At 39.5% G+C, this 218,138-nt stretch overlaps 10 protein-coding genes, 1 long non-coding RNA gene and 3 other non-coding genes across 25 annotated transcripts; 1 reads left to right on the top strand and 13 right to left on the bottom strand.

Moving 5' to 3' along the window:
• Window positions 1-26,510: 26,510 nt before the first annotated feature.
• Window positions 26,511-31,156, bottom strand: rabggtb (Rab geranylgeranyltransferase subunit beta). 2 transcript variants are annotated; one of them, XM_004555220.2, is made up of 9 exons: window positions 31,055-31,156; window positions 30,613-30,720; window positions 30,108-30,305; window positions 29,698-29,803; window positions 29,537-29,589; window positions 29,128-29,238; window positions 28,571-28,696; window positions 27,908-28,057; window positions 26,511-27,716 (listed from the first exon to the last, which is right to left on the bottom strand). In XM_004555220.2, exons 1-9 carry the CDS (start codon window positions 31,055-31,057, stop codon window positions 27,576-27,578), a joined length of 996 nt encoding a protein of 331 aa, XP_004555277.1. In that variant the 5' UTR covers window positions 31,058-31,156; the 3' UTR covers window positions 26,511-27,575. The 2 variants fall into 2 exon arrangements, with proteins under 2 accessions (XP_004555277.1, XP_014268668.1); XM_014413182.2 differs by having other exon boundaries at window positions 30,987-31,064.
• Window positions 31,157-31,957: 801 nt separating this feature from the next.
• Window positions 31,958-42,606, bottom strand: acadm (acyl-CoA dehydrogenase medium chain). The gene is made up of 12 exons (XM_004555219.2): window positions 42,480-42,606; window positions 41,668-41,779; window positions 41,406-41,503; window positions 40,657-40,726; window positions 40,279-40,379; window positions 37,207-37,287; window positions 34,870-35,000; window positions 34,605-34,713; window positions 34,221-34,361; window positions 33,325-33,420; window positions 32,961-33,209; window positions 31,958-32,879 (listed from the first exon to the last, which is right to left on the bottom strand). Exons 1-12 carry the CDS (start codon window positions 42,492-42,494, stop codon window positions 32,808-32,810), a joined length of 1,275 nt encoding a protein of 424 aa, XP_004555276.1. The 5' UTR covers window positions 42,495-42,606; the 3' UTR covers window positions 31,958-32,807.
• A 7,516-nt stretch (window positions 42,607-50,122) lies between these two features.
• rps8a (ribosomal protein S8a) lies at window positions 50,123-53,645 on the bottom strand. The gene is made up of 6 exons (XM_023155267.3): window positions 53,567-53,645; window positions 52,011-52,117; window positions 51,647-51,746; window positions 51,264-51,439; window positions 50,684-50,813; window positions 50,123-50,277 (listed from the first exon to the last, which is right to left on the bottom strand). The coding sequence occupies exons 1-6, from the start codon at window positions 53,568-53,570 to the stop codon at window positions 50,168-50,170; spliced, it is 627 nt and encodes a 208-aa protein (XP_023011035.1). The 5' UTR covers window positions 53,571-53,645; the 3' UTR covers window positions 50,123-50,167.
• On the bottom strand, window positions 50,922-50,989 carry LOC111501589 (small nucleolar RNA SNORD38). Its single transcript, XR_002721570.1, has one exon. It is a non-coding gene; the product is annotated as a small nucleolar RNA SNORD38 (small nucleolar RNA).
• LOC111501587 (small nucleolar RNA SNORD38) lies at window positions 51,537-51,606 on the bottom strand. Its single transcript, XR_002721569.1, has one exon. It is a non-coding gene; the product is annotated as a small nucleolar RNA SNORD38 (small nucleolar RNA).
• LOC111501590 (small nucleolar RNA SNORD46) lies at window positions 51,848-51,957 on the bottom strand. The gene has a single exon (XR_002721571.2). It is a non-coding gene; the product is annotated as a small nucleolar RNA SNORD46 (small nucleolar RNA).
• Window positions 53,646-56,161: 2,516 nt separating the features above from the next.
• hectd3 (HECT domain containing 3) lies at window positions 56,162-63,936 on the bottom strand. The gene is made up of 20 exons (XM_004555218.2): window positions 63,839-63,936; window positions 63,029-63,474; window positions 61,661-61,914; window positions 61,428-61,563; window positions 60,856-60,977; window positions 60,347-60,460; window positions 60,138-60,220; window positions 59,858-60,023; window positions 59,596-59,677; window positions 59,310-59,492; window positions 59,176-59,228; window positions 58,911-59,079; window positions 58,718-58,831; window positions 58,453-58,542; window positions 57,959-58,165; window positions 57,722-57,851; window positions 57,170-57,244; window positions 56,708-56,789; window positions 56,542-56,613; window positions 56,162-56,382 (listed from the first exon to the last, which is right to left on the bottom strand). Exons 2-20 carry the CDS (start codon window positions 63,377-63,379, stop codon window positions 56,298-56,300), a joined length of 2,568 nt encoding a protein of 855 aa, XP_004555275.1. The 5' UTR covers window positions 63,380-63,474; window positions 63,839-63,936; the 3' UTR covers window positions 56,162-56,297.
• Window positions 63,937-64,671: 735 nt separating this feature from the next.
• Window positions 64,672-68,979, bottom strand: best4 (bestrophin 4). The gene is made up of 9 exons (XM_004555370.2): window positions 68,828-68,979; window positions 68,643-68,743; window positions 68,325-68,558; window positions 67,468-67,622; window positions 67,276-67,353; window positions 66,678-66,830; window positions 66,058-66,138; window positions 65,821-65,975; window positions 64,672-65,260 (listed from the first exon to the last, which is right to left on the bottom strand). Exons 1-9 carry the CDS (start codon window positions 68,977-68,979, stop codon window positions 64,993-64,995), a joined length of 1,377 nt encoding a protein of 458 aa, XP_004555427.1. The 3' UTR covers window positions 64,672-64,992.
• A 2,659-nt stretch (window positions 68,980-71,638) lies between these two features.
• On the bottom strand, window positions 71,639-85,544 carry si:ch211-106k21.5 (uncharacterized). Its single transcript, XM_004555217.3, has 3 exons — window positions 85,260-85,544; window positions 79,009-79,157; window positions 71,639-78,922 (listed from the first exon to the last, which is right to left on the bottom strand). The coding sequence occupies exon 3, from the start codon at window positions 78,918-78,920 to the stop codon at window positions 77,679-77,681; it is 1,242 nt and encodes a 413-aa protein (XP_004555274.2). The 5' UTR covers window positions 78,921-78,922; window positions 79,009-79,157; window positions 85,260-85,544; the 3' UTR covers window positions 71,639-77,678.
• Window positions 85,545-86,324: 780 nt separating this feature from the next.
• Window positions 86,325-89,457, bottom strand: LOC143413690 (uncharacterized). Its single transcript, XR_013094294.1, has 3 exons — window positions 88,787-89,457; window positions 87,908-88,004; window positions 86,325-87,653 (listed from the first exon to the last, which is right to left on the bottom strand). It is a non-coding gene; the product is annotated as an uncharacterized LOC143413690 (long non-coding RNA).
• Window positions 89,458-90,331: 874 nt separating this feature from the next.
• On the bottom strand, window positions 90,332-156,828 carry glis1a (GLIS family zinc finger 1a). 4 transcript variants are annotated; one of them, XM_004555216.4, is made up of 10 exons: window positions 156,599-156,828; window positions 127,449-127,513; window positions 126,392-127,320; window positions 116,450-116,611; window positions 107,520-107,633; window positions 104,380-104,506; window positions 101,007-101,160; window positions 94,882-95,015; window positions 94,655-94,753; window positions 90,332-94,130 (listed from the first exon to the last, which is right to left on the bottom strand). In XM_004555216.4, exons 3-10 carry the CDS (start codon window positions 127,283-127,285, stop codon window positions 93,988-93,990), a joined length of 1,827 nt encoding a protein of 608 aa, XP_004555273.2. In that variant the 5' UTR covers window positions 127,286-127,320; window positions 127,449-127,513; window positions 156,599-156,828; the 3' UTR covers window positions 90,332-93,987. The 4 variants fall into 4 exon arrangements, with proteins under 4 accessions (XP_004555273.2, XP_076732927.1, XP_004555271.2 ...); XM_076876812.1 differs by lacking the exon at window positions 156,599-156,828 and adding an exon at window positions 139,433-139,672; XM_004555214.4 differs by having other exon boundaries at window positions 126,392-127,513.
• A 5,130-nt stretch (window positions 156,829-161,958) lies between these two features.
• Window positions 161,959-172,442, top strand: LOC101471686 (heterogeneous nuclear ribonucleoprotein C). 8 transcript variants are annotated; one of them, XM_076876456.1, is made up of 10 exons: window positions 161,959-161,977; window positions 165,015-165,123; window positions 166,642-166,910; window positions 168,239-168,311; window positions 168,505-168,561; window positions 168,651-168,683; window positions 168,811-168,980; window positions 169,471-169,584; window positions 169,877-170,043; window positions 171,816-172,442. In XM_076876456.1, exons 2-10 carry the CDS (start codon window positions 165,119-165,121, stop codon window positions 171,918-171,920), a joined length of 993 nt encoding a protein of 330 aa, XP_076732571.1. In that variant the 5' UTR covers window positions 161,959-161,977; window positions 165,015-165,118; the 3' UTR covers window positions 171,921-172,442. The 8 variants fall into 8 exon arrangements, with proteins under 8 accessions (XP_076732571.1, XP_076732573.1, XP_076732574.1 ...); XM_076876458.1 differs by lacking the exon at window positions 161,959-161,977 and adding an exon at window positions 162,026-162,248 and having other exon boundaries at window positions 169,880-170,043; XM_076876457.1 differs by lacking the exon at window positions 161,959-161,977 and adding an exon at window positions 162,028-162,248 and having other exon boundaries at window positions 168,654-168,683.
• A 1,368-nt stretch (window positions 172,443-173,810) lies between these two features.
• Window positions 173,811-178,300, bottom strand: LOC101471391 (putative ferric-chelate reductase 1). Its single transcript, XM_004555212.3, has 7 exons — window positions 178,234-178,300; window positions 177,548-177,647; window positions 176,294-176,500; window positions 175,480-175,590; window positions 175,111-175,252; window positions 174,780-174,962; window positions 173,811-174,256 (listed from the first exon to the last, which is right to left on the bottom strand). The coding sequence occupies exons 2-7, from the start codon at window positions 177,644-177,646 to the stop codon at window positions 174,204-174,206; spliced, it is 795 nt and encodes a 264-aa protein (XP_004555269.3). The 5' UTR covers window position 177,647; window positions 178,234-178,300; the 3' UTR covers window positions 173,811-174,203.
• Window positions 178,301-186,459: 8,159 nt separating this feature from the next.
• Window positions 186,460-217,937, bottom strand: LOC101464714 (uncharacterized). The gene is made up of 33 exons (XM_004555369.4): window positions 217,863-217,937; window positions 211,027-211,079; window positions 210,485-210,511; window positions 210,331-210,399; window positions 209,321-209,374; window positions 209,097-209,177; window positions 208,872-208,934; window positions 208,725-208,790; window positions 207,470-207,538; window positions 207,340-207,390; window positions 205,593-205,697; window positions 205,396-205,461; window positions 201,887-201,946; window positions 201,660-201,731; window positions 201,446-201,511; window positions 201,167-201,235; window positions 200,946-201,005; window positions 200,620-200,685; window positions 196,554-196,619; window positions 196,037-196,090; window positions 195,870-195,941; window positions 195,704-195,775; window positions 195,254-195,310; window positions 194,864-194,935; window positions 194,714-194,782; window positions 194,511-194,582; window positions 194,249-194,311; window positions 194,001-194,063; window positions 193,227-193,301; window positions 193,104-193,143; window positions 192,243-192,294; window positions 191,609-192,023; window positions 186,460-190,712 (listed from the first exon to the last, which is right to left on the bottom strand). Exons 2-33 carry the CDS (start codon window positions 211,072-211,074, stop codon window positions 189,084-189,086), a joined length of 3,963 nt encoding a protein of 1,320 aa, XP_004555426.4. The 5' UTR covers window positions 211,075-211,079; window positions 217,863-217,937; the 3' UTR covers window positions 186,460-189,083.
• Window positions 217,938-218,138: the final 201 nt, after the last annotated feature.

Here is a 218,138-nt window from a genome sequence, read left to right as displayed (position 1 = left end):
GGTAAAGACCTGACACAGGACCAGAGAAATGTATCTGGCCCTCCTGTTGACATATAGTGTCCATTGAAGCCTCATCAGAAATGGTCTCAGTGGGAGAGTGGCAGTGGCATCGGGTCTCATGGAGTTTTTAGTTCACATTATTGTTAAAGTATACAGAGGATGTCAGGAGGTTCATCAGTGTATACAGCCATTTGTAAAACAAAGGGAAGGCTCTGTCATGGGTGTGGCTGCGTTTCAGCCAATAGTTTTGGAGATCTTGTCAAAATTGATGGAATTCTGAAAGTAGAAGAGCATCGTTAGATTTTCATCCAATCTGAAAGTCTTCTGATTGACAATGTTTTGGTTTTTCAACATGACAATGAAACACCGAGACACACTGCCAATAAAAGTAAAGCTGGATAGAAAAACACTAAATGAAACTTCATTAGTCATGGATTGGCTTCCCAGGAGCCCAGATCTCAAAATTGTTGAAGCAGTGTGAGATCATTTTGATGGAGAACATAACAGAAAGTAGCCAGCATCCAAAGAAGAGCTTTGAATGTCCTTCAAGAAGCCTGGAAAACTCAAGACTTTTAAACAGTGCTGTGTTTAAACAATGTTACTGCCATAGGTAAAGTGTGAATCTAACTATATGTCACTTACTGTTGCCTGAAATTTGTTCAAATAAGTGTACTGGATGGCGTACACTGTTTGAGTTAAGACATGAGTGCTTTTCCAACCAGAGAAGAGTTGTTTTTGTTTTTATTTAATATCCCTTTCTTGCAACATCTCATTTAACTGTTTGAAACATAATGCAGTGAGGCTCCCAGGTAGTCTGGCATTATTATTATGATTATTATTATCATATTAGAGTCAAATGGTAAATGGCCTTTATTTGTATAGCGCTTTACTCGTCCCTAAGGACCCCAAAGCGCTTTACACAACCAGTCATCCACCCATTCACACACTGGTGATGGCAAACTACATTGTAGTCACAGCCACCCTGGGGCACACTGACAGAGGCCAGACACTGGCGCCACCTCTGACCACCACCACCAGGTGAAGTGTCTTGCCCAAGGACACAACGACCGAGACTGTCCAAGCCGGGGCTCAAACCGGCAACCTTCCGATTACAAGGCGAACTCCCAACTCTTGAGCCACGATCGCCCTCAAGACAAATAAAGGCATTTTTTAGTCTTCTTTTGAAGACTGAGAGCCAAACGTAACAGCTTAAAATGTCTGGCTAATATCAAGCTTAACCTGATATAACTATGCAGTCAATGAAAAATCCATTTATTTAAATTTACTGCTGGACTTAATAGATCAGATATTTTTCAGCAAGATTTCTGCTCATGTTCAGAACTGTCTGCACAATTACACTTTCACACATGTTTGATCTGTGTTTTGGGATGCTTTTTACCTCAGCTACATCACTGAAGCTAACCAAAATGAGAAGGAAAGGGAACATTATGCAAAGCGTTTATAAGTAACTTTTCTATGAAATATTTATACTTTCATGAACTTGGTGGTATGATGTTGTCCTGAATTATATCTAATCTACAGAAAAAAGTGCTGTCAGTCATATTCACTGATTTTTCATTTTTCTCATCTCTTTCTCTGGTTTCCTCTTCTGAATTCATACAAGTCAAAGTATAGGTGTAGGAACCAAGAGAACAAGTAATCATTACTGTACAAAATCAGAGTAAAATACATATAGACAACTATTTATATTCTGTGTGTTATTAACAGAATGCCAATCTTCATCTTTGTTTTTTAACAAAAGAGTTATCTGATACCAATACTGTGTGTTGTTTACCTTTGAGGCACACTGATCTGATCAGACACTATACTCCAGTAGTCCTTGAAATTCAAAAAGTTCTAAACTGGTAAATTGTAAAAATCAACATGTGATTTCACCAGTGCCGAGACGAACAAAGTTAAAATTGAATCATAAGTCAGGCAGAAAGAGGCAGAATGATAACACAGTGCACCGCTGAGAGAATATGGAACTGGAAAAATCTAATCTGGGATTTTAATGTGAGGATTTATCTTCCTTTTTTTATTTAGCTTGCTCTGTGAACCCAAAGCACAGCTGTTACCTTTGAACTGGCAATACAGGTCAAATGTGCTCGTGGGCCTACAGCTGGACTGCAGCTGATGGGCCCTGGAGCTGAGGGTGGCCCAGTTTAAACTAAAATAATGACAAAGTCAATGTTAATTCAATTCCATTCATATCATTTTGGTTCAGTTTTACTAATATAAATTCACAGTCACAGCCACCTAAAGATACTTTATATTGTAAAGACCCTACAGTATTAGAAAGATGTTTAAAGTCCATTTGTTTCATTAACGGTGGATCTTAGAAGGTTAACCAAAGCGATGGGTAACTGGGCATGCTTTCAATAATTTAAGGATCTCATATGTGTTAATTCACTTGTGGTTTGTTTTCCATATCACAATGGTCTAAGAAGTGTGTGGATGTCAGTGCACAGTGAGGTACATTTTTCTTCTGCCACTCTTTTGTTACCTTGGTTTTGGGTCATTCTTATGCTTGAAGACCCATCTGTGAGTCATCTTCAGTGTTCTGGCTGAGAGAAGGAGGCTCTTGTTCAGGATTTTGAACCCTTAATAGAAAAACAGCTGCAAAGCATGTTTCCTCCTCCGTGCTTAAGTGTGGGGGTGGTGTGATTTTGGTTTCATCTGACCACAGCAGTCTCTGGCAAATTTAAGATCATCCTGTACATGTTCCTTCTTGAGCAGAGGGACCTTGTGGACCCTGCATTGTGTGTTACCTCCCAGTTTGGGGCTGATCCGCCACCTTTCTCATGATCATTCTAACCCCATGAGGCAAGAACTTGCATGGAGCTCCAGACTGAGGGCAATTGGTGGTCATTTTTATTTGTTTCATTTCCAAATAATCACACCAATATTTGTCATTTTCTCACCAAGCTTCTTGCTGGTGGTCTTGTAGTCCATTCCACCCTTGTGCAGGTCAACGGTCTGCTTCTTGATGTCCTTTGACAGCTCTTTGGTCTTTCCCATGATGGTGGAGGGGGAAAAATCATTGTGAGGACGTGTGCTTTATACACAAAATAAGCTGCAATCAGTAAGAGTATCTGTAATTGACTAATTGTATGACACACAGCCAATCTGGGAATTCCGGTTGAGTTATTTCACTCAATGACATGCAAAGCGACTTATATCTTTTATGTAATGTATTTTTTTGTGGATTTTTGGTTAATATTCTTTCTCTCTCTCTGCTATAATGAAACTATTATAACAATTAGAGACTGTTCAATACAAATTCAACAGGGGATTCCCCCACTGTCCACACAGAGTCCTCGCTCTTTACATTCAAATAATTATTTCCCTCACTGTACGTACAACTGCTTAAAAATTGAGACAGACCCCATACACTCCCATTTAAAAAAAAAAAAAAAAAAAGCTTTACCACCCCACCACCACCCCTTTCAACACAGCAGCACAGTGTTTATCTTTTTTCTACTTTTAAACCCATTTAGGAGTCACCACAGCAGATTATCTCCTTCCTTCCCTATCCCTAGCATCTTCTGTCACACAAATCCTCTGCATCCATAAACTTTCTCTGGGTCTTCCTCTTCCCCTCCTGTCTGGCAGCTCCAACTTCATTACACCCGCCATCCTTCCTCTGCACATGTCCAAAACATCTCCGCCTTTCCTCTCTAACTTCTCCAAACGCTCAGTCTGAGCTGTCCCCCTCATGTACTCATTTCCACTCCTATCCATCCTGTAAACTTTCTTTTATAGTTAATAAATTACACATTTAAATTGCATTAGAGGTTCATTCATGAGCACAATTACTCAGTGAGAGGGTTTGTACCGTTTGATCTTATTTAGTGTTCAGTTGTACCGAGACACACAGGTGCACCTTGCTAACCAAGCCAGCTAGCCAGTGCTGATACTTTCCTGGGTCTGCCTTGTCATCCAAATAAAGTCACATAAATTTTTAAAGCAAAGAAAAATGGCAAAAGTCATGCTGGCAATAAGTTTTCAAGCAGCAGAATACAAGCCGACGACACAGCAGCATAAAAATAGATATACTTCTGGGGTGTTCATGTGTGCCCACATGCACATTCATACTGCTCGAGTATAATCCTAACTTTTCCATATTAAGCCAATCAGTGACAAACTATATAAAAAAAAAACTAACATTTTAACCCCTAATGAACTTGTTGACAGATGGCATTTATCAACAGATATTTTATATTGGTGGTTTTTCTTCTACTAATACATAATCAGATGTACTTAAATGTAGTAGAATTTTTTTGCATTTGTATATTTTCAGTACAAATTCCTGATTATACTTGTGTGCCTTTACTCAAATAACATTAAAACACAGTAAAAGTACTGCCACCATAGAGTTAAGGGTTCAATTTACATAGAGGGCAGGTTGGTAACAGTTGGGAAGGTAAAAAGTTAAGGCTATATTTATTTCTTTCACGACATGACATTTATAGATGCAATTTGTGTTGAAATATCCATCAGCCCTACTGTTATATTTTTGGGAGCTTATAATTTTTAAATTAACTGTGGGAAGAAGCTGAAACAAGGGCAATAAACTAGAAAATCTTTTTACGTTTGTTTGCAACATCAAAATACTTCAGAGGAAGCACACTATGGGGAGATGCATGAAAAAAAAAAAGTTTCTCTGACTCAAATCAACAAGCTCTTTTCTGGAAGCAGGATACTGAGTCGTACAAAGAGAGTATCAAGTGCAGTATAATGTGGAGAAGAAGTCATGTTGGGAGAAAATCAGTGTGAAAATCAGTGATCTTGTCAGATCAAAATTAACCTCTGAGAACATGTTATCTTGTAAGAACAACATCCATATGTTGTTCTTACAGCAAGTCCTGCTGGAACACGATCGCCGTTCCAAAGATAGCACATTTTAATCTTGTGAGGATAAGATATTTTTGTAGGAATGCGATCAGGTTGTTGTGAAGTTATTGCAGTGTGAGAAAACAAGAACAGAAGTTGCAGGAGCAGGTCGTTACATTACGGAAACAAGATCGATTTGTGGAAAGAATTATTGAAATGAAAATCATGCAAGTCTAGATAATCTTGCTGTGCTGTTGTGACAGCTCCTTCCATTTGCCACAGATTTGACATTTTCCAGTGTAGTCGTTCTCCCAGTGGGCTCTTTGGGTCAGCGCCGCCTTTTGTAAGGAGTGTCAGGAAAATGTAGAATAATTTAATTTTTCAAGTGTGTCCTCTGACTGTAATAAGTCTTTGGGGATGCAGCCACACTGCTGCCAAGTTTCATTTCACCTCGCTGCATGATGCAGATGTTATTTAGCTCTTTTTTGCTTTGAGAACAGACTAGAGCCAGAGTCAAGGATTGACTCATAAAATCAAATTCACAGCAACGATAAAAATGTAGCAAATAGTTAAAAACTTAAATCACCATTGTGGTTGTTTTCTCTCCCAGTATTTTTACTGGGTGTTGTTTATTAGGCAGTTTCTTGGAGTGGACTTAATTATGTAAGACAGACACACACTTATTGTACGGCTATATCAGTAATGCTGAGAGAAAATAGTTTGTTTTTAAGCTCGCAGCTCTGTTTGATTTGTTTTTCTTTTATAATTACAAAAACTTATGTGAGAACATTTTTGTTGTTTTTTCTGGTGGTATAGATAAAGTCAAACTTGCACTTTTTTTTTTTCAAGTGCTGATTTCACATGAATGCAAAACTGTGGCATTGAAGAAAATTGATCAATTACCTCCAAGAGCAGTAATCAGTGCTGAAGTTGTGAAAGTTTCTAAATTAAATCCTGAAATATTGAGAAGTGAGCCAAATTAGATTTTTGTCATTTTTCCATTTGTATCTTAGCTTTTTGTTGTTGTCGTGAAATTCCAGCAAACAGATGCCGTTTGAGGTAACACAAGGACTCAAGGCTACCTCAGGATACCTTAAGAGTCTGTTACACAGCAGGAAAATTACAGGTCCGCTGCTGTCAGCGAGAACATGCAAATACCACACAGCATGCACACAGGTGACTGATGAGCTCGAACGAGGTCATGAAGGGATGAGGATAACCACTGAGCCAGTGGACTATCACTGTGTGAGGTCATTAGTGTGTTTGATTACCTTATTTTTAATCATCAATATTCCCATAATATTCATAAAGTCTTACTGTTTTATTAAGCCTTCTTTTTTCTGAGTGTGTGAATGGGTGGATGACTGGATATGTAAAGCGCTTTGGGGTCCTTAGGGACTAGTAAAGCGCTATATAAATACAGGCCATTTACCATTTACCATTCTCTATTAGCCTTTTTACTGTAGTTCTGTGTTATTAGAATTTATTACAGGGCTGCACAAGTTACTCTTTATTTAAACAGTCTAGAGAAAGAAACAACAGAATCATATTATTACCAGTAAAACAGATAGCCAAAACAGAAAACACAATCAAAAACAACCTGTGGCTTTTCTAGGCAGAGTTTCCATGTTCTAGCTCGTCCGTGTGTTTGTTATGGATACCCTGGCTTCCCCCGACAGCCCAGAGGCATGCGCTTCAGGTTAACTGGTGATTTTAAATTGGCCGTATAGGTGTGAGTGCGGCCATCTGTCTCTCTGTATTAGCCCAGTAATATATTGGCAGCCTGTCCAGGGCGTAACCCACCTCTCACCCAATGACAGCTGGGATAGGGTGCAGCCTAACTGTGACCCTGTACAGGATTGTGAAAGAGGATGGACGGATGGAATCAGAAAATAAAAAAATAAAAGGTTTTCAAGCTAACCATCAGTTACCAAAACTTTTCTCATTTAGAGTCAACAGCTGTATGTACTGTTGATCCCATTACAGTTTGTGCTTCTTATGGAACAGTTTTTGCTCCAACACAGGGAATTTAATAAAAGTGATTGTGGAGCACCAGTGTGCTACTCACCACTTTTGGATGAATGCAACTTTGTGTGCTTATCCAATTTGAAATGCAAGTTAAAGGGTGGCTCCTTTGACAGTGATATTGCTAACGTGCACCAGCAAGTGATCAGAATGGCACTTCCAGGGAGTCGTGCAAATGTGGCGAGAGCAGTGTATGGCTGCTGAAAGGGAGGACTTCAAAGAAAAAGGCTGAATTTAAATGAGGTTTTTGCTCTTTATAGGTGCAGTGGTGGAAATTTTTGATGGCACCTCATAAATTTATCATGTAACTCCAAAATAGTGGTATTCATGAACATCAATGGATGAAGAGCTTGCCATTTTTACATTTTCTTTCATTATTACACATTGCCAAGAGATCGGTGAATAAGGAATATTTTTGGAATAAGGTTGCTTCTTTTTTGCATTTGATTCATACAAAATCACAGAGATGGACGTGGCTGAAGAGTTTAGGTATTTGAAATGCTTTGCTACAGGGAAGAAAGTCACTAAACAGAAATAGCTGCAGCCAAACCCTCTAACAGCGGACCAATCGATGGCAGCTGTCAGCAAAATAAAGTATGGAGAATCTGACCTTTCTCTTTAAGACTGCAATATGATAAATAAATAAAAAAAATTTAAATGCTAAAAAAAAAAAAAAAAGCTATATAGAGCAAACATTTGTGGATTTTTTCTCTAGTCACCTGAACTTAAACCTACTTAAGTCTATGAAAGCTAAGCATTGCTGACATCCATAAACTGTATATTAAAGATGGACATTGTGACATCACACACTGGTTAGTGAAGTCCTGTTGTGCAAGCAGATGGTAGGTGTTAAAGGTTAAGATTAGTCTGTGAGTGTGTGTGAATGATAGATAAAATCACTTGTACAAAAAATGTTTGTGTGAATGTGATCATTGATGGGTGAGGAATGCTGTATAAAGTGCTCAAGTAGAGTAGAAAATGTAATTATTTAAGAATCAGTCCGTTTATCCTCTACCATGATTTTCCCACAGACTTCTAATCATCAGATTTTTGCAGCCAAAGAAGTCGCCCCCTGCTGGCCTTTGGGGGCAATACAGGTTTAAGGCAATTCTGCACTGGCTTCTTTCAGAATCTGGAGCTATGTTAATCTTTTTATATACAGACAACTCAAAAAGATCTTCTTTGATGCATTTTAACACCATTCAAAGACATTGTTAACTACCTTCAGAAAATACCGATGTAAATAAAGTTGTCTCCTTTCAAAGAGTTTGCTTAAAGGCGATCTCAAACTGTTACTTGAATGAAATCCTGTCTTGCCAAGGTGTCACATTCCTTTATGAGAGAAGGATTAAATATATTGTAGAAATCTCATTTTAAAAAGCCAAGGACACACAAACACAAGTTGTGGCCACACAACCATCAAATTTCAATTTAACCTTCTTTGACAGCACATATTTGGAGAGCTGATTTGGTTTGAGACATTGATTTTATGTTCTTTCACAGAAACTCTTGGAAATATCAGAGAAAGTGATAGAAACTTGGCAAACATCCTGTCTGTCTTTCCCATCACGCTATTCTGATGCTGCCTTTGTGTTCCTCCTGCCTGTATGGAAGGCTGTAATTGAGTTCAGCTGCAGCCTGCCTCCCTGCCAGATGACATGACACCTTGAGTAAACAGAAATTTTCCAAGATGTCAGTCTTGTTTGCAAATGAAAGAAACCAATCTCAGGTTCTCTTTTTTTTTAACAAAAAATATTTGATATACACCAGCTGCAATTACTGAAGCACAAACAAGCATGGATTCACGAGGTACAGACACTTGCTGCTGGAAAAGAAGCACATACCCACACCTATAAAACGCTCTGAGTGGGTAACCACAGCCTGCTGGTACACCTCACTTCTTTTGATTAGGTTCTACAGCATTGATTAAACTTCTCAGTTATTTTCGGCAGGTGTGAAGCAGGTCCTCTCAACAAATCAATAGCTCTATCGGGGATATCACCAAATCTCCTTCTTTCTCGCCGTCTCCATATCTTCTCTTTTAAAGCTTTTCAAACAGAGCATGAAAAAAGTAACCCTCAAACGCTGGAAGTGCAACATCACGGATTAAAATTCTCAGAGTAGCGTGTGCGTGCCACTGAAAGAGAAAGTCAAGGTCATCTGCATCTGAAATTACCTCTGGATGATTAACGGACTACGGATCATACTCTGTCACCTTCATGATGTGATAAGCACCTATCAGTCTCAAGGAAGCAGAGGAAGGTAGCGCTACACCTTCAAGTTAGAAACTGTCTCAGATGGGTGTCTCTGCTTTGTACAGTGGATCAAATGACCGACAGCTTCACCTTCAACTAGCAGCAAGTGAACTTCCAGTTGACTTTCCAATATAGAAACAAAGTGTTTTGTCCCACTTCCACAGGCCTGATGTGTACAAACCAAATGCATGCATGTACATATTTACTTAGTATACTGTGCCATGGCCAAAAGAAAATCCTCATCCTCATCAATCATATTTAAATATCCACCCACAGCAGCAATAAAACTCTAGGGTTTCTCGCTTGTGTACTGATGGGACGGTGTGTTATGTTGGTAGTGTTCCAGCGTGGGCACACAACATGTTAAAATCCTACATGGATTTAAACTGTGGTATGGATTTAGGACACAGCTTAAAGTCTTCCCCCTTGCTAGCAGCTCTAGAAAGCTATAACATGATGCTGACATTAACACTAACAAGTTAGTAAAACCAAAATATTCATCTCCTTAGCATGCCTGCATGTCAACATTTGCTGTTCAAAGATTTTTGCTTTACAGGTACTTGGTTACAGATGTGAACTGCTCCATTGCATTTTTGCCTGATGTAGAAGAAAGCTTTGTGATGACAGAGTTATTGCTCTAAACAGGAATATGTGCAAGTTAAACTATCAAACAGCTGTAGAGATTTTCCACTCTGAATGTTTTGGGAAACAAAAATCAGGAGGATTCTTCCTCTGAGGACCATGCATATCAGTACAAAGGTTTGTTCCAGTAAATCTGTTATTTATATTTCTAAAACTCAAGAAAATTCAACCATCCAGATTGTATTTTTTCACTGAAGGCATTACAACAAGAAAACACTAAACATTACTTTTGTTTCAACAGCATGGCATTGTGATAAAAGTCCAGAAGTTGGCCTCCCTGCAGATAAGGGCCACCCTATTAAAAATGTTTGAACCACTGTGAAACAAATAATATGACAAAGGAGATCAACTGAAATCCTATCTCAAGCAAGAATATAGGGGGGAACAGCCAAACTGCATCAATAGATATCAGCTCCCAAACGCTCACAGAGTGCTGTTCAAAGAAGAAACCATGCAGCACAAGCCGCTTGTCTGACATTAGTTATCACTGCGTCCAAATGCTCTTTCAGTTTCCAAAAGCAAACAGCCACCGAGGCATGGTGTTAAAAATGGTTCAAATTTTTTACAACTCTAATAAAATATAAGTGAATTTAGGAGCTTAATGTTGTTAGATTATTAATATTAAGTTAGCTAAATAAATGCCACTACATACCATGTTTTCTCTGAAGACAGAGCAAATGCACAAGCACATGGAAGATGAAGGTTAAAGGTTAAATTGTTCTAAATAAAAGTGCATGTTGAGACTGCCTGATTAGCAGAGACAAATACAACCATATGGTAGGAAGAAGACCAGCCAACACGCTGTCAGTGACTGATATGTTGAAAAAGTTGTGATCCCAGGTTTCAGTTCACACTGGAATAAATCAGAGTCTGAAGTGTTATAATATTTTTCGTCCTAAACACCATAATACACCTGAATATGAATATTCAAAAAAATAAGGAACACAGCACTGGAATAAAATAGAATAGCCCTTTATTTTCATTGTACATGTACAACAAAAAGGGAACGAACCTCATCTAGTGCAGCAGACTCTTGGGCTCAGAAATGGGGTTAAGTCAACCTTTAACAAGCTGACAGTAAACACTCTCCTTTCCTAACTAGGGGGACCAGGTGGGACTGCACAGCACATTTATCCCTTGTCCTCCTGCCCCAAATATTGAAACAATGTCCTACATTTTGATTTGTTCCAGTTTTTGAAAGTCAACACTGAGAAACTTTTATTGAGTGGCTGTGGAAAAAAAACAGCCACTCAAAAGAATTTAATCACGGGTCTTCTGCAGATTAACACTTCACTGTCTTTTGCTCCCTATGCCACCGCTAAAGTGGAAAATTGCAGATTTTTCATAGAAAATAGAAAAACACAAATGAATGGGAATCATACCATAGCAAAGACTGAGAATTACTTCCCACTGGTTTCACCCAACTATTAGAAATGTCATAGAGTTTGTTATGCTTCTATCAGTTATGTGTGAGCTCAAAACAAGATGTACCAGTTGATGGATGAATCCCACTTTAACCCAAATGATTACTAAGCAACTGAAGCAACAGGTAACAACAGTGTGATGGCATTAGCCATGCATCGGTAAAATCAGTCCATACATTCACCTCAGTTTGTTTCGCAGTTAAGTCAAGCAATATAATCAATTAATGTCTTTGCTTAAACCTAACAGTGATATTTTGAAGTGCAGCTATAATAGCATTTAGTGGTTTTACCAAAAGAAAAGTTTTCTGTTACTAATTATGTTTCTCTTTCTTTGAGTTACCTGATTTGGGAAGGTGGCTGTTTCCTGTCTGGGCAAAAGGCGTGGCCAAGAGCTGAGGAGTTGGATGGTCGTGCTTGGCAGGACCAACCAAGTGCTTCTCAGAAACGGGGATGTTTTAGGTTTACTTATGTAGTTTCGTGCTTAGTTAGTATTGGCGTTTGTTTTTGTTTCCCCTATCGTGTGTAAATGGTTTGGCCAAACCACTGTAAAGGTTACCCTCTTGTGTCTTTGTGTTCAGGTCAGTTTGTGAGTTAAGTTGTGTCCACGTTGTTTGGTTAATTTTCTGGAAGTTACAGTTTGAGTAGAGTTATATTTAGTTGACCTCTTTCATGGGCCTGCCAATTATATTTTGAATTTTGTCTGTTTGAACTTTTTGGGGTTGGTTAAAATTAAAAAAGGCCATTTTGAAGACATTTTTCCTGTGTCCTCTATGCCAGGGGTCTCGAACTCCAGGCCTCGAGGGCCACTGTCCTGCAAGTTTTAGATGTGTCCTTGATCCAACACAGCAGATTTAAATGGCTAAGTTACCTCCTCAACATGTCTTGAAGTTCTCCAGAGGCCTGGTAATGAACTAATCATTTGATTCAGGTGTGTTGACCCAGGGTGAGATCTAAAACCTGCAGGACACCGGCCCTCGAGGCCTGGAGTTCGAGACCCCTGCTCTGACAGTTTTAAACATTACTGTTAGAAACATAATGAGGAGAAGCTTCTTCCCCCCAGGCTATTCGGGCCCTGAATCAGGTGTAGGACTGGACTCTCACACACATCACATCACCGCACGCACTCTGTTTATTTGCACACTAATTATAATTTATTATCTCTTTTTTTCTTTCAAAATTTCTTTCATAAATCGTTATTTGCACATTCTTACTACTGTAAATTTCTGAATTAAAATCTGTAAATTTTGTAGTAATCTGTGAATCTTGCTGTCATTCTTACTGTCATTTAATGGGCGGGCATTGCACAGCAATAAGCATTTCACCACATGTCGTTCTGTGTATGGTTGTGTGTGTGTGTGACAAATAAAATTCGAATTTTAACTAATTTTTTTCCGCTTGTTCCACTTGGGCCTATTCCTGCTGCCGTAGGCTAAGTGACAGGGTGCACCCTGGACAAGTCACCAAGCGTTCAAACCTGTGGGCTATTTGGAATCAACAGTTAATGACCAGTTAGTTAACCCTAACCTAAACAATATCTTTGGACCGTGGGAGAGAAACCCTAATTCCCAATAAAATGCTATAAGAACTTGGACTATATCCACTATTCATCACTAATCTATTCAGTAATCTATTCAGTATTTCACTCAATCAATTAAAAAACAAAAAACAAAAAGTGATCCCCGTAAGTAAAGTCTGTAGTATTCATCCTCGATATGTCATGACAATTCATCTAAAAGCTTTTCACCAATGAGAAATTGTGTGCCTTCAGCACACAGTGAAAACAACCACCTTTTTTAAAAGTGAGAATGTGAGAAAAAATATTTTGAATTTTTTTAATGCTTCAGATTAATGTTTGCTCACATTTCAATAGAATGAGTTGAGACTTGCCATTTTAGACGAGCTTCTCTTGCGTCTGATAACAAAAACTGCCTGCAGAGAGAGAGAAAAGACATTGTGTCTGAAGTGCTCCCACAGAAGCTTGTGATGAAAAGGTGTGGGGAAAAAAGTACCCGAGGACAAAAAGTTAAAATCGTATAAATGTGTAAAAATAGAGGGTAACACAGAGAAAGGCGGACAGCCTAATAGTCATAACAGATTTAGACTGCTTGAAGGAAGCATTGCCCTGAGGTTCATTTAAGTACTTTTCTCTCATCAGCGAGGAAAAGATCTAAAACTGTGAAAAGAAAAGAGAAGCCAGTGCAGTTTTTTCTCCCAGAGCTATTGTCTAAAAATACTGGACACCATGCTGCGAAGTATGGCTCTGATTTCAGTTTCACAGAACCTGCATCCATTTGCTTGATGGGAACAGTTGGCGTTGGTCTGATTCCCAGGCTTCAGTTCAGTGCAGTGAACCCAGTAAGAAGATGCCTGAGTGATGATGCCCTCTCTGCCCCCTGAAACCCTCCTCCTGTGCTGACAGACACAGACACAAAGACTCTGATAGAGGCTCTCAGCTGATGGAGACAAGCCTGTAAGTACTATTGTAGCAATAATAATTGCAGATATAAGTGATGTCAAAGCATACCTCAGCATGTACAGTGGGGGATTCAATTTCTAATAAGGAGGAATTCCTCTGTTTTATATTACATACATACACATAGTCAAGCTGCATGTTCTCCACATTTGTTCAAACCTGAAAATCCATTTTATCCCAGCAGGATCTTGAAATGTTCTGAAAAAACCCCAGAGACGTAATTTCTCTTTCACAGTCTTCCCATGGCTCCAAAATTTTTCAACAGGTTTGTGGTCAGTTACAGGAAAATCTTTGGTCTTAAAGGCTTAAAATAAGTATATAAGAAATTAACATATAGAGAAACCTCAACCTTGCATTCTTTTTAATGGCCAGCGGGGGAAGGGGGGGGGGGGGGGAATGTCCCGTGGTTGCAAAAAGAAGTCCGGCTGCATAGAAGTCTGTAACAAAATGACTCCACTTCTCACTTGTTTCAACACCTCAGGAGACATTTTTGCAAAAAGAGTATGATTTCAATCTCCTTTTTACAATCTTTTTTCATATGACATTAGCTCTGGTAAGTGGCTATCATGTAAGCAACCAATGTCCTTGGTTTATCCACCAGTGGGATGTGTCACAGTGACTACATCCATGTTTTATAGTCCATATAGCCTTCAAAGCTGTGTTTGAACTCACTTTTCTGCTGCAGTATGAATCATTCTTCACAAAGATGCAAACCAGAGAGTCGAAGATGCCTCTGAAGAGTAGACTGCTACTCTTTCTTGGTCTAGGAGGAGTGGATTCAAAGCTCAGAGCAGTGACTTCAGACTTCACTATGGGTTCACCCTATTGCCATTCACCTTTGTCTTGGATTCAGCAGTAAACAGGAGTTTTTCCCTCTTTCTCCATGAAATGCTGGCATGTCTTAGCCCAACACGGATGTTTTTTAAGACATCACTTGAGACACTACTTGTAGACAACAGATTTTTTTAACAAGGCTTTTGGTGAAAAGTCTTAGCAAATTCTGTCTGTGATGAAGCTGTTTTTCTGTCTCCCAGTGAATGCAACCTACAAATCTAATTTCAGAGTGGAAAATAATAAACTTACACCAGGGTTCTTTATGTAAGGTTTATAGCATGAAGCCAGAGATCTGAGAGTACACCACAAGTCAAAACAGCCTTGCAATACTAATTGAAAACAACCTGTTAGACAGATGAATTAGTTTAATACAGTGGACACAGATATATTGTTAAAAATGATTCACTGATCATGAAATATTGAATAGCTAGCGTTGGGAAATGGATTTCTCCAGAAAAGCTACCTACTGTGGCTCTGTTCTGGCCATTACTTTGTCTTAAGTCTGGGCTTCTTATAAGAGTGTGGTGAGTTCTGTAGCTCAGCTGCAGGGGAAGGGTTGGCCAACTTGGCTGGTAACGATCGTCTAATCATGCCTCCTCTATTTCAGTAGCACATTGGGACCTGGAAGAGGAAGAGAGCTGAGTTGGAGCAGCAGTGCGAGGAAACTGGGCAAACAAGAGAGAAAGGGACAGCGGCTGCTGCAGCTTGGAAACAGCTCTGTAAATAAAAGTCACAAATATTATAACCACTGTGTGTGTCATGCTTTCTAAAACCCATTTATGCTGAAAGTCTCTTTGAGGAGTATGGGAAAAATGGCATCGGTGTTCAGTGGGTTTCAAATTAACAATATTAGTTAAGTGTGGATGTGAGGTTGGCTCAAACTGATCGAACACCATAAAGAATCAAATAGTTTTAAAAAAGATATGACGTATGGTTGATCTGAGTACAGGAACAGTACAGTACAGTACAGTCTCATTAAGCCATGACTGGGATTTTACTTTGGAGTGGTGTGACCTTAATGAGCCAACAATGTTCAGGATAGTGAAGCAAGTGTTGTTAAAATAATTTAAGATATGCTATGCACAGAGATGAACTGGGAGAGAGTAATGGATCATAAAATGATTAAAACAAATTGGTCGGTGGTAACAGATGTAATATAACATGAGCATCAAATAGAAGCACATCTTTGGACCATTATTTCTGGAAGGCTGACTTTCCTGATGGGGAAAGAAACTGCAATTTCAATTTCACTGGTATGCCCTGATAATCCAAAACATAAAAATAAATCAAACAGATAAAACTACATTGCTCAAATTATATTTATCATATTAGAAATTGTGCAGAATTTTTTTTAAATGGGCTTATTTCTTTTTCTAATATTGACCTCAGCTTCTGTTCACTGCACTTGCCTTGAGCACACAAATCCCACTCGCCAGCTTTTCAAATCATTTTGTTTATGAACAGCATCCAACCAGAAGAAAGCTGGCTTAAAGGTAGAGTAGTATCAAGACCTACTGTAAGATAAATACGTTTTTTTAAAACAGTGGATCATTCAAAGCCATTGTAGCAGAACCAAATAAAAACAAGGACCCTGAAAATGATTGTAATCAGTTGGACCATAAAATGTAAAGGTGATTAGGAGATCCTGACAAAATGATAACACTATCAGCAAAATTTAACAGCTGCTGTGGAATCTCACTGTGCTTCAGCAGGTGGACTTTTCCAGGTCGTCACATTTGAAATCTTCATATTTATCTTTTTCTTGGCTGCTTTCTGAGCTCCTTTTATCTAAATCTAATCAGCTGTATTACAAATTTGGTCACACATTACCACACAAGAAATCTCTGTTAGTTTTTTTTTCTCTATTATTGAATACACTGACAACTTTTTATAATTCAAAATGGGCTGAATTATAATTTTGGTGAAATATAATGGAAATTTTAGCTTTAATTCAACATTTAATTCAACATATTTTCACAAAGATTATTTAGAGTATTTTCTCTGGATTGATCTCAAACAACAAACCCTTCTTCAGAAAACTCTTAATTTTCACAGTTGTCTTATGATGAACATTTTAATATTTCATAGTGATCTGGTAGTTGTGGCTTTCCAGAACAGACCTGTGTAAACCACAATTTTCACACATCTGTTTCAGAGGCTATACTCACACTTCGTATCGCCTGCAGCCACAGAAACAGCGGATAATCCGCTGTCCTGTGTTCCTCCGCTTTCAAGACAGCTCACAAGAATGAATCATTTTGACTCACTATGACAAATTTCTCTCAAGCATAAATTGAAATGTAATTACCACAAGTTCTTTTGGACACTGTGTCATTTTGTTAATGTATGAATGATTCATCTCAGAACACAAGGTTCATTTGTATTAATAAATGAATTGCAGACTAGGAGTCCGTGCCCAAGTAAAAATTTAGTTTCCATTTTCATTTTCCCTTCAGCAGCTTTAAGGACATTTTTATTCTTTCTGAACTCTGATCCATGTCATCATCACAGTCCAAAATTTGTGCTTTACTGCCTCCTAGTGAATACAACAGTAGGTGATAATGGGTTAGAAAGATTTGTCAGATTACCAGTTATCACTGTAGGGCAATAAATATGACATCTGCTGCTTTTCACACACATCATACCAAAGACAAATCTAGCACCCGGTGGTCCATTTACCAGCTGTTATGGAGCTTTTCATCATCTCATTTTTTCTTGTTATTGTGGAAATGTAGCTGCAACCTGTCATTTCAAAAGTTATGGAAGAAGCTGTTCAGGGAAAGATGAACGAGAGGTGTGAAGATCTGCATCATAAAAGCAGATGTCAAAAAGTGCATAACTCATTTAGGTTTTTATTCCAGATTTATTGTAAATTAAAAATAGGGAAGATTTGGATTATAATTTATAAGAAATATTTAATGCTCTGTTCTGGCTATTACTTGATTTCATCAGGCTTAACACTATGACCACCTGCCTAAGATTGCATTTGTCCCCCTTTTGCTGCAAAAAGAACACTGACCTGTCGAAGCATGGATTTCATGGACCCCTGAGGACGTGCAACCAAGATGTTAGCAACAGATCCTCAGCCACATCCATCAGGGAATATCATTTCAATGTAAGCATGTACATGGTCTGTAACAATGCTTAGGAAGGTGCTACAAAGTAACATTCACATGGATGGCAGGACCCAAAGTTTCAAAGCAGAAAATTGCCCAAAGCATCACACTGCCACCACTGACATCCCCAGGTAAGGTACGCATAAGCATCCGACCATCCACATGATGTAAAACAAGGGTAGGCAAGTCCAGGCCTCGAGTGCTGGTGTCCTGCAGGTTTTAGATGTTTCCTTGATCCAACACAGCTGATTTGATGGCTAAATGACCTCCTCAACATGTCCTGAAGTTCTCCTGCTAATGAATTAATCATCTAATTCAGATGTGTTGACCCAGGGTGATATCTAAAACCTGCAGGACACTGGCACTCGAGGCCTGGAGTTGCCTGGGGAACTCGACACTACCCCTGATGTAAAATAAAACATGATTCATCAGACCAGACCGACTTCTTCCAGGGCTTCATGCTCACATGTCCATTATTCGTCCTTTCGGCAGTGGACATTGGTCAGCATCCACACTCTGACTGGTCTGCAAAGCCACATTAGCTCATCTGTCAGACCAGACCACACAACTTTTCCTCACCACATGCATCACTGAGCCTTAGCCATTGATGTTTTGGAGATGCTCTGACCCAGTCATCTAGCCATCAGAACTGGAACCTTATCAAATTTCCTCAAATCATCACCCTTCCCCAGTTCCTGCTCCCAACATAAACTTTGAAGATAAAATGATGAAGAGATAATGAGTGTTATTCACTTCACCCCTCAGTGGTCATAATGTTATGCCTGATTAGTGCATACCTCAAAGGTATGTTTTATAAGTTCTTCCTTTTAAAGAGCAGGGTAGTGCTAAATATACTGATAACAAGTGAATTACAATTAAAAATCAGATGTATCTCACAAGTTCTGAATTCCTAACAAAGAAGACTATTAGGTTCTTGCAACCTATGGTTAAGTAGCTTGTAGAACCACCTTTAGCAGCAAGTAATCCTATTCTGTGTGACTTTATCAGTCTCTCAGTGGGAATTTTGGCCCATTCTTATTTACAGCGTTGCTTCAGTTTATCAAGAGGCAGGCATTAATTTTTGCACAGCTCTCTTAGGTTTCTGCCACAGCATTTTAATCTGGTTGAGGTCTGGGCTTTGACTGGACTGTTGCAGCACAATGATTCTTTACATTTTCAGTCATTCTGTTGTAGATTTGCTGCTGTGCTTGGGTTCACTTTCTAATTGCATGACACAATTTCGGTCAAGTTTTGATGACTGAGAATGCATCAAGACATGTAACTCTAGGGTTTTGTGCTTCATCTTGTCTGAGCACACTCTGACTTTGCGGTGAGTTTGCTGGTACAACCACTCCTGGGAAGACTGGCATTGAGCAAGACTTCATATTAACCATCAGCAGTGAGATTTCAAGCATTTCATTAATCATGCCTTCTACACTTCTCTATCTACTGATGTCTCGTTTCACTACTGTGGGGTTTTTCCTTAGTAACTTCAAGTTGTTAGTTGCTTAGAAAATCAATCCTCATGAGACACAATGAAATATTCTCTTGAAAGTTATAAGTTCAGCCCAGCGTACATCTCAGAGGTGCCCTGCTGTCATGAAACTGCAGATGCTCCAGAACAGCTTCCAAACAGACCTTGAGTTCAGATTGTTTTGCCTGCTCCTGTTTCTGAGGTCAGGAGTAAACTTTTGTTCATGTTACTCAATAGCACTACCTGTAGGGATGTTCTGTTTTCTTAAGAGTCTGGCTTAGTTCAAACTCTCTTAAAAATATAATGTTTGATGTATGAATAAAATATAAGAAAAAAAAGAAATCTTATCCAGTCTAAGTGGCTGACAGTTCACCATAGAAGAAAATGAGTCATTAAAAAATCATGAAGGATGGTGTTGATGCCTGATCGGAACTTCAGGTCACAGCAAAAAACAAAAAAAGATAAGGTGGAAAGTAATTAAAATGAGAACGAAGTCATGATTTTCTCTCTTGATATTTTGCAAGTCAGTCTCACAGCAAATGTACACCAGCTACAGCTTTCTACAGTGGGAACGGCTCTAAAATTATGAGATACTTTCACTTATTCCTGTTTCTTTCTACTGACCTGCATACAAGTCATGTGAATGTCATATTTTTTTATTTTTTCCATTCCAGGTGGTGCATGACTCAAACACTGGACTTATCCTAGAGACTGGGGTTTAGATTCTGTGTAGGTTCGTTTTTAATATTTAATTTGTATTTTTTAAAATATATATTTTTTGCTGTTTAGGCATGTTATCTTTATTTTTTTTATTTTTTTTATTTTTTTTTTTCTAAATGACATCAGAAACAGCAGTATGCGACATTACGTGATGGCAGAGCTTCAGTTCATCCTTTGTCATTTTTTTTTTTTTTTTTTTTTTTTTTTTTTTTTTTTTTTTTTTTAATAAATAGGACAGGGGGAATGAATGAGAGAGAGAGGGGGAGAGAAAGAAAGAAAACCAAAGGGGAGAAGAGACGGTGAGAAGGGGGGGGGAAGAGAGAGAAAGAAAAAAAAAAAAAAAAAAAACTCCTGGGTCACCTGTATGGAGAAAAAAAACAAACAAACAAACAAACAAACAAACAAACAAAAACAGAGGAGACAGCAAACAACAAAGAGCAACATAATAATAGAGAAAACAAAGCACCATCACAATAAACTAGCTAGTCATAGATATCAGTATTTACTAAGTAATAAACGATATTGTGCAGCACGCAAGATAGACAGCGCACAGTGTGCTTTGAGGCAGCAGCCAAGAAAGCTTTAGTCCGCGTCTGTGAATACCCATGTGTGCATACCTGTGTGGATCAGCATGCTTGCATTCCAAAGGTTTCTCCATGTAATGATCTGCTAGGGAGTGTGGGGGGGCCACAGCCCCATCCTCCAGGGTGTGAAGCGGGTATGGAGGAGATCAAAACTCCAGACATCCAGAGGCCCCCAGAACACAAGAGACCATGGAAGACCAACAGAGGGGCAGCCGCGCCACTGTCCCAGTAAGAGCTGAGGAGAGTCCCAGATGAGGGCTCGCCCAGCAGCCGCGGAGCAGAAGTCAGGGGGAGTTGCAGTGACGCGCCCGTGAGCTCCGCCGGCCCCCAGCTGCGCCTGAGTGACCGAGCCCTAGGCCGAGAGGCCGGGGGCACCCCACCTCCAAAGGGGCCCGAGCGAGCCCCAGGCCCCGACAAGCGGCCGCCAAGGAGTGAGCCGGTGTGTACCCGGACGCCCACCCCCAGACACAAAGAACCACCAACACACCGGCATGTTATCTTTAGAGTTTGACCCAGGAGACTTGGAGTTTGCGTCCTATGTGGTATCATTAGTTTTTCTGTATTATTTTTTATATTGTTTTTAGTTGTTCTTCTGACAGTGTTTAGTTTTGTTTGGTTTTTGGGTGCAATTATTTTTTCATACTATTTTTAGACATTGTCTTTAGGGCCATCATAGCTGTTACACCTTTTGCTTTGAAACTGTGCAGTTTTTAATCATCTATACATCCACACATTTTCTTAATTGCTTTTCCATTTCAGGGTGATGAGAGAGCTGGAGCCTATTTCACGCTCGTGTTCGTACCAATTTAGAATTGCCAGTTAACTTTAGTGTGGGAGGATTGTAGAGTGCCCAGACAGAACACCCACACAAGCACCAGGAGAGCACAAAAACTCCACACAGAAACGCTCCAGCCAGCCAGCAGATTTGAACCAAGAACCCTCTTGATGTGAGGCAACAGAGCTGACCACTGTACTGCTTTGGTACCCCATGAGGAACTTAATTGTTGAATAAAAACTGGACTTGTCTAAAGAGCAATCCTGACCGCCTACCACCATCCATAAAGCTGAGTATTAGACTTCTTGTTTTCACCAGGAGTCATGGGCCAGTTTTTCTTGGCTGAGCACACAGACTTCTTGACCCTAGTCTTCACTGGATGCCTCAAAATTCACATTGTGAGCAAAAACTTTGTTGAATTTTGGTGTTTGTTAGCGTTGGACCTTTTCCTGCTAAATTATCCATCTCATGGTTTATCATACAGACATGACAGTGGTTTAAAAATTCTTATTAATAAGTAATCCAGGAAAAAGTCAGTTACGTTTGTGAGTTCTTTAGACAGAAGCTTCAAGCAAAATCAGCAAACCTCAGAGATTTTTGAGGCAGTTTTGTTTTTCTTCACCTTCAGACTGAAAATAAGCTCACTGCATAGAGCTGCCTGAGAGATTTTAGACACCTGATATCCTTTCACTTCAGCCAAAGCACTGAAAAACCTATATTTTTGAATGACAACACGGTGAAGCTTTAAGCAAAGCCACAATACCAGCTGCAGCTGCTCTGTCAGTTGATGGGTAACAAACTCACCAGCAACATGAGGTAAATTATAAATTTGTTGGAAACAAACAAGACTGTCCAATTCATGCCAAAGCTGCAAAACCGACCTCTCGCGGAGCTGCTGAGAGGCAATAACAGAAGCAGAATAAAACCAAACTGGGTGAAAAGTTAAAAACAAAACTGCTCCAAACTCATGAGTAATCTCTACACACATAATATTGCTGTGGCTTAATTAAACATTTATTAAGTGATTGTCTGCTGTGCCTGTGGTTTAGCAGCGTTTGGCTGCAGCTGCCTGTCCTGGACTAATCCTCTGTATTTTGTGCTGAGAGATAACGAGAGGGTGACAGGACTGAGAAGAGGAGAGGGAGGAAAAATGGGTTGCGGCTTTCCTTGCAAACAAATACGACAGAGAGGTGAAAGCTGTGATCCATCCATCTGTCTCTCTGCTCCTTTTCTCTCTTTGGTTTCCTCACTCTTCGCCTCTGTCTCTCATTCACACTTTTTTCTTTTTTTTTTTTGCTTCTCTCCCACCTTCTGTCTTCCCTGTCTCTTTCTCACTAATGAGAGCCAGTGGGGTTTCTCAGCAGCCTAACAACCAGCATGTTTGTCTCTGCCCAGACACCAGGGGCCCACAGATTACTGCTCCCCCATGGACTAAATGAATGCACAAATAAATACAAGGCTCCCAGTATATTTTCTGCAGCACCACATTGCACTAAGAATATAACACGATGAAAAATGCATGCGACAGGAATGGTGGCAGAGGTGAAGGCAGGGCCAGGGGCACCTTGGGTCTGATTGGCCCCTGCATACCTCACGCCAGAGTCAGAGAAGGATGGCTTGTTAGTATTATGGATGGAATATTGAACAGGTCAGCTGAAGATGTGGGGGACCTCATGATTCCAGGTTTTATTAAACGAGGTGGCACAAGGGCGGCCAAGGAAACTGCTGGGAGGCCAGGGGCAAAATCATAAAAAAATATTTTAAGATATCATCTACAAAAAGACACAAAACAAACTGATGCAAAATGACCACAGGTATATCCAAGAAGGCCAAAACACACTAGAAAAACCCAAATCAGGCTCAAAAGTTCATAAAAAGATTGAAAAGTATTAAAAAATAGACCCAATAAGACCACAAGCAGATTCACAAGGACCACCGACAGCCAAAAAACAGTGAGAAACGTGTCCCTCTGGACTCACAGAGCTTAAAAATGACCATGCAATCATGTTAAATATCTTAACACCTTCACAATGTTCTAATGGCGCTTCTCAACAGGAATTAACAGCTCTATGAAATAAGGCTTAGACACAGACACAAAATGACCACTGAAAGACACAAAGCAACAACACATGAAAACAAAACTGAAAATAAATGTAAAAGGACTACAAACAGCTGTAAAATAACCCTGTCACTAACAAGAATCAAAACTTTAAACGCGTCTTATCTAAAGTTACTTCCCAGCATGATGAAGTTCATCAGAATATTAATGTAAAATGTGCTTCACCATCTTCACGATCCTGATGCTCTAATTACTGCCGGGAGATAATAACGTTCTCCATAGTTACTGCAATCATTTTATCATTAGACTGACATTTTATTAAAGCCTTTGTTAGAAAATTGTTTCAGTTAAAGTGTCATTTTCTTATCGCCGTTACATTGCAGGGGGAAATCTTATCTTCATTACATGGAGGAAAACAGGTAGGAGAGAATTACAGAGACGGACTGCATCCATCTTTTTACCCCGGTCCATTACTGCAGTCTGCCACCGCTGTGAAACACAATCTCTCACACAGCATCGGCAGAGTCTGTGGGCTGCCAGCTTCATTACTGCAGCATCAATCTTAATGCTGGAAGTAAAAGAGTTTTATCCTAATCAATGCAATTCATGAAAGTCTTTAACTACAATCTGTTTAAATGCTTAACATTAGATATTAAAGCTAAAATATCTCATGACAGACTGTGGATTTAGTTTATGGATTGCAAAAGGAAAGAATAAAACTCCAGTATGACACCGTCTATAACCTGACTTCAAAAACATGTAAATTTCAATAGCATAACCAAAAACTAAATGTAGAGTATACTGCATGTTATGGCTTGTGTACTGAACTGCATTAATTTAATGCCTAATACAATTTCTATCCAGTCTGTTGGTTTTATATAATTATGACGGACTTAAGAGAGACTTAAAGCAACACACATATATATGTATAAAGGTAAGGCTGCCATCTAGTGGCAAAGCTAATTTAGTTCTGCAGAACGAGCTCATACATATGAAAACGACGTCTATACAATATTTAAGATTCTGGTACAAAGTACAAACATGTTAAAAAAATGTTTTCAAATAGTGACTGTTTATGCAGTTCAGAGGCGTTATGACAGGGAATCAACAGACTCTTTATGAATGCTTTCCAGATCAGTTTTAATCCATTAGTAATTAAAACCTCTGGGCTTCCAGACTCTCTAATCAGCCAATCACATGGCAGCAACTCAGTGCATTTGGTCAAGATGACCTGCTGAAGTTCAAGCTGACTATCAAAGTGCAAACGAAAGGTGATTTGAGTGATTTTAAATGTGTCAGAGTTTTTGCCAAACAGGAAGGTCTGAGTGTTTCAGAAACGGTTGGACTATTCTGATTTTCCCACACAATCACCTCACATTCTATCACATGTCAGAGGTCAGACTGCTTTGACTGATAGGAAAGTAACTCAAATAACCACTCGTTACAACCACAGTATGTAGAAGGGAATCTCTGAATACAGCACCGTGAACCTTGAAGCAGCTGAGCCACGGCAGCAGAAGAGTTTTGAAAGGTTTTCCTTTGGTCATGTTGCACTTTTTAGAGTGAAATAACTGCAAAAATGATTCACACAGCTTAAGTTACCGTGCTCACAAGATGAAATGTTTGCATATCACACATGCAAAGATGCTAAAGTAACAGCAGACACAGGTTACAGCTTCAAAAGCAAACCAACAGCAAAAAAAACCCCAATATTTAAAACTAAAATATTAATTGTTGTTTAATTGTCTTTCATTTAAAAATCTCCCACATTTCAGTGCTCCAGCTCACCCAGTGTGAAAAATGCATGTTCCTCTTTTCATTTTTTAAATAGTTTTCCATTTTTAAGTAACATCACAGTGTGAGGGGCTTACTTGGGGTTATGGGTAAACATTAAACCAAAACCTTTAATCAAGAAATCAGCACATTATTCCACAATGAAAAATAATCATCACTCAGTATTACCATAATTAGCCCCATGCGAGCCAAATGAAACAGCCTGTCCATTAGTGATAATCTAGCTGTAATATAGGAGAAAAACAAAGGAGGTATTTTCTCTGCATTATTTACCTCTTTTGATTTTTCTTATATTATATTCATATTTTTACAGCAGTAGGTCTGAATCCTCCTTACTGCTGATCATTACACCTTTTCTTCCACCATGGAGTAATCAGCTTCATCTAAAAACCTGTTAGTATTTTATTGGTAGTCGATTGAAGTTTACCTGAGCATGAGAGGCAGCAGATGGCCTTCCTCTTTTGTTAGCTGAATAAGTAAAATAAACCAAACTGTTACCCTGGTCTGCAAAATGGATTTGTTTACTCTGTGGCTGTTCAAGTTCTGTGTAACTTTTATGTAGTTTGAAGTAAATTGCCACCATGGCACCTTTCTCACTTTGTCTTCTACAGCAGGGTAACAATAGATTCTTCTAAATTGAAGCCCAAATACGTAAATAGACTCGATGTGCATGTTAGAGATGAATTGCTATGGGATTTGAAAATTCAAAGCCCAAGTTTAGTTTAAGTCTTTGTGGGGCATTATTCAAATTTATTCACCAAAACACTATGGAGACTCTAAACTTGTATCACTTACAATTAATGTAAAAGTAGACTTTAACTTACACGTTTACTATTCGGATTTGGGGAAAAGTCTCAATATAGTTGCCTTCTTTTCATTTTCATTAGAGTCAAGTTTCAACTTGTATTTTAAATAAGCTCCAGCTGCTCAGTTAATCACACGGGGTCCAACAGCGACAGAGGCGGCGCCGCGTGTTTGATTTGGCTGATTTTTACATCAGAAGCTCTTCCTGACCCCAAGGGATTTGTGTTTCCTCCTGGAATCAAATTCATATTAATGACACAAAACGTATATTTTAAACAATCAAACAGAAATAAAGCAAAACAACATCATCATCAATCATATGGTCCTTTTAATGCTTGATCTGAAGATGCTTTTATGGGTTTGAGCGGCCTTTTCATCCCGACAATAAAATCTCGTTTTTGACATCATTTTTGTCTGTTGCAAGTTTGAATCATATCCAGAATGTACAATTACGGGAAGATAAAACTCCGATGACTGGCATTATTTATCTGCATTATCTTTGTTTGCTGACGAAGTCAATTTGTTTTTTATTTTAATATGTTTAGTGAGCAGAATCCATTGAAAACTGAACTTTAAAACTTATAATAACACAGGGGTCACTCTATGTGACTATTCATTTTGTATAGCAATAACATTTACTCAGTATTAAAAGCCCTTAAAAGGGGAAAACTAATAAGAACGAATGCTTTACCAACTCACTGATAATGTCTCTCTTTATTGACACTTAACAGTTAACAAAGAACAGATAGAAATTTAATTCTGTAAGACGAGAAGAGTGCACAAAGTGAACTTGAAGCTGTCTGAAAAGCCATTTCATTTGACGGTAAGACTGGAAATATTTCATGTTGCACGCACTGTGGAGGCAAATCTAACACAGCTGCACTGAGCAACATACATTTAAATAAATAGTGTAACTAGGATCCTGGATAAGACATTAAACGTACCAATGATAGTGTTTAAGCTCTGGGTGGTTCCAGTCACAAAGAGAACATTTTCTCTTTCCATAAAGCCCGCCAAAATAAGAGTCTGTGTAGGTTTTATTTTAATGCATGGAGAAAGCTGTCCTATGACGCATCTCCACTTCTAAAGCCTACTGAGCAGTGTTGCTCTTCACATGCTCTTATCAAATACATAATAAGCTAAAGGCAGGAAATTGAAAAAGCTCTAGCTTTATGTGTGACAACATACTAAAACAGCAAATCTAACTTTTACCTTTTCTCCCTCAGCCGAATTCATCTGACTCATCGCTTCCATTCTTCACTCTCAAGTTCAAAGCTGATAAGCTATGAATATTCCCAGTCATTCCAGTAACAAACATGATAATAAAGCACGATAGGACAGAATAGAAGGAACTTCTGGCCAAAGAAACTCATAACACTAATAGCTTCTTGGCTAGAGGACAAGCTGGAAGGTGATAACATCAGGAAGATGAAACATTTTAACTGTGAGCAAACTTTCACATTTTCCCCCACAAACTGACATAGTGAGTAAGTTGAGAAGTTGTTGTTGCATGTTGTTGAATGTTTTTGCATGATTTCCAGCCTTCTGCAAAGATGACACGTCAAAGCATCTTTTTAAGCCCCTCCTTTCGTTGCAGTGACACAAGAACATCGACTCGATGAGTAGCAGGAGGATTAAAACAGAGAGGTTCAGAGGAAGTCATGTCCAAACTGTGAGACTCTGTGCACCCGAAATCCAGCCGTGCCATGAGCTTCTGTTTTGTGCGGGTGGAAAAAGTGTCTGTGTGATGCATCAGAGGGTTAGCTGAGGAGGTCAGGCTGCAGGCCAATACGCTGAAGGACATCCTCGGGCATGCACAGCACCGGATTCACCGGTTTGATCTGTTCGTCTCCAAGCAGGGAGAGACCTGCAACCCCGAACAGGGTGTGGAAAGGATCCACCTGCAAAGGAGGATTAATAGGAATCAATAAGACTGATTATAGAGAAAATACTACAAAAGTGGGCCACAGAAATGGACCAAAACACTTCGCACTCAGTGTCTTTGAAACCACCTGCTTTACCTCACATGCAAAGACTTTTTTTCAGTCCAAAACATAAATATTCAAATTTAGATTCTTAAAATTCTTCTCACCATATCTCCTGGTCTATCGGCAAAACCTCCCGTCTCCTCGTCTTGACAGGCCAAAATAAACTTTCGCAGCTTGTCTTTGTCAATCCAGCGGATCCTGCCGATGATTTTCAACGAGGCCAAAACCCACCACGAGTAGCACACATCTGGAAGCTGAATGATACCGAAAGTAAACCACAGCTGTTGCACGTATTTTCTGCCACATGCCGGTTCAGAATATGGAGGCAGCAGTCTGCAGAGACACTGAGAGCTCCCTCTACCCACTCCACCTCCTTTAGCTCCACTTTTCTTGGTAGGATATGTCTGAAACACCTCAACTAGGAGGCGTCAAGTCAGTCAGCCCAGTCAGTCTTAGTCAGATGCCTGACAACCTCAACTGCCTCCTTTTGATGTGGAGGAGTGGCTCTACTTTGAGGCCCAAAGAGGACAGAGAACCTAGCCACCCTTTGGAGGAAGCTGATCTCCTCCTTTCAGACACATTAATATTTTATTTAATCTTAAAAACTGTATTTATTACCAGGTAATCCAATAAATCATCAGCCTGTTCAATCTGCATTATTGCTTCTACAGCTCAAACTCTTCAACTGCGAAGGAGTCTGAACTTCAAACTATAAAACCAGATACTTTCATTAAGTAACTCAATACTTCACAGTGTTTGGCACAAACCTTCTCAGGTCGACCATTCAGGCCTCCAGACGGCAGCTGTCTCTCACACAGCCACCACCCCAGCAGGTCAGCGTTCAACTGGTGTAACTGGCCAGTGAGCGACAAGAAGCCAGTGCAGCAGTAAATCTGACAGACAGGAAGGAAAACACCGGAAATTGATTTAAATAACAACTGATCCTAAAGTGCCAAATTCACCACCATCCAGGTTGAACACGTCATCCTTACACTGCAACTGTCTTGGCCTCATTTATAAGTCAGCTTCATTCAACAAGACTGGTGTGCAGGAGCAAATCAGGCAGGAAGTGTCAACTTAACATATCATTCCTTTATTTTATTTTAGGTTGAAACTTAAAAGAGTTTTGCTGCTTTTGTTCAAAAAGATTGATTTACTGTCTGACATCAATTCATTAAAAAATGAAATTGTTATGATTATTGAATCTATTGACAAATAATTGCAATTTTGCTCAATTCTATTTTCTATCAAATAGAAACAAAACACTTCTGAGAGTCTCCAAACTTTTCTGTGGGAGTAAATATCAGTATATCAGTGAACTCACCTGACCAGCATGAGACTCAGAACCAGGTCTGCATCCAAAGCCTCCATCAAAGTTCATACATGACAAAACAAACTCTACGGCTTTGTCAACATTGATCGTGTCCATCTTGCCCTGGGAAACAAAAAACATCTTAAAATGAAGTATAATGAGCTTAAATTAACAGTTTATTAAAACATGCTTGTTAAGACTTAAGAATGAAAGAGCTGTTGAGTCAACTGATGAACTTTGTGATATTGTGTAACTTTATTATTTATTTAGCCTCATTTTATCGACACAAAATAAAGTCCGATGCTCCCACATAACACTGCCGAGTAATGGACTTTCTAAAACAGGTTCAACTATAAAAAGTTTTAAGTTAAATAATAAATCATGTAAATAATAATTTACATGGAAAGACTAACATACATACCAGTAATGCGAGTGTAGCAACAGCGCAGAAGGAAAACCGTGTGTCTATTTCTCCTGCAAAGACAAAAAAAAAAAATTAGAAATATCATTCTTAGCTTTATTTATTTCTTCCCTAACTTAGAAGAACGTGTATTGTGGGATGTGAGAGTAAAACTCACTCACCCCACTTGTCCCCCGCAAAAGAGCCATCTTCCTGCTGCAGCCCTTTGACATATTCCACAACTTTGTCCACATCAATCGCATCTACGCTGTCATACAAGCACAAGATCTGAGGAAGAGAGTTCACAAAATACTAATAAACAAGAGAACATAAAATACACCATGTGCAGACCATTCAAGTTCCTTTACAGACCAGACACTATGGGACACAATTTGAGATGTTTATTTGAGCTAAATATAAGCAGCACTATGAAGAAAAATAAATAAACATCTAGAGGAATAAACACTAGAACTGCTAAAAAATTTTGCTAAAGAGGGGCCAATTCAGAAATATTAAAGCACATATAAATATTTAAAAGTTCAGTGTATCATCTAGAATTAAAGCTGTAGAGAATACGAGAGTAATCTGCTACCTGGACGGCACTGAGGGTGTAGAGCAGGTGGGGGTCATGTCCGATGCTGGCGCTGATGCCTCCACACTCGTGCTGACAAGCTTTGATGAAGTCTACGATCTCCTGCTGGTTCATTCTGGGTAGCTCCCCCATCAGGTCCATCACAGTCAGCCCCCAATAGATGCCGCTCATCCTCAAGTACTCAGACAGCGTGTACTCCTGACAAAACACCAAAGGTCAGCAGCGTTAGTTCAAAAACATTGGCTGCTTTTTAGTGATTGCCCCTCTGAACTCCAAAGTCTACCACAGAAGCTCAACTGGATTGTTATCTGGAGGTTTTGAAGACCACCCATTCAGCGACCCCTTAGAATTTGAGTCCCACACTTTCTCATCCCATTCAGTAACTCCTCATCTTCTTTGGGTAGGATCATTGTCGGCGGGATGACAACGACCACCCTTTTCTTGCAAGTGGCCAAGCCCTGAATAGAAACACAGATATCAAGGCTCTGATGAGGCCTGTACTCACATAGTCGTCCTTTTTGGAGCCGTAGGCAGCGATGTAGTCTGCGTGTTTCTCCAGCAGCAGCGTGCTGGGAGCGTCGGGCTTTATGATCACATCTTTCACCTGGGTCCCCTGAAATTCAACACACATCAACAACACGTCAGACAGCCTTAAAACTCAATAACCTGAAAAAAATCAAACTTGGCTTCTTCCTCTTCATAATCTAGCGCTGAGTTAACCCCTGTTTAGCAGATAAATGGCTGACTGTTAACATGATTCACGGCTTGTTGACAGGCTGCTACATGCTAACATCTTAGCCACTCTGCTAGCTGCTTTCACTGATTAGCGCGCTTGTGTGGGACTAAGTTTGGATAGACTAGAGGAAAGAGCACACTTACATAATATTTTATTGTAATGTTATCCTAAACTACACTCGTTATCACACTAGAAACAGGTCGCTAGTTACCATTCTGACATGATCCGGCGTTTTCCTTCTTCCTCTTCTACAACAATTCGGGCTGTTGGTTTGAAGCGCGTTATTGCCACCTATTGGTTTGGAAGGAGAACTGCAGCCTAAATCCTCATATTTGAAGTGATATTTGTTACTCGAATATATTTAAGCACAAATGTTCAGGTATCTTACTCAAGTCATTTATTTTTGCAGTGTTGGGGGAAAATTTCCCACTGCAATTATTTTTCCATAACCATCATGTGCAACTTCGAGCAAGGCACCACTGAAAACACTATGACCAGCTACATCACTGTGTGGTTTGGAAACTCCACCACCTGAATCACATAGTAAATGCAGCAGAAAAGATCACTGGTTGCTTCATTGCCCTCCCTCCTCAACAACTGTAACACCTGCCTAGCAGTCAGTATTGTGGTGACCTCCCCCATCAGACTGATACACAGCTTCAAAATATTGAACTCCTTCCTTCCTCAACTCACTCCCCACTCTGTCCCCCTAGAAGACTGGATTCTAACAAACCCACACATGAGCAATGTGTCTTACACCTAGCCTTTACATAAAGGACATTAGTGCTGCTGTTGTGTCTTGACTATATTGCTGTTATCTACACATATTACTTCAATTACAGAACTGAAAATGAAGTAGACTTTTTAAAGTTAAAGAAGTTGTTTTAAAAGTCCTTAAATATAATGAATATTTGACAGATTCCTAACAAGTGAAGCTTGCAATAAAAAGAAATAAAATAAATAAATAAATAAAAAAACGACATGGTTGTGAATGCTGTCATTAGGTAATGAGCCCTCTCTCAGCACGTGGAGGACTCAGAAGAAATGAAATTTAGAAAAGACTCAAACTGCTTGTTTATTTAGCAAATGGGAGAAAGGAGAAGAAAAATAAATGTTTAGACTGAATGAAATAATTTATTCAGTGACAATTTATGGACACAATTCTCTATGATGTGACAACGGTCTATCGTCAGCTCATCCACACGTGCCTTGTCTGCACAGGTAAGCCGTAAAGCTGACGCTTTACACTGGATATTCATTTGAAATCTAGAAGAGACAGCAGCTAAATGTAAAATCAAACTGTTTTCAGACAGCATGCAATTTTAAACTCATCAGTATGTTTACACATTCTGGCAAGAAATTCATTTCTACATTTAAAACCTTTTGTTTTTAAAAAACAAGCAAAGATCAGTATGAGAGTCAGAACTGAGAGAAAAGGCTTAGAGTAAGGCATGAAGAAATTAATGACCATTTATCAAACTCCTGATGCAAAGAAGAGTGAATGTGATCAAACACCAATCACACTGTTCAAGTACTGCAGCAACAGAGTAAGGCTGAAGGTTAGAAAAAAGGACTAGGCTTGCACTAACTTTAGTCCCAACAGTTCTGGTTCATCAGCAGAAGCTTCACAGCACAACAGGCAATTGGTAGATCACACTATTAATGCTACACAATAGGCCCCCCACCATCATCATTAACAGAAACTGTTCTGTGATCAGGACATAGCTGTGTCATATTCTGCGACTTGATGGATTGGTGTAACTTATGGCATCGTGAATTCTGAGGCAAAAGGAGGCTGATGAGTCTTGTTGATCTGGATCACTCTTGAAAACCGCAGTAGGATGAAGTGACATTAATGCAAAATTCTGATCGTTATCCTGAGTTCAAGTGGCCAAATAGAACAGAAACAAATACATTATGTATACCAAACACGAAAAGTAAGTTTAAATGATGATGAGCAGACTTCATTTCTTGGCTCTTCCCAGGTGTTCTCGGGCAATAATGAGCCTTTGGATCTGAGCTGTGCCCTCGTAGATCTACAAAAGAAATCAGATTAATTAAAGAAGATGAAGCTGAGATGGTGTAGTAGTGCATAGTTGCACATTATTGTCACCCACCTGGTAGATCTTTGCATCCCTCATGAGCTTCTCTACAGGGTACTCGCTATTGAAGCCGTTGCCTCCAAATATCTGAACAGCATCAGAGGCCACCTGATTGGCGATGTCCCCTGCGAAGGCCTTGGCGATGGAAGCGTAGTAGGTGTTTCTGCGGCCCTGGTCCACCTCCCAGGCAGCACGCTGGTACGCCATCCTAGCCAGCTCTACCTTCATCGCCATCTCAGCCAGGAGGAAGGACACAGCTTGGTGCTGCAAATCAAGAAACAGAAGCACGTTGATCTTTTCTTCATCTGAGTTTAAAACAAAAAGCAGTCCAATTAAGGATACCCAGATTTTAAAGGACAAACAAAATGCATGAACACACCTCAGCAATAACTTTGCCGAAGGTCTTCCTCTCCAGAGCGTAACTGGTGGCTTCGTCGAGTGCCCTCTGTGCCAGGCCGGTAGCTCCTGCTGCCACCTGCATTGGAGCAAATACATGAACCATGCTCAGACAAATCTTCAGCTACAAGTTTAAACTTTTGTCCTTAAATCTGGTGATGTTGCATCCACTGTTGTCCTTGTTTAGTTTCCTGCTGATGTTTTACTACATTTCAAAGTTCCTGTTGTAACAGAGGCAGCTCATAAACTGAAACAAAGCCAGGGTTTTCTTTGGCATTTTGCCTATATAGGATAGAGACAGTGGACTGACAGGAAAGCGGGGAGAGAGGGGGGAAAACAGGCCGCAAAGGGCAGGAGGTCAGACTTGAACCTGGACCGCTGCTTTTCTGGCCATGCAATCACATGGTCAACCACTGAGCCAAACTGGCACCCAATTATCGCCATTTAAATCATGGTTCATATTTGTTAGCACACGTTTGAAAATTTAAGAGCCCACACTAGTGCATCTTTGTACTGCTGAGTCACACTCAAACTACAAGCTCAGAGACAACTTTGATCAATATTAGACAGTGAAAATAATAAGATATTCTCCTTAGCTGCAAGTGTTAATTCTCCAGGAGCACAATATATATCCCTTAAACTGTAGCAAGTTAAATTAGATTCAAATGACAGGGGGGGGGGGGGGGGGGGGGGGGGACCCACTGCTTAACACCTTTAAAGACCAATAACTTCAGATTTTTGCACTCCAATTTCTAATCCTTTTATTTGCAGATATAATTTGATGCCAAAAGATGAATCATGTCTTTACTTCTTGTAAAGATGAAGCTATGCACAGTAGTCGTTACAGATGTTAGGTTTTGTCACAGCTGGAAAACTTACTGGTGGCCTGGTCATGTCAAAGGCACCCATGGCAATTTTGAATCCAGATCCCTCTCCAATCAGGACATTCTCCTTCGGTATTCTCACATCCTCAAAGGTAATGCCCCTCGTGTCAGAACACCTCTGGCCCATGTTCATTTCCTACAGGCACAAAAACAAAATAAAATTTAAAATGGGATACATTTACAAACTGAACATTTTTCCCTCCTTTTATTACATATAATTTTTAACAAACAACGCTATCATTTGCACTACTCAGTAAATTATCTGACATTACACGTCTAATGTTTATAGAACAGAGCATCAAACTTCTCCAACATTTAAAATATGATTTACTCACTGAAGAATGTGCTTAATGTTTTAAAAGACTCTTTTTCAGCTCACCTTCCTTCCTATTTGAATTCCCGGAGTGTCTGCATCCACAATGAAGCCAGTAAAAGCCTTGCTGGCTGAACACTTGGGATCTGAGTTAGTGCGAGCAAGCAGGAAGTACCTAAAAGTATTAGAGACTAAATTACCAGACAGAAGTTGCTGTAGTAGTCAGAGAGTAGTGCAAATTTCAGCATTCAGAGTGGCCTTGAGGACAAATGCCCTTTAAAACTGATCACTACAACTTTGCAATACATCAGCAGCAACTGTGAGCACACACCAGTTAGCTTTCCCTCCGTTGGTGATCCACATCTTCTGCCCATTAACAACATACTCATCGCCCATTTTTACGGCTCGTGTTTTGATGCCAGCCACGTCAGATCCTGCCCCGGGCTCAGTGACACAGTACGCCTGCAGAAACCCACACAGGAGTTAAAATGAGAACAGCAGCACCGTCTTTCATTGCATGTTTGCTGCTGTCAGCACACAGTAGTAAGACACAGAGTTTATGGTCCTTTTTACAAGATAAATAAGGCATGACGGTATAACAAGAAGCACTCTGAACTGCCTTGTTGTTCAAAGTCTCCTACACAAACAAACTTTCCTTCATTTGTTACCATTTATTCTGTAAAGGGTATTAACAAACAAACTTGAAAGTTAAATGCTCTGTCATTGTGTTTGTTGTTGTTGGGTTGATTATTGACGTCACCTGCGCCCACCATATGTTAAGGTGGTGCTTTAAAAAGAGTCACAGCCACAGGTCGTAGAAACTGAAGCCACAGGCTGAAGTGTGTTTGTTTCTGCTACCATATATTAAAGACATTTGTGATGCAACTGCCTGCCAGTGTCCTTCAAAGTTTTAGGTGGGTCATAGCGACTTAAAGATTACAAAAGTTCCTATAAAGAAGAACTTTCTGTGATAAAGCTCAAGAAGCGTCTACAGGAGGTGCTGGATTATACGCATGGAACATCAAACTGGCGATCCCAGTGGATGGAAAGGATGCACAGAGAGCACAAAAGGGTAGGCAACCAGTCATCAGACGGGCTCTCCACTGAAGTAGTGATCCACTTTTTAGCATCACCGAGCAGAACGGTTTGCACCAAAAAAAAAAAAAAAAAAAAAGTCATCTACAACAAGGTTCACAGAGTGGCAGGAGGTACAGATGGACACGCAAAGAGGACTTCAGGACATCCAGCATAAATCAACTTATCCAAACAGACAGTTAAGTAATCAGGAATTATCTTCTTTTTAAACCATCTTAAAAAATAAAAAATGTCAATTTACAAGCAACACTTAATTGCAATAACACCAAATTATTTCAATGAATGTAAAGACTCTGGACACCACTCCCTCTGTACAAACCATTTACCAAAATGAGGAGCAAACAATTAGTGGATTACAATTAAGAAATTAAAATCTAGGAAATTCTTTATTTGCACCAGAATCTAATGCCTCTGTATCAACTTTGTTGTTTAGTTGAAGAAGAAGTTAAGTTCTTTTTGTTTTTCCTAGAGCAACAAAATGTTCTTTTTAAAATTCTCGCTGCATGAAAGGCTCTAAAAGATCTCTCAGTTATGATTTGTCATTTGCTAATGTTGATAAAAGGTCATCCAGTAGTGCTGCTAGATAAGCTCGTGAGTCCACTGAATATTACAGATTTCCACTGAGGTCTACGGAAGTCCGTCCACAGAATTCCTCATTAAATTAGCAGAAACAGTTTAGTAAGAACTCTCCCTTACAGAAACAGGAAGTCTCACTGGGTAGCCCTTTCAGTCCCAATTATGGAAATTCATTCATGGAGAAGTTTGAGCCTGATCATCTCCTGCTTATCCAGGGCCAGGTCTCAGAGGCAGCAGCCCAAGCAGAAGAGCCCAGACCTCCCTCTCCCCAGCCACCTCCTCCAGCTCATGGCACACCGAGGTGTGCCCAGGCCAGCCAAAAGACATAATCTCTGCCTCCTCCTGGTAGGACATGCCCAGAACGCCTTACCCAAGAGGCACCAAGAAGGAATCTCAATCAGATCCTCAAACCATATCAGCTTGCTCATTGTGCCATATGGCAACGGCACCTCTGCTCGGACTCCCTCCCAAATGACTGAAATTCTCACCCCATCACCAAGGAAGGGGCCAGCCAGTCCAGAGAAAACCACCACTTGCATCCACATCTTATTTTTTTTGGTCACTACCCAGAGCTCATAGCCATAAGTGAGGTTAGTGATTTAGAGGGATAAATCAACAGCCTCCAGCTGACACTGCAGAGGCTCGCACCCAAGTGTGAAACAGCAAGAATGAGAATTAGCACCTAAAAATATGACGCCATCATTCTCCACAAGAAACACCTGAACTGAATGTTTGTAAGTACTTTAATTCTAGATGACAGTTTGGCACATTGACACTTAACTAAAATCAAGAGTAGTAACCATGACAGTTAAAGATCTAATATTTCCCTATCAAATATTACAGAGGAAAGAAATATTCCTTAAAATATATGAGGGCACTCTTATCTGTATGCATGTTCTGCAGTAGATGATTGAACTACTGCAGAACAAGCAATATCACTAGATGCTGCATTCTTCCAAATATCAAATCATGTCATCGTTTCCAATTAAATACTTACACACATGAGAGGCTCCTCAGTCAGCCGTCCCAGGTATTTCTTCTTCTGTGCATCACTGCCAGCAATAATGACAGGCATTTGCTGTGTGGGGGAAAACAGATACAGTTCATTCTAACACAGCTACTCTTCTCCTCTGTGCTCAATATGCATGAAATAAACTTTGGGAAAACATCATTAGCCTTATTTTCTTAACATGAAATACTTTTGTACGTGTGAATCTAAACAGCTGGCTGATGAACAGTCAAAAGCCGGCTCCAGAGAGCCCGTGATGGCTGATTACATAAACCCCCAAGTTTCCCCCCGGGTTCAAAATAACCTTTTAATCATCCCTGATAGGAGTTCTGTCCTGCTGCCAAACTCTTGTTTATTGGCTTTCGTTTTAAATTGTCTTCTTGGTAAATGGACTGTATTTGTATAGCGCTTTACTTCCGTAAGGACCCCAAAGCGCTTTACACTACATTCAGTCATCCACCCATTCACACACACTGGTGATGGCAAGCTACATTATAGCCACAGCTGCCCTGGGGCGCACTGACAGAGGTACCTGCTCCGATTCCTGTCCATATGTACTGAAAAATTATGCCTCTCTGGCTAAGACTTCTCCTTTTCCCTTACTTTAGGAGACATTTTCTCCTCTGAATGTGGAATGAGAGTCAGATTCTGATAATATATGGCCCCTTGAAGCAAAATTGTATTTGTAATAATTTGCTAAATAAACAATATGCTTGTTTATTTAGGGTGTGCTGGGAACGTCTAGCAGAGGCCCCAGTCCGCGAGATCTTCAACGCACACCTCCGGCAGAGCTTCAACAGCATTCCGAGGGAGACTGGGGACATTGAGTCCGAATGGACCATGTTCAGCGTCTCCATTGCCGAAGCTGCTGCATTGAGCTGCGGCCGCAAGGTGGTTGGTGCCTGCCGTGGTGGTAATCCCCGAACCAAATGGTGGACACCAGAGGTGAAGGGAGCCACCAGGCTGAAGAAGGAGGCCTATCGGGCTTGGTTAGCCTGTGGGACTCCGGAGGCAGCCGACAGGTATCGACAGGCCAAGCGGAATGCGGCTCGGGCAGTGGCTGAAGCAAAAACTCGGGTGTGGGAGGAGTTCGGAGAGGCCATGGAAAAAGACTTTCGGACTGCCTCGAAGAGATTCTGGCAAACCGTCAGGCGTCTCAGGAGGGGAAAGCGGTGCTCTACCTGCACTGTGTATAGTGCTGGCGGAGCGCTGTTGACGTCGACTGAGAAAATTGTCGGGCGGTGGAAGGAATACTTCGAGGACCTCCTTAATCCCACTGACACGTCTTCCGGGGAGGAAGCAGAGTCTGGGGATGAGGGGTGTGACCCACCGATTTCCGGGGGCGAGGTCACTGAGGCAGTTAAACAACTCCTTGGTGGCAGAGCCCCTGGTGTCGATGAGGTCCGCCCCGAGTTCCTGAAGGCTCTGGACGTTGTAGGGCTGTCTTGGTTGACACGTCTCTGCAATGTTGCGTGGAGATCAGGGGCAGTACCTGTGGACTGGCAGACCGGGGTGGTGGTCCCCATCTTCAAGAAGGGGGACCGGAGGGTGTGTTCCAACTACAGGGGGATCACACTCCTCAGCCTCCCCGGGAAAGTCTATGCCAGGGTGCTGGAGAGGAGGGTTCGTCCGCTAGTCGAACCTCGGATACAGGAGGAACAATGCGGTTTTCGTCCTGGTCGCGGAACACTGGACCAGCTCTTTGTCCTCTCGAGGATACTTGAGGGTGCATGGGAGTTTGCCCAACCAGTCTACATGTGTTTTGTGGACCTGGAGAAGGCATTCGACCGTGTCCCTCGGGGCGTCCTGTGGGAGGTGTTGCGCGAGTATGGGGTGTCTGGCCCATTGCTACGGGCCATTCAATCCCTATACAACCGTTGCAAGAGCTTGGTTCGCATTGCCGGCAATAAGTCGGACTCGTTCCCGGTGGGTGATGGGCTCCGCCAAGGCTGCCCTTTGTCTCCGGTTCTGTTCATAATTTTTATGGACAGGATTTCTAGGCGCAGCCAAGTGGCGGAGGGCTTTCGCTTTGGTGGCCTCAGAATCTCATCTCTGATTTTTGCGGATGATGTGGTTCTGTTGGCTTCATCGGGTGAGGGCCTCCAGCTCGCACTGGAGCGGTTCGCAGCCGAGTGTAACGCAGCGGGAATGAGGATCAGCACCTCCAAATCTGAGGCCATGGTTCTCAGCCGGAAAAGGGTGGAGTGCCCACTCCGGGTCGGGGATGAGTTCCTGCCCCAAGTGGAGGAGTTCAAGTATCTCGGGGTCTTGTTCGCGAGTGATGGGAGAAGGGAGCTGGAGATCGACAGACGGATTGGGGCTGCGGCTGCAGTAATGCGGACGCTGCACCGGTCAGTCGTGGTGAAGAGGGAGCTGAGTGTAAAAGCGAAGCTCTCAATTTACCGGTCGATCTACGTCCCTACCCTCACCTATGGCCACGAGCTGTGGGTAGTGACCGAAAGAACGAGATCGCGGATACAAGCGGCGGAAATGAGCTTCCTCCGAAGGGTGGCTGGCCTCTCCCTTAGAGATAGGGTGAGAAGTTCGGCCATCCGGGAGGGGCTTAGAGTAGAGCAGCTGCTGCTCCACATCGAAAGGAGCCAGCTGAGGTGGTTCGGGCATCTGGCAAGGATGCCCCCTGGGCGCCTCCTGGGCGAGGTGTTCCAGGCATGTCCCACCGGGAGGAGGCCCCGGGGCAGACCCAGGACACGCTGGAGAGATTATATCTCTCGGCTGGCCTGGGAACGCCTTGGTATTCCCCCGGACAAGCTGGAGGAGGTGGCTGGGGAGAGGGAGGTCTGGACCTCTTTGCTTAGGCTGCTACCCCCGCGACCCGACCTCGGATAAGCGGATGAAGATGGATGGATGGAACAATATGCTTGGCAGCAGTCCGTTTTTGGTGGATCAGTTGCAACAACAGGTTCTAAAACATATTTAAACAAGTTACAAAGCCAGTTTAAAGGCTCTAAATCTGGTTCTAGGTTTGTGTCTTGGTGGGCCTTAAATAAATAAATAAATAAATAAATAAATAAATAAATAAGCAAGCTGTGAATAACTTACTCCGAGAGAGTTTGCCTCCATGGCAGTTTGCATCCCTGTGCATCCATAAGCCAGTTCCTCTGTGATGAGGCAGCTGTCAAAGCTCGACAAACCCATTCCACCTGAAAACAAAGAGGAACAAATAAGGTTTTCAAATGCAGTGTTCAGTGTGTCGAGTTTCCTGAAATTAACACATGTCCACTGCCATTTTCCCCCAGGAACAGCAAACATGGTCACACTAGGCAACAACATTACAGCTATCTGTATTATCTCTTTATGTAAAGGCAACATGTATGGTATGATGGAGACTGCACTAATATTTTACCTGTGAATGAATCTCATCCATGCAAAGCAAAGTTTAGAATGAGCCACTAAATTTCAAATAAGAATGCAACACACCATATTCCTGTGGAATGTGACCGTTAACCAGACCAAGCTCCCACGCCTTCTTGATGATGGGGAAAGGATACTGTAAAGGGAGACAACATGTCAGTGTTACCACTTTTAATTTCGTTGTACCTGTAACAATGACAAAGACATTATGTTTCTGATTGTGATTCTACTAAGCCTCTAACAATCATGCCAAAGGAAAAAAAATAGAAAGGTTAAAGACAAGTCTGTGTACACAAGCAAATATCCACACACACACACACACACACACACTTTTTGTCCGCTAGAGTGGGATTTTCACGGCATATTCTGCACCAAAATCTGTGCGTTCATCATTTGTTTGAAGCCAGCTCACCTCCTGCAACCACTTTTCTGAGAATATGCGATTCTTTTGTGGTTCGGACTCCTGACATTTCTTTGTAAGTGGAGGAACACCAAAGTAACTGCTTATAGGAGCTTGCTTCTTCGACATCTTTACGACTTCTAAACAAATGTCTGTCCTCCTCCAGAAAATCTTATGTACGCAAACACGCGTTGCAACTTCTTATCTGATGCGCGTCTTTTATTTTGACAGCGAATGCGCACCTGCGGACCACTTATGTGCACCCCTGACTATAGACCTACTAAGTGATAACCGTAATTGAAAATCTCTACAGACATCAACAGTACAAGCACATCTACATATATGAAGTAAAAAAAAAAATTTTTTTTTAAAAATTTGACAATCGCTACAGCAGCCCAATCCTCGCTTTACTCACTTCACCACTCTTGTCATAAGCAGGAGCAACAGGTATGATCTCTTCTCGTGCAAACCTCCTCGCCAACTGCTGGAACTCCTTCTGCTGATCGGTCAACTCTGTGGGCCAAAGAAGCAACAAAGCATTTTAGCTTTATTTTAATAGATCCCTATAAACTACATCACTGGAGCGGTTATTTGCTAAACAAGAATTTCATGCATCAGTTACATGAGACCCTACTTTAAAAACAAAATGATATTACCAAGGCCTACAGCCTATTTACCAAATGAGAAGCCAAGGGGTGGAGCAGGGCTGCTGGAAGATGCTGTGGCACTGGCTGTAGCTGTAGAAGAGCTCTGCAGACGGATCCCACACCGCACACCAGCTCTGAGGACCTGTATGTAAAAAATATAGGTATGCATCAGACAGTTTGTGACACCTCACACCTGTTAAATTAAAAACTTAAGAATCATTAATCACCACCCATGAAAATGACACAAAAAGCCTAATGTGAGGGCACTTTCTTAGCACTGCGAGTTTCCTGTTCGTGAATTCTTTACTCATATTCATAAGCCTGTGAGCCGTGGTAATGTTTGGCTGCAACCCAGGAATAGGAGCATTAATGGTTGAGTTATTTGTCTTTTACTGCCGTGTTTGACAGTTGTGTCTTCATATTCCTGTTTACTTCTGTAACAGTGCTTTTCAATCGCTTGTTTGTTTGCTGAGATGTAACATTGAGATTTATAAAGGGGTAGAGTCTGTCTCTTAAATTTCTTTGAAAACTCCAATGTTGCCTAGTCCAATTTAAAAAGGTAAACCTTTTGGTGTAACTAATGCGTATTTTGACAATATAAAATTACGTGTAGATTTAGGAGAAACCTTTTTACATGTAGACTAAATGAACATTCCTCTGATAACGTCTCATAACGCTACAGCACTGAGCTAGCTAACGCTAGCGTGTGACGTAGTCGCTAAACGTGCAGAAAATCGGATGAAGATCGATAAACTGTCAATCGGGAGGTGCTCACAGAAAATCTTTAAGGAGTTAACCCACAACAGAGACAGGTAGATCATTGTTAAGATAGAGAATTTTACCTTGTTCAGCAGCATTGTTATTGCACCAGAGGACTCTCTACACTAACCGTGTTCTACCTTTGCCCTACTTCTACATAAGCGTCCTCTCACCCAATCAAAGCAGTGACATTAGTCACGTGTCATTGGTTGGCCGTGACTGTGACTTTTACCCCAGTTAGTTACTTAAAAGCTTCACCTTACAGCAGATATCACTTTAAAATGCGTTAAAGCACAGAAAGATTACTTTAGCCAAATAAAACGAAACTAAACCTAGATGTTTTTCCCCCAAAAAATAATCATTAACTAAAATAAAACACGACCAAGATTAGGATTTAGTGCACATTTATGGAGAATTTGTACAGGTGGAAAGTAACGAAGTACAAATACTTAGTTACTGTACTTAAGTAGAATTTTCAGGCATCTGTACCTAACTTGAGTAGTTTTGTTTTCTGACAACTTTTTACATTTACTCCCTACATTTTTAAACAAATATCTGTACTATCTACTCCTTACATTTCAAAACAGACTTTACTTTTGACTTAACGCATTTGAGGGAACTTATTATTATTATTTCAAACATCAAACCAATTTCACCATAAACAGTGACGCATGAAAGGCAATCCTGTTCTCTGTGGTATTTAATAAACTGAAAATTTAAAGCTCACTTGTAAGTCCTGTGTTTTTTAATCAGATGTTAGAATCAGATTTTTTTTCATATTGTGAAACCTGCTGCAAAACAAACCATAGCAGACTAACTGTGTTTTTAAAAGGTTGCATTAAAATCCGCTGCTTTTTAGCACAGGGTAAACAGGTTAGCTGGTTGTACTGTGATGGATTTAAAGTTACGGTGTGTGAATGGTGAACAGTGGTTGTGGTGCTCATGGTCAGAGTCAGGTCACATCAAGTGTAGCTGAGATGAATTTGAATTTAAGCTGATGATGCTTAGATTCATTGACTGAATTCCACCTTCATACAAACTGTACTGTCTAATATAAAGGCAGCATAAACAGTGTGCTGTCAGTGCAGAGGATGGAAATCAGCCAGGCCAACATTAAACATCTGCTGACATCTTGTTGAATTTAGGTGTGCAAGAAAATCTACTCATAAGAAATTACTGCGAGTTGTGATTCTTTTCTCCACACTGAGCCACTACAACTAATTTTAGGTTTCCCCCTCCTGCTGAATCCCACTTTAACCTCGTTCCTACTCGTTTTCCTGTTAAGAGGCAAAGTCAGTGTGATCAACTATATTATTATTGTGTATTATTATTATTGAGACAACACAATCAAAGGTTCTGAATATTTTGAAATGATTTAATAATTTAGGTGAGCTTATTGATCCAAATATCAATAGTATCAGTACCACCACTGCTATTGGTACTGGATCAATACTAGCACAATAGTATCAATACTTCATGCTCATTAAAAAAATGTTCAAAAAGCTCTTCCCAGGAGGGTGACACGGTTGCCCCCCTGGTGGTCTTCCTCGGGTCCTCGTACTCTGGGACCTCTGGATGTCTAGGGCCTGGATCTCCTCCATACCTGCTTCATGCTCTGGGGGACGGGGCTATGGCTCCCCACACTCCGTGCTGATCCACACAGGTGTTCACAAACACAAACTACACCTTTGTTGGCTGCTACCTCAAATCACATTGTGCGCTGTCAATCATGCGTACTGCACAGTAACATGTAATATTTAGTATCTACTGTTAGCTACTGTTAGCTACTTTATTGTGATGGTGTTGTATTTATTATGTTGCTCTTTTTTGTTTGTTTTCTCTTCTGTTTTTTCTTATCTCCATACAGGTGATCCAGGTGTTTTGTTTGTTTTTCAATTCTTTCTTTCCCCTTTCTCACCGTCTCTTCTCCCCTCTATTTTTCTTTCTCTCCCTCTCTTTCTTTCATTCTTTCTCCCTGTCCTATCCCCCAGTCATGTCTACCCCGTCTGTAACAACCGAAAATCAAGTAAAATAAATACTTAATTATAATAAAGGTCAATCAAATATGACAAGGCCATGATGATCCAATTGGTAAAGTAAATCCGCTTGGCATCTTTCTTGGCCTTCAGACAACAATTCTGATGGCTAAAGATCCAAACGGGACAGGCAAAAAAAAAAAAAGAAAGAAGAAGTGGCAGGATGTACTGTGAAGTGTACAGGGCTCTACTCTGCACAGATTCAAAAAAATGCTGCAAAACTGATACTGCAAAAGCAACCTGAGAGTTTCTCAAACTAAAGAAATGAGATATTCTTTAATGGTCAAGTCAACCCAACAGAGCATGCTTTTCAGGCCTGGCAGAGCAGGACAGGACAGGTGATGTCCATGAGTTTTTCAGCTATTGACTACAAAAGGTGTCTATGATACAGTTACTAAATGATTTTGAAGTACTGCATCTGTTTTCTGGACAGGAAACACTCAAACTCTCTATTAAAAGTTGAGTAGTTTTGAATATTTGCAAAACATATTTTAGTCTATCGAACACATTTTAATATTACAGGGAGTGCAGAATTATTAGGCAAGTTGTATTTTTGAGGAATAATTTTATTATTGAACAACAACCATGTTCTCAATGAAACCAAAAAACTCATTAATATCAAAGCTGAATGTTCTTGGAAGTAGTTTTTAGTTTGTTTTTAGTTTTAGCTATTTTAGGGGGATATCTGTGTGTGCAGGTGACTATTACTGTGCATAATTATTAGGCAACTTAACAAAATACAAATATATACCCATTTCAATTATTTATTTTTACCAGTGAAACCAATATAACATCTCCACATTCACAAATATACATTTCTGACATTCAAAAACAAAACAAAAACAAATCAGCGACCAATATAGCCACCTTTCTTTGCAAGGACACTCAAAAGCCTGCCATCCATGGATTCTGTCAGTGTTTTGATCTGTTCACCATCAACATTGCGTGCAGCAGCAACCACAGCCTCCCAGACACTGTTCAGAGAGGTGTACTGTTTTCCCTCCTTGTAAATCTCACATTTGATGATGGACCGCAGGTTCTCAATGGGGTTCAGATCAGGTGAACAAGGAGGCCATGTCATTAGTTTGTCTTCTTTTATACCCTTTCTTGCCAACCACGCTGTGGAGTACTTGGACGCGTGTGATGGAGCATTGTCCTGCATGAAAATCACGCTTTTCTTGAAGCATGCAGACTTCTTCCTGTACCACTGCTTGAAGAAGGTGTCTTCCAGAAACTGGCAGGAGGACTGGGAGTTGAGCTTGACTCCATCCTCAACCCAAAAAGGCCCCACAAGCTCATCTTTGATGATACCAGCCCAAACCAGTACTCCACCTCCACCTTGCTGGCGTCTGAGTCGGACTGGAGCTCTCTGCCCTTTACCAATCCAGCCACGGGCCCATCCATCTGGCCCATCAAGACTCACTCTCATTTCATCAGTCCATCAGTGGTCGTCTTTCAGCCTTTCTTACCTTGGCCATGTCTCTGAGTATTGCACACCTTGTGCTTTTGGGCACTCCAGTGATGTTGCAGCTCTGAAATATGGCCGAACTGGTGGCAAGTGGCATCTTGGCAGCTGCACGCTTGACTTTTCTCAGTTCATGGGCAGTTATTTTGCGCCTTGGTTTTTCCACACGCTTCTTGCGACCCTGTTGACTATTTTGAATGAAACGCTTGATTGTTCGATGATCACGCTTCAGAAGCTTTGCAATTTTGAGACTGCTGCATCCCTCTGCAAGATATCTCACTATTTTTGACTTTTCTGAGCCTGTCAAGTCCTTCTTTTGACCCACCATGCCAAAGGAAAGGACGTTGCCTAATAATTATGCACACCTGATATAGGGTGTTGATGTCATTAGACCACACCCCTTCTCATTACAGAGATGCACATCACCTAATATGCTTAATTGGTAGTAGGCTTTCGAGCCTATACAGCTTGGAGTAAGACAACATGCATGAAGAGGATGATGTGGACAAAATACTCATTTGCCTAATAATTCTGCACTCCCTGTAGACAAGAATAACACAAGTAAATAAAAAAAATTGCAGATTTTAAATGATGATTTCATAACCATGTCTTCTTGGGAAGCTGAGTTAAACTAACTACTGCCAGACTCAAGAAGTTATTTAAATAGAACCTGCCTGACAAAGTGACAGAGACTAAAACAAACACATTGTGTCTCCCATGATCTAAAGAAACAGGTGACAAACAAAGTCATTGACATCTATCAGCCTGGAAAGAGTTACAAAGCAATTTCTCAGGCTTTGGGACTCCAGTGATCCATTGTGAGAGTCATTATCTGCAAATAGAGAAATCCTGGAACAGCAGTGAACCTTCTCAGGAGTCAACGCTTCGACTTCAACTCACCCAAGAGGTCTCAAAAGAACCCAGAAAACCATCTAAAGAACTCAGAGTCTCAGTGAAGGTCGGAGTTCAGTGATAAGAATGAGATTGGGCAAAAATGGCATCCATGGGAGAATTCCAAAGGCTCATCTCACATTTTCTAAAAAAATATCTAATGATCCCCAAGAGAGAAAATGTTCTGTGGACCGAGAAATTCAATTCTCTGGAAGGTTTGATTCCTGTAACCTCTGGCATAAAACTAACACACCATGGAGGGTTACGTGGCCATGTCAAAATCCTGACTTAACCCTGCTTGAAATAATGAAAACCGTCTGCGCTTGCATTAACACAATTTTGCGAAGAAAAGTGGAAAAAAGCTCCTCCACAGTGATACGAAAGACTGACAGTTACTACCAGAGATGGGCAGTAACGCGTTACTGTAATCCAGTTACTTTTTTCAACTAAAGAGTAATGTACGGGATTACTATAGCAAAAAAAGTATTTAGATTACTGATTAGATCAACCATGGATAATAAGGAGTGCAGGAGAGAGTACGAGCATGCAGCATTCAAAGCGTTGACGTACTGACATTACTTTGAGTTTTATTCTGTAAAAAGTGAATGAAACATTAGTGTCCACTGTACACTCTGCGTGGGAATGTGAAATTCACAGAGAAACCCCTGGATCCCCCCACTAACATGACTGCTGTGGCACCAGGCAAACCTCCACCCGCCCCACTCCTGCTAAACAGGTGACAATAGATTTAAGAGCGAAAGGACTTAGTGCCGCTGAATCTTTAATTGTAATTATTTTTTGCCGTGTTTTACTTGCATCTATTTGAAAGAGCGAGTGTAAACACAAAACATTATTTTATTTTATATGTTGAAATATGCAGAAAACAGTTTTTTTTATTTTAATTTAATTTTTTTTTTACATTTAGGAGTCACTGTACAGTATCATGTGCATCAGCTTCAATAATTTGTTACAGATATCCATCTAAATGTCTTCTTCTTTTTTTAACAACGAAAACATCCATGCAAAAGAAGAAAAAAGAAGAAGAAACTAAGAAGAAGAAAAACAAAACAAAATGACAAAAACAATTAGTGAGAGAGATTTAATTACCAGTAATATAAATAATAAATCTAAGGTTAACAAAGTCTAAATCTGGCCTGCGTGTTATTATATAGTCCATCCATTTGTTACAACATGACACACACAGGTCCCTCTTGTAGTTCACATCCGCTCATTTTCTCCATCCTGTAAATGTCCATTATGACGTCCATCCACATGTTCATTGTTGGGCTCTGACATGAAAGTCATTTTTTGTGAGGGCTTTTTTGCCTACCACCAACAAAATATTAAACAAATATTTATCGTTCTCTGTCCATCCTTCTGGCATGAGTCCAAAAAATAAAGATTTACTTTCTAGAGGCAAATAACTTCCAAATATCTCTTGTACTGCTACATGTATTCCCTTCCAATAAGTTTTAATAACACGACAGTCCCAGTAATTATATGATAATGATTTGCATTTGTGTTTCCACAATTCTTCCAGCAAATGGGAGGGTTACTTTGATTTTTGGTGAGATGTAATAAAATATGTTATCAGGCTTTTCCAACCAAATTCCCTCCAGCTCTGTGAGCTGCTACATTTCCATTGGTATGTCCTTATTGTTTTCCACTCCTCCTTCATAATATCTATACCTCCCTCCATTTCCCATTGTTTTAATATGTAGGGTTGAGTGTGATTTCATGTTTATTAACCCTTTATACAAGGCAGCGATAAAGCCTCTATCTTTATTTGAGCTGTATGCCCAGTCTAATAGCTGTTTGCTTAATTCAGCCTTAGATTTGATCTTTTTGCCTCATCTGTAGGTATCTACAAAAATCCTGTGTTTCTAACGAGTATTTTTCTTTAACCTTTTCAAAACTAGTAGTCTACCTTTCTCCATTACCATACATAAAGCTGTTAATCCTTTATTTGTCCAATCTTTGAATCTAGAATCCAATTTACTTGGAACAAAATGTGTATCGTATGCACACCACTTAAGAATTGCTACATCTTCTTTTAGTTTATACTATTTTATTACTATTTCCCAAATTTTAAAAGTCAGCTTGATCCATGGATTTAAAATAGTTTTTATTAAATCTTGCAGGCTACTCGCTAATTGTATTCAAGCAATTGTGTTTTACTCACATTAACTTTGTATCCTGATAACAGAAAATAGGTTTAAATGTTAAACAAGTCTCTTCAAGTCAAAGACAGTTGCATATAACTCAATTTTTGCTTAAAGCAATGTGCATAAAATTGAAAGATTAAAACTAATAAAACAACTTTTAGAAAGAGGCTTTTCATTTGATTCAATTTTATATGATGGATTATGCAGAAAAAACTGAATTGGGCTGAAAGTTCTTTTGCTTTATTCTGTAATCAGGTTGTGCATCATGTTTTCGAAAAGTAACTACTTAATGATAAGTAATCATTAAGTAATGGATTACTTTTTTCGAGAAGTAATTAGTAATTACTTTTTTCAAGTAACTTGACCAACACTGGTTACCACAAATGCTTGATTACAGATTAGTTTTTGCTGCAAAGGGTTTCGTGACTCATTAGGTTTAAGGGGAATTGTTTTTTCACAAAGGTCCAGACTGAGGTTAGGGTGGTGTTTTTACCCTTAATGAATGGAATTTTCTCAGGTTCTCTTTTGGCTGATACTTTTTAACCTAAAACACACCTCATCAAATTGGTTTAAAGACTTAAAACATTTAACCACGTGAGCTTCAGTTAATGCAATCCTTATGTTCTTCTAAGGAACTGATTTTCTCATTTTCTACACACACACACACACACACACACACACACACACACACACACTTTACCTCTCAAATATGTTATCCAATATTTGCAGGCTACATTGGCAGAAATAAAACACCCTCAAGATTTTTTCTGGTTACTTGCATCAAATCCACTGCTAAGTGTTAAAAGTCATACCTCGACTCCAACACAAGCAGTGTTAATGTAACGAACAGACATTAACAAGTATTTGCCTTATATTTACACCAACACCTAAGCAGCAGAGGCCTTTCCTCATTAAAATAGGTGTGGGAATGTCATTCTAAATAGTTGCTTTTACTCAGATCTGAATACTCCTCCAACTCAGCAATTCATCTAATGCACTCTTTAACGCATGCAGACCTGAAGGCAGTCAGAAATCTACATTTTTATATTTGTCACTAATTATAATGTGTGATCAGTTTACCCCCAGTTAGCCTTGGAAAAGAAAATCCAGTTCTGATTGAATGCACAAATAACAGTCACATCCAGTGAAAGAGCAGACACAGTGGACAATTGTGGGACGTTTGGATTTTATTGACGTATCAAACAGCTGTACATCTATTTGCCTTTCTTGGCCTTGATCTTCCTCAGGTAGAACTCCAGCTCCTTGCCCTCCAGGATGTAGCCGTCTGCTCTGCCGCACTGGCCGGGTCTGGAGGCGATGCAAGCTGCATGAAGGAAGATGGAAGCAGAGTCAGTCACATTATCAAGGTCAGTACATCAAGTTTCAGATGTGTGGGTTTGATGTTGCAGAAATATATTTAAGGCAATGAGAGCATGTTAACGTCAGTCTTTGCATTTCTCCTGTCATTTGACCTTTCAATAAAAATACAAATATTTTATTCCTAGCAAATTTTTAAACAGTCGCTCAAAATTATTTATAATTCTTGTGGAAAGTGAAAACCTTTTTGTTAAATACACCAAAAACACTGCCCTGGTATTTGTATTGTAACACATATGCACAAGATAAACTGCCACACATGATTACACTTTCATACTCCAAAATGAAAACTTTCAAACAGCACTCACCACTTATCCAAGTAAAAATAATTCTGCCACAAATGTTGGACTTACCGAGCAGTTTTCCCTGCTGGAACTGCTCTTCCAGGAGTGAGCTGATCTTGGCGTTCTTCTTGCGCTCATCGTACTTCTTCTGGGTCTTCTTTGACCTCTTCCTGTTCAGGATCTCTTCCTCCTCAGGGCTCTGCATCAGGATGGGAAAGCAAAGCTCTTTAGATGTTGCAAAAAAATTACTGCACAAAAACCACATGCTTTGAATGTTCTTTTAATGAGCAACTTCAGTTGACAGGTCTTTCTCAGAGTCTTTACTATCACCACTTCCATTCAGTAGCAGAACTGGACAAGTTATCGTCATGGAAAGACACATATCAAATCTGTTATCTTTGTTAATAAAGATAAAAGGCTTGTACTTTGGTTGTTTATGGACAAATAAAGACGTCTTCCACTGAAGGGAGACGAAAGGCATTAAAAAAAAAAAAAAAACTTAAGAGTCTTTGGTATGACAAAGCTGCTGCATATGAAAGCGATGTGCCTCCATTAGCATTTAAAAAGCGTTCACAGTAACACAAGAGAACGCGAAACCTAGTTATAACATGCTTTAACTACAAGCATCAACACTGAGCTTATGACATACCAGCTTGGCGCCCTTCTTGCGTCCCAGTGGAGTGGCGTAGTGAGCCTCATACCACTGCCTGAAGGGAAGACTGTCAACAAGGACGATGCAGTTCTTCACCAGGGTCTTGGTTCTGACCAGCTCGTTGTTGGAGGCATTGTAGACCACATCAATGATCCTGGTCTTCCGTGTGCAGCCTGAATACACAAAACCCAGGCACGATCATTAAACTTCCCATTGAATCTGACTACATAGTTTCATAAATCATTTAACTATGAATAGAGAGAAGGTGTCTTTCTCAGGAGTCTTTGCTGTCACCACTTGCATTCAGTAGCAGAACTGGACAAAGTTATCATCATGGAAAGGTGTGTGGAATATCAAAAGGTATTCCAGGAGAAACTTACACTCAGAGCCCCATGAGAAGTTTCCATTGTCCAACCTCAGAGCTCGGTACTTCTTGTTCCCACCGCGGACCCTCACCGTGTGGATGCGGCGAGCTCCAATCTTTTAAAAAAAAAAAAACAACAAGAACACATTGTATTATAGTTTATAAAATGATTTGTGTGAAACCTCCTTTCCTGAGCAGCAGCATGCATATGCTTTGAAGCGTGTCAGTGTAACTATGACAAGTCCTAACATTGGTAAGCCCAAAGCTTTGAACCAAAACAGCTCAAAAAAAAGACCCACCTAAGGTCAAGTTTTCATCACCCACGCTACCACATTATTCAGTCTAATCAGGTAAGAGGTGCCCCCCGCAAAAAAAGTCACCTTTGTGTTTGCAGCAGGTCGCCCGAGCTCATACTTCCTCTTCTTGTGGTAGGGTTTGCGTTTACCGCCGGTCTTGCGGCGTTTATGCCAGTTGTCCCTTGAGATACCTGCAAAAGTAAAATACGGAAAACTAGGAGTCAGTTTACTGGGCCAACAACAAGATGCTAGCAAGAAGATTATTTTTTTGTGCTTGAGCAATCAGTTCTCCAAGGTAAGGGTTGTCCGCAATTTGATTTGGATTCCGCATAAAAGAGTTTCATCATGTCGCTCAAGCAATCAAATGGTACTTTAAAATGGCAAGATGTAGTTGCTTTTGCAAAAAGTTAAAAATTAACAAAGCCAACTTGTGTTGCATATTAACACAGATTTAAACTATTTTAACAGTAAACAAAAAAGTGAGATGAGCCAGCTTCCAGACTCAAAACCACGCAGCAATATTTCAGGACTTGCCAATAATAACACAGCTAACAGCATCTTGACAAAGTGACCAACACCAGTTTGGTTACATGCAATACTCAGATACATGCATTCAGAAGCTCTTACAGACCCACTACATCACATTGGTACCTTAAAATCTCAGTCTTCTAGGCTACAAATACACCCTAGACTGTGCTATCATAGCATTCCTAAAGTCAGGACATAAACATATTTCCACAACTATTATATATATTCGTTTGGGTTTTCAGTAGTAATCCAGGGGCCCTACATCACCAACGTGGACCTAAAGCCACCAAAACATGTGGCTAGTGACATCTCCTGTGTTCCACCCTGCATGCAGGCCTGCTAACTGTCCCACTCAATGAGCATTAGTCTTTATTCTCCAAGTGGCTGGTGCTCCACTACTCCATGTTATGGTTTGAATGTGGACCAGATAATTCAGTCCATCTTCCAAAGCACAACAAGGAACATTTAGAGGTGAAGCCCAAGGTGTCCCACTGGAGAACATGAATGCATCATAGAGCATGCAGGAAGGGAGACACGAGACAGGCCGGGTCTACCTGCGACATAGCTTTCAAAATAAGATGCCTCTAAATAGGACAAAATAAAGCTGAATTAAGCTCGACAACAATAACTAGACAAAATACTTCTCTAAAAAAGCATAAGCATTTACATTATTACGTTAAGCGTCTCAGCCAAGCAGCGTGACAAGATCACGATAGGCATGCTAACTAAGCTAACTTCGACCAGCCTAAACAGTTGAATTTGCGAGCAAAGATGTCCAACACTTCTCGCATAAAGCCAAATTAACGCGAAAACACCGCTACTTCACAATAAAACGTCCCAAACCAGCCACAAGAGAAGTCTTTGGGGACGCTTCAGCCTCAACAGCTAACTACATAGCCATTGAGTGCAGCCATCTTGGATACTCGCTTCAGATAACGACTAGAAAATATTTCTTTAAAACAAATTCAACATACTATAGACAGCAAAGAGTCAACTATTTCTATTTAGATGACAACATTTATCGCTATAGCAAACCATTACTGGAATATTCCTTCGTTAAAACATCAGATGGGTAAGGATTCGGTCTCCGGCGCGAGCATGAAAACACGTACCCATTCTCAGGCGCCGGCTAGAAAGAGGAACCGCAAGGGCTCATGGGGAGGTTTGAACACCCTAGGTCTCGCGAGAACTAACTCTTCAGCGAACGAGATTTCCTTTATTGTCTCAGAAAAGTTTCGAGATATCACTACCAGAGACAGAACAACATTACAGAAAGTACAAAATTGCTTTCATATTCTCTAAGGTTTTCATTTTCTTCTTCTTCATCAGACTGTTTCATTTATGTGTGGACACAGCAGATCATCTGCCTCCATCTCATTCCATCCCTTGCATCCTCTTCAGTTACACCAGCTTTCTGCATGCTCTTCTTCTCCTCTGAGGTCTTCCTCCGTCCAGTATATCCAATTCCCTCCTTTGCACATGTCTAAACCATGGTAGCCTTGAAACTCTAACTTTGCCTCCAAATCGCTCAGCCTGACCGTGTCCCTCTGATGTACTCATTTATAATCTTGCCTATTCTGGTCATTCTCAATTAAGGTCTGAGCATCTCCAGTTCTTCAACCTCCAGCTTTCCCTCCTGTCTTCCTGCAGTGCCGCCATCTTCATACACCATAGCAGGCCCTACTTTCCAGATATTTTTTCCAGTTGTGGTCTGAAGTTTACACACTCGTCATGGGCATAAATATCATGGTAATTCTGGGACTTTCATGATTTATTTGCTTATGCAACATACATCTTTCATAACTTTAAAAAAACAAACAAACAAGAATTGGATGTACAAATTTGAACTTTATTTTCCTCTAATCCACACAGGGTCCAAAATATGCATGCACCTCCTCATATATTTGGCTAAAATCTGCTTTAGCAAGATACCAGATACTTGTGGTTCTGCCTTAATTCTGGCAGGATATTTGGCCACTCTTCTTGGCAGAATTGGTAGAATTCATTTAAATTGATTTTCCTGGCATGGACCCACAATCAACACATTTTTAATAAGGTTAAGGCTGAGGCTTCGAAAGCGCCAGTCCACACGCATTATGTTAGCCTGCTTCATCCATTTCAAAACCAGTTCTGTTAGGGTGTTTGGGCTCATTGTCCTCTTGAAACACCCTTCAAGTTTAGTTGTTGATCCAAAGTAAAGTATAAGAATTTGAAGGTACTCCCTCCTCATTATTCTATCCACTTTGTGGAATATACCAGTTCCACTGGCGGCAAAACAGCCCCAGAGCATGATGCAACCACCATCTGGTATAATGTTTTTAGGTCATCTTTACTCCTCCAAACAAACCTCTTGTCACTGCAGCCAAATAACTCAGTTGGTCTTGTCTGACCATAAAACTTTTGTCCAGAATGTATTTAGCTTGTCCATCTGGGCAGCGGCACATTTCAGTCACGCTTGAAAGTATCAACTTTGAAGCAAGGCAGTCTTTCTTGGTCAGCAACCTCTCAGTCCATGGTGATATAAAACTCCCTCCACTGTTCCTGCAGTCTCCAGCTCATGTTAGGCTTAAGTATTTCGCTGTTCCTGAACATCCTAACCAATTTGATCTTATCTAAGAGTGACGGTTGAGTTTTTTAACAGACCTTGCCAAAGGGATGGCAGATCCAAACAAAGTATTATTTTTATTTACTTGTCCTTTTATAAATTCCATCTGTGCCTTGTAGCAACTGTCAGACAAATATAACCACAATAACAGAGTTGTTACCATTGCAGACATTAAAGACACTAACAACAAGAAAGTGGTGTAGGAACACAATCACACATCAAATATAAGTAAGGGACATCCATATCACACCACATCATATAATCACCTATATTTGTTGAACAGAGAAAGGTTGAAAAGACCTCTGGGCTCAAGATCTTTTATAGACTGGGCCATTACTGCCATATGAAGTGGCTGGTGAGTGGATAATGACATGTATTTAATTACTGCTGTGACAAAAGGACTTGATGACTGCAGGGAATGGTGCAAATGTTCTGTTTATGTATTTGCATGCACGCGTCTTTCAGCGTGCCTTTGTCTGCTTCTCACTGTGTATCACCATGTTGTTATTTTTGCCTTTGTACTCCAACTCTCCTCCCCGAGTCCCGTCACGCTGCTTAAATAGAGGAGCCACGATTAAACGATGGCTACCTGCTGTTGACCATCCTTCCCTGGCACTGCCCTCTCCCTCTTCAGTGGCTGAGTCACAAACCACACCCCGCAACAACTTCTATTTTGTTTTACAATTTTTAGAGTTAGTAGTGAAAACAGATGTCATTTCAAAATGTATAATAAAAGAATAGACATAATGTTAAAGAACGTGTAACACAGGTACTTTAAATAGGTTGTTTTCAGATACAAATATAATAAAATAAAGATTAAGAATGAGTAAATACATATAATGCGTAAATCTGATGTAAAATTTTATTAACAGTAATTAATTGGACCGTGTGTTATACAGATGACTTTATCTGTTTGATCATTTTTAACAGTTTGGGTTTAGAAACACTGTTTACTCATTTTTATTACCAGCAACATTTAAACATGACATGTCATGATAACTTCTTCCTGTTTTGTCTGGGTTAAATGAGTCTTGAAGAAAAATTTGATCTTTTACTGAGTTGAACACATAAAAAGTTAATAAAAACCATACTGAGTCACGTCCATGTTTCCATATAGTTATTTATTATATACAGCTATTGGTTATTTGGCAGTTGTGAGGGTATGGTGAAAAGTTGGCAAGATATCTTGATTCGACTGAGTTGTGGCGTGTGCAGCGGTCAGTGAAACAGTAGGGAGATCACTCTTCCCAGGGACTCATGTCGGTATCAATGGCCACACAGTTGTACGCAGCATAGCGCAGCTTCTCCTCACAAACTTTCGCACTGCAGGACAAAACAAGGAATAGAGGAAACACAAGACAATAATGTAACAGTGCTGTCAACTTCAAAAACTGCTTAATAATCTTTAAGAGATTTAACTTCTGTTAAATCATCAATGCATCATTAATAACAGTGCACATAAAGCACATGGGGTTGTTATACCTCGGATAGTTGGGTAGATAAAGGGTACTAGAACATGTGGAGGACTGTGGAAGTGCATCAGTCGTTTCAGAGCTGAATCAAGAAAACAAACAACAAAAAACAAATTACAATCAAATCTAAATCTAATTGTAGTCAAATAATAATAACTACGTACACTTGAACTCACCCTTGTTTGTCAGGAAAGACGTAGATAGGTGCAGGAAGACGACTTCGACCGGTTACAAACCTCAGAAACCTGCTGCGATCCTCTGAAGACAGAAATCAAGAATATCAGTCTGGGTCAAAATCTGCACTTGAATAATGCAGACACAAATACAATTTAGCATCTTTATATAAACCTAGAACCTAGACCATAAATTCACCATGAAAGAGTGAACCAAGCTCATAGACAAAGCACGATAAGGTTTATTTTTCAATCTTATACAACCCGTCTTCTTCTTAACACCAGAGGATCTGCCCCCTGCTGGTCATTACAAAAAATAGCAATTTAAGGGATTTCTCCATTGGCGTCATTTTTCGGACCCAAAAGCTTTATCTGTCTTTTATATTTGGCCATTGGTGCAGAGTTTATGTTGTGAGAGCCATTTACTACTTTTTAAAATGGGGCAAAAATAAACAGTGAACTCACCATTGGTGAAGTTTGTCAGCGCCTCCCATAAGTACTGCACTCTAACATCACTTTGTTCCAGGTCCTCATAACGTGCTGGTGGGGAGAACAAAAGATTACAATGGTTTGGTTACTTGCAGCATTTTGTGACTTAATACAACTTGCATCTTATTACTTCACCTTAACTTGTACCTTAACAGAAACAACATCTCAGACCTCATTTGTGGTCGAGGATTTGAAAGGAACGTGGATAAAACGAAGATGGGAAAAGTCCCACAAGAGGTCAACCTCTTTTGTATTTTTAAAGCTACGCCAAGTCCACTTGTGAAAAAAGGTACCACATGCATACACGGGTGTACTGAAAATGAAATACAATTCATTCGAAAACATAACAGATACCACTGCTAAAATTAGATTTAGTTTAAACTAAGCTAGAATTTTATTTGAATTTATCCACTTCCAGTTGTGTCTTGGATAAATTACTTGCAAATGGTCCCATTTCACTTTCTTAATTACGACAGAAAAATGTCTGCTTATAGTCAAAGTCAGTTTAAATCCAGGCCGGACACTCACTGAGTCGCTTCAGAGCTTCCACAGTGATCTCTGGGTCTCCACATATTTTCTTTTCCACTTCCTGCCAGGTGAGCAGGTCCAGCACTGCCTGAGGAACCACCTTCAGCAGTCCCGTCTGTATGGCAGCAATCTGTAACACACGTGTACAAACCACTAAAACATCACTGGAGTATTTTACAAAGAGTTGGCTTAAAGAGTAAAAGAAATACGGGTAATTCCAATTTATGTGAAGCCCACCTGCTGTTTGCTCTCCTCCATCCGAGCTTTCTGCACCAGGCGGATAAACTCACTGCGGTCCTCATAACGAACTGACACATTACTGCCACCGGGGATCAGTTCCACCATTGAGCCATCCGTCAGCAGAGTGGTGTAGACCAGCTCCTCCCCAAATCGGAACTCAAATGTCTCCTGGTCCATGTTCTCCATGGCCTCCAGAAGGTTTACCTGAACACATGTTCACAGTGAGGCAACCAGGAAAACAACCCATCCAATCTGTTAATTCCTTCTAGATTTTAATTTTAATGCAAAAAGAAAAAAACAAACCCAAAACGCTACATGAAACAAATGTAATCGATCAACAAACTGTAGGAGCAAATTAATAATTATTATAAAATAGTGACAATAAATTCTTGTACTTTTATGAAACACAGTCAGCAGAGACTTTTCTTCTTTCAAAGCTTTGACATTTAAATGACACCACCATGTAAATGTAATGATTTGAATATCCTCACCAGTACAGAGTCTACTGCAGCAAAGTCTTTACTCCAGCTGACAGCTTCCCCAATCAGCTGCTTCCACACAAGCCCCGGAAGAGCCAAAACCTGCAGGAGTGAACACACAGCAAGTCTGAAAAGTCAAATATCTACAACTAATAAATATTTACAATGGTAATTATCTATGTTACAATAATTTAATAAAACCATTACATTTTTGTTAAAACCCAATAAATATTCTTACACTATTTCTAAAATTGCAAACAACCTACAAAAGACTCACCAAGAAATCTTTCCCTCTGAGAGCAGCACCCATCAGCTGACCGATCCACTCGTATTTGTGGAACTCTTTACAGGAAGGGGTGGGAACGTAATAATCTCTAGCCTCAAAGTCACCCTGACAGATGAGCAAAAGACACTTTTAGAACAACAGTGATATCCATTCTGATGATAGGCGGCAATGGGATAGTGACTACCTGATTGGATGTCCGGCTGAAGAACGGGAGAGGCATGGGACACTCGGACGAGCTGGGGCAAAGCTCCTCCGACATGTCTGCGAGGCTATCTCGAAATCCACCTCCTTGGTCGATAATTCCCTCTGCAATGAACTTGCATTCCCACCACTGGTCATAACGAGCGGGCCACCTGAAGGATCAAAAAGGCACACTGGAGATTCAGATTTTAATCCTCGAGTTATAAAAGTCCTAAATATTGGACACAAGAGGCTGATAAAATGCACACCTGTAATCTAAAGTTTTCTCAAACTTGTCTGACGGCTTGAGACCCTCATACACCTGCAAGAGGAAAAATAAAGCATCTGAATTATTGCACATCTTCTCTACACATTGAATTTTAGGCTTCCTTCTGGTCCCTACCTGGTTGAAGACGGCGTTCTTGCAGGTTGGGTCCAGAGATGAGTTGTCCCTGTGCTCCATGGCCAGACGTCGGTTAATGTAGAGTCGAGGCATGAAGTTTGGCTTACTGGTCTCCGAGTCTTTCAGGCACTGAGTGATGAGGGCTGAGCGGCGCTTGGACAGCAGCAAGAACTGCTTTATGCTCTAATGGGCACCAAAAGACACATGTTATAAAGAAACACATAAAAAATGCTTGCTGTTGTGCACAGATCATAAATGACATGTTAAAAGCTTTAGGACGGCTCACTTTGATCTGGTTGAAGGTACCCAGGCTGTAATCCCAGGCTGGCACTAGGTGCGGGAGCGCGCTGTCCAAAAGATTGATAAACCTGCAGACAGAAAGAGACACAAACTGGAAACACCTTCTGTTTACAGATAACATGGACAATCAGAACACTTTATCTTGAGGGTAAAGACCTGAGAAGTTGAAGAAGGATATTTTTTCCAAGCCCGAAGACAAATATTTAGTTCTGTAAAAAGTACATGGGGCACAATGTTCGCTGACCTACCTCTGGATAACTAACGCTCTGCGGTACAGGATATCTGGTGGGGTGCCCTGCAGACGTGGGTAGCGGACGAGGTTAGAGGACTGGAAAACATCAGCGTTCAGACCCAGATCCCTCTCACAGGACGACTTAATCTTCAAGCCTCGGATCCGCACATCTATTCCATCCTCTGTAAAAGCCAAAATGAGGAAAAAAGCGTTGCTTTATGTTCAGTGCAAAAGCTCCTGCAAAAGCATTCAAACAGAAATCAGCTAGTTTGACACAAAAACATAAAAATTCTGACCTCTACATTCCTCGATCCGAATTTCTATAACTGGTAAATGGGAAGTCATATCCTCAAGCACACACACTTCTCCTATCAGATTACTAGAAACATAAAAGTAAAAGTACATAAATGTAGAATATAAACTGTAATCAGTATGCATTCATTTTTGAACTTTTTTTTTTGTTAAATTGCAAACTGTAGCAATAATCTCGTTTGACAAAACTTACTCATCTATGGTGACGTCACTTAGCTTCTTTAGGTTGTCTCCTTCTCCTCCAAACACTGTGACTCTTTTGGGCATGTAGTTATCATCCGTTGAGTCCACAGTCAGTATCAGCTTACTAGTAAACAAAACAGGCAATAAATAAAATATTGAGACCTCAGCAGCTTATCAGTGAAACAAAAAGAGACATAAAGTGCTTCACATTTTTAAATGTCTAATATAGCAACTCTACGTGATGATTACACCATCATAGGGATAGTGCAAAATTTGGGTATAATACCCAGATCAGTTGTTGTCAAACTTCTTACTTTAGAACCCAAAAACATTATATTCATACCATTATATATACTAATATTAATATATACATTACACCACAAGGCAAAAAACTGCATGTGGCACAGTTTACATTACAGTTTATCTTAATGATCTTGTTGTCATAGTCACTGCACTGTCCAAGCCTTTGACTTTATTTTTACTATTCTTTACTATTACTCAATTTTTGTGTTTCCTTACTTGACCACAGTGCCTTTCTTCATGTGCAGGCGGATCCAGTGTTGGCCCTGCATGCCGTCGCTCTCCCAGTAAGTTTCAACATCGCCATCTGTCAGGCAACTCGCCCCCCCGCTGGGATCTTCCTGTAAGCAAATATCAAGGTTTGATGAATGGACTGAATTCATAAACAAACCCATTTTAAATTCATAAATACATACATATTTGTCATACCCACAAATAATTACATGCATGTTATACTAGACTGTCTATCATGATGGTCACTGGGTCAAATTAAAGTCATAAAAACTTCTCAGATCAATCTAGTTTCCTTTCACTGCATTTTTGATGTCATCAGGAAAGAGGTCCAATGTAACTCCACCGAGAACGCCAATCCATGTTTTGCCAACGTTAAAAAGAAAAGAAAACAAACCTTACAGACTAGTTACTAGTATTCTATTTACCTTAACATGACATCACAAACTACAATCCTCATTTTCTTTTTTTTATACTTAGAAAGATTTAGACTGTTTGAAATGAGATTTAAAGTCAGTCGATGCGAGTTTCATTTGTGACGAGGGCTTAATTTTGCTCACCGAGCATGAAGACACATCGATGCTGGTCACACACTGCTTCACACTCCCCAAGTTCTCGTCCTCTTTTCCTATGTGATCGTAGAAGTAATGCACGAGGTCCTCATCACATTCATATGTCCAAGTAGGAGGAACATACCTGAAACAGTTCAACTGAGCATTAATTGCATTCATTTTAAAATCTGCTGCACCAGAAAACTCAACTTTCCATTTTAACTTTGCACAGACGGACTCACCTCAGCTTCTGGATGGCAGCCTCATCACACTCTGCGATTTTGGGTTTCTCGCCAATGTAAAGTGCATTCTCCACATCCACAACTTGTTCCCACCTGTTGCAGGGCTTGTGGTCGTAGCCAAAGAGCTGCTGCTGCCTAGTGACAGTCTCTGGTGACTCCACGGGTACCAGCCTGTCGCCTCCCTCGGTGTGTTTACACACGAGGATCCAGCCTTCCTCCAAATCTTGGCCCGGACGGTGCTCCTCCAGCTGCTCCTGGGGACAGCCACGGATCAACTGGTCAACATTTGCTTTCTTACCAAATTTACAATAATTGAGAACACACAAATCAACCTATAATACCTTTTTCGAGTTCCATATTTTAAATTTTGTGTCACAGCTCATAAAAAATTCTTATTTATCTTGTATACAAAGTTCATCCACTTTCTGAAAAATCCATATTTCACTCCACCCTTGTTACCTTTAAGCCAACTGTTTTCCTGAATGGCTTGCCCTTTTGCAACCAGAGGGTTTAAACAGCAGGTATGAGGAGCTGCATGTCTGAGATGACATTAGGGATATCAGCTTTCTATGACCTCATACAGAGCCAAGAGCTGAAAAACTGTCTGAAATAGTTTTATTTGATGCCAAACACAGGAATATAATTCCTGTGTTTGGCTTACATGAATTATTTGTTTGTAACAAAACCCATTATTTCTAACTTTAACCACAATAGACATGTGCACCATTATTGTGCAATATACACTGCAATAATTATAATCAAGATTAATCTATTTTTGCTGTAATAAAATGTGGCAAAAATATATAAACCTCTCTCTTTCTAACTCAGTTGCTCGAGCTTATATTCATGATTCATCATTTTACAGAGCTCTTATTGATAGTGACAAGATCACCTGTTTTTCTGAGATTACCAGTTAAACCTAATGCATATCTTTGGATGAAAATCACTGCAGACATGAGAAGATCCTAATATGATATCACAAACTGAAATCTTCAGTCTTGCCTTTCATTCAGAAAAAACATTTGATATAAGAACTGGAATCAGTTAATGTGAGTTTCATTTGTAAAGAGGGTCAAATTTCACTACTATGTACCTAATATGTTACTTTGCAGCTCAATACTTTTATTCTTTGACCCTTTTAGAGCTGTGTTATACTGAGCCTTAGCAAAGCCACTCAGTTCATCCACTGTCTGAAACTGTCTGAGTGCTTTTAGGCTCACTGGATTATTGGACCTCATTATTTAATGTGAGCATCCACCACTGTAACAGTATGTAAAGTGTATGTAAACAAAGGGTTATTGTTGTTTCAAGCAGCACAAAGACTTTTACTGATGTCACTGCATCCAAGGGGAAGTAACAGCGTCTTACCTTATTCATTTTGACCCAAAGGCCCTGGCTATTACAGTACTCCTCCCCTGTTGTCCGGATGCATGTCCCTTTCTTTGGTTCAATGTTGTACTTGCATGCTTTCTTACTGTGGGCAGTCTGATGGGGGCTTTCGAAGACAGAGACTATGGTTTTTCCCACGGTGGAGCCTCCCGCAGAGGCACCGGAGGAGGAAGCGGATGAGCTGGAAGATGAATCCTTGCAGATTTTGTAGCACACTTCTTTGGGGACATAACACAGACACTCGGGCACCGGTTCGCTCCTCCTGAAAGTTTCGATGCACCTGTTCAGGAAGCGGATCCTGCCGAGCAGCAGGTGAGGGTTGTCGCCCATCGTGAAGGTGGCAGTCAGTAGCTCAGCAGTAGCAGGAGCTCATCGGCTGACATTACACCGCTTTTGTTTTCCTGCGTGGCTGCGCAGGGATGCTCCTGTCAAACCAAACAAAACCCAACTTTCTTTAGAAACTTTGGCTTCGTTTAAAATATCGATTAATTAAACTGGCTCCTAGCTCTCCTAATAAAATCTGAACACTGTTTGAAATGCTAGGAATTCGCTAATCAGCAGGCAAAGTTCCCTGACACAAATATCACCTCCTCCCATTAGGTAAAAGTGAGAGCGCTAACATTAGCATGCTACCAGGGTGTTCAGTAAACGAGTCCATCCCTCACCGCAGCTGTCATCAACAACCCTGGCGGCCAGCTAGGCTCATATTTAACAAAACTTCACGGGACATGAACATTTCACGGAGTAAGAAGTGTGGTCAATTCTTAAAAACAGTAGATACCAACGTACCTGCTGACAAGTGTCCCGCACCCTGTTACAGATTCTATGGTTTTCTGACAACACGGAAGAGCAAAGACTCTTCTGATCCTTCCGGCCTTCCGTCGCTGTTTCCTTTACAAAATAAAAGCTTCTCAGTCGAGCATTTAATTTTCTTAACTTTTGAAGGCTGAACTCCGAAAATAATTGCCAGAAAGTTCACATTTTTCGAACCCTGACTGTTTATCCAACCTTCCAACACAACTTTAAAAAAAAAAAGAAATTAAAAATAAATCTGCATGGATGAGTTTTAATTGGTATTTGCTACAGCCGGGATTTTTGCGAAATTCATTGATTAATATGTTTTTATAAAAACTCATAAAAACTCGTGTCAGATACGATTAAATACATTAGTGTGATCTAAGTGTAAAGAATAAACTGCAACTTTAATATCATTATTGTTAGTGTTGTTGTTGTTAAGGGAAATCACGTGGATTTATGTAAATACAGTTATAGCAAGGGAGGATTACTTACTGAACAAAGGCTTCAGACCTCCAAGGCTTTCACAATCAAAGGTTTACTATGGATTGAGTTAAATACACCTTTTTAATAGCATTAATCACATCTTACAGAGCCTGTGTGGAAGACAAACCTATTTCAGTATATTCAACAATCATAAACATTCATAATTTTCATTATACCGATAAAGTTTTCATTTATGAAAGACTTACAGTCATCAGGGTTTTACAGTGTTTTCAGTCACAGTGTTTTCTGCTTTGAAACACTTTAGCTCCCTCCAAATAGTTTTTAGCCACTTAAAGTAAATTGCACAATAATGATAATAATAACATATTTTTCATCTGGAATTTTATTTACTCAAGAATATCAGACATTTTTTTCTCATAATACATAGATTTCTGACAGATAGGATAAAATGGGTCTCTGACACAGTACTAAGCAAACAGGAGATCTAATAGTTAATAATTAAATAAATAATTAGTTTTGTGCTTAATTTCCAAAAATGTCTACAAATAAAATCTGAAAAGGATGAAATCTTATTGTAGTTCACAGTTTAAAACAAGCGAGACCTTTCAATGTCACATTTCCACCTCCCCAAAAAATGTTTTCAAACATTTTTTTGTCATGTTTACAATAAACGTTTTCAAAAACATGACAGCAAGTATCAATTAGTTGTGTTCAATTAAAACTTTAATTAGTCCCCTTTCTTGTTCTTTGTGAGTGATCACATCTATTTCCCTTTCATCATCCCCGTCTGCCTCGTTTGGGTTTGACGAGACTTCCTTCAGAGAAGAGAGGCTCCCACTGCGCAGGATGCCTTTACCCCACTGCAGAAGGCTGTTGAGCCCATCACTCACAGAGCCCTGAAGGTGCAAATGCTGTTTGTTCATAGGAGTGCCTCCAGGCTGGTGAATCTCTAGATCTTCAGCACTCATCCTGAAAACATGGAAGATACTTTAAACCCAAAGATGGCAGTGGTTGTGATTTATTTAGGAATGTAAAATCAAGCTATTACAACAAACTGTCCAGAATGGAAGTGTTAAATAAATTTTAAGTATAAAAATATACTTACATTTTCAAAATTGTAACTGAAAATTATGATATATTCCCATTATCATTATGTAATATTATCATTATTATTATATTATATTATCATTATCATATGGATTAAAATTTTTATAAAAAATGAAAAAGATTTTTGACAAGCTACAAAAAAAAAAAGAAAAATCAAGATAATCATAGAAGGATTGATATATAATTCCAGTTCTACTTATAAATAGAGTTCACAAATATTTACATTTTGAATAAAATACACACACACATATATAACATAACATAACAAGATGAAAGAGGTGGCTTGGGTGAGGGAAGTCTGGGCTTCTCTGCTCAGGCCGCTGCCCCCGCTACCCGAACCCCATAAGGTTCGGGTAGGGTGGATGGATGGATGAATGGATGGATATACTCATATATCTTAAATTCCATCCCTCTCACTTTACCTCATGTCATAAGTGGAGCCTTTGAATGCTGGTCTGAGGCTCTCCGCTGCTGTCGACAGAGTGTAAGGGATGGAGAAGTGTCTCTGCATCCAGTGTTTGTCCTTCACCATTGGAGCCAGATTCTGGTACATGTCGTCCACAGCCAGCATTGACACCTGCGGGAGAAAGAAAGAGATTTAACATCTCATTCTAGGTTTCTAGTAGTCATAATTAGGGGGAATGTCTGAAGGGGAAAACCTGAAAGTTTCTGTCAATCAACTGGTTCGTTTCAAAGTCATCATCATCTTCGCCAAATGGATTGATGATCAGCTCTCCCACCTACAAAACAGAAACAGAAACTGGACAAGCAAACAGTGGGAAAAAAAACTGCATGCGTCAGTGCTTCAGCATGCCTTTCTCCATGCAGCTGTGATATTCAGTAAACATCTCAGTCTACTGTTCCCAACTGATGGGTCAGGGGCCTCCAATTGGTCACCAGATAACTTAGAGGCTTTATGAGTTGAACAAAGAAAGTTTGCATACATAAGCTTGGCGTAGTTGTATTAGTTATTCAAGTAAAACCAAAAGACAATCTTGATAGGAAATCTCTTTTTAGAACAGCAGCAACAAAGACCTCAGCATCACATCATTGTTATTTTTTTTACTTTTCAACTGCTGTGAACAACCAATTTATGCTCATAAGGTGTATTTTATGAGCTTATTGGATGTCTTTTTTTTTAAAGTAAAATCATACAAAACCACAATGTTAAAACTGTCACAAAAAATAAAAAGTACATATTTCCCTCTGAAATATGATAAGACTATATTATAGAGCCTGGAATGGAAGTGTGCACTTATACATGATGGTGCTGTGTTACCTTGAGCCAGCCAGTGTAAAAGAAGAACTGCAGCAGGGTAAAAACAGGGACGTACAAGTCCAGTCTGTGGTCCTTGTAACCTTTCTCGGGATTCAGGAATTGTCGGCCAATCACACAGAAGCCAAAAAATGAGTAAACTGCAATAGTTACTACCTACACAGAAAAAAAAAAAAACAATGAGATAGAAAATTAGGGGTTGCTAAGTACAGTTGTGTCTCAGAAGGTAGAATCATCTGGTGATTTATATGAAATTGATGAAATCTGACAAGCACATATGTTGTTGAAAAGAAACAGCAGAAAGGTTTTGTCATGTAAAAAAACACATTTTATGTAATGATCTAGGCAAAAAACCTGAACTGGTCATGAGTTAAAGAAGCATATCCATGTGCACCACTAATATGATTCAGGACAACAGCAACATTACATGCTGATGGTTGGTTTAATCTATAAAAAAATCTAAAAAGAATCCAAGTTTTATTTGATAATTCCTTAATATGTTCTAGATATAAAAATCTTTGAATGTATTTAGTTATGAATCAAGTCTATAGTGATGTACAGCACTTAAATGAATGGCTCATATTTCATTGGCTGATCGTACCTGAGTGTAGACCAGAGGGATGCTTATCCAGTCGTAGTGGAACAGCAGACTGCACTTTGCTCTGTAGTTATTGAGTTCCTGCAGATGTAGTACAGCAGTGGAGTTTACGCACACTTTAGAGCCATAGATTATTTGTAAGTCATAGAAAATGTGTAGGTCTGCTCTTGTTGCATTCTTTAGTAAACTCCTCACATCCATCAGCAGCCTCAGAGCTATGTCGTCCCTCACTCGGCCCTCCTCTCTCGCTCTGGACGCCAGGTTTGAAAACCACGTCAGAGGCATCCAGTACTTGTTGAAGTCAGAGTGCAGTGACTCAAACTTTTTCAGCTCCTCCAAGGTCATAAATCCTGCCCACGTATTAGACACACTTAGTTAACATGATATATGAAACCATTAAATTACTGACAGCAATTAAAGTGACTGCAATAAACTGAACTGCATAACACTGAAATGTTAGTATTAGGATTTTATTCACTTTAAAATACAATGAAGTAAATGTGTTTGAGTTTTGGTCTGTTAGTTAAACTAAACAAGACTGAGAATCATGATGGCTGTTCTTTTTTTTTCCCATTTTTTCCCCCGTTGTAACTGACAAAATACTTGTATCCCAAAAGCCCCACTGCCCAACTCAATCTTAATCACACATTTTTACTAAATGGACAAACTCCTTATCCCTGTGAGGTGTACAGTGGTATATTGTGACCTATAAAAACAATTCTCTTGGCTGAACTCTTCCCTGTTTTAGTGCTAAAAATATATATTTCTGTGTGTTTATAAGTATTTGATGTGTAGAAAAAACTTATTTCAGCATTATTTTGTAACTTATAACTAAGATTTGGTGAAGTAAAAAGATGCCTGTGAGAAGTACAAAAGGAAGAAGTCTTGAGTAATGAGCCCTTTATTTTTTCCTCAGTATTGTCTATATTGGAAGCACTCTGTCTTTCTTACTGGTACATTCAGCAATTATTATATGTCTGAATATGGTGCAAAAGGTACATTTGAGATTTTTAAAATTAACTCGACTTTTGATTAAGAACTGTTGCTCTCACCAGCCTCCACAATGTGGTCCAAAGTTGGGAACCGCTTGTGAACTCTTGTGCTAATGGAGCGGAGAATAAGGACTGAAGATAAATTGGCATATCTCATGAGGGTTCGTCTCAGCAGACGGCCCTTCTCATCAGTCCCGTGGACGTTCCCAGACACCACCATCATCAGGTTGTCAGGCAGTGGGAAGCTGGTGTACTGACCCCACCACCTATTAAAGGCCAAGGTCACATAGAAACCTAGAATAAAACAAAAAAAAGAGAGAAAGTTCATGCATATGATTTTTTTTTTAGTTCTTTAACTGCTGTATGATTCATTCTTACCAAGCACAAACAAAACAGGGATGTAGTTGGTGTTGGTGAACTGATCACAGTAAAGGGCGATACGCTCAAACAGATCCTGCTGCCTCCGTGTGAGGAGAAACCTGTGGAGCAAATTAAAATTGTCACTGCGAGACAAACAAGCAAAGCTAGGTAAGAGTAAGAGCGGTATGAAAATGTGAATTTACCTGTAAAACAAACTGAAAAACAAATAAACACTACAAAACACCAGTAACTCCTTGTAGAGCAGCCTGTAGATGCTTCCCTTCCACCTGAACAGGAGCCTGGAAAAGCCAGCAAACCTGGCATTGGCCACCTCAAGACTGTAGGAAACTGTCATGTTTAAGCACCAAATCCCTGAAAAGCATTAAAAGGCATTTAAATGTATGTTTAATAATTACATATACATAAAAGACTTTTTAAGACCTGTCCTACCTCCACCTGTGCTGAATCCTGTTGTCCTGAGAAAAAAGTTTCTTCCTCTGGGCCTGAATTTAAAGCTCTCTGTGGCGCTGTCATAAATTAACACCTTAGTTTTATTACTTGGGAACCTGCAGCCTAAGTGAAACACACCTACGGTTACAGACTGCATGAAAACATCTCTTTTTAAGCTCACATAACTGGTTTGAGTGATCAGCAATCAAGTTATTATTCAGTAAAACCTTCCAGTAAAAGTTATAATCTATAAGGTTCTCAGTCAACACAAAAGTGTTAATAATTATTGTGTTAATTCCTCCTGTTAGTGCTGAGCTGACTTAAATATTTTTAAAAAGTTAAATTATTCTTACAGCTGTCATTTATTCTAAAAAAAAAAGATAAATAATAATTAATGATACACAAAAGCAAAAAACAAAACAAAAGACAAAAAAAATCTAGTGTTGTATCACATTAAGCAAACAGAAACACTAAATTATTACATGTCAGAGGCAGTTGGGCTTAAAAAATATATTTTATTTATATACAAATTATACATATACCTGTATAGGGCAGCAAGGTGTCATGGTGTTTAGCACTGTTAGCTCACAACAAGAAAGTCTGAATCCAGCATCTGTCCGAGGCCTTTCTATGTGGAGTTTGCAAGTCCAAAAACGTGAAGTTAGTGGGTTAGGTTAACTGGTGACTCTAAATGGCCCATAGGTGTGACTTTGAGTGTGAATGGTTGTCTGTCTCTCTGTGTTAGCCCTGTGACAGACGGATGACCTGTCCAGGGTGTACCCCGCCTCTCACCCCGTGCCAGCTCCAGTCCCCCCCTGACCCTGAAGTGGAGACGTGAAAGAGGATAGATGGATGGATAATCTATATAAATTTAGATTTTTAATGAAACTTGTACGCAAACAATTGGACTGCAGCTTCTTCTAAACTATGTATGATTTATCACACTCAGGAATGCATTTTTTATAAGAGCAGACTTTATAATAATCGTGTATAATGTTACATAATGACGTCATTACAGCTCATATTGGATTGTAATCTCTGCAGGGGAATAGCTCTTTATATGACTTCTAAATATTTAGAATTGAGGATTTATTTTATGATCAAGACTGCCATCTGTTTTATAAATGTATCCATTTTATGTGCGTATTTGAGAGGATTATATCAGCTGTGTCAGTTTTACTGTTTGATGATGTATTTATTACTGTTATTGACTTGCTTCGTCTAGTTATCTGTAAGGCTGAATTACGTTTTAAAAAACTTGCATGTTAAATTTTAACATGCAAAAATTTAACATGCAAATGTTGTTGCACAATTGCACAAATCTGCTGTTGTTTTTTAATCATTTGTTCTCACATAATAAAAAATGTGGCGTTTTAAGCTATATGTAATACTATTCTGACTGCTGTATGTGCCTTTTCTTTTCAAATAAGGTTTACTTACATATGTAAAGTAGAAAGCAATATTTAAGTGAAAATGCACTGCACACTTTTTCTGTCGACATGCCTTTTTCTGATGTAACACAAATAAGTACTTTGGACCTGCTATCTCAGCATCCTGCCACAGAAAATCAAACAGAGCGCACACAGATTGATTGCTCAGCAGAGGCCGCTAGGTGCGTAGACTGTGTTATTTACTGGTGACTGTGATAGCAACAGTCTAAACATCAGAGCTGTCAGAGGTGTCCATCCCTCCAGTCTCCGTCCTTTGTAACTGGTTGCTGTGCTTAGCTCACTTGTTTGTTTTTCACATAGTTACAGCTCCTCACTGTAAATCAGACTCTTCTTTTCCAGCCCTGCTTTGGACACTGGTTCTGTTTGCTCACCTCTGAGTGGACATTTATGAGGCCATGTATCCTCCACTGGAGCCTGGATCAGCAATCACTGTGGACTTCCCCATTCCCAGCCTGAATCCGAGTCTCACAGTGTTTACATTTTTATTTGCACTGATTTTTGTTTTACTAGGAGATTTAAAAAATATATATATATCCACGCTAAAAAAGAACTAATCTCAATTCCTGACACTAGGTGGCATTATTGTAATGTGCAGCATGGCTCTGAGCCTCAGCCCTTAGGCCTGTATTTACTTCATAAACAGAGACACCCAGAGGCTCCTTTATTGACAGAAAACAATCAAAGGAACATCTGACATATTTAACACTTTGTTTGCATTTTATGTCAAAACTCTCTCTTTATTACTGGTTCCAGAAATCTTAAAAGTCTTGCTTTTTACTTTGCTTCCCTCGTGAGTATCAAACTGACACACAATGGTTCGTCTGTGATCTTGATCTATAGATGAAACACACGCCCAGATTAGCATCCATGGATACTCAGACAACTGTTTCAGCCTAGTCATTTCCTGCCTTTGGCTACTGATTGTGGCTAAGATCTCTGAGAATGGCACTTCCATGCCGATCATTTTGGTAACCCAATGCTGTAATTACAACTTCCCACGGTGAGTGAAATTAGAGCTCAAAAGAGGGATTTCAGGTAGCTGGGGTCAGCCTGGGTCATTGCCAGGGCAGAAAGGGGAACAGAAAAAGATTAGGAGTCTGTTTTCAGAGATACTGAACACAAATACTTAAAGACAAGCTTTTATTTCTCTGTCAACAATATTAAAGTGTATACACAATCAACATAGTGCATCTTCCTGTATAAATGTGGTTAAAAAAATCAGTGCTTTTATTACATACAGTATTGCCATTTTACATCTGAATGATTACTAATGATTCAGCGATACTGAAGACGTTACGGAGTGTCAAATATGTAGCTAATGGCACAAAATCTGTCTGCAGCATTTGCAAAGTGTTAACATTACAGAGAATCAGGACACAATTTTGTCTCAGGCAGATATCTGACTCATTGTCAGTTTTACAGCATTTTTACTGAAAAAACAACAACAACGTTACACTTAGCCTGTCACCACAAAAACAAGCCAACGTAGTTTGTTTTTCTTTCCTTTACAACAGTAGCCTTTCTTAATGAAAGTAGACTGACTAATTATAAAAAACAAACAAACAACAAAAAATCCCAAGCCTTGACTTATATTTGACACTTTTAAGACATCTCAGGCTGTTTATCAACTGTTTTATGAATTGATAGTTTATTAGTTTTCTTTTTTCTTTTTTTTTTTAAATCTTTGTTCAAAGACAATAAAACATATACAATGATTTTGCTGGTCCGGACTTAAGATTAAACTAGCCTACATAGCCTATTAACTAAGATGTCTAACAGGCTTTTTAGGCTAACAAACAGTTTGTCAAACAAAGCTTGTTTATGTTAAAATGAAGGAGGGTTATAAAGTTTGATTACTTTTTTAAATATTCGGATTCCATGTATCCTATTATTTAATTTTGGCAATTTTAATTTCCCAGCAGGACTAAATTTAATCAAATTCAAATATATTTAGTCTAAATGTTACGGCCCTAGCAGGGCCTCCTTCTGAAGGTGCCTGTGTGGGCGTGTCCCACCACCTCTTCTGCCTGAGGTGCCACACTTCCCTTTTGTGCAGCTGACTCTCGTCAGTAATCAAGGAGATTTAAGCCCAGGGAAAGGTGATTTCTGGGCCAGAGTGCCATTAGTGTGGTTACAGCTTGTGAGCTGAGTGTTTTTGGTGGTTTTCAGCTAGTGAGCTTCATGTCCGTATTTGCAGTTAGTGAGCTGCTCTTTCTTTTTGGCTTACGTTTTACTTTATTGACAAAAGCCTGAGTTTTGTTTTCTTAAATGGTGATAGCGGCTTGTCCGTCTCTTTTAGTTGAGCTACTTTAATAAAACTCTTTAATTTAACCCTCATGCCTTCTTGTCTCCTTTTTCTGACCCGGACACTTTTTGTTACTTCCCCCTAACCGCCTAGACCCCTCAGGGGAACGTAACACTAAAAAAAAAAAAGTGTGCTTATTGAAATGTATTTGACACTAAGCAATAGCACAACACAAATGTCCAGTAATTTAGAATGTAATTTTAGAAACATGTAAACCTTTGGACTTGTAGGTATTTATACAGTCAAAAGTATAGTTAAGGTAGTGAAGTTGGCGCTTTTTTATGCCTCTTCCAAAATTTCAAAAGTTAGCATGTTTGCTAACTAGCAAGAAAATTAACCAAATATATGATTCATTTACAACTTTAGAATGTGGGTTTACAGGTTACAATAAAAAAAAAAAAAGGTTAATAGTACATTCACCGTAGCTTTCTACTGTTTTTAAATGCTAATCCTGAATGTTATCAGTGTGGTTTAGCTAAAGTTATCTTATATATATCAAGCTTTGGCTAAACTTTAAACAAAACAAAACTGGAGAGACCACATCATAAGAGACTACTTCATTCATTCTAAATTAAAAACACACTGTTTCATATATGAGGTAATACGAGGTAAGGTTTACTTATTGCTAACTTTACATGTAGCCTTAGCCTCACTCTTTTTATGCATTTTTTGTATACACCAAATACATTTTTTTTAACATTAGTCATTTCAATTAATATTGAGAAACCATAGACAATATTTTATTTTTACCAGTTCATGAAGTAAGTTTATTATTAGCTAAAATTCATTTGAATCTCAGTGTTGCTTCAATGTAATTAGCAAAATAGTCAAAACAAATGGTTTTTTTTTTATATATATATACAAGGACACATAAGAACGACAGTAAGTTAAAAAAAAAACTAAAAAAAATGTTTATTAATTGAATCTAAATTATAGAATTTGATTTAAACTTTTAAAATGTGGTGAAATTCAGCAAAACTCTCTGTCACACGGGCTTAGGTGACTTAGGAACTGTACCAAAAACCTCCTTGTGATTGCTTTGGCTACTAGCAGGTTGCTAAAGTTTGCATTGAAGACAGACTTCACTGCAAACCCTTGCTATCCAACTACCAGTTGTTAGTGAAGATTGAAGAAGCGTAATGTAAAATAGGAACTGGAGAATGTTCATCTTCACGGAAAAAGTGTGTCAAACGACTGAAACTAACAGGCTTGAACACACAAAACTTCACTTTGAAAGCAAAATGTCTCAGTTTCCAGTTTGCGTTGCACTCTTCACAGTTCTACAACACTTAGTGAGGAGTTGGCGAATGTTTGCAGACAAGTTAGAATGCTCCATGCAAACTACGGGCAATCACAGCAATCTGTTGGCAATCAAAGTAATCACAGAGGTTTTTGGTGCAGCACTATATACCGCTGTCTGATTAATTTTATCCAACAACACCCAGGAAGCACTTGCCAACTATTCAGGAAGAAAATGTTTTTCCTTAGCAACCTCTTGCTAGGTCCCCAACCAGTCTCCAGGGCTGTGTGACTAGAACTTAGACTCCAGGAAATGTTTTGTCTTTAGTGGTGGGGATAAAGACAAGACATTCATGTAACAGAGTACAACCTGACTCTAACAATATGCTAACTTGTATATAATTTTTGCATGTTTGGCCAGATGAAGGTACCGAAACTACTTGGTTAGTTTTAGGAAAAGACTGTGGAGGAAAAGACTGTGGATTGGGTTAAAATACTACATTTATGACTACCACAGGATAAATGAGGCAAATTGTGTCCATATTTACAAACAAGCAAATCACATTTCATGGCTATTTCACAAATTGTGAAATTAAATTTTGTCAGCAGGTTATTCAGTCAGAAATAAAGTCCAGTACATAACTGCTGCCAATGTAAACCTATGACAAAAATATAAAGCTTGACAGGCACTGAAATAATAACCAGAGAATAACATCTAAAATGCACAGAACTGTACATCAGTGGCATGTAGCTGTATGTCCCTTTTACATTAACATAACAACAAGCTGTTTTGTGAATCAACTGTCTTTGCATTTGTCTTTTGACCGAAGAGCACTTGGCAACCTTACAATGTTGATATATAAAGCTTAAACGTAAAATATGTGAAAACTCATCTGGAAAATACAGATCAGTTTTTTTCAGTTGCAGGAAGTTCCACACCCTTTGCTGCACCCTCAGTATTTCACTGAACAAAAAAACCAATTAGCCTGCGAAACCAGCAAGTGTGAGAGCGAGACATCCGTCTGTTTTCCACATCTTTGATAAGGATCGAGTGTCCTACACTGTCACAATAACCCTGCTGAGCACTGTTTTCTTTCGTGCAGGTCTCAGCTCCACTTTACCGAACAAGCACTGCTTAGATTTGTATCTTAAACCAGCATTTAGGCCCAACCGCCATGGCCTTTTTCAAACTCTCTGCACATTTCAGTGTGTGACGCAAAGCAAGCGTCGTCATCTTGTCTGTCCTTTTATCCTCCCTTAACAATGAAAGACACATAAAATTAGATTTGTCATCTTAGCTTTACATTCTACATTTAGCTCTAAATTAACTACGAACATAGCGGTGGGATTAGTCATTGTTAAGCACCTATATTTCTGGTTGTGCAGCTTAATCAGGAATTCTCTTGTGTTCGGTACAACAAGTCGAACAGGAATGGCCGGAACAACGACAGTTGTGTGAGGTAAAGAAAAAGTAGACACAAAAGGCTGCTGTACTTAGCAGTTAAAAATATATCCTCGTTCCTTGTCTTTAAAATGACATTAAATGCACACTGCACTCGACTCAGTATTAAACAGAATAAATCTATTTCCGCGTTTTTCCATAAGCGAAAAAAAAAAGAAAAAAGGAAAATCAGGCCTCCCTTTTGAGCCGTCACTGCGTTCCTCGGGTCCCACAGGAAAAGCTCCAGATTAAATCACTTCCTCACACATTGTGATACTGTGGAGGCTGGACCACACTGTCCCTGTAACTAGTTAATGCATTGTTTTGATTTGGCTGTTGTTTTTTTACACACTAATAGGAAATTTGGGGAAATACATTTATTTTTTCTACCCAGTTATAGACTGATAAAGCTCCCTGATCTGTGTGTTACGTATGGAGACAGAGGTAAAGGAGCATTGTTCTTCCTAGAACTGAGGGCTTCTGGACTGAGATCTCAGATGTAGTATATCCACCTGATTATCACTAGATATAATTTAACTTAATGTTATTTTTTTATGCTAGAATATAAGAAGTTTTATGAAGGAGCATAAAAGTGATTTACTTGCATTCCTGATCAGAAAATTTAATTTTGCTGTTTGAATGTTATGTTTGATTCATTTCTGGCCTCTCACTGAAGTCCAGTATACTGTCTCAAATTCAAGTATGAAAAATTTAGTTCAGTGAATTCAGTTATTTCAGTTGTAAACAAGTCTTTGAAAGATTTCTGAAATATTTGTGTTTTCTTAGTTTTTTGACAGGTGGTCTAAGAAATTTGTAAGGTACTCTATGTTGGATGCTTGTAGTAAAAGCCAAAGGTCTAAATTGTGTGTATAAAGCCTGCGAGCCAAAAACCCAGGCTTCATTCTGCTTTTAGCATTTGTTTTTCTCTTTTGTTTCTCCTCTAGGTGCTGTATAAATGTCATATAGAGTGGGTAATCGTAATATGGTCTAAGCACACAGCTATAGCTGCGAGCACAAAAGCCTCACTCCTGCTGTTCAAATCTGCTCCTTCTACAGGGCAGCCAATCAGAAGAAACTTGGCTTAAAGGGAGATAAAAAAAAGTCTTGTTTCAGACATAGAAGAGCTGACCAACATAACAGGTCTTCTTTCGATGAAGGGCAAAGAGCTATCTGGCTTTGCCCAGGTTAGACATCAACATACTAGCACCTTAAAAAGGCCCAGTCAAACCAGAATACTGAAAACATTAAATTTGTATACATTTAGTTACCCAAATTTATGCCTCAAAGCAAGCCAACACAGCAGTGCTGGTTTTGAAAGAAACCAAATTAGTGTAAAGTAGATGTTTTTCTGTGGGTTAAGAACAGGCGCATCAGTGTCGGCTGCATTTGACTTACAGGAAGTCCTTCACTGCTAATTTAAACTGCACTGTTATCAATGCTGTGCTTTTCCACCTATGACAAGTCAACATGTCCACTGTAAAAAACAACAACATGTATTTCTGCCTCTGATCACTGACACTAATACATGTATGAATTTATTTCTAAATAAGCTTTGGACTAGCATTAGCATCTTCATGTTAGCGCTTCCCTGTTAGATGTAAAACTGTTATCAAACCTCCAAAACTAATTACAGAAATCTTGGTATTTCCAGGCTTTTAAACTTAAAAACGTAACTTTATTTATTCCAGACACAGAAGCAGAAATAAAAAACTTCTAAAATACCATGGCGTGAGCATGCATCGAAGCCATGACAGATTTGTCATTTATTGAGCTACAGTGTTGTTTCTGCTTAACTTTAGTTTCTGCATTTATCAGATAGGGCAGTACAGACAGAGCAGGCCCTGCTGTATCTTTATGCTATGGGAGGCTAACTTCTAGAAACTTTCTGTGTGTTATGACACAAGTATATGACTATTTTAAGGAAAACTCTTTTCAGATATTTGAGAGAATCAAGTGGATCAGTTGCCAAACCAACTGAGACTAGGTAGTTCTGCTCTGATGAAATAAAAAAGAAGACAGACAAAAACACAAAGAAGGACAGAAACCTGTAGTAACTTTGGCAGGAATATCTTAAGACCTCATCATGCAGGAAGTTGGTTTGAAGGCACCATGTGAATGCCACATATATTCTAATAAAGATTTTTTAAAGTATTTCCTGTAATGCTGATCTATTCTTTGGTGGAAGATGATGTCGCCACATTCTCGTACTCGCCATGGTCCGAGTCCTCCAGTTCGATACCTGGCACCAGGTTGTAGTACTCGGTTGACTGAGTCATGTAAGCTTTCTCCCTGTCAGCTGAGTCTTTCATCACTTCTGTGACACTCACCGTGTCCAGCTCTGTATTATTGGCCCCATCAGGCTCCTGGGAGCCTTGCCTCTCCTCTGTGGAGCTGGAGCGGCACGAGGTGACTCGCGGAAGAGACTCTACTGAGCCCAGCTTGATCTCCACTTCTTCATAGATGTCCCTGGTGCTGCCCAGGAGGGCGGATGCTGGGCGAAGCAGCAGCTGGTTCTTCAGGATCCCCTCTCCAGCTTTACCCTGCTCAGCCGCTGAAGGCTGCTGTTTGCTGCGATGCTTCTGGCCGTTGGAGCTGGAACTGTGAGGCCTCTTTTTTGAGCTGCTGAAAGTAGGCACTTCTTTTTTCTTCCTCGTCCTCCCACAGCACCAGCAGAGCAGCAAGGTGGACAGGACGAGGAGGGGAAGGACAATGAAGAGCGCTGTGAGGCCGGCTGGCCGACACGCATCGGAAACCTTCACCGACAACACAGTCCTGCCGGCCAGGTGCCAGGGAGAGAAGCAGGTCATGTTCCAAAGCAGATCCTGCAGTTTGATGGTGCGATTAGCCTCCCTTCTTGCCTCCAGGCCTTCCACTAACAAGCAAGAGCAGTCCCAGCGGTTCCCATCCAGCTCCAACTTTTGAAGCCTCGGATTGTCCAATATAGAGCTAGGGAGGAAATTTAGCTGGTTTTCTTGTAGAAACAACTTCTGGAGGTTGTTGGAGTCCTTTAGAAAGTCCCCAGGAAGCTCCTGAAGTAAGTTCCCAGCCAGATCCAGCTCCTTCAGACTGGGCTGTCTCCCCAGAAACCCACTTGGTAACATTTTTAGTCTATTATGACTCAAAAAGACCTTCTGCAATGCAGAGGCCCCAGAAGCCTCTTCGCCACTGATATCGAGAGAGCTGATATTACAGTTGGAGAGATCCAGTGTCACTATGTTTGTTTCATTGGTAAACACAGACCAGTCCACACGGGTGAAAGCAGATCCAGAGTAGTTCAGGCAACACACATCAGCAGGAACCTTGGAGGGAAACTGGGACATAATGGTGGCTCCTGGACAAACACATCCAACAGCAAGTCCTGTCTTCACTAGCAATATGAAAATCAGCCGGAGACTCCACTGGAAAACCATCTCTGAAACAGAAAAGACTGTTAAACCCAGCACAGAAAACATGACTTCATCACTACATATTGGTGCTCTGTCTGTTACTCCACCCTACCTGTTTCCTTGTCTCTAGGAAGGGATCCACTTTATGTTGGCTAACAGAGCTGGAATTATAGTTGTAAACCTAGCAGCTCCTCCTCCAGGTTGCTGTGAGGATCGCAGGAGTTGGCATGGTGACACGAATCACTGGGGATCAGTTGCTAGCTGTGAGAGAGGAAACAGATGCTTCTATGACTCTCACATGAAAGTAATCTCTTAACTGGCAGATGGGAGTTACACATGCATGAGTGGAGTGAAAAACCGGACTCTAATCTGAGAAGAAGGTTATCTACACAGACTTAGACCCCCTCAAATCTGGATCTATGTCTCACTTTAATGCCAACATGTCAATAAACTTGCTCTTTGAAACAACCTCCAGCATTTTGGTGTTTATGGTTGAAGTTGATTTAACTGTGTGTTTGTGTAAACCTGCTTGTAAGAATTAACTTTGTAAGGTAAATACAGTAGTACTTAATAGTTCAGTTTAAGCCTGAATTTTTGTTTAAATAATTATAATTAATTATAATGCCAGTCAGAAACACCCAAGCTTACTAGCATGCCTTGTAAAAAGTGATATACAACTAAAGTATAAAACTGTAGTTAGAAAATTGCTTGAAAGAAAGTCTTAAAGACTTCACGTGTGATGCAATTTACCAAATGCACAGTGTACAGGATGTACACGCTTTATACATGGAGATAAAAATGATGCTGAGGTTCATTATGGTCACAAAAATGCAGCAGGGTTTCCCACAGATTCTGAGTCTATTTGTGGAAGTTGGGGCCGAGCATGTGTGTGTGTGCACTCGACGGGGGCACATGCACACTTCTTAAGTAAATAAACTGAAAAGACTACTTGGTGACAAATAAATAACAGATTAATAAAAGCAGCAGTTTGTGAGCATGAACTCTGTGGACATGAGCTGCACTTGCTCAAGGCAGCTTTGATTCACAGTAACTGTACCTGTAACTTGTACCATACAGAGTTTATATAAACCATGCAGATAAATATAAATAGCATCCATAGCAGATTTGAGCTATTCCCAGTTTGTGTTCTTTCTGTTAAATTTGGGGCTTGAAAAGCCCACATATTGTTGCTGTGATGGTTTTTCCAGAATCCTCAGTGACTCTTTGGACCACCGGGATAAAAATATGCCCTCCAATGAAGATAAATGAGATTTAGAACCTGTTTACAACATTTCTTGGAGCGAAAAATCTGTCTGTGCAATCAGCGAGCTGAATATTTTTACTTCCAGATGTAGAAGAGTCTGTGGGGATTCTTCAGAACAACAGTAAGTGCTTTTAAATTACCTTCTGGTGCATTTAAACTTTGCTGGTTAATTTAGTTTTGGAAAAACAAATGGTTACCTCAGTGAATATATGCTCTTAATGTCTGTGTAGGGCACAAACTGCACTTAACTTCAACAGCAAAATACAAATGTGCTATTTTTATCCATAAATATAAACTTTGTTTTGTAGCGTCTGGACAGGTTCATTTTGAAAATGTACGGGAATAAACAATTTCACAGCACGTATAGTAAAAAACGAAGATGACTCAGAGGATGGTACCCAAAATGTCTTATTTCACTGTAATTTCACTCCATCGTAATTACTTTAAACTCAGGTTTCATCCCTGCCGTGTGTCTGGCTGGGAGAACGTGACACGACAATATTTTGGAAAACCTGCACTTGGAGACACAAATAAACTAATTGCTGGTCACTTCCTAAAACTCACATGTGTACTGTGACGCCGCCTGAACATGAAAGCGCATGTGGTCGGCATAAACAAGGCCTTTCTTTTCCAAATGACTTACATGTGAAGCGGGCAGGATGACACCAGCCGGGACGGAGACTGTGTTTGTTTCGCCCGCCAAAAAAAGGAATGCGATAAATTATCAAACAAAAAAGCAAGACCCACCGCGGTCTGCCTGTAGACCTCATGTAACCATGGCAACCAACATTTGAAACCAACTTAAGGTAGGGACGGGCTTATCCCAAATAACCTTCACACAACTAAGTCACATGGTAACAACTGGCAACTAGTTACGGTTTCTTCCTGGGTTCAAACCTGAGCAGGGACCTTCTGGGTAGAGTGTGCATGTTCTCCCCGTGACTTTTATCTTAACTTATTGTTGCTCTTTGCTCACAAGCTCAAAATCTATTAGTTGTTCCTTGTACAAGACCAGGGGGTTAGGGCCTTGCAGTCTGTGACTCCAAGGCTCTGGAACAGATTACGACTCCAACTCTGTTTAGCTGACTGAAACTTTTCTGTTTAATCAGGCTTTTTAATTTGTTTTGTTTTCATTTAACATAGTTCTCATCTTATATTAATTGTGTTTTAATTCTTGTACGTGCTTTGTGACTTTTATGCCTGTGAAATGTGCTACAGATATAAACTTTACTTACTTTGGATCCCTGGTTTCTCCTACCCCGCCTATCTCAGCTCAGGACACTCTCACCAAAGAGATTCCTAATCTCAGCCAAACTCCAGATGCCAGAATTAAACAAGTGATAGAGAATTTATCTGAAACCTTCTAAAACAGGGGTCCCCAATCCCAGTCCACAAGGGCCGGTGTCCCTGCAGGTTTTAGATCTCACCCTGGGTCAACACACCTGAATCACATGATTAGTTCATTACCAGGCCTCTGGAGAACTTCAAGACATGTTGAGAAAGTAATTTATCCATTTAAATCAGCTGTGATGGATCAAGGACACATCTAAAACCTGCAGGGACACCGGCCCGCGTGGACTGGGATTGGGGACCCCTGTTCTAAAAGAAGAACATTTGCTTTTCTTCTAAGCTGTTCTCTGGATTTTGGACCTTTGTTTGGGGAAAACAAGACACAAATCTTCAAGTCTCAGAAAGCTCAATGTATTTTCACTATTTTGATGTCTTATATCAAAACGGGTTATATATTGAACCCACTCTATATAGCGACAGCACTCCCTGATAGCAGTGCGCTCCCAAGCAGCGAAATGCAAATCATTAAAACTGCTCATGAACAGGTTGCTGTGTTTGCCCGTTTGTTCCTCTTTTCATTTTCTCTTTTCAAATATGGATAACCGTGTTCTGACTGGGAATATTCTGTGTGAATGTGTTCTAAATAATTTTGATTGTTTTGTTTACTGGTTCCATTTATCATACTTTTCTAAATGATTAAATACATTCTGGTAGAAATAAAAAGGGGGGCTAAGGCCTTGAACGGGCCTTTGATGTGTCAGTGGGATGTGTCCCAGCTAAAGAGGCTTGCCTTGAATCGTGCAGTCTCAGAGGCTCTACTGCCAACATCCTGGAGTTGGACAACACAATTCCCAGACCAGAACCAACCAGACATGTCTATAATTCCTGGTTTACTCAAGTGTAGCGTTTTTAATAATTTTCTCAGACTCTTCCAGATCGTGAGTGTGCTCCTCTGTAAAACCAAATGTTCTCCTGGACATAAAAGAGGCACAAATGGCTTTTTTTCAACCTTGACTTAAAATATCAGCACAGCAGCGAGGCTCCTGAACAAATGCAGGAAGTGAGCGTCAGTGGAGAGAAATAATCTGCCTTGAGCTGATATCTGCCGCTTGTAGAGATGATCTAACATTTCTAGTATGAGTATGAGGGAGGATGAGATATGGTCGGTATGAAGGAGGCTGTATATGTTAAAGGGAAAGTCTGTATTAAATGGGATCTTATTGCACTTCTGACAGTGAAAACAGCTTCATAGAGAGTATAACAGCTTTAATTGTGTATTTTAATCGTCACTTTAGACTAAAACTAAATTCTTTAATATTAGCATGAAGTGACTTTGAGTAAAACACATCCTTTACAGGGAATAGCTGATTTTTCCCAGCAGAGCCAAGCTGTTAATGTGAACTAGAAGTTTAGAAACGATACAGCACTGCAGGATCTTTTAATGATATCTGCTACATTAAAAAAAAAAGTTTGACCAAGATCCAGACCGAATGACACATTTTACAGTTGAAAAACCGTAAATTAACCTTGTTAATGTTCTCTGTAACAATAAAGTACTATCCCTTAATAAACCTGATCCAGTGTGGCTGCACTGTTATATCTTCTTAATAATTTTCCAACAGATACATCTGCACTCGGCTACTGATATACTGGTCTAGCTTTAGCTGTCATATTGGACGTAATGGCTGGTATGGCAACAGAGCAACAGTCACTGGAGACGAGTTTCTGGACACCTGATAAATGTAAAGTCATTTACATCATTCTTGTTTTGGTTTGGTTTGTGCAAACTCCTGAGACAAATATCTGTCCTCTTTAGCAGCTACGTGCTCCAGTGTGTTCACCAGCTGGTTTCTAACTTTGTGTCTGCAGTTTGGTGCGAAGCCAGCAGTCCACAGACAGTTTACATAGCTTTTTAACACTCAGGAGAACAGTGAGAGTGAACCAACGCTGGCCAGAAAACAAAAGATGAGCTGAAAGACACTAAAAGTGAGGGGTGAAAACAGTTATATCAGTCATTTGCTCCTTCTGCCGCGAGCATTCCTGGGATGACAAACAGGCATGTTTCCACTTCAGAGGAATAAAATCTGAATAAAATATGATCACTTCCATCTCCATATTTTTATTTTCTCATATTTATTCAGGACGAATATGGGAACTTGAAGGTCTCCCTGCTGGAAACTAAACATCTAAATCTGTTGCAGAGTACATGTGACATTCACTTGTGCTGGGATGCTGATTAGTTGATATATGGAGTAAAGCGTCATTAAAGGGGACTTATCATTCTCTATAATTCTTTCTTTTTTTATTATACCGAGGCTCGATACAGCTCCTTGGTTCTGAAACAAATCATTGCCTTTAAGGCAAATTGCTTCTGATTGGCTGCTCTTCACAAACAGAAGGTTTCACAGCAGGCAGTTGGTGCTTCTGACCTCACAGCCAGATCATTGTTTGGGTGGATGACTATATTATTATTATACAGAGCCAAGAGCAGGAAAAACTGTCTTTAAAAACACTGAGCTTTTTGGCTCACGGGCATAATACTTACACTTACTCTGACATCAGTTTTTAACACTCCGCTCATGTTTAATATTAAAATCCAGTCTTCTAATCGTATATGTATGACAGAAACAGACAGAGAGCACGTTAGGTCCAGATTAAAAAGCAGACATTTATTGATAAATCCTCAAAAAATAAGGAAACAAGACAGCAATCACCAATTTAAGATCTACCAGTGGATGTTCATATGTCATCATTTGAACAGAGCCTGTATAGTGCTCTGTTTATTTATAATATGCACCATTTCATTTGCATGTTGCACAGCCCTGTGAGAAATCTTTGTTCTAACTGATGGCTATCAAGACCCAGGAACATCCCTCTGAACACGGAAAAGGAAAATGCGTGAAGGAAATAATTTGCCTGGAGTTGGACACTTTGGTTCAAATGTTCACACCCGAGCAGGAGCCAAGTCTGGACAGCTCTTGTATATGTGCAACTAAGTTCATGCAGTCGCTCGTTAAGATAACTGCATGTCTGAAATGTCAAACTCCCATCTCGCCCTGATAACAGGGGCAGTGAAAAGGTTATAGGGTCCCTGCTGAGCAGCATCTGACTGACATGCCTTGTTTGAGGTGTCAGTCAGTCTATGTCCAGTATTCAGTGCAAACATTAGCTGATGAGCTGATCTTTGGATTCTGACACTACACACAAACATAAGTCACTTGCTGACCTTTGCAGATCTTCTGAGTTACGCCTTTAGGAAGATTTAAATCTGGAGAACAAGGATGATCTCACTGACCAGCAATGTGAGTTGCTACATCCTCTCTGGGAGCAGAGCTTCCTCTGAAATAACGGTCTCCATTCTCCTTCATTTGAGCAGAAAATATCTGAGCTAAATTAGAGCTGCAGCTGACCACACACTGGGGGGGGGGGGGGGGTGATTTGGGGGCTTATTGTGTAAAATTTTAATTCTCCAAACTCAGTACTGTTAAATATTCAAATGTAATTCAATAATTACCAAAATCAAATTAATTAAATATTCTAAACACTTATTTGGTGTATGGTCGACTTTCTGAATGTGATTGGATAGCACTGGGTCACATAGGTCCGTGACCACCTGCAGTGCTTAAATCTGGCCACTGTTCACCATAAAAACACATTAAAAGCATTATTCTACGACTCGGACCAAAACAAAGTGGCTATAATTGAAAAAACAAACAAACAAACAAACACGGGAACACCTCCTAAAAGTTAAGTGAAGGTGCGTTTTGACGCACAAACACGCAGTCCATATTTAAAACACATCACCTTACCTGCGATGTCAGCTACAGGCGTGTTGCGCTGAAACCCTGATGGACGACTCGAACATCACGCACAGCCACGGCAGCAGCTCCTCTCTCCTCTCTGCATCCCATCAAGTGGTCCGTCTGAAGGGCTTCCCCTCTTCCAGCGAATCCGGGGGCGCGTCTTCCTCCGAGAGGAGTGTGGAAACACAGCCTCCTGGTTGTGTGAGGGAGTGTATCTTTGTGTGGGTGTTAATAAAGTTAATCCTTACACAATGTGATCCTTTATTTGGTTGAAGACGACAGATTGAACCCTCGCTGAGCACCGGGCAAAGTTTAACTGAAGCCACTGAAGGTGTGTGATGTAGCAGGGCGCCACCTCTTGGTTGAAGTCGTTTTCAACATTTCACCGACTCAGGATCGGATGAATCCAGTGTTGGCGTATTTTAAATAATAAAAAGCAGATAAATATAAACTTGAATTCTAGCAAAATTTTGTAAAAATTGAGTGCATATGTTGTATTGGTTATTTCATGCACTAAAAACAGCTGAAAGTGGCTGAGAAAAATGTCTGACTCGTATAATCCACAACCCACAGGATGCTGCTGTTCCAACAGTAAATAATCAGAATCAGAACACTTTATTAATCCCAGAGGGAATTACATAAAGAACTATTAATATCAAAAATTAATTAATGGCACAAGTAAACACACTTGTCACTTTAGCAGGGGTACAGATACTTTGGCAAGAGTTGAATCAACGATTCAACTTTATTACTCAAGTAAAAGTGAAGGAGTATTGCCTCTGAAATATAGGCATTTATTAAAGTCAGACTTATATACTGGAAGATTCAAAAATTCATCTTAGAAACTTCCGATTGTTCCAAGTCCCAGTAATTGTGGCAGTTTGAAAAAGATTTAATAAAGGTTTCATAAAATAACAGTCAAATTTCAGATGAGAGAAGAAGAAAAAAACTAAATGAAAGTGGCTTACTGCAGAGTGCAATTACTGCACTTGTGTTCATTATGGACCGATTTCTGACAGAAACGTTACACACTGCAAATTCATTCCCTCACTCACTTTAAAATAAATAAAATACTGATCATCTCGATGCCCCTTGTATTGTGGCTCTCCTGCTTTGAAAGGGAAACTGCAAATACATGATTGCAACTACAAAGATATGCACGGGCCAGCTTCACTGATGCTCTGCTCCACAGAGTTAGTTTTTTTAGGACTTCTGCCTCGGCCTAAACCAACACACTCTCAAAATTTGACCAGCTGTTCCTGAGACGTAAAGTTGAAAACTTTCCAGATTTTGTTTTCTCTATTCTGAATATTGACACATTTAACCTGGTTTCCCTTTTAAGTGAAATTTTATAAGACTTGGTACATAAATATTTCAGGTATTGTCAAAATGTTGTGATCTTTGACCACCGAATAATTAACTTGAACACTCAGTTTCAGGCGATCTTCTATACTTTTGGATCTGTATGATGCCAGTGAGAGTGGATATCCCAAATATGATCATCTCAGCCACAAAGAAGCTCCATCCATCTGCTGTTCAAGCCTTATGCTTGTGATAGGCAACCAATCAGAAGAGGTTACATGGAGGCAGAGGAGACCTAAACTCATATGGAACTGTGAACCAAACAAAGCTCCTTTAATAAAGTGCAAAAAAATATGTTGAATTCCCTCTAAACAAGAAATTATAATATAAAGACCAAAATATAATCAATTCAGTGTGGAATACATATGTGTCAGCAAATTTTCTACTGTGTTTTTCTCCACATACTGTCAATGATCCACTGAACAGCCCCCACTGTTGTTCTGAGGCAGCTCAGTCATCCAAGTCTCACATGAATGCCTTTTGGGAAGTCAAAGAGGCCATAAGCTTTACTAACACCTTTGCTTTTACTATGAGATGCAGCTTTAATGTTTTCTTTGTATGTGCACCAATAAGTTCTTTTTGTAGAGAACGACGGCGCAGCGAGGGCACTTCACTGACTTTAAATACATCACACGTGAAGAGAGCAGCTCTGTGGCTTCAGACTGTGCCGCCTCGGCAGGTGGTTTACAGGCGTCTGGAGGGGGAGCCGAGTTTGGCTGACAGGATGGCGGAGTGTCAACAGGTGACACAAGTGTGCAACAATGGTCTGACATTACAGAGTCCTCTCCAGCTGATGTGGGAAGGTTACCAAAGGAGGCTGCGCTGACCTCTGCTGGGGAGCACAGGGAGTGAAAAAGGATGATGACGATGATGCAGGTGCCCTGATTTCTGCCGAAGGTGGCACTGTATCACATGTGTTTCGACATCCAGTTACGTGTAATGTCATATCCTCTTTGCGCATGATTGTTTTCTCACAGTGTGGGCAGTGGTAATGACCCGTGTCTCGGCAAGGCAGGTTGCATCTGCAAATGTTTGTATCTGCAAGGGACAGCCATACATCACAGTTAGGAATTTAGCTGTCCAGCTGTGATTTTACTCAGTGATGCGATGGCATAAATATTTAAAAATCATGTTTCTTTCAAAGTAACTCTAGCTTTCTTCTAAAGCTGATCTACTGACTCCAAATCAGAGTTGGTAAGAGTAAGTAAAACTGTTGACCTTTAAATGTACGGTAAATGCAACGCTGTTAATCAAAAGAAGCCCACATTTATTTCCTCTTGTCATCAGCTTACCTTGGAAATAAACTGCATTTTTGATGTGGGACTCCAGATGTCTGCACATGGTCCTTGCACGTGTGGTGGTGAATTTGGGACACAGAGGGCAGCCCAGCTGTAAACAATTCCCAGTTTTACTCTTTAACTGGCATCCAGTCTTAATTATGGATGGATGCATCCTTCATCATATTTTTATTTACTTTTTCCTTTATACAAAAATAAAACATATGATGATGATGGATGGATGCATCTGGAAAACAGTTTTTTTATTATCATTATTACTTGTTCTATGTGGTTATTTTATAAATTATGAAAGAATAAACTACACAGCCCACATTAGGAGCCGGTTTCCAGGACAGTGACTAGGTTAAATGCCAACCGTCTCCTTACACGTTGTTAGGCTTGTCAACTGCGAGGGTCACAGTAAGCTCCAAGAGTCACAATCTTAAAAATGAGCTATATGTAAGAATTTATTTTAAAGCTGATTCAAAAAGAAACAATTTTGCTACCAAATGCAGTTTATTATCCAAAATATGTTTTCTGCCTCTCTGACAAATAAAAATCATCATCAGCCACACAACAGACTGAACAATGAACAATAACACACACACACACACACTGAACCTTCAAATTCACACTAATATAACAAAACCCCGTCAAACCAGTAAATATTTAAAGTGTCTATCAATTCAGATAAAGTATTGAAGAACCTTTTTCTACACCAATCAGCTGTGACCAATAAAGGACGTTCTGGTCTGCGCATGCGTGATTATCTCAAGCGCTGACAGCTAAAAACAAACACTCGCTTTGACAGGTTTAACACTTTAAGACTGTCACACACTAGATTCTTCGGTATATTCAAGTTTAATGTAACGTAACTTTAGAAAATATTCTTACCGCTGTGAGAAAACAAAAACAGATGCAGACGGACCTCCGCGACAGTTACCTCCACAGGTTGCAGGAAATTACGTGACAGACTGCTCATGGGCAACTTTACTTCCTCGTCTTTAGGTTTACTGTGGTTAGACTAAAGGTGCAAGTCGCCCCCTACTGTAGTAGACGGTAACATCGTCATTACAGTATATTTTGAATATTAGACCTGGTTTCTATATATTTAATTGAAGCCTTTTGAGCTATCAGCTTCTCTTCCCGGACCTGCCTCACTCTGTTTCCCTGCATTTGTCTTTTTAATATGAACTTCTCGACTTCCTGACCTCTATGTAACATCGTCTTAACTCTGATGAAGAGCAGCTGAATTGATTACATGGCTAGTGCTGCTAAATCCTGCAGGAAGTGTATTAACAGAGGACTACAAAGGGAGAAGTGCTGAGTAATCTGGCCCTGTCATACCTTAAAGGCCTCACAATATCATTTTAGCTAACCTGAGCACTTTGCTCTCAGACTGCAGGCTTGTTGTTGGTTCCTAGAGTTTCTAAAAGTACAATGTTAGAGAAAGGATTCAGGTGTTAGGCCTCTGTCCTATGCAACCAGCTCAGAGACATACACCCTCTCTACTTTTAAGATTAGACTCAAAGCTTTCATTTTTCATGAAGATTCTGGATGATCATTTATGAATCAATCACACTAGAGTAAAAAATGAATGGCTAATTCATTGCAACTAGGAATAATTCGTGGTTGCATTTGGCAACTGATTGCAAATAGTTGCAGCTGGTGGCCCAGAGATTGAATGTGCCACATGCTAAACCACCCTAAACCTTTGGGTGGCCAGTTGTAAAGGTAAGCTGGTGGGAGACAGACAAAGGTTAGCAAATAACTGCTGTCTGACTTATAAATTCAGACCGATTGGTTGCTTTGTTCTAATGTGACTGTGGCATTAGCTGTGCTGCTGTAGGCCCAACCTGCTGGGCGACTTCCCATGATGCACCAATTCTCCTCTTTTCACTCCTAGTGCGTTTATATGGCACTACTGTAACTTTTCTCTGCTCTTGCCTGTAGTTTTGTGTTTTGTCTTATTTGTTGATCCTCCTCCATTCGGTCATGGCATGATTGCCCCTCTTTAAGCTGGTTCAGGGAGTTCTCTTCAATGCACCATCACCAAGTAGTTGGTCATGCAGGAATGCTAATACAATATTAAGCACCTTGAGATGACTGAGATGAACTGGAGGGATGTAGAAATAAATAATTTGATTGAAAATAATCTGAAGTATGTGTACTTGTGTTTTTTGTTCTAAAACCATTTTCTTATAACTATTGCTCTAGGAAATGTAGCTAGTAACCTTTCAAAAGTCTTACAATTTAGAGTGGGAATGAACTTGATCCAGCTGGTCCAGTAGATGGCAGCATTACCCAACCAAGATCGTCCACTTCTAAACATGGAAAACCCAAAATAACAAAATTAAGAATTATAATCATTGTTTGTCACATTTCACACTAAAATGCAGTACTGATTCAGTACTTAAAAACAAAACAAAAACAAGCAAATACAAACAGATTCTTTTTATTTTGGTATAAAAGACAGATGCATTTTTATACAGTTCAGTAAGAAAACTCTACAAAATTACTACAAAATCAGTGTAAACATTTTCTGGTTGGTCATTTTCTCAAAGTCTCTAAGCCGAGACAGAAAAGAGTGCAGAGAAGATACTGTAAACACTGAAAATAACACTGATTGAAACTGTACAATAAACACATAAAAGGCAGCGCGCTGAAGAAACGAGTCACACGATTATACTGCTGTCCTGTTTTTGAGAATAACTTTATTTTAGTGCAGTTTATTGCATAGTTTTGTTTGTTTCATCAACATCAACTCCCCTTTGTGACATTTCTGGAACATTTCTATACAGCAGCCCTCTTTTGGGTATCTGCTGCAGTTTCCCCTCTAGTCACAAGCAGAGTGAGTTTGCTCATTGACACTGCAGATACAAGATAATCTGGTTACTCACAAACACACACTATGACCTTAAAGGAGTAAATTATTATCTTCAGATGATGTCTTTCTTGTTGCGAGCTACATATGATGACTGTTTAGTGTAAGGCTGCAGCTGGGTTAGGTTAGCTTCACACGAGGACTGGAAATAGCTTCATACAGCTTTAAAATGTTTTCCAAGCTTCCTACTTGAGACAGAATATTGTTGTGCACACCATAAAGCATGCTAAAATTCATCCTTTTGACTTCACACACATATGAACGGGATAAAATGAAACAACTTCCACTGCTCTATTAAAAAGCTACTTTCAGCTGCTCTTTTATTCATAAGGAGTCACCACAGCAGGTAGTTTGATTGTCTGAGATATCTTTAAACACTTGATGCCCTTCCTGTTGTGCTTCCCAGTCTCAAACTGGGAGAAGACACTTTCTTTACTTATTAGGAAAATGTGTAAACCACTACACTCCTAGAGGATCTAATTATTGTCAGACCAAATTAACCCTCAGTCATTGCCAAGATACAGAAAAGAATTTACAGTTTTACTGCTGCTCTTTTCCAGTCATTGTGTTTCTGAAAGAAAAAACAAGCTTTTTCACATGATGAATACAGATGTTGTAGTAAAGCAGTTTGGACATTTTGGAAACAGATGTTACGTGTTGTGACACCCCCTTAAGATGTCTGCAGAAAAAGCATTTCTGTTGCACAGTGGCGGTAATGTGCACACTTTAAACACCATCATCAAAAGGTCTGGATTAAATACGTCCATAAAGTAGCTGATTTGAGTCATTTTATGTATGAACACCGATCATTAAAAAGACCATTTTAATGCCCACAGCCTAGAGAAAAGAAAATCTAAAGGTTTACAAATACCTTAATGTCAACATTTTTTTTTTAAGTGTCCAGGATATTTAATACCAACATTTGTTGATAGGCCTCTGTGTAACTGACTGAGGTGCTACCTGTAGCTACAGGCAAGGACATCATAAACTGCAGCTGTACAGGATGTGGGCTATGTTTATAAAACTATAAATGTCAGAGGTTCCATACATGAATTTGCTTTGAATAAGTGAAAACCCTTCACAGCACATCTAAATGTTAAGACTCCAGTTTATAGATTTCTATTCAGACATTCAACTGAGCATTTTTGTGGTTGACTCATTTGTTTTACATACATACAAAAAAAAAAAAAAAAATTAAGACTGGGAGGAGACACAAACCCAGCCTCTAGTGACTCAAGCCAGTGTACTCCCTCAGTCCCAGAACCAAGCCTGGATGAATGTGGGAGGGACACTGCATCAGCAAAGCCGAGTGTATATCCTCCTGAGAACTACAGGAAAAAAGTATCTTTCAGTTTAACTTTATTGTGATTTCCTGTCTCTTTGGATCAGAGGCCACACAAACACATGAGATATCATTGGAAACATAAATGAATAGACTGATTATCAGGAGGAAATGGTTGGAACCATTTGGTACGCCTCCCCTTGGAAAGAAGGGAGCAGCTGAAAGCATCTTCTGTGGATGTTTTTTAGGTCCATTTTATTGCTTTTGTTAGACCCATGCTAGCTGTTTCCAGTCTTTATCCCGCACTCAGCTAACCAGCTGGTAGCTGTAGCTTCATAGTTAATACAACAACAAGAAAGAGATATCGGTCTTCTTATGTAACCCAGATAAACACACAGCAAGAATCTCTCCCAAACGCTGGACTAAGCTTTGAAATGTTTAAACTGCTGAATGTGTTGAATTAAAAAGCTGAATCTGAGCGTTTTATTTACAACTTTATGTCTTTGAGTTATTCTTGAACCTCCACTGTTTTATCTAAATCAATGTGAGGACTGCAAACATTTAAAAAACATATTTACACACAAACAACAAGAAAATATGAAATTAGAACATTTTGTGAATGTGGATGTTTCGTTTTACTGATGTCTTTGTAATCATCTTCTACATTCCACTTTGTGTACCCACACGAGGTTGGGAAGCATTGCATTATGGATTACTTCTTTGATTATCTCCTACAAACCAAGCCACTGCAGAGGCAGAAGTGTCCTCACTAGCTAAGATCAACATTGGAGACAAAGACAAATAAAATGAAGTCTGCAGCTCCTTCTATCCAGAAAACACAAATGTTGTGGTCATTTTTGAATTTAGAAAAAAAAAAAAGTCATTGCTACTTTGCTACTGAGAATACTGTGCAGAAATCTTGACCAACTCCTAATTTCATTATACTTTACTTCCAAGCAGCCAAACACTCTTGTAATCTTTAAAGTGCTCTTGAGCAATAGCCCTCCAGGCTTTCTGAAAGTCTTTCAACATTTTTCTTTGGACACTGGTTAGAGCTTGTACCTGAGCATTTTCACAGGAATGTTTTTGTTTATTAAGCCACTTTACACTGACCTCTGAGCAGCATCTTTAAAGAATTTTAGGGAACTGAACAAGCAAGGGACAAACGAAGAAGTGGCAGGCTTATAACGCTATTCTAGTAATAGTATTATCATCTGACAGACATGCCCTTGGGGATCCTGTCAGATCTGATACTGTCAGATTTCGGTCCACCATTCAGTACCGTCTGATAATCATCTTAGTGGCAACGCTCCCAAACACACTGAAGATGCAGTAAAAGCTTACCTGAATAGAAAAACACACAACGGAACAGTATCGGTCATGAACTGGGCTCCCTGTTTCAACATTACTGAAACAGTATGGGATCATGTAGACAGAGCACAGAGCTCAATGCAGCAAACATCCAAAGAAAAGCTTTAAATGTTCTTCAGGAAGTCTGGAGGACATTTCCTAAAGACTACTTAAAGAAATTAAATGAAAGCATCATACCAGATATTGACTTTCAAGCTTTTTAGAAATCTGCAAACACTGTTTCTGCCTTATATCTTTGAACATTTCAACAAATGGCATTGCCTATTTCCCATTTTGCTAGTGAAATATAAAGAAATGTTGGGTGGGTCAAGACTCTTGCACAGTACTGTCTCTCTGTGATTTTCCCTTTTGGCCATTTGTTTGTTTGTCCACAGATCCACAGCTTAACAAGAGTTTTTCAGCCTCTAGTTATTTTTGTACCATTTAAACTCCCACTGGCTTTTTTCTCTTGCCAAAAAAGGAACAATGCTGATAAAATGCTCCTTAGATATATATATACACAAGTGAGTGATTGTCAGCTGTCGCATTCATGCTGCATAGAATATTTCTGGGTGTCCATCACGAGTCCAGATAGACGGAGTAAATCTGACTGAGGCAGCGGTCGACACCACCTGCCTGGAAGAGGAAGCTGTCGTCTGGGCAGGGAGGCAAGGAGTAACCGCCCCCCGCCTGACCCTGCAGGTCCTGCAGCAAGTCAAACCCTGACAGAAGGAAAAAAAAACAACAACACAGCAAATGAGTTATTTAAATGTGAAAGGTTTTATTATTACATATGGGAAAGAGTTTAGTTGGAGGTTTTAAAAAAAATGCAAACAGATAGTTGCCTTCATAATTGTTTGAGCAACTATAATCAATGTTTTATAATAAATGGCATCAAATAACAGCATGGAAACCATGAGGCAATATTAAAACCTACTACAGCTCACTGTTTATCTGTCTGCTCAGTAAATGTTTAGTCTCAGTTTGCTCCCACTGTTCTTATAGTGTCACTTTCAGTAGCTGCTTTTAGTAAAAAGGCTCTAAAAACCTTTAATTGACCAAATTAACAACAAGCGGATAAAAAGCTATTAGCCTCAGTAAAGTTTTACTCTTTAGTCAGATAATTATCAGCTATATAGATCTTTTTAAAATTGCATTAGAAAGCTTATTTCAGCTCTGAAATAAAACTACAGGTTACCACAGATATAGTTAGCAACAAGCTACATTTGTGTAGTTGACGTCTCACCTGTAGAGTGGGAGGCGGGCTGGTTGGTGAAGTAACTTGCAGGCTCAAAACCTCCATCGCTGGGTGCCTGAGCCATCTTTCCCTCTCCATACAGGCAGCCTAGGAGAATCACAGAGTAGACGAAGATGAAGCATGGCATTGAACACACGCCTCACTCACTCAAGTAATGTGAGTGAGGCATTGAACACACGCCTCACTCACATTACTTGACTTGATGTTGTCTGTACCGTGTTGCTGCGAGAACACTTGCTGTTGGTGGTTGTAGGTTTTCTGGAAGCCCTGCAGCCGGACATCTACTCTGTCTGAGCAGGGACTCGCTGGGATCACGTCAGCGGACACAAACAAGGAAGCTGGTCTGTTCCTGGAAACGCACAACATAAACATTTATCTAGCATCAAATCACAAAAACAGTTGCCTCAAAGCGCTTTATACTGTAAGGTAAAAACTCTACAGTAATGTGGAGAAAACCCCAACAACCAGACAACCAACCACCAGGCCAATTTTGGATTAAGCCCTGCTGCCACAGATGACCACCTTTTCTGCTTGCTCACCTTCCTTATAAATGGCTTCTTCACAGACATCCAACCAGTGAAATCATTCCTGATTATTCTCAAGTAGACAGATAACAGTAGATGGATCAACTGATGGGCCAGATGCCTTTTTCAGGTCGTGCGTCAGGTCTTTGGTAGATTTTTTAAATATTTCTTAAGGACATGACTTTCAGAAACTGCCGTAGATCATTTTTAGGCCCATCACTTTTCCTTTTGTTTTTTAGGCAAAACTGGACCAGTTTGCTTAACCTTCTAGGACCTGGCGTCCACATATGTGGACATCACATTATGGGTTGTCTAGACCACAATACTAAATTTTACTCTGCAAGGGCCTGATATCCACTTACGAGGATATTATACTGCCACCGTTCTACTGAAATTTAAGACGAATGTCCTCATAAGTGGATCTAATTTTTCAAAGAAACAAAAATCAGGTAAAAAAATAAATAAATCTGGTAATTCTTTGTTTTTATATTCATCAGGTTCCAATCAGCCCAAATAGCAAAGAAAATTAAAAAAAAAATGCCATGAAAGAGTTCGGGTCTTAGGAGGTTAAGGACACACTCCACACCACATTGAGATAAGTTTTCAGTTAATAGTTCTTTGAAAATTTTTTTTAAAGACCTCCAGAAACTGCAGAACTGTTGCTCAAGAGCACTTTAAATAATTACAAGAAAGTCCAGCTCCTTGGAAGTAAACCATAAAGAAATAAGAGATGACTTAAGATTTCTAAAGTTAGTAACATCAAACTATTCTCCACAAACACGGTTAACTTTAAACTCCAGTACTGATTACTGCGTGTGTTTCAGTGTTAAAATGAATAAACACTGACCACATTCATCATAGTGATGGAGTGCTACGTGTCAACAGGTCCTACTGAAGCCATTTAAAGACCAAATCTAAGTACAAGTTGAAAGTGACAGGTTTGATGGTTTAACTCAAAAATTATTATTTATTTTTTTTAAAGTGGAAATGAAGTTTCCAGAGAATTGATCCTGTATGTGACTGACTCAGCCCGGCCTGTTTCTACACTAATGCTGTTTTTGGCCTGACCTTCACTTCTGCTGAACTGCTGAAAGTTTCTGTCACACTGAGATGTATATCAGCGTTTGTTAAGCACCATAAAATTCAACACAAGTTTTCCAAGCCAATAAATATTATGGTAAAACGATAATGATGTTGTAACTCTCTGATTGATGGAACTTCAATCTTAGTTGTATTAAACTAAATTGTGAAAATTATTTCATAGGGAAGGTTTCAATCAATGTAAGCAACAACACTGACTCTGATACAATGAACCCAGGGCACGAGGTTTTCAGGTAATTAAATCAGATAAACATCAGCTGACCGCTGTATACATCAGAAACATGTAAACACTTCTCTTCTGCAAACAGTGCAGTTTGTATAAGAAAGCGTTTCCACCTCAGGAGGGTAATGTGCTGCAGAGAGCTGTATCCATCTCTTTGCTGCAAGAATGTGCTGACTGTGCACAAACACTCTGACTCAACATGGAAACGAATGAGTCAGTGGAGCCAAGTCGACGAGAAGAAAGAAAGGCAGCTGAATTTCTCTCTAAGGAGATACGCAGCTGAAAAAAAAAACAAAAAAAAACCCCCGTACGGTATTCAAGTGCCCCCCTTCCACCTTCAAAGAGCCCACTCTCAGCATTTCATGTGGCCTGAAGGCTTTCCTGGATGATGTACTGCAGCATATTGGTCCCCAGAGAGCCAAACAGCACTGGTTTCTGCTGGAAGACTTTTAGTGGGCTTCATAAACAAGCCAGGCCTTGTCAGAGATACCGATGGCTGCTGGTCTGAACATCGTATATTTTCGCATCTGATCAGCTATAAAAAGAGGAAATGTTTGGAGATTTCTTTACATATCTCTCATTTATCATCCCCAAGTCTCTTTATTACCCATTTCCCATGTCAGATGCTATTACATTTAAGTTAACAGTCTCTGCTTTCATTGGAGAAATACAATAAAAGCCAAAATTAATCAGAAGGACTTTTTGAAACCCAAACTGATATAACTTACAGATGGCTGTGGCTTCCCGAGGTAATAAAATCCAGGTTTTGTATAGTATTATGTAAACAACGTGGCCTTTGATATAGCGTGGCTGTTGAAATGAATGTGCTGCAATGACTGCAAGGCAAAAGAATTCAACACATCTTTGAATTTCCCCTCACTGGCCCCTGAACCATCAGCGCTGACCTTAACTATAAACAACGCCGTCTGCGCCACGGCTTACATTCTTGTAATGTTGCAACAACATAGTTGAGATGTCTGAGCTGTGCTGGGTCGATCTGTCACTTTGTGGCCGGTGTGCCCAACTGCTCACATGCACGAGCTTACCGAGGGCCCAGGGCTGAGGACGCGGCTGTCAGTAAACCTCAGGAAACTTTTTGTCTGATCATATTTTACCAACTGACCCTCTGCAGGACTCACGTTTTTCTTACTAACTACAGCTGCCATCCTTACTGCTTATGCAGAATGAAAGGAATCCAGCTTGCAGAATTTAAGATCTTCTGCACATTGTGCTGCATTTAATTGGTGCCAGCTTATGATCACAAACCTGATGTTTCGAATTTGAATTTTGAAAGTATTTCGGTGATATGGATTTAATGGATCACAGGGGATTATGTTAAATCTGTGCAATACAGATGGAGATTTAATGGGATCTAAGTGCTACCACTAAGTGCTTAGGGAAACTACAGCACAAGCATTTCATTTTAGAGCTACAGCAAGTAAAAAAAGTGAAGGATTTCACTTAAAGCGGCTATTTAGGTCCAATGTCACTTGGAGTTTCTGCAAAATAAACTTCATTACATCGCCTTCCTTCAACGTGTATAATAGTGTTTCTGTGTGAGCGCTATCCTGGTTAGTGTGCCTGTATCTGATGGACACGCTGCTGCAAAAAAATGCAAATCCAGCACCACGCTACCTCTCTCTTCCAACCGCACAATATATACAAACACTGTGCATCACAAATACTAAACTGATGGACAAGCCTCACTGCGGGCCTCTGTAAATTATTAAAAGACGTCAAAATGGCTCATTACAGCCAGAGTAAACATTGGCCTCCCTATGAGGTCAGAGCATGATGCTGCCTGCACCATGAAGAAAAGATAATTTACTTTCACGTGTTTAACGTCTCTCGTCTAAGTCATTTTGTGGAAAATCAAGTGCTTGTCTGGTATTAGCTTTGGCAGGTTGTCATATACTGTGGGCACCAGTGGGATTCAATGACATCCTCCGCTGCTATAAAGAGACGTCAATGGACGGATTGTGCATAGCTTCATGGAAGCTCTACTGTAGCTGCACATTTTAGGAAGGCGGAGAGATTCTGAGAGAGGTGAGCAAAGTTCCTAAAAATGCACAAAAGCATCCAAATGTTTGATTTATTAAAATCTGTATTTGTTTTGTAAACTTTAAAGTGGTTTTAGAAGTGAAATATGTGATGAAATCCAGATCAAATAGTACTTACAAATTCTGTGTTTTCTTGTATATATATTGGTTGACCGACACAATACAATCTCCTCAACCCAAGGCCTGTGGCTGGCACACATACATTTATGATGTAGTTTTATCACTACAAATACAATAACTTCTTGAGTAGTTTTCAAAGAGGAACAACTAACCGTAACGTGTAAGAATATCTGAAAAACAGAAGTGGACTTTTTTCATTTGTAATCATAAGAAAAAAAAAATAAAGATCTTGCAATAAAAAAAAAGCTTCTGCGTTGAGACAAATTTCCATTGATACATATTTCTTACATTTTAAAAATCACTAAGCATTTCCATAAACAATCTCAGATATGTGTCTAATCAATACAATGCACTTTGCTTTAGCAGTCAGGGTCAAATCTGAATCCTTTCAAAAAAGATGACATTGACCAAAAAATAAAAAAATAAAAAACCTTCTTCAGCTTCAATTCTAATCAGTGGATTCGCCATCACTTAAACATGCAGACTACTTTTGCAGTTTGCACAATATCACTAAGGGACAGAAGTGAGGTTGGCTTAAATGTCAATATGTATCCCATAAACCAGGGGTGGAGAACTCCAGGCCTCAAGGGCCGGTGTCCTGCAGGTTTTAGATATATTACCCTGGGTCAACAAACCTGAATCAAATGATTAGTTCATTACCAGGCCTCTGGAAAACTTCAAGACACGCTAAGGAGGTAATTTAGCTATTTAAATCAGCTGTATTGTATCACACTCAGGTATTATCAGTGAAGGAGTTCTAGTTAATTACACTTCTAAGTGGTCTAAGTAAAGTAAGACACACGAGGCTGTCGGCATAAATAAAAGAATAAAAGACAAGTGGCACAAAATCATGGAAGGATATGTTTTTGTCTAGTCCACTTTTCTCGCTGATGAATTGGGCAGTATCTCCTCTGCCTGCCTTTCTGGAAAAGTCACAACTATACATAGTAGACCTTTTGCTACTTTCATTTCAACCCTAAGGGTCAATGATGAACCCTAAAGCTTAAACCTGTTGAAATCAGTGCTCAGAGAAAACAACCAATCTTAACATTTAAGCCAAACACCGAAAGGCCACTTGAAAACAACCCTTGGAAATATTGGAAGAATTTCATATGAAACAATGTGCATTATATGGTAATATTTTATATCATTTATTAAACCACAAAAATGTTATTCTGGCCTTTATTGATGCTATTTTATTAGACAGACTGTTTTTGTTTTTACTATAGTGCCAATAAAAGTTACTTTATGGGCAAACCTTCAATGACCAATAATTTTAGGCCCTATTGTCCAGAAACTGCAGCCCTGGAGGCTTTCAGCTGTATCTTTTTAGTCTCACTTCTACTTTTATACTTGCCTAGAGAAAATTTGTCTCAGCTTACAGTGCACATAAGTTCTGTGGTCTCCAACTACCCAATCAGTGCGACCACAAAGCCATAACTCCATCTCTGGTGATAATGTCTCTGGTTTATTCAAGAATGCACAAGCTCGGATCTCTCTGGCTTTTTCTAGAAATCAGAGATGAGGGAAAGCAAAACAAAATGACTGTGAAATCTTTAGTATCACTTTGAAGCTTCAGTGTTTGATATGGAACAGAGCCGGACTGCTCAGAAGTGTTAAGCAGCTTAGAAACACTTTAATACATGCCAGATATGTTTAAACAATACGTTTAGGACATATAAAAGCAGAGGTTTTGGGGGCGAATCCTTGAAAAGGATACAGAAAGGAGCATAAAATTGAGGTCTGTTAGTTTTCACTATTTTTATCTATAGTAGAAAATAACTCTGAATAAAAACTGCCACATGAGATCTTATTCAGCTCCACTGTAGTGAGTTGGCAGCAGAAATCCCAGCAGCAGATAACTGAAAACCTTGCCAGACACCACGAGGGGTAAGTAGGAAAATATGTCTTTTCTTTATTTTTGTGATTTGGATGAACTGACTATTTTACGTTTGCCTCTTGTTTTATTGTTAAATGTCAGTAAAGTAATCTCCTTCCCAAGAAATAAAAGCAGCCCAATGTTGAAATACATGACAGTGTAGAAATTAAAAATGATAGATGTTTCTTTGCTTTTTATTATATGAAAGAAAATATTCACAATGGTGCAACAAGATGCAACCTTGGGGAAGATAAACTTCCATCAGATTTAACTACTGCCCACTGCTGCCCATAAGCAAGTCACTAAACATCTATTACTCTGCTATAAAAACTAAGTGGACTGTTTCCAGTCCAGCTTCGTTGTATGAATAAATAAATAAATGCTCAGGGGATGCACCGCATTTAACTTGAACTTGCTCTGATCTTACACTCACCCCTCTCTCATGCTCCCCGGGCTTGTTAATGAAGATATTGGGCTATTAGCATCAAAGTTTCCCTCCAGGCCTGGATACCTCGAGTCTGCTGATGGGGGCAGAAACTCTGAATTCCCCCGACTGTGGGCGGTGCTGCTGCTGTTTGAGTACACACCTGAAAGAGAGCCACAGATAACCTCAGTAAATCTGCTCCACCAAACATTTTGAGCATCCACCTCCACATCTGGTCCCACATCTAGTCTGAGGTCTCTGCAGCAAAGGTTGGATGATGTATATAACAGTTACAATAGAGTAGGAGTTAACATTAGAATCATTAGAAACTTCAACTGCAACGTATTTCACTTCAACGCCAAATTACATGTAGCCAAGTTTTCCAAACACCAAAAGTTTAGGAAGTGTTGCAATGCTTTTCATTCTCACATCTTTTGCTGTCAGAGATCGACCGCAAGTAGTTGTGGCAACTAACTGGTTGCCCGGAGGCTGAGTGTGCAATCTCCTCATACACTGGGTAAATACTTTCAATTGCACAGCAATTGCACAAACAATCACAGTCAGACAGAACGACTTTGATTAGTTTTAGACAGACTGGTGAATGTTTTAAGATAACTGGCATTTAGAAATGCAGAAAGATTACCAGGGTGTTGCAATAAATCTGTGTCAGCCTGCAACACCTTTCCTGTCAGTCGAGGCTTAACTCAACTAGTTGCTAACTGGCTGTACTCTGGTTATTTTCATATATTTTCATACTCTTGACAGGCACTCGTAAACATGACCATATTTCCCCAGTCTTGGCTTGTTTACACTGGCTTCCAGGACGTTGTAGAATTGATTTTAAAATTTTATTGCTTGTTTTTAAATCTCTAAATGGATTAGCTCTGTCATACCTCTCTGATTTGTTAACTAAAAATACTCCAAATAGAACTCTCAGGTCAGCTGAGAAGCAGGCTGAAAAACTGAGGAGACTGGGCCTTTGCGATAGCTGCGCCCAAACTTTGGAACAGTCTGCCTCTTGAAATTAGGATCTTTCCAACATTTTTAAAACCCATCTGAAAACACATTTTTACTCTCTACCTTTTAATTGTGTTAAAATTGTGTTTTACTTTGTTCTTTGTGTGGGTTTCTTCTACTTTTTTACTTTTTTACTATGTACAGCACTTTGGTCAACCTGTGTTGTTTTTAAATGACCTTATAAATAAATGGATTGATTGATTGATATATAAATAAAAGTTGCTGAGCATCTGTGCCGTTAAATCTTCCTACTACATCACTATCACATCACTACCTGTAATGATGATTTTCACTGGGTTCAAGCTGTATTGAATTGTATTATAACAAACACCAATAAAATATAAAGAAATGAAAGGCTGACTCTACTCAGTGTTGCACTTTATTTTTCAGCACAGCCTTAATTCTCTCAAGCTGTCTTGCAATTTCTTTAAGTAGTCTTCAGAAACGGCTCTCCAGGCTTCTGGAAGGACATTCAAAGATCTTTGGATGTTGGCTGCCTCTTGTTCCTTTCTCTGTCAAGATAATGCAACACTGCTTCAACAATGCTGATGTTTGGGCTCTGAGGAAGTCAGTCCATGACTGATAGTGCTCCACTGTTGGCTCTTCTATCCAGGTATGCTTCTACTGTCCGCAATAATTTTCATGGTGAAAAATTGAACTAATATCAGTCAGATGCTTTGCAGATGGTATAACATGGTGGATTAAAATCTGACTGTACTCTTCTGCAATCATTCAATTTTGACAAGCGCCCCAACACCGCTGGCTGAGAAGCAGCCCCAGACCATGACAGAGCCTCCTCCATGTTTTACAGATGGCTGTAGGGATGTTTGTACCGCTCTACTGACCTCCTCCATAAATACTGAAAGGCCAATAAAACTCTAATTCGTATTCATTTCCCAATAACAGCTGTTGCCAGTGATCTTCAGTCCAGTTACTGAGTAATTTGGCATACCTCAGCCTCTCTTCACATTTCTGATGAGGCTTCAGTGAACAGTAGATGGATCACCTGAGGGGTTAGATTTTCCTCTCAAGTCCTGTGTTAGGTATTTCCTAACATTTGGTGGGTGTGTTTGTTAAGTTTGGGAAGAAATTATGTTTTTGCAACAGATTGTTGGTACCAAGGTGCCTGCAGACATAATTTAAAATGGGTTCTTTGCAAAGTTGTCTGTGTAGACACAACACTGATTCAATTAGGTCCCTTTTACAAGGATTGGACTAAAAATGAGTAACAAAAAAAAGCAGCCAATGTTCAAAGAAAAGCTTTGAAAGACCTTTAGAAAGCCTAGAGAATTATTGCTCAAGACCACTTTAAAAAATGGCAAGAAAGTCTGGCTCCTTGTAGGCAAACAAAACTGTCGAAAATATTAAAATACTCAATTTATAGTTAAATGAAACTCTTCCAAATTATCGTGCAGTAGTGACATTTCCCCCCACTGATGAGCAACTCAATGTGCTATAGAAAAACAATTTCTGGTGTAAATACAAGTATATTACACACAGTGTGCACATATGGACAGATGGGGATTAGACTATGTTGCAAGCAGACTTTGAGGAGTTTCCATGGTCAGCGTAATCCATTTTTCTGTAAACCTTTCAGAGCCACATTTCAAGCCTACAGGGGCTGAATGCTCAATATCAAAAATATAGTTTCATGCTGTTCATTTAAATCTGTAACTTGTACCTGCATGCAATCAGTAAGCTGTCAGCACTAGGTTTTAAGCCAAGCTGACAATGATAGTGTGTGTCACCATAAATCCACCTAGTATACCACAACAGAAAGCAGTTTTCAGGCTATAACATTTGGCCATTTGAGATAAGAAAAAGTCCTCCTGGGATTTTTTCAAAATTAAACACTGACATGCTTGTTTCACCCTGACTAAACATAGCTCATAGCGTGCCGCTTGAGGCTTTTCCCTCAAAGTCTTCTGAGTAAAACGGCGAGTAGTCTGAAGTAATAGACATGGACAGCTTTCCTGGACGCTCTCCACTGTCTTTGGCCAACTGAGCCTCAGTGTACCTGACAGCTTCTTGATTCTGGTTCAGCCATTGAAATGGAAAGAAAAAGAGCTTGGCTGGAAAACCCGTTTGGAGAAGCTGAAGGACAAGTGGGGTGAAGGCCAACTTGCCCACAGTCATGGTGCCCAGTAATTGGACAAGGTAAACACTGGCATGATGAGCTATCATCGAAGGAATGAGAGAGGAGGGAAAGGAAAAGGAGCAAATGAGGCCATGGGAGAAAATGAAAGAGACAGCTTAACAGCCCAGGTGTTTTTGGCAATTACTCTTTTCTTTTGGGTTTTGCTCATTTCCAGAGAGGCGCTGGAGGCTAAGCACAGACTTCTGCTACCGTTTCATCTGCACATACCTGTGAAGTCATCTAAAGCCGGTAAAGGTGAGCTGTTTTTTTGGTGTGACGAGGCAGAGCTGTGGAGATGCTGGCGTGCCAGGCAGTCACTTAAGATGTCAGATTCCAGCATCGTGGGCACCTGAACCTGACAACAACACAAAACGCATTACAGCCATATAGATACATGTCATATAACAGCACTGTGTTATCATGCTGGTGACCAAGTGTGGGTGTTTGCCAGCATGCAGGGATGAGAATAATTACGTTAAAGCTGCAGCTTAGTTGTCTTCCAACTATATGCTGTTGGGCAACGCAGCTCCCATGCAAGTTTAAACTAAATGACTTCTCTTTTGATTTCATTCAGTAAAGCAACTGAAAACACAGTGAGCGAGCTGCAGGAGGTTTTCTACTGTTCATTTATCAAAGAAATGAGTTTGCACCAGATGCCTGGTTCTTGTTTCATCTTGCGATCCAGCTTCTTGAGGTACAAAATCCAGAAATCTTATTAGGCAATCGTATTCCAAAAACGTTCTAGCAAAGTTAAGGCTAAACAATTGGCTTTATTTTCCAGCGCTAAACAGAACATCCCCCCGGAACTTTCCAAAACAATTTATTGACAGCTTCGGGATTCAGAAGAAGCTCGCGGCAGACACCCAGGAACCACAAAAGTGGCGTGAATAATCAGCAAGAAATGCTCACCCAAAGTAGCGTTCACGAAGCCAGAAACTTCAATCGCTGTGACACATCAGCTCGAATAAATGTATGCCCGTGAGGAGCTTAAGAAGCTCATCTTTAATATTTCAAAGTTCCAATTAGCCCCACAGGGTTTACTGCAGCACAGGGCGTGTCGACTGTGTCACAACTTACCAACACACGTGGTTCTGTTTAAACCAAACAAGGCATGCGAATACACACACAAAGCCCCAGTGTCACTCACAGGCCATAGAAAACAAACAAGGCCCAGATAAAGCAGAACAATAGGCTCCCTATTCGGACTTCCAGGGAGTGTGTGTAATACTTTGTTTTGTTGTATTTCATCCTACTGAATCATAAACATACCCACTCTCTCCTGCTGCTGCTGTAGTTCTCCAGAAATAAGACCTGCAACCCCCGAGAAGCCCCCTTTCTCTTTGAAAGTTATATAAAGAAGCAGTTCTCTACTATCTATATTTAAGAAAAAAAATTCTGGAAGAACAACATTGTTTTGAACTTTAAGGTTAAACGGGAACAAACATGCATCTCATTTGCTTTTAAACATGAGGTAACAATCAGGAAATAAAATCAAGATGTAGCACCAGAAAAAACCCTGTTTTACTTTCTCTTCCTGAGCTTGTTCATTTTTAGCTACAGATTTTCTATTCAGGGTCTCATGAATGACGGTGTGTGTCTTTATGGAATTTAAAACATAACCTTTTTTGGGGGGCAATTTTTATGTTTTAATAATTATTGAAAAAAGCTGTCTATTTTTAACTGAAATGCCAGATTTGGGGAATGGCACACTCACTGATATTTTTAGGAAAGCAAAGCTTTTATTTGTGTGTCACTTTTACAGAAAGAAAATCCTTGTTCAGAAATTGCATGCTTTTACGGTCACTCATTTCTTCCAAATTGGATCAATTTTAAATGAATTCAAGGTCATTTAAATGATTTGGCACCTGCAGGCAGGACATCTGCCTCCAGATGTTAGGCTTGACCATAAATGCTTCAGTTTGGCTTTTGATTAATATGTCTTTCATTCTTTATTTTATGTAAATGTGTATGCTTATAATGGTGAGTGTTGTTCCGTAACCACTGCTGATTAAGCAGCTGTCTATGTTGGCCAGGACTCTGTTGCGAAAGACATTTTAAACCTCAAGGGTCTTGTCACCAGGTTAAAATGAGGTTAAATACAAACATGCAGTCATGTGAATAATAAGGTTTCAAAATCTAAGTTCACCCTATGATCTAGCAGCAATAACCTGAAATAATTGTTTTCTGTATGACTTTATTAATATGTGGAGGAAATTTGGCCCACTCGTCTTTTCAACGTTGCTTCAGTCCATTGAGGTTTGCAGGAATTTGTTTATGTACAGCTCTCTTAAGGTCCCACCACAACATTTCAATCAGCCTGAGGTCCATTGCAACACCTTTTTAACCATTCTGTTGTAGAGTTTTTGCTGTTTTTGGACTCATTGTCCTGTTGCATGACCCAGTATAAGCAAGATATAAATGTAGGACCGATGGCCTTATATTGAATCTAAATATCGGTATACAGAGGTGTTCATGTTTGACTCAGTGGCTGCAAGGTACCCGGGTCCTGTGGCTGCGAAAGAAACCCAAATGATCACCGCTTCATCAATGTGGTTGATAGCGGCTATGTTGTGTTTGTACTGATATGCTTGTTTTTTACCAAATGTGGGACAGCTGCCGACATTGTTTTTAGTTTGTAGAGCCTCTTTGTCATTTGTCATAATAACCTTCAAGTTTTGTGCTGAAATAAAATCAAAAACATGCATGGCTGCTCCTAATAACTTCATCAAATAATGAGTGGAGCCTTCATAGCAGTTTGTATTGTTTTCATCATTATGAGAAGAAACACAACTTAACATGTATTCCAAACAAGAGAAGACAAATATCCATCATAAATACAAACTCCAGATGTGCTGTGTATAATTGCAGACAGTCAAGTATAATAAATTGGGAAGGAAAAAAAAATCTATCAAGTAATATAACTTAAAACATTTCATGTTTTATGATGTTAAGCTGTTGAGAAATAATCAATTGATTCCAGTAAATTTCAGCCCTGTGAAGGTGGCTCAGGAATACAAGGCACTGATGTGATCCTGGTTTAAATTATGTACTTTTGATCCCATCCAATAAAAGCTTAAATATGACCCCACTATTGGACAACCTGATAGGTGAGTGGTTAGGGTGCACACTGCATGTTTTACTCCTGGCTAGACGGACCTTTATTGAATGTCTTTTCCACTATCCACCCAAACCATCCATTAAGGGCAAAAAAAATGCAGCTCAAATTTAAAAAAACGTCCCCAGGTTGCTTTTAAAAATGCTTTGGCCATAATTTTTTATTTCTAACCACACTTTCTGAATCCTCCCTTTGCTTCTGAACGACACACAGTCAAGTTTTAAAAACATAGAAAGGTTTTAATGTTCATTACCTTGACCTCCTTTTCCTGAAGGCCTTTGGCTGAATGAGCTTTGACGTGCTTTCGTAATGAGCTGGGGTCAGTGTAGCGCTTGGTGCATCCCGGTATCTGACAGGCGTATGGTTTCTGTGAATGAACCACAAGAAGGAGAGGTGAGAGAAGTTTGACTGAACATTTAGAAGCACCTTGGTTTAACTTTCTGTTATAAAAAGAAAACAGGTGTGCTGCTATTAAAAAGAGCACAAATTATTTTTTGGTGTTTTGGGGAACACTTTCTCCTGCAACTCTTCTTCTAGCGGATTGCAAAAATTTAGCAATGTTGATTTCAGTACTGAGCTAAGGAGAACAAACCTTTTTTTGTACAGAAAACACAACAAAAATAGCACAACACGCCAAATTAAACCCAGAGCTTGAGAGTTATTATTAGATTTACTGTAAGGTGCAGACTACACCATCTCTTATATATCCTACATTATGTATTGAGAAGGTTACGAATTTTCTACACCAGAACTGAATAATATTCACAACACGATGATGATTTTATAGTCTCATCAGATACAACGATGTCAAACATAAAATGTGTGTACAAATAATGGCACAAGTTCAGATGACTCACATCCACACTGAAGGCATAAACATTTAGGATAAAGATCGTAAATGTGGCTACTTCTTGTGACAACTGGACTAACAGAGGAAGAAAGAAGATGTAGTTCTGTCAACATTTTACATAAAGTGCTCCTCAGCTGAAAGGGAGGATATTTACCTTTCATCTGCAGGCTTAAAAGAGGGAAAGAGAGAAGAGAGTTTAGCCATAAATCATTTCATTCATAAAGTAAACTGTATGAGCTACCTGCAGTCTTTGTATTCATATAAAAGTATTTATTTCTGCACATTATTTCCTGAAGGAATAAACATTTCATAGCAGGCTAAAGCAGCTGGAAGACAAAGTATTTTCTGGTGTAATGATATAAAATACTACAGTTAACTGAGTCCTCCTGAAATAAGTAAAATGAGTAACATCGTGGAATGTGTGTTGAAATGTTTTTTACTGTACAAATAGCTCATTTCTTATATGCAGACAGGTTTTCATCATTTTACTTCGAAGTAGAAAGTTGAGTAAGATGACTGTATTTCACAATTTAGTGAATAAATGAGCTCATTGCCATGAATCTCAGATCTCTTTTTTATTCGCTCTTTTTCATTGCCAAGTATTTAACAGGTGGATTCAATTATACATTCATGAAAACACATGTACAGTGTTTATTTGAGCCTTTTGGGTTTATGTGCTGGGATGTGAGCACTACAAGTCAAAAAAATAATGAGCGTCAGGTTTGATGATCGTATTTTTCAGGACATTTTAGCAGAAAATGTGACGAGAGCTGTGATGTAGTTAACACTGCCCAGTTTCTCATCTTTGTACGTGGGATTACGAAAAAAGTTTGAGATTACAGCAGAGATCACAGCTGTGTGCTAGATGAAAGAGACTATGACGAAGAGTGATTTGTTAAATGAAATCAGATAAACTTGCTGCTGTTACATTAGTAGCGAAATCTGACTAAAACTGATCATTTTGTGTTGTATTATAAACCAGGAGGTGTTGCACAAGTCAGAGCTAAAACAACACATTGTTGATGTTGTAAATAAATAGTTAACTTCACCAGGGCAAGGGTTTTAGAGGTGCATGAAGCTGAACATTGTGAGGCTACCACACAGGTCAGCCTGGACTAAAAAGGGTTTAGGACCTGCTGCACATCCATGATGAGAATCTGGCATTCCAACATATCCAAGAAGTTCTCAGTTGGGGGCATTTGAATACAGTGAATCTGTAAAAAGCTCTGATCTGAGCTTTATGAAGAAGCCAACAGAAGATAGGTACACTGTGGTATTAAAGGGATAGACATAGTCAGCAACAATACTCAGGTAGTGTAGTGTGGTGTTTAAACTACACCAAGGGTGCCAAAAAAAGGAAAAAAGATAAAGAAATTGCCAAGAAAATACCCCTGTACCACCACCAGCCTAGACTGTTGACACGTAGCAGGGTGGATCTATGCTTTCGTGTTGTTTTTATGTTTAAATTCTGATCTTAAAAGAACCAGACAAGGCAATATTGTTTCTCCAATCTCCTCTGGAGGAAATGCAGAGTAAAGCTGAGCTTAGTGAGGTAGGAAAAACAAATCACCATGGGCAACAGTGAGGTGTTTTGGGCATGACTTTTTATCTGCTTCTTAGCGTGGAGCATCCCAGACAACATTTGAAAACCCCTGCTTTTCAAAATGACTTCTTTCTCTGTAATTAGTCATTTGCCTGAAGATCTAATATGGAAACACTGCAAAGAAATATCATTTCTTTTTTCTTTCTAATATGGCAGCTTTCAGCATATTTGTCACACTTATCTTTGTAAAATATAAAAATTTAACTCAGCTTTTAAATGATAATTTCATTTATTAAGGGAGAGAACTATCCAAACTTAACTTGCCCTGTGAGAAAAAGTAATTTCCCCCTTAAATTGATGAATTAATTAAAAAAAAATAGGACCCATCTAATAAAGGGAAGTAGGCTAAAAGATCTCAATAACAACAAATAATGCTACAATCTAAAGAAACAGATGAGAAACTCCTCTGTCATTGACATCTGTCTGTCTGGAAATGAAGACAGATGTATGAAGTCATTTCTAAGGCTTTGGGACTCCAGCGAACCGCAGTGAGAGTCATTATATACAAACGGAGAAAACTCGGAACAGTGGTGATCATTCCCAGGAATGACTGACCCACCAAAATTACTGCAAGAGCAAATTGACGACTCATCCAGGAGGTCACAGAAGAACCCAGAACATTCTAAAGAACTTACTTGCCTCAGTTAAGGTCAGTTTTTGTGATTCAACAATTAAAAAAAGAGACAAACGAAGAAACATCTTGATAATCCTCAAGACTTTTGTGTCTCGACACTGTTGGACTAATGAGTGAAAAGTAGATTGTTTGGAATGTCTGACTCCTGTTACATCTCATGTTAAACTAACACTTTTCATATAAAGAACATCATACCAGCAGTGGCAGTAGTGTGATGGTCTGGATCCAGACAACCATAGTTGAGGAAACCATGAATTTTGCTCTTTACCAGAAAATCCTGAAGCTAAATGTTTAGCTATCAATTCAAGCCCTGAAGCTCAGGCTCAGTTTGGTTATGCAGCAGGACAGTGATCCAAAAAACGTCAGCAAGTCCACCTCTGAATGGCTGAAATGCAAAAAAAAAAAAAAAAGAGCCTTTGAAGCTTGGCCTTAGTCAAAGTGTGGATTTAAATGAAATTGAGTTGCTTTGGCATGACCATAAACGGTCTGTCCATGCTTGAAAACCCTCCAATGTGGCTGAATTAAAACAATTCTGCAAAGAAGCCAAAATTCCTCCACAGTGATGTTATTATCACAAAAACTTGAAAATTTGATTGCTGTTTGTGTTGCCAAGGCTGGCACAACTAGTTATTAGGTTTAGGAGTCAGCTGCTTTTTCACAAAGGTTCAGGTAGGATTGGATAAGCTTTTTTCCTTTATCATATAAAAAAGAAAAAACAGCATTTTTGTATTTTACCTGGGTTATCTTTGGCTAATGTTAAAAACTGTTTGATGATCTTGGGTTTGACAGTAATGCAAAAAACAAAGTAGTATTGAAAAATCACTTGTATTTTTTAATGATGCAACAAAACAATGAATGAAGCAAATGAGTAAAAATGCTGTAAAAAGAATTTTTAGTAGAAATATATCAGGACAGGCTTGACTATAATAATGCTTGTGTCAGTGGGATTGTTATTTTTCTAATGTCTGCTCGATTTTTCTTCTCCAGTATTCCCAATTTTTGTGTAATTCTTAAACAAATACATTTCAAATTATAGACATGCAATACCAACGTAGATCTGGCATCAGAGTAAGTGCTGCTCTACAGTGTCTGTAAAAAAAAAGAAAAAAAAAAAGGGGGCAATTTCAAAACTATTTCAGGAAAAATATTCCCTGTGAGACCAGCTCAGTTCTCTCTTAGTCTAAACAGATCAGCACCAAATGAAGTGCTGTCTTTCTAATCTTAGCATAAATTCAGGGTAATGACATGCAAAGTGGTTATGGCAAATGACAGCTCTGAGACAGACTGTAAATTCATAAACTGCATATCAGTTTCCAATTATGTGTGCCAAAAAAATTTTGAAATCTTTTTTTCCTGTTGCCAGGGCTCAACCCAAAAAAACCCAAAACAAAACCCTGGCATTATTCAGCACCACATTTCATATCGGATTTGTCACAGTCCATCACCTTTTTGCACTTCACTGCCATCGTAAAATGAAAGCTCTCAATGCTTTTAATACATTTCCAAATTCTCAAAACAAACCACATTTTTATGTTATGTGAGCGTTAACTTAGAAAGGTAATTCCTGCTTGAGCCTGCACTTACTTTAGGACAAAATTCCCCAAAGTGTCATATTAGTAACACAATACAAGCTGTTTAATCAAACTTGAAAAACATTTCTTGGCCTGCCGTTGCACTACTCAGCAGTTATTTACATTCAGACAGGCTTCCACTGGGCCTCCAGGATGGCGCCAGATGTGTCTGATTGTTAATTTGTGACGCAACTTCGAAGCCCCCATTAGCCAGTGTGAAACCACTAAAGGGAGAAAATAACTTGCTGTAATAACAGTGGAGCGAATCGTGAAGCTCCATCTCATCCGTGTAATAAGAGATCTGATTCGCGGGATTACAGCTAAATTCTCATCACTTGTCAGCAGGAGTAGAAATAACTGTGGTCTGTAGGGTAAATCCACAGCAGGTATGCAGTTTCACAATCCCAAAAATGTCAGACTGTAAAGCAGAGACCACCTCACACCTTATATTACTGAGCAAATATTATTTATCTTAATATTCAGAGCAATTATGTGTAGTCTTGTGTTTTTAAAGTGTATGGTCTCATGCATTGCAGCAATTTTTAAACATAATTTATTGTGTATTTTGTATAAATGTTTCAAGTAAATTCACCCAGACAGACATGAGCAGTGATACTATAGATTCACTCGCCACTTTTTTAGATACACCTGTTTATTTGCTCATTAATGCATTAATCTAATCAGCCAATCACATGGCAGCAACTAGGCTTACTGAGGCATGTAGACATGGCCAAGACAACCTGCTGAAGCTCAAACTGAGCATCAAAATGAGGGAGAAAGGTCATTTAAACATCTTTGAACACGGCATCGTTTTGGTTCCAGACAGGGTGGTCTGAGTTTTTTGGAAACTGCTGATCTACTGGGAATTTTTCCACGCAGTCATCTGTAGGGTTTACAGAGAGACAAAATTAAAAATACCTGCTTGATGTCAGTGGTCAGAGGAGAATAGCCGGATTCTTTAACCTGACAACAACTCAAATAACCTGAATGAATAGCACGTTGAACCTTGAATCAGATGGGATACAGCAGCAGAAAACCACAATGAATGCCACAATAGAACAATAGAAGACTGGATTTCTGCTCTAATGTTTGGATGGTAGGGTCAGAATTTGGTATCAACAACATGAAAGCACGGATCTATCCTCCCTTGTTTCAGCGGTTCAGACTGCTGGTGGTGTAATGGTGTAGGGGATATTTTCCCTTAGTACCAGCTGAAGATCATTTAAACATCACGAGGTACCTGAGCACTGCTGTAGTGTACCCATCTTCTGATGGCTGCTTCCAGCAGATTCGTAAAGCTCAAATGTTCTCCAACTGATTTCCGAACATAAAAATGAGTTTACTATGCTCAAATGACATTTACAGTCATCAGTTTCACTCCCATAGAGCACATTTCGGATGTGGTGGAATGGCAGTTTGGCATCATGGATGTGCAGCCAACAAATGTGCAGCAACTGTGCAGCATAGTGTTGAATCCAAGCAATGAAGAGATAAGTCAGTTCTGAAAACAAAAGTGGATTTAACCTCCTAAGACCCGAACTCTTCCACGGCATGCATTTTTAATTTCTCTTTGATATTTGGGCTGATTGGGGCCCGATGAATGTAAAAACAAAGAATTACTAGATTTTTTTTACCTTCTTTTTGTTTTTAAGAAAAATAAGAGCCACATATGAGGATATTCGTTTAAAATTTTGATAGAACAGTAGCAGCAAAATTGAGTATTTTGGTCTAAATAACCCAAAATGTGATGTCCACATATGTGGACGCCAGGTCCTAAGAGGTTAACCCCATACTACGAAAGTGTATCTAACCCAGAGGCTCAAAAGGAAAAGTCAATTTCACTCAGTTATTTTTAGGTAAATACCATCTGCCAAGAAGGTGATGTAACTGACTGCTTTGTTTTGTTTTGTTATTTGTTACCAGGTTTGCTCAAAAAAGTTATACTGTGCATCAAAGGCTTGGAGGTGGACAGAGATTTCCAAATATTAAATTATTTTGAATAACCTTAGACACTAAAATGTTGTTTAAACATAAAAGTTATGACAGGTTCATCTACAAGATTCATCCAAACTGTAGCAAAGCACTCTTACTTTATATTTAAAGTTATTCTAAAACTTATTTTAAATTTTTTAGAATTCAGTACTTTTTTCTACAATATTTTAAATGAGATTAAAAAAAAATAAAGCGCTTTCTGAAAAGACCTCATCATATTATTAAATCCTATTTATTTAAAAAACAGTTCTTCAACAATCTAATAATACAAGTAAATGTCCTCCAATAACATTTTACCCAAGGGACGGAAGTTTTATCAGAAATATCTTGTGAAAGTCTTGATCCAGCTGATTTTTACATCATTATTATAAAATCACTTCATAACATTTTCCATGTTTTGCCAACAAACACTTTGGTCCAAAAAATGTAACTAATCATTTCAGCCGATAAAAATAAGTGTAATGGTTTAATAACTAATGTTTTTTCCCTAAAATATAGTCAAGCAAAGTTATTATGTAATATTAAAAAATATATATATATTAAAGTAGATAAATACCATACTAATGCAGCATTTAAATACATCCCCTGGGCATGAGAACACCTTCATGGAAAGAGTGACAATGCTGGCACGACACTTGACACCTGGTACACAAGAGTGGATTACGAGAAAAGGCCTGTTTCTGTTCTTTCTCAGGCTCCATCAGCTGTGGATTTCATAACTTATTTTGCAGTTGTAACCTTAATTTATGATCATCAAGAGCACGGGGGACACTCTCTCCCACTAGTTTGAGTCCCCTGATGAATTTAATGTCGTTACTGTAGATGGTGTGTATGAAAATTCCTGGAAATTCACGCTGTCTTCACGGTTGAATGGATTCTATTTTTTCCCTGTTTTGTATAAACTGATCTGAGACAAGCAGACTCTGCACAGCAAGTTAAAATTGGCTCACACGCACTAGCAGTTTATCTTCCCGAGTCATTCCCAGAAGGTCCCATAGAAAGCTGAGGGAGAGGCAGTCTGCTGCACTTTAACCCTCTGAGGTCTCAGCCACTGTTTTCAACTGTCTGCTGCCTCTGTTAACATAGCACTACATCTACAACAAAGCACATATAAAATCCTGAATAAATGCAGTACTGTAAAATAATTAACGCGTTTTAAGCACACCTGTGTTGGTATGAAAGTTTAAAAAGTCAATTTAATGTTTATTCATTTTTCAGCACACGTCTAAAAAAGACCAAATTGTGCTATATAAATAAACTTGCCTTGCCTAAAGTTCTCATGTGGCAAACAGAATTATAATATTGTGGTCGGCGATTAGGTGGAACCTTTTTCTCCTTAACCCTAACCTGTACACCGTACCTTTGTATTTAAAACAACCGCTGAAGTTTGGTGGGGGTACTGTCATCACAAAAGTCACAAAAACACAGTCTGTTTTTCAGGATTACTTTGAAACAAATGTACCTCTAAAGAAAGTTTATGTCACTTATGTTGTCCAGACAAATCAGGTACATGTCGCCGTGCCAACCCAAGTAACAGAGCTCTAACATAAGTGGCAACATTGTAGCCCAAACCATGATTTTGTATTATTTTTTTTTATAAACTTAACCCAGAGGTTTTAAATATCTAAACCCAATCAGGTAATTTATTTTTAACTAACAACATAGTTAAAAATACTAAAAAAGGAAACATGTATGACTCAAACTTGCATCTCCGGCTGTAATGACTACCTCCACTACGACTCACTACAAAATAAAAATCATGTCCAGAAACACAGTGCACTAGATTAGAGCTGATTAGAGCTGAATTCATTTTCCTACGCCACATTAGCAAGAAGCTTGTTTACCTGAATTTCCCCAATGAGGGACAATAAAGGATATTTCTATTGTACTTCTAGAGATTGTGACCATTTCCCAAGCTGTGTTAAACTTATTAAACTGCATTAGTTTAGAAATACTATGTTGACAAAAAAAAAAGTGTAGAAATCTACAGTTTTGCTGTGTGTGCTCTCATTAAAGAGTAATAAAGTTGTTGCTGTGGTATTGGGATCCTACATTGTTTGAATTATCAGCCTTAGTGCATTTACACAATATGCAATTAGGGCAAAGGCAAAATACAGCAACAGAATGGGCATTAATGCCAGTGAGTGTCTTTAATTACAAGAGTTAATATAGCATACAAACATGTCAAGAAAAGCTCGTTTTTTTTGTCTCCATTTTAAAAATGGCGCTATTTCCAACATACAGCAGTTCAACCAGGCTGAAAGAGGTTACATGCATGTATGATGAGTTCACTGTCTCTGACCCAAGCCAGAATAATTCTTCATGTTATCTTCAGATTCTTTCTGTACTTGCATATAGCGTGTTTACATGACCTTGACCTCTTTGTGACCTACTGTTATGGTGACGTTTGCTTGGAGAAGCAAAAAGCAACCAGCTATTGAGTCCACTCTAATACTACAAACTGACAGAAAGCTCAAATTAGGAGAACGTGCACTATAATAGAGCACATCCTAAATGGAAGGAGCCCACTGACCGTGTCCAGATGTGTGCGCTGGTGTTTAGCACGATCACTGGAGTTGCTGAAAGCCTTGAGGCAGCCGGGGTGCTGGCAAATGTAAGGTTTCTCCCCCGTGTGGCTCCTCAGGTGGATCTTCAGGTTCTCCAGACGGGAGAACGCCTTGGAGCAGCCCTCAAACTAACAAATAGAAAAGCAGAAGATTTTATATAGAAAAATTATTTAAGAAAATGTGCCTAGATTATCTTTAAAAATTAGTAAAAGTGGCACTTTGCCCATCAGCGTACACTCAACAATGACAAAATGAAACCATGTGTTTAGACATTTTTGCAAATCCATTGCATTTAATACCATCAGTTAGTGGGGAACCATACACGGTGAATATGTGCCATCCTATGTTTTCCAAATATTAAAAAGAATGTTCGTAACAGGACAACGCATTAACCCATTCCACTCCTGAGGCGCCTGTATTAGAAGGAGACCGTGTGATATTTAAACAGAACCTGTTGCTTTTTATAAAGACTAGTAAGCAAGTCTACATTCACTCAACAAGTTGCTTAGTGAAACCATGACTAAGAAGATCCAGCAGGTAACAGGTAATGGAGTAAAAATATTTAAAATTGGTTCAGCAGTATCAGTGTTTACTAATATATTGTCATTAGTCTGCTTCTTTCATAATTAAAGATTAAAGAGGAGTTAAAGGATTTTTTTTTCCATTTATATATTTTAACTGTACTCAGATGCACTGAAAAAGCAGTAGATGAAATAACTTGATAGTGTTGTGCACACTGCTGATAATAGTTGTGTAACAATCTAAAAAGAGGGCTTGAAATTCAAATCCTAGATACTGTCACCTTAGAGAGTTGAATGTCATATCGCCTAAAAGCTACCGCCACCGCTTTAATCCAGTGACAAGCAGTCCCGACTCACTCCGCTGACCCGATACTCGTTTCTCCTGTTCACGCTGGCCATGAACACGGGTATAATGTGCTTCATATAAAAGTAATGGGTTTCAAAAACCCCGGTGTGACCAACTTTTTTGTGAAAGTGCATGCAGTGAGCCAAAATAAAGCTTCAGCACTTTGAGAACGTAACAGTTTATTTAAAAATTTGGGAAAAAGAATGTTCATAACTGGACGATTTCTGTCACTTTATTTGAAAAGTTTGGGGGCTTTTAAGTGCAGTTTGCCATCAGTTTATTGCATTTACACAAGAAATCAGTGTCTAGTTCTTGAAAGATTTTAAGATCTACCGATTCAAATCTGTGACGGTAGACTAACAACTACATGAGAATTTAAAAAAAAAAAAAAATCATTCTGACATCTCTTTAGGGACTCAAAACAAAATAACAAAACTACAACATAAACTAAGAAATCATTAAATCCCCTTATGTTCCTTTAAAATGCTTAAGTTGTAACTACGTTTGACATAGAACTTAATGTCCTTACAGAAAAAAACTAAACCAGAGGCAATGTACCAGTATTTATATCATAAACTTCAGGTAGTGGCTGTTCTCCACTCAGAGAAAAAAAACGTAGCCAAAACCACACAAACACACACGCACCGACTGCGGTAGGTACTGTTTCAATGAGCCTCAGCATGCTTACATACTGCCCGACATACTGCCTATGGTTTATATCTTTACAGAAATTCCAATTTCTACTGATCAGTGTTTCATATTGTATCTTTATGTCAGAACGCCAAATATATGGAAATATTTAAAAAGGAAGTAAGAGACAGCATAGACCAGGGGTGTCCAAGTCCAGGCCTCAAGGACCGGTGTCCTGCAGGTTTTAGATATCACCCTGGATCAACACACTTGAATCAAATGGTTAGTTCATTACCAGCCCTCTGGAGAACTTCAAGACATGTTGAGGAGGTAATTTAGCCATTTAAATCTGCTGTGTTGGATCAAGGTCACATTTAAAACCTGCAGGACACCAGACCTCGAGGCCTGGAGTTGGACACCGCTGGCATAGACACACGCAGAAGATTTACATATAGACCAGGGGTCCCCAATCCCAGTCCACGAGGGCCGGTGTCCCTGCAGGCTTCAGATGTGTCCTTGATCAATCACAGCTGATTTAAATGGATAGATTACCTTCTTAACATGTCTTGAAGTTTTCCAGAGGCCTGGTAATGAACTAATCATGTGATTCAGGTGTGTTGACCCAGGGTGAGATCTAAAACCTGCAGGGACACCGGCCCTTGTGGACTGGGATTGGGGACCCCTGATTTAGACCATTTTCATTTGTCAGTATTTTTTATATTTAGAAAAAGGTTTTGAATCAAAATAAAATAATTTTTTATTCCCATGACACAATTTACTCTATAGATTTAACTGTTCTCTCTTCAAAATGACAAAGAAAAAAAATCAAGACCGATCATCGTGTGTGTGACACTTAAATTTGCATTTAAAAGAAAATAATCCCCTTATAATCTATAGATATTTTATAGATTCTATACAAATATTATATTTATTTCTTAAAACTTTTGATAAAATCTTCAGAAAATTGGTCTCTAGACTCAGTTCTAGTTTAGCACTGAAGGCTTGAATAAAGTAATTCTTTTACATTTTTTTTTAATATCCAGAATTTATTCCACACATTTATTAGCCATCACTAATGAGTCTATAAATGTCACTCACCTCATTAGGTTTAATAAGCCTGTACATAAAAAACACACTACATCATCTTGATTAATTAATCCAAGCTTTGAAAACACCTCGCCACAAAAATACAGACGGGCAATTGAAGCATTCAAACACTGAGTCACACAAGTACACAGATGAAGCCCTGAGAAAGTGAAGCTGTAACATTTCAACAATGTGCAGCTGTGAAGTCAAACCTCACAACATTAGTCTGAGTTATCTGAGAAAAAAAAGAAGCTTTTTTGTAGTTTAATCCATTGCCACAGGAGGACAATATTTAAGATCTATAGTTTATGTTCTGATATTTAATGCAAATGTAATTTACTCTACATTTTTCAAGACTTAATATCTTTGCCATTATTAATTTTTATTCCCCTTTGAAAAAGCACCTACTTTTTCAAAACAATTTTTCTTCTTATTTTACTAATACACACAACCCTGCCAATGTTCGCACATACAGACACACACACTTATAATTTAAAACTACGTTATCAGGAATAGAGATGGCACGATACCACTTTTTTATGTCCGATACCGATACCATAAATTTGGATATCTGCTGATACCGATATGAATCCGATATAGTGTTTTTTAATCAACAAAACTGTTTTTTTAAATATCTTGCTGCATTTTGTATAAGTTCATACTCAAGTTTAAAACAACAACTACACTAAAGCTATTCTGTTATACCTGTATACAAAAAAAATATTTCATAGTTCAGCAATACTGATCAATCTAATAAACTTAAACCTACACCATCCTCCCTATTCTGGTATTTTAAAGAGTACTTAGCGTAAATATTAAGCAACCTAACTAATAGGGTTCCAACTCCCAGCAACAACAAAAATAAAAAAATAAAAAAATAGGGAACCACCCCTCATGCTCCACCTCATGATGCTTAATCGACGTAATCAACCTTAATTTGATGCAGTGTGAAAAAAAAATGCACAGAAATCAATTATTTTTCAAGAAATATTAAATAGATTCAACATCTTTCTTCAACAAAATTGCAGACTGCACAGATGGTACCTTCCCAAAGGAAAAAGTACTATAGCTTACTAGGGTATATATTTATATTAGACTTAATAGTCACTATATACAGTAATGGACTTCTATTCATTTTACATCAAATTAAAACTTTGGGTGTCAGATAATTATTCATTAAAAGCTTGACATTTTAAATGAGAATAAGAAAGAAAAGTATGTCTTTGTGCCCCCTTTTCCCTGTTCATGCCCTATCGGCCCCCCTGGCTAAACTTTGCTAGATCCGCCCCTGCACAGTTACCAGCCGTCAGCTGCGTACAAAAAGATCCTCGAGTAGAAAGTAATATTAAATAAATTCTAACAACAGCTTATCAAGCTTAAACGTGCTGCTGTTGTTCAGCCGCTGGTTTCCTCTTTCTGGTGCAAAGTGGGCCAAAAGCAAACTAGAGAGACGGACTCGCGACAGAAAAGCCGATCAGCTGATCATTAAGCAGTTTCATGATTGAAGTAGCAGCAAGAAGAGGCAGTCGCCTGTTAAGCTTAACGCAGGAATGCTTTACAAACATTCAGAGATGGACTTACACACTTGCTTTACTTCTCTCGGGGATAACTTTGTCGGAGATGAAATGCCGGGTTGCTAGCGAAGCTCCAAATGCTATCCAGACCACCGACAGGTCCCGCATGCCACAGCCGCTCTATCACGTGATGCATACTGCTCCAACGTGCTAACGTTCTGAGGTGAGTTACGGCGTGTTGCAAGTTTTGTGAGGTGCTTTCGTGATATTTAATGGATCGGATTACTTTTTTTTTTTCTCCGATATCCGATCCAGTAATTTAGGCCAGTATCGGACCGATACCGATACGTAATATCGGATCGGTCCATCTCTAATCAGGAATGAAAAAGACGATCACTCCACACTATATCAGGTACACCTTGTCAGTACTGGGTTGGACCCTCTTTTGCCTTCACAGGCATCTTACTGTAATTCTTGGTGGTGCAGATTAAACTAGGTGCTGTTTACACCAAATCCTAACCCTACAACCCAAATTTAACATCAGAAATCAATACTCGTCACACCAGGTGATGTTTTCTCTGATATTCTACGGTCCAATTTTGCTGAGGCCATGCAACTTGTATATTCAGGTTCCTGTTATTAGGTAACAGGATTGGCAGATGATGTTCTTCTGCTTCACTGATTGTAAAGAGTTGTTATTGAAGTTCCTGCCGTCTTCTATTAGACCAACAAGGCATTTACGCCCAGAGAACTGCTACCGATGGGATTATTTCATTTATAAACCATTCTCTGTAAACCTTACAGGTGGTTGTGCAGGAAAATCAGCGTAAATTAGAAGTATTGGAAATACTCAGACCCGACCATCTGGTACTAACAATCATGCCACCGTTTGATGCCCAGTTTAAACTTCAGCAGGTTGTCTCGAGAATGTCTTCATCCACGTCTTGGGTTGCCATGATTAGCTGATAGATATCTAATACCTAAAAACAAACAAACAAACAAACAAAACTAGCTAATGGGTAAAGTTTCATAAAAGAAAAAAAAAACAAGCCCTGCAGTTTATACTACAGATGTGATATAATGACGAGTAAAAGAACCATTGACTAATACTTATTATTTATAATTACATATTTGGTACTCTCTTGAGTCTTATAATTCCTGCTAAAAATATTTTGATGGGAAGACATTTTATTCTGCCTTTACAGCTGATAATATTAATTTTTCAGACAATGCTCGTCATTTGAGGGTCACTGGTTTTGGTCTTTTCATGGTTATATGACAGACAGATCATAAATGTACATACATGTGTATTTTATTGAAGCATCATAAATTACACATGATGACTCTCACACAGTGGGTTTAGAGGTGCTTTGAGAACTCGTGTTTACAGCCTGAGGAACACCTGTCCAATCTGGGGCTTGACATTACGAGCTGGTAAATAAAGCTGAATTCATTAACAAACACTGACTGCATTCATGTGAGATATATTCATTTTCCACTGCAGCACCGGGAATGACTTAATTCACATCTTCTGGCATAAGAACTTTATGAAAATGAAATGACGTTATTCACGTAGTTCAAGTTTGACTAATGACTAATTTTTTGTGTTTATGTTGATTTAATATTTATTAGTTGGCAGCAGGCTGGATCACTATAATAAACTAATTCACTTATGAAGGAAGCGTATCCCAGAGTGAGAACTTCTGAATGAATTACTAATCCTTAGGCTGATGACCGCAGGGAATAACGGAGAGAGCTGCTCAGGGATGGGGACTTGGCACCAAACAGCAGGTCATAATGGGGCAGATGTATTCAGGTCATGAATTATTGAGCTTCATGAAGTGACTCATGACAGAAGTGATGCAGGATGACGCATCGCTGGGGCTCAAAGGCCACTGTTGTGATGGTAAATGTAGAAAGGACCGTGTTTTCACACCAGCGTGGTTGTAGATCTGTCTTTATCTTAGTGGCCTGGGTTAAATTTATGGCTCAAATATATGAGCCTCTTTTTTTAACCCTTTAAGACCTACCATAGAACCAAGTCCGCCAGAGCTTATATTATATTTTTACATGCTGTGGAGCCATTTTTGGGAGCATTTCAAGTTGCTATACATCAATACAACCATTATAGCCCAGATTTTAATAATATGTATTCATTAAGTGCATAGTAATTACATAAATTGCAAAAAAGTGCAATAAACTACAAAAAAATTGAAAATCGTTTTTGATTTTTCAACATATATTTGTAGTTAGAGAAATTTAAGAGGCTTATCCCTCAAAACTGTAAATACAAAAAAGTTGCACAAAATAGTTTCCCACCACAGGAAATTTATTTTGAGTGTCTTCATAGTTTAATTTTTGAAATACACCAATTTTTTATACACTGCTGGAAAAACGAAAATAAATATTATACTGCAAATTTGCAAAAAAGCAGCATATGCATCAAAATAAACTATTTCCAGCAGTGCAATATGAGTCCTAAGCATCCCAGAAACGACACAGAAAGTCATAAAGTCAAAGATAACTTTTAAAAAGAGCAGTATAGGCCCTGAGGCCCTGATCGCAAAAAAGACTACATTTCCGCGAAAATGACGTCACTTCCGGTTTCGGGCAGGTAATGGCGGAAATGCAAAAGTTCGCGCTGACGTCTATTCCAACGTAGGAAGTGTTTTGAACAGCTGATCGGACCGGCAAAGCGTGTTTCTGGAATATTATGTTTTTGTTCCTGCAAGCGCTTTTTATGCAGTTTTTGCAAAGCTTTATGTGGAAGGAAACCGTGACCTAGGACAAGCTGATGGCACAGTATGTAAGTACAACTCCTCCGGTTTCATATGCAAAAAAAATTTTTGCGCTAGCTTACGTGGTTGCAGTGCTACCGGGATTTAAAAATAGTTACGCATAACAGAGCGTTCCTGCTCCGATCGGCTCTAAAGGGTTAATTATTTATTGACATTTAAAGTTTTATCTGCTGAAACTAGCGAGCTATAGAAGCAAACCCATTGGGTGTTTTTTGTTTGTGCAATGAACAAAACAAAGGAAAGATTCTGCATCCATCCACTTCCTGCTGCTTATCTGGGTCTGGGCTGTGGGGCAAGCAGTCAAGGCAGTCAAGGCAGCCCCCCCCCCCTCCCCCCTCCAGAACCTCCCTGTCTCAAGACCCCCACAGAGGGACACCAAGTCACTTTCCACTGTGAAATAATCAGGTAATCAACCTTTTAATTCTATAAATGAAAAAGGGAAAATCAGATTAAGTTACACATAATGTGACAGGAAAATATATATATATATATATATATATATATATATATAACAATAGATGCATACACATTTTACTGTGGTTTTCTTCTACTCTTGTGCTGCATTTCTGAAACTGCATAGGTAATAATCCTGGGGACTTGTAGTATTCAAAAACTGCACACAATGGCCACAAATATGAAAAACCATCTTTTTGTCTTTAGGAACATACTTTCCATAAGAGACAATCATTTAGCTGCTGATCTAAGGACAATGCATAATGTCTATGCTAGGCAATAAATTAAATGCATCTGTCAGAAAAGGCTCAGGGTGATCAGCGGTTTTCGTATGCTTAGACACATCCTCCATTCATACATTCATTCATTCCTCCTCTGGCATTCATGAGTCAGGGAAACCTGTTGTGACGAGAGGAAAAGGTTTAAATCATTTCCCTGTCTAACAGATGGTTCATCAGTCTGGCAGAAATCAGTAGAAGACTGTGAGCTCATTAATGCCTTTCAAACCCAGTTAAAGCTCCAAGTGGCCCTGGCCCATGCGATGCTGGAAAGGATGAGATACTGTATGTTTTGACTGACTGTTCTAAGATTTGGCATGTGCTGGATAAATCTCTCCAAGTGAAGGGAATAAACAAACAAACAAAAAACGTTCATTCTCACAAAAAAAAACACACACACTGTAGCAGCCAGCTTAACTAGACATTAACCAACAGGGATGCACGTGCAGACTGGATCGGACACAAAACAGCCTTTAACCTCTCGGTTTTCTAGTACTGTATTTTTCGGACCATAAGGCGCACGGTCGATGAACGAGTCTTTTTTCATACATACGGCGCACTGGATTATAAGGCGCATTAAGCAAAAAAAAAAAAAAGTCAGATAAGTCAAACTTTACTCAACTCGTTCCATTGATTCATTAATGTTGAATTCTCTCGCAGCTACTCTATTCCCATGTTGTCACAGTATATTAATGACTAACCTTATATTTTACAGCACCCTGCCATGCGATTGCATTTGTCCCTAACCATCAGGAACCCTCATGTTAACTTTTGAGTGGAAAAAAGTTAGCGTTCATCCTCCAGCTTCACTGTGTTTATGTTATGCTAACACAGCAGTGTCGCTAGCGATCACGTAGCACATCATTATATACCATGCTAGTCCAACTTCAGTAACCCTACAAAAGTCACTGCTGTTTAGTTTTCTTCTTCTTTATTTATGTTAGAAGTGATAGCAGAGCTGTATGTTTTAATTTATTTAGAAATCCCATACAGAACATGGTATATCATCCTTAGCAGGAAGTTAGCTTGCTAGTTTCTACCTAACTTCTAACTCTGTTAAATTTCATAAATTCTGTTTTCATGGATGCCCGGATGTTAAACTTAATTGTTACACCTGGTAAAGCAGCAACACTGATCATTTTATTAAAGATAAAAGAATTTAGACCGTTTCTAACTCTCAGTGATGTCGCAGTGTTTATTGTGTACCACATAAAGTTGGTTCAAGGTCAGTAAGCAAACAGAATTCATACATAAAGTGCATAAGGCTCACTGTCAATTTTTGAGAAAATTAAAGGATTTTAAGTGCGCCTTATAGCCTGAAAAATACGCTGCCTGTACGTCCATTAGTTCTTAGGTGAGAATAAAGCAGCTATCATTTGGGTTTGTTCACAGTTGTGATCCTCTTGTGTCCTGCATCATGTTCCCTTCCTTGATCAACAGGTCCCAACATTCTCGTTATATACCAGGGGAATCAGGAGAAAACAGCCTTCTGGTACGATGGCTGTGCATGCCAGTACTTTATCACAGCCACACATTTAGGGGGACCCATTATGCTTTTCTTCATTTCCTTAGGTAATATATATATGTCTATGTTATAATAGCGGATGCTCATTAAGTTTCACATAATGACATTAGTGTATGTACAATCCTCATTAATTGCAGATGGCTACAAACGCTTGGCTTTAGTTTCCATCTGCACCTGATTCTGTATGAGCTAGAGCAGATATCCCTTATATGGCTGTCTCAGACACACAAGCCCCACCCAATTGCTGTTCAAAATATCTTTTTATTTGGGGCATCAAATCAGAAGAAAGTTAGCTTAAAGGAAGGGAAGGGGAAGAGAACTAAAAGACTTGTTTCAGATAAAGGATGACAAAGAATGGTTATTTTGACCTGGGAATCATGTCAAGTGGGTCTACTAGAAAACATGAAGTTAGAAATAAGTATAACAGGTCCCTTTCAAAGAATTAATGGACACAAAGTGCTGGTTTTATGTTTTGATGCTTAAAACCCCTTCCATTTGACAAGGTACTACTAAGAATATTACTGTTATTGCTAAATTAAATAGTTGCCGCATTGCTCTAATAAACTACTGTTGTATAAATTCCTTAACGGGGAAAACTCTTCCAAGAGATTTCTGTTTTGCAGTTTGAGAAGTAGTTTGTGTCTTCTCTCAGTAACTTCAGATTTATTTATTTATTTATTTATTTATTTTAAACAGTCTGTTCTGACTCGGTTATCCATTTATTCTGTCATTTAACTGTTGACTAAAGCAAACTCACCATGCACTTGTTGGGTTTTTCTCCAGAATGGACCCTCATGTGGATAAGCAGCTTGTAGCGAGCATTGAACGGTTTGTTGCGTCGCACGCAGCCAGTCCAGAAACATGCAAACTCCTCCCCCTTTCTCTGGTCGATGTGCACTTTCTCGATGTGCCTCACTAGCTCCTCCTGGGTGCTATAAGTGGCACTGCAGTCGATCCAATGACACGGTTGCTCCTGCTGGTCAAGCGTGGGGTCCTGTCCCACAGGTACGTTAATCATGGGGGACTGAAGAGAGGACTGTGTGCTGTCCTGATTGCTGTATCCTTGAAAAGCCTGATTTAAATGGTACAGCTCCCCCTGCTGGTTGCTAATTTGAAACTGTTCCCTCTTACATGGCAAGAAATCATCTGCAGGTTCTTGTTTTACGGAGCAATATTCCTCCTGTGGCTTTTGTTGTTGTTGAGACAATTTATTGTTGGCATCAGAAAGAGGCAAGCAAGATGCAAAAAGTAGAGATGAGGAGGCAGAAGACAGTGAGGAAGGTGGCGAGGCGAAAGATGAAGATGTGGCACAGCTGGTGAGCATGTAGGAAATTGGGAAGGAAGGCTGAGGGTAGCAGCTAAACCTCTGAGTGCTGTTTTGGGTGTCTGTGTGAGCTGTGGTTGCAAAGTCCTCCACAGTCTTTTCTACGTGGGATCCGGCTGTCTTACAGTTGAGCAGGGAGGTGAGGTCACGCCCAAGCGAGGAGAGCGACAGTGAGGTCCTGGGAAGACAGCACAGGCCTCCCGATTGGATCGATGGCTGGCAGAAGCCACCAGAAGACAGCGGCGCCTGAAGATCCTCAGCATCCTCAAACACACTCCCAAATCCAGGAAGAGTCACATCTGGAGGCCCGAGATCAGGGGGCCACATGCCAGCCCCCACTCACAGACTCCTACCAAGAGATCCTGTCAGTAAAATCGTTGAAGTCGATTATCTTGGAGCAATTTTAAGACCCCATTGTAGATAAAACCCTCTGCAGCATCTTTTCGCATTCAGAGGTAATCAAATTAGATTCATGTGCAACTTCTGGCACCTTCTGAATGTGTAGACTTCAGTCATTTGTTCCAAAGTGTTGCGTGGTCAGTCATCACTCCAGCACTGTGGGAGACAAAAACCAAACCCAAATGAGTCATCATAAAAAATACATAAATTTAAAAAAGTGCTTGAATCTTTTATGATCGAAAAAACAGTTTAAAACCTGAAGAATTGCATTCAAGTATATGTACCCTAGTTTTCTTGCCTAACTACGACACAAGTCTTGAAAATAAACAAGGTCAGTTAGCTGCAAAAGCTACTGCTGAAGCTAGAGTTAAAGCTGACCTACAGTATGATGCTCTTTGCAGCTCCATAATTTTAATATTGGAATCTAGCAGAACAGCTTTGCATAGGCCACATTTCAATAATAATCCTTATTTATCTTATCCTGGGCCTTGGTGCAGCCCCTTTGTTCATCTAGTGTCTGAAACAAGTTGTTCTAGCCTATCTGCCCTTAACTTTTCTGTCTTCTGACTGGCTGTCTTTTGCAGACAGAGCGCTAAAACAACAGGTGGGTGGGGATTTACTGCTCAAGGGCAACGCTGACATAAAAAGGGCCTACTATACAGAAATCTATAGTCAAAAGGGCTGTGAACCAGACAGATAAATGTTGTAGAGCAAAAAATAAAATATAATAGCCTGAAATTTAAAAAGATTAGCGTACGATGCAGCATGAAATGGAAAAGCTGCAAAAAGTCACTGCGCTGGAACGAGACACGTGTGATGATCTGTGCATTTGAAAAGAGATATTCCATCTCTTACACTCAAGCCTCACCACATCTACCATGGAATTCACCCATCAACCACTGGTTCATCACTCGGCCATTGCCTCAGCAGAGTTTCCTTCACAAACAAATTTCCAAAGATGCTTCTCTCATGAGAAGCATTACTCTAAACTTAAGGACTCACAAAACTAAGAAAATCTTGATCAAACTGGGGATTATTTTCACCAAAACTGTCTGTAACACTCTGGAGGTCCTTGGATTTTATGGTGTTTAGTGTCCTGGCTGTTGGGTTTAATGATTTGTTTTTTTACTTTCATTTTAAAAGAAAAACCTGTTTCATTTCTGACCACTACACAACATGCAGAAGACTGTTTAAAAAAAAAAAAAAAATGAGGACTGGAACGCTCATATTGTCTAATGAATGTTTCTTATAAAAATTCAATACTTGTATCACCTTGAACTGACAATTCATTAAACATTCATGTGTTGTGTTGATAAAGGATGATGTACCACTCATGCTGCTAAAGAGGACTTGTGAGCTTGTTTCAGTCTGAAACACTAATCAACACAAGAAGTTTTTTTACTTATAGTAATTTATATTGAGCAGCACGGCTCTAGCCTAGGACCTCTCAATCGTTATGCAAACATGGGTGGAAAGGAAAAGGTGGTGAGAGCAGTGACAAGACCCAACAGGCATCAATAAGAGCAGATTTACTTTGATCAAGTCAGATACACCATGAAAAGGAGGAACTGGGGTGGAGGCTGTCTAAAAAGAGGCAGATCTGCACCTAGTATGGGACAGACTAAAGCACAATAAACAGTGTGCCCTTGAAAAGATTTACCAATTGGTTATGTAGAAGGGTATCAGCTGAGCCATCAGCTAATGTGGGCTGGTAATGAGATGAGCTACTGAGCCCGGAGTGCAGCCGAGCTCGACTTTGAGACCTGCCTGAACTAACGCTGCGCTGTTTGGAGATCAAACAGAAGTTGACTCAAGTAGATTTACCCCAACTCCCTAAAAGGCCTTAAACACAATCTATAAACAGATTTTGATTTGTAAAAATGATGGACTTGCCCTTTTAAAGACAGCACTTAGCACATTTTACCATGTCGGCTGAACTGAGTCAGGATTGATTGTAACTCAGCTGGTGTGACAACTTGCCACGCTGTTCAACAGTATGAAGCATGAAACCCAGACTGTCTCATTCTCTCAATGTTATTCCCTCATTTCCATTTTGTGTCCAATCATTAACAACAAATAGACCACAGTGACCAGAAGGAAAGGTTTTGGATGGAGTAAAAACCAAAACAAACACAGTCCAGCGCTCCTTGTCAGCAGACTTCAGTCAAATATCTTAGAGTGTAATTCTGCAACGAGTGTGTGTTTGCTGCTGCGACACTCAGAGCTGATTCATTACTCCAGGCATTTAGGCCACCCTTGCAGCAAACAGCCAGTTGCTGTGTGGCAGCCGATTGCCTGGAACCTGGTCCAGATGCTTGTTAACAGAGGAAGAGTAATGGACCGCATCTCACCGCTTGCTACTGATGCAATACAGGGAGGCTGGAAAATGGTGGGCCAAACACAAGCACCCCCACCCCTGTCACATATACAGTAGCTCTACTGTGCAGAAGTCCTTGACTGTTTATTGGACTTGACTTGATTTCCACAGTTCTCTACCATCTGCCAGATATCGATGATCTAATTTTCAGTAGGATCGCTGCCACGTGTAATTAGTCATTGGAAAGATTCAAAAGGATTTTATGCTGATGGTTATTTTACGAGCCACAGGCCAACACAGCTAAGAGGATGAGTAAGTTCAGTTCTGTAGTTATATTAGCTGACGAAGGAGTCGCTAAGTGTAGGTTAATGCCCATAGTTTCCTGTTATAGTCTGGTTTACAGTTTTACGATTCTTCCTGTAAATCGCTGGAGTTCCCCCACCATAGTCATGTCATGGGAACTGTGGTTGACTTTTAATTAGAGAGGCTGCGATGTGTCTGTGTGTCGATGAGTTGCAAGGGATTAACGATAGCAGATGTGGTTTGGCATGTTTGAAATGGGATAATTCCAAACTAGATTCTTTTAGCTGTAAGAGCTTATGAATATGAAGATTTGATGTTCACATTTGTAATCTAACTGCTCCTCTTTAGCGTCAAACCGGGACTTGTGTAAAAATCCTCTATGCCATAAATACAGCTGTAAATATAGCACACAGAGGACATTTTTAGCATTGTCTGTTCGCAAACCACTTTGGTCTTGATCCAGAAAGAAGAGTTAGACGGCAATACTAAGAAAAGTGACCCACAAAGCCTCAACTGAACCAGCAAACTCTATGAAATAGCAGCCTCATCTCATGTGGCGTCTTTTAAGGACTCACTCGCTGTGGTTAGCTAAACACAGCTGTGGCATTTCAGGACAAGCAAATGTGTACTTGTCTCAACAATAAGCACTTTGGGTCTTGAATTACAAACTTTTTCAGTGCCTCTTGGTTCAACTCAAACGTGGGAAAGATATCCTTATTAAACTGAGAAATGCGAACACATACAACAGAATTAGGTTTCCCAAATCTTCATAAATAATCCAGAGCTGTGGCAATTAGAGTTCACTGACTTGTGCTAAGACTGAGCACACATTACTAAGTAAATAATATTTATTTCTTGTTTTCCACTCTTATCACCATCTTGCCCAAGGACACTTCGACGTGCAGACTGGAGGAGCCAGGAAATCGAGCCTCTGACCCTCTAATTAGCAGATGACCAACAAAAAAAAAAAAAAAAAAAAAAAAAAAAAAAAAAAAACTAAAACAAAATATAAACAAACAAAAAAAACGTGTGCAGATTAAAGATATCATACCACACCAAAAGATGATATTTCCCAGTAAAAACCACATCTGTAAACAACAAAAACCTGACTGGTGGGTCTTAAACCCACAAACTTTGAATCACATCTCAAGTGTTTGACTAGGAATCTAACGTGCTATTGTTTGCACCAAAAAGCCTGTTACAGATCAACTTTATTTACACATAAGAGTAAAGTTTAGTACACACAAATACGCAGGATCTCATTGTTTTGCACTGTCAAAACATGCTGTCAAAACAGCACACAGTTTGAGTTATCACTTCATCAGGTGCATGTGAACTCAGCATTTTGTCAGATTCTTATGAGTAAGACTTAATATGTTTGTCTCTGGGAGCTTTTGACAGAGGAAAAAGGTTCTCCAAGCACATAACGGTCAGACTACCCTCTCCCACCCAGCCCTTAAAGCTGAAGTAATCAATATGTGTTATGCAAGCGTTTAAGAACAAAGATGAGCGTGTCAAAGTGTTTCGGTTTCTTTCAGCTCATTGTTTTGGATGAATGTAAACTTGATGCTCTCATCAATCATGTTTCCAGACACAGCAGGAAGCCGTTTTAGTCAAAGAGCTCTGATAAAACCTCTGTGCACAACTTACTGAGCACCAGACCAAGACAGACGGCATTAGTGACCAGCTGTTGAACATGGCAGAGGAATTAGTCACTCCCTATGGAATTTCTTTTGTGATTACTGTGGCTAAAAAATGCTTTGCAGCAGCTTTTCTCAAAAGTTCCAGATTCATGTGGGAAAGATTTATGTCCTTTTACTGCATTAAAATTGTAATTATTGCAAACTGTAGTTATATACACATTGCAATTATAGCAACATTACAAGCATAATGTTCATAAGTGTAACTTTTTTAAAGAAAAACTGCATCAACTTAAAATGAAAAGAATGTATCTGTTTTTACAGTACACACATGTCATGTTAACAACACTTTGTTTGCAACATTTTCCCAAGCTCTTTAACGGCAATTCTTTTTCTGCATGCCTTAACTATGCACAAAAGGTATGAAATTACAGGATAAATCATGGCCCAAATGTTGTTGTTTTAAAAGCTTTGTGGGTGACTTCACTAATACAAATGTTAAAAAAAATAAAATTGAAAGTTCTTGAGTAATTTTGGTTAATCTCAGAAATAACATAAATTCCAAGATGGACTAAATGGCAAATAAAGAATGGCCTATTTGGTGTTGGTGGAGACCAAAATCAGTGATTAAATGAGGCAACAAGGAAGTTTTTTCCTAACACAACATGTTAGTGATAAATTTAAAACATGGTTTGGTGCCTTCAGGCTAAAACAACAGCAGCAATCAGGAGGATTAGCTAAGACAAGCTTTTGATATGTTTTGGTGCAGCAGTCCCCAACCCCGGACCACCGACAGGTACTGGTCCGTGAGCCGCTTGATACCAGGCCGTGAGAGTTGAGGCTCGGGTTATGGTTTTCGGGGATTTTATCGTTAACTCTGTTTCCCTGGGTCTTTTCCCGTGTTGTAGTTGCGCGTCTTATTTTGAAAGAAATATTTATGCATTACCATAGCGACCAGAGAGCATTAAGAGGAAGATTTTACTCTCGGTGTTGTTGGCGCATTTCAGGAGAAGGCTGCTAATAAAGTTACACAATTACACAGTGAATTTGCGTTGATTGTTGCGTTTACACAACAATATAGTTTTTGTCTTGGTCGTATCATTTTATTTTATTGTATTTATCTGCGACACTGTAAAGGCCGTTCTGCGAAAATATTGTTGACATTAAACCGGTCTGTGGCACAAAAAAGGTTTGGGACCACTGTTTTAGTGAATAAAGTAGAAAGACATGGAGAACACAAACCTCTTTGTGTTTGTGTCCTTTTTAAATGATCAAATAGTAAAAACAACAAAACAAGAGTTTAAAAGGTAAATATTCATTATCTACTATTCTGAATAATATGTGCATATGTGAATGTGCAGTATTTACAATATTTTTCGTGTACATGTATTCATTAGTGATGATTTTCATATTGGCTTACAGAAAGAAGTTGCTATAATATCAAAACAAAGTAGCATTTCTAAGACATATTTGCATCATTCATTTCAAAGTACACCTAAGTTCTGATTTGTAACTCTCCCATTGAGTTATATTAGACTTCTCACATAAATCATGCAAGACTAAAACAAGTGTAAATCTTAGTTCCTGAATTAGAAAGAAAATACATGTAGAATTCCTCAAGGCAGCAGCATATTTCAGGTTAAGACAATATGTTTGCAGGAGAATAAAATCTCATAAATGTGGCTGGCAATGCATTAAAGAAAGCTTTTTAATTACATAACTAGTTTCACAACTGTCACTTGTGTTTTTATAATGAACATGAGAGACCAGTATCCCAGTAACCAAGAAAGTTGGCCGCAGTCTGAGAGTTTACACTTCTCTAAATAATTTGTCTCAGATCCTCCAATTTCAAAACACCTTAATCCTGTGAAAACAATTTTGTGGGATTGTGGTATGCTAATAAATCCTAGTTTACTGCATTTTCAGGTCATTAGCCTATATTTGTCCACAGGAAACTGGAAAGGCAAACTTTTTTCCTAACAGCTTCCTGCTTTATATTCAGTACACATTCACACCTTGCTATATTCATACAAGTGACTGCACTAAAGATTCAAATAAGCTTCCCTACTTTGCTCTTATGTTTTTATAAGTACTACTTGCTCGTGCTACAGTTGGTCAGTAATTTTAGTTCGATGTTAGGCGGTTGCTCGGAAACATGATGACATCACTATATATCATGCATAATGAAAGCTTTGTGGATATAAATTAGATATTACTGTTTTGAAACTGAAATTAAATCCTTAGTGGTTTTATGAGGTGTTAAAAGTGAGTAAATGCTACAAATGGTCAGTGATTTTAGCCTGTTTGTAGGTGCTTGCTAGGCAACATGATTGTATTAATCATAACATCCAATATAGATAAAAATCTTCAGGGGCCAGTGTTGGATGTTCAACTCCTGATGGGGTAAGAGGAATTCGCAAGCAAACAAACACACGGAGATTTCATGTATTAAAGTCAGATTTTCCAGAAAGACAAACCAGTAACCAGTAACTAAGTAAATATTCTCCCATTTATTCCCCTATAGATCTTTCTATATATTGACGCATCTGTTTCTTTCTACTACTGTTCAAAATCTATGAACACCCCCCCCCCCCAAAAAAAACAAAAAAACAAAAAAAACAAAACTTTAATGAATCCCCTTTAATGAGCTAGTGAAAAAGTTCATTTCCTGAAATAAATACTTTTTTTTTGCCGGTCAACTCATAGCCAATTGCAGAAAAAATCTAGACATAAATTTTTATTCCAGGTTTATTCTTGACTGATCTTTTGAATTCTGTATAAGAAAGCATATTAAATGTAATGTTATTAAAAATGTATTGCTACTTTACAATATTGGACCACTTTAAATGGCAAATTACAACAGAAGGAAATTACTGCTGCTCTAACATAATTCAGTCTCAGTTTTACAGTTAAGCACAGAGTTAGCTCAGGCAGTTCAGCTAACCTCGATTGCCAGCTCACATCACCTGAAGGTTCAGCCAATACCCTTTTATTCATCCAGTTTCCTAGCTCCTATAGGGTTCACTGATTAAGCTGCAGACAGTCTTGCAAGCCACTTTGCAACCCACCTCTATCTTTTGTGCTCTGACTTAATCATTGCCAGTTTTGTTGTCAGTGATCTCTGTTCTGTTCCATGCTGGGTCATGGGTAACAGAGCCAAGCTGCTAAATATACATTCGTGCACATTAGTGGAATTTATTGGGTCCTCAAATAAGCACATTTACAGATACCTCACAAAATGTTTATGGTAAACAGTAGCAGAGAAATTGTGACGCTGCTTTTTTGATGCTCAAACGCATGAATCCAGATCCAACAGCAAACACAAGCTTCAATTTACTACTGTAAGCTCATGATTTCACAAACATGAAATGTACTTACTTTGAAATCTGAGTTCTGCAGCTCCACCGAACCTCAGTGTTTATTTGCCGATTTACCCCAGAAGACAGAAAAGAAAACTACCTGCTGTGCTGATATATCTACCGCTAAGAGACCAACTGGCACCTTTTGCATATATATTAACAGTGACAACTGTTCATCATCATCCTCAGCAAGACTCCCATCAGAAGACACATAGAGGGCAGTAATAAATTCCTATAAATGTGCTTTGGATCACAGTCCTGCATGCTGGGGGACAGAGTTTTTGTAAAAGTGAATAAAAATATGAGCACAATCTTCTGCTTCTGTTCTGCACTAAACTCTAAAAATGTCCCATCTGTACAAGCTGTCAAACTAATTCAGCTTCAACAGGAGAACGATTTATTTTCACTGAGGGAAGACGCCTGAGCTGAAGCTGCTGACCTGACACTGCGGGCTGAATACAGAGACACGTTGTTGTGATTAGAGGTGTACGTTACCCTTTTCCAAAACCAAGAACCAAGTACCCAATGCTGAGAAAAGTCTTAAATATTTTTAAACACAATTTGCTGTTGGCCATCACGAGCTATGAACTTAAACACTGACGTAACTAAAAATGTTCAAATGTGAGTTTGAACAAAAATTGTTTGGAGTGTCAAGATAAAGATTCACAGGAACTTGTGTCCTACATTAAAATCCCACTAAACTCTGATGGGATTTTATTCAGAAGTAACTAAATATCAGCACAGAAAAGAGGACAAAAAAAGCAAGATGCCAAAAGTCTAAAACTGTATCAGATTTTTCTAAAAAAAAAATCGGAGCGCACACATAAAGATCAGAGTTTGTAAAGAGGGAAAAAAAGAAAAATCAAAAAAAAGAGAAACCCTTTAAGAGCAAAGCACTCTTCGTGCTAAGAGTGCCACAACAATCCAGCAACAACTAACTAATCATCAAGTGTGAACACGTGTTTAACAGCTTGGCAGTTTGATGATCTGGAGCATTCAGGTGTGTTAACACAATGACAAAGTAGTCCCAGAAATGGATGTCCCAGCAAATTGACCCCAAAGTCAGACCGCTCAGTGAAATTGCACAGTGCACAGTGGTGGAGGGGCAATAATTGGGGTTTGTTTTATTGCGCGACACGGGAATGTCGCAGTCAGAGTCCACCGTGAACTCTTCTGTATACCAAATTATTCTAGAGTCAAATGTGAAGCCATAAACAAATGCCTGCAAACTTCAATAAAATGAAGCAACGTCGTTAGAAAGAATGGGCAAAAAATGCTCCAAAATGATGTGGAGGAAGTAAAGTCACACAGAAAAACATTCACGGGGCATTTGATCATAATTATGTAAGTGACATGACTGAGATGTGACAAAAGTTTATCTAAACTGCAAAATAAATGAGTATTACAAAAAAAAAAAAAAAAAGAAATCGGGAAATTACAGAAACATTAAACACAGAATCTTGTGACAGTGTATCTACATGTACAAAAATACGAACAAAACTCTGGTTGTCATTATTTTTAGTGGTTCCACTGCGCTTTATGTTTTTATTGATGACAGACTGGATGCTGGTCACGAACCAATTATAGTTACCATCTTTCAAGACCTGCAATGTTCATTCTTCAGCCTGTTTTTCATTTTCCAATGTTGTGTGAGTAAGAGTGCTTTAAGCTTCAGTTAGTCAATGTGACAGACGTGCTGTGGGAAGTTTCAGTACAAGTGGAGAACAGAATAGAACCAGGCTGCACAAATGATTACTGAAATAGATACTAGTGTCTTTATCGTGACATTACAAGACACCAGAGGTACAACATCAGTTCTTGTAAGTCCATGTGTTTCTGGTAAGATTATTTTCACGCCAATACTGTGTAGTCTGAACCCTTCATTATGGAAATTTTATGTATTAAGCATTGCATCAGTTGCTGACTGAATTTGCCAGTGTTTTTTCAGGTGGAAATTTAAAAAAAGGAAAATAGCCCAGAGCTTGAGAGGTTAACCACAACCACAATTGTTCCCAAACCTAACCAAACCTTAGCCACTGTGTTGTCACACATGAAAACATGTTACAAGAACTGTGTTTTGGAGGTTTGGGAAAGCACAGACTGCTGAGGTTTTCTGCCAAATATGGGCATCATGTCAAGAAAATATCCTGCTGAAGGCCTATGCTGTACTTGGATTTTAACATGAAGACTGAACGACACGTGAACACTTCACAAAAAATTCTACTGCGAATTAAAGAGCTTTGTGTTGACCGAGAGCTCAAATGGAAAGTCAGACATAACTAGAAGATGAAGCAGGTGCAAAAACACCTGTGGATGGTATGGCCATGCCAAAGTTCCAGTCTGGGGACATCAATGCCACTGATGAGGACCACATGGCTGAGAGTTGGCACCTCGTTTCTGAACCTGTCCGCTCTGTGTGCCAGTCAGCTTCTCGCAGCCAGTTCTGTGTGAAAAAGGTGCTGAATACATTTATTCCACGCAAGTATAAATCCCTACGGCATCCGTGTCAGCTCAATAAAAGAGGGCAATGTGAAGCTGCAACACTGCCATGACAAAAATCAGTGGTGACGCCAGTTAAGACGCTCAGCCATGTCTATATTTGCAAGCATTGCTGAAAGCAAGGCTAGTTCTGGTAACAAAAAACACCAATGCCTGCAGCACAGCTTGAAACTGAAGGAAAGAATGCAAAGCTGCAATACAAGACCCCAACAGAGGACCCGATTAGTCTTCCATCCCCACAAATATAGACTCTGCAGCTGGAAGGAAAAACAGAGACCATCCATCAAAAAAATAAAGATCCAGGTAAGTGTTATTTAAAACAGATATGCCCTCAAGGCTGGGATTGGTTACAGTGGCCGTGAAAGCTCAACAGCTTAGAACAGACATGCAAAAAGACAAAACAAGTGATGTTTAACAACAATGTAAATAAAATACAGAAATGAGCTGCAAATAACAGACTGAACAATGACAGATGGCATGTGCAACGGATAAGCACTCTGGTTGTTAACCAGGTGACTCGTCAAAGAAGCCTGTGCGTTGTGGTAGAAAATGAACTTTATGTGCATTTATTTTAATGTTCTTATTACATAATACATCTAGAAGATTATGCCTCTAAAAATTAAAAATCATAGTTTACTTATATTTGGTTGCTTTTTCATTCAAGGTTGAGCAATACAGTGCACATTTTTACCATGAAACTTAGTAGAGGAGATGCAGAGACGACCATCTGTTTTACAGTTGATGAGCCCAAAGGCTGTGAAGACAGCATTTTAGATCAGGAAAGCAAGCACGATCATAGTCATTGTTTTTTTTAAACAATCATCCTCATCTTGTTTTTTTTATTGGTTTTCTTGTTTTTTCACACTTGCAGTATCATGCTCTGTTAATTTGTGTCGGAGGTTCGCTTCTGTAACATCCTCAAGCGATCCCTGCAAAACTTTCTCATTACTCACCTTGTCACCACATTTGTCTCTGTCGCCTTTATCTTAACCAAAAATGAATTTTCAAATTGAAGCCTTGCCATATTGACACTCTGACACTGTGGATGATGCACATTTGGACTTCACTAAACACTGGAAGTGGTGTACTTTTGCACAAGAAGATGGCCTTGAAGTGGATTCAAGTCTAATTCAAATCAGACATGTTTATTTTCTCTTTATAGGCGCAGGAACAAAACTTTTTGACCACACCTGGCATGACTATAGATGTGTGCTATGAAATCATTTGGAATAGTTATAGGCCTGCAATTCAAATCAATGTTCCAAATAGAAAATACATATAACTAATCATAAAACTGGCTTTGTTTAGCCCCAAGCACACAAGGCTGGACACTAATCGCCGACATGCATGTGCGAACTACTTACTGAAATGTAGTGAAACTGTTAAAAGTGGGACACAAACCAAAAACAGAGACTGATTGCTTTCAAAGTAAATGTTCCACCTTCTGAAATGTGTTAAATACAACTGTAAGGCACAATTTTTACTCTGAAAGCAAATAATCTCCATATCTGGTTTAACTTGCACTTTTTCAAGTCATTACCACTCAACTAGTAATTGTCAGCTGTTTGCAGACAAGCTGGTGACATCCAACGTTTTTACAGATGTAGGACCTTTAGTTGTTTTGTTTGTTTGTTTGTTTTAAGAGAAATATATACAGAGCCTAAAAACTGATCTTACTTGTGTGGCTAAATCTATCACAAAGCCTCACTGGGTCACCAGTATAGCTTCAATTGTTTTAATAAACTGAGTTTTGATGATGTGAAACAGAGGGAGAGAATATCAACATTTGTTTTCCACTTATTTTGATGCAGTGCTTCTGCTCTAATAATTCTGTTTTTGTTAGTGATTCTTGCTGGTTGTAGACTTTGCAACGGTGCTCTTGTTGAACTTCACATAAAAGCTAAGTAACTAATATCCATCATCTGTGCTGGTAACTCAAACTTAACTATATAATCACCTGCAGCTGGTCTGAAGTTGAGATGCTTTAACGAAGTCTTGGCTGGTTTCCTGCGAGTGTTTCAGCTCAGTGTGCTGTGACCCCGTTTGCCTCGAGTCTCTGACGTGATGACTGTGGCTGGTGAAAATCTGACTCACTGGTAAAATCCCCTCCCTTATTTTGATATATTCAGTCACTTTTATCATTAGTATTTAACACTCCCAATTCCCTAACACCCCAGTCCAGTTAAGTTGTGTGAGCGAAACCAAAAAAATTGTTTGATTTCGAGACGCAGTTCGGGTCAAAGTAAGCTCACTGGGAGCAGGTGAATGATTCACTCTGGTATTGCAGAACATGAGGATTTGCTCTTGGGTCACAATTCATGCATGCAATCTTAATAAAAGGTTTAAATTACTGTTGACTTTATTCACAGTAATCCTTCCTCTGCACTGAGACATTTAATAGCCCAGATAGGGATTTTAGAAATGTGCAATTTATTGAAACTCCAAACTAAAGTCTATTTTACTGGATGAGCAGGAGGGATTTTGTTCTTTTGTTTCATTTTGAATTACATATCTGCACATAGAAATGACCTATTTCAGTTTTCTATGAGAAACACACACACACACACACACTATGGTTGTAATCAAAATCGCTCTGCAGTTCAACAAAAAATTTGCTTCACTAAGTGTTTTTATAATAACGTAGCAGTGAGTGACATTAGAAAAGCTAAAACATGAGAAGAGAACTGCATGTTTGAGGCGTGAAGACGTAAAATCAGCACACTTTCCACTGTTTCCTCTGTGCAGAAGTAGGGGATTCACCAGCAAAGGGGAAAACCAAAGGAGGAGAAAAATTCAAACAAGAAATGATTTTATTTACTTTGTTTATCTAATTTATTTGAAGTTGTTTGTTCTTTCATTGCAGAGCTGCTTTCTGTCATGTGCTGTCACTGTAGTTTTGCTCCTCTGTTTTGATTTTGTTTTAAGTAGTAAAACCTTTCAAATAAACACTATTTACACATTAAAAAGATTGAGAATTTGTCTTTTGGTGTGTTTTCAAGAACAACAAGAGGGTACATTTTGGTGTTGTAAATGACTCCCAAGTGGCCCGTTACTGGTGGAGACAAGCTTTTCCATGATCTCATTGCATTATACAATTTACTGTAATATCTGTTGCAGATTTAGAAAACACCATGTAGCACTGTCGACTTTGTATGAAAGATGGAAAAAGCTCTAAATCTGCATTCCCACTAATGACCAGCAGTGTGAGACTGGCCTCGTTCACCATTTTCAAGTCTTAAAATTCAACATGAGGTGCAATTTGTACATTATAGTCCTCGACAGACTACAGGAGGAGATGCTGTCCATCGATCATCTAGTGTCAAAAAACCAAGATGATGCTGGCCAAATAGAAGATGGAATTGGCAACAGATGATGCTACATTGACTAAATCCATCTTTTATAAATAGGGTTTGCTTAACACTTGTAATTATTAGTACGTTCAGTTGGTTGTGATTTCACAGATTAACAAAAGCAGATATTACATTTTGTAGTGAGGTGAAGCTGAGTGTAATCAAAGGAACAAAAAAGAATTTGTATCATAGTTTTGAGTAGCTCATAAGAAACTTGCTCATATGTGAGAAATGACTACAATGATATAGGCTTTAGAGTCAAGCTATTACCTGACAATGTAAACTTTAAGTCCAAAAGTACCAAAGTCCAGAGTCCATATAAAATATGCGATGAGCTGAGCCAGGTTAGGTTTTGAAAACCAGACACCATAAGCATAGGATGGATTTGACAGTGAAACTGAGGTAAACTACATACTCCTAAGGCAACAACTTATCAAACACAAAGTAGGCCCAACCCAGCGTCATTCTTTTGTATCCTTCTGGAGATTACACACCAAACATGTTGAAAAAGCAAAACTGACATGAAATTCAGAATGTTTCCACTGCAAACTTGCAGCTTGTAATTAGTGTAACATTATATTCAGAAAAAAATCAGTCACCATCAAACATGAGCTTTATAAATAAAAAGGAAGAAACAAGGATTCTGTGTTCAATTCAATTAAATGCTTAATTGTCCAACAAGGGGAAATTAGTTTAGCAGCAAGAGCAACAATAAGAATAAACAAAACAATAATAAAAAGTTCTTGTTCTTCAAAGTCATGTTACCAAACCAAGCAGTGATACAGAAAGAAATAACAGATTCAATAAAAGGTCTGTAAAACAAAGACAACATTTCAGAAGAGACATTAAAAGATCCCATTTACCTGAAAAAGAATCTGTCTATAGGTTCATCCAGTTATCAAGACTCCAGGAGAGGAAGTTGCATCACGACTGCTGCATGTCAGTGGGGCAGATTGAGTGCTTGTTGGCAGATATGGGAACGCATTTGAGGAAGCAGGTAAATAATTTCAGAGAGTCTAGCAGCGTCTAGCTGCGTGTCTCAGGTAGAATAGCATTGTTTTACTATTTGATCTGAATGGTCAGATCTGTTAGTTCACATTTAAAAATAAAACATAACCCAGCAAAATTATGTGGTTGGTTTGAACAGCTGTGAATGATGAGTGAGAAAAATATTTTTAATGGTAAATGGCCTGTATTTGTATAGCGCTTTTACTAGTCCCCCCTAGGGACCCCAAAGCGCTTTACACACCCAGTCATCCACCCATTCACACACACATTCACACACTGGTGGAGGCAAGCTACAGTTGTAGCCACAGCTGCCCTGGGGCAGACTGACAGAAGCGAGGCTACCATATCGTGCCATCGGCACTTCTGGCCCACACCAGTAGGCAGTAGGTGAAGTCTTGCCCAAGGACACAACGACTGAGACTGTCTGAGCCGGGAACCTTCCGATTACAAGGCGAACTCCCAACTCTTGAGCCACGATCGCCCCATGCATGAAACATTTGCACAAAGTTTTGCACTTGTGTGTAAAGGCCTTAATGGGGTCCATAACTTACTAAAGGAACTTCAATTCAATAAGACTTGAAACAGCAACTGAAACCATAAACTCAATAGGAAAGTGAATACTTAGGTGATCAAAGCAGAGAGCCTATGGTCATTTTCCCATAGACTTTAATGCAAACATTTGGCTGCCAGAGGAGTCACCCGCTGCTTTCCATCAAAAATATTTTAAGTTATAAGCACTTTCATAATGACTTTTATGTGCAGGGTATGTTTTTTGGTTTTGAAAAGACTATAGCAATGCTTCTTGCGGCAAAATCCATTTTCCCCACTTGTGAATTGCACTCATGTCAACAAGCAAGACATAATTAAGTGATTTTCCTTAAAGCTGCGATATATCCGACTTGGCGCACAACATATGGAAGTATCGGCAGAAGTAAGCAAACACTAATACTTTATACTTGCAACTCTGCAATAAAAAAAACCCTCAAAGTTATTACACTGGGTTCAAGTTACACTCACACACAGTAGCTATTAATAGCAATTTATTATGGGTCTCCTCTGTGACCAAAACATATCCAAGTGCAACGCGAGAATGTGAAAAGACAGCAGAAATCTGCAGTGATGAGTGAGAATCAGCAGCACAAGTGGACTGGCAGCCAACAATCCAGAGTTTCCTAATGACATGAACACAGCATTATATTATCATGCAATTCCTGTTTGACGCAAGACCTTAAGCAATCTGTAAATTTTTTCTTAGGCAAGTGTTGAGATATGCCATTTCAGCTCTCAGCATCTGCGACACCAATTCACATTTCATTTTTCTTCCTTCGCTTTTAAACTCAAACCATAAAAAAAATATGTGGGTCTCTGCCTTTCCCTCCATCACCGCTCACCTATGCTGCTCCGGCCTCCCCTCTTGGCAAACCTAAACCTTTACAAGCAGGTGTGGATCTGTGAGAAACTTTGTTTTAGTGCAGATGGCAGGAAATTCCAGTGAAATGACAGCGGCTCAGTCTAAACCACAAGTTGTTGTGAGCAGCACTCATGGACCAGATAGAGCAGGGCCAGCAGCAGCAGTGCCTATGGACCAAACTTGGACTCCTGGCCTGCCAGCGCCTTGAAATATGAGCAGCTTCACGAGGCGTCTGTTAAAACTCTTCTGCAATGGACTTATTCCTGGTATGGTGGGTACTGACTGACTCCAGTGTGTCTTTCCAAACAAATTTTGGGTGGTATTTGGTCTGAGCAACCCTGTGAAAACAGATTATGTTTTACATCTAGTGGTTTATTGTAGCCGATGTTTGGTGAACCATCAGTATTTCAGCCAGTAGATCAGTCAGGGCAGCATCAAGCAACACTTTCCAGCTTTTCATGCAGGGCTCCTCCACATGATGTCATGGGAGAATTAGCGAGTGAAGAAGCCGCACATCCAACACTACAAAGCCGGGAATTTAAAGTTTGTTTTTATATAAATCTTGTTACATTGACTATATTGTTAATAATGTAATCTATTACAGTTAGCTGAATAAACAGTTTGACAAAGTTATGCGGTCGTGTTTAGGACAGCCTCAGTTTCACTGGCATCTTCTTGTCCTTGAACACTTTAGTTTCCCTTTCAGTGGCTTTAACGTTGGTAAAATCAGCCAATTCATCAGTGACTGACAGTGTCAGCGTGTTCCAGCTGTTCATTGCACTGATATGATAATTACACAGAGGTTTTCTGGAGTGCCACATTTGCCTCATATGATTTATATTTTTGCATGAGATATCCCACTTGATCCACACCTAATTTTCTGTTTTTTGGGTTGTTTTTTGTTTTTTTAATCCTGTCATCAAGTGGAAATATTCAACATGTTTTCCACAAAGTTTTAGCCCGGCAAATTTTGTATCTTTGGAAATGTTGGAATGTGAAGAACAATTTAAAATGTTGTATTTTTTCTGCCTTGGGACAAATTTCACCACAAGCTTCTTATATTGTTAACTCAATGCAATCAGTCATTCAGCACCTCATGTATCAACTGAAGGTGTTCCTGAGATTTATTTTTCTTTGCTGTAGGAATCTGACAAACTTTCCATTAACATGTAAAACGTTCCTTGTGCTGCCATGTAGTTGATATTTTTTTAAAAGCAGCAAAGTACGTGAACTTTAAAATGGGACTTATTATTCTCATTTCCAACTTCACAGTTCAAAATAATCCTTGATTTTTGTATTTTATTGGATGTTGGCACAGCCCCTCAGTTCATCCACTCTCTCAAATAAGTTGTTGTACTGATCAGAAGGTTGGTGGTTTGATCCCCCACCACTCTCCAATGCACCCATTGGACTATAAATGTGTGTGAATGTTAGATAGAAAGCACTTAAGCATTAAAAAAGTGCCTGTGTGTATGAGGTGTAGAGTAGAACAGCAGTATGTAAGATCGAGTCCATTTACCATCTGATATCAGTGACAGTAGCCAACAGCACAAATGTTGTTTCCTGCAAGATGTAACCTTTCATAGAAAGTTGAGTTTTTTTCCCCCTATATCATCATACATATAATTCGCTCAAATTACCTTAAAATATTGTGATATAATTTTGAAGCTGTATCACCCACCTCTACACTGAATTACAGTTCAAGTTACATTTCACTGTAATTCTGCATGCTTTGTAGCTGTGCATGGCTATTTTATCTAACGTGTGCTATCAAAATTATATTTAAATATACTCTGACACCAGATACTTTTGCCCAGTACATGCTTCTGTGTGTGTGTGTGTGTGTGTGTGTGTGTGTGTGTGTGTGTGTGTGTGTGTGTGTGTGTGTGTGTGTGTGTGTGTGTCAAAAACAAATAAAGTGAATACAGAAGTTGTAGGAATAATGAGCAATAAATCGTAGTGTGAGCTAGGAAAACATACACAATCAATAAAAGGAAGGAAGTCAGAAGTGTTTACAGCTGTTTAAAATGGCAACACTAAGACAGAATGAAAAGCCAGCAATCATAAAATGAAGAAAGCCACAATGGAGACATCCAGAGATAATGGTGAATTTTCTGGAAGAGAATCATAGTGTTGCGCTTCATTGTTCGCATTGAAAATGACAGAAATAATTGCGTAACATCTGAAAGAGAGCTGAGAGAGAAGCCGGGTTTATTTCTTAGCTCCGCACAGCTTGCTAATCACAGCGTGATTATCAGCTTCAGAAAGTTACAGAAATGGCAGGAAACGAGCAACTTTGATTAGATGTCGGTAAGGTCCATGTGTGCGAAACCATTTGAAACTATACACAGCCTCACTGTGGAGGTAAGGGTTTAATGACCTTCTACCTTTATCAGACCTAACACAGAGGTGATGGTCTTAAGCCTTAGAGTGGAAGCTTCACACAGTAATTACAATATGTGGAGAAAATAGAACTTTCTCAGTTGCATCAAAGAAAGAAATGCATGCATGCGTCTACTTCCACATATGGAAGTGAACGTATTACTGAGTACACTGTTAGAACAACAACAACTTTCCCCAAAGGAGTGAAAGTTTGAGTCATATCTCTCTACCTTATTCACTCTCTTGCACTTGGATGCTGAGGAGTGAATATGGCACAGTCACGCAAGAAAGGGGGGAGAAAAAAAAAGCACATCAAAATACTCATTAAAGTAATGCTTTTAACAAGTTCCAGGACACAATCTTAACTGTACTCTGAGTATTCATTTCAAAACAACTCTCACCAACCCTCTTCTTTGTAAGCATCAGTGAAAACTCATGTTTTACTTCAACATTTCTCCCTGCAGTTCCAGCAGACCCTACGCCACCTTTGAAACACTCCTTTTTTCTTTCTTTAAAAAAATAAAAATAAAAAATAAACACAGAAATGTAAATTGATTTCCTTCTGGGAGTAGATGAAAGCTGCATATGTCGCTCTGCAGATTCTTCAAGCCATCATTAATTTTGACAGATCTCTTTAATTTAACTGCTATATTTGTTATGCTTGTATGTTAGTCTTAGGAGGTTCCCAGTAATAATATTTGAACTTTATTGCAACAACTCCCTCTGCATTGAGTCTGTTACTCTCTTTAGTGCACACGTCCCAACACAAACTAATGCAAAAAACAGCACATGATGTTGCTACTGGCAGTGGCTACATGCTCTGTAAGAAGTATACTTTTAATTTAACATAATAATTTTGTCATTTTTCTAGGACAGTTCCTCTTTGTTGCCGAGTTATTTACCAATCTGTTTGCTGGCACATTGTTTATTGCTGCTGCATTGATTTAATCACTTTCTGCTCTGCTCTCTTGCTGCTTCTGCTCCAACCTCCTGCTGAAGACCCCATGGGAAATAAACCAATTAGCTTTATTTTGTTATCCTTTATGAATGTGTGTTCATCTTCAAAACTGTACTGTAACAAAAGACAACAGAGCTTTAAAATATGGGACATGTTCTTAATATACCCTAAACTGCACTTGCTGATATTTTTTTTCATATGTAAAAATGGAAGAGGTCTCCCACAGAGGATTACTGCCAGCTCTGCCTTTACCCAACAGCTTTGATCAGTTAGATCAATCATTGTTTTGGTTTTACGGCCTACGGATGTATTATTTTGGTTTACTTTGACCACCACGCATGGCTTTTTATTCAGTATGAAGCCCTAAAAATACACTAAACACCACCTGCTAAGGACCAAAAGAGAGCCAGAAATAGATTAGATCTGAACACAGTGGACCATTAACCAGACCAAAGGCCAGACATTTCCCTCAAAGTTGGTGAAGACCAAAAGCGGAGCTAGAAGGAGTTAAAAAGGAACTAACCAGTCACTGTGCTAGGTATGCCAATTTAATTCCTCATTAATTCTATTCATAATTCATTCTAATCAGACAATTAAGCAGCTCAATGCATTTAGGCATGAACACATGCTCAAGACAAACTCCTGAAGTTCAAACCGAGCATCAAACCGAGGAAGAAGGGTGATTTCAGTGAGTTTGAACGTGACAGGATTGTTGGTGGCAGACAGGCTGGTCTGTGCGTTTCAGAAACTGCTGGTCTTTGGGGATTTTCCCACATAGTCAGCTCTAGGTTTTACAAAGAAGGGTCCAAAAAAGAAAAAAAATATCCAGTGAGCAGCAGTTCTGAGTGAGAATGCTTTGTTGATGTCAGAGGAGAATAGGCACAGTCTTTCAGGTTGTTAGAAACGCAACAGTAACTCAAATAAATTCTTTACAACCAAGGTATGCAAAAGATCACCTCTGAATGCACAACATGTCAAACCTGCATATAAGCTGCAGCAGCAGAAGACCACACCAGAGCAAAATTGGACAACAAAAGACTAAAAAAAACATTCCCTCATCTGATAAGTCTCAATTTCTGAGGCAAAATTCAGATGGTAGGGTCAGAATTAGGTCCCAACAACATGAACGCATGGGTCTATTCCACCTTGTAGCAATAGTGCAGGTTGGTGGTGAGGGTATAATGATGTGGGGGGTATTTTCTGGGGGGCCCTTAGTACCAGCTGAGCATCGTTTAAACACTGCAGCTTAAGGCTGGGTGATATATCGAGTTTTAACTATATCGCTATATTTTTATACGAGATATCAGATGTGACAATATCGTTTATATTGATATAGTCTATGTTACCTTATAATTATACTTGTGGAGCCGCAAGTTTGCCTCTTTTTCGAGATATCAGATGTGACAATATCGTTTATATTGATATAGTCTATGTTACCTTATAATTATACTTGTGGAGCCGCAAGTTTGCCTCTTTTTCGAGATATCAGATGTGACAATATCGTTTATATTGATATAGTCTATGTTACCTTATAATTATACTTGTGGAGCCGCAAGTTTGCCTCTTTTTCGTCCACTTTTGTCTCTACGCAACGTTACTCTGCCTCGCCTCTCCTTCACTGAACACAACTCCCCCTCCCCCATCGCTTCACCTGCAGGCAACGAAAAGATGGACACGGCAGCTATCAAAGAGGAGCTGGTTGGTAAAAAGAAAACATTTGGAGATTACCATTTTAGTGTGGCCAGCGTTATCTTACTGCGGTTAGCTCATTAACGCATTGACGCCGTGCAGCCCCACGCACGGGGCGTTCCGCAGTAACTCGTTAACGGAGATTTGCCGCGTTAATGCAGTTTTGGCGTTAACGTCGTTTTAACAAGATTAATGCTGACAGCACTAATTATTATTACTATTATTTGGAGTGTCAGATGAGCAGCAGAATAATGTATTCTGTTGAGAATGTCGCCTTATGTATAAATTCTGGTTGTGCTTACTGATCGCAAACCGATTTAATGTGCTACACTGCGCTCAGAAATCTGTCAAAAAATGTTTTAGTACGACTTTGGTAAACTACGGAGCTGCACCGCTTGATGGATTGTTGGAGCATTACGGCTACCGTAGTCAGGAGCCTCGCGGAGTGATACGTACTGTGCTTCAACGTAATATTACTGTATTTTGTGTGTATAATGACCAGAAATGGCTCCTGTTAAGAGACATGGTTACAAAGCGGATTTCAAACTCCCGGCTGTCAGTCACGCAGTAGAACTTGGGAACAGAGCAGCTGTGAAATCTGTGTCTTTGTTATTATGCTCAGCGTCTTTTACTTTACATTTTGACTGCACAATTGTGAGCTTTTTGTTATGCACAAAAACAACATTGTTTTATTTTATTTATAGAGCATTATTATTTAATAAATGCTGATAATTTATTTCTGAGTAATTTTTCATGTACATCTACGCTGTATGTTAGTAAAAGTGCCTGTGTGACATCTGGGACACAGCTTTGACTAAGAACTCTCTTTCTGTTCTTACTTTATGGCTTAAAAAAAATATATCGAGATATATATCGTATATCACCATCCAACTAAAGAATATCGAGATATGAATTTTGGACCATATCGCCCAGCCCTACCGCAGCCTACCTGATTATTGCTGCTGACCACGTCCAATCCTTTTAACGAACCCATCTTCTGTTGACTGTTTACATTAGGATAATGCATGACGTCACAAAGTCCAAATCATGTCACAAAGATCATTGTACTAAAAATGCCTCCACAATCCAATAGAGCACCTTAACTAAGTCTGCTCTCAGATTGGGACATGCTAGCTTTTCCTGGCAGGACTTTTTGATGACGTTTCTCCTCAACTTTTTACTGGTTCGACGCCGACGGAAGCTTATTTCCACCACTGAGAAGAGAAAAAAAATAGGCTGCTGCCCCCATGATAATGGGTTTTGATAACGGGCGACCGTGGCTCAGGGGGTTTGGAATCGCATCTGTAACCGGAAGGTTGCCGGTTCGATCCCTGGGCTCTCTGTCCTGGTCGTTGTGTCCTTGGGCAAGACACTTTACTCTACTTGCCTACTGGTGTTGGCCAGAGGGGCCGATGGCGCGATATGGCAGCCTCGCTTCTGTCAGTCTGCCCCAGGGCAGCTGTGGCTACAACTGTAGCTTGCCTCCACCAGTGTATGAATGTGAGAGTGAATGAATAGTGGTATTGTAAAGCGCTTTGGGTGCCTTGAAAAGCGCTTTATAAATCCAATCCATTATTATTATTATTATTATTATTTTCTCAGACGTTTGACTTTGTAAGACAAACTTTTCAGATAATTAACTGAAATTTTTACTTCTGGATGGCAAAAAGAAAAACATTTCAGTTTCCACGGAAATATAGCTAGTAATAATTTCTTACTCTACTTGTGTTTTTAAATGGTAGCTTAAAAAGCTACTGGGTGCATTATTGCCACCTTTTAACTTTAGTAATATGTGAAGCCTAGATTATACTCTGTTGTGGACATGGACAGCTGGAGACTCGATGGCACATCAGTCTTTGAAGTCCACTTGAAGTTTGCTGCCTGGGTGCAACCATAGTTGGTGCACTGTGATGTACATTCTGCGCGGACCACCAACCCACCAACTCCAACTATCTCCAAACTCCAAAATTTACATGACTGGGACCCCAGTGGACTATATAGACCACAGCAGACTCATAGATATGGAAAGCATAAACCCTGCTTTACAGCTTACCAGCTGCTGAGGGGGAAAGGGTTGTACCTGTATCAGTATCTCTTGTACGCCACTACATTTACACTATTTGCTTTATAATAAACCATATTTAAATACTGGGGACCAAATGAATAAAAAAAAAAAAAGCTTTAATACACAATCCAGTATAGTGTCGAAAGTGATTAAGGCATCGTTTGAGATCATTCACTGTTGCTTTATCTCTTGTTCAAACATTGACATCTAATGGATTTAAATATTTAAGGTATCCAAGTTTCAATCAAGTCCAACACAAAATCAACAAAGCCCAAGGAGGAGCCTTTCCCTGCAACACAATCTGGATTCATTTCTAAACCAGAGACACTATAGATACATTCATACACTCCCGCACACATTTAATACATCTGTTTTCATGTGCTGTGAAAATAACCTTGAGCATGAATCTGGGATTTATAATTGTCATTTACAGATAAAGTACCCTCCTTGTATTAACTGGAACTCCTATAATCCCACTAATTCACTGGACTGCGCAAAGAAGAAAAGTTCTGGGAGTTGAAATAATTTCCCAAGTAAACATGATTTAAAAAGACATTAGCCCGCAGTTAATAAACACCAGAAACAATGTTGAAACAGTTACCTCGGATACTTGAAGCGAGTTGTATTACCCAGCTGTGTCACCCTCGGGTGTTGCAAAAGAGAACGCACCTCTGGCCAGGAATAATATTTCTGAACGAAACCAAAATGACTCTGTGCTTTTAGGGCAATAACTGTTAATGTCCGTGAAAGGTATGCAGGGGTTGGGCAGCTGAGAAAAACAAGTGACGACCCATTTCATCAACATGCTCTGTCATAAAACAACAGCTCGAACTAGCATGAGATCGGATGTGACAAATTCAGACTCCAGGCTGTTTTTTCAAAGATGTGGAAACAAATATTTATGTATGAAAAAGCAAATTAAATTCTTGCCTAACACTAATTCATCCCATATGACCCAGGGTTCGCTGCAGCTTTGAACTCTTAATTAAATACATTAGGTCATCCTTCCCTACGTAATGTAAACACAAGTATTAAGAGGTCTTTCGAAACAAAGCGTATGACTTTGAAAGACCTCTAATGGCCACCAGAGGGAATAGCATTAGCCTTTTTTTTTCCCCAGCCAAAATCTGATCAGATTTTAGACAAATTTGAATCAGCAGGTTTTTCCCATCAGCTGGTTTTACACAAATTTAGAGAAGTGGGTGGAATATTAGATGATCAAAGGAGGAGCAGTAACTGACTGCATTACAACAAACTTATTTCAAGAATTTATTTGCGTTTACAGTTTTGAGGAGATTTTCAAGATCATTTGGGGAAAATGCCACATTAAAAGCAGCTTTGCACAATTTTGGCAACACTCTCCTAGATTGGTTTTCAATTATCTACGTTTTTTTAGCGATTGCCATTTTTCCAGTTGCTGCTTTTAGTTGTTGTGTTTATGTTTAATGTACTTTAGTACTGTTTGTATTAAAATGTTGCATCTTAAAAAGATAAACAAGGACGCATTCTGAATATTAGCTATACATCTTCTGACTTGGCTCAGAAATCAACAGCAGCACATCAGATAAACGAAACGTCAGATAAATAAGTAAACAAACATGCATGAATGCAACTTTTTCCAGTTCTGATATAACACTGACACCTTGACTGAGGGTTCAGTAAGACACACTATGTTACCATAAATGCAATAAAAGCTTCTCTAAAGCGTCAAACCAAACATAGCAATAGTGAAAGTTAGCAAGAGAGCGAAACTAACAAGGAAAGATTTGTCAGTGGAACTTTTCAGTTGTGTCAATTCACTTGACCTTACTTAGCTGACTTAACAGCTTGAGGTTAAATCCCAAAGTGCTGCAAACATACAAATAAAAGCTGTTGCTATAACAAGTGTGAAATAGCTCCAAACTAGCTGCTAGTTTCTACCATGTTGTAGCAGTGGTGTGGGAAGAGTGAAGGAGTAAAACACAGGACGTAATTAAACAGGTCCTGTTTTAAAGCAAGGGATCCGCTAAGTCTATTCTTGTGTTGGAGAACAGACACACAGGACACACAGGACTTAGTGTTTTGAGTTAAGATGGGACTAATGTGAGCTCACCTGGAAATCTACACACCTTTATATAAATAAAGGCTAAAGAACAAGAGTAGATCAACATCGGATCTTAATCCAAAGGCTAGATCGGTGAATCCCCTGTTGGAAAATCTGTCAGTGATGAACTTTTGAAACTGGCTGAGAACAATAAGGATGTCAAAGACGCAATCTAAAATCGTTAATGCATTTTTGCTTTGGGGAACCTTTTTCTTGCCTTTAACATTTTTTTTTTAATATAAAAGGTCAGAAAATAGTAAAGATTGCATCAATATTTCCTGAATCCAAGAGCATCAGTTTCATTCTAAATCTAAGGGCAAAAAAAGAAAAGAAAATACAAAACTGATGGTGACAGCATTAATGACATGACATGACATGAAGAATTGCCCAAGACTTCTGAAAATAATGATGTGTTGTAATTAATAAGTTGTTTTTCCAGTGCATTAATCTCTGCTTTAGGTCTAACATTTAAAACAGCAGCATGAAGTCAGATATTATCACTAAAAAAGACAGCGAGCAAAGATAAGAACTCAAGTAATATATTTAAGAGAAAACTGTATTCTTTTTAAAAAAAAAAAACAAACCTTGCTGCATTATTAAACATCAAAAACCTGCAAATAAGTAATCTCCCTAACAAACGGAAAAACGAACCGAACCAATTCCATAACCCATTCAGCAGAGGTAATTAATGATGCCGCTAAACAATTCATTAACCAACATATTTTTCCAACTACAAAGCTTGTTGGTCTCTCAGTTCCTAAGGGAAATGATAACATTTCAATATATACTGGGGATCAGAGGGGGCTTCTCAGGAACTGGGTTACAGCCATGTTGTAACCCAACATAGCTGGACTGGCCATCGGGCATACCGGGCATTTGCCCGGCGGGCCGATGGTGATTTTTCGTTTTTTTTCCGTAACGGTATAAACACTGAAAGGTGGCGGATTGGCCAGATGAAGGGAGATGTGTAAAAATAACTCAGTTGTTTGGTGGTGGCTATTGCGGAGCTTCTACAGATTCAGTAACATTAGCAAGTGGTGGAGGCCAGCAGATACAACACGCTGGCAGGTGGATGACGGAAAGGCAGGAGGAGCAGAGACCCAAGGTGGTGAACTGAACTTTAGGTAAGAAGTTCTGACCTGCAGTCTATCTGGGTCAGATATAAACCAAGTTTAGGTGGAGTTTATTTTCGTTATGCTGACTTTTCACAGTCAGTTACAATAGCTCGTACGGCGTACTAGCTAGCATGACGGAGTTTCTATACAGCTGGGCGGGTGCTATGATGTTATTGATGTTGAACTTGTTTTATCTTATTTTATTTATAAGGTTAATTATTAGAGTTTCCAACCGTCCTGTAAAAAACGGAATCGTCTCGTATTCAGAGAAAATATTGCGCGTTTCGTATTGAGGTGAAAAGGAGCACAGTTTGTCCCGGACTTCAGCTACAATGAAAAAGACACAAAGCTGGAGTTATTCTGTCTTTGCTGCACAGCTGCCTCTTCTTCTCTCATTCTCCCCCCTCCCTCTCCTGTTTCTACTTCAATAATGAAACTGATCAATGATCAGCTGATTGGCTTTTCTCTCATTTGTTTATTGCCCACTTTGCGCCAGAAAGAAGAAACCAGCGGATGTCGCACTAAACAACAGCAGCACGTTTAAGCTTGATCAGCTGTTGTTAGAATTTATTTATTATTCATTTCTAGTATCAGCTGATGTTTGCTGGAGCCACAGCTGTAAAAGCTGCTGGTCATGATGTCGGTTTGGTTATCTGGTGAGAGGGAAACATGAAGATGAAACCAGGAGATGTCCTTACTGAATCATCAGAGCTGAACAGGTGATGGAGAAACAGGTTTACCTTTTAGGTGACATGAATGAGTTGAAGGGAAGTTATGAACTGTTTCTGAGAGACAAATAACACCAGGATCCTTTTTATATGTAGCTGACAGCTGGTAACTGTGCAGGGGAAAGTTGTATTCTTTCTCACCTGTCTTTCTATCTCCTTTCACTTTTTAAAGGTTGCCATGTTAGAAAAAATATTTTGCCCTGCCATGCTGTTTATTGATGTGGTAAATGAATGGTTTATGAAAATATATCTAAATCTGTCATCAGTAATCAGTAATGTCATGTCGGCTGTGTGGCAGGCAGGCAGGAGTGGTGGACCCAAAATGCAGGATTCTCAGGACACGAGGTTTAGACAGAAAATGCAGCTTTATTGCTGGAGCAGAACATCAAGATAAAATAAAACTCACAAAAGCAAACAAAACTCTAAACGGAGATGCAGGAGGACTGGAAATCCTAAACACGCAGCAAGTGAGGGTGAACAGACGTTAACGATGCGACACCGAGTAGGGGAAGACACAGACACTAAATACAAGAGGTGAACGGAGCAAAGAGGAAACAGCTGGGAGACACGGCTGACGTTGATTACACTGACGAGACAGGGAGAGCACAAAGCTGAACGCACTGACAAAGGACACAGACCTACAAAATAAGACAGGAAGCACACGCCAGACAGAGACAGACTCGTAAACAGGCATAATGACGTCATGGACAAACAGAGGGACATACGGGCAGAGAAGACTAAGCACAGGCAACCTAAACCAAACATAAGGGCAAGATAACAAAACCTAAACCAGACATAATCATCATCGTCATCAACATCATCATCAGATAACTAAAGAATCAGAATATAATTGTAATCAAAACAGTATCACCAGAGAATAACCAATCCATAATGCAAAAATAAACCAAAACATAAGAAACTCAAAATGCTGGGTCGACCCGACCCAGGACCGTGACAAGTAATGATCATGTCTCACCTCTAGTCTCCTCTGTCTTAATTTCAGGTTTTCACCATGTGTTCTAGATAGTTTAGGAGGTTAACTCGACCAAGCAGTCTACTTTCGGGTACAGTTTAGAATACCAGAATAGGGAGGATGGTGTAGGTTTAAGTTTATTAGACTGATACATATATACCAACAAGACAGTGTACATCACTGTGACAACAGCGTTTGTTTTCATTCAAAGGCTTTATGGTTTTTCCTATAATACCTGGTGGGCCAGTCTCTAGTCAAAATGCCCGGGCTGATTTTTTGTCCCAGTCCAGCCCTGTAACCCAATGACACATTTTGAATCTGCCGTTTACATTTTGAAAGCGGCAATAGTAAAACAATCCACTAAAACTGAAATGTTATTGTTATTTTCTCTCCCCGGTGAGAAGTTGAGGCGAACATACAGCACAACTGTCAGGCCAAACAAATACTTTAGGTAGAAACAAACCTTGGCTTGCTGCTGATTTCCCGCTCGTAGCACCATGGTCCATGTGAGAACTTGAACAAACAATCTGAGCATCTGGTGAAATAATCTGTGAGTCATCGGTGTTGACCAACAACCTGATCAACCTCCCAAAAGCATATTAAAGTAACTTAGTGGTTTCTGAAAAAGCCAAAAATCTTGTTTATTGCTCCTTTAAGAGTCACATATATAACATTAAATTAAGTTAATAAATTATCAGTGATTCCCCACCTCAATGTACATCTCAAAACCATCAATTCCCAGCACAAGCTGCATGTCAGTGACACCATAAGACTAATGATTAAAACAAGCCTCCTCATCGGTTTGCCTCTCAGTAAGCCAGATTTCCACCCCCTGCGCAGCACTTTTCATTCCAGCTACATTACATAAATCAGCAGACTGCAGAGGAGTGGAAAGGAAAAGTCCCATAAGTAACAGGAGGGAAACTATCACAGGGAACCATTTGGGCATGAGCTCACTATAGTGTATAGCTCTTAATTGCCTTACTCAAATGCTTGTTGCACAATCAGAATAAGTTCTTGTGTAATCCAAGATACGGAGGTAAGATTAGACCTGATAATAACATTTCTTGAGGACAGCGTGGAACTATTTTCTTCCACCCAGCGATGATTTTCCTCACTTATCATAAAACTCCTGACAGGTCACTGTACATTTGCATCCATCATACATCAGCTGGAGTCCATTTACAGAAACTCTTAGTTTTCTGGGGGGGGTTTTTGGGGGGGGGTGGGGGCTTCGTTAGGAGAAAACACATCATATTGTTTCAAACGTGCTAACGCGTTAAACTCCATGACAGCGAAAAAAATCGTGAAAAAAACTTCATAAAAGTGCAATAAAGTCACATCAGGCCAGCTGTTCTTACCGTGTGGTGTCCCCTCATCAGCTTGTTGTCAGTAGGTCTTTGCCTCGCGCTGACTGCACGCGGATTGTACTTCCCACTGTCACTGCAGAGCTGTCGGCTCAAGAGCTGCAGCTGCCTAGCTGCCCGCGCGCGCACGCACGAACTCTCTCCCCTCGACGTGAGCTAATATACGTTCATCTGTAAGCATCTGTTACTGCTTTTAAAGCTCTTTCATAATGCTGCATATGAAGCGCTCGTTGAGTCTTAACAGTGAGCAACGAAGTAAAAAAAAAAAAAAAAGTTAAAAAAAAACGACTTAGACCAGGGGCGTGTCCAGAGGGGGGGTATGTGGTGAGTCTAAATATGATTGGCCCCCAATCTGAGTTAGAGGGAAAATATTAATAAAACAGAGAAACGTTGAAGTGCTTTCATTTTATGTTGTCCTTGCAGCCAGTATGTATGGAAGCTATGGAAGGACTGATTCTTATATAGCGCTTTTCTACTCTCCCAGAGTACTCAAAGCGCTCTATATAACATGCCACATTCACCCAAACACACAAGCACTTTCTCTGTACTTAATGCTTTCTAACTACATTCACACACATTCATACTCCGATGGATGCATCGGAGAGCAACTTGGGCTTGACATGCAGACTAGAGGAGCCAAGGATCAAACCACCAACCTTCCAATCAGTAGGTGACCTGCACTACCTCCTGATGTACAGCCACCCCATGCCCTCTGTAAGTCAGAATTTCAAGTTAGGTATTTCTAAAGAACTTGGATTTTTGTGTTGTTGAGTTGAAACTTTGAGATGATCACTCAAAAATATCAACATCTAACATTCAAGCATTTATTTTTCATCAAAAGAAACAAAAAAGTTGTTTTTATTTAGAATTTTTTTTCTATTGTTGTTGGTTTAGAAACTAAAATGAAAAAATAGAGATAAATCTTGAAGTACTATTTTGGGATAGTATTTTTGAAAGAAAAGTTGAAATAATATTTCAAGTTTAATCTCGAACAAGGGTGACAATTATTTTAACTTTTTTCTTGAAATGGCACTTTGATATTTATCTACAAAAATAGATTTTAATCTCAAAAAGAATAATATTAATAAAATTTATATTGTGTGTGGGACAAATTTGGGCTACATCATTGTACCATACTGATCTACTTTATCTGCTCCTGTTTTTAGATATATAAGATAAGAAACTTTACACTGATTGGTAAAATCGGTTTGGGAGTTTGTTGGTGTGGTAAGGATGGAGTTCTTGTAAATAAATTGTCCCTTTTGGCTGATCAAGAACAAAAGGACCACCGTTTTATACTACACTCTCAGACTGCTGTAGCCTGTTTACATTATCTTCAGGTAAATTCACCTATATTTGCTCGTGGACAGTGGCTTTACATTTTAAAAGGAAAATACGAGAGCATTTCTTTTTTTTAGGATAAAAAACTGCCCAGGAGTGAGCTGTCTTGGTGGAAGCTTGCACCTTCTACATGTAATATGTTGTATGTGTGAAGTATTGAGTCTTTAGTCATAATTTGGGCATGTATATCACCATAGTCTAGCTATAATATACATAGATTTAAGGCATTTTTTTATATATATAGTCATCGTTTAAATAGAAAGTTTTAACCTTAGTAAACCACACATATGCCGCTAGTTTCACGTCTGTAGATTTCATGGTTACTATGATTAAAGAAGCTTTAGGTATAATTCATAGTAAACTTACTTCAATCAAATTGGAACATTTGGTAGTTTTAACCAACCTCACAGGGCAAAATCTCTAAACTGCTAATGAGTACTGGGAAAAATGTTTTCCATACATACAAACTGTTTTTATCACTGTATGATTCTGATAGAAGTCCACTTTCTCATTGAAGAATGGCTATTTGATATGTTATCCTCGTGCTAAAGTCAATAGAAGGCATGTTGACTGTAAATCAGTTTATTGATTATTAGCACCTGCAGCACACGGGTCAGAGCAGGACGTTAAATCTAAAGCAGCTCCAGATGTGCTCTAAATAGTTTAAGCCTCTTAAGACAAATGCATCTGTAAAACTATAAGTATGCATAACAGAAAGTTTTATTACGGTTTTTCCCTGTACGGTTTACCACTTTTCCTATATTATAACTGAAAGAGACTTAATATTAAGTTCACATGGCTTCTCTTCACTTTATGATATTTGTATTTCCAGTGGTTTCCCTATAAATTGTGTTGAGTGTGTTTGAGGTGCTTGGTGTTGACCTTACTTTCACCATATTCTGGTTTCTGCTCCGCACAGTTTCCTATATGGTGTCTCTGTCGCTGTCAGGTCTGCATGATTTATACCAGGGTGAAAATTGATGGCACACATTACCATCCCATCACTGCCAGCACTGACATGTAAACTCCCTGCTACTCCAACATTTGTACCAATCACGTCAATACTTGGACACACTGCATAACAGCGTGTCAAACATCTGTCTCGTCCTCACGCTCTTAAGACTTTCATAAATACACAAAAGAGGCAAACAAGCAGAAACCTTTCATCTGTGTACATGATCACACAGTAAAACTGCAAGTCAGAGTATGAGTTCTGATTTCTGAGAAGATGCACAGAGCTGTAAACAAGTCCTCTGGGATGGAGCTGCAAACAAAACCAGATGGGCAAAAACAATTCACAAAAGAACGTATTCTCCATGAAAATTTGGGACACAGGGGCTTCGCTGCTAACTAGATGCAGAAAGCAGCTGGTGTTAATCTCTCTTTTTACCATCCCTTCTCTTTAAAGTCATTCAGAAATCTTTTGAAAATGAGAATTAAAGCATTTATTCAGGGTAAAACACAAGTGTTTTATCTGCAGCTCATTTTCATCTCAGAGCAAACAACAAATCACTGGAGATGATGGACTGATGTTCCAACTTGGAGAATTAAGTAGGTTCTCAAATTCACATGCTTTCAAGGCTTTTTCATTGTGGGATATTTGGTATTTTGCGATGAATATAAAAAGATATGCGGGCATTTTGACACTCTGCAACCAGCAATGACTTTAAAAAAAAAAATCAAATTAATGTAATAAGAGCTCATCATTTAACTCAAATTGGTAAGTGTCTGTCCCATAAATTAAATAATCCCAGCATTTTTGGTATTTCAGATATTTGGTTCACTTTTACTATAAAAATATGCCGATATGCTATCACCTCTCAAGCCCTCTGGAGACACATAATGCATAGATTTTATAGAGCGTGTCCTCAGCGATTTTCTTTCCTCTCTGTATTACTTGACTTTCTTTGTGTTGAGGACCTGTTTCTTCTACATCAGTGTTTTATGTTAAGTTTTATATATATATATATATATATATATATATATATATATATATATATATATATATATATATGAAACACTTACTGTTTGCAAGGTATAGCAAGAGGTGTTACTTCCTTTTCAAGACTTACAAGCCAAAAAGGTCTAGCAAAAACAGCATACAAGCTAAAAGATTTGGTTGATACACCTCCTCGGTTTGCCTCTACTTTTTTTCTTTGTTTAACCCTTGTGTGGTGTTCGTATTTTTGTTACTCAGCCAGTGTTCATGGGTCTGGTGGACCCGCTAGAGTTTTGGCTTTCCAAATTAACACTATCAAACAATTTTATGTTAAATTACTCAACAGATGTTTACTTCATCCCAATTACAAGACATATGAACAGCAAACATGGTTAATTTTTTCCCTTTACCTTTGTTAGATCACATTTATGAATTAATGTGCTTCTCGTTTTTCTTTTATATAAAATGTTATAAATAAATCAGTTATAATCAAGTGGAGTGAGTGGAAAGACACAACACATTTACACGTGAAAAAATAATTAATTGTTTAATTTTTCTTTTGAAAAAAACTGAACACGGGTCTCACAGACCCGAACACCATACAAGGGTTAAGACGTTGAAAAAAATTGTTGCACAGCACCTGTACACTAGGTGTCCTCAGTGAGCTTTCTGTGTCTGTGTATAACAACGGTGGGCAACTTCAGACCTCGAAGGCTGGTGTCCTGCAGGTTTTAGATGTGCCCTTGAACCAACCCAGCTGATTTAAACTGCTAAATGCCCCCCTCAACATGTCCTGACGTTCTCTAGAGGCTGGTAATGAACTGCTTATGTGATTCAGGTGGGTTGACCCAGGGTGAGATCTAAATCCTGCGGGACACCGGCACTCGGGGCCTGGAGTTGCCCACACCTGGTGTATAACCTGACTTTCTTTGTTTCAGGCCTCGTGTCTACACAGCTGTCGCTTTTCTCCACTCACTCTTGTATATGTAAATAAGAAGAGTGGTCAGGTCAATATAACTAATCTTCCACGTTTCCATTTGGGTGTGTTTTCTTTTAATTAAAAAAATAAGTCCCTATTAGTCAGTTCAAAAGAGCCTTTTCACTAATCTCCTAAACCTTTTCTTTTCAACTAACATCACTTTATTAGTTGTGTACCTTCTATTAAGCTCTATTAATTAGCACATTTTGTTTTTAATGTCTACACTTTAATGTGCTGGGTTGAAAGGAGTAAAAAGTACATAGGAGCAGATGTACTACACTTTATAACTAAAGAGTTGCAACCTGCTTGTCCGGTTCTTGAAACATCCCAATAATTATAATCAGTTGTGGTGTTTTTCTAAGCTTATCTGTAATTATCTAAATGTACGCAGAGCTTCTTTGTGGTACATTCTTTCTTCTTGGTAGCAGAGCCTTCATCTGATTAAAAAAATGTTCACCCTCTAAACAGGTAAATCTCTTAATCTGTGCCAAATACTTGTTAAACTCACATTCATCTTTTTATAAATAACAACACTGTCATCTCCTGGCCGGCTGTGGTAATAAACCAGAGGCCTATTGCTATTAGATAAATGTAAGTAAACGGCCCGTTAGACAAATGCGAGAGGCTGTTGAATTAGAAAAGAACTTTATTAAGTCAGAGTTAATCACAGTTACAAAGATGATTCATACTGGTCTAATTGTTAGCCAATGTTTAAAAATAAAAACCACTGAATGTGTTTTCACAGCAAGATAAGCAAAAGTTACTAAACACTGTTCTAACATAAATATCTTGTTTAATATGTATTTATCAAATATATATTAACCATAAGTTATCAAATATACATTTAATTTATCACATAATCTTTAAAAAGGTGAAAAGAGAAATTAACATAATAAAAATAAACGTTTTAAATAATTCATTTTTTAACTAGAGGAAAAAAACTAGAAAATTTCTTTGTTATTTTGAATTTAAAAAATTTACTCTTTTGGGTCAAAAAGGGTTTCGTTTGTTTTGTTAAAGGAAGAACTAAAGAAAAATAAACGTATTTAAAGAGTCCTAGTTTTTGGAGATTTTATTCTGAAAAGAGTGCGTAGTGATTTCTCCAAGAAAGAGGGTGAGTATGTTTTATATGTTTAGTTGGAGTGAGAGTGGCGGGGTGCTTCAAATGATGTACCAGTTACCGATTCCGGCCTCCTCGAATTGCACCGCAACAAAAAACAAGCGTCTCCGTCAATGACCGCGCCACCACCGCCTCTATGCGTTAGCTCGGCGGCTAGAAGAAAGCTAGCTAAGGGGGCTGAACCGGGTCTGCTCCAAAAGGACAACCTAAGTAACAAATTGACAGGTTTTACCGAAAGCAAGACATTTTGTTCGTAAAGGTCGTGGTGAGTATTTTGTTCCCAGACATTTTTCATTTTTCCTTCCTTTTTCTTTTCTTTTTGGATTTTTTTCTACGATGCTTTTTGGACAGGACGTAATGTGCTGGCTAGCGAGGTAGCTGGCTTAGCGGCCTCGGAGATGCTCATCCCCTCCAAAAAAAAGAGCACAAACGCTGGTTGTGGTTTTTAGAAAACACGACGCTTTGGATGCCTCTTAGCAACAGTCTCGTCCACATTTTTGCAAGTTTGTGTAGCTGTATTTTTTGTAGTGTTTATTGTGAAGACTTTTCTTTTACGGGACTTGCTGGTTTTTGGCACGCTTTTCAGCCAGCTGGCCAGCTAACATTAGCATGTTAATAACCGCGGCAGCAGCAGCATCCTGATGATTGATTACACGTTATCGACTTCAGATTTGTCAGAATTTTGCAGGTTTTGGTTTTTGCAAGACAAAGAGGAACTGGTCTGATGGCTGTATACTTTTTTTTCATGCTTTTTAATTGTTGGTTGGCTAACGTTAGCCATGCTAGCCGGCTTTGATCCCGGAGGCCAGTCAGGGCCTGTGTTTCACTCTGAGGCCTGCTGAAGGCGCTGTCGGGGTCCAAGCGGGTGTGTTGTGGATGGTTTAGGTAATTTTTGATTATCCCTAGACTTTGCTTTTTTTGCTTCGGCTTTGGGTTTTTTTTCTGCCCCCTATGGAGTAGTTTTTTTTTTCCTCGTGTTTTTCCCCCTCCCCCTCCCATGATGAAGAGTGATTTTTATTTTTCTTCTTGAGTTTGAACGGTTTGGAGTGCCATTGGCTTAAGTTTTTACATAACGTTACTAATACACATTTGATTAATTAAACATTTCATCTGAACCAGTATTATGGTTGTGTATATGTGTATCAAAAGCAATCCACGCCCTCACATTCACTCCATTTACCCTTTTTATGAGAAAACACAAAGCTTATGGAAAATAAATTTAAACATCACTATTATACAATACTGCGCACAAGTCTCAAACCGCCACTCATTTCTTTATTTCGTGCCAATAATTTATTGAAATGTGTAAATATATAAATTAAAATATGATGTGTATAAATAAAAAAACAAATACAAAAACGTTTTGTAAATTTCAGTTGTTTGGTATGACCACCCTTACCTTTTAACATGGCCTGAGTTCGCTCATGAAAGTTTTCTTGGAATTTCTTTTAAGGAGCTTTCAGGAATAGTTCTCCGGGCTTCTTTAAGACATTCCCAGAGCCTCTGCAGTGTTTTTATAAATGGCTGTATGCATGCACTGTTGTACCTCCTTTGTGGTTAGATTTAAACCAAAAATTTGAGATTTTGATTAATTACTTCAGAAGACCTGTTGCCCCTGGTTTTCAGTCCAGATTTTGTGTAATTTGGCAAACCTCAGACATTTCCCATCCTTAAACATAGCTTCTCTCTTCTTACACAGACCATTTTTGATAAGGTTTCAGTGAGCACTACATGGATAACCTCTGAGATCCAGTTTCAAGTTTTTGCTGGATTCTCTTTATATATATATATATATCTAATTTAAGGATATGATTTTCAGATACTGTTCATTTGCTGTAGCACTACACACCATACGGAGATAGGTCAGGTTTTCACTTAATAGTTCTTTGGGAATCACCTGATTGGTGCAAAATGAACTACATTATGCTTTACATTTTCCATAGATTTGCTAAGTTTTCTGTTACTTGAGTTAGGTTCCTTTCCTATGCTTTTGATTTATAAGCCTGGGTTAAGTGGTTTCATAAAGACACAAACAAACATACAAAAAATCCTCTGGAAATGAGTGTAAAAGCTGCCAGTGTCCAGGGAACAACTCTGAAAGACCTTCAGAGATCCTGGGGAACTATTGGTCAAGACTTCTTGGAGGCAAAATATAAAGACATCAGGGGTGGCTCGAGACTTTTCCACAGTACTGTTTGTTATGGCAAAAGCACATTTACACTCTTGATTTCATAATCTCTGAATTTGGTGATTATTAGTAATAATAATGAAATCTCTGGTTACCCTTAAAGCTTCTCTAAATATAATTTTCCCTTTAATTTCCCCCTGCTGCTGATGTAATTCCCAGTTCCAGAGTTTTTATTATAACACTACTTGTGTTTAACAGATTATATACTATATATTTTTGGCTGACCTTTGTATTGTGTCCCTTCACATACGCACCCCCGTGAGTACTAATAAATGGATCTGCCCATATTTGGACTAATAACCTTAGCTTAGATAAATTCCAAATTTTAATATTTCACTGATATGTAAATACCCTGCTCTTCTAGTTTTTACAAGCGGTTCCATCTAAGTCATTGTGAACTTTATGTGTCAGTAATCAGCATTAATTTGTGGTTTGTCTAGGAAATGAAAATAAAAGCAAACGTAGCACAGTGTTTTGAAATTCATCCAGCTTTGCTAAACTTGTTGGCATCTCGGCTGCATCTAGAAATGCAAACAAATGTCTAAGCTACTACACCCATATTTCTTCACACACTAGCAAAGCATATGCGGGCTAAGCCAGTGCACTTTCTGTCGATTGATTGCAGTCCCAGGTATCAATTTGTGTCTGGTTCTGTTCTGTATTCTCACACTTCACCCAGCCTTAGACATTGCAGTAGGTATACATGCATTAGGCTCTACTTGTAGTCTCATACTGGCTAGCTGTCTAACTCATCACTGACTCTTGCACACACTCCAAACAGGTAAGGCTTCGTACAAGATAACCCTGCTCAGCTTGACCGAGGTGTGTTTTCTGTCACCTCAGTATAAGTCGCCAGGGGCGAAGGTGAAGGTCGAGACACCAGCCCAAACTGAACCCAGCCCACAGTCTCAAACATCAGGCAGACGACAGCCCTGCACACAGACGCAATGGAGTGAGTGATGATGAATGAAAACCCCCTCTTCTGTCAGCCAGGGGGTTAATGTTAATGCCACGTAACTGTTTTTATGTTTACTGCCCCTCTCCAGACTTTACACACACTGGGCAATGGGCTTCACACACTTGCTTATATAGTTTACTTAAAATGTTGATTACATATATTCAGTGAGGATTGGGCAGCATTATAGTGCTACAAGAAGCTGTATTTATATCTACAGCTAAAGCTCTACACCTGTACTGCAGGTTATTAGTTCATTGAAATGAGTCTGGCATAGCTGGGGCTCCATTAACAGGTAAATGAATTATATTAATGGCGAGTGATAGTTATTTTTTTTCTAGTTTCTTTTATTCAAAATCGTGCATTTTAGTTAAATATTTGTTTTACTTTTCTGAAGAAACGCACACCCCTTATTTAATGTATTATGAAAGCACTGACAGGCATACCATAAAATTCAGAAGGAAGAAGGAACAAAGTTGTCATTTTGTTGTTGTTGTCTTTGTGATTATTATGTTTTATTACTCAACCCAGAGCCCCAAGCACTTCAGGCATTAGAATTAGAGATTTCTGGTATGAAACAAATGTCACTACTTCCCACTGGTCTAGCTTTCTGTCATGGGTGTGTGGTTGGAGGTGTTGACTGTAAGCTTTGTGAAGAGGAAGTTTAGTTGCTAAATGTAAATGTTATTGTGAAAATATTTTGCATTAAACCATACAAGATAAACGATAAGCAAAGTCCTTTTAAATTTGATTATGCAGATTTGCAGTTGTTGTTGTCAGATGTTTGTTTGCATGTTTTACAATTTGCTTTTAAACTTTTATATGAAAATTATACGACAGAACTACGTAAAAGTACTAAAACAAATGCTCCTTTGAAAATGATTTAAATGTCTGCTACAGTTAGATTTAGTCCATTGTGAACTTTTTACTTTATAATTTATTTTAGGTGATAAATAACAGGCTTCTCAGTTAGAATGAGCCTTTAGTCGGCACCTAAGCAGGAGGCATACTGCTTACTTTAAAGGCAAAGAGTGGATTTTGGCTTACTTGACAGAAAACAGGGTTTTCTAGCCATTAGATAACAATGTTGTTTGTTAATAAATTAAACCCAGATATTTTGATCAAGATTTGTCTTTGGCTATGCCTAAAAGCCCTTAAGAGGACAATTTGTTTTATATCCAGGAAATCACAGTTGAAGAATCACGTGGTTCGTGGTCTTAGTGCTTGACTTTGTTTCCATCAGTTTGGATTTCTTTTAGATGAAGAGGAAATGATGCAGCTTTTAAATATTAAGTACATGGAAGCTGGTCGGAATCTAATCAGTTTCAAATTTGTAGAATAAGAAAAATTTTTTAGAAAAATGCAGGTAACCAAACTAAATTTCTCAGGAAATCCTGATGAGTCCTTGACACTTTGCTTTGTGACTCGGCAAAAGCAAGATCCATTCAAAGGGTCAGATATTTCTCATCCTGCTACTAAATCGGCTGCATATGTGTCTGTGTGTCTTCCTGACAGTCGTTCGCCCACCTCCTCCAGCCTGATGAGCGCCAGCAACGTCACCAACAAGACCGACCCACGCTCCCTCAATTCGCGGGTCTTTATTGGCAACCTCAACACGCTGCTGGTCACCAAGGCAGATGTCGAGGCCATCTTCTCTAAATACGGCAAGATCGTAGGCTGCTCTGTCCACAAGGGCTATGCCTTTGTGCAATACGCCAATGAGAGGAATGCCCGAGCCGCTGTCGGCGGGGAGGATGGGAGAATGATTGTTGGACAAGTGCTTGGTGAGGGCTCAGTCTCTGAATTTTCATTTAAAAGGATTTTTCTCTTTATTATAGTCTTATTTAACTAAAATAAACTGAACTTCTGAGCTCATTGTTTGAACCTTCTTAGTTTGTTACCACTTTAAACAGTCACTGTTTGTTTGCTGGGGCTGATAAGTGATAAGTTTTTCCCCCACCCTTCTTGACGCAACCTCAAAGACATTTGTGTCTCCTGAGATCAAAGCAGGGATCTTTTGCTTGTTAGGCTTCCTGGTTAGACCCTGGGAGGAGCTAAGATTTAGTCTCATTTGTTTTTACTCAGAAAACTTATGTTGTTAGGCAGGAATCTTAATATGTCCATCTGCCGCCATAAAATATACACACATTTCCCAGTTTAAAAGTTTAACTGCTGGGTGTAAGAGGTTTCTCACTGAGAAGTGAAAAAGTCTACACGCAGTGCAGACTTTGGTGCGTGAGAGCTGGATCACAATTTGCTTTCAGACTAGTCGTCGGTATGCATCCAGTCATTCTGCTGCTCCACAACACTGCGTAATCAATTTGTTGTTTCGTGTGAACAAGTGTGAATGCTTAGGTATAATTTGCTTATTTTAAACAAATGATTTTCAAACATTTCTGCTTAAATGTGGATGTGAATTCATTTTCTCACTACCTGAGAAGATGAGCTGAAATACAGGTTAATGAGGGTCCCTTGGCTGTGAGAATGAAACTGAGATGACTCGTAAGACTCACTCAGTGACAGTAACAATGAAGTCTGATAGTGATAGATTACAATACTCAAGGGATGCAAGAGTGTAATTGCTTTACACGTTGTCTCACTGCTCTGAAAAGAAATGAAGGAACTAGACAAGTAAAGTACTTTGATGTTTCTAATTGTATTTCTTCATTTAATCTCCTTTTAAAATGTTTTCAGTGGTAACAGCCGTAGGCACGAGCAAGCCTGAAGTACATTTGAGGGAAAATGTAACATAAAATCCATTTTGTGTTAATTTTGACTCATTTTGACTTGTCAAAAGAAACACCAAACTTCTCACTCACAAATGTGTGCCATTATTATTTGTAAAAGAGAAAGCAGGGAAGTATGTAGTGCCAGCAGCACTATTGTTGACTACAGTACAAAAATATTTATAAATATATTTAATGTTTATATAATATTTAATAAAAGTGTATTCACAGCAAACCTCTAGTAAAAAAAAATTTAACCTTCATCAAACCTGCTATTTTCTGAAGAGAGACTCGTGGCATTGTTAAAAACTTCTAAAGCATTGGTTTCAAGTTATTTGTCCTCTCAATGGGTTTGTGCATTAATGTATAATGTAACTGTCTGGCAGACATCAACCTGGCTGGAGAACCCAAACCGCACAGATCAAAAAGCACCAAACGCTCCGCTGGAGACATGTACAGGTAAGTATCAGCTGCAAACCTGAACAGAAAGCCAGAAATGCCCCCATCACTGTTCTTGATGAGGGCATAAGTGACTTTTGATTTGGCACTAAAGGAAAAACTTGATGTAGTTAGAGAAAAGAAAGAATGCAGTGATACCAGCAAGTCTTCATATTTTTCAACACAAGCTTTCTGTTCTTTTGTTCTTCCACAGCAGCAGCAGCAGCTCCTTTGACCTCGATTATGATTTTCAGAGAGATTATTATGACAGGTGAGTAGATCCCTGACGATGGATGAGTGCTTTACACTCACGCACAGTGCCAATCTTTGTTGTTTGTTCATGCTTTGTTGTTTGTTCAGCAGTTCATGCTTGAAGATGTCACTCAAAAATGGGTATGAATGTTATTTGATTAGAAAAAGCAGTAATGCTTCACTTCTACCACTGCTCTGTTCTCACATTCAGCACAGAGTATGTTTATTCATTTTTAAAAAAAATGTAAAACCTCTTGTTTGATAACAGAATGTACTCGTACCCGTCCCGTGTCCCTGCTCCTCCTCCCCCATTGTCACGGGCTGTGATCCCGTCGAAACGCCCGCGGGTCAGCCTTAGTGGAGGAAGCAGCCGGCGGACCAAAAGCAGCTTTTCCTCTTCATCCAAGAGCAGTCAAAGGACTTCCTCATCCAGAACAAGTGAGTCGGCTACCTGGTCCATGCAGCTGTCTGGAACTTCAGCACAACAGTATATTATCCTAAATTCGATCAGTTTCACTGAATACCAAACTGTTGTTGTTGGTGCTGTTATCATCATCAACATCCTGCATAAATCTGCTTTTGTAAAGATTTACAGAGGGTTATTCAGTCAGGCCTACAGACTGGGCAGTGACTGTATGGCCACACAATAACTAACACATGATGCACCAGCACAACCATAAGTACCGGCAGCAATATCGGCCACTTACAAAGGTCTAAATACATTTAATTAGCATCTGGCTTATCAGACTTATTGCTGGCAATACAAACCAAACCCACTGTGTTGTACATTTTCCTAATTACTTTAAACATTGGGCCAAATAATAATCTTTCAGTAACTTTATACACGTCCTTTGATACGGGGGGCAACTGTCAAAATGTACCCTCGTTGTAGAATAAGGCTTTCTAACTCCCCACCCCCATTCCACAGTGAAAGTGGATGAGCTACAGACAATCAAGAGAGAGTTGACGCAGATCAAAAGCAAAGTGGATGACCTCCTGGAGAGCCTGGAGCGTATGGAGAGGGACCATAGCAAGAAGTCAGGTAGGAGGGACACGGCATGTTTTAATGGGGAGTGCTGAGTGAGGTAAAACTCAGCAATAAATGCCTCCGTGTTTAACCAGATGGCCTGTAAATGAAAACCTACAGTACAGAATGATCTCACACATTCTTTTCTCACAGCTGTAATACAGCCTTAATGGCCTGCTTTTGTTGAAAATGAACTATAACAGCCTCTAAAGATTTCTAGCTTTTATTATATTTTTTCCCAGAGTAGCCTTTAAGTTCATTTAATAGAACAGATAACGGGTCATGAATGTACCTTTGTGTTTGGCAGAAGGTAAGAGTATGAAACCAGAGCCAGGAGAGGTGACTTCACCTCCACACCCAAGCAACAAGAAGGATGACAGTTTGAAGAGGGAGAGGGACAACCAGGATATGAATGACTCTGATGAAGAAGAGGACGACGAGGAAGAGGAGGGAGACCTGCTGGAGGAAGAGGAGGTGAGGTTTGCAAATGGTATTCAGAGGGAAAGGAATAAATGAATATGGGTTTTTTTAGGGGGAATTTTTATTCAAATTCAAATTTCAAATCCAGCACTGGACAGACCTGCCATGTGCATCGTGTGGTATCAAGCATCAGACACGTTTGGGATGGGTGAGGGTGGCTGAGTGCGTATCTGTGTCAGTGTACATGCGTGTGTGTATCCGGTGTCCTTTCAACCAGTTAAGCGAAAGTCAGCAGTCCGCAGCCTATGCAGGTGGCCTTGGAAGGATATGTGCGCAGAGACCCACAACAGTCTGATTATCAGGGAGAAGATTTTGTTGTTTTCAGCCAGCCGGCCTGATGGGCCTTTTAGCGACATGGGGAGCCAAATGAGAGAAATTTTGGTTTAGTGCGAACGAGCTGCCTCCAATGCTACAGCCAGTCTAAATGTCCTTCACTGGTCACCAGGTCTGTCAATTTCCCGCTAAGCTTCTCCAAGATCTTATCCATGTGGCGTTCAATAACAACAGTCTGAGTACTCACAGCCCGCCCCATCGCTTCGATCATAGCAGCCAGCCTTGTGGGGTTTTGAACGGCTCTAACCGCTTTCTTCAGTCTTCGATAAGCCAGCTCCGATCGGCAAGAACCCTGTTGTTATGGTTCTGAATAGGTAGAAATCTTCTATGTCCTCGATTGACAGTCCCGGGAATCCCAGGCACACGACGCGCCACTTCTAGCACCCATCCAGCGTGTATCCAGCAGGTCCCTCCAGGACATATGGGCTCTCCTTAACCCAGGCTTGCGTTCAGGGGCCAGTGGATCAAATCCATATTCTTTAGGTTTTAGAGAACAAGACTGAGAGACTCTCTGGGATAAAGTTAGACAAGATTACACAAGGGCATAAGAAGCCAAGCAGGAAGAGATGCGTCTGCCTCCATCAGAGCCGACAGCAAATTTTATTTGTAAGAAGAAAGAACTTCATGTCTCAGATTTTCTCAAACTGCTGACATGTGAAGTCATTTTCTGAGAAATTTTATGGCATCGGGTTTTATTCATTCATTCCTCATTACCTTAAAACTGGAATTCATGTGATTTAAGTCCGCTAAGCTACAGTGAGTGCTCACTTGATCCAACTCAAGTCTGTCCCCTTCGCCCTCCGAGTTAATGGTTCCATGTGCCATCATGCCTAAGTATCTCTCAAATGGAAGCTTAGAAAAACCAAGTACCAAGTTTTAAATCTCTCTTAATATTCTAAGGAGCTTGGAAAGAAAAGTGACTGGACTTAAGTTGCTTGAAGACATTTTGCCTCTCATCCGAGAAGCGTCTTCAGTTCTAGGGTCAAATAGTGGAGTGTCCCAGATCCACCATTCAACCCTAGAACTGAAGACGCTTCTCAGATGAGAGGCAAAATGTCTTCAAGCAACTTAAGTCCAGTCACTTTTCTTTCCAAGCTCCTTAGACTACGATGACCTGGATGACTGAGCCTTCAGACTCTCTCAATATTAGCGACTGCTACAATATATACTGCTCTTAAAAAGAAATATTAAGAAAATGTCAATCATTTATTGTATTGTGCCTACTGTTTCCGTTTCAGCCAGAAGTTTTCAACATTTCTAAAATGATCCCGATCAATAAGATTTTTCTTCTTTTTCTCACTACAAGTTATAACAAAAATAGTAATTTATGAAGCAACTGTCACCTAGTGCCACATACAAAAGTTTATTTAAATGAGTTTTTTGAAATATCCGAATACGATTTCTTTTTTCATCACTTATTAAATTGTCTGCAGGTGAAAAGTCAAGAGAGGGATGAGGAGGAAGAAGAAGAGGAGGAAGGCGAGCACGTGGAAGCAGATGATGATGGTGACAGCGTGAATGGAGACGAAGACTCGTAGGCACAGATGACAGCCCCGCATGCGGTGTAGTCGCAGCTTCCGGAAGGACATCGGACTCCTATTTTAACTCTAATATTGTAGATATAGGAAAAAAAACAAAACGTACACACACGCACATAAACACACACATAAGCATGGTGCACACACTCTGTCATAATGTCCCTAAAGGAGATTTTTGTTTGCGTATCTTGCCCGTCATCCGGTACCCCCTATTTACAGGAACTAGTTGTAGGTTTGGGTTTGTTTTTTTTGTTTTTTTTACAGCGTCGTTACTTGTCTTCAAGAGAAGGCACGAGTGTGGACTGGTGATGTTCTCAGAGACGACAGCTCGACGGACATGTCTTAATGTGAGGGCGAAAATTTCTGTTTAAAAAACAAAAACAAAAACGTTTTTAGCTTCAGTGTGTTTTGTTTTTCTCATCAGTGAATTAGTTTGGCCTTGTCTGTCTGTATGTTACTGTCAGTTTTTATACTATTCAGTTAAACTGTAAAGGAATAAATTGCAATAAAATATTGAATTTGCTTTTGTGTTTTGTTTGGCTCGACATGGATCTTTTGTATTGACACTACAGAGATGTTCCTTATCTGGCTTCACTTAATTCAGATGTCATGAATTCCATTTACATGGTTATCACTTCAGTAAGTAACCCAGGGTTTCCTGGTGTAGTCAGAAGCATTTTCAGCATATTTTCAAAGGGAAGAGGGAACTAAAGTAGAAAAACATGAAGTTGAAAACCATAGTTAAAGCATCAGTGTGAGTGTGGGGGATTGGAAAAAGGTTATACAGTTTTTTAGCTCTCTGAATGCACAATAAGTTGAAGCAGGCATGCTGCAGAAGAACAAATCATGTGCAACTCCTGGAAACTGAGGCTATGATTAAAAACTGATCTGAGAAAACTGGACAACAAGAGATGGGGGGAAACATTGCCAGTTTTGGTTTGGGCTGCTACATTCTGACTATAGGGTCAGAATGTGATTATTCCGGCAGGATAATGTGTGTGTAACAAAGAATGAGATGAGATCAAGTGCTCAAGTTCACAGTATTCAAATGTTTCCAGTGTGATACTCAATTTGTGCCACAAAGACTCGGAGCAAGCCCACAAGCAAAAGTAGTTCCAATGAAATACAACACAAGGTGTGCCTATTAAATTGTGCAATGAGCATCTGTTACTGTGACACGTAGCACAACAGCTGCTTTGTTCTAGCCAACTAAGGTATTTTATGGTTTCTGTCAGATGACCATAAGCGCTTAAGTGTGCAAATCAAAATCAAATGAAGTTGCCATGATGTCATAAGCAGTGCGCCACTCTCGTCATGGTTACCGAAGTGACTTCAGCAAAGGATGCAATGGCAAACCTGCTGTCTCAAGATGCATTTTAGGGAATTTGGACATCCTTCACAACACAGAGTGCATTTGTATTTGATTGTTTATTTATATCTTATAGCTTATTTAAGGCACTGCAGATATAAATTAGCTAGCAGCTACAGGTTGCACAAATCATCTTTTCTCTTATGAGATCAGTGTCTTATGCAGTTATATCATCATGCTGTATATCATGAATGCACTGAGATTCCCACGAACAATCATAAACAGCTGTTAGTCAGCTTGTGCAGAAGGTTACTTGTATGCACTGAACATACAAGTAACAAAATGGGGATGTACCCGATGTTTCTCACAGCCAAAACAGGGCGGTGAGAGGGAAACGAGATGACATTGCAGTGATCAGTTTTGAGAGATTCAGTACCGTGTGTCTCTCGATTTAACCAGATGAGGTTCATTTAGACATCAGTCACACCCTCATCACCACCAGGAAAGATTGTCACACTGTATCTTAGGGGATAGGATTTGTTGATTTCACTGTACCGTGTCCAGAGATGCAGCTCATGAGATAAGACCATAGTTTAGCTTTATTATAATTAGCTTCAGTTTCAGTAAGTTTATCTTTTAAAAGATAATCTACAATCAGTACATATATCTGTTAAACAAAACCATCTTGCCATTTGTCTAAGTATGCTTACTTGTAGGTGTGTGTATGTAAGTCACATGCATGAATATAAAAAATAATATATATATATATATTTGGTGACTAAATCCACACAATTACTTTGAAACTGAACAACATAACATCTTCAAATTCAATAGATACAAAAAGTGCAAAGGAAACATAAAACATTTCACTATTAGTTCAGTAAACACGTCATAAATAGCTTGACACTCAGATTTTCTGGCTTTGCAAACCAGTCATCTTCACCGGGTCACAGGTTCTTCCTCTCTGCACTCTTTCAGGCTGTCTTCAGGACGAACAGCATGAGGACAGTTAGCAGGAGTGTCAAAGCTGGCAGGGAGAAAAGACAAAAAAGCAATTATTCAGAAAACATCCGTCAGGGTTTCTGCTGGTTAAAGTTAAGATATCTTTAATACCACATGGTGCAAAGTGTAATTATGCATCATAGTCATTGCTAAAGAAAAATTCAGCCAGGACAATATGGGCTAAAATGACATATTATCCCTGCTCTTTCTGTTGTATAGCAAATTTATTGTCATGCATTTGCTCCATTAAAAGGGCCAGAAGTCCAATAATGGCTCCAGCAGTTTCTAAATGTAGCTGATTTATACATAGTTTTCATTGTCCCCTTAATCTATGGTAAATTATACACTACTTACTTGGAAAACTAATTTTTTTTCTTCACCACTATCTTTTACTTATAACTCTAAAATGTTTCATAGTAGAATGAACTAATTTATTAAACAATATTTAGTAACTAAAGCTTCAGAACTGGGTATTGTGAACTGTGAATCTTCATCACATTGAGCCCTAAATCTACAGTCTGAGAATAAAATGTGAGTGTGGTGTTTACCATGACTGTGAAGAGCGCCACTGGCTGAATTTTTTGTCGTAGAAGGTGATGCGGTGGTGGCGTTGGTGGCGGTGGTGGCGTTGGTGGCGGTGGTGGTTGTGGTGGCGTTTGCAACATTGGCGCTTGGGTTGGCGAGGTTCAGAGGATTGGTGGTTTTGCTAGCTGTGAAGGCCCCAAAATTGCCTGAAGTATAAAACATTGAAAATAGTGATGAGGATTCAATTTAACCTTCATTTACAGCTTCACAAATAATGTAGCATCTAACGTGTGTATTTATGTTGATAAGAGTAGACAACAAGTTACAGTTGAAGGCTGCTTTCACTGGACTTACTTCCAGTCAATGGTCCAGACCCAAGGATGACAACATAAGTGGTAGAATCAGCGCTCCTGGTGTTGGTGGCATTCGAATTGGGGACACTGAACTCACACTGGATCTTTCCATTGACTACCTGGCCTCGTATCTTTGTCACAGTCTGATAAAAACAATTTGACCATCAGGTAAAGTATTACATTTTAAAAAACCCACTTTTTGTTGTGTTTTTTTTAGGGCTTTGATGACTGAATTACAGAGTATGCATTAAATAATTTTTAGGTTAGCAGCTTTTAGGAATGTGTTCTGATCATCTGTCAACCGTTCAACTGTTTCAGCTTGTTTGGTAATGTTTATCTGGATACGTTTTAAAAGTAGTTACAGCCTCACCGAATCAAATGTAGAGAGTGTGTTGTTGATGTTGTTTCTCTGCCGAGTCGCAAAGACGAATGAAGCATTGTTAGAGCTGTTCTGAGCACAGATGTAAAGCGCAGTGGTACCCTGAAAAAGAGCAAGCAGTTTTAAGGGTTATATACTTCCTTAACTCACTGGTCTCACTTTTAACTCATTACTTTGGCCTGGACCAATAAAGACATAAACACATAAGCAGGTCTGTGTGACCTTATAGAAACACAGATGTAATTGATTAACCTTGGTATAGTATTTCCTAGGTGCCTTATCCTTAACTTGGCCTTATCACTTGTACCTTAACAGCAGTATTTACATTTAGTTTGGTGTGAAGGTTTCACATCCTGGTGTGAATATTTGACTAAGCAAGGTGGTGGCTTTCATTAAATAAACCTCTCTCGGTTGTCTCTGAGATGACCGAACGTTTGTTGGATTATTAAATCTATATTTAGAACATGATATATTTTAAAGATATTTACTAATGGAAACCAATGCCCATTTCCAAACACAACCCTATTATTTAAGGTTTTTTTTTCATTATGTACCAATGTCAAATATTTCATTAATTCTCTGACAGTGAGTAAACATTTCCTGTCAGAGGATTAATGGCTAGGTAATGGAAAAGTAGTTGAATGAAATTAATTTAAAAAAGAAATTGATAACATAGGAAATCAGTTATAATTATTGAAAAGGTAACATGTAAATAAATATAACTCTTCAGTAAATAATTGTTTTGGGTTAACATTTTGGTTTAGGTTAAACTTAATCATCGCTCTGGTTTTGTGTGCTGTGGTACCTGGGTTGCACTGGCGGTGAGCCCCAGTGCGATGTACCCAGTGGAGTTCCCACTGAGCTGGAACATCAGCTCGGTGCCGTTAGGAGCTGTAGTGTTGCCTGCAGCCACTGATCCAAAGAAACAGCTGCTGTTCCCAGCAGGGTCACAGTTGTCTGGGGTCTGTATGCACAGCTTACTAATCCCGCAACCTGTCTTTGTAATGTTTACCTAGTAGAGAGACACACGAGCATAATCCAAGTCACAAAACAGCTTAGCAGCTTCAACTTCTGTGTCAACACTTTGACGAATAATAGCATCCCAGCTCATGAACTGGGAACAGCTGCTATTAGTTAACATTAGGTTACTAAAGGCTTTATGGGAAATGAAACTCTACCTTAAAAAAAATTAGAAATGTATAAATCACACAAATCCCATTAATTATATGATTTATAAAAGCCACTGTTTAGCCATATGTGACTGTTAGACTGTATGTAAAAGATGGCAGTAGCCACCACACCCATCTCGATTCTTGTCTCCCATGTTGGAGCCTCATTCTGAACATTTTTGCAACCGCCATTACACAATCTGTAACCTGCTCTTTTACTCTAATGTAGATCTGACCTCATTATGTATTAAATTAGATAACATAAATAGTTAGCATTTTCCAACTATTTATTTATAAGTGACTTATGTATGTATGTATGTATATATATGTATATATTGTACTATTCTTAGTTAGCGTATTGTCTGTCTTGTCTTAATGTTGGTTTAAAATGGAGCACTGTAACAAAAAATAATTTCCCCCAGGGATCAATAAAGTATTCTGATTCTGATTCTGATCTGAGATCGTGAACTCAAAAGAAACGCGCTTACTGAGTTCATCGATGGGGAGACATTTTTCCATAGACTTTTATATAATTAGACTTCTTCACTTCTCCTCCTGCTGGCTATTATTATGGATAAATGCTCAAGGCACTCCCCCTGCTTTTTAGACCCACTAGCATTTTTTTTCTTCTCCCATGATAATAATAATTCTCAGAATGTATAAATATAAATAAAAGTTTAACCAAGCTAACCATGCGCTGTTCTATTTCACGCTGTAGATGCTTAACTTAAAAAGACAAAATTAGCAGTAAATTCTGACACTATTTCGTACAGTAAAACTCATTTCAGCTCCTAAATATGTAAAAGTGTATGCTTAACAAATGCACTCCATCCGTGTAAATCACCATGGTCACAGTTGTATTGTGCTGGCAAAGTTAAATATAAACCAACCGTTGCATTAATGGCAAATGTGAAACTGTCTGCTGCTTGGACCCCCGGAGCCACAAAAAGCATCACTGCGGCAATCAGCAGGCTCAGGCCTCGCTCCATTCTTTCCAGGAAAGCAAACAGTGAGAGAGCAAATAAGAGAAGAGCAGATAAGAATGAGATTGCAGACTCTTTTTTTTCCAGAACAAACTAAGCTCCTTTACATTCTACCTCAGTTTTATTATAACAACTTGTAAATTTGAAATTTGTGTGTAAAAAATGCAGTTATAATAAAATGTTTTGTTCTAAAATACAGTTAAGTAAAAAGATTGCAAAAAAAAAATGAATTGAAAAGAAAAAATAATAATTTAAGCCATGTCCACAAGGCTGAAAACACATTTATACACAAATGTACTAAGTACAGTCAGTCATTTAAAAGGTAATAAAACACATTATGGTTTATCCAGACTGGAATATTGACAGAATAATTATTCATTTAAAAACAGAGCATCGTTCCTTTTCTTTTCCAGGGTTTGTTTTTTCTTTGTGTAACTAAAAATCGATTGTCAGATTATCTAAATAGTATTTCTAGAATTCTCATAATTAACCTGATTATGCTTTAAAGGATAATGACAACAAATGAAATAGAAGCAGGCATCCAGGAGAATCCAAATCTAAAATGTAATTAAATAAAGTTTGGAGAGACTTACTCGATGCTGTGAAGTTTAAATGCTGCGTTGAAGGATTGTTTTCTGCTCTCTGTGGGATGATCCGCAGTTCTGGTGATGGAGCAATGTGGAAGTAGCTTTTTGTTAAATAAGGGGCGGGGCTTGATAAGAATACACCTGTGTACCTGCCTGGGTGTGGGTTAGTTGTTTGCATTACTAAAGCAGTTTCTGTAGAGCAAGCCTTGCTAATGTCCTTGGTTTTTTCTTCTTTTACGATTTTCTGTTAGGAGTTGACTCACAAGGTTACTTTGGTTCAAAGTTTACTGCTCATCACTAAATACACTGTGAAATAAAGAAAACACGCATGAGAAGATAGTTTGGCTGAGCTAAATTAAATATAAATAAAAGTCAAATATTAATTAATTAATCGCAATCATTGTATGACTGTTTGTATGATTGTTCTCACACTGGATTCTCCTTAAAATAACAATGTAATATAAATTGGGCTTAGATAAGCAACTTCATAAATATGTAAAACATCATTTTGCATTTCTTTTCTTAGTGTATGGGTTTTCAAACAAAGCAGATTCAAAGTGGTTTTTACTGCCAGTAAAGTCAATGACACACAGCAAATACACGTAAACACCGAGAATGAACTTTATAGGGCTTTATTCTGAGAAGTGGAATATTGAGCATTCACTTGCACTGTAAAGGAACATTTCCCCCCAAAGAAAACAACAATTCCCTTTTAAGTCAAGTCAAGTCAAGTCAAGTCAACTTTATTTGTCAATTCTGCCACATGTACAGGACATACACAGAATAGAAATTGCGTTACTCTCAAACCCTAGTGATTAGAAAAATGCAAATAAAATAATTAAAAAGTAAAAATTTAAATAAATTTAAATAAATACAATACAATTTTACGTATAACAAAAAAAGCTATGCAATATACAATATACAATATTCAAGTAAGAAGGCATAGTGGTGCAAAATAGGCAAATTTAAGGAGTTAGAGACGATGTCAAACACCCAGATTATTTGGTACCTTTATAAAGAATGTTGTGGCGTAACCACAGTTGCATCGTGATCTGACCTTCCTGTCAGCTTAGTTACACTTTTTGGATTTTTGTGTTCTTTATTTCCTTTTCAAGGAATTTCCTTTTCGTTTCTGGAAGTCTTTGTGTGTCATTATGTCACATGGGGTGTAGCTCAGGAGGGAGGGGAGGTCATCTACTGATTGGAAGGTTGTTGGTTTGATCCCTTAGTTTACATGCCAAATATCCTTGGACAAGAAACTAATCCCAAATTGCTCTCTGATGCATCCATCGTGTGAATGTGAGGTAGCAAGCACTTACAAAGCATAGAAGAAAGTGAAGGTGGCATGTTGTAGAAAGTGCTTTGAGTGGTCTGGGAGAGTAGCAAAGTGTAAGAATGAGTCTGTTTACCATTAGGATGATTTCATCCTGCTTAGTGTGACTTTTAAAAGAAGGAGAAAAATTAAAAAAGTAAATTTGACAAAAGTCCAAGATCTAGAATTAGTACCAGTCCATATGATCTTACATAGGACATCATTTCATATGAGCTTTCTTACTTTTCTCGTCCTAGAGAAATTCCATTTTTACTACAGTTCATTGGTCTTCATATGATTTTGTCCATGTCACAAACTTTTCCCCTGTGAAAGGCTTAGTGAGTTGGATTTTGAAAGGTTTCATAGACCAAATTTGATCATCATATAACATCCTGTTACCGTTAATTGGATAAACAGCTAAGAAAATGGATAGCTGGTTAGATTTTAAAATATTTTATTAATAGGCGCATTTAACTGCTGATATTATCCAGACTAATTTTGCCGAAATCACACTTTTAATACAAAAACCTCATATTTTGTGGTTCCTGAAACCATATTTAGAGGCTTGTGGGAGTGTCTCCTCTGAGAATCAGACCACATTTTGTGGCGCCACACCCTGCATGCGCTGCAAAGTAAAGAGTTAATTCCAGCCAAATGTGCCCCTTTACAAAGAATGAGAAAGGTGTCTTTGTGCCTTAACAATAACCATATGCATTCCTACATTTAGGGTCACATTTCATAAGTTATTATTGTAAGAGAACGAGTGAGTGTTTATCCTGAAACTAAATCTTAGAATGAAGCTTGTGTTATTTACCAAAAACAGCTTCTTTCTTCTTAGCACTTCATCATTCTTACGGAGAATATAAACTATTTCCCACACTGTGGATAGCAGGCTTTTATGGCTGACGTGAAAACCATAAAGGGCACCGATTTGTTCATCTTTGAGGGCAAATTTAGATTGAATTTGTGGAAATTAAATATAACTAAAAATTCTTAGATTGAAAGTCTACTCATAAGCTTTTGGAGTTAGTAGAGGGTTTAAATACAGTGGGAAAAATATTTAATTTGATCTCCCGAAGAGAGAGACAAAGTATGAACCAAAAACCCAGAAAGAAACACATTACATGAAGGTTATAAACTTATTTGCAGTCTTTGAGTCTTTGTAGTTTTTTGTACTGGGTCACCAGGTTTGTACACATCTTGGGAGGGATTTTGGCCCACTCCTCTTTACGGAAGCTCTTTAAATCCATTAAGTTTCCTGGCTGTTATTTGGCTTGGCCCAACAGATTTTTATAGGCTTGAGGTCTGGGCAATTCATAACCTTAGAGTGCTTCTTTAGCCACTCCTTTGTTGCTTTTGCAGTTTAATTCATTATCAGGTTGGATGACACATCCACGAACCATCTGCAATATTCTGGCTGTTCTCATCTAGATTTTACAGAACATGACCCTGCCTGTTGGCATTTCAGTGTGGGGAAGTCGTCTGCATCTTTAGTAGATTCATATATCAATTTATATAGATGTATTATTTAAAATATTTTTTTTACGTAATGTGTAACATAATGTTTTTTTCTGGATTTTTTATTTTTATTTTGCTGTTGTTGATTTTCTGTCTCTCCCCAATATTCATTGTTTTCTTAGTAAGTAAACTTAAACAAATTCGTCAAGGGATCAAATTGGATCAAATTGGATTGCATAACAAGGTCTTAACCTTATCGCTGTTATACAGAATTAGTACTGAAAAAATAAAACTGAATTAATGTAATTTGACTGACAGACTGACAGACAGCCGTTTTTACAGCCTAATACTGGGAATGTACCTGTAGACTGCACAACTGTCAATATCTGCCAGTATTTACCTTGCACCAGGAAATAAGCTACCAGTGGCTGATGTTTATCAGTTTCCAAGTATGAAATTTGAGCCTCTTTTTTTGGTAACTAACAATACTTTGTCCTGTCATTAACTACAGGATAAACTTATTTAAAATACTGGCAGTGGTGCAGAACTACACAGTGAGCGAAACTGATTAATATGACATTTTAAATGTAAATTACAAATCCTTTTCTAAACAATGAAGCTACAGTCCTGTGCAAAGGTTTTAGGCAGGTGTGAAAAATGCTCTAAACAAAGAATGCTTTCAGAAATATAAATAATTGTTTATTGGCCCCGAATGTATTCTGCAGCAGGACAACGACCCCAAACATACAGCCAAAGTCATTAAGAGCCATCCTCAGTGGAAAGAAGAACAAGAAGTACTAGATGTGCTGGTATGGCCCCCACAGAGCCCTGATCTCAATATCATCGAGTGTGTCTGGGATTACACGAAGGGACAGAAGTGTGAGGAAGAATTGATGCTGTTTTAAGGTTAAAGGTTGGTCACACCAAATACTCATTTGATTTAGATTTCTTTTTTGTTCATTCACTGCACTTTGTCGATTAATACCTGCACCTGCAATGTTTGCACAGTACTGGATGTCAGTCAGGTGATGTATACATCACAAAGTTGATTATAAGGATGAGGTCAGGGCAGGGATGGGAGAATACAATAGTGGACTCTAGCATGGGAGAGGCCCAGTTGTTTTCTAGTCTACTTCAAGCCAAAAGTCAACATTTTTAATTTTACTACATTTTTTTTTTTATTGCGTATTTTATTGTAACGACAATAACAAAACTCCTCTAAACTTGACAGGACTTATTTCTTCTTTGTCTAAAAGTAAAGTTGCCCTTTTACATACACTGAGCGAAACCCTTGCCATAGTAATGTCATCCTGTATCTGCTATTTTTCAAATATAATTTTGTTTGCCTCTGTCATAGATTGTATAGAAAAATATATTTTACACAGTTTATGGTCTGTGATGATATAGCACTAAAAAGTCATTCAGGTGTGGTGGTATTGTTCCCTCAAATCTAATCTGCCCACTTTGGCTCCAGGAACACTTGACTTAAGTGGCTAAAGAAATGTCAGAGTACAGATCCATTGGTAATCTTATGTCTTAATGATAAGTTAACTGATAAGCAATCTTTAAGAGAGCTATTCAGAGGCAGGATGGCTGGTATAGGAAGAAAAGGTCAAACCATATCTCCTTTGTAATCTGGGATCTACTTAAGGTTTGAAAGGTAAATTCCCAGCCGCAATTTGACGTCATGTGACTTCATTTTACTAAATACTCTTCTTCACTGTTCTCTTTTCTTTTTTCACATTTAATCATTCATCTAAATTTTTTAAATGTCACCATCTAGGAAAAAGTGCCGAATGATTACAGTAAACTGTTTATATGTACTTGGGCAAAAGAAAGAGTATTATTTCATGTATCATTCTGTTTTAAATATATTTGCTTTCATGCAAGTCAAGTACTAGTCTGCTTTTACTCTGAAGGTCAGGAGGGGAGTGGACCATGAATCCTGAATATGGTCAGAATAAGGAGCTCTTTTGTGAAAAACAAAATCGCTACGGTTGGGGCATCAGAATACGCTTTTTCTTTAGGGGGTTAAGCAAAGTACATTTGGTTAAGACAACTTTAAGTGGCAGTGACCCTTCATCAAACACACTGCAGGGCTGATGGAAGTCTGTGGAATGTTCCAGCTTAAGGAATGCCATTGTTGGTCACGTCACATCTCTGATTCAGCCTGTAGTGTCATAATACTGAAAGGACTGACCTGAAATACTGGACAGATGGCTCCTAAAAATGAGTAATAGATTTTGTTGGTCTGCTTGTTCTTCCTCTAGTTTACTTTTACAAAGTTAAACTCATTTATCTTTTGTTTAAAAAACAATAATGTTTCCATTATATAGTCAATACCACAGATGCACATATCTTACTTAAATAATTTGTGGTTCAAGTCAGGGGGCGTCAAACAAAAGGCCCAGGGACCAAAATGGGTCTAGCAAAGACTCTTATCTGCTCAACTGGACAGCTTTAAAAAATGTGAACTATAGAAACGTCTGTTTTGTTGTTGTTGGGGGTTTTTTGAATCACAGTGGGCTGTCTGTGGCCCACAATGTAAAAGGAGTATGTAAGTAATAAAAGTTTAACATAAACCAAAAACTACATCTTTTATGAGCTTTTTTGTTTTTAATTAACTCCTTTAACCCTTACACATAACAAACCTAACCCTATTGCTTGCTGATCTGCTGGGATTTTCTCAGTCAACCATGGCTTAAGTCTACAGAGAACAGTCTAAAAAAGAAAACATCTCCAATGAGCGGCAGGTCTCTCGGTAAAAAAAACAAAACTTATTGATGCCAAAAGTTGGAGGAAAATGGACAGATGGCTTTAAGTTGAGAAGGTAGGAAGGTAACAGTAACTCAAATAAACACTTGATATAACCAAGCTCTGCAGAGCATCTCTCTGAATGCACATGTCACTCCTTTAAGCAGATGGCGTGCAGCAGCTGAAGATCACACCAGTTGCTAATCCTTTGAGCTAAGAACAGGAAACTGAGGCAACAATTTGCACAGTTTTACCAGAATTTGATGACAAAAGGCTGAAAAAAAAGGTCCCTGGTCGATGAATCTTGATTTCCGGTGTGACCCTCAGATGGTAGGGTTAGAATTTGACACAAACATCATGAAAGCCTAGATCCATTCTGCCTTGTATCAATGGCTCGGGCTGGTAAGCAAGGTGTGATGGTGTAGGGGATATTTTCTTGGCCCCTTTGTACTAACAGGGCATCATTTAAACCCCACAGCCTAAGATGTACCTTACAAAGTGGCTGGTGAGTGTATATACGCCTGAAAAAACGCCCCCAACTTTTATTCTACAATAGAAATAGAAATGAAGGAGATCACATACTACATCCACTTCAGTCACATTATTAGCAACACGTTGATCTTGTCGAGGCTAAAGAAAACATTAACACACACACTCACACTGTATGTTATACAATACTAGCAGCAGAGAAACAATAGGCACATTGTTTACTGTTTTGTCATAAACTCTTTCCATTTGTCATGATGTTGAAACTCTTCCTCATTTTGAGATAATGATCACTTGTTATGTGTAATAACACGAGGTATGAAGCGTAAGAACGTTTAGTCTTTGAGGAAAAATATCACGCTGTTCCCTTTTCTTCATCATGTTTGACCAGTTTTCCTGCAATCAGATCTGTTTTGAGTTAGGCTGCTGCTGTCTTCAGTAAACACACTGGTGCTTTTCCATATGACTAAATATAGCCTTCCTACCTGCTTGACATTTAATTGATTAAAATAATCAGTTCCTCCCAGAGAGGAAGCAGGAATTGCTGTAACACCTTCTGTTTCATTGTAGAGCAGCACACCACGTTTAAAAAAAAAAAAAACAACCCCTGAAATGATCCCAAATCCTTTGCGATAATAAACGACTGAGATAAGAACATACTGGTTTCTCCTTTAGTAAACACAGCCACAATTTACAAGATAGTAAAAAGTTTTACCCTGTTCATATTTAGCCTTCTACTTATTAACTTGACCTCTCAAGGACTCAGCTGGTCTACAGTAACACAAGCAGCTTGATCACTGAGTTGCTTTTAATGTGCCGCAGAAAATAGCTGAGATCATCATGGTGTTAATGCAGGCTTATCACATGGTTACAAACCATGTGATAAGTATTGTGCTTTGTAAACACTTTTCCCTTATGTTTAATTTACGGTTTTATGTCATAATGCGGCTGTGCGCACACGACACAAGAGGTGAGAAAGTGAACTCAAAAGGCAGCTTTATTGCTGACACAAGTGGAAAACAGTACAAAACTAAACTGGGAAAATATAAACTAAACACAAGGAGAGGCACACAAGGAAACACACAGCCGTGGATGCGGAGATTGCGACATTGGCAAAGAGAAACACGGGGCTTAACTACACCGAGGAATAACGAGGGGAATGCGACACAGAAGGAGAGCACAGCTGGGAGTGATTAGGCCGGACGAGACAAGGGAAAGAAAACTAGAAAGACTGATATGAGACACGGACCTTCAAAGTAAAACATGAAAAGCACCGATTGAACTCTAAACACGTAAACTTAACAGAGACTGGGGAGACAGAACAGAGGCCTGAAGCGTGGGACAGAACGGCACAGAGTAGACACGGAACACAGGGAAGCCATAACAAAACCGAAGAACGAAAACTTTAACAGCCATAACTGAACCTAGAGTAATAATAATAACTTAAATAATCAAAACAGCCCAACAAAGGACTCAGAACATAAACCATAATATAAAATACCAAAACACAAGAGACTCAAAATGCTGGGTCACAAAGACCCAGAAGCGTGACACTTTATTAAAGGCTGGTGAACAGATAGTTAATTTAAACTATATATAATTTAACAGTTAACTAACAAATCATTTTTAATTGACCCATCACATTCATCTCACAACATTTTTAGGGGATAGATTGATTTGGCAGATTTTTCTTTTCTTGTTTCAACATCAGATGTCCTTCCTGACACAACCCCAAAAGCATTTGTATCTCCTCCCAGAGCCGAGCCAAGGCTCTTTTCTTTGTTAGGCAAATGTGCAAACCACTGTGATCTGTTTATAACATAAATAATGCAATCTATTAAAAGTGGTGATGTTATAGGATGGCATTTTAAACACCCCCAATAGGTCCCAGTTCCTCCAGTCTACACATTAAATTGTTCAGGTATGAAAGAGTGTGTAAAATTTGTACGGAAATGTAGAGTGCTTTTGGCGGTAACAACACTGCTTTGTATAATGGAAATGTAGCTTTTAAAGACGACAGAGTATCTCTTAATTTGGTTTTGGTAAACTGCAACGACTTCGATCACTTTATTTTGAACCATCTGATCAACACTGTAGCTATGGTATACACCATGAGAGCTCATCGGTGAGCTTAGAAACTCTTGTACTTTAACTGTGGAAGTGAGATCCATGACATCTGCTTCAAGGTTATTAGGTGTAGCAGAAAGGACACAAAACAGACATTTTCTCTTTTTGTTTACTCATGAAAAGCCCAGAGGAGTAGAAAAGACCCATGTAAAAACACATACAATGACTATACACAGACTGAGACACCAGTGATGAAAACACAGAAACAAAGTACCATCACTAAAATGTAGCGGCATTAAACCTGAGAGCATGGGCATGGAGGAAGCGACACCTGGTTAAAGTGCTCTGTTTGAAAAATCTCTGTAACAGGTGAGCTTTAAGAACACGAACAGGTATCACATGATTATTCTATCAGCCTGGCGCAGTTCCAGGGTGTGTTTTACTTTTGTAATTTAATAACTCAAAGTCAAACTGGCTTTTTTGTCATATAAAAAACAATTTGGAGCATTTCTGTAAGAAAACCTTGTTAAAACATACAAGTCATACAAGTTTTACTTTCATACACGAATAAAAAAAACACAGACACTGTGTAACATATTTTAAATAAATGTAAAAAAGGTTATATGATGTTAGAAGTCAGTAATAATCATGACTGGTTTTTTTGTCATTTATCCTGTGTTTAATCACCGACTTTGGTTGATTGTGTTCAACAGAGGAAGGAGGGAGCATCTAAACCTAACCCACCTAAATCTGCCTAAACAAATGCTGCAATTACATACTGTCAGGTTTATATGGTTGATTGTCATTTATGCTTAGAAATATTTACTCATATATGCTTAGAGTTTAGAATCGATGTCATATTGATAGGGGTCTGATCCTTAGTAGTCTGCAAAGACTCTGTGTGCCTTCCAGACTGTTCTGGCATTCACACCCACATCCTGGGAGCATGGGAGAGGTCATTAAGAGGTCATACCTTCTTACTGTTTCATGGTAGGATAAACACATCTATATCTGTTTTAGTCTAAGTGCCTTTTGTTTAGATGAACTGCTGGACTCCCAGACCAGCAGGTTTAGGGAAGTCGTTTATGGGGTCACATTCTGACCACACACACACACACACACACACACAACGCACAGACAAGGTACTCTTTGTTTGTATGCATATGTCATATGTTAATGAACCTATGCATACTCATGTAACCTCAATAAAGAGCAGCGTTACGGGGGGAGCGGACGAGAGCAACTGGGGTCAAACGAAGGAACGGCGTTTGTCCAGTTCTCTCCCGTGCACGAGAAACATAAAGAACTTTGCCTACTCGTGTCTTGCTTTGCTGTGTAGTTAAATTGTCTTGAACGTTCCAGCGAATAGGTTTAAGCTACAAACCCATCACATACAAATACTGCAATTGCAAAACATACATAAAACATCTAAATGTAGTGTCTCTGAAGCTGTGGAAAATAAAACGGGTAGGTATAGCACGGGCTGCAAATCATCCCGACTCACCAAATTCAGCCATTCACATTCACAATTCGCTTATTATTCAGCTGCAGAAATGTTACAGAGTGACTTCAGCCACATCTTAAATGTATTAACCTCCCCTTACTTATTTTTACTATTATCCATTTTAGTGCATTAGTTAGTCGACTAGAAAGTGCCGATGGCCTGTAGACTACTTTCTGCTAATCATGCCACCATGCCACAACGCACTGAAAGCTTTTGCAAGAGTCATTCTGCAGGTTGACTGTATGGCAGGACCTTAAAACATCTGCCCCTCCAAATGCAATGATTCATAGGAAGTCTTAGTGTCGTGTCTCACAGTGTTTGCAGATAGACCCCCTTACATTTTCCCACTCAAAGGGAGAAGCAAATGAGTGAAACAGAGAGACTAAATTCAGAGTTTGAACCTATTGCAAACATTAGCACGCTAATCGTCACTGTATTATGTAGTGTGTCAGTATGCCAAAGGCTTAGCAGCGGTTGGTTATTATTATTTTTACTGATAACTGTCTAATGATAACTTGGAATTCTAATTTAGCAGATTTACTTGTATTCTCAGGTGTCATAATTGATTTGATTCCATGTGAAGTGATGTTAGTGTTGATTTTATTTATTTATTTATTGTTTTTGCATTTGCCATGTTTTATTGGGGTATTTATATGTTGTATGTCGAGTTATTTTTAGCACTGCACAGTAGCAGAAGGTAAATTTTCCTCTGATACAATAAAGTTTTACCTTTGACCCAACAGTCGTGCTGAAGGCATCAAAGTCATTAGAGTTATCATCTGTGGATCACACAAATCCCATGAAGACACCCGTACTCATCACATTTGTAAGAGGTGTAATCAAGACGTTCTGGGAGTCAAAAATCAAAAACCAAACATGCTAAAAAATTTCAAGACGATATTCTAATGCATCTCTGGACAGCTCACAACACTGCTGCTGGCGTTCCTACATCACTGTCTTATTGTCAAATGACAAAAATCAGCTTCTTTTTCAAACTGTCCTGACTTTCAACTTGAAGCTCCTCACAGAGCATCAGGTCAGAAGTGGGACAACCCCTACCCCCCACCCCAGTAGTGCTACTGTTTCATCCTTGTATCTGCGTCATTAAAAGGAGTTCAGTTAGCCTTCTGCTGCTCCTGTTTGTAATGTACGCCTCCATGTACACACAGCTATCACTGGTTTACTGCAGTACTGTGAGAAACCGTAGATGCAGTGGATTTTCTTGTTGAAGTAACACACTGTATGTTTTTGTTGGTAAGGCGGTAGATGTTAGAATTAAATTTCCAGTCCGTCTCGCAGGAGAGCTTTGGCACGAGCTCGTTGTCCTGGTTGGCTGTGTTCATGCTCTCTCCCTCTTTCACTTCCTCTCCTCTCTCTGTTACTCCTCTGACTCTCTCCATCGTCTTTTCTTTTTGCCTTTGTGTCACCTCCCTCACCTCCTGCCCTCTCAAACTGCCTCCTTGCACTCTCCACCCTGCTCCCATGCTTCTCATCTCCCCTCTCCCTGTGCTCCCTCTTGTGGTGGCTCCTCTTTGAATACTCTCTGCTGCCTCCTAACTCTCTTTCTGACCCTCTCCTCTTCGTTGATGATATTTCGTGATCTTGGTGCGACTCCTTCCTGTTCTCAGTCTCCTGACATTGTCTCTTTTCTTCTCTATTTTTTGCCATTTCAGCTCTCCAGTCCTTCACTCCTCTATCCTCCTCGCTCCCTTTCCTGCTTTGCCTTTCTTCGCCAGTTCCTCTATTTAGATGTTCACCTCCTCTTTCTACCCCTTTCTCACTGCTGCTGCTATGTCTCCTCTTACTGCGGTCCCCTGTTTTTACAGATGTACTTTCAGGTGGCTTCCTTTCTCCTTCATCATCCCTGCTGCTTCTTCTCCTTTCACTTCCTCTCTCAGGTTTCACTCGCTCACTTTTGCTGCCCTCTGATCTGCTCTTCACTTCCTCCTGCTCTTTTCTACTTTTATGTTTCTCTTTCTCTGTTGTTTTATTTGTACCAATATCATCGTTTATCTTGCTGACCTTACCATTACAGTTGTCATTTCCAGCTGTTATTCTGTTTTTGGTGTTTTTGTCTTGTTTGCTTTCTTTCTGAGACTGTTGTTTCAGGACTTCTTTGGCAGTTTTGCCACTTGCCTTGTTTTTCTCCTCTTTTTCCTCATCGGGCATCTTTTCTTTGGACTTGCATTTCTCTTTGTCTTTGTCGTTACTGTCCTCCTGTTTTTTCTCCTTTTCTTCATCTTTTCCTTTCAAGCTCTTCTCCTTTTTCTCCTTCTCATCTTTTTCTTTTATGCTCTTCTCCTCTTTCTTCACCTTTTTAATTTTTGAATTTTCCTTCTCCATTTCTTTACCCTTCTTCTCAACCTCTACAACCTTCTTGTCCACTTTCTCCTCCAGGAGGTCCAGCTCCTGCTCCAGCTCAGCCAGCTTCTTTGGATCAGACACCAAGTCGTCCTCAACCTCTACTTCCACCTCCTCAACCTCCTCAAACTCCTCCACCTCAATGCCGTCCATCGTCTTCTGCAGCTGCGTCTTCACCCTGTTGAGCTCCAGGAGGCCATCTTGAAGGTCTTTACATACCTCTCTGATCTTGGTGGCAAATTTGGTTTTGGCACCCTTGCGAAGCTCATGAGAGTCTTTAGCGAGGAAGAAAACATCCAAAGCCAAAAAGAGTGCCGACATGACGCCTGTGGTGACGCTGATGGCCTGAGCGGCCTTGGCTATGCCGCCTGCCCTACCTAAAACCTGCACGGTGCTGACGAGCTGGTTGGTGTTGATCATCAGGGCTTTTCCCGCGCGGCCTCCCTCTTTCATCACGTGTTTAATGTTGTGGTTCATAGCTTTTTTGGCAGCACTTTGAGCGTATTTCTCAAAATCCCACTCCTGCAGGGTGTCAAGACCTTTCTACAGCAGAAAAGAGAGACAATAAAGAGATGGATATATTTGATTTTAAAGTCAAACCTGTTGATAAAATATTATTGAGATATCATTTTTTAACATTTATTAAAAGAATTATTATTTTCTTCTTAAAAGGTCGAGTTCACCAAAGTTAGGTGTTAAAGTTGGGTGTCCACGCTGCCCGCCCTCCTGCCCAACCAGCAGAGTGACGACAATACTCCATCAGCCTTTTACAGCCAAGGGGTATAAAGTACCAACCATACACAATCAGTTAAACATGGACTTAACTGACTGAATCTAGGCTAGATTACATCTCAGAGTGTCTAAATTCAGGGATACAAAACTCTGGATTTACAGTCCTAGGAATTTAAAACACTGCAGTCATTGTTGCAGTGCTGTAATGTAGTATTGTGTCACAGTAAACTGCCATATAAGCACTTGACCAGAGCAGCGCGTACCCATGCACAGGCGTTAACCTTTGAGAAAGAAAGGCTGCCACTTTATCCTCTTTGAAAAAGCCCAAATCAATACTTTTAAGTATATTTTAATACCTTAACAAAACTCGTAAATAATCTTGTGAATAAATAGCACATACAAAATAAGGTTTTCATTGGATGCTTTGCAGTCCTGTGAAATTTAAGTACATGCTTACTGCCTCCATAGAAATAACAGGTGCTGCAAGTCAACACAGCTTGGAGCTGTATGATGCCACCTGCTGAGGGATCTGTGATACTACTGCAAAGCTTAAGAGATTTCAGCTTGGGCAGGCAACATGTTTCTTTGCATTTCAAAACAAAACAAAAAAAATCCATCATATTTTAGTAGGCTCAGGAATGTATTCTGATCTCAGAGAGTGTGCTTTAAATACTTTGTTCTTAACCTTTTAGAAAAAATCCCCTCACCTGCACAAACTCCATGCACTCTCTGAGGACTTTGATCTCCTCCTGGTAGCCCTGGATCATTTTCTCCATCTTCTTACGGTCCATGTTGGAGTGGACCGTATCTGTGATTTTAGCCGTCGCTGACGTGATGCTGCCTGCCGTCGCCACACCGATCCCCACTGCTGTCACAATAATAGAGGCGCCAAAAGTGAAAGGCGCCAGAATGAGGCCTGTGATTGTGGTGACGCTACCCGCGACGCTGGCCACGCCTCCGCCCACAGCGGCCGACACAGTCTTCTTATGGAACTCATCCGCAGCGTCCGCCATAGCCAAAAGCTCCAGGATGCGATGCTGTAAGGACGCCCCGCGCTGGTTGAAAAGACGCACGAAAAGACGGGCTGCCATGTAGACGCGGTCGGCTGCCTGCTCCATCGCCCTGCAGAAACAGACACAAACAGAAACATTATGCTTATCAATCTGACACATAAAGTTGTAATTATTATTATTAAGACTAGATTTACTGCTGAATTTAAGCCTTAAAGTTGTCAACAAATCAAAAAAGAATTATACCCTAAAAACAAATGCAAAAATCTCAAATATTATGTTTACTGGAAACATGAAGGTAAAGTTATTAAAAAACATAAACTGTATTCACATTTCCTCATCCTCTGCCCGGAAATCAGAAGTCTCATTCCACTCCTTCCAACCTGGCAAACAGCAGCAGAAATAATACAACGAGTAGACAGAAAACATAAAAAATATATAATAGTTCTCCTAAATGTTGAAACTAGGGCTGTGCGATATGACCAAAATCTCATATCCCGACGATATGAGATTTATGAGATGAGACGTTATCGGACGATATTCTATCGTCCGATAACAATATAAATCACAAAAATGTAACATTTTCTGTAAATTCTGTGAATCTCGGGCAGCTTGACTTGCGGGAAGTGTTTCCAGCTGCGCGCCATGTAGCTGGAGTTGAGTGTTTTAACCGATGCATGAAACGATACATTTTTAGACATAAGTTGTAAAGGCCGCCGTTTTCTTTTCTTTTCTGTGCTGCAGGGAAAAGCCTGTTCTAACGTTTGAGTCCAAGGTTTATTTTTTAGCACCTGGCGGCTCTTTTTTAATTCTCATCTGCTCTTTCACGTGACTCAGTTTATTTTGAAAAGTCTCAACTGGATCTTGAGCTTTATTGTGAAAGGTTTGTGGAAAATAAACAAGCGGACACGCGATGCTGTTACCGTTGTTGTTGCTAACCATAACGCATAAAAACAGGCGCTTGTCCGTCTGTAGTGTGGTTATATTAAATATAAGAGAAAGAGAGAACTTTAAGAAATTAATATAGCCACTACGGTGACCATCAAAAACGATGAAAAAAATATTGCCGTAAACAGTTTATTTTGCGACACCGCGAAACAAACGATAGGGTAAAATGAAACGATAGACGTTTTTATATCATCATCCGATATATATCGTTATATCGAACAGCCCTAGTTGAAACCACACTAACCTTTGACTGTGTTCCACCACTCCAAAAGCTCATCCTCTTCCTGAAAACAAGAAGCTTGAATGAAGAGACAACTCATCTGTCAAATACCATAAATGACTAACACTCACAAACTCTGAGGCTCACCGGCTCAGTTTCGACTGGGTTTTCCTCAGTCGGATAAGCAGCCATCTCCACCGGCTGAACCTCCACTGTGCTCTCCTGGAAAACAAATAATAAAACAGCTGTTAGTCGCACTGTTGCGAGTTTCCTGTCAATTTAAGCACCTTGAGACGCTTTTGTTGTGCACTGGCGGTACATAAATAAAACTGAACTGAATTCATGAAGGCGTCTCTTGATTGCAGTCTTTGAAAGTGATGTGTCTACTTCCTTTGATAGTGTTCTCGACTTGGCTCGATGCTATGATATTGGGTTTTTTAAAACCATGAAAAATATTCTGTCATTATGCACTTCAGTTTTCTTCAGTGGTGTTGCTGAGCTGATCATTGTAGTCGAATCCACCAGACTGTTGATTCGGTCACTCCTAATTTTTCCCCCCTCAGTCTCAGTGAGTTAATGCAACACTTTTGTTAAACCCTGTGAATTAAAGCTGATAATCTGAACTCCAGCCACATATTACATTCTGCTTAAAATCCACTGCGGTGGTGTACACATTGTAAATTACGATATACATATAATAACACATACGTGACAGGTCCACATCAAAAGTCAGAGGTTATCCTATACAAACATTTCTTGTGTGAAAATTTAGAAAAATGAAAATTAAAGACAGTTGAAAATCATAGTTCTGGTTGGAGGTTAAATTAAACAATATGAACATCAAGTGGAGAATTTTAAAAATTTCATTCATGAACCACAATGAATATTTTAACTTAAAATCTTTAATGCCATCATGCTGACCTGTGCTGGGCTCATCTCCTGCAACTCAAGAGTTTCCTCAATGCAAGGAATTTCATCTGAAGTCTGTGGAGGAAAAATGATGATGGTTGTCATAGACCACAATAATCTACACTGAAAGACTTTACATTTTACAGACTGACTGCAAGTTAATTATTAATAAATATAACTTTGGAAAATCTGGTGGAAAAATAAGGTAAAAAAAAAAAAACGCCAACAAAACAAAAATAACAACAGACAGATGCAGGTACCTGAGAAGCCAGGCCAAGTTTGGGAATGTTAGGAAGAGTTTTCTTAACTCGGAATGACACAACCTGAAAGAAATAAACAAGAGTAATGTTTTATTTATTTAAGTGGAGCTTTGACATCAAAACTGAGAACTCAAATGATGTAAGAAAACGTCTGGATATGCATTGATTATTGTTGATGAACTCCAACTACAGCAGCTGACACTGGAAGTAAAAAGCATACGTCGCACTGATTGTGCTTATTCCTCCTCGTATGCGCTCTTACTCGTCTTTTCTTTTTGATGGTCCTCTTGCGTCTCAGCCCGCCTCCTGCTGGAGCCTCCATGTCCTCATCTTCCTGCAGCAGACAACAGGAATAATTTATTTTCAAGAGAGATCGGCTAAATTTCCTAAAATGTTACTTGCCCAAATTATTAGCTTAAAAAGCTTAAAAAGTTGGGATTTTTATGTGATTGATGTCATTTCTACCTGTTGCTCCTCAGTTTTGGGCGTCCTTCTGAACATCCCAGTGATCCCGGAGAAGACGACTTTTTTCTCCTGTTAACAAAATAAAACCATGAGGCATTTATTTATTTATTTGCTAAACCTCAGAAACAGTGTTAAAATCAAAAGTCTGACCTTTGGGGTGCTTGAAGCTTCTAAAAGATTGTCATTACTGGCAGACAGCTGACTGTTTGCCAAAGCCGCCTCCTTTAAAAAGACAAATACAGTCTTATATAAACTATTAGCACTTATTTTGTGCACCAAACAGGGACAAAAATGTAAAGATTACACTATAATGTTTAAAACCTTTGATGCAGAGTCTCTCATCTAAACTTATATTTAGATTTGCTGGCATCACATTATTAATACAGAGCAGAATATTATTTCTGTGTGCTGCGTCTTACATGCAGCAGCACAAATAGCCTAAACCAGACACTGCATTTCCACAAGTAGAACTCCACAACACTGAGAAAGGATAACTTCCCGACCTGATTATCCTGACAGTAGTTTCAGTAGTAATCTCACCTTTCCTGCATCTGTGAGGCTGTCACAGCTGGCTGACAGCTGCCTCGAGAGGGGATCCTGGAAAAGAAATGCAGTGAATTCAGGAAAAAAGTCCAAATTATTGTATTAAATGATGAAAACAGTCTTTTGATTGATGGTGCTTTCAAAACTTTGGTCTGGTTGAGCGTGATGACATGACAATAAGATTTTATTAGCTGTGTGACATCTGCTTTTGTTTGTGTGTTTGTTTAAATTTTTCATTATTTGCATCCTTGTTTGAGCTGCTGTGGAATATTTTCAGAAGTGAAATAAATATAAATGACATTTTGATTCTTGTTTTGAAGTAAGAAGTAATGACAAATGCGAAGGAAGAAGTACAGTTTTGGCCTTAAAGAGTCATTTTCTGATAATGTACTAAATCTAACTCTGAAAAGCATAAAAATACATGAAAAATCCAAATGTATTTGGCACCTGAGTAGCGACAGAGCGTGGAGCTGGTTTGGGAGACTTTTTGAAGAATCCTGCCAATCCTCCTGTTTTTTCCTGAAATATATGAACAGTAAATAATCAAAGACATAAATGAGGGTGAAACAGGTCATGACTGTGACTGTCCAAATGTTCTGGTCCACATCTGTACCGTTGCTGTGTTTGCTTCTGACAGGTTTTCATCGCTGGTTGATAATTTCTGTTCTTCATCTGCGTTTGTTTCCTGAACAAACACAACATAAAGCATAAAAAAGACCAACACAAGTACAACTGAATATCTTTGAGTGTATTATAGTTATTTAAAGGGCAACACTGCACCTCATCTGCTGGTTTTGGAGCTCTCTTGAACATCTCACTGAAATGTTTTTCCCCCTGAAATCAGACAATTAACAATCTTGCTAACAGACAGTACAGATTACATCAGTTTCATAAGGTCTGTCTGAAAAGTAACATGGCTAACAATGACTTCTTCTTTTTCTTTTTATTAGGATCAATATCTCCAAACATTGATTGGAGATAAAACAGTGTGTTGAACTGAGGAATCCAGAAGAGAGAAAACAAAAACGAAGCGTAACTCAAGCACCAAGACAAAGTTAAAATGTTGATGTGGAAGTGGTTAAAGTGTGACGACATGAAATCCCACAAAGGAAACGATCTGACAAACAAATAAAAAAACAAGACAAGAATGAAGCAACTCAGTATGAGGTCTGCTTTTATACACAGTTTCAAGATTACACGGGATGCCGTGTGTGAAAGAGGAATATTACTGATTTAGCATAAACACTGAACGTAAAAATCTGAACATGTAATCGCTCTGCGCAGGGCTGACACTGACCTTATCCAACAGGTTGTCAATGCTGCCGGATCTTTTTAAAATTTTAGCCAGGCCTCCTTTTTTCTGCTAAAACAAACACATTTAAGTTACTTTTTAAAATTCATTAAAACATTCAGTAGCAAAAACTGTCTCAGGGAAAATAAAACAGGAACTTGACAACACGCCGACTTTCGATATCAGTAAGCCTCAATGTCACAGTGATTTATTCTAGTACTGTACGGAAGTTTAACCCTCACTGAAGTGTACTTGCATAGTATTTTAATTTCCTCTTATACTTCTACTCCCTTACAGTTATTTGACATCTAAAGTTATTGCTTAATTTTCTTAAAAACACACTTAAGTTAGTAAAATAAAAAATAAAAAAAGCACCGTTCACACATTGTGTGCAAAATGTCCTCACCCGAATATTTTACTCCTTCAGTTAAGTTTCACATAAGCGTATACTACAAGCAGGTAGGTGGAGAGTTTGAGAAACTGGCTGCTTAGAAGTGGACGAGGACATGTCCACGAGGACGTCAACATGTCAAATCGATTTTTATTTCAATTCAATGTGCAGTTGTCAAGATAAGATGTGATGTGTCCAAAGAATTCTTGCAAAAAGTGTAAAACAAACCAAAGAATTATATGTAAATACAGTATTTAGGACTTACTTTAATATTTAAAAAACACAATAAAATAAAAAGGGACCTTCTCTGCTTAATTACTACTTCAACTGTAAGTACTTTAGAGTCTTTTCTTTGTAAGATTTTACTTGTAATAAAGATTTTGACACATCTGCAGAGGTTTTAATTATGTAGATTATTATATAAGTATCAATATTTCATGACACATATTTGAAAGCAGTAAATGACTCATTGCACTCACTGCATCAGATCTAATGTGTGTGGCCAGGTTTCAGTTCATGTTCACATGACTAACGCAGCTACAGTTGATTTTTGTTTTGTTTTTAAAGGAGAAGAAGGTTTTTTTTGTTTTTTAAATCGAGTACCTTTGTGACGGTTGTGTCATTCACATTCTCACAGCTGGCAGATAACTGAGCCTCAGTATTTACCACCAACTCCTGAATTAAAAGCAAAGAACAATAAAAACCAACGTCTCCTCTGTAGCTTGGTGTTTGATTATAAGACCTGGTTCATTAGCGGTTTCAGTAAAAGTTGCGGATGAAGAGATTTGCCATAGAAGTTGGGTTTTTTTGTTTGTTTGTTTGTTTGTTTTTGTTTGAGCCAACAGCTCATCATGAAATCATGAACTCTGTGTGTTGGCTTGGTGACAGACTTGATTTGTCTATGGCACCCTTCCTTTCACCCTGTGACAACCAGGGTAGGCTTCAGCCCCCTACGACTGTAAATTAGATGAGCAATAGAGGACAGACAGAAGGGAGTGTCTGACATGGTGATGCTTAACCAATGTGTGCATTCATCAGAAAGACCAAAGCAAAGCACTTCTGGAAGTTGTAGAGTATTTAGGCAATACCACCACAGTGACAAAACAAAAAAGAAAATCTTCCAAAATATGCATACGTATAACCAGGAAAGTATCACTATGACTGAATATGAAAAATAAGAGAAAAATTGTTTCCTGTACATTTAGCTTTTTTTAGTCTGCCTATGTCAAGTTCTGCTTGTCCCTGAATATAATAAACACGTCTTTGTCATTTCTGTTTTGCTTTCTCTGGTACGTTTAGCCAACAGCATATCTGTAATGCAGGGCACCAATTCTTAAACTGTAAGGCCTATCTATAGTAGACCTGAGAGGTCAAATGCACTGCAACTTAAGAAAACACCTCCCTTTCAAAGTGTTGACGTTTAGATAGTGATTGTTCTCATTTATCACCTTCCCACCATTACCTTCACTTTGCCTGCTCTCTAATCCTTTAATTTACCTTGAAGCACACTCTCACGATCCAATTTTTTATTCCTGTGCACTGCATTTATACTCTTTTGTAAATATTTATTTGGGGGCTTTTTTTGCCTTTTTTGACAGGGTGAGAGAGAGCCGGGGAAGGGGACTCGAGCCCAGGTCACTGCATTTCAGCCATCAGGCATATAGGCACCTGCTCAACCAGTGAGCAACACTAGTACCTGAATTTATATTCTTTAGTAATAAATATAAACTTCACTTTAATTTACATTGTTTTCAACCAGTTTATATTCTAAATGTGGGGAGCATCTTTAAATAATCACTAACATTCATAAACCTTTCTTCTGTAAAACCTTTATTTTCTACTCCAATATAACCAGGGCTGCACATAAGTGGTCTGCAGGTGCGCATTCACTGTCAAAATAAAAGACGCGCACCAGATAAGAAGTTGTAAGGCGCGTTTGCGTACATATAAAAGGCACTGTTTTTGTCCGCTAGAGTGGGATTTTCACAGCATATTTTGCACCACATCTCTGTGCGTTCATCATTTGTTTGAAGCCAGCTCACCTCCTGCAACCACTTTTCTGAGAATACGCGCTTCTTTTGCGGTTCGGACTCCTTCTGACATTTCTTTGGAGGTGGAGGAACACCAAAGTAATTGCTTAAAGGAGCTTCTTCGACATCTTTAAGAGTTCTAAACAAATGTCTGTCCTCCTCCAGAAAATCTTATGTACGCAAACGCGCGTTGCAACTTCTTATCTGATGCGCGTCTTTTATTTTGCCAGCGAATGCGCACCTGCGGACCACTTATGTGCACCCCTGAATATAACCTCCTGCTGGCCTGTGAATCTCTTATCATCCTAACAAACCCCAGCTCCATCATCTTGGATCACAGCTGGTGCTGGTCTGATTAGAGTGGCCCTCCACCTTGCAGCGGTTGTCCAGAGCAGAAAAAAAGACTGCTGTTGTCCGAGATGGTTGAGTGTGACCACAGGATGAGCTCCTCAGCAGTCCTGGTGTGAAATCTTTTATAATCCTTCTAGTTTGCATTATTGGGTGTGTGTCTGCTTTGATTAAAGGTTGGTGCCAACCTTGGCAGATGTAGCTTGTAGCTGTCTGTTAGGCTCCACCTCCTTTCTCCTATACACAGTAGAAAAAGGTTTTCACCACCAACTGGCGTTTTCATCAGTCAGTTAGCAGTGTCTGGTTCAATCACCCTCAGATTTCTGGCTTCAGATATGAATATTATAATAACACAAAGTCCTCCAACGTTTGTTAAAAACTCTTTTTTGTTGACACTTTTGCCTCCATTATCTTCACTGAGCTGTTTACTCTTTTAACTTATCTTAACACATACACTATAAACTCCATTTCCCCCCCATGTTCTCCACTTTACACCTTTTAGTATTTTACTGACCACCACATGAACCCTACCTGAGTTTCCTTCAGCTTAAACCAATATTTGCAGTAGTTCATGTTTTTCCTACAGACGTAAGATTTAAGATGTTTGTGCGTGTGCATGTACCAAAGGTGCAAAAAAAGTATTTCTGCATGTGCATATGAATGGATTTGAGTGCTGCAAAAGACTGACTCTGAAATACATTTTTAAAAAGCCACTTTTAAGTTTCTCCTCTGCAAACATTTTAACTGTTGTGTATTTCATGATGTAGCAGAATGATGTAATTCAGCTGCCTCGCCTGCGAGTCTCATGTCACGTGGGTGAACTTGGACTGCATGGGTGCTGCAGCTCTCAGCGAACATCTAGAGCAGTATGAGGACATGCCGCGTGTCCAAGATGGTCGAACTGGAGTCTATTTAATGGTGGAATGAGGTCCTCTATGGAGAAGAAGCTGAATGATATTTGCACTGCCACAGTAAAAACTAGTCTGGAACATAAGAGATGGGGGTAGGTTGGAAAAGTAAGTAGTGACTGAACTTTTAAAATTAGAGATGGACGACTGTTCCGCACTTTTTATTTTCTAATACAGACTAGAAATAGATAAAAATAAGTCCGCAAATGTATCTGGGTGGCCTCCCCAAATGCACACTAGTTATTGAGAGCCTGTCATTTAATAATTTCAGCGGTTTACACAACCCCTGCCGGGCATCCCTTCTCCAGGAGTTTTGGGGAAAAAAATTATATTTTCTTGGTGACATCAGAACAATTAATTGGAATTACATCAAGATAATATTAAATGATCCTCACCTTTGACTGGGCTACAGTCAGATCATCATTGGAGTTGGGTAAGTCACCATGCAGGGACTGCTGGTCCTGAAACAAAATTTTTTGTTTGAGTAGTTATGAAAAACATCATGGGAGTCAGGGAATGTTTTATCAGATTTTCTAACTGATCACTTTCAGCTTTGGCTTGTTTCGGCAACTTCTTTAACATCCCAGCGTGTCGTAGTTTTTTTTCCCTGAGACAAACAGGAACAGTATGCTCGTGCTCATTTATCACAGATCTCTGTGTGTACATTAAAATTCCACGTGACGTTATCTCTGCTGCCACTACAGCAGCTGCTGGACCTCACCTTGTTTTTAGACAGGCTGTCGCTGCTGGCAGAAAGCTCACTGTGGGCACTCAGATTCTCCTGAAACACCAAAGTCATTTGAGAGGGAAAAAAAATATACCGATAAACTAAAATTAATGTTTCTGTCCACGTATTTCTAAGGCAAATAAGTTCTCCTAAAAGTTAAACCATTATTTTAACAATTTAAATTGTTATTTTGAACAGTTCTGTTGCAAGCTCACCTGCGTTGGCGTCTCAGCGGCTGGTTTTTTTGGCTTTTTAAGGAAACCAAACAAGTAGCTTCCCTTTTCCTAAGATAGATTAGATAAAACATGATGATGACCACACATCTCCATCTTTCCACAAACACAAGAGAATTGATATTGATGATCTAAACGCATGTACAAAATTAGAGCTTCCGAACAAAAACAACTCCATGGCAGCTTGTCTAACTCCCTCCCTCGGCCTCTATCCTCTTGTGCAAGAGAATTTCCTCATTTGCTAAAGATAAGAAAACTTACATGAGACATCTCTGATGTTTTCTCCTCTTCTTCTAGGTCTTCAGAATTACTGTCTGCTTTATTGTCCTGCCCAAAAAATAAGAGCGTGCAATTTGATTATCAGGTGATGGAAGCAGTAACCTAATCATGCGAGCTTATGTCTTTTGTGTGACTAGTTACGCAATACATGTGCATATAATCTGGTATGTTTTATGTGTATTTTTGATGATTCTACCTGATCAGTTTGAAGACTTTCTGTTGGTTTCCACCTCTTCTTTAACATCCCACTGTACCATTGGTTTTTTTCCTGAAACAGACACGAACAGCATGCTCATGCTCGGTTATTCTACCCAAAGTCAGACAACTAATTTTGCAGGTAAATATACCACTGAGCTGTATGTGTACACTGTAATTCCAGATAACATTATCTCTGCTGCCACTACAGCAGCTACAGGGCCTCACCTTGTTTTCAGACAGGCTGTCGCTGCTGGCAGAAAGGTCACTGTGAGAACTCAGATTCTCCTGAAACACCAAAATGATTTCAGATTTTAAAAAAGATAATAACACTAATATTATCCAAAAAGTTGATTCTGGACTCAGCATTTTCAGTGGGAGAAACATTTCGCCACTCATCCAAATGACTTCTTCAGTCCCGGCTAACTGCCTGTTTCCCCAGATGAAACAATGGTCTGATTGTTTCATCTGGGGAAACAGTCACTAAAACGTTGGAGGTGGTTCATAGGAGATTACAGGACCCCAACCTCAGCAACAGGACCACTCTCAGGACCGACCAAATGTGTTTGTGTCTTCATTCCACCTATTTCACATGCAAGGGTCAGTACTACAGACAGAAAAATGGGTGTGCCATGGGTTCCCCAGTTTCACCCATTGTGGCCAACTTGTACATGGAAAAAATGGAAAAGAGGGCTTTGTTATCCTACCCTGGAACATCATCAAGTCATTAGTTTAGGTATGTGGATGACACCTGTTCAGTTCAGTTCATTTTTATTTCAAACATATACATTCACCAACATTTCATAATATCATTCCATGCAGTTGTTTGAAAAGGAGTAGGCAGAAGTATGTATTTATTTAGCCCGACCCCCTCAGGTTTACATCTTAATCATTTCCTCGTCATCTAAATTTAAACAAGAAAAACGTATACAATGGTTTCAACTTTTCTCACATTCGACTAAAACTATGTTTAGATTTACTATTTTGCAAAGGAAAATAAACATCACTTTGACTGCTGTCTTGGGTTAATTGCATTTTCTTCATTCTTTTACTTATTTAAAATTTATTTTTTGAGTTTTATTTTAAACTGGTTTATATCACTACTGACTAGAGATGGACCGATCCGATATTACGTATCGGTATCGGTCCGATACGGACCTAAATTACTGGATCGGATATCGGAGAGAAATAAAAAATGTAATCCGATCCGAAGTATCACAAAATCACCTCACAAAACGCGCTACTTGGCGTAACCCAGATCGGCGCATCGGAGCAGTATGTGTCACGTGATAGAGCGGCTGTTTGGCGGTCTGTTGGAGCATTTGGAGCCTCGTACGTGCTTCCTAACTGCGGCATTTCATCTCGGCGAAAACTATCCCAGAGAAGTAAAGCAAGTGTGTAAGTTCATCCCTGAATGTTTGCATAGTATTTCCACGTTAAGCTTAACAACTGATATATTGAGCCACAGCTGGACTGGCCATCGGAGTTCCATATTGAGGTGAAAAGGAAGCGATTTGTCCCATACTTCAGCTAGAATTAAAAAATAGACACAAAGCTGGAGTTATTCTGTCTTTGCTGCGCAGTTGCATCTACTTCTCTCATTCCCTCCCCCTTCCTCTCCTGTTATTACTTCAAACATGAAACTGATCAATCATCAGCTGATCGGCTTTTCTGCCGCAAGTCCCGTCTTTCTTGTTTGTTTATCGCCCACTTTGCGCTAGAAAGAGGAGACCAGCGGCATGTTTAAGCGTGAAAAGCTGTTGTTAGAATGTATTTAACATTACTTTCTAGTATCAGCTGATGTTTGCTGGGGCCACAGCTGTAAAAGCTGCTGGTCATGATATCTGTTTGGATATGTGGTGAGAGGGAAACATGAAGATGAATCCAGGAGATGTCCTTACTGAATCGTCAGAGCTGAGCAGGTGATGGAGAAACAGGTTTACCTTTTAGGTGACATGAATGAGTTGAAGGGAAGTTATGAACTGTTTCTGAGAGACAAATAACACCAAGATCCTTTTCTAAGTAGCTGACGGCTGGTAACTGTGCAGGGGCGGGTCTAGCAAAGCTTTGTCAGGGGCCAGGTAGGGCACTAATAGGGAGAGGGGGGCACAAAGAAATACTTTTCTTTGTTATGTCATTTAAAAACTTTGAATAAATAATTATCTGAATCTTACAACAAAAGTGGTCATCTGATTAAATGTATAGAAATCCATTATTGTATATAGTAACTAATAAGTCTAATATACACCCTAGTAAGCTATAGTACTTTTTCCTTTGGAAAGGTACCATCTGTGCAGTCTGCAATTCTGTTGAAGCAAGATGTTGAATCTATTTAAATATTGAAGAAAAATAATTGATTTCTGTGCATTTGTTTTACACTTGCATTAAATTAAAGTTGATTACATCGATTAAGGGCGGGGGGTGGTTCCCTAATATTTTTGCTGGGAGTTGGCAACCCTATTAGTTAGGTTGCTTAATATATCCACTAAGTACTCTTTAAAATACCAGAATAGGGAGGATGGTGTAGGTTTAAATTTATTAGATTGATCAGTGTTGCTGAACTATAAAATGGAGTGCATTTTTTGCATACAGGTATAACAGAATAGCTTCAATCTCTTGTTTTTTAAAACTTGAGTATGAACTTATACAAAATGCAGCAATATATTTATAAAAAAACAGTTTTATTGATTACAAAATACGCTATATCGGATTCATATCGTATCGGCAGATATCCAAATTTATGATATCGGAATCGGTATCGGACATTAAAAAGTGGTATCGTGCCATCTCTACTACTGACCTTCATTTCTTCTTTTAACTCATTCCAGAATTTAACTCCCGCTATTGAAATAGACATCCTTTTAAAAGTTGTTCTTACTCTTTGTATTTTTAAATTCCACTTCCCTCTAAAATTATACCTCCCTTCTCTCTCTAAGAACCATTTACTTATTTCGACTGGGAGCATCCCTTTCCTTGCTTTATATATTATTTGCACTGTTTTAAACTTTACCAGATCCTGGAATTTTATAGCTTGCGTCTTAATAAAGAGTGCATTTGTGTGAGCCCTATACCCCTCCTGATCCTGAGATTTGATTGTCTGGGTGAAAATCAAATCTCAGGATGTACCACAATTCACGGATCACATTGACTCGGTGGACCAACACATCAAATTCACCAGGGAGGATATGAAAAGTGGCAGGTTAGCCTCTTAGACTGTGAGATTTCTATCAGTAATGGGGGACATTTAAAAGTTGACGTATACCGTAAACCTACACATATGGATCAGTATTTAAGGTTTGACTCTCATCATCCACTGGAGCACAAACCTGGTATCATCAGGATGCTAGAACACAGAGCAAACACCATCCCCACAGACACAGTGGCCAGGGAAGCAGAAGAACATTTTTATTTCTACATTTTACATCATTTTATTATTTAAGAAATAGTGCACACTCACTTGTGCTGACATCTCATTTGGTGATTTTTTTTGTTTGTTTTTAAGGATACCAGAGAAGAAACCTCTCTTTCCCTGGAAAGGAATGTTTGTTTGTTTTCTTTTGGCATAAACACAGCAGCAAAATTAATTCAAGGTTACTCCAGACTGCTGCTGTACGGCTTATGAACAGGATCTAAATACATACACAGAATTAGAGCTTTGTGTTTAAATGATGGCATCTTTGCCTCTTTCCTCCTGTGGAGTTTCTCCCCAATGCTAATGCCACTGCAACAAAACTTACATGGGACGTTTCTGATGTTTTCGCCTCTTCTTCTCCTTCTTCAGCATCACTGACGGCTTTACTGACCTGAGAGCAAACAAGAAAAAAAGAGTCAAAAAAAATTATCCAACATTAAGTCTACACACTAATCATATAATGTGTGCGTTTTAAATGGAAAAGCAGAACTTTACTTTTAATATTCTTTTATCAGTTTGTACCTGTTTGGGTTCTGCGGTTTTTTCTTGCTTGATTTTCTCTACAGATTGTTGGTTTTCTGAGGCCACTTCTTCTGTGCTAGAATCTGGACTCTGCTTTCTGCTGGCCTGAAAAAAGAGTCAACAATGTGATTGATAAACAAAAAACAAGACGCAAAAAACCCCCCCCACAAAAACAAATGTGGCTATACCCTAAAGCACGGGCGCCAACATCTACAATTTCTTTACATATGAAACAAGTTGGTCATTAACCAAAACAAAGTATTGTAACAGGCAAATGCGGCTCTCAACAAAGTTACAAATGAAGTGACGTCATGTGAAAACTTAGTAGGCAGTAAACAAAGTAGACCCCAAAAAACATGTTAAAGACAGGAAGTGTGATTTTATGCACAGTGTTGGGGAGTATACATGTACAACTGTTACGTATTTAAAATACAAAATATGAGTGACTGTATTCCGTTACAGTTACCGTTTAAAAAGGTAGTATTCAGAATACAGTTACTTTGTTGAAATAAATGGATTATTTTCCTGTTTCATATGTTAGGCTGTGCCCTTTTTGGTAATTCCACGCCGGTGGAAACCCGAACAAAACACGCATTAAGAGGCTCTAATGCCTGTGTCTCAATCTCAGGGCCCATGTCACCTCGACTTGCAGCCCGCATAATCACATGAAGAAATATTTTTTAAAATTATTATTTAAAAAATGATTTAATATGAAGGCAATAGGCAGAGTTTTACAGGCATAGCCCTAAAGAATGTAGCCTCATGGGCAGTGTAGTGCTGCAGGGAGAATGGACTGCCATACCCATTATGTGTCTGTGAGCGCGAGGAGGGAGAAAAAGGAGAGTCGAACAGTAAGAGTTGTGACCGACCAGAAACGGGAGATGGGAGCATGTAAATATAAAAATAACCACTGCAGCCAAAAAGAGTGCCTGACGAGCCCAGTTGTAAGTAAGCTATTAAGACTCGAAGGTTCCGTTGGAGCAGCCTTTCAACGCCGCTCTTTGTCTCTCGCTAGCAAACTTGACCCAGACAACAAAGTAAAGCTAGTTTTCGGCTACGAGCCCAACACGGAACCCGACGTATTAGCCAGAGGTCCCTTTACTACGGTTCGGAGCCGCAGACCTGTTTTATATACGCGGGGAATAGTTTTCTATACGAGATCGCTGCTAAAAGTGCAGCCTTACCTAATGTCCACCCTACTGTTACTCATTTTATATTAAGATTTAAAAATCTAGTTAGTATTGGTATGGCGAGCAACCTTCAGTAAAAGTAATAAATCACACAGCAATAGTACATTCATGTAGTTGTAAAAAGCACGATAATATATTAAGTAATCCAAAGTATTCAGAATACCTACGTAACGGAATACGTTACTAAATACATTTTGGGGCATGTATTCTGTAATCTGTAGTGGAATACATTTTAAAAGTAACCTTGCCAACACTGTTCATGCACCAACTTTCACGTGCTTGCACATCTTGGTGGATTGTTAAAATAGGAAAGTGTTTATAAACACCAGAGCTAAATTAAACCAACAAGTTGTTTTCAATTTGTGCAGCCAAAGATATATTTTGTGTTATCGTCTTATTAAATATTCGATCATTTTTGAAAGTAAAGCAACATCAAGGCAAAGTGAAGAAAACCCACACAGTGCAGTTAACACCACCGCGACCATCAGTCAAAGTGTTTGAGAGACAGTAACGCGCAGCAGCCACCACTAACAGAAAGCTCAGGCTGGGCTTCGTACCTTTGGCGATGACTTGAATTGCAACCCTTTCATTACTGCTTTCAGAACGCCCTGCCAACCACAGTCACATGTCACAAAAACAGCTGAGATCACTGACAGTGGAGCGCTTGGTAACACGCATGACACATACCGGTTTGCTGTCGGGAGCCTGTTTGACTGGGACGTCATCAGTCTTTTCCTCTCCATTCGTCATGTAACCCTGAGTAGGAAAAAAAGAAAGCTCAGCACACCAATCCACATTAAAACTAAACTCTGACTACTCAGCTGACCAGAAAGGCTCAGAAAGAGTCACAAACAGCAGCTCTCATATGTGGAGAGACCTGGCAAAATGGGCTGGATTATTATTCTTATTTATTTAAATGCTGCAGAGATCTTTAACTTTTTAATCTCATGATGTGATGTACTTTGTTTATACAGATACTATGTTTTTATTTTTTGTTAATGCTTCAAATTCTCATATTTTCAAAATTTTCCCAACTTTGATGTGAGCGACTGAAGCGACTACCAATGAGAGTGAAGGACACTGGTGATTCATTTGTGGCAAGGTGGTAAATACACAAGATTGTTACTTAGGCAATTGGCACATTTTCTAGCAAGTGACCATCAACGACAAAGCAATGTGTGACAATGTGCGCTTTTTGTCTGGACGCCGCTTTATGTTTCATTTATACATCTGCGTTGAATCTATGTAGACCTTACAATGTAGCCCACAAGACTATCCAAAGACAGCATTCACACCTGTGCAGGTGGATGAACATTAGTTTGCCCTACTGCACAGGGTTTCGGGAAAGTTTCGATTACAATGTACCTACCACAGATTCAACGCAGAACAAAACATCCCTTATTAGTCCTAACACTGATTCCTCTGCTTGAGGGTTTCCAGACTGGCAAGAAGACAGGACAAGGGGCGAGTCAAGATTATTAAAATGGAGGGGAAATTGTTTCTAGGGAGGAACAGGCATCATAATTTAAAAGAAATATTCATTTATATAATGAAAAATAGGATTTCGCCACTTCCACATCCATCATTAACTAATTTTGAAACAACTTGTTGTGCATCACTGCTTACAGAACAGTATAAACAACAAGTAGATACATTAGCCTGAAACAGTGCAAAAGTACACACACACACACACACCCTGATATGCTAACACAAAATGTTAAAGCTTGTCTAAAGCCCTGCTGTGCATTTACACTGAACAGCTGGAGGTGCTTTGCTAACAGTGAAAGTGGGCGCTCTCCCTTTTTGGCTCCACTGAAATATTCCAGTCAGCATTGAGTTATTACCCTACAACAAAGCACACGTGTAGAGAAAGAGCAAGACATTGTATGTACTGTGCATGAACTAAGCCTGAGCTGAGCATTATTGGGTGCAGTTCAAATACCTGTTTGAAGTCTGCATCATCTTTGGGAACCGCAGCAGCTTCAAGTTGCTCAGTTTCTTTGGCACTCTGGAAAGAAAGAGGAAGGTTTTGATCTGGGAGTTTATGAAAAGAAGCGAGGAGGAAGATGGTACTTTGCTGCGTTTGTACCTCTGTGACCTTGGTCTGTGCGCTCGGCCTGCGTTGGCTGTATCTGGTTGGGGCGTTCAGTTCCTGCAAACACAAAACGCCCCACATGGAACAATAACAAAAGACATATGGAACAGGAAAGAAACATGAAACCCTGAGAAGCTCCAAACTCATGTTCATTTCAACATGAAAACAGAAAACAGTAAAACAATAGTTTTACATTGACCCTGAGAAAATGTGCTGTACCTTCTCTGTGGGTCTGGGTGGGACCACGGGCGTCTCAGGTGGTTTATCTTTTGTCTGTTGTTGCTTCACATTTCCATCGTTCTGATAAAGAAAAAAAAAGTTGTAAACTTGTTTTTAAAGGTCACACAAATGAGCGAGATATCTGAAGTAGGAAAATGAAGGAAAGCTGTAATGATGTAAGTGGTAAACAGCAGTAGTGGAGAAGCAACACAATGTGTACACACCCCATTGTATGCTGCTGTGACTTTTTTCAGTCTGTATTGTGTGTGACTCAGTTCCTGTGGAGAAAATACAAATCTGGTTTGAAATAAATGAGTACAGTAGAACAATTTAAAACAGATTTTTAGAAACCACACAGTTTTTTAGACTGAAGAGCCACTTTCACACAAAACTGTAGAGAATCCTGTCAGAACATTATTCAAAGTTCATCTTTCTCACATTCAGGGCAAAGCAGGAGTAACTTTGATTACTGGAAATGCTCTGCGTGCTTTTCACAGGCAGACACTCACTACCTGTGAATTCACCTGACACTTATTTGTTCTAATCTCACACTGGTACAAATTGCTGACATCACAAAGACTCTGCTCAAGCGCTGGCAGGTTACAGACCGGCTGATGAACGATCTGACTGCGTTCTCACATCACTTGTGTCAGTGTTCAAGGCTGGCAGGCATGTGTGAAAACAGCTTAAGAAAAATGTTTAGGCTGAATAAGATAAGATTTCCCAAAAAACAAAAAAATAACATAATAGTTTAAATAAATAAGAATGGCCCATAAAGTAAAACGATATAAGGTAAAAATTAACAATGTACACAAAAAAAAAATTAACACAAAGGAAAAAATATAATAAAATTTAAGATCTTAAAAATGACTAAAACAAATCAGATGTGATCAAATGATCAGTTAGTAAAAGTCTAATTGATTAAAGCCAATAAAGCTTCTTCTGTAATAAAAGAAAAATTTGTCACCTGTATTACAGAAGAAGCTTTATTGGCTTTTAATAAATGACCAAAATTATAAAGCAGATATTTCTTTTGTACTCAGAGGTCATCCCATTCAAAAACAATCTCACACCTAACGTCCATACGGGAAGAAGCCGTTTTTGAACAGTTCAGCTCCTGTTAGCTTCATCATTTCAATGAAAAATCAAATAAGTCAGCATGTATTATTATCATTAACCATTTGATGTCAATACATTTGAAATCTTTTATTTTCTGTGCACACGTAGGACTTACAGAATCTGTCGGTCTCTGAGGAACAGCAGGAGGGGGTTTCTCAGGTCTCTGTGGTTCATTTCTTTTTATCTGAAAATATGTTTATAATATATTTACAGCATGTGATTATTTTAAACACCAGCTTAATTATTTATTTATGTGTTTATCACTCTACCTCTGTGGGCTTCGGAGGAGGTTTGGGCTATAAATGGAGAAGAGAGAGAAAAAAAGAGAAGCTGTTAGCTATGCTAAGTACTGTTTGGGCTTTGGGCGTTTAAAGGTTTAGCTTGTAATCTATTAGGCAAATATTAACAAGATGTGCGATTAGTCTCTAATATTCTCTGCAGCAGCTCAGACATACAGCATACATAAATAACAATTTGCAGCCATAACAAGAACAAGATATTGTGCAGCTTTTTGTGATGAAGTCAGTCCAGGATTAGAAGACACAGTAAACACTAAGATGACCTGAAAACACAGACAAAATAACTCCTCCAGCATCGTTCCTGCAAAGTGCTTGAAAGATTCTACAGAAAAACTTGTTCAGTGTAAAATGCAGCTTGTACACTGACTAATTTGTGCAAGTACTCTCAATTTACTTCAACACTTAAAACATCTGCACTGCAGGCTGTATATACATTTACAGCACCGTATGGGTGATGTGTTGGGGTTGTGCATTGCTTGTGTTTGTTCTGTGTTAACTGTAAATGTTCTCACCGACTTTGGTTTCTTCTTGACTTCTGGTTTCATCATACACACCTCCATCCTGCCTGCAGAGAGAGATAAAGGGTTTAACTTCTTTGTGATGGCAGCATCACCATTTGTATGCCAACGGGAGCAGCAGCAGCAGTAAGAGACCACCTTCCACCATTCAGCACAGCAAATATCGACTTGTCCACAGTTTATTGCATTCACTAGTTCATGCATTTATTACTTCCAGGCTGAACTACTGTAATTCATTATTATCAGGATGTCCTAAAAACTCCCTGAAAAGCCTTCAGCTAATCCAAAATGCTGCAGCAAGAGTCCTGACAGGGACTAGAAAGAGAGAGCATATTTCTCCTGTTTTGGCTTCCCTTCATTGGCTTCCTGTTAAATCCAGAATTGAATTCAAAATCCTGCTCCTCACATACAAGGTCTTAAATAATCAGGCCCCATCTTATCTTAATGACCTTGTAGTACCATATCACCCTATCAGAACACTTCGCTCTCACACTGGTGCCTTCCTTGTTGTTCCTAGAGTATTTAAAAGTTGAATGGGAGGGAGAGCCTTCAGTTTTCAGGCCCCTCTTCTGTGGAACCAGCTTCCAGCTTGGATTTGGGAGACAGACACTATCTCTACATTCAAGATTAGGCTTAAAACTTTCCTTTTTGCTAAAGCATATAGTTAGGGCTGGACCAGGTGATCCTGAATCCTCCCTTAGTTATGCTGCAATAGATGTAGGCTGCCGGGGGATTCCCATGATGCATTGAGTTTTTCCTTTCCAGTCACCTTCTCACTCACTATGTGTTAATAGACCTCTCTGCATTGAATCATATCTGTTATTAATCTCTGACTCTCTTCCAGAGCATTTGATTTCATCCATCCATCCATCCATCTTCATCCGCTTATCCGAGGTCGGGTCGCGGGGGTAGCAGCCTAAGCAAAGAGGTCCAGACCTCCCTCTCCCCAGCCACCTCCTCCAGCTTGTCCGGGGGAATACCAAGGCGTTCCCAGGCCAGCCGAGAGATATAATCTCTCCAGCGTGTCCTGGGTCTGCCCCGGGGCCTCCTCCCGGTGGGACATGCCTGGAACACCTCGCCCAGGAGGCGCCCAGGGGGCATCCTTGCCAGATGCCCGAACCACCTCAGCTGGCTCCTTTCGATGTGGAGCAGCAGCTGCTCTACTCTAAGCCCCTCCCGGATGGCCGAACTTCTCACCCTATCTCTAAGGGAGAGGCCAGCCACCCTTCGGAGGAAGCTCATTTCCGCCGCTTGTATCCGCGATCTCGTTCTTTCGGTCACTACCCACAGCTCGTGGCCATAGGTGAGGGTAGGGACGTAGATCGACCGGTAAATTGAGAGCTTCGCTTTTACACTCAGCTCCCTCTTCACCACGACTGACCGGTGCAGCGTCCGCATTACTGCAGCCGCAGCCCCAATCCGTCTGTCGATCTCCAGCTCCCTTCTCCCATCACTCGCGAACAAGACCCCGAGATACTTGAACTCCTCCACTTGGGGCAGGAACTCATCCCCGACCCGGAGTGGGCACTCCACCCTTTTCCGGCTGAGAACCATGGCCTCAGATTTGGAGGTGCTGATCCTCATTCCCGCTGCGTTACACTCGGCTGCGAACCGCTCCAGTGCGAGCTGGAGGCCCTCACCCGATGAAGCCAACAGAACCACATCATCCGCAAAAATCAGAGATGAGATTCTGAGGCCACCAAAGCGAAAGCCCTCCGCCACTTGGCTGCGCCTAGAAATCCTGTCCATAAAAATTATGAACAGAACCGGAGACAAAGGGCAGCCTTGGCGGAGCCCATCACCCACCGGGAACGAGTCCGACTTATTGCCGGCAATGCGAACCAAGCTCTTGCAACGGTTGTATAGGGATTGAATGGCCCGTAGCAATGGGCCAGACACCCCATACTCGCGCAACACCTCCCACAGGACACCCCGAGGGACACGGTCGAATGCCTTCTCCAGGTCCACAAAACACATGTAGACTGGTTGGGCAAACTCCCATGCACCCTCAAGTATCCTCGAGAGGACAAAGAGCTGGTCCAGTGTTCCGCGACCAGGACGAAAACCGCATTGTTCCTCCTGTATCCGAGGTTCGACTAGCGGACGAACCCTCCTCTCCAGCACCCTGGCATAGACTTTCCCGGGGAGGCTGAGGAGTGTGATCCCCCTGTAGTTGGAACACACCCTCCGGTCCCCCTTCTTGAAGATGGGGACCACCACCCCGGTCTGCCAGTCCACAGGTACTGCCCCTGATCTCCACGCAACATTGCAGAGACGTGTCAACCAAGACAGCCCTACAACGTCCAGAGCCTTCAGGAACTCGGGGCGGACCTCATCGACACCAGGGGCTCTGCCACCAAGGAGTTGTTTAACTGCCTCAGTGACCTCGCCCCCGGAAATCGGTGGGTCACACCCCTCATCCCCAGACTCTGCTTCCTCCCCGGAAGACGTGTCAGTGGGATTAAGGAGGTCCTCGAAGTATTCCTTCCACCGCCCGACAATTTTCTCAGTCGACGTCAACAGCGCTCCGCCAGCACTATACACAGTGCAGGTAGAGCACCGCTTTCCCCTCCTGAGACGCCTGACGGTTTGCCAGAATCTCTTCGAGGCAGTCCGAAAGTCTTTTTCCATGGCCTCTCCGAACTCCTCCCACACCCGAGTTTTTGCTTCAGCCACTGCCCGAGCCGCATTCCGCTTGGCCTGTCGATACCTGTCGGCTGCCTCCGGAGTCCCACAGGCTAACCAAGCCCGATAGGCCTCCTTCTTCAGCCTGGTGGCTCCCTTCACCTCTGGTGTCCACCATTTGGTTCGGGGATTACCACCACGGCAGGCACCAACCACCTTGCGGCCGCAGCTCAATGCAGCAGCTTCGGCAATGGAGACGCTGAACATGGTCCATTCGGACTCAATGTCCCCAGTCTCCCTCGGAATGCTGTTGAAGCTCTGCCGGAGGTGTGCGTTGAAGATCTCGCGGACTGGGGCCTCTGCTAGACGTTCCCAGCACACCCTCACTACGCGTTTAGGTGCACCAGGTCTGTCCAGCGTCCTCCCCCGCCACCTGATCCAACTCACCACCAGGTGGTGATCAGTTGACAGCTCAGCCCCTCTCTTTACCCGAGTGTCCAGAACATATGGTCGCAGGTCTGGTGATACGATTACAAAATCGATCATCGACCTACGGCCTAGAGCATCCTGGTGCCACGTGCACTTATGGACACTCTTATGTTCGAACAGGGTGTTCGTTATGGCCAAACTGTGATTAGCACAGAAGTCCAATAACAAAGCACCGCTCGGGTTCAGATCAGGGAGGCCGTTCCTCCCAATCACGCCCCTCCAGGTCTCGCTGTCGTTACCCACGTGAGCATTGAAGTCTCCCAGCAGGACAACAGAGTCTCCAGGTGGAGCACCTTCCAGCACCCCCCCCAGGGACTCTAAGAAGGCTGGGTACTCCGAACTGCCACTCGGCGCATAAGCGCAGATGACAGTCAGGACCCGTTCCCCGACCCTAAGGCGCAGGGAACAAACCCTCTCGTCCACCGGGAAAAACCCCAACGTACCGGCAGCAAGCCGAGGGGATATAAGAATACCCACCCCAGCCCGCCGCCTCTCACCAGGGGCAACTCCAGACTGAGACAGAGTCCAGCCCCTCTCCAGGAGACTGGTTCCAGAGCCCAGACAATGCGTAGAGGTGAGCCCAACTATATCTAGCCGGTACCTCTCAACCTCACGCACCAACTCAGGCTCCTTCCCCACCAGAGAGGTGACATTCCATGTCCCTATTGCCAGTCTTGGCAGCCGGGGGTCGGTCCGCCAGGGCCTCCGCTCCTGGCCGCCACCCGGCTCACAATGCACCCGACCCCTATGGCGCCTCCTGCGGGTGGTGGGCCTGCGGGAGGATGGGCCCATGTCTCCTCTTCGGGCTGTGCCCGGCCGGGCCCCATGGACTAAGGCCCGGCCACCAGACGCTCGCCCTCGGGCACCCTCCCCGGGCCTGGCTCCAGGGCGGGGCCCCGGTAACCCTATCCCGGGCAGGGTAAACTGTTCCCTCGATATTCTTTTCATGGGGGTCTTCTGAATCGCTCTTTGTCTGGTCCCTCACCCAGGACCAGTTTGCCATGGGAGACCCTACCAGGGGGCAAAAGCCCCCAGACAACATAGCCCCTGGGATCCCTGGGACACACAAACCCCTCCACCACAGTAAGGTAGCGATTCAAGGAGGAGCATTTGATTTCAGCTATATATAAATTTTAAATAAACACGAAAAGTAATATTTTCAGCCATATGTACATACTGTTACAGTGGTGCATGCTTCTATTAAACATATTTATTTCAAATGATGAGGTCAGCATATGTAGAATCCTCTGAATCAAAAGCTCAGGCTTAAGACTGTTCTCAGTGCTCAATATTAGATAGTGTTTTTTAAAAAATAATATGGCCGTGTTAGCTCTGGCTGTGTGAACAGAAGCCACCCACCTGCTGTTCAAACCTTATGACCATGAAGGGCAGCCAATCAGAAGAAAGAAAGCTCAAAAGGAGAGGAGCTTAAAGAGCTCGTTTCAGATACAGGATGAACCGAGTAGTGATGGGATTTCCGGCTCTTTTTAGAGAGCCGGCTCTTTCGGCTCGGCTCACTAAAAAGAGCCGGCTCTTTCGGCTCCGAACCGGCTCTTCAGGTTGTTTTGTTGCTTTAATTAATTTATTATTCACAATAATATAAAATTATGCACAAAAGGAATTACTAACGTAAAAAAGTGGTTTTATTTATATATGTTTATATATAAATATATGCGGTGGCCCCTAGAGACAAAATCCTCTATGCTGTTGCATGCTGGGGGAGCAGGCTGAGGGTCGCAGATGCCAACAGACTTAATAAACTAATCCGTAAGGCCAGCAATGTTGTGGGGATGGAGCTGGACACCCTCAAGGTGGTGTCGGAGAGGCGGATGCTGTCCAAGATAAAGACAATGTTGGATAACACCTCCCACCCTCTCCATGACATGCTGGTCAGTCACAGGAGCACGTTCAGTGAGAGACTGAGATTACCGAAAAGCACCACTGAACGACACAGGAAATCTTTCCTGCCTGTGGCCATCTCCCTGTACAACGCATCCACTTAACACACTGTTTACTGCTACAACTACACATGTTTCTTTTCCGACTATTTATTTATGAGTGACTTATGTATGTATGTATATATATGTATATATTGTACTATTCTTAGTGTATTGTCTGTCTTGTCTTAATGTTGGTTTAAAATGGAGCACTGTAACAAAAAATAATTTCCCCCAGGGATCAATAAAGTATTCTGATTCTGAAAACACGTACAAACTCCAAAACACATTTCTAGCATGAACTGAACTTCCAAAGCAGAGCTACTAGATCACTTAAATTACACAATTGAAAGCATGTGTGTATTGTTTGTGTATTTATACACAGGCACTCAAATATATTCAAATAATTAAAAAAAAAGTTCATCTACCTGTTACTATCACACACCAAATCCGGTCGTTGGGTACTTGCTGGATTGTGTAGCCACAAGATAACAAAAGCTAAACACTGCGCCCAGCATCCTGGAGCACTTCTGTTGTCTTTTGTAAGTGTTTTGAGTTTTTACGTGCTTCGGAGTTTGTACGTGTTTTTACGTGTTTTGGAGTTTTTAGTGTTTTGGAGTTTGTACGTGTTTTTACGTGTTTTGGAGTTTGTACATGCTTCAGAGTTCGTACGTGATTTGAAGTTTGTATGTGCTTTGTCTCTAGGGACCACTGTAAATATACTTTTATTTATTCACTCCACATAAAATGTAATAAATAAATCATATAATACAAAAATCAACTATTCACATTTCAACTTTTAACTATTTAAATTTTCAGCTGTTTCCTTTTACAAATTTAAAGTGAAAACAACACAAAACACTGCAAAACACAATTAAATATAAATTATAATATGAAAACAAAAAGAACATGCACATTCTGTCATATGGGCCCGCATGAATCCGCACTTTCTGAATCCTTTATCATCTGCAACCGAAAATAGTTGTGGATGATTACTATACCTTTCTAATGTGACGTTGTTGTCCCTGGCTCTCTTTCTCTCTCTCTGGCTCTGTTCCTGTGCTACTGAGTGTAACTACCGCCCCTCCCCCCTCTGCCCAGCGTAAAGCACAAGGCTCGCGTGCAGAGTGAAGCGGAAAAAAGTGCGAGACAGAGGCTGAGAGAAAAAAAAAAAAAACCACGAGCCGTCACGGCTCGCGATAAGGAGCCGGCTCTCGTCGTTCACGTCAAAGAGCCGGCTCTAAGAGCCATTTCGTTCGCGAACGACCCATCACTAGAACCGAGGGTCTGCACCAAGGCTAAAGTAAAGTAAGGCTAAACTGTGAATCACGCAAAGCTACTCTAAAAGGGTTCAAACTAAAAAAAAAAATTAACGGTTCATTGAACGCCCGCTCCCCATTTCCTATTGCAGCTTTTAAGTTTAACTTTTCGAGGGTTGACTCACAAACATTTGCTCTTACTGTTTAGTTTTTAGTTGCTCCAGGCGTTGCGATTAAGGAATTAATCACAAATATTCTGACTGAATTGTTTTCACGCTACCAATTACAAATACAACCATGCAATTTATACTCACAGTGCTTCTCAAAACTGAAGAAATGTATTTGAGTCAATAATAAACCGTAAGCTTACAGGACCTGACCAACTACAGTGTCAACACTGGAAACCAAAAATAACGCAGGTTAGCTTCCACTGTGCGTATATTTAACTGTAAATGATAAACAAGAAGCTTGTACACAGACAGAAAGTCCCGTCGATGTCTCACTGAGCAGTTTCACCTACCGGAGGTTTGAAGACGCCGCAGACACTCGTGGACATCTAATTTGTAATAAACAAAATCAGTGCGGAGCAAACCGACGACTCCTTCACGGTCAGGGCATTCTCAGGAGTTTTTAAAACTTCTCCAAATCCGCACATCTGCACACTGGTGCGTTCAGGAGTTCCGCGAAAAGCTGCGAAATCACATCTTCGAGTGGAACGCAGCGGTTTTATTTTGTTTTTGTAATTTTAAGTACAATTCTGAACTGAAATGAACTTTACTTATCCTTACCAGAATGA

Source organism: Maylandia zebra, linkage group LG18, assembly GCF_041146795.1.
Source record: "Maylandia zebra isolate NMK-2024a linkage group LG18, Mzebra_GT3a, whole genome shotgun sequence".
Lineage (NCBI taxonomy): Eukaryota > Metazoa > Chordata > Actinopteri > Cichliformes > Cichlidae > Maylandia > Maylandia zebra.
This window is presented reverse-complemented; position numbering and strand designations above follow the sequence as displayed.

Bases quoted from the DNA above. Each gene is read 5' to 3' on its own strand.
- best4 (XM_004555370.2), bottom strand. From the start codon at position 68,979: ATGACAGTTTCCTACAGTCTTGAGGTGGCCAATGCCAGGTTTGCTGGC. The intron at 68,744-68,827 runs GTAAATTCACAT...TTTGCTCCACAG, and splicing joins TTTTTCAGTTTGTTTTACAG to GTTTCTCCTCACACGGAGGC. The intron at 65,261-65,820 runs GTAAAGTGAGAG...CCATGTTTTCAG, and splicing joins GGCTCCACTTATGACATGAG to GATGAGTGCTGAAGATCTAG.
- hectd3 (XM_004555218.2), bottom strand. From the start codon at position 63,379: ATGGGCGACAACCCTCACCTGCTGCTCGGCAGGATCCGCTTCCTGAAC. The intron at 58,166-58,452 runs GTGAGGATATTC...ACATGTGTTCAG, and splicing joins CTGCAGTAGACTCTGTACTG to GTAAACCTTCTGGAGGCCAT. The intron at 56,790-57,169 runs GTGAGTTCACTG...TTCTGTCTTCAG, and splicing joins GCTGACAAACTTCACCAATG to AGGATCGCAGCAGGTTTCTG.
- si:ch211-106k21.5 (XM_004555217.3), bottom strand. From the start codon at position 78,920: ATGGTTTTCCAGTGGAGTCTCCGGCTGATTTTCATATTGCTAGTGAAG.
- LOC101471686 (XM_076876456.1), top strand. The intron at 168,684-168,810 runs GTATGAATGTTA...GTTTGATAACAG, and splicing joins AAGATGTCACTCAAAAATGG to AATGTACTCGTACCCGTCCC. The intron at 168,981-169,470 runs GTGAGTCGGCTA...CCCATTCCACAG, and splicing joins GACTTCCTCATCCAGAACAA to TGAAAGTGGATGAGCTACAG.
- rabggtb (XM_004555220.2), bottom strand. The intron at 28,697-29,127 runs GTGAGTTCACTG...CCTGTCTGTCAG, and splicing joins CTGAGTCTCATGCTGGTCAG to ATTTACTGCTGCACTGGCTT. The intron at 28,058-28,570 runs GTTTGTGCCAAA...GGTATCATTCAG, and splicing joins TGAATGGTCGACCTGAGAAG to CTTCCAGATGTGTGCTACTC.
- acadm (XM_004555219.2), bottom strand. The intron at 37,288-40,278 runs GTAAGTTATTCA...TCCCCCACACAG, and splicing joins TGGAGGCAAACTCTCTCGGA to CAAATGCCTGTCATTATTGC. The intron at 34,362-34,604 runs GTGAGCTGAAAA...TTGTGCCTGTAG, and splicing joins GAATTCAAATAGGAAGGAAG to GAAATGAACATGGGCCAGAG.
- rps8a (XM_023155267.3), bottom strand. The intron at 51,747-52,010 runs GTGACTTTTTTT...TTTTTTTAAAAG, and splicing joins GACCTGCTGCAAACACAAAG to ATTGGAGCTCGCCGCATCCA. The intron at 50,814-51,263 runs GTATGTCATAAG...ATCCTGATGCAG, and splicing joins GCAAGAAGGGCGCCAAGCTG to AGCCCTGAGGAGGAAGAGAT.
- glis1a (XM_004555214.4), bottom strand. From the start codon at position 127,285: ATGTGGCCCCCTGATCTCGGGCCTCCAGATGTGACTCTTCCTGGATTT. The intron at 116,612-126,391 runs GTGAGTTTGCTT...TCTATTTGTTAG, and splicing joins AAAAACCCAACAAGTGCATG to TTTGAGGGCTGCTCCAAGGC. The intron at 101,161-104,379 runs GTATGTGCAGAT...GCTCTCTTTCAG, and splicing joins GGCTTTAGATGACTTCACAG to GTGTGTACTCAAACAGCAGC.
- LOC101464714 (XM_004555369.4), bottom strand. From the start codon at position 211,074: ATGGAGGTGTGTATGATGAAACCAGAAGTCAAGAAGAAACCAAAGTCG. The intron at 196,620-200,619 runs GTGAGGATCATT...TGTTTGTTTTAG, and splicing joins TGACTGTAGCCCAGTCAAAG to CAGAAAAAAGGAGGCCTGGC. The intron at 195,311-195,703 runs GTGCCAAATACA...TTTCTTTTCCAG, and splicing joins CACGCTCTGTCGCTACTCAG to GATCCCCTCTCGAGGCAGCT.
- LOC101471391 (XM_004555212.3), bottom strand. From the start codon at position 177,646: ATGGAGCGAGGCCTGAGCCTGCTGATTGCCGCAGTGATGCTTTTTGTG. The intron at 175,591-176,293 runs GTACCACAGCAC...GCTCTTTTTCAG, and splicing joins TCACCGCCAGTGCAACCCAG to GGTACCACTGCGCTTTACAT. The intron at 175,253-175,479 runs GTGAGGCTGTAA...TGTTTTTATCAG, and splicing joins CACTCTCTACATTTGATTCG to ACTGTGACAAAGATACGAGG.